The sequence below is a fragment of the Gorilla gorilla genome, chromosome 6 (genome assembly GCF_029281585.2).
Source record: "Gorilla gorilla gorilla isolate KB3781 chromosome 6, NHGRI_mGorGor1-v2.1_pri, whole genome shotgun sequence".
NCBI classification, from domain to species: domain Eukaryota; kingdom Metazoa; phylum Chordata; class Mammalia; order Primates; family Hominidae; genus Gorilla; species Gorilla gorilla.
Window position 1 is genome coordinate 157,945,705 of NC_073230.2, and position 209,149 is coordinate 158,154,853.

Below are 209,149 nucleotides of genomic sequence, written 5' to 3' on the forward strand. Positions count from 1 at the left end.
TAGTCCCAGCTACTCGAGAGGCTGAGGCAGAAGAATGATGTGAACCCGGGAGGCGGAGCTTGCAGTGAGCCAACATCGCACCACTGTGCTCCAGCCTGGGCGACAGAGCAAGACTCTGTCTCAAAAAAAAAAAAAAAAAAAAGAACTTACTCATGTAACCAAATACCACCTGTTCCCCCAAAATCTATGGAAATAGAAGCTTTTAAAAAATTAAAGGCTGGGTACGGTGGCTCACGCCTGTAATCCCTGCACTTTGGGAGGCCAAGGCGGGCAGATCACCTAGGGCAGGAGTTCAAGACCAGCCTGGCCAACATGGCAAAACTGTCTCTACTAAAAATACTAAAAGTAGCTGGGTGTGATGGTGCACGCCTGTAATCCCAGCTACTCGGGAGGCTGAGGTAGGAGAATTGCTTGAACCCGGGAGGCAGAGGATGCAGTGAGCCAACATCACGCCACTGCACTCCAGCCTGAGAGACAGAGAGAGACTCCATTTCAAAAAAAAATTTTTTTAAAAAAGAATGTTAGCTCTCAGGGTTCAGAATCATTTTTCCTGGCTGACTGGACACAAGCTAACAAGAAACTAACAGACATAAACTAACAAGGTAACAGACATAAATTATCAGAGCTGAAGTTTCCCTTTTCAGTTAAAAAACAACAAATCTGACCAAGTACCAGATAAGAGAATCCCACACAGTAAAAATGCAAATACTTGTGTAGTTTCACAGAAGGCTGTCATTGTCCCTGAAGTCTGTTCTCATTGGGTGGAACCCAGGGCCCAGGGGTCAGTTTGGGGTCCCATATTTTAAAAAAGACGTCAACAAAGAAGAACTGCCCAGGGCAAGGTGAGCATGATGGTGACACACACTTCCTCCAGGTGAGTGATTCTTGACTTTGCAAAAATGCTTTCAACTAACAGTTTGGTGGTTCCTCAAAAAGTTAAATACAGAACTACCATATGACCCCAAATTTCCACTCCTAAGTATATACCCCAAAGAGCAGAAAACACGTCCACACACAAGTCGGAGCACAAATGTTCACAGCAGCACTATTCACAATAGCCAAAATGTGGAAACAACCCAAGTGTCCGCTGAAGCAAGAATGGATAAACGACAGGGGTACGCGTGTATGATGGAATGCTATCCATCCATAAAAAGGAAGGACGAGGCCGGGTGCGGTGGCTCACGCCTGTAATCCCAGCACTTTGGGAGGCCGAGGCAGGTGAATCACGAGGTCAGGAGATTGAGACCATCCTGGCTAAGACGGTGAAACCCTGTCTCTACTAAAAATACAAAAAATTAGCCAGGTGTGGTGGCAGGCGCCTGTAGCCCCAGCTACTCGGGAGGCTGAGGCAGGAGAACGGCGTGAACCCAGGAGGCAGAGCTTGCAGTGAGCTGAGATCGCGCCACTGCACTCCAGCACTCCAGCCTGGGTAACAGAACAAAACTCCGTCTCAAAAGAAAAAAAAAAAAAGGAAGGATGTTCTGACACATCCTACATGGGTGAGCCTTGAAAACATTATTCTAAGTGAAAGAAGCCAGACATAAAAGGTCACATATTGTAGGATTCCATTTATATGAAATGTTCAGAATAGGCAAATCCATAGAGACAGAATGAAGATTGGTGACTGCCAGGCGCTGGAGGGCATGACTGTTTAATGGCTACAGGATTTCCCTTGGGGCTATTAATGTTTTGGAACTAGTTTTGTACAACAGCGAGAATGTACTAAACGCCCCTGAACTGTACCCTTAAAAATGGTTAATTTTATGTTATGTGAATTCCACCCCAGTTTTTTGTTTTTGTTTCTTTGTTTTTGAGACGGAGTCTCGCTCTGTCGCCCAGGCTGGAGTGCAGTGGCGCGATCTCGGCTCACTGCAACCTCTGCCTCCTGGGTTCAAGTGATTCTCCCGCCTCAGCCTCCCGAATAGCTGGGACTACAGGCATATGCCACTATGCCCAGCTAATTTTTTGTATTTTTAGTAGAAATGGGGTTTCACCATGTTGGTTAGGCTGGTCTCGAACTCCTGACCTCAAATGATCCATTTGCCTCAGCCTCCCAAAGTGCTGGGATTACAGGCGTGAGCCACCATGCCTGGCCCCCACCCCAGTTCTTTAAAATGCTTTCACGTAATAGTATCCCGTTTGATCTGGTCCTCTTGATGGTCTTGTGAAGTGAGTAGGACTGGTGATATTTTTTCTTGTTTTCCGTTTGAGAAAAATGAGGCTGGGAGGTTTGCCCAGTTAGTAAGCTAAGTGATGGCAGATGGGGTCTCAAGGAGTCTCTGATTCCAGGACCAGTGTGGTCTCCGCCATTCCCCTCTGCATCCCTTTCACCCCACTCCACTGGCGCAACACCTCCCCGGGCACAGTGGGGTCAGGGAGGGTGGTCCCATAGCCCTTGTGGTCAGCCCTGCAGAGGAGCCCGAAGGGGCTTTGGGGCCATCTGTTGAGGTTCATGCTGCCTTGACCCTTGGACTTGCTCTCCTGGTCAACTGCAGCAGGCATGCAGTGCAGCACATGGAGCTGCTTCTTCCCAGGAGGCCAGGGCCAGGGCCACATCCACCGGCTGACCCAGGTAGGACTCGCTGCAAAGGCTGAGGCTGGTGTGGGTGATGTGGAGTTGCTTCTGAATGTTACCTTCAGTAGACAATGGAGGTAATGTTGAAAATCTTGGCCGGGTGCGGTGGCTCACACCTATAACCCCAGCACTTTGGGAGGCTGAGGCAGGCAGATCACCCGAGGTCAGTAGCTCGAGACCAGCCTGGCCAACATGGCAAAATCCCATCTCTACTAAAAATACAAAAATTACCCTGGCGTGGTGGCTCACACCTTGGCATCGCGGGGCTGTGCCAGCGAGGCTCCTGGGGCACCCACGGAAAGGCGGTCTCACTCGTAGGGTGTGGGGCATGGGACTGGCACCACTCTGACCCTCCCATGTGTGAGCTGCTCTTTGCCTCCTCGTCTGTTACTGCCCTGGATCAGAGAGAAATAAACAGGGGACAAAAACAAAAACAAAAACAAAAACCTGCGGAAATGACACTTAAAACTGTACAAATACCAAAACCTGGAAGGAAGTCACGGCTTTTCCTTCTGCCCCATGTAAACATCCACCTGGAGAGTGAGCTGGAAATCGAGTGTCTCGCTGCTTGAGACCCTCCAGCCTTTATTTTTATTTTTATTTTTATTTAAGTGCTAACTGACAGTAATCCAGCCTTTAAATTGTGAAAATAAAACTAACAACAGGCCGGGTGCAGTGGCTCATGCCTGTAATCCCAGCACTTTGGGAGGCCGAGGCAGGTGAATCACTTGAGGCCAGGAGTTCAAGACCAGCCTGGCCAACATGGCAAAACCCCATCTCTACTAAAAATACAAAAATTAGCTGGGCGTGGTGGCTCGTGCCTGTAGTCCCAGCTACTTGGGAGGCTGAGGCAGGAGAATCACTTGAACCCAGGAGGTGGAGGTTGCAGTGAGCAGAGAGCGAGCCACTGCACTCCAGCCTGGGCAAAAGGTCACATGTTGATGGAGACTCTGTCTCAAAAATAAATAAAACTAAGTAACAATAAAAAACAAAACAAAAAGTGTCCCAGAGCTTCCAGGGTCCCATGGGGGAGCTGGGGTCCCTCTGACCTTCACACCCAGCTGGAAAGGGCCTGGGGTCTAACGGCGCCCTGCAGCTGGGGCTTTACCAGGGTTGTGCCGAAACTATGCCCTGTGCAGTCAGACCTGTGGTGCTGGTACTTGCTTGATCTGCTTTTCCTGGTCCAGGTCACTGCACAGGCTGGAGTGGTCTTCAAAGTGAAAATGGGCGCACTTGGCTGCTTCCTGCTCAGGCCCCCGAGATTGCAGCTCTTGGCCCCTGTGGGTCATGTAACTGACACCTCTCAGCACAGCCAGGCTTGGGGCACTGGGTCTCGCACCAGCAGCCAAGAGATGCTGAAGCCTGTGGCCCCTCCCTCTCTGAGGACCTTGGTTCATGGCTTGGCTACTTTCCTTTCAATCCCTCAAAATACGAAGGGTCTGCCCACATGCCCTTCCCCACTGTCCCCCCAGGGTGCTGCCATAGGCCATTCTGCAGGTTGCTGGGTGTGGGGATGGGCATTTTCAGACCTCAGGGTGACTCCCAGGTGTTCCCCTAGTTATAGAAACGACTTTGTCTCAGGCAGCACTAAGTCACAAGTAACTGAAACTATAAAAGTATCCATCCTCAGCCTTCTCTGGAATTTGAATGGCCTTTGCCTTGCCTGACCACCTCCTTTTCATGGCCTCGGCCTGGCCTGACCACCTCCTTTTCACGGCCTCAGCGTCTGGGTTTTCCCTTACAGATTTCATCCTTTTCAAAAGGAGGCTGCCTCCTCTGTCCCTGTCTCTGTCTTCCTTACAAGTAGAGCCTCCTAGGGTCAGAGAGAAGGCTCACAAGTACCAGCTGGGTCCCCTTTGACAGGGTCAAGGGACATTCCCCTCACCTCCAGTCTGGTCCTGGGCCAACCACCTTGCCTCAGTTGGGAAAGTTTTCTTTTCTTTTTTTGAGATGGAGTCTCGCTCTGTCGCCCAGGCCGGACTGCAGTGGCGCGATCCCGGCTCACTGCAAGCTCCGCCTCCCGGGTTCACCATTCTCCTGCCTCAGCCTCCCAAGTAGCTGGGACTACGGGCGTCCGCCACCACGCCCGGCTAATTTTTTGTATTTTTAGTAGAGACGGGGTTTCACCGTGTTAGCCAGGATGGTCTCCATCTCCTGACCTCGTGATCCGTCCGCCTCGGCCTCCCAAAGTGCTGGGATTACAGACGTGAGCCACCGCGCCCGGCCTCAGTTGGGAAAGTTTTCTAAACAGCCTTTCTGAAGATCCAGGAGTTCTTTACCCGAACTCTTATGGGACAAGTGTGTGCTGCAAACAGCCCCTCTGGAGAGCAGCACAGGCCCCCGCTTTAGCTGGTTTGGTTTTCACAAAGAGGAGGGGATCTGGAAAGAGGGGCGGAGGAGGTAGAGCTACTGTGGCCTGTGATCAGAGTAGAGGGATTGTTTCCGGGCCCATGACTAGGGGCAGGAGCCTGGCAGCCACAAGGTCACAGCATTTAGGCACCTGGACTGGTGGCAGCAAAGGGGACAGGTAGAGTCTATGCCTTGTGCTAACTCAGCAGAGAGCCTTGAACTCTCAAGGCATCGAAATGGAACATACTCGGCAAGCATTCAACCCTGTGCAGTTTGGGGTTTTAAATTATTTTTATTTTTAGAGACTGGCGTCTTGCTATGTTGCCCATGCTGGACTCAAACTCCTGGGCCAAGTGATCCTCCTGCCTCGGCCAACCAAACTCTGGGATTACAGGCATAAGCCACTGCACCTGGCCTCCCATGCAGTTTTGAATAGTTAGAAGTATCCTGGCCAGCTCTGTGGCTTTGGGCAAGGCCATCTCTTCTCCAATTCTCAGTTTCCTTAAAAGGAGGGAGTCTGGCCAGGTGCGGTGGCTCATGCCTTTAATCCCAGCACTTTGGGAGGCCAAGGCGGGTGGATCACTTGAGGCCAGGAGTTCAAGACCAGCCTGGCCAACATGGCAAAACCCCATCTCTACTAAAAATACAAAAATTAGCTGGGCGTGGTGGTGGGTGCCTGTAGTCCCAGCTACTCTGGAGGCTGAGGCACGAGAATTGCTTGAGGCAGAGGTTGCAGTGAGCTGAGACTGCACCACTGTACTCCAGTCTAGGAGACAGAGTGAGAATCTGTCTCAGATGAAAAATAAAAAATAAAAAGGGAGTTCGAAGTGTCAAGGCTTTGGAAGGAACAGCAGATTCTGGTGGGCTTGAGCCTAACCAGCCCTGCCACCAGAGGACTGTTGCTGCTTCCATGACCCAAATTAGTCTTTGGGTGACCAAAAGGCAGTGATTAAAAAGTGGCCACTGGCCGGCCGTGGTGGCTCACACCTGTAATCCCAGCACTTTGGAAGGCCAAGGTGGGTGGATTGCCTGAGGTCAGGAGTTCAAGACCAGCCTGACCAACGTGGCGAAACCCTGTCTCTGCTAAAAATACACAAATTAACTGGGCATGGTGGCACACACCTGTAATCCCAGCTACTCAGGAGGCTGAGGCAGTAGAATCACTTGAACCTAGGAGGCAGAGGTTGCAGTGAGCCAAGATCATACCACTGTACTCCAGCCTGGGTGACAGAGTGAGACTCTGTCTAGAAAAAAAAAGAAGTGGCCACCAAGCACGAGGTGTAGCAGGTCTCTATGGTCTCTATGGGGTATGCTACTAAGAGGTCAGAGAATGGGGAGGCTTCTGAGCAGGACAGCTCCTCCAGGCACTGTGTCAAGGCGACCCATGGCATGAGCACTGAACCCTGGGCAAGGGACCGTTCTTGTGTTCCAATGCGGTTGAAGCATTTATGCCGTGCACTCAGTAATCCAGCCAAACAACCCTGACTGCAGCCTCAACTGCAGCTCCAGATTGGAATCTTCAGCTTTTCTAAGGAACTCCTCCATTTTTAAACCTTTATTACAATGGGGGCATCCTGTGTGCTGGTTTGTTTCCTGGTGTTTTAATACTATGAGGAAAAAAAAGGGGGATGTTGACTTAGATCAGACGTTTCTAACTAAATACAGCCCTTAAGTGCCTTTCTTTGGCCTATCCAGTGTTGATAAGACAATTTGAGTTAGATCTGACACTTAAAAATTGGGTGATTTCGCATAAAAATGCCTGGCTTTTCTTGAAAAACCAAAGAGCAACAGCAGGCTCAGATTCCCACCTGCAACAAGTGCCTGGGGCCAAGCAGCAGCACCCACTTCAGGCAGGACAGAGGACCTCAAGTGCACCCGGGTCGCCACCACTCCCCATCACCCCTTGCCACACTTAACCTTGCCTGCCAGGTCCCTTGAACACTGGAGGTTTCAACCTCTGGCCTCCAGCGAACCCAATTGTCCATGAGTTCCAAGTAGGAGACTTTTGTAGCAGATTGGGGAGGGAGGATTCAAAGGCATGTTTTCAATTCAACCTGACCTGAGCCTACACTTGCTGTTAATAGATGAGAAAAGCCAGAAAGAATAGATAGAAGGGAATGGGAATGGTGGCTCACATTTGTAACCTCAGCACTTTGGGAGGCCAAGGCAGGCGGATCACTTGAGCCCAGGTGTTTGAGACCAGTCTAGGCAACATAGTGAGATCTCATCTCTACAAAAAAAAAAAAAAAAAAAACCACAAAAACTTAGCTGGGTGTGGTAGTGCACGCCTGTAGTCCCAGTTTACTTGGGAGGCTGAAGTGGGAGGATTACCTGAGCCTGGGAGGCCAAGGCTGCAGTGAGCCATCATTGTGCCACTGCACTCCAGCCAGGGGGACAGAGTGAGACCCTGTCTCAAAAAATTAAAAAAAAAAAAAAAAAAAAAAATTGACTCCTTTCCCATGACTCCTTCTCCAAGCTGTTTTCTAAAAAATCCCCTTCTGGCTCACATCTGTAACCCCAGCACTTTGGGAGGCCAAGGCAGGCGGATCATTTGAGGTCAGGAGTTCGAAACCAGCCTGGCCAACATGGTGAAACTCACTGTCTACTAAAAATACAAAAAAAAAAATTAGCCAGGCATGGTGGGGCATGCCAGTAATCCCAGCTACGCTAAGGCACGAGAATTGCTTGAACCTGGGAAATGGAAGTTGCAGTGACCTGAGATCGTGCCACTACACTCTAGCCTGGATGACAGAGCGAGACTGTCTTGGAAAAAAAAAAAGAAAAGAAAAACTTCTAAGTTTTTACTTTTGAACTAGAGGTCCTTTGTCCTCCTCCCTCTTCCACAGTCTCTCTGTAATCTAAGATGAGAACACGTTGAATTCAAGAGCCGTGCTCATCTTGCCTTGTGCTGAGCTGAGTGAAAAGAGTGTGGAGCGAGTGGTGTGGCTGAGGGGAGGCTCTGGCTTAGGTAAGAGAGCCCCTTCCATATCTGGCCCCTCAAGCCTGGGCTTCCCAAGAATCTACAGTTCTCCATTTACTCATTCAAAAGGTGTGCAGTTACTATGCGCTGGCCCTGGGCAGCCTCCCCGTTCCACCTCTATTTTTTTTTTTTTTTTTTTTGAGACGGAGCCTTACTCTATCACCCAGACTGGAGTGCAGTGGGTCAATCTCAGCTCACTGCAGCCTCTACCTCCCAGGTTCCAGTGATTCTCCTGCCTCAGCCTCCTGGGTAGCTGAGATTACAGGTGCCCATCACCTCATGTGGCTAATTTTTGTATTTTTAGTAGAGACAGGGTTTCACCATGTTGGCCAGGCTGGTCTCGAACTACTGACCTGAGGTGATCCGCCTACCTTAGCCTCCCACAGTGCTGGGATTACAGGCATGAACCACCGCGCCCGGCCCTACCTCTCACTTTTGCTTCCCAAGCTTTCTGCAAGATTTAAAAATACTAAGTACTAAAAACTATACTGAATACTGAATAAACATTAAATACAGTCATGTCACTTAATAACAGGAACATGTACTGAGAAATGCATTGTTAGGCGATTCTGGCATTGTGTGAATATCAGAGTGCATTTCCACAGACCCTGATGGTACAGCCCACTATACACCCTGGCTGTACGGTATAGTGTATCGCTCCTAGGCTACAAACCTGTACAGCATGCTCTTGTGCTATTGTAAGCATTTGTGTATCTATGCATAGAAAATGTACAGTAAGAATATGGTGTAAAAGATTAAAACAGTATGCTTATAAAGAGTACTTTCTATGAATGGAGCTTGTCGGACTGGAAGTTGTTCTGGGTGAGTCAGTGAGTGGTGAGTGAATGTGAAGGCCTCAGACTTTACCGTCCACGACTGTAGACTTTATAAGCACCGCAAGCTTAGGCCACACTACATTTATTTTTAAAATACGGTAGCGGCCAGGCGTGGTGGTTCATGCCTGTAATCCCAGCACTTTGGGAGGCTGAGGCAGGAGGATCACCTGAGGTCAGGAGTTCAAGACCAGCCTGGCCAATATGGTGAAACCCCGTCTCTGATAAAAACACAAAAATTAGCCGGGCATGGTAGCACGCACCTGTAGTCCCAGCTACTCGAGAGGCTGAGGCAGAATAATTGCTTGAACCCGGGAGGCGGAGCTTGCAGTGAGCCGAGAATGCATCACTGCACTCCAGCCTAGGCGACAGAGCGAGACTCCGTCTCAAAGAAAAATAAATTAAAAAAAACCGGTAATTTTGCTATGACGTTATGAAGGCTACATCATCACTAAGTGAAAGAAATTTTTCAGCTCCGCTATAATTTTATGGGACCACTGTCATAAATGTGGTCCGTCATTGACAGAAATGTCATTACTCAGTGCATGAGTGTACCTCTTTAATTCATTATAGTAGGAATCAAAGAATCAATCATGTCCACTCGAGTTTAATCTCTTTGCTGCACCGGGTAGGGTCTGAGGTTGTGCACCTGGTGGCCTGGAGGGTCAGATTTGTCCATGGGGCTCCTGGAGCCCTTCCTAGCTCACAGCCCTCACCCTAGAGCTGGCCCACCTTGACAGGGGATGCCTTGGTCCTTGCAAGGGCAGGTGTGTGCTCAGAAGACAGACTCAGCTGACGAAACTTAAGTGTTAGGAGAGCTGATCATTCGGGAACTCGTGGATCTGTGGGATGTGTAGTCAAAGCCAGGGACCTTGAAGTCAAAGGTCCTATCCATCTCCTGGAGGGAGGCCTGGCCTGCCGGGGCTACAGGTTCTGAAAGGCTCTTCACCCAAGAACCCCACGGAAGTTTTCTTTGTTTGAGCTCCATTATTTCCCAAGCCAAGTAACTCACAGATTCTACTCTAGTGGAGTGCATACTAACCTCCTTCAGAAGGCTTCAACACGTTCTAGGAGCTGCTGGTGCGCTGAAGGACACCTGTTCTGAGTTCCGCCTCAGCTTCCCAGTTTACCCACCCTGTGGCTCTGGGGGAAATTCTTTAATATCTGACCTCTGCTTCCTTTTTATGAGGCAGAGGTGATATGACCTAGACAGGCAAGACCTGTCCTTCCTCCATCATATCCTCAAAAAAAAAAAGGGGTGGGTGGGTGGGTGGGATAGGCACAGGTTTAAACATGGAGCAACATTTTGTTTTAGGTGGGTGATGAGTAAAGGGTGTGTATTATCCTAGTCTCTTTACTTTTGCATATGCTGAAAAGTTTCGTAAGTGACAAAACCCTTCATTCAGAAACCTGGGCATCTTATCCGTCTTCTTGGGTCCACTCACCCACCCTCAGCATCTGGTCAGTCTCAGAGCCCTGGAGATCCTGCCCCCTTATCCCTGAGACCCACTGGCCACCCACAATGCAGCCCACCCTCGCTCCCTTGCTCCTGAGGGAGGTGCCACAGCATTGAGAGTGGCCTGCGGTCACATCCCCACTCTGTTTGCTACTCAGCCCCACATCCCCCTCCTTTCTAGCTGTAAAATGAACGCAAGAAACTACCTCACAGGTCACTTAAATGAGACAATCTGGCAATGCTCAACATGGGTTCCGGCTTTTGCTTAAAGCGAGATAAATGTTAACTGTTACTCTTGTTATCAATCTCAATCTCATCACATCACCTCCCTGCTGGAAACCATCAATGGTTCCCTGCAAACTAACATAAAGGTCAAGCTCCTGAATGCAGGCCCCCCAACCTGGCCCTGCCTCTCCTACCCTCAGCAACCCAGCCTCCCTGCACAGTGCTCCGTGGCTGGTGAAGGGGAAGGAGGGAAGTTCACTTCCTCCTCCTCCTCCTCCCAGCTCCTGAGTCGGCCTCTCCAGGCCTGCACCTGGGACAGTCCCCTCTCTTGGGTTCCCATGGCCCCGTACATACCTTCATCGTGGCACTGATCACGCTGGGCTGTCATCAACCTACTTGCCCGTCTCCTTTCTGAGGTCCCTCACAGGTCCAGGGTAAATTCCTTCAGTGGTCCCGCCTTTTGCAGGCAATGTAGAGGGAGCTGACTCAGTTAAGACACTCTTGGGCTACCTGACTTCCAGACTATTTCCAAAGAGGAAACATTTTGATTTTTGCCTCAGGGCCTTTGCACATGCTGGCCCCAAGCCTGGAACATTTACTCCTGGTATTTCCCAGACTTCAATATGCCTGTGACCCTCCTGGGATCTTCTTATACGCAGAATAATTCAGTAGGACCGGGGCCCAGCCTGAGACTCTACAGTTCTGACAGATATCCCAGTGATACCAAAGCTGCAGGTCCCTGGACACTCCTTTTTTGCCATCAGCTCAAGCCAACTTCTCCTGAGGGTCTTGGCTTAGATGTCACTTCAGAGCAGGGCTTCCCTGACACCTACAGGAAGTGAGGCCACACTGCTGCTCCTCCCCAGAGAGGGGCTGTCTTCCTCAGGGCCCTTTGAACCCATGGGAGCCCTACCAGGACAGGAATCACTTTGTTCTCATGGTAGAGCGCTGAACGAATGGACTTCTGCTTCCGGAAACAGCCTTAACCACTGCCCTACCCCGGGTCACAACTCCAAGCTTTTTGCCAGTGTTGAGGAAAGGGCCTTGAAGAAAGGGCCCATCCCAGGACTGAGGGCCACCTGCTCTCCTGATGTGAGGGAGGGCACGATGGTTGGGGGTGGGGATGGGGGTGGGTGCAGAGACTTCTCATCACACAGGGAACTTACAGAGCACGGCCCACCCACAACTCCCAGCCTGCCCTGGCCAGGCTTAACTCTACAGCGGATAATCTCCCAGCCTGCCCTGGTCAGGCTTAACTCTACAGCGGATAATCTCCCAGCCTGCCCTGGCCAGGCTTAACTCTACAGCGGATAATCTCCCAGCCTGCCCTGGCCAGGCTTAACTTTACAGCGGATAATTGGGTAAGTCCACGAAGGCTGCCCCTTCCTGGGAGACCCAATGCCTCCTGCCCCCACCAACCCCAGCAACACACACTTGTCATTCCTGCAAGAGCTGCCGTGAGCACAAGGATTTTCACCCTTGCCACTTTTCAGCCACAATTGGGAGCAGCTGAGTGACGGGGAGGCGTGGGGTGAGGACGGTGACGGCTCATCTCGAACAAGCCCCTGCGATGAAATGAAGCCCAGGTCTCACTCAAATGCCCTGGAACCCTTATGGCACAGAACCACCTCTACACAAGGGCCGGTCCAGCGGAGCCCCCACCCCAGCAGAAGCGCTGAGGGAAGACCTCTGAAGCTCCTCAGCCTAGGTCAGGATGATCTCCACCCACCTGTGTCTGGAAGGAGGTGGGGGCTACCTGCCAGGCCTCTGCAGGGCTTCAGCTACACCCAGCTCCTGCCCCACCCCGAGGCTCCCAGCAGCACAGATCAGATGTTTTCTAACGCGGTTCTTAACGTTTTTAATCGTGTTTTATTCCATTGCCACAGCCTACTCTACCTTTTCTACCACCCCGCAGTATCTGCGTCTGGGTCCAGGGTCCTTTCTGCTCCGGCACTGGGGGCTCTCAAGAGGTGGGGCTGCCACATGGGTGGCCTCTCCCTGGAGCTGAGCCCACCCTGGGGGACCCTGGATCATGCCCCTTTGCCCCCAGCCCTTGGTTTGCAGGGAGGCCGCCTGGCGATGCCCAGCCTGAAACGGCACCCCTGGCAGGGCTGCTCAGTGGCAGCTCTCACTTTGTGCTCAACAGGAAGCAATCAGAAACACATACCAGAAGTCAAATCTACGCCAACAATTTCTCAGACAACGAAAAAGCAAAGAGCAAAATCAACATGATTTGGCAAAGGAATTTTAAACCTTAAATTAAAAAAAAGAAAACAGTTTCACACAGAAGAATTATCTGCTTTGAGAAAGAAATTAGAAGGTGTAAAAAAAAATTTTCAAACCCCAAATAATGATAAAAATAGATGTATCCTCTGTAAAAATCTGGACTAAACTACTATTCAGTCATTCATGGTTATTCAGTATTCAGAGCATGAAGTGAAACACCGAAGTATAAAAAATTAAAAAAAAAAAAAAAGGAATCCGAGATACTGTGATTTGTTGCCGGCCTCGGCGTGGACGCCCCAACCATGGGCCACGCAGGGCGTCTGCCTCCTCCCACCTTCCGCAGACCTCAGGCCTTCAAAGCTCTTCCTTGGTCCTGCTCAGTTTTGTGGCATGTTCTTCTATAAACTTGCTCAAATGCTCCAGATCTCTGTCTCCACCCTCAAATTTAACTGGGTTCTTTTTGTCCCCACTGGGGGCGAAGTAGATGGTGGGGAAGCCCTCCACCTTATAGCGGTCGCTGGGGACGTCGTTGGCAGTGGCGTCCATCTTGGCGATGACCAGGCCCTTTTGGCCCTTGTACTTCTTGGCCAGGCTGTTGTACACGGGCTCTAGCTGCTTGCAGTGCCCGCACCATGGCGCGTAGAACTCGATGAGGACGTCCTTCTTGGGGTCCATCACAATGGAGTCGAAGGTCTTTCCCACCACAACCTTGACGGGTCCCTTGTTGTTCTTGGGCACTGGCTGGGATTTGATGACTGGCTTCAGTTTTCCTGCCAAGGAAAGCAAGGCGGGAAGGGGCGTCAGTGCTGCAAAGGCCAAAGATTCTGGGGGCTCTCTCTGGACCAGGCAGTGAGGTTGGTGTGGCCACCAGAGGGGCCAGTCACACAGGAAGAACCCACTACTGTAGAAAGTAGTAGCCACTACTCTCTACTCTCTCTGTCCCTGCAAAGGCCAGAGAGGTTGCAGGTGGCTCCAGCCCAGACCTAATGGGCCATCGGGTCCTGTCAGAGAGGCCATCACAAGAGTCACTGCCCAGGCAGAGGAGTTCCCGTAAGCACTGGCACTGAGGGCCCGGGAGCCATGGGGGGGAAGTGCCAGGACAACCCACAGACATCGCAACAGCACGGCCTGCCCACAAAATGTGGCCAGCGCTGGGGGCCTGGGGCCATGTGCTCAGCCAAGATCAATAGAGAGGCTCTGTTTAAAGCTGTACAGCAAGGTGGCCGAGGGTGAAGAGGCTCTGAGTCAGGCTCTGAAGCCACAAGGGGTGTTCAGCACACCCAGACTTTGCCCTGTCTGGGCTCCATCTTCAGATGCCCTCTCTGCACACCCCGGCCCTAGTCTGGAATTGTAGCACATCGGCGCTGGAAATGTGCTAAGGCCGCTGAGTGATGCTAGGTAAGCCCTGAGATGGACTCCGAATCTTGGTTTTGCTTTCAAAGTAAACACTGGGAGAACTGCCAAGAAGAAAATAGTAACACTGGCAAATGTTCCTTCTTCTAAGCTATTCTGGTGCCTTGAGTTTGGGGTCACACCCGACATTTCTCTGGACGAGAAGTCAGAGTCCCTCGGGGGTGAGAGAGGACTGCTGGCTGACTTAAGGGGGTGTCGTGCCCATGGCCAGAGCACCAGACACCCCTGGCCTGTATGGATTCCGCGTGAGGAGCACAGCAGCTGATGGGAGACCCCAGCCCCAGCCATGGGCTCACCTTTTTTGAAAGCAGTGACAAACTCGCGGAGGGTGTCGGAGTCAAACTCCTCTGGCTCCATGGCGAACTTCTTCCCACTCTCGTCCAGGATGGCGGCATTGACATCCTCCCCACTCTCGCTGAGCCCCAGGTCCTTCACCTCCCCAGCATAGTCCTCTTCGTCCGCAATGGCAAAGGTGTACTCAGGGAAGTCCTTGGCCACCTCTAGGACTTTGCTCCGCCAAAACTGAGTTGCTGAAAGGGACCAAGGGCCGTAAGCCAGGCGGCCACACAGAGCAAGTCCCAGCTCAGACTCTGAGGTCAGGCTTCAGGTCCTGTCGCTAATATTCTGACAATGCTCAAGCCCTGGATTTACCTCAATTGGAGGGAAACACGTTTCTGGAAAAGCCCCACTTGTCACGGGGGCCACGGCTGCAAGCCCAACAGGCCCTTAAGACCTGTGCCCAGGTGGCACGGCCACGCCTGCCTGGGGCCAGGGCTGGTCTAGTCCCAGCTCTGCAGCCTCTGAACTCCTCCAAGTCTCAACTACGTCAACTCTTAAGAGGGTTCTGGACCTGAATCTAAGCTCCCATCCTGCTAAAAAGGGAAGCCATCAATTAAAAAATATACCTGAGCCACCAACGTGCAAGGGCCCCAGGCTGGGATTTCTGAGTGAGCCATGTACATACAGCCACACCTCCCTCAACACTCCACCTTGCCTGAAAGAACGAGTCCCCCCACCCCCCACCCCGCAGGTCTTGGTGGGGATCCCTCACCAGCTCTATAATCAAAGCTGAAGTCCACACTGTAGTAGACGACCACCAGGGGGCGCCTGGTGTAGCGCTTAGCGTCGTTTGACGCCTTGCGGTGGCCAACCAGGGGCAGGGCGTACTTCAGCACGAAGTCCTTGATGGCCGAGTCCTGGGTGGAGCCCTGCTTCAAAGAGGGAACAGGTGAGGGGGCCTACCATCTCCCCACCATTGTTCTTGAGTACAATGTTTGAGGGACTTCGGGGGAGTGGCGACTTTGAAGGGATCAGTCTCAGGAGGCAAAACACCCCAGGGCTCGACCCCACTCAAGCACAGCCCAGTCATTCCCTACTGTCTTTTGGGGCTCCTTTCCCTCCAGTGAACCGTAGGTGGCTTCTTGGGAAAAGGCAAACACCTTGGCCCTTTCCTTGGGGGTGTGGGCTCACTAACCCTACAAAGAGATCACTCAAGGTAGGCCTGGCTCTTGGCAGACAGAAAGGGTTATCACGGACTGGGCTGTGTGGAACTTTCCACCTTCAGCTTGTGCGGTCTTCACGCAGGAGGTCCTGAGGGCTCACACTTCACAAGGACTGGAGTCCCTCACAGACATCGCCCTCCAGGGGTGGGCAGAGCAAGGTCAGCCACCTGCCCAAGGCTGCGCAGCCAGCAAGTGGTGGGTGGGCCTGTGAGCCCAAGGGTTTCCGTGGGGATGGGATACTCAGGGAGGGGTCCTTGTGTGGCACTGAAGGACAAGAGAGCCCCGCTGGTGAGAAGGGAGCAGAAGGCACTCAGGGAGGAGGCAGCAGAGACTGAGGCAGGGCACGAGGCACAAAGAGGATCCGGCGTGACAGCACTGGAGGGTGGGATGTGCTGAAAAGGTGGGTAAGGAGGGCCTGGGAGGCCATGCTAAGGCACAGATAATCCGACTATCTCCCAGGTGGCAGGAGGCCATGGAGTCTTTAACCATGACATGGCGCTGCGCGCACTTCACTCAGCAGGGAAACGCCAGAGGAAATGGGAGCAGCAGCAATGTGCCCAACAGACAAGACTGCACAGATCTTGAAGCGTCTACTGAAAGCCACAGACCCCTTTCCTGGAACATGCACTCACATACAGAGCTGTGTCCGATTCTCGGGATCGATGGCCCCCCAGGCTCATCAGGACCCCTCTTTGGGCCCAGGATCTTATCTCTGGATGGAAGGAAGTGAAGCTGGGGGAAGGGGTCGCAACAGCCACTATGAGTCCAGGGAAGAGGAGAGTTGCCCTGAGCTTCAAGTTGGCAGAGAAACAGATGGGATGGACACACAGACCTTGAGAAGGAGGGACAGGACTAAAAACTGAGGAAGGAGACAGAGGACGTGGGGACCAGAAAGATTCAGGGTGGTTCTCTCCAAGGTACTGCCATGTTCTGGTGCAGGCCCCCGGGATTCCTGTCCTGTCACGCCCTCTCCTCCAGGTCCCATGGGAGCCCACAGCCCAAACAGCCAGGGTCCTGACACTATGGGTCAGTAGGACCTGGAAAGGCCCCTTCACCCCAATCTCAGCTCTGCTTCCCACCAGGAGCTGTGGGGTCCGGGGTGCGGGGTAGAGCTCACTTCTCTGCAGCCCAATCTCTGTTAAACAAAAGCTTCAAACTCGACATCTAGGATCCTTCCAAATCTGAGATCTACTCACCGAAGTGCAGGGCCCCTTCTAAACCACTCGGAAGGCTGAACTGGCCCCAGGTTCCCCTTGGGCTGGGAACTCCCACTGCCCCTCTTAGGGCTGAGTGTGTCACACTCTAGGAGGATGAAGTGCAGGGGTGCAGTAATGGAAAGAAAGGCAAAATCCACCCACCAAGCTCAACAGCTCCCTCTGGTGAACAGACAGGGATGCTGTCCCTCTGTAGCCCCCAGCCGGAGCGGCCTGAACAAACACGACTTGGCCTCAACGGAGCACCATGTGCTGGCCCAGGCCAAACCCACAGTGGGAACAGGCGCTGGAGGGAGACTGGTGATTGCCTGCCAGGAGGGACAAAGGGTGGCAGCAACTGTTCTGGCAAAACCAAGTGGAGCTCTGCCCAGCCCCAGGACCTGCCAGGTGTGCGGGAGCCCCAGCCCTGTCCCTCCGGCACACACTGACCACAGGCCGCCTGCAGAAAACCTGTGGGGTGGGGAGAACGGGCTGGAAAAGGAGTTCCACACCCTGCAGACAAGAGCGAAACCTCCACGTTTGAAACCTCAGAGGTGGCTCAAAGCACAGTCCTCACGCCTGCTGGGTGTCTGGGGCTGGCATGGCAGAGGGGCCCGCTTACCTGGACATCCATCACGTGGCTCCGGGGCTCATACTTAGACTGGAATTTCTCAGGCTGCATTACAACCAACTGCCCGTGGGAGACTTTCAAGAACTTTGCTATTTCTGTGCTGAAAGTGTGGTGAAATTTGTAATCTTCTCTCAGGTTGTTAGCTGAAACGTTAACAGAATAAGATGTAATTTTGAAAATTGCCTAAATGTCTGAGATTTAATTCGTTACCCACATCAGCCAAAGCAAATGTTCTGAAAATGACCACTGTAGGCCGGGCGCGGTGGCTCACGCCTGTAATCCCAGCACACTTTGGGAGGCCCAGGCAGGTGGATCACTTGAGATTAGGAGTTTGAGACCAGCCTGGCCAACATGGTGAATCCCTGTCTCTACTAAAAACACAAACATTAGCCGGGTGTGGTGATGCAAGCCTGTAGTCCCAACTACTTGGGAGGCTGAGGCACAAGAATTGCTTGAACTGGGGACGTGAGGTGGACGTTATAGTGAGCCGAGATCACGCCACTGTATACTTTCAGCCTGGGCGACAGAGCGAGACTGTCTTTAAAAAGAAAAAAAAAAAAAGAAAAAGAAAAAAGAAAAGAAAAAAAGTCATCACCAAAAATTGTGTGGACAATTCCTATAACTTAAACACTTGAAAGGAGGTTCGTTTTTAAAAACTTGGTACAAGGTATAACATCTAAATCCTGGCCGGGCATGGTGGCTCACGCCTGTAATCTCAGCACTTTGTGAGGCTGAGGCAGGTGGACTGCTTAAACCCAGGAGTTAGTTCATTTATTATTCATTTGAGACGGGGTCTTGCTCTGTCCCCGAGGCTGGAGTGAAGTGGCATGATTTCGGCTCACTGCAATCTCTGTTTTCCAAGTTCAAGCCAATTCTCCTTCCTGCCTCAGCCTCCCCAGTAGCTGGGACTACAGGCATATGCCATCATGCCTGGCTATGTTATGTATTTTTAGTAGAGACAGGGTTTCACCATGTTGGCCAGGCTGGTCTCGAACTCCTGACATCAAGTGATCCGCCTGTCTTGGCCTCCCAAAGTGCTGGGATTACAGGCATGAGCCACTGTGCTCAGCCAACCCCAAGAGTTTAAGACCAGCCTGGGAAACATGGTGAGACCCCATTTCTATAAAGATAGAATAAATAACAACAACAACAACAAAAACCCGGAAAAGTTCACAGAAAAACAGCTAATTTGCCAGAAGCTGCTGTCAACTGATGACTATAAGCAGCATGGATTCTTTGGCAGGGGGAATGTTCTGGAGCCCACATGAGCAGCACACAGTCCTATATCCCTATGTTGAGTTTTCACACCCAGCACCCTTCATGGAGGTTTAAATCTCCCTTCCTTGAGTTGGTGGGCTGCCTGTTTGTGGGCTGGAGCTCCGAATGAAGTTCTTTGGCTAAAGATACTTTTACTTAAATCCGTGAAAATGCATGATGAAACCCCACGGTCTGAGGGCACCCTACCACAGGGCTGGGCAAACTTTCTGAGAAGGACTAGAGAGTGAGTAGTTAAGGCTCTAAGGACCACGTGGTCTTTCCCAGCTGCTTAACTCTGCTGCTGCAGTGTGAAAGCAGCTGGACAGGGTGTGGACAAAGCTGTGTTCCAATGAGATGTCACATGCAAAGACAGGCTATGGCCAGAATGGGTGTGTGGGCCACAGTGTCAACCCCTACCCTAGATCCTACAGGTAAATGCACCTTCAGTCCCTCCCCATTCTCCTCCTCAAGGCATCCAAACTCATCCTGGGCTGATTTTGAGATTTAAACATTGGGTGTCACCCTACCCTTGAAGGGCTCTTGGTCTAGAGGTTTGTGACTCTTAGCTGGGTTATAGGACACATGTGGCTGAGATGGTAAACCATGTTTTTGGGAGGGCAGGGGATGGGGGGGCAGCCTGGATAAGCCTGTGGCTTTCAGAGTCAGATGGACTTAGATTCATATGATAGTTTTGTGACCTACTAACTGTAGCTTTAGACTTGTTAGTTATTAACCTTCCGAGCCACAGGCCCTTCTCTGTAAAACAGGGGCATTAAAATCCACTAAATAAGGCCACACGGGCTGGGTGCTGTGGTTCATGTCTGTAATCCCAGCACTGTGGGAGGCCAAGGCAGGAGGATCACTTGAGCCCAGGAGTTCAAGACCAGCTGGGCAACATGGCAAAACCTTGTCTCCACAAAAAAAATTAGCTGGATGTGGTGGCGCTCACCTGTAGTCCCAGCTACTTGGGAGGCTGAGGTGGAAAAATCACCTGAGCCTGGGGAGGTCAAGGCTGCAGTGAGTCGAGATCACACCACTGCAGTCCAGCCTGGGCAATCAGAGTGAGACCCGGTCTCAAAATAAATAAATAAGGCTACACCTGTCTAGATGGCGCCTGTTTTAAGCCTCCAGGTGTCCTGGGGATTTGTAGTCAGTTGGCTTCAGGCAGAGACAGACCCGCATCAAGAACTTCACCTGCTGCCCACCCCAGGACCACAGACCCTTTCATCCCCCAGCCGCCCTCTCTACTCCAGCCCTGCCAACCTATCTGTAGAACATCTTGTGTCCCTGGGGCTAACCCCTCTCTCATAAGCGGGCAGACATAGCAGGCCCAGTGACTCTTGCCCCATCTGCAGCCCTAACCCTGCCCAAGCCAAATCACGGACTCTGACTCCTAGGAATGTGGTGCCAGGCCTGCCTGGGACCCACAGCACTGGAACCTGCATTTTAACAAATTCCCTGGGGATTTGCATGCACATCAATGCACGTAACTTGCAGTCAGACTTGGGGCTACAGAATCCCCTGCTGCCCATAACCCTGGGTGGGTTGGGGTTTCCTTCTGCAAGTTTCTTCCTGACTAGTTAGGCGTGAATAACAAGGCCACCTAATTAACAGATGAAGGGAATTTAGCTCTACTGGTTTTATACATTAATCTGCATTTGACCTATGCACAATTGTTATTGTAAAGCACAGAATTAGCACTAAGTAGCAAGCTGTGCATTTGAAAAATTATAATTAGTTAGCACTTAGCCAAGCTGGTTTTGGTGTAGTGGGAAAGGGTAGCACTCAGAAGATATCAATGAGGATGGCCAGGACTCTGAGTACACCTGTCCCCAGGCATCAGGAGCCAGACCAAGGCAGACGATGGATTTCAGGATGGGGCAACTGCTGCCTGCCCCTACCCCCACAGAACACTATTGCTGACAGCTGTTCACAGTCATTTCACTCCTCAGGCTAGCAAGACTAGCATTTATAATGCACTTAGCATTATCAAGCACATTGCTAAGCTCTTCATCTACATTATCTCAGTGTAATAACCTCTCAGAAAAGACCACCACCTTGGGCAAGAGACCACTAGGCTAACTGAGTCACCACCTGTGGTCACAGTGATAATAACTGGAAAAGCCAGGCCTTGAAAGCTGGTTTGATTCAGAGTCCGGCACCTTATGGCCTGAAGACCTGCCCTCCTCGGGCTCTGGAAGGCAGACATGGAGCTGGGACCGGTCTGACTGTGCCCCTCCCCTGCACCGAGGCCAGGAGGGCCACAGGGGACCCATCTCCAGCCCCAGCCCCAACTCCAACCCCAGAATGGAAAGCTTATTCCCAGAGATGGCTCATCAAACCACCCCCTAATGGATGTCCCAGGAGCTTTCTGAAAAACCAGGCAACCGTAGACAGCCCAAGGCACGCACATTTTGTTCAGCCCAGAGGGCCACAACTCACCGGCATCCTGGTATTGCTGGTAGGCTGGGTCACTCTCCCCCTTAAAGACCCCGATGATGATGACATCGTCTCCATCCTTCAGGAACTCCTGGACCTGCTTCAGGGTCAGAATCTCCTTGGAGGGAGGCCCGGACTGCTCGATCATGTAGTCAACAATTCCTGGGAGCAGGGCACACGCCTCAGCAGGGGCACTAAGAACTGCCCACTTCCCATGGCCCATGCCTGCCAGCCCCCAGCACCTTCAATGGCAGCTTCCTTTTAGGGAGTTTCCCTTCCTCACTGTAGTGGGAGAGAAGGGAGTGGCCATACCGTATTTTTCTCGTGGGCCGTTGTAGTCGTAAGGCCTTCCTTTGCGGAAAATTTTCAGGGTGGGATAGCCAGAGACATCGAACCTCTTGGCCAGGTCTGTTTCTGCGGTGGCGTCGACTTTTGCCAGGGGAATTGGAGGAGAACGTTTGCTGAGCTCCTTGGCGGCCTTCTCATACTCGGGGGCAAGTTTCTTGCAGTGTCCACACCTGCCAGGAGGAAACTGGTTTGTCAGGGGCTCATTCTAGTGTGGACTCACTTTCTAGCTAAATGAGCTGCAGAAACCCATCCTGTGCTCCCTAGTAACCCGGCCACACCCAGTAAGCCTCTGAATGCCTCCTAGACCCTCAGGCCCTCAGGTGCTGTTGAGGGCGCTACCGCTGGACAGACACAAACTTCATCCCACAGCATTCACACACTGGGGGTGGAGCATGCGTACACACATGCACAGGACACAGACAGGACATTAGTAACTGCGGCACAGGGGAAAACATGGAGAGGCCAAGAGAGACACTGTCCTGAGCAAGAGGACTTCCTTGGTTGGGGAGTTGGGGGCCAGCAAGGATATAAGTCACAGATGGCTTCAGAGGAGGAGTAGCAGTGGAGCTAGGATCCAAGGGACAGCGAGGAATTAGCCAGGAGCCCACGGGAGGTGGGGCGAAGAGAGGGTCGGCAGGTCCAGGTAACAAGAACAGAGGCATGGAGAACAGAAGAGCGTCACAAACCCTCACTGACACAGACCACCCAGGGAGGAGATGAAGGCGAGTCCCTTGGAGTCAGTATTGCGTCACACAGCCCATTGCCCACAAGAACTGGCCGGGCGCAGTGGCTCACTCCTGTAATCCCAGCACTTTGGGAGGCCGAGGCAGGCAGATCACCTGAGGCCAGGGGTTTGAGACCAGCCTGGCCAACATGGCAATACCCCGTCTCTACTAAAAATACAGAAACTAGCTGGGCATGGTGGTGGGCGCCTGTAATCCCAGCTACTCGGGAGGCTGAGACAGGAGTATCGCTTGAACCCAGGGGGCGGAGGGTGCAGTGAGCCAAGATCACACCACTGCACTCCAGCCTGGGCAACAGAGCAGGACTCTGTCTCAAAAAAGAACCAACATCCCACACCCAGCTGGGGCCTGGCACACAGGAGGCTCTCAGTCCTGAGTTAAGATAAAACACCATCCTGTCAAAGTCCTTAGGACACCCAAATGAATTAAAGGGTGCATCTTGCAACTTCAAAACCATTTGTTGGCTGGCACAGTAGTTCACTCCTGTAATACCAGTGCTTCCAGAAGCTGAGGCGGGAGGGTCGCTTGAGGCCAGGAGTTCAAGACCAACAGGGGCAACACAGCAAGACCTCATCTCTAAAAATATTTTTTATATTAGCCGGGCGTGGTGGCACACACCTGTGGTCCCAGCTACTAGGGAGGCTGAGGCAGCACAACTGAGCCCAGGAGTTCAAGGCGTAGTGAACTATGATGGTGCCACTGTACTGCAGCCCAGGTGACAAAGCAAGGACTTATCTCAAAAGAAACCTAAGAAAACAAAACAAAAAAAACAACCAACCTCCCACCACACACACAAAAACACATCAAAAGACCAAAAAACTGTTTGTGAATAAATGGATAATTATCTTCTGAGGCATCATCAACCACATCAGGGAAATCGCACTACACTCGCTGAGCGTGCACTGTGCAGCAGTCGGCTCAACCTGGCTCCTGAGCGAGCCACAAAGCAACCCACCAGTTAGATGTGCAGCTGCCACTCTCCCTCTCACACCTCCCACCCATCAGGCCAGGGCCCCATGCATAGCGAAACAAGGGTCTGTGTCTCTCCAGCATCGCAAGGGGTTAGAAGGGTGCCCCACGTGTCCCAGAGGCTTCCTTCCTTCTCTCCCAGATCATTTCCTTCTCTAACCACCCACCTGACTTCACTTTTCATCTGCACATCCAGCAACTCCCAGGTTTCTGCTGCAGAATCTGTGGCCTCAGGTTTGGGCTTATCCAGGCATTGCCTGGAACAAGGGTGTCCTGGTCCCAAACCTGACCCCACAGTGCAGAAGGTGCCACCCACCCCCCAGCCTGTGCATCAGCCATGGCCTCCACCTGCTGGGTCTAGGCCCAAAAGCTTCCTCTGCTTACTGACCCTCCCAGACTCCCTACAGAACACACCCATCTGAGGCGGTTCTTGCTGGCCTGATGGTCAGACATACCAGGACTGCTCAAGAACCAGAACTATGGCTGACCCACCACAAAATCACCAAGACAGATGGTACCCTGGGCCGTCTCCTGGGAAGGCAGATGGTCTCTCCTGAAGCCAGGCTCCCCTCTCCCTTGAGAGCCGTCTTCTTCCGCTCTGCTCTCTACTCTGACTGCTGCCAGCTTATCCACGCAACTGGTTGTGCGTCCCTCCCCTCCCCTCCCCATGAAGCAGCCACCTCAGTTCCTCAAGCTGGGCAGCTCAGACCAGCCACTGTACTTGCTCCCACTCCGACCACCTCTCTTTCTGCCATCTTCTTTCCTTTGGGCCTCTTCTCCCACCCAAGAATGGACTACTTGGCAGTTCCTTCCACATTCACTCCCCCAACAGCTCTCTTACATCCACGCTTCTTCCAGAAGACCTGGAGCCTCAACCCTGGCCTACAACTCGTGCCCACCTTGCTCCTCTGCTGTTCCTGCCTCACGGGCAGGGGCCTGCCACCCCGCACCTAGTGCCCACCAGGGTACTGAATATGGGAAGGGCCTGACACCACCTTACCATGGGGCATAAAACTCCACCAGAATGATATCTGCATCATTCACAACTTCATCAAAGTTCTCTTTGGTCAACACAAGCGTGACTTCTGGTGGAGGCGTCCAGTCGGGCTGGGAGACTTCTCTGACCTTGGCAACAATTTCTGAAAGAAACCAAGCAAGACTGAGCACACAAGGCCCAAACTGGCAGGCACTTCACCTCCCTCCAGAAGCAGATGGGGAGGGGGAAGAAAGCAAGTGTCGGGGCCCACAAGAACAGGAGGTGTCTGATTTCCTGAAACCTGGCTGCATCTCTGCAGTTTTGGGGACACAGCCAAGAGTCAGAAGGTTCGCTGTTTCCCAACAATTGTCCATCGCATTTCCACAGCCTGCAGACTTCTCCAGAGGGCCTAAGACTTACTGATGGTTGAGACTTCCTTTACCATCAGGCTATGGTACTAACTCCACGCAAACCCTCACCAACTCCCAATGGTTTTGATTACATATGCCTATGGATAGCACTGTGGGGCATCTCCTGAACACATACAAAATATATACATATTTAGTCATTCACATCTAATGTTACTATATTACATACGTCATAAGATGTATGCAAAAAAAAAAAAAAAAGGAAAAATTTAAAAGAGGAGCAGTAGCTCCCATTGCTCAAGATGCAGTGGCAACCTGAGAAGGCTTTTAAAAAATGCCCGTCTGTGGCCTCATTTTCCAGAAATGGATTCCAGGGCTGGAGTGGAACAATAAATTCGTACAAAAAATGTGCCAAGCAGTTCTTAGGACGAGTGGTTGCAAACTGTCACTCTTTTTCCCCACTGCAGAATCTACCAAGGAGCCAAATCTACAGCCACTCCTGCAAAGCTGCAGTCTTCAAACTGAAACGTGCACAAGCACCTCCTCTGCGCATTCGCAGCATGAAGTGTCTGTCCCCTGCCCCCCAGACCACACCCAGGGGTCCTGAGGCACTTAACACGTAGGAGGCCTGTTTATTAAAACACAGCATACCCTGCTCTAAAGTCTGCAAAACAGCGAAGTCTCTCGCAGTCAAATGTTGGCCACAGACCTCCAAACGCATATGCCTGTTTACTTCGCAACAATAGAAATACTCAACTTTTAGGCCAGGGGTGGTGGCTTGCCTGTAATCCCAGAACTTTGGGAGGCCGAGGTGGGTTGATCATGGGTCGTCAGGAGTTCAAGACCAGCCTGGCCAACATGGTGAAACCCTGTCTCTACTAAAAATACAAAAATTAGCCGGGCGTGGCGGCACATGCTTGTAACCCCAGCTACTCGGGAGGCTGAGGCAGGAGAAACCACTTGAACCCCAGAGGTGGAGGCTGTTCGGTGAGCCAAGATTGCACCACTACACACTCCAGCCTGGGAAACAGAGGAAGACTCCATCTAAAATAAAGAAGTACTCAACTTTCAATTTGTTTTAAATTAAGTTCTTTATGTACGGATATGGCTAAGACATATCTGTTAAATAAAAACATCAAGGTACAGGATAGTATTTGACATACACTAATAACTAAAAATGAGAAAATCTCTCTCAGACAGATACACACACACACCTGCTTTTATGTATACAAAATATCTCCAAACACAGAAAAAACCTGTTACACTAGTACCTTTTTTTTCTTTTGAGACAGAGTCTCGCTCTGTTGCCCAGGCTGGAGCGCAGTGGCGCGATCTCAGCTCACTGCAACCTCTGCCTCCCGGGTTCACGCCATTCTCCTGCCTCAGCCTCCTCCACACACCAGCCACCTGCCACCACATCCAGCTAATTTTTTATATTTTTAGTAGAGATGGGGTTTAACCATGTTAGCCAGGATGGTCTCGATCTCCTGACCTCGTGATCCGCCGACCTTGGCCTCCCAAAGTGCTGGGATTACAGGCGTGAACCACCGTGCCCAGCCTACTAGTACCTTCTTAGAGGGGAGCTGGATCACCCAGGTTCAGGGAAGAAAGACTATTCATTAATCTACCTCTCTGAATTACCAAGTTTATAAACGTATTACCTAGTCAACAAACTGTGACACTAAATATCAACAGAAGCGAATCCATTCTCTTTGTATACGCCACAGTGAGTACCATTGCTTAAAGGAGCAGAGCAGAGCCTCTCACACCACCTCAGAGATGTGATCTCAGATTACATCCAAATGACACCATGCTCCACAGATGAGATGCCAAGGCCTGGCAAGGGGAAGGCGCTCGTCCAGAACACAGGCCTATCTTATGTCTATGAGGACCGGAAGCCTATTCAACGCTCTTTCCTCTACTCCACACTGGGAATGGAAAATGCAGCCGCATCTTTTTTTTTTTCTGCCAGTGATTCAGAGAGATTTGCCCTTGCTAAAGGATACCATGTTCATTCAATAAAATTAAATAATTTTATTAAAATAAGAGGCCAGGCACAGTGGCTCACGCCTGTAATTCCAGCACTTTGGGAGGCCGAGGTGGGCGGATCACCTGAGGTTGGGAGTTCGAGACCAGCCTGACCAACATGGAGAAACCCCGTCTCTACTAAAAATACAAAAATTAGCCAGGCGTGGTGGTGTGTCCCCGTAATCACAGCTACTCTGGAGGCTGAGGCAGGAGAATCACTTGAATCCGGGAGGCGGAGGTTGCGGTGAGCTGAGATTGCGCCATCGTACTGCAGCCTGGGCCACAGAAGCAAAACTCCGTCTCAAAAATTAAATAAATTTTATCAAAATTAAATTAAATTAATTTTATCAAGATTAAATTAAATAAATTTTATCAAGATTAAATTAAATAAATTTTATCAAGATTAAATTAAATTTTATCAAGATTAAATTAAATTTTATCAAGATTAAATTAAATTTTATCAGGATTAAATTTTATCAAGATTAAATTAAATTTTATCAAGACTAAATTAAATTTTATCAAGATTAAATTAAATTTTATCAAGATTAAATTAAATAAATTTTATCAGGATTAAATTAAATAAATTTTATCAAGATTAAATTAAATTTTATCAAAATAAAATTAAACAAATTTTATCAAAATAAAATTAAATTTATCAAAATAAAATTAAACAAATGTTGTCAAAATAAAATTAAATAAAAATCAAATCATTTATTTGTTCATTCATTTAATAAAATGCATGTAGTGTCTAATGTGAGCCAGGCAGGGATCCATCAGGCCAGATTGCAGACATCCTCAGAGAATCCCTGGATGTGGCTCTCTGCACCTGTGGCACATGGCTTTGAGCCAGCAGCAATGACAAGCCCTGCATGCTTGTAAGAAATGCAAATTATTGGGCGGGCGTGGTGGTTCACGCCTGTAATCCCAGCACTTTAGGAGGCCAAGGCGGGCGGATCACGAGGTCAGGAGATCAAGACCATCCTGGCTAACATGGTGAAACCCCGTCTCTACTAAAACTACAAAAAATTAGCCGGACGTGGTGGCAGGCGCCTGTAGTCCCAGCTACTCAGGAGCCTGAGGCAGAAGAATCGCTTGAACCCAGGAGGCGGAGGTTGCAGTGAGCTGAGATCATGCCACTGCACTCCAGCCTGGGCAACAGAGTGAGACTCCGTCTCAAAAATAAAAATAAAAAAGAAATGCAAATTATCTGGCCTGACTTATACTGTATCTGGCCTGAAATGTGCTGAATCAGAAACTCTGGGGCTGGGGCCCAGCAATCTGAACAAGGCCTCCAGATGACTGACGCTTGCTAAACACTAAGAACCAGTGCTCTAGACCACCACCAAGACCCGGGACCTCTGATGTCATTTCCTAACACTCCTGTTTGTTTATTTTTTGAAACAGAGTCTCACTCTTGTCACCCAGGCTGGAGTGAAGTGGCACAATCTCAGCTCACCGCAACCTCCGCTTCGTAGGTTCAAGCGATTATCCTGCCTCAGCCTCCCAAGTAGCTGGGATTACACTCATGAGCCACTACACCCAGCTAATTGTTGTATTTTTAGTAGAGATGGGGTTTCACCATGTTGGTCAGGCTGGTCTTGAACTCCTGACCTCAAGTGATCCAGGGGCCTTGGCCCCCCAAAGTGCTGGGGTTACAGGTGTGAGCCACCATGTCTGGCCCATTTGCTAACACTCCTGCCCATGTTTTGAGTTTCAGAGTCTGAAATGTAAAGATGCCATGCCCCAACCCACCCTGCCCGCCCCCATACTACCTCCCCACCCACGCCCCAAGAACAAATAAACATTCCAGAGGGCTAAGGTTCCTGAGAAAGTCAGTCCCTGGTACCCTCAGCTTTTCTTCCTCTATTAGCCAAATTCCCATTCCCTGCGGGAAGGAGTTCTTCCTCCATGAGCTCAGGTACCAGCTCACCTTCCTGGGTTCTGGAGCCCTCGTAGTCTACAGCCTGCCCCTTCTTAAGGATCTTGATGGTGGGGTAGCCACTCACATCAAACCTGCTGGCCAGCATAGACGCTGAGGTTGCATCGATCTTGGCAACAGGAATGGGAGGATCATTATCCTTTAATATGTTGGCAATTTTTTCATATTCCGGAGCAAACTGCTTGCAATGTCCACACCTAACAATCAGATTAGGAAGGGCAAAAAACGTTAACTATACCTATGGGATTTAAATCCAACAATAATACATACCACTTTGGTTTGGATGTGGTTTGTCCACACCAAAATGTTGAAATCTGATCCCCAGTGTGGCAGTGTTGGGAGATGGGACCTAGTGGGAAGGGTTTAGGTCTTAAGGGTGGATCCCTCATGAATAGGCAAATGCACTTTCACGAATGTAGTTTAAAAGAGCTTGACGTGGCCGGGTGCAGTGGCTCACACCTGTAATCCCAGCACTTTGGGAGGCTGAGGCAGGTGTATCACCTGAGGTCAGGAGTTTGAGACCAGCCTGGGCAACATGGTGAAACCCCATCTCTATGAAAAATACAAAAATTTAGCTGGGTGTGGTGACAGGCGCCTGTAATTCCAGCTACTCAGGAGGCTGAGGCAGGAGAATCGCTTGAACTGGGAGGTGGAGGTTGCCATGAGCCAAGACTGAGCCACTACATCCCAGCCTAGGCGACAAGAGCCAAACTCCATCTCAAAAAAAAAAAAAAAAAAAAAAAAGCAAGCTTGGCTTCCTCCTCGCCATGTTATCTCTGTACACGCCCACTCTCCTTCCACTTCCCGCCAGGAGTGGAAGCAGCATCATGAGGTCCTCACCAGAAGCTGAGCAGATGCCAGCACCATGCTCCTGTACTTCCCAGCCCACAGAACCATGACTGAAATAAATCTCTTTCCTTTATAAATTACTGAGCCTCAGGTAGTCTGTTACAGCAACACAAAACAGATCAACACACATACAAAAACGGGAACTTTTGGAAATATGTGCAGTTAAGAGGAGAGACACAACAAAACATAAAGGGGAAGACCAAAGGGGCTTCAAAGTCAAACAGGTCTAGGTTTAAATTCCAGCACTGCCCTAGGGCAAATACTTTCACTATCTAAACCTCAGTCTTTGGCCTCACGCCTGTAATCTCAATACTTTGGGGGTCTGAGGCGGGCAGATCACTTGAGCCCAGGAGTTTGAGACCAGCCTGGGCAGTATGGCGAAACTCCATCTTTACAAAAAATACTTTGGGAGGCCAAGGTGGGCGGATCACTTGAGATCAGGAGTTCAAGACCAGCCTGGCCAACATAGTGAAACCCTGTCTGTACTAAAAATGCAAAAATTAGCTGGGCATGGTGGCAGGCGCCTGTAATCCCAGCTACTCAGGAGACTGAGGCACAAGAATTGCTTGAACCCAGAAGGTGGAGGTTGCAGTGATCAGAGATCATGCCATTGCATTCCAACCTGGGCAAAAGAGTGAAAATCTGTCTCAAAAAAAATTTTTTTTAATTTCTCAGTTTTAACTTCAAATATGGTAAATATTGATAAACATGACCCATATAAAAAGCCCTCTGAGGTCCTCACTTCTTAAGAATGTTAAGGTCTCTTTGAACTAAAAAGTATGAAATCTGATAATTTATGAAAGAGGAATAATATAACCTCACAGAGTCTTGCTCTGTCACCCAGGCTGGAGTGCAGTGGCACAATTTCAGCTAGTTGCAGCCTCCCCCTCCCAGGTTCAAGCAATTCTCCTGCCTCAGCCTCCCGAGTAGCCGGGACTACAGGTGCGCACCAACCACCATGCCTAATTTTTGTATTTTTAGTAGAGATGGGGGTTCACCATGTTGGCCAGGCTGGTCTCAAACTCCTGGTCTCAAGTGATCTGCCCGCCTTGGCCTCCCAAAGTGCTGGGATTATAGGTGTGAGCCACCATGCCCGGCCTATTTCGATGTTTTAAATAAAACACTTGTGCTATGCTTGACCCTCAGGCACTGGACAAAAGTGAGTATATCCTATTTGGTCTCAGAAGTGAAACAGAAAGGGCATGAGACAGAAAAGCAAAGCAGGGGTCATGAGATTCAAAACAGTAGAGGAGAAGGGATGAGAGGGACACGAGCTCTAACGGACTGCACCAGGAGGAATAAAGACAGGAAAAGAAGTGGGGATGCCTGACTGGTCCCCCCACAGGGCCTATGTGTGTAGTAAAAAATCCACCACACAGGCCAACAGCCTGCACTTGGGGCAGCTGCCTGAGCACCAGCCTTTGAGGGAAGAGGAAGGCAGGGTGGCCTGAGACAGGTCGGAGCAGAATCTATAACAAGGACGTGTCTGTTACCAACACAGGGCTCTGTGTCATTGCCGCTTGTTAAATGCCCGTCCCCCAGCTGTGACCATCAGAGGACGTATTCATCTTTAACCCACTGGACTGAGACAAGAAGACATCGCCTTCCATGAGGGCTGGCTCACTGGCCGTTCAACGCACAGTGGTAGAACGAGTGAGCTCCCAGCGTTCTTAAAGCTAGAGTGCAAGTTCCTGCACCCAGACACTCCTACCCCACCCCCCAAGGTCTGGATGACCGGGTGAAGGGCTGAGCGAATGGAGCACAGCGCTTGTCTACCCGCAGGAATTAGAACGCGGTCCTTACCATGGAGCATAAAACTCCAGCAGCACTGTGTCTTTGTCAGCCACAAAATTATCAAAGTTTGCATCATTTAGGACCAAGACACCATTTTCTTCCTTAGCTTCCAAGTCGTCTTCTTCCTCATCATCATCTTCCTCCTCCTCCTCCTCTTCATCCTCAATGGCATTTTCTCTGTTAGAAGAATCTGAGTGGAAAACACCCAGACTGGTTACAAAGCTGGTGGTGACTCTCCTTAAAACTTTCCTGGCTGGGCGCGGTGGCTCACATTTGTAATCCCAGCACTTTGGGAGGCTGAGGTGGGCAGATCACGAGGTCAGTTCAAGCCCAGCCTGGCCAATATGGTGAAACCCAATCTCTACTAAAAATACAAAAATTAGCTGGGCATGGTGGCATGCGCCTGTAGTCCCAGCTACTCGGGAGGCTGAGGCAGAAGAATCGCTTGAACCTGGGAGGCGGAGGTTACAGTGAGCCGAGACTGCGCCATTGCATTCCAGCCTGGGTGACAGAGTGACACTTCATCTCAAAAAAAAAAAAAAAAAAAAAAAAACTTTCCGAAAATTCATACACTTCAGAATGTGTCAAGTCCCGGGTGGTCCCTGGGGGCCCACCACGTGATTGGCTGGTGACATCAGGCCTCCCTCATGCCAGCTGTTCTAAGTTTGCTACTTAAAATTTCATTCAGAGGGAGGTCATGGCTAAATAATATTTGAAAACCACAGCTCTAAAATATAAAGTCCAAATGTCCCAGCAGAAGTTGGAGGGCAGCACAGACTACCCTACCCTTCCAGAGTCGCGGCCCCCTGCCTTGCTCTGCAAACCCTGCCCTGAGCCCAGACAGCCTCCGCATTGGCCACCTCCTCCCTACTTCCTTGTACCACCCTCTGCAGTCTTCCCGGGCCTCACTCCTGTAGCTCGGGCTCCCCTACCCACATCCCACACTCTGCATTTCAGGGCACCGCATTTCGTGATCTCGCCCTAGCTTGTCTGTGTTCAAGGTTATTGTTCACTGATGTGCCGCCTCCTCCTCACCCTGTATGCTTTCCACAGGCAGGGCCTCAGTAACACCTCCCATCAACAAATTATCTGCCTGGCCCCAAAAGAGTACCAACAGGAAACAAGTACTCAATCTTTTCACTGCAGAGGATGGAATACTAATTCCATTTCTGAAACGGGGTGGCATTTTACCTCATACCCATAAAAAATAGCCCTTCAGGTTTTATAATCCTTGAGGAAAAGGCTCAAGTGTGAAGGGGAAGAGGGCGGGAAATCTCATTTTACTTATAAAGGCACCCCTGAGTAATTTCCAGGATAACAAATATAGAAATTGATGGGGTCAACATGTATCAAAAATCACACCTTTGCTTGGAAGCTAAGTTTTCTTCCTAGAATGTGAGAAATTGTGTATATTTTATTTTCAAGGTTCAACTTATTTTATTTTTTGCCAAACCACAGATACAAAGAACATGGAATTGCCGTTTTTATTAACCAGGTTCTCTGGCTACTGTCACACCAGTAGACTGAACTGGGCACAGCAAGCATGGCAATTTCATTAACGCTGAAGACAGAATGTTTCCGGGGCCAATTATTCTTTTCTGGAGATGTGTTCCAGGAGGTAAATGAACGCTGCTAGTTACTGTTTTGGGCTGTGGATGAGGTCAGGATCTGAAAACCTGCCCCTGCCCCCGGGATCCCAGAACTCCTGGGGCTCACCAACCCTGATGAAGGAACCCTGCGTGGACTCTGTGGCTGCCTGGCCACGGAGGCAGCCTGCACCCACCCCACATGGCTGTGCCTGCCCTCTGCTCCTCCAGCCTACTCCTTGGGTCTGTGCGGGGCAGGGAGAAGGGGGCAGCTTTGTTCATCACTGTCAACATTTACCAATCTGCAAACTTTACAAAAAAGCCAACAAGAAAGCCCACCGGCACACACTAGTCACCCGCACTCAGTCCTCTTCCTTTTAAACATCCCACAGCTTTTCCTGACTTGCACATTCCTGTTCCAACTTAAGGCCTAGGATCCTCTTTTGTCGGAGGAGGGAGAAAGAGCTCTAAAATGCCAAAAGCAAACCCACCCATCTGCCATGAGCCTCCTGCCTGCCACCCCTCCCTCCACACCAGGAACTCCCTAGGCACTGTCAGAAGTTCATGGAGGGCAGAACACAGAGAAAGACAGCCTGGGCGCAGGCCCACCTCCCCTGGGGTCTCGGGACTGCGTGTGTCTAACAGTACAGGCAGGGGCCAGGCTGACATCTCCCTGTGGAGCAGAGGGAAACCCAGTGTTCCCAAGGTTTTCTGGTCTCCCTTTTCAGATCATTCTAGACCCCCAAGAGGGAGAAAAAAGAAAAGATCCTCTGCTCTGTGCTATTTAGAAAATCTTGCCCACTCTATTTACCTGTGTCTTTGAAAGAATCGTGTGAGGCTGAAATACACATCTTGTGCTGATGTCATTAAGACTAAGCCCAAGTATTAGGGTTGGTGCAAAAGTAATCGAGATTTTTGACATTTTTTTTTTAAATCCTGGGTAGTCCCTAGGGGAGACCACCAGGGGCCCTGGCTGGCAGTTAAGTAGTGCTTTGGGACCATCCATATCCACTCTCACTACTTAGCTGCTCTGCCCAGTAGGAGTCAAAGTTACTTGCAAGCAGACGGGAAGATTGGAGGAAGGTCGGAAATAATGCACTGGGGAACTTAATCAACTCTTCCAGCTAGGAATCACAGCTAGGAGAGGAAGGGAAACTAATTGGCTCAGTGCACAGCATAAGACTGACGTTTGCAGTGAAGAGGCCTAAAACATGACCACATAGACAACTCCTTTACAGGGTGAATTTTACAAAAAACAAAGACGTCTTCTTACCTACGGTCGGCCTCAAGTGGGCTCTCAACATTACAATGTGACAGAGCTCTCATGATTAAGTGGGAGCTGACTAGTCACCATGGAACACAGCACTCCTAAGAGGCAACTTCTTTCTTGACCCTTTTAAAAAAATGAATTTTGGCGAGACATGGTGGATCACGCCTGTAATCCCAGCACTTTGGGAGGCCTAAGAGGGTGGATCACCTGAGGTCAGGAGTCTGAGACCAGCCTGGCCAAGTCTTTACTAAAAATACAAAAATTAGCTGGGCATGGTGGTGCATGCCTGTAATCTTAGCTACTTGGGAGGCTGAGGCAGGAGAATTGCCTGAACCCAGGAGGCAGAGGATGCAGTGAGCCGAGATCACACCATTGCACCCCAGCCTGCGTGACAAAGCGAGACTAACAACAACAAAAAAGAATCCCATTATCTTTTTAAAGAATAAACAAAATGATAGGACATTCCCTATGTAATTAAGGACTCTCAAGGCCCCTACCTTTCCATTCCTCCCCAGCTCACAGACAAGCCCAGGATTGATTCCTCTGCAATTTGGGAAGATGCTAGCTCTAGCCTTCTATCTACCAGAAACCCACACGTCCCTGCAAGCAAAACAGTCCACATTTTAGTGGGGGAACACTTTTCACTGGGCTTCATTTTAAAGGTGGACATTCTAGGATAGAAAATACATCCAGGGCCAGGCATGGTGGCGCACGCCTGTAATCCACATTCTCCTCTGGGGGGCTGAGACGGGCAGATCACGAGGTCAGGAGATTAAGACCCTCCTGGCCAACATCGTGAAACTCTGTCTCTACTAAAATACAGAAAAAAGTTAGCCAGGCATGGTGGCGCACGCCTGTAATCCCAGCCACTCGGGAGGCTGAGGCAGGGGAATTGCTTGAACCCAGGAGGTGGAGGTTGCAGTGAGCTGAGATCGCACCACTGCACTCCAGCCTGGCGACAGAGCAAGACCGTCATTTAAAAAAAAAAAAAAAAAAAAAAGGCCAGGTGTGATGGCTCACGCCTGTAACCCCAACACTTTGGGAGGCTGAGGCAAGCGGATCTCCTGAGGTCGGGAGTTCGAGACCAGCCTGATCAACATGGAGAAACCCCATCTCTACTAAAAATACAAAATTAGCTGGGCATGGTGACACATGCCTGTAATCCCAGCTACTCGAGAGATGATGCCATTGCACTCCAGCCTGGGCAACAAGAGTGAAACTCCATCTCAAAAAAAAAAAAAAAATATATATATATATATATATATATATATATATATATATATATATATATGTCCAGAGCCTTTCAGCACCTTCTGAAAAGATGCAACCTTCCTCAGCATGAGACAAATGAATTCCCATGTTCATCTCCACATTGCTCAGTCCACATGCTAAGGCCTCTCCTAAAGTGTGGGACCCTCACCTAAGCAGGTTGCCGCAATCCCTGTCCACTCCCACGGGGCACACCTGATGACAACACTGGGTCCTGCTCAGACACATGCAGCTCCTTTTAGGATGTCCTCACTCTCCGTCCTCAGCTGATCACTCTCATCTCCCCCAGAGAAGTGCCTGAAACAGCTGCATAAACTCTACCATTCAGCCAATACTGAAGAGTTCGTATTAAACACAGAAACAAGAACTGTGTTATCAGCTACGGTAACCACTATAGCTGGTATTTATTGTATGTACCAGGCACTGTGCTGGGCTCTTAAACACACCACTTCACCCCTTAAGAGAGATTGTATTACACGTTATATTATATCTTACAGATGAAGAAACTGAGATGCAGGAACTTGAGTCACCTGTCCAAAGATCACAAAGCTACTTAGCGGAGGGTCCTGACCACTTAACTGCTATGCTGTATTGTCACATTAGATTTTCTTCCCAATACGCCCAAAGTTTTTGGTGGAATCATTTAGAGTTTCCACATTTTTATGGCTCCGAAAATAATTATGTCTCAGGAATGAAAAGAGGAGGACAGTTTAACAGTTCCTTAGCACGAAAAATAGGTGAATTTCTACTTACTTTTAAATCTAAACAAACCAATACCACATAAAAGCAGGCAACAAACAGGATCAGAATATTTTCCTTTCCTATTTTAGCAGGAAGGATGTGTAGAGCACAGGCACCTTCTAATCTGAGACACAGAAAGCCCTGCAACCGGAGGCTTAAGCCATCAGAGCTTAGGGTGTATTTAGTAACTATGTTGGGGGAAGGAGGGCATTTAAGTACCTAGACACCACTGTGCTGTCTAAATCTAAAATGTAACAGAAGCAAAAAGAAAAAAAAAAGCCTCGAGACTTGAAACACTTGAGGGGTGAGGTAGTGCAGACTTGAAATAAATCTGTTGGACAAGTTATCAGTGAATCTATGACAGGTTTTGACAGTGAAAGGCCGAGGGATGCCCTCAGGGATGAGAAAGGGTCAAGGTAAGCCCACACCGTGGCTCACGCCAGTAATCCCAAACACTGGGAGTTTAAGGATGGAGGATTGCTTGAGGCCAGCCTGGGCAACATAGTGAGACCCCATCTCTACCAAAAAAAAAAAAAAAAAGCCAGGCTGGGCACGGTGGCTCACTCCTGTAATCTCAGCACTTTGGGAGGCCAAGTCAGGCGGATCACGGGGTCAGGAGATCGAGACCATCCCGGTTAACACGGTGATACCCCGTCTCTACTGAAAAATACAAAAAATTAGCTGGGTGTGGTGGCACGTGCCTGTAGTCCCAGCTACTAGGGAGGTGGAGAAAGGAGAATCACTTAAACTCGGGAAGCAGAGGTTGTGGTGAGCTGAGATGGCGTCACTGCACTCCAGCCTGGGCGACAGAGCCAGAAAAAAAAATCAGCCAGGCGTGTTGGCAAGCACCTACAGTCCCAGCTCCTCGGGAGGCTGAGGCAGGAGGATCCCATGAGCCCAGGAGTTTGAGGCTTAAGTAAGCCATGATCAGGACAGTGCACTCAAGCCCGGGCAACAGTGCGTGACCTTATCTAGGGAAAAAAAAAAAAAAAAAACGGAGCTAGAAGTCCCAGGAGGCCTGCCCTTGGCCATGATGACCCCTGGGATTCCTAGGCTCACCCCAGGAGCAACTGCTTCCCAGGGACTCGGCTGTGTTAAAGACCTCTGACCGGAAGGATAAACTTGCTGGTCCTAACAGCTCCTAAAGCCACTCTCCCAGGCCTCTCAAGAATCCCCCCAAAAACAGAATCACTGGATCAAAACCAAGACAGTGCTATATGCTTTTCCGCTATGTTCCAAAAAGCATCTTCCACCCACACTGGTCCTCAAATTTCACTGTGCCTCCCGAAGTTAATTCTATGTCTCAAGGGAGAACTGACTTAAAACGCAGATTCCGGGGCCCACCCCTGGATTCTGCTTCAGTGTATTTTGGGTATCTGTATTTAAATAAACACTATTTAAACAAACATGATTTGGGTAAAGGTCTCAAGACACAATTTGTAAGCAGTCTCGCTATCGGATTCCTTTCGGCAGGTGTTTTTCTCGCCGAGTGTGGGTTTTTACTTCCTTTTCTATTTGGGCAAAGACTCTTTTTGAATCAGTGACCAACGCAGAAGTTACTCAATCTGTTTGAAAGAGTATAAAGTTCACAATTTCCCTACATACTAACATTATAAAAGAGTGTATATTTATATTAGAACAAACTCAGAAGGTTAAAAAGCTAGTCATTAAAAGTAAGGGCAGAAAGGAAGAAGGTAAAGACCAGTACCTGGATGCCTTATTCTCTAGGAATAACAACCTTTCCTTAATTAGCACTTCCTAATCTTCAGAGTTCTTACGTTTGCAGCTAGCTCACTTCGAAGAAAAATGCAGGGACCATGAAGTAGTTGTTACTATTCCTACTGGAGTACGCGCTTCATGGGCAGGGACCACACTCACCATCTTTTCCTCCCAGGACCCAGTACAGGGACTGGCACACAGTAAATGCTAAATGCAGGAGGAATGGTATCTCTAGTTTCTCAAAGGTGCAAACCAAGCCATCCCTTTCTCCAGAATCTATGGATTAATCATTTCCAAATCTACAGACCACATTTTGAAAAGGAATGCTTGCTGTTCCAAAGAACTCGCACTTGTTTCTTCACGCCCTCGCCCCTTCTCTCCAGTGGCTCTCCCTCTCCCTTCCCACTGTCTGGGCGCGTTCGCCTGGAGTTAGCCTGAACCTGACGAAAATCTGTAAATTAAGGCGAAGGACCCAGCTGCAAAAAAGGCGCTCTGCAGCCCTCTCCCAGCCTCGGGTGACAGGGGTCTTCCAGGGCGTCGGAGCCCAAGAGACCCCGGCCACCTTCCTCTCCCGGGAACCCCAAATCGATCCTGCCACTGCCACAGCCACCGCCCCCGCCCCTTCAACTCCGCCAAGTTTACCCCGGGCTCGGCGCGCGTCACTAGTTCTGGAGCTGACCGCGCGGAAGCCCGCCCGCCGGGGTCGCAGGGCCCAGGCCCCCGCACAGCTCTGCAGCCCCCGCAAGCACAGCCCGACCCGCGGCGCGCTTGCCGCTCACCTTCGTCCGGGCCCTCGACACCCGCCACGGCCAGCAGCTGCACCAGCCCCAAGAGCAGCAGGAGCAGGCAGGCTTTCCGGGGCCTCATGGTGGCGGGGGCGGAGCGCGGCCTCCTAGCGTCGGCGGCCGCTGAGCGCACCGAGAACTCGGGGTCTGGCCGACAGCCCGTCGCTCCTTAGCGACGCGGGAGAACCGGAAAAACCCACGGGAAGTCGTCCCCGGCGATTGGCAGGGGGCGGAGGAAGTCGCGGGCCGGCCAATCCCAGAGTGACGCCGGCGCGGACCGCGTGCGCCTCGGCCTCGACGAGTCGGCTCCGCCGCCCTAGGCCCTCCCCAGTTCTGCGCGCGGCCCTCGGCTGCGCGTTTAAAACTCCGAGCCCTAACGTGAGGTGCCCCCTTCTGATTGGCTGCGCCACGACCACCAATCAGCAGCTGCCACTCGGTTTGCCGGGAGCGCACAGGCCAAGAGGGAGAGCCGGGGAGAACAAAGGCGGCGGGCCGGGCACGGGGAGTGCGGGACCTGGCTACGCCTCGGGGCGCTATTGGCAATCGGTGCCGGGGGCGGGGCAGGAGAGGCGGAGCCTGGGAAATGTGGAGCGGGGCGGGGCTCGGCTCAGCATCCTGCGGCCGAACTTGGCAGTAGGAACACGTGTCGGTACCGGAGCGGTGGGGAGCAGTGGCGAGCAGGGCGGTCCTCGCAACCCGCCAGGGCTCTGGGAAGCTGGAGACCAACGCGGGCGGAGGAGCACGAGCCTGCTTGTTGCTAGAAAGGGGTTTCCAAGCCCGCTGCATGTTCGTGGCCTTCTTAATTTCTTTTTCTGCTCGAGCAAATAAAAGCTTCATTTCTCTCCGGAGTATTGAGCTAGAGAGCGGGGAAGAGCATGCAGTAAAGTGAATCCAGACTAGAATCTGGGGAAGCCTCTCTCCAAGGTTTCATCTCGGAGAAACAAGCCATCAGATTCTTGTCTAAACTTTGCCTCGTCTTGTTTAGTCCTCTAGTGATTTTCTGCAAAAGGAAATACCAGATAGGCAATCTAGTGGTTTACATAGATCTGAATAAAAGCTTGAGGTTTTCCCTCTTGATCACTTTGGAGAAGAAAACTAAGTTAAGATGACGATTTTTGTATGTCAGAAAAGAAGCCTGTAATGTGCATTAAGTTTGAGACTTTTTAACACCTGGGAGTTTGAGAAGGCAAATAGGGAAAAGAAAAAACATAGAAACTCAAGTTCAGGAATATTTTCTCGTGTGTGCAGATTATTACGTGAGGAAGAAAAAAGGGATAACTCACAGACCTTAGCAATTAAAAATACTTATTTTTTTTGTTGAATGCCTATTAATCTGATGGTTCCTGGTCAATTTTGTAGGGCAGAACATTATGCAACTGTACACACTGATTTATTAGAGTGCTATGAATGTGGGCCACCAGACAGTTCGGTATCATGTTATTTTATTTTTTGAGACAAGAGTCTTGCTCTGTCACCCAGGCTGGAATGCAGTGGCGCCATCTCTTCTCACTGCAACCTCCGCCTCCTGGGTTCAAGTGATTCTACTGTCTCAGCCTGCCGGGTAGGTGGGACCACAGGCGCCCGCCACCACTCCCTGCTAATTTTTATATTTTTAGTAGAGACAGGGTTTCACCACGTTGGCCTGGCTGGTCTCAAACTCCTGACCGACCTCAAATGATCCACCCACCTCGGACTCCCAAAGTGCTGGGATTACAGGTGTGAGCCACCGTGCCCAGCCTTAATATCATTTTAAAGATAGCCCTGTTCTTCAAAAAGACAAGTCAGAGTTCTCATCTTTCTTCTTGTTTCCTATGACTGTTAGAATTGAGAGGAACGAGGACCCCATTTGCTCAGTGGTGGGAGAAACACAATTTCACTGGCCTTTTGTTGATACAAAGATAGGAAGAAGGCTCTTGAAGTGCTGTCTGTATATGTGTATAAATACACATATATCTTGTGACATTAAAGTAACAATGTTCTTTTTGAAAGCATTTAGGGTATAGCTATAGAAGTTCATTCAACAAAACAGAACTTTATCAAGTTGGAAAGCTCCTTTCTCTTTATCCCTAAATTTTTCACTCAATTTTGTTATGGGTACAAACAGCACTGTGTTGAGGGTCAGAATGGAGAGAGATGAGAAATGATACTTCCATGACTATATCCAAGATCTCCACAATTGGTTGTTGTAAGCGTAGAGAGGCTGTCTGTCAAATCATAGATATGAGGCCGGGCACAGTGGCTCACTCCTGTAATCCCAGCACTTTGGGAGACTGAGGCAGGTGGATCAGGAGAGGTGGGGAGTTCCAGATCAGCCTGGCCAACGTGGTGAAATCCTGTCTCTACTAAAAATACAAAATTAGCTGAGCATGGTGGCGCGTGCCTGTAATCCCAGCCACCTGGGAGGCTGAGGAGGCAGGAGAATCACTTGAACCCTGGAAGCGGAGGTTGCAATGAGCTGGGATTGCGCCACTGCACTCCAGCCTGGGCGACATAGTGAGGCTCCATCTCAAAAAAAAAAAAAGAATCATAGAAACGGACCCTAGTTTGGAAATTCATTCATGTAAATGAACTTCTCCCTGGTTTATCCCCAGAGCTGTGATTTCACACTATTATGCTGGGTTTACAGACCAATTTGAACATGCATTTTCCTCTGCTTCTGCACAGACTTACTAGAGAAGAGATCACACCACTGCATTCAGCCTGGGTGACAAAGCGAGACCTTATCTCAAAAAAAAAAAAAATCAAAGATCAATCAACTATACATTTAATCTCTTTAATAGATATAGGGCTATTCAGGTTATTTCTTCTTCAGTGAGTTTCAGTAGTTGGTGGGAATTTGTCCATTTCATATAAGTTGTCAAATTTATTGACATACAGTTTTTGGTGATATTTGCTATGGTCTGAATATATCTCCCAAAATTTGTATGTTGAAACTTAATTGCCAATGTGGTAGTAATAAGAGATGGGGCTTTTAGGAGGTGATAAAGTCACGAGGGTAGAGCCGTTATGGATGGAACTGGGGCCCTTACAAAGGGTTTGAGGGAATGGGTTCATTCTCATCACCATGTGAGCACACAGTGTTCATCCCCCATGCCCTTCCATGTTCCGCCTTCTACCATGTAGAGATGTATTAATGACAAGAAGGACCTCACCAGACACTGAATGCCAGCACCTTGATCTTGGACTTCCCAGTCTCCAGAACTGTAAGAAATAAATTTCTGTTCTTTGTAAATAACCCAGTCTATTTTGTTATAGCAGCAAGAATGTGCTAAGAGAATATTCTTCTCTCATGCTTTAAATCACTTTAGAGTCTGTAGTGAGGTCACCTCTCATTACTGATACTGATAATTTTTGTCTTCTCTCTTTTTTAATGATGAGTCAGGCTAATGGTTTATAAATTATATTGGTCTTCTCAAAGAACCAGCTTTTGGTTTCACTGATTTTCCTTATTGTTTTCTATTTTCTATTTCATTGGTTTCCATTTTAATTTATATTATCTTTCTTCTGCTTATTTTAGGTTGCATTTACTCTTTTCTTTATAGTTTCTTAAAGTGAAAGCTGACATCATTGATTCGTGATCTTTCTTCTCCTTTAATATGGGCATTTTGTGCTATAAAATTATTCCTAATTACTGCTTCAGACCTTAAATTAGGCAGGTGGAGATGGTGGCTATAGGGGAGTCTGTGTAAAGAATTAGAATGAGGAGAATTTGAAGAAAAGCAGGTTATTTGGCAAGCTGACATATAGTGAAAGGAGGTGCAGCACGGGATAATAAAGATGGAGAAAGAAGGAGCCAGGCGATAAAAGGTTTAGCTTGAGGGCAGTAAAATATCAGTGAAGTAGGTGAGTGTGGCATGATAATATTTGCATTTTATAAAGATCACTCTGGGGGCCGTGTGGGAGTGGATGTGACTAGAGTCAGAAAGACCAAATAGAAGGTGGTCTCACACTAATCTTTTCTTTTTTTTTTTTTTGAGACGGAGTCTCACTCTGTTATCCAGGCTGGAGTGCAGTGACACCGTGTTGGCTCGCTGCGACCTCTGTTTCCTGGGTTCAAGCAATTCTCCTACCTTAGCCTCCCAAGTAGCTGGGATTACAGGCGCCCACCACCACACTCAGTTAATTTTTTTATATTTTTAGTAGAGATGGGGTTTTACCATGTTGGCCAGGCTGGTCTCAAATTCCTGACCTCAGGTGATCCACCCGCCTCGGGCTCCCAAAGTGCTGGGATTAGAGGTGTGAGCCACCGCGCCTGGCCTGTTCTCACAGTAATCTTGATGACAGATGGTGATTATAGTTGGGGGTAAAGAAAAGTAGGTAGCCTAGGCCAGGCGCAGTGGCTCACGCCTGTAATCCCAGCACTTTGGGAGGCCAAGGCGGGTGGATCACGAGGTCAGGAGATTGAGACCATCCTGGCTAACACGGTGAAACCCTGTCTCTACTAAAAATACAAAAAAATTAGCTGGGCGAGGTGGCGGGCGCCTGTAGTCCCAGCTACTCGGGAAGCTGAGGCAGGAGAATGGCGTGAACCTGGGAGGCGGAGTTTGCAGTGAGCCCAGATGGCGCCACTGCACTCCAGCCTGAGACACAGAGCGAGACTCCGCCTCAAAAAAAAAAAAAAAAAGAAAAGTTTGATATTCCTTGATATTTTAATATTGAATAATTTTACGGTGCCCTTTTTAAAACTACAGAAGTATTTAGGTGAATTACATTAAATTGTCATCACGTGCTGTCTTTGGCAGCAATATACTAAAAATAAATAAATAATTGGAATGATACAGAGATTAGCATGGCTCCTGGGCAACGATGACACAAATTTGGGAAGTGTTTCATGTTTTAATATAAACAAATCATAAATTCTCATCAAAGCTGACTTCATTGCTATTGTGCAAGAAGCCTTATAGAAAGATACATATTCTTTTTTTTTTTTTTTTGAGACGGTGTATCACTCTGTCGTCCAGGCTGGAGTGCAGTGGCATAATCTCAGCTCACTGAAACCTCCGCCTCTCAGGTTCAAGTGATTCTCCTGCCTCAGACTCCCGAGTAGCTGGGATTACAGGCATGTGCCACCATGCCCAGCCAATTTCTGTATTTTTAGTAGAGATGGGGTTTTACCATGTTGACCAGGCTGGTCTTGAACTCCAGACCTCAGGTGATCTGCCCGCCTCGGCCTCCCAAAGTGCTGGGATTACAGGCGTGAGCCACTGCACCCAGAAGAAAAGGCTGTTGTCCTCCCACAAATCAGACTTCTATATACTGCTAAATTCAGGAGAAAAACTATGCAATGAGGACAGGAAAAGGAATCATATCAGAGTTCGAACTTGTCTAGTATAAGATTAGACAATACGTGACACATTGTGTCCTAGTTTAGGACATTATAGTTTTATTTAGAAATCCAGAGAATTGGCCAGGCGCGGTGGCTCACGCCAGTAATCCCAGCACTCTGGGAGGCCGAGGCGGGCAGATCACGAGGTCAAGAGATCGAGACCATCCTGGCCAACATGGTGAAACTCCATCTCTACTAAAAATACAAAAATTAGCTGGGAGTGGTGGCGGGTGCCTGTAGTCCCAGCTACTTGGGAGGCTGAGGCAGGAGAGTCGCTTGAACCCGGGAGGAAGAGGTTGCAGGGAGTCAAGGTCGCACCACTGCACTCCAGCCTGGAGACAGAGTGAGACCCCGTCTCAAAAAAAGGAAAAAAGAAAAAAGAAAAAGAAAGAAATCCAGGAAATTATGTATGTGGCTCAGGCCAAAATAAACTAAAGTAAAAAAATATCTTTTTTTTGAGACAGAGTCTCACTCTGTCTCCCAGGCTGAAGTGCAGTGGCACTATCTCAGCTCACTGCAACCTCTCCCTTCCAGGTTCAAGCAATTTTCATGCCTCAGCCTCTCGAGTAGCTGGGACCACAGGCATGCACCACCACACCCAGGTAATTTTCTTTTTTTTTTGAGACGGAGTCTCACACTGTCACTCGGGCTGGAATGCAGTGGCGTGATCTCGGCTCACTGCAGCCTCTGCCTCCCAGGTTCAAGTGATTCTCCTGCCTCAGCCTCCCGAGTAGCTAGGACTACAGGCACAGGCAACCACGCCTGGCTAATTTTTTGTATTTTTAGTAGAGACGAGGTTTCATTATGTTGGCCAGGCTGGTCTTGAACGCCTGCGCCTGACCTCCTGATCCACCTGCCTCGGCCTCTCAAAGTACTGGGATTACAGGCATAAGCCACCACGCCTAACCATTTTTTATATTTTTAGTAGAGATAGGATTTTACCATGTCGGCCAGGCTGATCTTGAGCTCCTGACCTCAAGTGATCCACCTGCCTTGGCCTCCCAAAGTACTGGAATTACAGGCATTAGCCACTGTGCTTGGCCTAAAATACAATATTTTAATTTTATTATTTTTATTAATTTGTTTATTTTTGAGACAGAATCTCACTCTGTCACCCAGGCTGGAGTGCAGTGGCATGATCTTGGCTCACTGCAACCTCTGCCTCCTGGGTTCAAGTGATTCTCCTGCCTCAGCCTCCCAAGTAGCTGGGATTACAGGTGCACGCCACCACACCTGGCTAATTTTTATATTTTTAGTAAAGATGACGTTTCACCACATTGGCCAAGCTGGTCTCCAACTCCTGACCTTAGGTGATCCACCCACCTCAGCATCCCAAAGTGCTGGGATTACAGGCATGAGCCACTGCACCCAACCTCATAAAATACAGTATCTTAAAAATTCCCTGTGTCTTACATATTTTTTTTAATTTAAAGAGTCTTTAGAAATCTCATGAAATCAGTGACTAAACCAATGTCTTTTAGTCTTAGACAAGGGGAGATAACCATGTCCTCTCAAAGGTTATTCTTTCCCAAGGTATAATTAAAAATTTAGTAATGTGTATAAAAGTCTTGGTTTATTTACTCCCTGGAAAATGAAGGCAGAAACAAAACCAATATAATGCATTGCAGGCTCTTCTTTTATGATGTGACATACTTCAACACATTACCAAATGTTTTTACTTCTCAGAAATCAGCCTTAGATACCCCAAATGTTTAAGAACAAAAATAAAACAAAACAAAAACACAACCTGTCTCTATGCCTCTAAGTGTACGTTAGAATTTTTGCCAGGATACTGGGGCAATTTTGAAAGCCTGAATAGTTGAATCCTCTTCCATAGATATTAATTCCCAACCTATTTGAAATAGAAAAGTTCATGGATAAAACTAAGAAAATGGCCAGGCGCAGTGGCTCACACCTGTAATCCCAGCACTTTTGGAGGCTGAGGCAGGCAGATCACCTGAGGTCAGCAAGGCCACCATGGTGAAATCCTGTCTCTACTAATAATACAAAAAAATTAGCCAGGCGTAGTGGCGTACGCCTGTAATCCCAGCTACTCAGGAGGCTGAAGCAGGAGAATTGTTTGAACCCGGGAGGCGGAGGTTGCAGTGAGCCAACACTGCACCATTGCACTCCAGCCTGGGCAACAAGAGCAAAACTCCGTCTCAAAAAAAAAAAAAAAAAAGCCTAAGAAAATAAGTGTACAGCCATAAAAAAGAACAAAATCATGTCCTTTGCAGCACCATGAATACGGCTGGAGAGCGATATATCCTAAGTGAATTTCTGCAGAAACAGAAAACCAAATACTGCATGTTCTCACTTGTAAGTGGTAAACATTTGGTACACATGGACACAAAAATGGCAATGGTAAATACTGGGGATTCCAAAAGGGGGAGGCAGTGAAGGGGCCAAGGGTTGAAAAAGTACTTTATTGGGTACTATGTTCTCTACTTGCGTGATGGGATCATTAGAAGCCGAAATCTCAGCATCACGCAATCTACCCGTGTGACAAACCTGCACATGTACCCCCTCAATCTAAAATTAACAAAGAAGAAGTATACTCACCTAAATTGGTACCACCCCTGCTCTATAACACAGTGTTCCCTAAGAAGAAATCCTCCTAGCACTGGGCCTGGCCAAATTGACAAGACACCAAGTTTGATTTGGGAAGACATAAATAGAGGTGCAGTTTGCTTCTTCTAAAAACTTGTTCTTGGCCAGGCATGGTGGCTCTCACCTATAATCACACCAATTTGAGAGGCTGCGGCGGACAGATCACTTGAGGTCAGGAGTTCAAGACCAGCCTGGCTAACATGGTGAAACCCTGTCCCTACTAAAAATACAAAAAATTAGCCAGGTGTGATGGTGCATGCCTGTAATCCCAGCTACTTGGGAGGCTGAGGCAAGAGAATCACTTGAACCAAGGAGGCAGAGGTTGCAGTGAGCCGAGATCGTGCCATTGCAGTCCAGCTTGGGTGACAGAACAAGACTCCATCTAAGAACAAATAAACAAAAAAAGAAACAAACTTGGTCTGAAAGTGTTATCAAAACACCAGAGATTTGGTCTAGGTCCTGCTGCTTGTCGCACAGAAAGCCAATCACTGAGACAACTAGTATTGCCAAGGAAAAAGGCTTTAATTGGGTGCTGCAGCTGAGGAGATGGGAGCTCAGTCTCAAATCCATCTCTCTGACTAAAACAAGGGATGTGTAAGCAGGGAAAAAAATGTAACAATGTGTAAGAAAACAGGAGCTAGGGAGGGGAAGGAGGCATCTGGTGTGATGATCTGGTGAGTTTCAGTTCTTTGATACTTCCTGAAGGTCTTTTCCTGAGAAAGGAACTCAGATAAAACAAAAACAAGTTTCAAGCTTTAAGAGCAAAAGGGTCAATTTCTATGTTTATCCGAAAACAACTGTGATGGGACTATGGGGCCAGTTTCAAAAGCGTATCTCTGCCTCTCATGCTAGACCACTCGTCACCAGCCTGTCCACCCACTTGGCCCTTGATCATCCTCACCTCCATGTGTTAATCTCACTGTGCTCCACCTCAAAATGCTTGCACTCACTTTCCTGCAATGACCTACCCAAGTTTCACCTTTTCCTGAACACTTAGCCAGTTATTCTAGCCCACATTAAACTCTTTCATGCTTGGCATTTCATTATTTGCTTTTTTTGAGACAGTCTCACTCTGTTGCCCAGACTGGAGTGCAGTGGTATGATCTCAGCTCACTGCAACCTCCGTCTCCCAGGTTCAAGTGATTCTCCTGCCTCAGCCTCCCAAGTAGCTGAGATTACAGGTGCACCACCATGACCAGCTAATTTTTTTTGTATTTTTAGTGGAGATGGGGTTTCACCATGTTGGCCAGGGTGGTCTCGAACTCCTGACCTGAAATGCTCCATCTGCCTCAGCCTTCCAAAGTGCTGGGATTACAGCCATGAGCCACTGTAATGCCTGGCCTCATTATTTGCTATTGTAATTGGTCTTTATTTAATGTACATTTTTCTTCCCCTGCAAACATTGTATTCACCGAGTGAGGTGTTGTTTTTTTTTTTTGACACAGAGTCTCACTCTGTCGCCCAGGCTGGAGTGCAGTGGCATGATCTTGGCTCACTGCAAGCTCCGCCTCCCAGGTTCACGCCATTCTCCTGCGTCAGCCTCCCGAGTAGCTGGGACTACAGGCACCTGCCACCACGCCTGGCTAATTTTTGTGTGTGTATTTTTAATACAGATGGGGTTTCACTGTGTTAGCCAGGGTGGTCTCAGTCTCCTGACCTAGTGATCCGCCCGCCTCGGCCTCCCAGAGTGCTGGGATTACAGGCATGAGCCACTGCGCCCAGCCTGAGTGAGTTTTGAAATACTGTTGCCATTTTCCTACATCTGAATTAAAGCGTCCCCCAAAATTCATGTCCTTCCCAGAACCTCAGACTGTAACCTTATTTGGAAACAGGGTCATTGCAGATGTAATAAATTAAGATGAGGTTGTATTGGAGTAGAGTGGGCCCCTAACCCAATCTGAGTGGTATCTTTATACGAGTAGACACAGACATACAGAGGGAAGATGGCCATGTGGTGACATATGCAGGGATTGCAGTGATGCAGCTACAAGTGGAAGAACACCAAGAATTGTTGGCAACTGGGCCTGGCGAGGTAGCTCACACTTCTAATCCTTTGGAAGGCTGCTAAAAAATAAAAACAAAGCCGGGCACAGTGGCTCACACCTATAATCCAAGCACTTTGGGAGGCTGACACAGGCGGATCACCTGAGGTCAGGAGTTCGAGACCAGCCTGGTGAAACCCTGTCTCTACTAAAAATACAAAAATTAGCCAGGCTTGGTGGTGGGTGCTTGTAATCCCAGCTACTTGGGAGGCTGAGCAGGAGAATCGCTTGAACCGAGGAGGCGGAGGTTGCAGTGAGCCAAGATCGTGCCATTGCACTCCAGCCTGGGTGACACAGTGAGATTCTGCCTCAAAAAAAAAAAAAAAAAAAAAGACTTGAAGGGACAATTTCTATGTTTATCCAAAAAAAAAAAAAAAAAACTGTCTGTGGAACTATTGGGTCAGTTTCATATACATGAAAGACTCCTCTTGAATTCATTTCCGTGTTGCCCAGAAAACATTCCCCATATGGGTTGTTAGAACAACGACAAAGCAAGAATAGGACATGAAAGGACCCACTGCTGTAAAAATTTAGATAAATAAAGAGTCGATGCACTGAGAAGTGTTCAGGAAGGCTGGGTAGGAGAGTTCACGGGTCAGGGAAGGAATGCCCAGACAGAAAACGACTCCACAGCCACAGCTAAGGCAACGAGTAGAAAAAGAGAAGCAGCCTTTCCAGGGAAGCTTCAGATATTTCTCCCGTCAGCTGTGAGTGAGGAATTGGGGTGGAGGCTGATGGGACACCAGCAATTGCAGCTCAACTGCAAGGAATCGGACGTGGGAAAACCTGGCCTGTTAAGACTTAACCACACACAGAACAGAACCCAGGTGTCCCTAGAGAAGTGCTGAAATGAGATAAGAAATGGGAACTAACTTGAGATACTACATTTATTTGTAATATGAATAGCAAAATATATCAGGGGCACATGTCAGGACCTCTTGAGGCTGTGTCATGGAAATAAAAAAAATTTAAAACAGGCCGGGCGTGGTAGCTCATGCCTATAATCCCAGCACTTTGGGAGGCCGAGGCAGGCAGATCACTTGTGGGCATGGTGGTGCATGTAGTAATCCCAGCTACTCAGGAGGCTGAAGCAGAAGAATTGCTTGAACCCAGGAGTCAGAGGTTGCAATGAGCCAAGATCGCGCCACATGCACTCCAGCCTGGGCAACAGAGCGAGACTGCATCTCAAAAAACAAAAATTAAATAAATAAATAATAAAAATAAAAACTCATGAACTAAGAAAGAAATACTTCCATGTGACAATTTTTCTTTCTTCCTAGACTCAGAGCCAATTTAATTGAAGGAGTGTGGTCAAGTTAGAAAGAACACTAGACAGAGTTAAAATATCTGGGTTTGGCTGGGCGCAGTGGCTCACACCTGTAATCCCAGCACTTTGGGAGGCCAAGGTGGGTAGATCACCTGAAGTCAGGAGTTTGAGACCAGTCTGGCCAACATGATGAAAACCCATCTCTATTAAAAATAAAAAATTAGCTGGGTGTGGTGGCGTGCTCCTGTAATCCCAGCTACCTGGGAGGCTGAGGCAGGAGAATTGCTTGAACCCAGGAGGCGGAGGTTGCAGTGAGCTGAGATCGCGCCATTGCACTCCAGCCTGGGTGACGAGAGCAAAACTCTGTCTCAAAAAATAAATAAATAAAATATCTGAGTTCTAGTCCTAGGGTGAGGACAACTTCTCTGGGCCTTAGAATCTTTATCTCAGACATAGAAATAGAGTATTTCCAGTGTGTCTTCCCAGTCTTCAGCTGTGACTCAGCTTGGGCTCATCAGAGTTGCACTGTCCCTCTAAATCCACCCAGGGCTGCACATCTTTTATTTACACAGACACACATACCCACAATTTCATATGTGTGTGTGTGTGTGTGTGTGCATGCATGTGTATGTCTATATATTAATATATAATATAATGTATACTATAAATTGACCAATGAACAAGCCAGCATCTCTTATCCCATCTAGAAGGTCCAAGGCCTACTAGTTGTCATTTCCATTTCCCAAACCCGAATCCTGCCAATATGACAAGAATACTAAGAAAAGGAATTTGGATCATGCCATTGTATAGCTTCAAATGTCAGCACCCTAATCCCGTCTAACTTGCTCCAGACAGCCACGCTTTTATGCTCTTCAAATACAAATGCTCGTTGGCATGAAGGTGAACCACCCTTTCCATTTTCTCCTTTTCCCCTCAATCTGGGATATCAAATCTGGTGTCAGAATGGCATAGTCTGCACAGAGAGGACATCATGAGGTGGCTTAGTTTCCTTGAGCTTTACGTGTGAAAGCACAATCAGGGGTGCTAGAATTCCCATATTTTACTACAGGCACAAGATACTGGGGGACATAAAATCAAAGCAAAATCCCCAAATCCTGAAGACCCTGTGATGCCAGGAAGAGAAAATAAAGCCACTCATACTCCCAGGACTGTAGCCTTTGTTTGGAATTGGGGTACCCATTTTGCTACACTTTTCATGCAACTAAAAAGCACAGCGTGGCATATATTGTATGGTGGTAGTAGAAATACTGCTGTAGGAGGCCGGGCGCAGTGGCTCACGCCTGTAATCCCGGCAATTTGGGAGGCTGAGGTGGGAGGATCACCTGAGGTCGGGAATTCAAGACCAGCCTGACCAACATAGCGAAACCCCATCTCTACTAAAAATACAAAAAAATTAGGTGTGGTGATGGGTGCCTGTAGTCCCAGATGCTAAGGAGGCTGAGGCAGGAGAATTGCTTGAACCCTGGAGGCGGAGGTTGCAGTGAGCCGAGATCGTGCCATTGCCCTCCAGCCTGGGCAACAGACAAGAAAGAAAGAAAGAAAGAGAGAGAGACAGAGCAAGAGAGAGAGAAAGAAAGAAAGGAACGGGGGGGAGGGGGGAGAGGAGGAAGAGGGAAGGGGAGGGGAGGGAAAGGGAGGGGAGGGAAGGGATGGCTCCAGGATAAATGTTGTCAGGAATGCTGCAGGTAGCAGCTCTCACCAGCATCTAACCGAAATAAAAGGGCCTTGCTGCTCAGAGCCCAACGGCTGTTCCAACTGTTTTCCAAGGGGCTGGACAACAATGTCCAAGAAGTAAGCAGTGGAGCTGACTGGGTTGTAGTTTAGGAAGCAAATGCCAGAAGACAGTGGGAGCCCTGGAGTGTGGAATGGGGAGTCTGGGACTGGAGGGCTGCAGATATTAGTCTCAGTTCCCTCCTTACAAGGACTTGGATCTGCCTTCTGTCAAAATCACACATGAACTGTTTTAACCAAAAACACATTTCTGACCAGGCACGATGTTGCCCAGGCTGGTCTCCAGCTTCCAGGCTCAAGCGATCCTCCCACCTCAGCCTCCCACAGTGCTGGGATTACAGGCCTGAGCCACACACCACCTAAAGTCATTTTAAAAAATAGATTTAGAGGCCAGGTGTGGTGGCTCATGCCTGTAATCCCAGCACTTTGGGAGGCTGAGGCGGGCAGATCACTTGAGGCCAGGAGTTTGAGACCAGCTTGGGCAATACAGTGGGATCCTGTCTCTACTAAAAATACAAAAATTAGCCGGCCATGGTGGTGCATGCCTGTAATACCAGCTACTCGGGAGGCCGAGGCATGAGAATTCCTTGAACCCAGAAGGCGGAGGTTGCAGTGAGCCGAGAGCACACCATTGCACTGTAGCCTGAGTGAAGAGCAAGACTCTGTCTCAAAAAATGAATAAATAATTAAAAAATTGGCCAGGCACGGTGGCTCATGCCTATAATTATTCCCAGCACTTTGGGAGGCCGAGGTGGGCGGATCACGAGGTCAGGAGATTGAGACCATCCTGGCTAACGTGGTGAAACCCCCTCTCTACTAAAAATACAAAAAAATTAGCTGGGCGTGATGGTGGGCGCCTGTAGTCCTCAGCTGAGGCTGAGGCAGGAGAATGGCGTGAACCCGGGAGGCGGAGCTTGCAGTGAGCTGAGATAGCACCACTGCACTCCAGCCTGGGCGACAGAGCGAGACTCTCTCTCGAAAAAAAAAAAAAAAGATTTGGAAGTACAGCATGGTGACTACAGTTAACAATATCGTGTTGTATACCTGAAACGTGCAGAGAGTAGGTCTCAAGTGTTCTCACCACACAAATGGTAACTAGGGAAGGTGGAAGATATGTTATAGCTTGGTCATGGTCATCATTTCACAGTGTACGTGAATATCAAATCATCACATTGTACACATTAAATATATGCAATTTTTATTTTTCAGTGAGACCTCAAAAAAGCAGTAAAATGTTTAAAGATATGGAAATAAGTGTATGTGTAAAGATGTCTCTGTGCTCCAGGTATGCATGTGTTCCATGTATGCACGTGTGTTCTATGTTCACATGTGTGATCCATGTACGCACGGGTGTTCTGTGTTCACATGTGCTTCATGTGTGTACGTGTGTTCTGTGTTCGCATGTGCTCCATATGTGCACTGTGTTCTGTGTTCGCATGTGTGTTCTGTGTTTGCATGTGTGTTCCATGTATGCACATCCTAGCTCTGCCCACTGAGAGGACCTGGACATGGCCACACTTAAATAGCCAGGAGCACATCCCGTGTCCAGTTCTTGGCTTCTAACCATTCTCCATTAAAAGGAGCAAGGGCTCCTTTGAGAAATGGTTGATTCCAGTATCAGGACAGGGAAAATATAAATGAACCCAGAACATCTTTTTGTGCCAGAGAGAGCAAGGAAGTTGCCCAAAGAATGCCAGGGACATGCAAAAGGCACAGATGTCTGTGCACAGGGCTCCCACTGGCCAAATCTGAGACAGAGCATCAAAATAATGAGACAGAAGGATTACAATGCATGGGATAAAACAGGACTACAGGAAATGATGAGTCATAGAGGTATAAAATCTGCAGAGGAATAAATGAAAAACTCGATGAGGAATGGGATATTCACATGATTTCAAATTACCCCCACAAAAATCACAAAAATACTTGAAAGTTATCAAGACGGGGGAAAAGGGGCCGGGCGCGGTGGCTCACGCCTGTAATCCCAGCACTTTGGGAGGCCGAGGTGGGCGGATCACAAGGTCAGGAGATCGAGACTGTCCTGGCTAACACAGTGAAACCCCGTCTCTACTAAAAATACAAAAAATTAGCCGGGCGTGGTGGCGGGCGCCTGTAGTCCCAGCTACTTGGGAGGCTGAGGCAGGAGACTGGCGTGAACCTGGGAGGCGGAGCTTGCAGTGAGCCGAGATCGTGCCACTGCACTCCAGCCTGGGCGACAAAGTGAGACTCCATCTCAAAAAATAAAAAATAAAAAAATAAAAAGCGGGGGAAGCAACTTCCTTATTTATAGTGGAAGAATCTGGCAGACACTAACTTAAGTGATGAAAGTGAACATCACCAGTAATGAAACAAATTGGAATCCTGTGCCACCTGCTGAGTTGCAACAGAACACAGAATCGCTTCTGGACATGCTCTTGAAGAAATGACCCTGAACTTTCTCAGGAAGATAGACAAGCGGACACACCCAAATTAAGGGGCATTCGACAAAATAACTTTTCTGTAGTCCTGAAGAGCAGCAAGGCCACGGAAGTCAAGGACAGACTGAGACTGTTCTAGACTGAAAGAGACTAGAGAGACAGGACAGCTGAATACAGCAGGCGACTCTAAACTGGCTCCTTTTGCGAAAAGGACATTATTAGAACGATTGTCAAAACTTGAAGGGGCCCTAAGGATTGGCAGTTTCATTCCAGTTTCCTGGTTTTCATGGTTATGGTATCATTTTGATGGTATCACTCCAGTTTCCTGATTTTGATGGTGCCATTGTGGTTATGTAGGAGAATGTCCTTGTTTGGAGGGTAATGGAGCCTCAGGCAATTTACTCTCAAATGGCTGAGAATAAAAGTTCTCTGCATTGTACTTCCAAGAATTGAGAGGACAGGATAAAGATGGATGGGCTTGGGAGGCCAAGGTGGGCAGATCACGAGGTCAGGAGTTCGAGACTAGCCTGGCCAACATGGTGAAACCCCGTCTCTACTAAAAATACAAAAATTAGCTGGGCGTGGTGGCGGGGGCCTGTAATCCCAGCTACTCAGGAAGCTGAGGCAGGAGAATTGCTTGAAACCAGAAGGTGGAGGTTGCAGTGAGCCGAGACTGTGCCACTGTACTCCAGCCTAGGCAATAAGAGCTAAACTCCAACTCAGGAAAAAATAAAAAAATAAAAAAAATTTAAAAAATACGGATGGGAATTATTTTACTAAGTGCAATCATGCTCTTCATACTATTCTTTTTTTTTTTTTTAATAGATATGGGGGTGGTGGTCTCACTATGTTGCCCAGGTTGGTCTCGAACTCCTGACCTCAAGTGGTCCTCCCACCTCAAACTCCCAAAGCGCTGGGATTACAGTCATGAGTCACAGCTCCTGGCCATAATTCTTTTTTTTTTTTTTTTGAGACGGAGTCTTGCTCTGTCGCCCAGGCTGGAGTGCAGTAGCGCGATCTCAGCTCACTGCAAGCTCTGCCTCCTGGGTTCATGCCATTCTCCTGCCTCAGCCTCCCAAGTAGCTGGGACTACAGGCGCCCGCCACCACACCCGGCTAATTTTTTGTATTTTTAGTAGAGACGGGGTTTCACCACGTTGGTCAAGCTGGTCTCGAACTCCTGACTTCGTCATCTGCCCGCCTTGGCCTCCCAAAGTGGTGGGATTACAGGCAGGAGCCACCGCGCCCGGCCTCCTGGCCATAATTCTTAATAAAATCATTAATTTAAATTTTACCTGAAGAAATTTAAATGGAAATTAAATGTGAAGAAATTCCTTAGGTTTAGAAAGGGGGTCTCTTAGCAAAGCCATATTTCTCCTTTCTTTGTTTACAAACTGACCAGTTTCAGGATAAGGCTGTTTCTTTTTTCTAGATATTTGCTGAGGGCTGAAACAAGCAAGCTGTTAATGCCTGAACTTTTTTCCTACCAAGTCCCTAGTGCTTCATATTAGTATGTACATGGTCAGGTCCCGAGAAACAGCGGGTGATAGCTCCCACCCAACAAAGACTGTCAACTTCCTGAACCAGGACAGTCCTCACTTCCCTCCATCCCACTCTTTGTGGCCAATTCCATAGTTTAGGATCTGTTACTTGCAACCCCCCATTTAGTTAACAATTTCTATGTCAGTTACGACTCTTTATTTTGTAAGAGAAAATTCAACTCTAAAGTGTCTTAAACAAGAAGGGAATTGTATTAGTTTTTATAACTGGCATCCTGGCGTAGCATAACTTCAGGCATAGCTTAATCCAGGGCTCCAATAATGTTAACAGGAGGAGGTTTCCCTGTCTCACTTCTGCTTCCATGGTTTCATGGTGTTGGGTCAGCAGTTCGTACAGCTATATCCTTCCTCTTTTCTATCCAGTAGGAAAGAGGCTGTTTTCCCCCCATCAGTCATTCTTACTGAATAAGGCAGTTCTAATGTAATTTTCTTTTCTTTTTTTTTTTATTGAGACAGAGTCTGGCTCTGTCACCCAGGCTGGAGTGCAGTGGCGTGATCTCAGCTCACTGCAACCTCTGCCTCCTGAGTTCAAGCAATTATTCTCCTGCCTCAGCCTCCCGAGTAACTGGGACTACAGGCATGTGCCACCACATCTGGCTAATTTTTTTGTATTTTTAGTAGAGATCGGGTTTTGCCATGTTGGCTAAGCTGGCCTGGAACTCCTGACCTCAGGGGATCCACCTGCCTCGGCCTCCCAAAGTGCTGGGATTACAGGCATGAGCCACAGCACCTGGCCTAATTTTTTTTTTTTTTTTTTTTGAGACAGAGTTTTGCTCTTGTTGCCCAGGCTGGAGTGCAATGGCACAATCTCGGCTCACCGCAACCTCCGCCTCCCGGGTTCAAATGATTCTCCTGCCTCAACCTCCCGAGTAGCTGGGATTACAGGCATGTGTCACCACGCCTGACTAATTTTGTATTTTTAGTAGAGATGGGGTTTCTCCATGTTGGTCAGGCTGGTCTCGAACTTCTGACCTCGGGTGATCTACCCGCCTCGGCCTCCCAAAGTGCTGGGATTACAGGTGAGAGCCACTGCGCCCGGCCTGTAATTTTCAAATAGTAAAATTACAGGTAGTTTTCTCTTCTCCCTGCATGAAAACTCAAAGGGAATGGCAGAAGGGGATAATTTTCTGTACAGTTACTTTCTTTCACCACTATGTGGATGTCTCATTGAGTCACTGCTGAATCTTCAATGCAAAAGTGACTTTAAAATGAAAGATGTGTCAGTTTAAAAGTCATCGAATGGGTAGGTCAGTGATATTCAAAAAGGTGAAGAGAAAGAATAGAGATATTGGCCAGGCACAGTGGCTCACACCTGTAATCCCAGCACTTTGGGAGGCCAAGGCAGGTGGATCACGAGGTCAGGAGATCGAGACCATCCTGGCTAACACGGTGAAACCCCATCTCTACTAAAAATACAAAAAATTAGCCGAGCGTGGTGGCAGGCGCCTGTAGTCCCAGCTACTCAGGAGGCTGAGGCAGGAGAATGGCGTGAACTCGGGAGGCGGAGCTTGCAGTGAGCTGAGATCGCGCCACTGCACTCCAGCCTGGGCGACAAAGCAAGACTCCATCTCAAAAAAAAAAAAAAAAGGAATAGAAATATTTTGAAGTTTCCCAGAGTTTCCCATACCTGATAGAGCAAAGTGAGATTCTGATGACTAAAGTTAGGAGGGAACTTGATTCAAGAAAGCAACTTACAGTAAGCACCTCTCACTAAGGTCTGTCCCCGTCCTAACCAGGCCATGGCCTCCAGAAGTTTGATTGTATTTCTGTTTCATTACTTTTTCATATCCAGATGCTGCTTTGGACAGCTTCCTTTCCCACTTTTTTCAGTGTCTATACAAAAGCTTTACCATATTACTTAAGTTCCCTACTTCCATTGTTTATCATCTTCATCCACAGCAGATATTTCATTTTCAGAGGCAAAAGGGACATAAACTTCTCTGCCTTCTGCACCAGTGGTGGTGGGCAGCCTCCAAGATGGTGCCCAGCAACCCCTGCTCTCCTGATCTGCTCATCTTTCTGCAGGCCCCTCCATCTAACTGAGCATGGAATGGACTTACTGCCTCCCTTCTCACACACAGGATACCAAGGAAATTATGAGCTATCACTTTTGAGATTAAGTTTTTAAAATAAGATGGCTTCCATAGTGAGTGAGCTCTCTTGTTCTTTCCAGCACTTGCTCTCTATCTCTCTGTGTCTCTGTCTCCATGGTGGAAGCCAGCGGCCATGTTGTGAAGCAGCTCCATGGAGAGGCCCATGTGGGAGGGACTGAGGCCTGCCACCAACCACAGGAGAGAGCATGGCAGTGGAGCCTTCCTTCAGTCAAACGTTCAGATGAGACTGCAGCTCCAGTTAACAGCTTCTCGAACCTCATGAGAAGCTTTAAGCCAGAGGTACTTGGTTAAGCTGTGCCTGCATTCCTGTACAACAGAAGCTGTGAGATCATAAATGCTTGCTGCTTTAACCCACTAAGTATTGGGGTAATGTTTTATGCAACAATAGGTAATAGGTAGTTTGTCAATACTTAGCTCCAAAGGAAGGTCAGGTCCTTATTCCTTTTCAAAAAGAGCCCTTAGTCCCATCCCCTGGACCCCATCCCCCGTTTGCTTCACAAATTATGTCCTCTTTTTTTTTTTTTTTTTTTTTTTTTTGAGAAGGAGTCTTGCTCTGTCGCCCAGGCTGGAGTGCAGTGACGCAATCTTGGCTCACTGCAACCTCTGCCTCCCAGGTTCAAGCAATTCTCCTGCCTCAGCCTACCGAGTAGCTGGGACTACAAGCATGCGCCACCATGCCCAGCTAATTTTTGTATCTTTAGTAGAGACAGGGTTTCACCATGTTCGCCAGGATGGTCTTGAACTCCTCATGTCAGGTAATCCACCTGCCTGGGACTCCCAAAGTGCTGGGATTACAGGCGTGAGCCACTGTGCCCGGCTGCATCTTCATTCTTAAAAATCCTTACTTTGGGGCTGGGTGCGGTGGCTCACACCTGTAATCCTGGCACTTTGGGAGGCCGAGGTGGGTGGATTACCTGACGTCAGGAGTTCAAGACCAGCCTGGCCAACATGGTGAAACCACATCTCTACTAAAAATACAAAAAAAAAAAAAATTAGCTGGGCATGGTGGCAGGTACCTGGAATCCCAGCTACTCGGGAGGCTGAGGCAGGAGAATTGCTTGAACCTGGGAGGCAGAGGTTTCAGTGAGCCGAGATTGCACCATTGCACTCCAGCCTGGGCAACAAGAGCGAAACTCCGTCTCAAAAAAAAAAAAAAAAAAAAATCTTACTTTGGATTCTTGTTTCACTTTGTAAGCTTTCTTCTTTATAAGATTTTTTTCCTCCTTTAACCCTCAAACCTGAAAGAAGGCCAGGTAATGGTGGGTCATACCTGTAACCCCTGCACTGTGGGAGGCTGAAGCAGGTGGATCACTTGAGGTCATGAGTTCAAGACCAGGCTGGCCAACATGGTGAAACCCCGTCTCTACTAAAAATACAAAAATTAGCAGGGCATGGTGGAGCACGCCTGTAGTCCCAGCTACTCAGGAGGCTGAGGTGGGAGAATTACTTGAATCTGGGAGTTGGAGGTTGCAGTGAGCCGAGATTGTGCCACTGCACTCCAGCCAGGGCAACAGAGCGAGACTCCATCTCAAAAAAAAAAAAAAAAGAAAAGAAAAAAAACCTGAAAGAATAGTCGCCCACATAGCAGGCTGGGCTTCCCCCACTGCCTCATCTCCCATACTTAATGCAATTGGTTTCTACTCCCTATGAACCCTAGAATCTCACCAATTGCCAGTGATGACATCTCTCTCTGTATCTCTGTCATTCTCTTTTTTTTTTTTTTTTGAGATGGAGTTTCGCTCTTGTTGCCCAGGCTGGAGGGCAGTGGCGCGATCTTGACTCACAGCAACATCCCCCTCCCGGGTTCAAACGATTCTCCTGCCTCAGCCTCCTGAGTAGCTGGGATTACAGGCGCACGCCACCACGCCCAACTAATTTTTTTTGTATTTTAGTAGAGACAGGGTTTCACCATGTTGGCCAGGATGGTCTCGGTCTCTTGACCTCGTGATCTGCCTGCCTCGGCCTCCCAAAGTGCTGGGATTACTGGCATGAGCCACCGCGCCTGGCCTCTCTCATTTTTTCTTTTTTTTAGAGACAGGGTGTCACTCTGTCATCAAGACTGGAGTGTAGGGCACAATTATAGCTCACTGCAGCCTCGAATTCCTGGGCTCAAGGTATCCTCCTACCTTGGCCTACTAAAGCACTGGGATTACAAACATGAGCTACTGTGCCTGGCCAACCAATAACACCTCTCATCACCACTTACAAAGGTCTCTTCCCGTGCTCTATTCCTGCATGAGGACTGTCTGACTGGGACTTACCTCACTGATTGCCTCACTGGTTAGGCGCGTAGCCACACTCACCACAAGTATTCACATCCTTGACTTCTTTGCAACAATCCTCTACTCTAGGGGTGTCCGATCTTTTGGCTTCCCTGGGCCACATGGAAAGAATTGTCTTGGGCCACACATAAAATACACTAACATTAACGATAGCTGATGCGATGGTTAATACCGAGTGTCAACTTGATTGGATTGAAAGATACAAAGTATTGATCTTGGATGTGTCTGTGAGGGTGTTGCCAAACGACACTAACATTTGAGTCAGTAGGCTGGGGAAGGCAGACCCACCGTCAATCTGGGTGGGCACAATCTAATTAGCTGCCAGCATGGCTAGAATATAAGCAGGCAAAAAATGGGAAGAGACTGGCCTAGCCTCCCAGCTTACATCTTTCTCCAATGCTGGGTGCTTCCTGCCCTTGAAACTCGGACTCCAAGTTCTTCAGTATTGGAACTCTTTCCTTGCTCCTCAGCCTGCAGATGGCCTATTGCAGGATCTTGTGATCGTGTGAGTTAATACTTAATAAACTCATATATATATAAACATACATATATATATATATATATATATTCCATTAGTTCTGTCCCTCTAGAGAACCCTGACTAATACAGATTTAGTACCAGGAGTGATTCTAGAGGAACAGAATATTAAGGATGGAGTTCTTTTGTTGGTTTTGGGGTTTCTGGAGTCAGCTGCTTAATATGATTAGAAATGCTAAGGACTATACTTCTAATAGTTTGGAGAACACTGATAGTCCTTAGCATGAACTGTTTAGAGAGTTATGCAAAATAAATGCATTTGACACTCCTGATTCATTGCTTGTGAGAGGCAAGGAGTTTAGTGACTCTGTACCTAATACTTTTCACCATATGTGGAGAACCAAGGAACAAAATGAAGCTGGTTGGTTGCTTCTAAATTCAGTGGACAGAGCGATGAAATAAAATAATGAACTCGGGGATTCTATTTCCCAGCTTCAGAAGCAGATACTGAGCCTCAAATCTGCTAAGATTGCCCTGAGAGTCTCATCTCCTGTAGAGAAAGAGCTGAAATTGTGGAAAAACTGACACAAGCTCTTATCATGGAGTGGCTGACCTGCAGTGACAGGTGCATGCACAGCCTCACCAGGTGTCTACTGTTTTTTTTGTTTGTTTGTTTGTTTTTTGAGATGGAGTCTCACACTGTTTCCCAGGCTGGAGTGCAGTGGCCCGATCTGGGCTCACTGCAAGCTCCGCCTCCCGGGTTCACACCATTCTCCTGCCTGAGCCTCCCATGTAGCTGGGACTACAGGCACCCGCCAGCTACAGGCGCCAGCCACCACGCCTGGCTAATTTTTGTTTTGTTTTGTTTTGTATTTTTAGTAGAGGCGGGGTTTCACCATGTTAGCCAGGATGGTCACGATCTCCTGACCTCGTGATCTGCCTACTTTGGCCTCCCAAAGTGCTGGGATTACAGGCGTGAGCCACCGCGCCCAGCCAGGTGTCTACTATTAAAGAGAGGGCATTGATCGGAAAAGAATGGGACTCTGCAACTTGGGATGGAGACGTGTGGGAGGACCCTGATGAAGCTGGGGGCACTGAGTTTGTAAACTCTGATGAACCTTTTTTGCCAGAAGGAACAGCTTCCCCATCTCCAGTAGTGGCAATATCCCTCCCCGACTATGCTGCCATCAGCCTTTCCACCTTTGTCTGAGGAGATACAACCTGTGCTGCCTGAGACAACAGTGATGGCCTCCCCTGAGGCAGTTGCCAGGCAAGATAATGTTGATTCTCCTCAAAAACCACCCCAACACCCGTGTTTGCTTCTAGACCTATAACTAAAGTCCCGGTGCGCCCCTAGAGGTGAGGCTGAGAGTGTGACCCATTAGGACATGTGTTACACTCGAAAAGAACTGCTTGAGTTTTCTAATTTATATAAACAGAAATCTGGAGAACAGGCATGGGAATGGATATTAAGGGTGTGGGATAATGGTGGAAGGAACAGGTCGGGCACAGTGGCTCATGCCTGTAATCCCAGCACTTTGGGACGCCAGGGTGGGCGGATCACCTGAGGTCAGGAGTTCAAGACCACCCTGGTCAACATGGTGAAACCCTGTCTCTACGAAAAAAAATGCAAAACTTAGCTGGGCGTGGTGGCGGGCTCCTGTAATCCCAGCTACTTGAGAGGCTGAGACAGGGAGAATTGCTTGAACCCGGGAGGCAGAGGTTGCAGTGAGTCCGAGATCATGCCACTGCACTCCAGCCTGGGCAACAGAGTGAGACTTTGTCTCAAATAAATAAATAAATAAATAGATGGAAGAAACACAGGGTTGGATCAGGCTGAATTTATTGATTTGGGCCTACTAATTAGGGACTCTGCATTTAATGTTGCAGCTCAGGGAGTTAAAAAAAAGGTTCTAATAGTTTATTTGCTTAGTCAGCTGAAATATGGATCAGAAGATGGCCCACTGTGAGCGAGCTGTAAATGCCTGATCTCCCTTGGTTTAATGTAGAGCAAGGGATCTGAAGGCTTAGGGAGATTGGGATGGTGGAATGCATTACTCACTTTAGACCTACTCATCCCAGCTGGAAAGGTCCAGAAGATATACCCTTGACCAGTGCTTTGCAAAATAGATTTGTGAGGGCAGCACCTGCATCTTTGAAGAGCCCTGTAATTGCTCTTCTCTGTATGTCCGATCCAACAGTGGGAACCTCAGTCACTCAACTACAAAATTTAAATACAGAAGTTGCATCTAGGCTGCCTTTGGGATTCAGCACCATGGCGGAAGAAGACATCGAGACCGAAATCAAGAACTACAAGACTGCCCCTTTTGACAGCTGCTTCCCAACCAGAACCAGACCAGGAACTGCTAGCAGAACTACCTGGACTTCCACTGCTGTCAGAAGGCAGTGACCACTAAAGGAGGTGATATCTCTGTGTGCGAATGGTACCAGCATGTGTACAAGTCCCTCTGCCCCACATCCTGGGTCACAGCCTGGGACAAGCGCTGGGCTGAAGGCACATTTCCCGGGAAGATCTGAACTGGCTGCACCTCCCTCTCCTCTGTCCTCTGTCCTTCTCCCAGGGTGGTGAAGGGGGACCTAGTACCCAGTGATCCCCACCCCGGGATCTGAAATCATGACTTCACTGCTAATAAAAACTCATGGGAAAAAAAAATTTAAATACATTGGGAATAACTGGATCCCAAGTTGGCAGAGACCAAGTGGCAGCACTCAATTGTCAAAGGCAAGGTGGGCATAGCTACCCTAACAGACAGCAGAGGCAAAGTGGCAATCAGAATAGTCTGACTCGTGTAGAACTCTGGCATTAGCTAATTAATCAGTGTTCCTAGAAGTGAAATTGATAGGCAGCCTACTGCATTCCTATTTAATTTATATAAGCAGAAAAATAACAGTTAAGGTCCAATGCAAACAGAAAGGGTCAGGAAAATGGGCTGGGCATGGTGCTCACATCTGTAATCCCAGCACTTTGGGAGGCTGAAGCGGGAGGATCACCTGAGGTCAGAAGTTCAAGACCAGCCTGGCCAACATGGTAAAACCTCATTTCTACTAAAAATACAAAAATTAGAGCCAGGTGTGGTGGTGGGCACCTGCAAACCCAGCTACTCAGGAGGCGGAGGCAGGAGAATCACTTGAACCTGGGAGGCAGAGGTTGCAGTGTGCCAAGATTGCGCCATTGCACTCCAGCCTGAGCGAGAGTGAGAATCTGTCTCAAAAAAAAAGGAAAGAAAAAAAGAAATCTGGGGAAGAGGTATGTGGATGGAGCCTCTCTGAGTGGTCAAGAACTGTGAAGATATTTGTATTCCATGTGAGTGCTCTGCTAAGTGACCTCAGCAGAGGAGGATTTTAATAATCAAGTGGATAGGATGACCCGTTCTGTGGACACCACTCAGCCTCTTTCCCCAGCCACCCATCATCGCCCAATGAGCCCATGAACAAAGTGGCCATGGTGGCAGGGATGGAGGTTACGTGTGGGCTCAGCAAGATGGACTTCCACTCACCAAGGTGGACCTGGCTCCGGCCACTGCTGAGTGCCCAATTTGCCAGCAGTGGAGAGCAACACTGAGCCCTCGATATGGCACCATTCCATCACCCAGCTCCCTGGTGGCAGGAAGATTATATTGGACCTCTTCCATCATGAAAACAGTAGAGGTTTGTCCTCACTGGAATAAACATTTACTCTGGTTATGGGTTTGCCTATCCTGCATGCAATGCTTCTGCCAAGACTACCATCTGTGGACTCATGGAATGCATGGTATTCCACACAGCATTGCCTCTGACCAAGGCACTCACTTTAGGGCTAAAGAAGTGTAACAGTGGGCGGCTGGGCGCGGTAGCTCACGCCTGTAATCCCAGCACTTTGGGAGGCTGAGGTGGGTGGATTACGAGGTCAGGAGATCCAGACCATCCTAGCCAACACGGTGAAACCCCGTCTCTACTAAAAATACAAAAAATTAGCCGGGCGTGGTGGCGGGCGCCTGTAGTCCCAGCTACTCGGGAGGCTGAGGCAGAATGGCGTGAACCCGGGAGGCAGAGCTTGCAGTCGGCCAAGATCGTGCCACTGCACTCCAGCCTAGGTGACAGACTGAGACTCCATCTCAAAAAAAAAAAAAAACAGAAAGAAAGAAAGAAGTGTAACAGTGGGCTCATGTTCATGGAATTCACTGGTCTTAACCATGTTGCCCATCATCCTGAAGCAGCTGGATTGATAGAATGGTGGAATGGCCTTCACTGTAATTGAAGTCACAATTACAACTCCAACTAGGTGACAATACTCTGCAGGGCTGGGGCAAAGTTCTCCACAAGACCATGTATGCTCTGAATCAGCGTCCAATATATGGTACCGTTTCTCCCATAGCCAGACTTCACGGATCCAGGAATCAAGGGGTTGAAGTGGAAGTGGCACCACTCACCATCACCCCTAGTAATCCACTAGCAAAATTTTTGCTTCCTGTTCCTGTGACATTATGTTCTGCTGGCCTAGAGGTCTTAGTTCCAGAGGGAGGAACGCTGCCACCAGGAGACACGATTCCATTAAATTGGAAATTAAGATTGCCACCTGGACACTTTGGGCTCCTCCTACCTTTAAATCAACAGGCTAAGAAGGGAGTTACAGTGTTGGCTGGGGTGACTGACCCGCACTATCAAGATGAAATCAGTCTACTACTCCACAGCGGACGTAAGGAAGAGTATGCATGGAATAGAGGAGATCCATTAGGGTGTCTCTTTTTTTTTTTTCTTGAGACGGAGTCTTACCCCGTCACCCAGGCTGGAGCGCAGTGACGCTATCTCGGCTCACGGCAAGCTCCGCCTCCCGGGTTCACGCCATTCTCCTGCCTCAGCCTCCCACGTAGCTGGGACTACAGGCATCCGCCACCACGCCTGGCTAATTTTCTTGTATTTTTAGTAGAGACGGGGTTTCACCGTGTTAGCCAGGATGGCCTCGATCTCCTGACCTCGTGATCCACCTGCCTCGGCCTAGGGTGTCATTACAGGCGTGAGCCACCGCGCCCAGCCTGGGGTGTCTCTTAGTATTACCATGTGATACTACCATGCCCTGTGATTAAGGTCTACCGGAAACTACAACAGCACAATCCAGGAAGGACTACAAGTGACCCAGACCCTTCAGGAATGAAGGTTTGGGTCACTCCACCAGGAAAATACCACAACCTGCTGAGGTGCTTGCTGAAGATAAAGGGAATACAGAATGGGTAGTGAAGAAGGTAGTCATCAATACCAGCTATGACCACGTGACCAGCTGCAAAAAGGAGGACTGTAATTTTCATGAGTATTTCCTCCTTTTGTTAAAAACGTGTTTGTGCATTTATACACTTCTACTTAAGAAAATATCTTCATGTTAGGCCAGGCGTGGTGGCTCACGCCTGTAATCCCAACACTTTGGGAGGCCGAGGCAGGTGGATCACCTGAGGTCAGGAGTTCAAGACCAGCCTGGCCAACATGGCGAAACCCCATCTCTACTAAAAAATAAAAAAATTAGCTGGGTGTGGTGGTGCACGCCTGTAATCCCAGCTACTCAGGAGGCTGGGAGGATTGCTCGAACCCAGGAGGCAGAGATTGCAGTGAGCTGAGATTGTGTTATTGCACTCCAGCCTGGGCGACAAGAGCAAAACTCCGTCTCAAAAAAAAAAAAACAACAACAGAAAAACATGTTATTTCCTTTCTCCTGTATCACATGACATTTAGATTTATTGACTTCACATCAGCATTTAAGTATTGTTAACTTTATGTCATAGTATTTGGGTTGGGGATTGGTGCGTTTCCGGTTGTACAAAGGATAGTTATATTATGTTAGGCATAATTATGACCCTATTATTATCTTTATTTGAAGATTATATATGATCTCAGGAGATGTGTATTGGTTCAAGCTGACAAGGGGTGGATTTGTGATGGTTAAAACTGAGTGTCGGCCGGGCACAGTGGCTCATGCCTGTAATCCCAGCACTTTGGGAGGCTGAGGCGGGCGGATCACAAGGTCAGGAGATCGAGACCATCCTGGCTAACATGGTGAAACTATGTCTCTACTAAAAATACAAAAAATTAGCCGGGCGTGGTGGTGGGCGACTGTAGTCCCAGCTACTCGGGAGGCTGAGGCAGGAGAATGGTGTGAACCCGGGAGGCAGAGCTTGCGGTGAGCCGAGATCACGCCACTGCACTCCAGCATGGGTGACAGAGCGAGACTCCATCTCAAAAAAAAACAAAAAAAAAACTGAGTGTCAAGTTGATTGGACTGAAGGATACAAAGTATTGATCCTGGGTGTGTCTGTGAGGGTGTTGCCAAAGGAGATTACTTTTTGAGTCAGTGGGCTGGGAAAGGCAGACCACTTTCAATCTGGGTGGGTACCATCTAATCAGCTGCCAGCGAATAATAAGCAGTCAGAAAAATGTGAAAAGGAGAGACGGTCCTAGCCTCTCAGCCTACATCTTTCTTCCATGCTGGATGCTTCCTGCCCTCGAACATCGGACTCCACGTTCTTCAGTTTTGGAACTCTGACTCACTCTCCCTGCTCCTCAGCCTGCAGATGGCCTACTGTGAGACCTTGTGATGGTGTGAGTAACATTTAATAAACTCCCCCATATATATTTTATATATAATATATATTATATACTTATTATATATTATAATTTGTATATTATATTTATAATATATAACAGATATTATATATTATATATTAATTTATATATATTATATATTATATATATATTCCATTAGTTCCGTCCCTCTAGAGATCCCTAATATAGCTGATGAGCTAAAAAAAAAAATCACAAAAAGACTAATAATTTTTTTGTTTTTTGTTTTGTTTTGTTTTGTTTTTCGAGACGGAGTCTCGCACTGTCGCCCAGGATCGAGTGCAGTGGCCCGATCTCGGCTCACTGCAAGCTCCGCCTCCTGGGTTCACACCATTCTCCTGCCTCAGCCTCCCGAGTAGCTGGGACTACAGGCGCCCCACCACCACGCCCGGCTAATTTTTTTTGTATTTTTAGTAGAGACAGGGTTTCACCGTGTTAGCCAGGATGGTCCCGATCTCCTGACCTCGTGATCCACCCGCCTCGGCCTCCCAAAGTGCTGGGATTACAGGCGTGAGCCACCGTGCCCGGCCGACTAATCATGTTTTAAGAAAGTTTATGAATTTGTGTTGGGCCACATTCAAAGCAGCCTGCAGGCTGAGGGTTGGACAAGCTTGCACTTGATACCAGTTCCATGTCTTCTGAGCTGTAGACAGAGATCAGCAAACTACAGCTTCTGGGGCAAATCCAGTGCACTGCCTCTTTTATTTTCACATTCCGTGAGTTAAGGATGGTTTTTATATTTCTCCTTTTTTAAGAGACAAGGGTCTTGCTCTGTCACCCAGGCTGGAGGGCAGTGGCACAATCACAGCTCCCTGCAGCCCAACCTCTTGGGCTGAAGCAATCCTGCCTCAGCCTCCCAGAGCACTGGGATTACCGTTGTGAGCCACCATGACTGGCCGTACACTTTTTAGCTGTAGAAAACAAAAAAAATCAAAAGAAGGGCCGGGCATGGTGGCACACGCCAGTAATCCCAGCATTATTGGGAGGCTGAGGCAGGTGAGTCACTTAAGGTTAGGAGTTCGAGACCAGCCTGGCCAACATGGTGAAACCCTGTCTCTACTAAAAAAAAAAATACAGCTGGGCCGGTGGCTCACACCTATAATCCCAGCACTTTGGGAATCTGAGGTAGGCAGATCACCTGAGGTCAGGAGTTCAAGACCAGCGTAGCCAACATGGCAAAACCCCGTCTCTACTAAAAATACAAAAAAAAAAAAAAATTACCTGGCGTGGTGATGGGCTCCTGTAATCCCAGCTGCTTGGGAGGCTGAGGCAAGAAAATTGCTTGAGCCCAGAAGGCGGAGGTTGCAGTGAGTCAAGATTGCACGGCTGCACTCCAGCCTGGGAGACACAGTGGGACTCTGTCTCAAAACAAAAAAAACAAAGCTGGGCATGGTGGCTCACGCCTGTAATCCCAGCACTTTGGGAGGCCGAGGCGGGTGGACCACGAGGTCAGGAGATCGGGACCATCCTGGCTAACACGGTGAAACCCCGTCTCTACTAAAAATACAAAAAAATTAGCCGGGCGTGGTGGCAGGTGCCTGTAGTCCCAGCTACTCAGGAGGCTGAGGCAGGAGAATGGTGTGAACCCGGGAGGTGGAGCTTGCAGTGAGCCGAGATAGCGCCACTGCACTCCAGCCTGGGTGACAGAGCGAGAGTCTGTCTCAAAAAAAAAAAAAAAGGCCGTTGTAATCCCACCTACGTGGGAGGCTGAAGCACGAGACTTGCTTGAACCCAGAGCAACACTCCATCTCAAAAAAAAAAAAAAAAAAAAAAAAAAAAATTAGCCATCGTAATCCCAGCTATTTGGGAGGCCGAGGCATGAGAATTGTTTGAACCCGGGAGGTGGAGGTTGCAGTGAGCCAAGATCCAGTCACTGCACTCCAGCCTCAAAAAAAGCAAGACTCCATCTCAAAAAAAAAAAAAAAAAAAAAATCAAAAGAAGGATAATGTTTCATGGCATGTAAAAATGATACGTAATGCAAGTTTCAGAACTCATAAATAAATTTCTATTGGCATACAGCCACTCTCACTTGTTTATGTCTTTTATGCTGCTTTCATGTTGTAACAGGAGAGTTAGAGTTGAGAAGTTGCAGCAGAAATAGCTTCTTATCTAGCCATTTTGCTTCCAGTTTCTCCAGATTCATTCAACCTACATCACGTGATCAGTTAACTTTCCAATATACAGATCACACCCTTCTCATCTCTAAAGCCCCTGTGGGAGCCTAATGCCTTTAGGATGCAGGCCAAATCCAATGCAGCATTCAAGGCCGTCCATGAGCTGGCCTCACACAGGTTATTTCCTGCCATTTGCCCCCAAAGAATCCTATGATCTAGCCAGAAAAGATGACAGGCCAGTCTTGAACGCACTCCATTTTCACCACCCTTTGTCTTTTCTCAAACTCTCTTGAAATGCCCTCTCCCATCTCCTTAACCCAGGAAAATATTTTTTTCTTTCTCTTTTTAAATCATTTAAGGCCTAGAGCAACCGACTTTTCCTTAGTGAAACCTACACAGGAAGAATTAATTGCTCCGTCCTTTGTATAAGAAATTCACAATACTTCCCAAAGTGAATTCCACAGAATTCCAGTTCTAGAGGGTGTGGCTACCAAATATTTGTAAAAAGTGTTCTCGGCCAGGTGCGGTGGCTCATGCCTGTGATCCCAGCACTTTGGGAAGCCGAGGTAGGCAGATCACCTGAGGTCAGGAGTTCGAGAACAGCCTGACCAACATGGTGAAACCCCATCTCTACTAAAAATACAAAAATTAGGCAGGGAGCGGTGGCTCACGCCTGTAATCCCAGTACTTTGGAGGCCAAGTGGGGCGCATTGTCTGAGCTCAGGAGTTCGCGACCAGCCTGGGCATCTGGTGAAACCCCATCTCTAGTAAAAATACAAAAACTTAGCCAGGCTTGGCAGTGTGCTAATTTTCCCAGCTACTTGGGAGGCTGAAGCAGGAGAATTGCTTGAACCTGGGAGGCGGAGGTTGCAGTGAGCCTAGATCACGCCACTGCACTCCGGCCTGGGCAACAGAGCAAGACTCCATCTTAAAAAACTAAAAAAAATAAAAAATAAAAAATACAGGCCAGGCGCAATAGCTCACGCCTGTAATCAATGCTCATCTTTCCAGAATTGGGAGGCCAAGCCGGGCGGATCACCCGAGGTCAGGGGTTCGAAAACAGCCTGACCAAAATGGAGAAACCCTGTCTCTACTAAAAAAATACAAAATTAGCGGGGTGTGGTGGCACATGCCTGTAATCCCAGCTACTTGGGAGGCTGAGGCAGGAGAATTGCTTGAACCCGGGAGGCGGAGGTTGCGGTGAGCCAAGATTGCGCCATTGCACTCCAGCCTGGGCAACAAGAGCGAAATTCCATCTCCAAAGAAAAAAAAAAAAAAAATTAGCCTGGCATGGTAGCAGGCGCCTGTAATCCCAGCTACTCCGGAGGCTGAGGCACAAGAATCACTTGAATCTGGGAGGCCAGAGCTGCAGTGAGCCAAGACCGCCCCATTGCACTCCAGCCTGGGCAACAAGAGCGAAACTCTGTTAAAAAAAGAACAAAAAAAGGTGGAGGGGGGGGGGGCGGTTCTCAGATGAAATAAACTTGGGAAATGACAGATTAAACAAAGTTTAACAGGTTTATTTGTTGCAGGGCCTCTCTGAGCCTTTAAAAATGCTGACAGCATGGCCAGGCACAGTGGCTCAGGCCTATAATCCCAGCACTTCGGGAGGCCGAGGTGGGATGATTATCGGAGGTCAGGAGTTCGAGACCATCCTGGCCAATATGATGAAATCCCATCTCTACCAAAAATACAAAATTAGCTGGGCCTTGTGGCGCGCGCCTGTAATCCCAGCTACTCGAGAGGCTGAGGCAGGAGAATCGCTTGAACCCAGGAGGCGGAAGTTTCAGTGAGCCGAGATTGTGCCATTGCACTCCAGCCTGGGCAACAAGAGTGAAACTCTCTCAAAAAAAAAAAAAAAAAAGAAAAAAGAAAAAATGCTGAGGGCAATTGTAAACCTGCCTTATCTGGAGAACGCCCTTGGGAACATGAAGTGAAATTGGGGCTATTGGCAACTATCATCCTCAGCATATGAAAGAAACCTATGCAGTTGGAGAAAATAAGGTCAACACAGAGGGAAACAAAACTAAGAAGAAAGAGCACAAAAGTGCCCTGAACCACGGTGTGAGCCCCTGCACCCAGCCAGCTGTGAACACAATCCGACCACTGGGCTTCCTATTACATGAACCTATAAGCTACTTTTTATTTTTCCTTTAGGTACTTTGAGCTGAGTTTCTGTCATCTGCAAGCAAAAGTGCCCTCACGCAATACATATGCCTTTTTTTTTTTTTTTTTTTTTTTTTTTTGAGATGGAGTCTCACTCTGTCACCCAGGCTGCAGTGCAGGGGCATGATCTCAGCTCCCTGCAACCTCCGCCTCCCGGATTCAAGCAATTAATTCTCCTGCCTCAGCCTCCCCAGTAGCTGGGATTACAGGCGCCCACAACCATGCCTGGCTAATTTTTGTATTTTTAGTAGAGACCGGGTTTCACTATGTTGGCCAGGCTGGTCTCGAACTCCTGACCTCAGGTGATCTGCCCCCCCTTGGCCTCCCAAATTCCTGGGATCACAAGTGTGAGCCACTGCACCCGGCCCATATGTCTCTCTTAGTGGGCTATTTGCTCCATGAAGGTAGGGACTATATTTTATTTATCTTTCTACTTACCCCAGAATCTGATACATGGGAAGTATGCAATAAGTGTTTATTGATTTCTCCTGAATTAAATAAAGGAATGAAAATTCTGGAAAGATGAGCATTGATTTAACTGGCACATACACTTCTGGCTGTTTTGTGGGTTGCGTTCTAAGACAATAAAGCCAAAATGCAGAGACCCTAAGAAATTGGTGGCAATAAAGCATTTGATTAAGGTATTATAAGGCAAATAGGATACTTGGAAGACATGAACTAGGCATAATTATCAAGGAAATAATTTTTCTCAGGATATCCTACTGATAAGTAGGTTGCTGTCTCCAAAGGCCAACCAAGCAGCCAAGAGAAAGAACAGGTAACCTGCAGAGACTTGCTTAGTCTCTGATTTCATGAATTACTCTCAAATTTTCAACAAAGACCCATCTTGCCTAGAGAGATCAGAGCTTCACAGATACTCCTCATCCCCCGCTTGTAAAGTTCCTTCTGATACCCACCCAGATTCTCCTACTCCTGTACTGAAAAACGGATGGCCATGTCGTCAAAGGTCATTGCCACTTGGAACCCCAAACACATTTCCTTTTGTCTCAGGGTGGCTTCACACCTGTCCTCATCAGTAATGTTTAAAAGCCCTTCTACCTTTGTTATATTGGGGAAGGAGTTAGGACACAAATCTTGAGAAGGCAGAATATTCATCATGTGAATTGACTTAGGCTTTAGTGACATAATTCCAGGAATAGACTTGTGATGATTTTGCTGTTCCTCTTTTCAAAAGTTAACCAGTGCTGCAAACAAAGCAGATTTATACCCCGACAGAGGTGGAATATTGAATACATAGGCCCTTGTTTTACAGGAATAGTTTGGGGAGACTCATAGAGAAGTCAATCATTGGAACTTCTGCAGACACTTATTTGTAACTGGAGAAACACAATCTGAAATAATTTGATTCAATTAAATGAACATTTGAGCAATTACCATAGGACATAGTTCTGTAAGCACCTAGCCTACTATACAGTCATATAATGTTATAGTACTGCGTGATAAAGTACACATTGAACTGTCTTCAACATTTTGAGATGTTAAAAACACCTGTGTTTATAAGCAAAAAATAGTTACATCTGCAGACTTCCATAATTGGTACCATTTCTTTTTTTTGTTTGTTTTGTTTTTTTTTTGAGACGTAGTCTGGCTCTGTCCCCCAGGCTGGAGTGCAGTGGCGCTATCTCGGCTCATTGCAAGCTCCGCCCCCCAGGTTCACGCCATTCTCCTGCCTCAGTCTCCCGAGTAGCTGGGACTACAGGCGCCCACCACCACGCCCGGCTAATTTTTTTTTTTTTTTGAGACGGAGTCCCGCTCTGTCGCCCAGGCTGGAGTGCAATGGCGCGATCTCGGCTCAATGCAAGCTCCGCCTCCTGGGTTCACGCCATTCTCCTGCCTCAGCCTCCCGAGTAGCTGGGAATACAGGCGCCCGCCACTACGCCCGGCTAATTTTTTGTATATTTAGTAGAGACGGGGTTTCACCGTGTTAGCCAGGATGGTCTCGATCTCCTGACCTCGTGATCCACCCTCCTCGGCCTCCCAAAGTGCTGGGATTACAGGCTTGAGCCACCATGCCCAGCCTTTTTTTTGTACTTTTTAGTGGAGACGGAGTTTCACCGTGTTAGCCAGGATGGTCTCGATCTCCTGACCTCGTGATCCTCCTGCCTCGGCCTCCCAAAGTGCTGGGATTACAGGCGTGAGCCACCACGCCCGGCCATAATTGGTACCATTTCACCAAAATAAAATTTAAACTGACAGTTTGCGCCAATACAATTGTGAGAAATTATCTTCTTCAAAACATTTTGCACCAGAAAAGCAAAACATCACTTTCCCTAGAAGGTGACAAAGCAGAATAAGGAAAATGCCCTTTAGTTTCCTAGTAATTAGAAAACAGAATAGAAGCTTGACTAGGCAGTCATTACCCCAGAGACGCAACACCATTAACATTAATAATACCATGCCTGCAATCCCAGCACTTTGGGAGGCGAAGGCAGGCGGGCACGTGGTCAGGAGCTCGAGACCAGCCTGACCAATATAGTGAAACTCAGTCTCTACTAAAAATACAAAGCTCAGCCGGACATGGTGGTGCGTGCCTGTAGTCCCAGCTACTCAGGAGGCTGAGGCAGGAGAATCACTTGAACCTGAGAGGCGGAGGTTGCAGTGAGCCGACATTGCGCCACTGCACTCCAGCCTGGGCAACTGAGTGATACTCCGTCTCACACACACACACACACACACACTCGCCGGGGGGGGGGGGGGTGGCGCACGCCTGTAATCCCAGCTACACACACACACACACACACACACACACTAGCCGGGCGTGGTGGCGCACGCCTGTAATCCCAGCTGCTTGGGAAGCTGAGGCACGAGAATCGCTTCAACCCGAGAGGCGGAGGTTGCAGTCGGCTGACATGGCACCACTGCACTCCAGCCTGGGTGACAGAGCGAGACTCCGTCTTAAATAAATAAATAAAAAGAAAATGGAAGTGCCTAATATTGCAATTCAGCATTGTACTTTCACATGTGCCCTTTATGGGAATCCTTTCCTTTTCTCACCCGTAATTTCCTGTTCTTTCTCCCAATCTGCACCTCTTCCAGCAGAGTCTCCGCCCACAAGCTGCGCTTAGGAAAGCAGGCACTCTCCGGAAATTCTGGACTGAGTAAAATCAACGGGTGCGTGCAGGACTCCTCCACTGATTCTTTGATTCCACAGCATTTGTACAGCACCCACGAGGGCCCCATACTAGGTGGGAAACGAAGATGAAAAGTCGCAGTCTGTTCCAAAGACCACAGAGCCCAGGGCTGCGTTTCCTTCCCGGCCTTTTGTCCAGGCCCCAGGGAGCGAGCTGGGGGAAGGCTCCCCGGCCAGGGCTTCCCCGCAGATTTTACTAGGTCAGGGCAGCCCCGGGGAGGCGCCTCCTCCCGGCCGGAACCGCCCGACTCCGCTTCGTCCTCTTGGGCCCACGGACCACTCCCCACTGCCCCAGCCCCAACACCTGCAGATCCTGCGAGCCCGAGCCCTCCCGCGACCGCCCAGAGAGGGTCTGACACCCGAGAGGGAACCCCAGGGACTAGTCCTGGCGTAGTCTGAGCTCTGGTCTCGCGGAGGAAAAGCAGGGGCGGCCCCCGTACGCGGGGCCTGCGCCCTTCAGCCCCAGCCCCACCCTGCGCGACCCTGGGATCTCGCTCGGCGGCGGCCGTTGCCCAGGGCACAGGCAGGGCATGCTGAGAACGCTCTGCCTTTTCTGTACCTGGACACGGCTCCGGCTGGGATCCCACAGCGCCGCCTTCTGGCGGGAGGCACCCCCGCGGCGCTGTGCATTCTGGGCTCCCTGGATCTCTGAACTTGGAATTGGAGCTGCTCCAAGCTCTCCAGAGCTTGTAACCTCCTTTAGGGTTACACGAGATTGCCTTTGAAATTGATAGGTATGTAAATTAGTAGGGATTTGGAGAATGTGTAACGTCGCCATTTTCGGTCTCAATTTTTGCTACTACAAGCCGCCTGTCTTCAAAATGAAACTGTGTTATCGGCCGGGCGCGGTGGCTCATGCCTATAATCCCAGCACTTTAGGAGGCTGAGGCGGGCGGATCACCTGAGGTCAGGAGTTTGAGACCAGCCTGGCCAACATGGTGAAACCCCGTCTCTACTAAAAATACAAAAATTAGCCGGGCGTGGTGGCACGCGCCTGTAGTCCCAGCTACTCGGGAGGCTGAGGCGGGAGAATCACTTGAACCCAGGAGGTGAAGATTGCAGTGAGCCGAGATCGCGCCACTGCACTCCAGCCTGAGCAACAGAGCAAGATTCCGTCTCAAAAAAAAAAAAAAAAGAAAGTGTTATTAAATAAAATAATAGGAGTCCATTGGTTCGGACTCAGCTCCAGCACTAGGCTCCAACAGACCACACCAAGATGGAGTTACTCATGCAAAAGTGCCACATCACCAAAGCAAGTGGAGATGTTTATCTGACCAAACAGGCCACCATGATAAGGAAGACCCCTCTGCTTTTTTTTTTTTTTTTTTTTTAGACGGAGTCTCACTGTCGGCCAGGCTGGAGTGCAGTGGCACAATCTTGGCTCACTGCAACCTCTGCTTCCCGGGCTCAAGCACTTCTCCTGCCTCAGCCTCCCAAGTAACTGGGATTACAGGGGTGTGTCACCACGCCCGGCTAATTCTTGTATTTTTAGTAGAGACGGGGGTTTCACCATGTTGGCCAGGCTGGTCTTGAACTCCTGACCTCAGGTAATCCACCCGCCTCGGCCTCCCAAAGTGCTGGGATTACAAGTGTGAGCCACCGTGCCCGGCCAGAAGACACCCCCTCTGCTTTAACCTTTAGAAGAAAAAAGTAACTTTGAAACAACCAACCCACTTTTAGTTTTCTGTTTCTGCTTTTCCCAAGCTTTTTCTGTCCATAAAACCAACCGCGGGCCGGGTGCAGTGGCTCACACCTGTAATCCCAGCACTTTGGGAGGCCAAGGTGGGCAGATCACGAGATCAGGAGTTCGAGACCAGCGTGGCCATCCTGGTGAAACCCCCGTCTCTACTAAAAATACAAAAAATTAGCCAGGCATGGTGGCGCGCACCTGTAATCCCAGCTACTCGGGAGGCTGAGGCAGAATTGCTTGAACCTGGGAGGTGGAGGTTGCAGTGAGCCAAGATAGCGCCACTGCTCTCCAGCCTGGGCGACAGAGGGAGACTCCTTCTAAAAAAAAAAAAAAAAAAAAAAAAAAAACCTGCCTGGGCTGGCTCATCCAAACACTTATTCTGTTTTTTTGTTTTTGTTTTTGTTTTTGAGACCGAGTTTCGCTCGTTGCCCAGGCTGGAGTGCAATGGCACGATCTCGGCTCACTGCAACCTCCACCTCCCGGGTTCAAGCAATTCTCCTGCCTCAGCCTCCCGAGTAGCTGGAATTACAGGTTCGCATCGCCACACCCACCTAATTTTTTGTATTTTTAGTAGAGACAGGGTTTCACCATGGCCAGGCTGGTCTTGAACTTCTGACCTCAGGTGATCCGCCCGCCTTGGCCTCTCAGAGTGCTGGGATTACAGGCGTGAGCCACCACGCCGGGCCACTTATCCTGTTTCATGGGATGAAGTGTTGCTCAATTCTAGAATACCAAATAAGCCAATTAAGATTTTTAAACTAAATGTGTTGTAATTTTGTCTTTTGACAGTGCCATTGTACAGGTGATTCACTACTCCACCTCTCCACTCACCTACTCACAATGATGGTTTTCAACATTTCAGGAACGGTTTCTACCTTAGGCTCAGAGCAATTCCTACTTCTCCCTCACAAGGAATTGAGGAGGTGGTGATAAAATTCTTCATCTGGTTGTGAGGTGGTATTTCACACAACTCCTTGATAAATATTGGAGGTGATACTGGATACAGGAAAACTTACAATAATCAGATTGTTACAGGTAGTTAGGCATGAACAGGGCAGCAGAGGGCTCTCCCCCGACCCACTAGAAATGTCAGGTGATGGTTCAGCAATTAACAAATTGCCTCTCTAAGAATGAGAATTCGGCAGCCAGGGAGAGACAATCTCCTGATGGTCCACACCTGTTAACATTAAAAGTGTTAATTGAATACAGCCCCCCAAACAGCAGCTTCTTGGGCACCCGTGTTAAGAGACAAATGGCGAAGTATAGGCCGGGCACGGTGGCTCACACCTATAATCCCAGCACTTTGGGAGGCTGAGGTGGGTAGATCACCTGAGGTCAGGAGTTCAAGACCAGCCTGGCCAACATTTTATATTTTTTGTATTTTTAGTCTCTACTAAAAATACAAAAATAGGCATTGTGGCACATGATGGCGTGCGCCTTTAGTCCCAGCTACTCAGGAGGTTGAGACAGAAGGATCACTTGAGCTTGGGAGGTGGAGGCTACAGCGAGCTATGATCATGGCACTGTACTCCAGGCTGGCTGACAGAGACCCCGTCTCTAAAAAAAAAAAAAAAAGGCCAGCACGGTGGCTCATTCCTGTAATCCTAGCACTTTGGGAGGCTGAGGCGGGCGGATCACGAGGTCAAGAGATTGAGACCATCCTGGCTAACATGGTGAAACCCTGTCTCTACTAAAAATACAAAAAATTAGCTGGGTGTGGTGGCGGGCGCCTGTGGTCCCAGCTACTTGGGAGCCTGAGGCAGGAGAATGGCGTGAACCCGGGAGGTGGAGCTTGCGGTGAGCCGAGATCATGCCACTGCACCCCAGCCTGGGCGACAGAGCAAGACTCCATCTCAAAGAAAAAAAAAAGGAATTTATAATTATATATTATTCTGTATCTTTATATATTAATTATATATTCTATAATTTTTTTGAGATGGAGTCTTGCTGTGTCTCCCAAGTTGGAATGCAGTGGTGCAATCCCAGCTCAATGCAACCTCCACCTCTGGGGTTCAAGCGATTCTCCTGCCTCAGCCTCCGGCGTAGCCAAGACTACAGGTGCACGCCACCATGCCCGGCTAATTTTTGTACTTTTTGGTAGAGATGGTGTTTCACCATGTTGGCCAGACTGGTCTTGAACTCCTGACCTCAAGTGATCCTCCTGCCTTGACCTCCCAAAGTAATGGGATTATAGGTATGAGCCACCACGCCAGGCTATATTCTATAAATTCTAAAGAGAATGAAAAGGACTTGCCAAGCTTCCTTTGGGAGATACTAAATTTGTTTTTTTTTTTTTTTTTTTGAGACGGAGTCTCGCTGTCACCCAGGCTGGAGTGCAGTGGCTTGATCTTGGCTCACTGCAAGCTCCGCCTCCTGGGCTCACGCCATTCTCCTGCCTCAGCCTCCTGGGACTACAGGCGCCTGCCACCACACCCGGCTAATTTTTTTTTTTTTTTTTTTTTTTGTATTTTTAGTAGAGACAGGATTTCACTGTTTGCCAGGATGGTCTTCCTCTCCTGACCTTGCAATCCACCCGCCTCGGCCTCCCAAAGTGCTGGGATTACAGGCGTGAGCCACCACCCCTGGCCCAAATTTTTTTTTTTTTTTTGAGACAGTGTCATACTATGTCATCCATACTGGAGTGCAGTGGCACCATCATTGCTCACTGCAGCCTTGACCTCCCTGGGCTCAGGTGATCCTCCCACCTCAGCTTCCGGAGTAGCTGGGACTACAGGTGTGTACCACCATGCCTGGCTAATTTTTGTATTTTTAGTAGAGACAGGGTTTTGCCATGTTGCCCAAGCTGGTCTCAAACTCCTTGGCTCGTGATCCTCCTGCCACGGCCTCCCAAGTGCTGGGATTACAGGCATGAACCACTGTGCCTGGCCTAAATTTACTTTTATAACAATTACTTTTTAAAATGTCAGAACTTCCTTATAATTACACACATATATTTTTATATAAATGCACAAAGGTAATCACATCTTATCTGGATTTCTGTGTGCATCTTTTCTTAAAAATATTAACAATCACATATAACCTCATAGAAATTGTTTTCGTTTGCAGATGCCTCCTTTTTCATAAAATTATGTCCTTGTTTTATAATGCTGTCTTTTCCAATATAGCTGGGATCACGCCACTGCACTCCAGCCTGGGTGACAGAGCAAAACTCCATCTTGGAAAAAAAAAAAAAAGAAATATAATTGGTGATGTTTCTGAAGAGAAAATCCTTTGTGGTTCTTCATATTCCTAACTTGCATGACACTCTTGCTCAAAGAAGGACACCTGCTCCTAAAACCCGTCTACCAGCGGGTCTGGCTACTGTTGCTGTGGATTCCTGGGCAATACCAATCCTGCTCAACGCTTTGGATGTCCCACTCTGCCTCAACTCCAATCGGCCTCTATCATTGCAAACAGTTGGCTGAGCCTTTTCTTAATGTCCAGTTCATTTGGAGCAGGACAGGATTTTGTGTGTACTCTGATGTGCTCCGCAAGCTTAGACTTGTAAATGAAGCCCTTCCCACAATCGCCACAGGCAAAGGGCCTCTCGGGCCTGTGGATGCGCTGGTGCCTCAGCATGTGTCCCCTTTCCCGGAAGTTCTTGTCACACTCAGGGCAGTGAAAAGGCCTCTCCCCTGTGTGCAGGCCCTGATGGCTGAGCAGCTGCGCCTTCAGGCGGAAACTCTTGTCACACTTGGGACACTGAAAAGGCTTCTCTCCCGTGTGCGTTCTGATGTGCTCGATGAGCTTGGAGTGTTTCACAAAGCCCTTGCCGCACTCACAGGAGAAAGGCATCTCCCCGCTGTGCAGCAGCTGGTGGGCCTTCATGTCGGCCTTCACGCGATAGCGCTTGTCGCACTCCGGACACTGGAAGGGCCTCTCTCCAGTGTGCAGGCGCTGATGGCTGAGCAGCTGCCCCTTCAGGCGGAAGCTCCTGTTGCACTCTGGGCACTGGAAGGGTCTCTCCCCGCTGTGCACGCGCAAGTGCTCCGTGAGCTTGGATTGTCTGGTGAAGCCCTTGCCACACTCCCCGCACGAGAACGGCCTCTCCTTGCTGTGCGTGTGCTGGTGGGCCTTCAGGATGCCCTTCAGGCGGAAGCGCTTGTCGCACTTCAGGCACTGGAAGGGCCTCTCCCCGCTGTGCACTCTCAGGTGCTCACGGAGCTTGCACTGGTGGGTGAAGCCTCTGCCACACTCGCTACAGGAGAACGGCCTCTCCCCACCGTGCCGGAGCCGGTGGGCTCTCAGCATGCTCTCCAGGCGGAAGCTCAGCCCACACTCTGGGCACTGAAAGGGCTTCTCGTCCGTGTGCAGCCGCTGGTGCCGCAGCAGCTGTCCCCTCTGACGGAAGTTCCTGCCACACTTGGCACACCAGAAAGGCTTCTCTCCGCTGTGGACTCGAATGTGCTCCGTGAGTTTACACTGCTTGGCGAAGCCCTTGCCACACTTCCTGCAGGAGAACGGTCTCTCCCCACCGTGCGCGTGCTGGTGGACCTGCAGCAGGCGGCGCAGGCGGAAGCGCTTGGTGCAATGCGCACACTGGAAGGGCTTTTCTCCAGTATGCGCCCTGCAGTGGCTGGCGAGCCTGGCGCTCATAGGGGAGCGCTCGCCACGCTCCGAGCAGGAGCAGGGTCCCTCTGCGCCATGCTGCAGCGCCTCCGTGTCCCCTTCCTGGTGGCTGTTCCCCTCCTGGGGCAGGCGCGAGCCTGGCTTCTGTCCTGAGTGCACACTGCTGGAGGCCCCGTGGCCTTCTCTCCAAGAGGCCGGCCCCTCCCGGCTGTGCTGGCACCGGCGAGCCTGCGTGCTGTCCACCGGGAGGGAGCGCTTGCCGCATGGGGTGCACTGGGCAGGCTTCTCCCCCTGCTGCGGGAGGCGGTGGCTGGGATGGGCCAGCTCGTGTCGGAAGCACATTTCACCGTCAGCGTTCTGGAAAGGGCCCCTCCCCGTGTGGGCCGCCAGATGGCGCAGCAGACACAGCTTCCGGCGGAAGCTCTTACCGCACACGCCACACCGGAAGTGCCTCTGTACTCGAGGGCTGCTCCACGGCATCTGCGTCTCCGCCCTCTTGTTGAATTTCTCCCAGGCCCTACGTGTCCGGTCCTTTGAGTGGCCTCTCTGGTGCATTACTAAATGGTTGTTCTCCCAACAGCTTTCTCCGCAGACAGGCCAAGGGTGCTGGGTGCTCTCCCAGGCGGGGATGTCCCGCAAACCAGGAAGATCCAGATTTCTGGGACCTGGGATTCCTTCTTTTAGGGTAGATTCACTGGGGCCGCAGGCTAGTGGTGGAGGAGCCCTGGCGTCGTGTCTCTGTGGGCTCCCGAGGGTGATGCCTTGGTCAGGCCTGAAGGAAACAAAGGATCCAAAGGAACACTGGCTCTCAGGATCTAATTGGAAATGGCTTTTAGTTTTTCCTGAATTCATAGCCTGCTGGCTTCCTGCAATTGAAAACAAAAATTCAGTCGGTATTCCTGTCTGCAGCACTACTAGCGATTCGCACAAGTCAAGTGACCCACAAGAGTGCCTTGTGGTGGCCTGGGAACCCAGCTTCCACTGAGCTACCCAACCATGCAGTGTGGTCTGTCTCATGGCCGTGAGTTTGGTGAGTCTGCTGAAACTAAACTGAACAGACATATCTTTGGATAATATTGAAAAAAGGAAAATATAGGTCGCAAATATAGAGTGTAAGCTCTGCAATCAGTCTGCCTAGTTTTGAATCCTATCTGTCCACTGTGTAACCTTTGTCAAGCTAATCTCTTTTGGCTTCAGCTCCTTCTGTAAAAACATGGAAACAAAAGTACATAAGATTACTGTGAGAATTAAATGAGCTAATGTGCATGAGGTGCTTAGCATGGTGCCTGGCATAGTGCATGTACTCTGTAAGTGTTGACTGTTCTCATGACTTCAGGAAAGCCAGTGTATCGCATTCTGATGTACAGACACACCTGGAGTCCCGAGCTGGAGCCCTGACTAATACCACAGTTATACGTGATCCTTGAGCCATCCTGTCTCTAAGACCTGGCAGCAAGGCTTGGGCCTATTCCTCCCTCCCTGCCCCCATTTCTGCCAATGTTTCAAGAAGGTTTCTTGGAATAATTAATAGATGGTAGAAAGTTAAGTAATTTGTGGGGAAAAACCTTCACTTTCGAAAGAAGCACCTAAAAACAAAAACTGTTTGACAAGATTTCTTGAAATGATGCTCCTGTTTGACTTTTTCATTCTGTACTTTAAGAATCCAAAAATCTCAGACTCTCTCATCATGACAAGAAATGAAAGAGAGGAGCTCAGGTTGAAGTATTCAAGTAGACAACAGTCTCTAGTTAGGAAGGAAGCCACGTTAGTCACGAAGATCTGGATAACCATGGGCCAGGCATGGTGGCTCACACCTATAATCCCAACACTTTGGGAGGCTGAGGTGGGAGGACTGCTTGAGGCCAGGACTGCTTGAAGCCAGGAGTTCAAGACTGCAGTGAGCTATGGTCATGCCACTGTGCTCCAACCTGGGTGACAGAGCAAGATCCTGTGTCTTAAAAAAAAAACAAACTGGATAACCAGTTTCTGCTGAATTCTTACTATATAAACTGTCTCTCAATATATATACACATATATATGTATACATATATACACATATATTTATGTATACATTTATATAAATATGTATATACACGTGTGTGTGTGTGTGTGTGTGTGTGTATATATATATATATATATATAGTTTTTTTTTTTTGAGACTGAGACTTGCTCCATCGCCCAGGCTGGAGTGCAGTTGCATAATCTCAGCTCACTCACTGCAAACTCTGCCTCCCAGGTTCAAACAATTCTTCTCCCTCAGCCTCCTGAGTAGCTGGGATTACAGGCACCTGCCACCATGCCCGGCTAATTTTTTTGTATTTTTAGTAGAGTAAGGGTTTCACCGTGTTGGCCAGGCTGGTCTGGAACTTCTGACCTCAAGTGATCTGCCCACCTCGGCCACCCAAAGTGCTGGGATTACAGGCCTGAGCCACCATGCCTGGCCTAACACTATATATATTAACCAATTCAATCCTGTTAACATGGGTACTTTCATTTTATAGATCAGGCATTGAAATACCGAAAGGTTCAATAACTTGCCCAAGGTCACCAAGAAAAAGCAAGATCCAGACACAGACTCTAGAACCCACATTCCTAACCATTATGCTTTACTGCCTTTATCTAGAAGATAAGAGTCATCAAACCTCAGCTTGCCCAAACAGGATGACAAGATCAGAGAAGAGAAACAAATCTGAACACGATGTCTCAAGGTCGGGGCCCTGATTTCTTAATACTCACCCCAAAACAGCTGTTCCTCAAAACCTGGATCAAAATGCATATCAACAGAGGAGCAAATTATGTTTCCTGATTTCTGTGATTCTCTCCATTTCCTGAAGGGCTCTCCCCCATGTTCAATCCAGGATATTAGTTCTGGTTTTGGAAGTCCATCATCTGCACAGAGAAGTCAGACAGGGTAGTTTGGCTTCCTGAATTTAAAGCACACTAAGTTTCTAAATTTCTCAACATTCACTCCTGGGACAAAGTATGAGAACAACATGTCAAAAAAAAAAAAAAAAAAAAACAGGTTTACACAAAGATGAAAAAACTGCCTACACATCCTAACAATGCCTCCTAGTCTGTCTGGGCATGTTAGATCAGGTATGTTGTTTTAATTTTGTCATGGTCCCCACACATTTAGCAATGCTGTATTTTGTCCAAAAACAAAATGGCTAATGCCATATATATATATATATTTTTAAATGTATTTATTTATTTATTTTTTGAGATGGGTTCTCACTCCGGTTGCCAAGGCTGGAGTGCAGTGGTGCAATCATGGCTCACTGTAGCCTCGGCTTCCTGGGCTCAGGTAATTCTTCAACCTCAGCCTGGGACTACAGGCACGCACCACCAGGCCAAGCTAATTTTCACATTTTTAGTGGAGATGGGTTTCACCGTGTTGCCCAGGCTGGTTTCAAATTCCTGTGCTCAAGCAGTCTGCCTGCCTCGGCCTCCCAAAGTGCTGGGATTACAGGCATAAGCCACTGCACCCAGCCTTCAATATTCTTAATAGTGATTTAATAACAGCCAGATCATAGGGTCCAATTTTAAAGCAAGTTGGTTATGGCAAAAATGCGGTCAAAAAGGAGTTTTTAAAATAATGCTTTAAGTTATTATTACTGTTGTTTTAGATAGGGTCTCACTCTGTCTCTCAGGCTGGAATGCAGTGGCATGATCACAGCTTACTGCAGCCTCAACCTCCTGGGCTCCAGTCATCTGCCCACCTCAGCCTCCTGAGTATCTGGGACTACAGGCAAGAGCTACCACACTGGCTAATTTTTTTTTATTAGTTTCTGAAATGGGGTCTCACTATGTTGCCCAGGCTAACCTCAAACTCCTGGACTCAAGTAGTCTTACCCCAGCCTGGAGTCTCAAAGTGCTGCAATTACAGGCATGAGTCACCACACCTGGCCAGTGGTTTAACTTATTAGAAATATTTCTGGCACATGGAGAAGGAGAAAAATATACAAAAACCTGGATGCCATCTAACTTTGTCAAATCCTACTGTGCTGACACACTTCAGGTTTTTTGTGTGTGTTTTTTTTTTTTTTTGATAGGGTCTCACTGTGTCTCCCAGGCTGAAGTGCAGTGGTGCAATCATAGCTCATTGCAGCCTCAACCTCCTGGGCTCAAGTAATCCTCCCACCTCAGCCTCCTGACAGCTGGGACTACAGGCGGGAGCCACCATGCTCAGCTAATTTTTAATTTTTTTGTAGAGAGAGGGTCTCCCTAGTTTGTCCAGGCTGGTCTCAAACTCCTTGGCCCAAGATATCCTCCTACCTCAGCCTCCGAAAGTGCTGGGATTATAGGGATGAGCCACCATGCCCAGTCTACTTCAGGTTTTTTGAAGACATGAGACATTACACAGTTTAAGCCCCTGTATATCCCTCTCCAGACATAAGCACTACCCTGAATCTGGTGTACATTATTCCTATGCATGTTCTTATTTTAAAATATATATGTATAAATAAAATGTTGCTGGGTTTTTGTTTTGTTTTTTTTGACAAAGTTTCACTCTTGTTGCCCAGGCTGGAGTACAATGGCGCGATCTCAGCTCACTGCAGCCTCCGCCTCCCAGGTTTAAGCGATTCTCCTGCCTCAGTCTCCCGAGTAGCTGGGATTACAGGCATGCGCCACCACACCTGGCTAATTTTTGTATTTTTAGTAGACACAGGGTTTCTCCATGTTGGTCAGGCTGGTCTCGATCTCCCGACCTCAGGTGATCCGGCTGCCTCGGCCTCCCAAAGTGCTGGGATTACAGGCATGAGCCACCGTGCCCGGCCTATATTGCTGGTTTTAAACTTTACACAGACCAGGCCGGGCGCAGTGGCTCACGCCTGTCATCCCAGCACTTTGGGAGGCCAAGGCGGGAGGATGACGAGGTCAGGAGTTCGAGACCAGCCTGGCCAATATGGTGAAAGCTCATCTAATACAAAAGTTAGCTGGGTGTGGTGGCGTGTGCCTATAGTCCCAGCTACTTGGGAGGCTAAGGCAGGAGACTTGCTTGAACCTGGGAGGTGGAGGTTGTGGTGAGCCGAGATCGCGCCACTGCACTCCAGCCTGGGCAACAGAGAGAGACTCCATCTTGAAAAAAAAAAAAAAAAAAAACTTTACATAGACCATACCACATTGTACTGCAACTTGCTCTTCTCTCCTCAAATTATATTTTGAAAATTTCTCCATTTTGGAACACTTGGCTTCATTTGTTTGATAGTCTTGATTATATGAATATATCACAGTCTGTCTTTTTCTTCTGCTCCCTGGCATGCCTCTATGAATACATACATAAGCATTGACAGTTCTTGAAGTGAATTGCTGTATCATAGGATAAGCATGTCTTCAACTTTACCGTATGTTACCAAATTGCTCTCCAAAGTGGCTATGCTGATTGACAATAGAGTAGGAATGTTCACTTTGCTTCACATCTTGACAACACACAATGCTATCAGATGTTTTACTATCTCTAACATAGTACCACATAATAAGTCTTGCTATCTGATAAGACAATCAGTCACATTCCATCTTGTTCCATAAGACTGTCTTCATTATTCTTGTCTTGGTTCTCCCATGTTCTTTAGGATCAGCTTATCAAATTCCGCAGAAAGCTCTATTGGGATTCTGACTGGACTTTCTTTGAATCTATAGATTCATTTGGGGAGAGAATTGACAGAAGGCAGAAAGATCCATGTAACTGACTATTAGATTAAGAAGATGGGTGGCCGGGCGCGGTGACTCACGCCTGTAATCCCAGCACTTTGGGAGGCCAAGGCGGGTGGATCACGAGGTCAGCAGATCGAGACCATCCTGGCAAACACAGTGAAACCCCGTCTCTACTAAAAATACAAAACAATTAGCCGGGCATGGTGGTGGGAGCCTGTAGTCCCAGCTACTCGGGAGGCTGAGGCAGGAGAATGGCGTGAACCCGGGAGGCGGAGCTTGCGGTGAGCTGAGATCGCGCCACTGCACTCCAGCCTGGGCGACAGAGGGAGACTCCTTCTCAAAAATAAATAAATAAATAAAAGAAGATGGGTGTTCTCCTAGCCGGCCACAGTGGCTCACGACTGTAATCCCAGAACTTGGGGAGGCCAAGGCAGGTGGATCACTTGACCTCAGGAATTCGAGACCAGCCTGGGCAACATGATGACGATGATGGATAATCACAAGGATATGATGAAAGCATGAGAAACAGTTGTGGCCCAACAACGAAACAAATTAAAATGTAGCATAATTTTGTCTTTTTTTTTTTTTTTGAGATGAAATCTCACTGTTGCCCAGGCTGGAGTGCAATGGCGTGATCTCGGCTCACTGTAGCCTCCGCCTCCTGGGTTCAAGCGATTCTCCTCCCTCAGCCTTCCACGTAGCTGGGATTACAGGCATGCACAACCACACCCAGATATTTTTTGTATTTTTAGTAGAGATGGGGTTTCACCATGTCGGCCAGGCTGGTGTCAAACTCCTGACCTCAAGTGATCCACCCACCTCAGCCTCCAAAAGTGCTGGGATTACAGGCGTGAGCCACCACACCTGGCCAAAATGTAGCATAATTTTGAACAACTGATAAGAATGAAAAAAAGAGAATCCATTTGATCTTGATGCTTGGAACATTCTTATTAGGCTGGCACAGGGTTAATGGCATAGAACTATATTTTTGCCTCTATAGATTCATTTACTGTAACTGATTCTTCAGTAACAATGAAAATAATGTAATGTTTTCAGTTATATGTTTTAGAAACAATCCATACATACAGCCTGCAAAAGTTAACTATGGTAAGCCAGGCACGGTGGCTCACGCCTGTAATCCCAGCACTTTGGGAGACCGAGGTGGGTGAATCACCTGATGTCGGGAGTTTGAGACCAGCCTGACCAACATGGAGAAACCCCATCTCTACTAAAAATATAAAATTAGCCGGGCGTGGTGGCGCATGCCTGTAATCTCAGCTACTCAGGAGGCTGAGGCAGGAGAATTGCTTGAACCCAGGAGGCGGAGGCTGCGGTGAGCCGACATGGTGCCATTGCACTCCAGCCTGGGCAACAAGAGTGAAACTCCGTCTCAAAAAAAAAAAAAAAAAAAAAGTTAACTATGGTAACAGAACAGAATATAAATATTAGAAACTTCGCAATATAAAGGAAGTGGTATGGCTGTCGTCAACTGGCAGAAGAGATGAAGGGAAATACTAGAGAACTAATTATCTTTATATACTGAATGAGTTAGATGAAAATGATGGAATACAATCTAGAATCTTAAACATATTATTTTAAATTATAAAGCTGACCAACAGAGGCACAAAAACTATCAAAAACTGGGGAGAAGATGATAGAAGAGGGATTGTATAAGTGAACTAATGCCTAATTTTTCATAGTAATTAATTCTGTCTAAACTCGATAAATCAAGTTATTGGAAGCATATTTAGATTGGAGGAAGCCACTTTAAAAACTAAAACAAAAATGGTTAAAAGTGGTTGCCCTCACGTGGTTAACTGAATGTGGAGATAAGAATGAAACGGGCTGGGCGTGGTGGCTCACGCCTGTAATCCCAGCACTTCGGGAGGCTGAGGAGGGCGGATCACGAGGTCAGGAAATCGAGACCATCCTGGGTAACACGGTGAAACCCTGTCTCTACTAAAAATACAAAAAAATTAGCCGGGTGCAGTGGTGGGCGCCTGTAGTCCCAGCTACTCGGGAGGCCGAGGCAGGAGAATGACGTGAACCCGGGAGGCGGAGCTTGCAGTGAGCTGAGATTGCGCTGCTGCACTCCAGCCTGGGGGACAGAGCGAAACTCCATCTCAAAAAAAAAAAAAAAGAAAAGAATGAAACAGGAGACTTTGATCTTTCACTTGATGCTTCTCTAAACAGACTGATTTTTTAAAAATGATATTTGATAAATGCAATATAAACACCAAATAAGCAAAAAGGACATCCAATACCATACCCAGGCAGAGACAGCTACTCTTTTTTTTTTTTTTTCTTTCCTTTTTGTAACGGAGTCTCACTCTGTTGCCAGGCTGGAGTGCAGTGGCGTGATCTCGGCTCACTGCAACCCCCGCCTCCCAGGTTCAAGTGATTCTCCTGCCTCAGCCTCCTGAGTAGCTGGGACTACAGGCGCCCGCTACCACGCCCAGCTAATTTTTCTATTTTTAGTAGAGACGGGGTTTCACCATGTTGGCCAGGATGGTCTTGATCTCTTGACCTCGTGATCCACCCGCCTCGGCCTCCCAAAGTCCTGGGATTACAGGCGTGAGCCACCGCGCCCAGCAGACAGCTACTCTTAAAACACTTCAGGCCAGGCGTAGTGGCTCATGCCTGTAATCCCAGCACTTTGGGAGGCCGAGGCGGGTGGATCACGAGGTCAGGAGATTAAGACCATCCTGGCCAACAAGGTGAAACCCTGTCTCTACTAAAAATACAAAAATTAGCCGGGCATGGCAGCACGCACCTGTAGTCCCAGTTACTCGGTAGGCTGAGGCAGGAGAACTGCTTGAACCCGGAAGGCAGAGGTTACAGTCAGCCAAGACTCCAGCCTGGGAGACAGAGTGAGACTATGTCTCAAAAAAACAAACACTTCATTGTACACCCTTCCAAAATAGCTTTTCTGAAGTATTTAGACCCCACTGTAAAAGCTGTGAGGTGGGGACATCCTAGGTTAACGATATACAGAGCACTTCATGAATGTGTGCTAGGTGTGCTCCTATGTGGACAATCATGGCATCCTGATAGTAAGTCATGACTAAAGGCCCCTCATAAATAATATTTAGTCACCCGGACCACCTTACATTGTTCAAATATTCTCATGCAACAATGTCTACCCTTGAGTAAAGATTAACAATGTTGACAAAAGTATTAACAATAGATTGCAGGGTAAAAATACCCTTCTGAGTTAATTTCTGAGAAATCTTGCTACCTGAGAAACAGGAGCATCAAGCGACTGTGACCCCTTACAGGATCCAGTTCCATGACCTACCCACAAAGGTGAACAGGTCTTACCTAGAGAGACGAGAGTCTCATAATTGCTTCTCATCACATGCTTGTAAAGTTCCTTCTGCCATGCCTCTAGATCCTGCCATTCTTGCTCGGAGAAATAAATGGCAACATCCTCAAAAGTCAGAGGTAGCTGAAATTGTAGACATAAGACATATGCATTCATGGTTGCTTCAAAATGACTCCAGCTCCTTCTCCTTGTTAATTTAAAAGACTTCTGCAGTGGACAAATGTTTTTGGTTGTTCAGCAGCTTCTTCCTGGAGAACTACTCCTTCCTCTACTCCAATTACATCGTTCGGCTGTTAACCACTACATCCCCCGCTCCACGTTTCATTATGCTTGTTCAAAGTGTATATACACATGTAGAGTATGGAATTTTTTTCTTTACAAAATGGGAACAAGTCACTTTGTAACTTCATTCACTTAATATGTCACAGACCTCTTTCCAGGTCAATAATATATATTGAGGCAAATTCATTTTTTTGGTAAAGTCGCACTATATTCCATGAGTAGATATACCCCACTGATGGGACATATAGTTTGTTTCCCTTATAAATTACAGTATTCAGCCAGGCGCGGTGGGTCATGCCTGTAATCCCAGCACTTTGGGAGGCTGAGGCGGGCAGATCACGAGGTCAGGAGTTCGAGATCAGCCTGACCAACATGGCGAAACCCCACCTCTACTAAAAATACAAAAATCAGCAGGGTGTGGTGGTGTGCACCTGTAATTCCAGCTACTGGAAAGGCTGAGGCAAGAGAATTGCTTGAACCTAGGAGCAGAGGTTGCAGTGAGCGGAGATAGCGCCACCGCACTCCAGCCTGGGCGACAGAACAAGACTCGGTCTCAAAAAAAAAAAAAAAAAAAAAGTGTTCTCATGTGCTTTCTAGGTATTAGTGCTTTTACTTCTTCAGGATAAAGTATAAAAGGAGAAATACTAAATCAAAGAGAATACACATCTTCAGTTTTAATAGATAACATCAGATTGCCTTCCAAAAGGAATGCAGCAGATTTACCCTTGCTATTAACATGAGACTTCTTGTTTCTTTACACCTTTGTCAGCACAAGATGTTCTCAAACCTTATTTTTTGCCAATGTGGGGTGGCAAGTTGTATTTCAGTATTTTAATTTACATTAATTTGTAAGGCTAGAAGTCCTAGCCACAGCAATCAAGCAAGAGAAAGAAATAAAGGGCATCCAAATTGGAAAACTATCTCTGTTTGCCAATGATATGATCCTCCACCTAGAAAATCCTAGAGACTCCTCCAAAAGACTCCTAGATTTGACAAATGAATTCAACAAAGTCTCAGGTAACAAAATTAATGTATATAAATTAGTAGCACTGCTATACACCAACAGCGACCAAGCTGAGAAATCAAGAACTCAGTACCTTTTACAATGGCCGGAAAAAACAATAAAATGCCTAGGCATTCACTTGACATGGTTTGGCTCTGTGTCCCCACCCAAATCTCCTGTTGAATTGTAATCCCCAGGGTTGGAGGAGGGGCCTGGTGGGAGGCAACTGAATCATGGGGGCGGACTTCCCCCTTGCTGTTCTCATGATAGCGAGTTTTCACAAGATCTGGTTGTTTAAAAGTGTGTAGCACTTGCCCCTTCGCTGTCTCTCTCCTGCTCCAGCCATGAGAAGACCCCCTGATTGTAAGTCTTCTGAGGCCTCCCCAGAAGCAAGAAGACTAAGAGTTACTAGCAATTGGTTTTGAATTTTACTGCTTTTCTAAAAACTGCATTAGAAAAAATGCAATGTATGCAAATGTTTAGTATTGTTTAATATTTGTGTTTATTACAGTTGATTTGGATAAATGGATACTTCCTGAGGCTCACAACTAGGAGTATGTAAATTATATATTTGTTAATTTAAAACACTCTAATTACATAAGCATACATCCCACCTTTTATTGAACTGCCATTGTTATTGCCATATGTCCTCATTTTTTATGGGTATTAAAGTTTATCTTGTTCCAACTTAAATTTTTTTTTTTTTTTTTGAGACGGCATCTTGCTCTGTTGCCAGGCTGGAGTGCAGTGGCGTGATCTTAGCTCACTGCATCCTCCACTTCCCAGATGCAAGCAATTCTCCTGCCTCAGCCTCCTGAGTAGCTGGGACTACATGTGTGCACCACCATACCTGGCTAATTTTTTTGCATTTTTTGTAGAGACGGGGTTTCACCATGTTGGTCAGGCTGGTCTCCAACTCCTGACCTCAAGTCATCCACCCACTTTGGCCTCCCAAAGTGCTGGGACTACAGACATGAACCACCATGCTCAGCCTCTTCATCTCTTATTTTCATTTATTCATTTTGAGACGGAGTCTCACTCTGTTGCCCAGGCTGGAGTGCAGTGGCGTGATCTTGGCTCACTGCAACCTCCACCACCCTGGTTCAAGCGATTCCCCTGCCTCAGCCTCCCGAGTAGCTGGGATTACAGGCACACGCCACCACACTGGGCTAATTTTTTTGTATTTTTAGTAGAGATGGGGTTTCACCATGTTGGCCAGGCTGGTCTTGAACTCCTACCTCAGGCAATCTGCCTGGCTGGGCCTCCCAAAGTGCTGGGATTACAGGCGCGAGCCACCGCACCCAGCCAGCCTAGTCATCTTTAAATTTATTTTTCTTTTTTTTTCTTTTTTTTTTTAGACGGAGTTTTGCTGTTTTGCCCAGGCTGGAGTAAAGTGGCACAATCTCAGCTCACTGCAACCTCCACCTACCAGGGTTCAAGCGGCTCTCCTACCTCAGCCTCCCAAGTAGCTGGGATTATAGGCGCCGGCCACCACCCCTGGCTAATTTTTGTATCTTTAGTAGAGACAGGGTTTTGGCACATTAGCCAGGCTGGTCTCGAACTTCTGACCTCAGGTGATCCACCCGCCTCGGCCTCCCAGTGCTAGGATTACAGGCGTGATCCACCGCGCCCGGCCAAAGTTTATTTTTATTTATTTATTTGTTTATTTTAAACGTTAGTTTCAGGCGTGCATGTGCAGGTTTGCTATACAGGTAAATTGCATGTTGTGGGGGTTGGTGTGCAGACTGTTTCATCACCCAGGTAATAAGCATAGTACCCGATAAGTAATTTTTCAGTCCTCATTCTCCTCCCAGCCTCCAACTTCAAGTAGGCCCCAGTGTCTGTTATTCCCTGCTTTGTATCCATATATACTCAGTGTTTAGCTTGCCCTTGTAAGTGAGAACGGCACTTTGTTTTCTACTCCTGTGTTATCTCACTTAAGACAATGGCCTCCAGCTCCATCCATCTTTCTGCAAAGGATATGATTTTCTTTATGGCTGCATAGTATTCCATAGTGCATATGTACATTTTCTTTATCCAGTCTGCCATTGATGGGCATTTAGGTTGATTCCACATCTTTGCTATTGTGAATAGTGCTGCAATGAACATATGCAAATATGTGTCTTTATGCAGAACAATTTATATTCCTTTGGGTATATATTCAATAATGGGATTGCAGGGTCAAATGGTAATTCTGGCTGGGCGCAGTGGCTCACGCCTGTAATACCAGCACTTTGGGAGGCCAAGGCGGGCAGATCACCTGAGGTCAGGAGTTCTAGACCAGCCTGGCCAACATGGAGAAACCCTATCTCTACTAAAAATACAAAAAATCAGCTGGGCGTGGTGGCACGCACTTGTAATCCCAGCTACTCAGGAGGCTAAAGCAGGAGAATTGCTTGAACCCAGGAGGCAGAGGTTCCAGTGAGCTGAGATGGCACCAGCCTGGACAACAGAGCAAAACTCCATCCCCCCCAAAAAAAAAAAAAAAAAAAAAGTTAATTTTGCTTTGAGTTCTTTGAGAAATCACCAAACTGCTTTCCACAACGGCTGAACTAATTTACATTCCCACCAGCAGTGTATATGTGTTATCTTTTCTCTGTAACCTTGTTTTTAACTTTTTAATAGCCATTCTGACTGACATGGTTTTGATTTGCATTTCTCAAATGATTAGTGATGCTGAGCATTTTTTCATAAGCTTGTTGGCCATGTGTATGTATGTCTTCTTTTGAGAAGTGTCTGTTCATGTCCTTTGCCCATTTTTTAATGCAGTTGTTTTTTGCTTGTAAATTTAAGTTCCCCATAGATTCTGGATATTAGACCTTTGTCAGTTGCATAGTTTGCAAATATCCCATTCTGTAGGGTGTCTGTTTACTCTGCTGATAGCTTCTTTTGCTGCATAGAAGCTCTTTAGTTTAATTAGGTCCCATGTGTCAATTTTTGTTTTTGTTGCAGTTGCTTTTGGAGTCTTCATCACGAAATCTTTGCCAGGGCCTATGTCCAGAATGCTACTTCCTAGGTTATCTTCCAGGGTTTTTATAGTTTTAGGTTTTACATTTAAGTCTTTAATCCATGTTGAGTTGATTTTTGTATATGGTGTAAGGAAGGGGTGCAGTGTCGGTCTTTTGCATATGGCTAGCCAGTTATCCCAGCACCATTTATTAAATAGGGAGTCCTTTTCCCACTGCTTGTTTTTGTTGACTTTGTAGAAGATCAGATGATTGTAGGTATGTGGCGTTATTTCTGGGCTCTCTATTCTGTTCCATTGGTCTATATGTCTCTTTTCTTACCAGTACCATGCTGTTTTGGTTACTGTAGCCTTGTATAGTTTGAAGTCAGGTAGTGTGATGTCTCCAGCTTTGTTCATTTTGCCTAGGACTGCCTTGGCTATTTGGGCTCTTTTTTGGTTACATATGAATTTTAAAATAGTTTTTTCAGCCAGGCACTGGCTCATACCTGTAATCCCAGTAAGTTGGGAGCCCAGGAGTTTGAGAACAGTCTGGGCCACATAGCTAAACCCCATCTCTACCAAAACAGTAACAAAACCCACAAAAATTAGCAGGGCATGGTGGCACATGCCTGTAGTCCTAGCTACCTGAGAGGCTGAGGTGGGAGAACTGCTTGAGTATGGGGTTTCACCATATTGGCCAGGCTGGTCTCGAACTCCTGGCCTCATGATCTGCCCGCCTTGGCCTCCTGAAGTGTTGGAATTACAGGTGTGAGCCACCACTCCTGGCAATATAGTTTTTTTCTAATTGTCATTGGTAGTTTGATAGGAATAGCAATGAATCTGGAAACTGCTTTGGGCAGTATGGCCATTTTAACAATATTGATTCTTCCTATCCATGAGCATTAAATGTTTTTCCCTTTGAGTTATCTCTGATTTCTTTGAGTAGTGTTTTGTAATTCTTGTTGTAAAGATCTTTCACCTCCTTGGTTAGCCGTATTCCTCGGCATTTTTGACTAGATGTGAATGGGACTGTGTTCTTGATTTGGCTTTTAGCTTGGATGTTGTTGGTGTATAGGAATGCTACTGATTTTTGTACACTGATTTTTGTATTCTCAGACTTTGCTGAAGTTGTTTTATCAGATCAAGGAGCGTTTGGGCGCACTATGGGGTTTTCTACATATAGAATCATACAGTCTGCAAACAGGGATAGTTTGACTTCCTCTATTTCTATTTGGATGACTTTTATTTCTTTCTCTTGCCACACTGCTCTGGCTGGGACTTCCCATCTTTTTGTTATATTCATTATGAAATTTAGAGTTGAGTTTTAAAAACTCTGACTCCTTTAAATTTGTCTTAGTCTGTTTAGTATTGCTGTAAAGGAACACCAAGGTGGGGTAATTTTTAAAGAAAAGAGGTTTATTTGGTTCACAGTTCTGCAGGCTGTATAAGAAGCACATCACCAGCATCTACTTCTGGCGAAGGCCTCAGATGGCTTTTGTTCATGGTGGAAGGTGAAGGGGGCTGGGCACGGTGGCTTACACCTGTAATCCCAGCACTTTGGGAGGCCAAGGTGAGCAGATCACCTGAGGTCAGAAGTTCAATACCAGCTTTGCCAATATGGCTAAACCCTGTCCCTACTAAAAATACAAAAATTAGCTGGGTGTGGTGGCAGGGGCCTGTAATCCCGGCTACTTGGGAGGCTGAGGCAGGAGAATCGCTTGAACCCAGGAGGCAGAGATTGCAGTGAGCCAATATCACACCATTGCACTCCAGCGTGGGTGACAGAGCGACACTCTGTCTCTCACACACACACACACACACATACACACAAAAGGTGAGCTGGCATATGCACAGATCACATGGCAAGAAGAAACAAGACAGAAGGGGGGATGTCAGGCTCTTTTTAACCAGCTCCCTCAGGAACTAATAGAGGACAGCACCAAGACATTCATGAGGGATCCACCCCCCATGACCTAAACACCTCCCATTACAGCCCACTTCCAACAGCGCAGATCCTTTTTTTTTTTTTTTTTCTTGAGATGGAGTCTTGCTCCATCGCCCAGGCAGGCTGAAATGCAGTGGCGCAATCTCAGCTCACTGCAGCCTCCACCTCCCAGGTTCAAGCAATTCTGTCTTGGCCTCCCAAGCAGCTGGGACTACAGGCGCCTGCCAACATGCTCGGCTAATTTTTGTATTTTTAGTAGAGGCAGGGTTTCACCTTGTTGGTCAGGCTGGTCTCGAACTCCTGACCTCAGGTGATCCACCTGCCTCAGCCTCCCAAAGTGCTGGGATTACAGGCGTGAGCCACTGTGCCCAGCCGCAAATCCAATTTTGACATGAGCTTTAGGGACAAATATCCAAACTGCAGATATAGCAACACTTAAATCAGAAATTCATTATTTTAAGTTTAAGGAAATATAGTCATTTCTGCTATAATGCTTGTTTTGAAACGTGAATTTGTTCCAACATGATTATTAGGAGACAATATATTACAAAATTTTGCATTTGCTTATGTGCAATTCTGTCTATAAGAAACACTAGATTAGTGTTTCTCAATCAGAACAATTTTGTCCCCTGGCGACATTTTTTATTGTTATAATGTGGGGAAGCGGGGAGGCCTACTGGCATCTAGTGGGTAGCAGCCAAGAATAGTGGTAAACATCCTACGATGTGCAGGACAACCTGCAAAACAGAAAATTATCCAGCACAGGATGTTAGTAGTGGCAAGGGTGAGAAACTTTGTACTATGTGAACAAACAGAACTGGGCTGCATAGACATACACAAAATGCACACATGCAACACACTTCAAACGTCAGATTACCCTGTGTTATGAGCCCTACCCATTCACCTCCGGGGTCACAACTTTCCATCTCATTTCAGATAACCTTCCTTTCACCACTTCACAATAGCTCATAAACTGCAACCCTTGCTATGCCCACTTCCACAAGCACATTTCAGATAGTTCTTTTAGGTTTTTTTTTTTTTGAAACGGGGTCTCATTCTGTTGCCCAGGCCAGAGTGCAGTGGTGCCAACACAGCTTACCATAGCTTTGATCTCCTGGGCTCAAGTGATTCTGTTGCCTTAGCCTCCCGAGTAGCTAGGACCACAGGGATATGCCACCACCTGGCTAATTTTCTGTAGAGAGGGGTCTCACCATGTTGCCCAGGCTTTTTTTTTTTTTTTTTTGTCTTTCTTTCTTTCGAGACCGAGTCTTGCTCTGTCACCCAGGCTGGAATGCATTGAGACGATCTCAGCTCACTGCAACCTCCACCTCCGAGGCTCAAGTGATTCTCCTGCCTCAGCCTCTCGAGTATCTGGCATTACAGGTGCCCGCCACCACGTCCAGCTAATTTTTTTATTTTTAGTAGAGATGAGATTTCACCATGTTGGCCAGGCTGGTCTTGAATTCCTGACCTCAGGTGATCTGCCCACCTGGACCTCCCAAAGTGCCGGGATTACAGGTGTAAGCCACCACGCCTGGCCTGCCCAGGCTTATTTCAGGCAGTTTTTAAGGCAATTGAGATAATTTATTAATCATTAAAGTGCATAAAACTGCTTTTAGGTTCTTTCAACACATCACTGATGAAAGTTTGAGTATTGTATGTGTAACATTTCTCCCAATAAGCTCTGTGGTTTTTATTGCACAATTTTGCATAGCACTATGATTTTTAGAAATGCATATGCTGTATTATTGCAGAACTGAACGTATGTTTATACTTGTGTTAAAGATACTCATTCTCTCCTCTTCTCTGATTAAAATTCCTTACTTTTAAAACTTTTTTAATTTTTAGAAGTTTAAAGATCCAGAAAGTTACAGAGAAAACTATAAGCATCCTAGTATTCACCACTGACTTAACAAGTTTAACATTTTTCTTCAGAGTTCCTTTTAATGAAATAGAATGTGACCGGTGAAACTCAAGTTCCTGTGGTTCCTCTCTTCAATCATGTTCTGATATTGTCACATTCTCCTTCCTTTGTGAAGGCAAACATTATAAATAATATGGGAACTTTCCAGTTCATTTTAATACATATATGTATCTGTAAATATTCAGTATTACTTTGTGTCTTTTATACGTAAATACTTTATTATACTTGTATTCTTCCCTCAACATTTTGGGATCTGGCCCGGTTGAGTTTTTTTTTTTTTTTTTTTTTTGGAGACAGAGTCTTGCTCTGTCGCCCAGGCTGGAGTGCAGTGGCGCGATCTCGGCTCGCTGCAAGCTCCGCCTCCCGGGTTCACGCCATTCTCCCGCCTCAGCCTCCCGAGTAGCTGGGACTACAGGCTCCCGCCAACACGCCCAGCTAATTTTTGTTTTTGTATTTTTAGTAGAGACGGGGTTTCACCGTGTTAGCTAGGATGGTCTCGATCTCCTGATCTCGTGATCCGCCCGCCTTGGCCTCCCAAAGTGCTGGGATTAGAGGCGTGAGCCACCACGCCCGGCCCTGTTGATCATATATGTAGCTAATTTATTTTAATTTTGTATAGTGTTCCACCGTCTGAATGTCACAAGTTTGTTTGTTTTTGAGACAGAGTCTCGCTCTGTCGCCCAGGCTGGAGTGCAGTGGCGCCATCTCAGTTCACTGCAACCTCCACCCCCCGAGTTCAAGCAATTCTCCCTACCTCAGCCTCCCGAGGAGCTGGGATTACAGGCGCCCGCCACCACACTCAGCTAATTTTCGTATTTTTTAGTAGAGACAGTTTTTCGCCATGTTGGCCAGGCTGGTCTTGAACTCCTGATGTCAAGTGATCTGCCCACCTCGGCCTCTCAAAGTGCTGGGATTACAGGCGTAAACCACGGCGCCTGGCCTGAATGTCACAAGTTTTAAAATCCATTCTTTTACTCATTAATAATTTATTTTCAGGTCTGTGATTTGGCTGTTTATATCCTTTCCCCATATATATAGGTATGTATATATTTTTTGGAGACGGAGTTTCGCTCTTGTTGCCCAGGCTGGAGTGCAATGGTGCAGTCTCGGCTCACTGCAACCTCCGTCTCCCGGGTTCAAACGATTCTCCTGCCTAAGCCTCCCGAGTAGCTGGGATTACAGACGCCCGCCATCATGCCAGGCTAATTTTTTGTATTTTTAGTAGAGTTGGGGTTTCACCATGTTGGCCAGGCTGGTCTTGAACTCCCGACCTCACGTGATCCACCCGCCTCGGCCTCCCAAAGTGCTGGGATTACAGGCGTGAGCCACCGCGCCCGGCCTAATTCATTTAATAATCAGCAAAAATCCTCAACATTAAAGTTTACAAGATAAAAATACCCTCTAAACCTCGATTTTAAGAAACCACTAACTTAATTTTTTGTATCCTCTTCTACTCTTCCCAACGTATCATCTTACACTCAACCCAAATCACGCTAGACCATAAATTCTGACATTGAAGCCCCCGCCAAACACCATTTCAACCATTCGGAATCTTAAACTTTTTGGAACAGTTGTTCTGATTTCGGTGACTATGATGTAAAACTGGTTGACCTGTAACATCCACCTCTGGCCCCAAACCTTTCTATCCTTTCCACCGTCCGCTCCCCGTCCGCCCGGCATCCTCGCCCAGGCTCCGCCCCGCTCCTAGGTCGGCCTCGGTCCACGCTCGTCTTTGTCCAGAGGTCTGGCCACGGACAAGCCGCGGGAACGGAGGCCACCTGCTCACCGCAGGGCCCGGAATCCACATCCCCAGCAGAAGCGGCCTGCAGACTCCGTCCTACCCGTGCACCGCGCGCACTCACGGGGACCCCAAGACACGGGCGAGCCCGGAACCCGAGGACCCACCAAGACCCCGAAACCGGGCGTCCAAACAGGCTAGCCCGCTTACCCGAGGCGGCTCCGCCATGGTCCCCGCGGTCCCGCCCGGCCCTGGCAAAGCCGACCATCTCCGGCGGCTCCGCGGGAACCGGCCCTGCTGCGCACTGACTCCCCTCCGCTCCGCCCCAACCCGACTCCCACGCACAGCCCGGGTGGCCCCCAAACGCAGCGCCGGCCGGGCGCGGTGCATGCTGGGACCCGGCGCCCGGCCGCGACTGCCGTTCCGCCCTACAGCGCCTCCTGCGGGAGGAAGAAGAGGCGCTGCCTGAGCGCCGGTCCTCAGAGGAGGGACCCAGGGGCCCGGGCGCCCTCAGAGCAGGCCGCAGCACGCCGGTCTTTGAGGGACCCTCGGATTCCCGGGATCTGGGGAGGGAAGCGGTCAGAGACAAACTGAGGAGCTGACCGGAGGGGAAACGGAGGGGCAGGACATGGAGAGATCAGGGACAGGGACAGGGAGAGATCAGGGACAGGGACAGGGAGACGCGCTCCACAGAAACCCAGACTGAAAGGCAGCGAGAGGGGAACCTCCGGTGCGGTTCCTCCCAAAGCCGCCCCCGAGACAGGCTTCGTCTGTGAGGGGGTCCCGGGAATCCAGCGAGGCCGGAAAGTGGGTGGGGGGCGCGCGCTGCCCGCAGTGGCCCGGGGCATCCGTCCCGCCGGGGGCGCGGAGGCCGTGGGGGCCCCATGCTTGTCCCGCCGGGGACGCGGAGGCGGGGTCCGCCCACCAGGTCCGGTCGCCGTGGGTCTAGAGCCCTCCGGGCTCCCCGGGCGGCCACGCTCCTTCCTTAGCAGAGAACGGCCTTGGACAGAGACCCCATGCGGAAGCCACCCCGGCCTCAGGGCCGCCTGCAGGGACTCAGGGTGGCCCAAGGCTGCGGCCGGGCACCCCCGGCCCCGGCAGGAGACAGAGACAGAGTGGGAGGAGAAGACGGAGGAGGCCATGACACAGGGCGTGAGAAACACGAGAACGCAAGAACAGGGGAGAGGTGGGGAAACCAGGAAGAGACAGAAAGGAGAGAGGGCGAGGAAGGGGGTGGGGATTGTCTCCAGAAAATCAACCTCGCATTCTGTCTTAGTCATGTCTTAGGTGTCAGGCTAAAGTAGCAAAGGAAAAGTGTGCAGTTGGGAGAGGATGTGCATAAGAAATAAAATAGTCCCTGCGTAGGCTGAGGAGCGTGTACGCATCTGTGTTTGCCACAGAATCGTGAAATGTACATGCACCTTACTCTTTAACGTTTTTTATTTTTACAACTGTTATACAGTACAATTTTTTTTTTTTTTTTTTTTGGAGGCAAAGTCTCACTCTATCACCCAGGCTGGAGTGCTGTGGCGCAATCTCGGCTCACTGCAACGTCTGTCTCCTGGATTCAAGCAATTCTCCTGCCTCAACCTCCCGAGTAGCTGGGATTATAGGCATTTGCCACCATGCCCGGCTAATTTTTGTATTTTTAGTAGAGACGAGGTTTCACCATGTTGGTCAGGCTGGCCTCAAACTCCTGACCTTGTGATCTACCTGCCTCGGCCTCCCCAAGTGTTGGGATTACAGGCGTAAGCCACCGCGCCTGGCCTTTTTTTTTTTTTTTTTTTTTTTTTTTTTTGAGACAGAGTCTTGCTCTGTCGCCAGGCTGGAGTGCAGTGGTGGGATGTCGGCTCACTGCAACCTCCGCCTCCCGGGTTCAAGCGATTCTCCTGCCGCAGCCTCCCGAGTAGCTGGGACTACAGGCGCGCGCCACCATGCCCGGCTAATTTTTTGTATTTTAGTAGAGACGGGGTTTCGCCATGTTGGTCAGGCTGGTCTCGAACTCCCAACCTCAGGTGATCCACCCGCCTCGGCCTCCCGAAGTGTATACAGTACAATTTTTTAATGTATACTGCTGTAGGGGTGGGTTGCCCCTACACACCTGTGGGTCTTTCTCGTAAGGTGGAACGAGAGACTTAGGAAAGAAAAAGACACAGAGACAAAGTATAGAGAAAGAAATAAGGGGACCCGGGGGACCAGCGTTCAGCATATGGAGGATCCCGCCAGCCTCTGAGTTCCCTTAGTATTTATTGATCATTCGTGGGTGCTTAAAGAAAAGGGGGTTGTGTCAGGGTCACAAGACAATAGTGGGGAGAGGGTCAGCAGACAAACACGTGAACAAAGGTCTTTGCATCATAGACAATGTAAAGGATTAAGTGCTGTGCTTTTAGATATGCATACACATAAACATCTCAATGCTTTACAAAGCAGTATTGCTGCCCGCAGGTCCCACCTCCAGCCCTAAGGCGGTTTTTCCCTATCTCAGTAGATGGAGCATACAATCGGGTTTTATACCGAGACATTCCATTGCCCAGGGACAGGCAGGAGACAGATGCCTTCCTCTTGTCTCAACTGCAAGAGGCATGCCTTCCTCTTATACTAATCCTCCTCAGCACAGACCCTTTACGGGTGTCGGGCTGGGGGACGGTCAGGTCTTTCCCTTCCCACGAGGCCATATTTCAGACTATCACATGGGGAGAAACCTTGGACAATACCTGGCTTTCCTAGGCAGAGGTCCCTGCGGCCTTCCGCAGTTTTTGTGTCCCTGGGTACTTGAGATTAGGGAGTGGTGATGACTCTTAAGGAGCATGCTGCCTTCAAGCATCTGTTTAACAAAGCACATCTTGCACCACCCTTAATCCATTTAACTCTGAGTTGACACAGCACATGTTTCAGAGAGCAGGGGGTTGGGGGTAAGGTTATAGATTAACAGAATCTCAAGGCAGAGGAATTTTTCTTAGTACAGAACAAAATGGAGTCTCCTATGTCTACTTCTTTCTATACAGACACAGCAACAATCTGATCTCTCTTGCTTTTCCCCACATTTCCCCCTTTTCTTTTCGACAAAACCGCCATCGTCATCATGGCCCGTTCTCGATGGTCGCTGTCTCTTCGGAGCTGTTGGGTACACCTGCAGACTAACAACAGACAAAACAGGCACACAAGGATTAATATGAGATTTATAATCGTAGTACTTCCGATGGTCTTAACCCAAGTGACAGGGTTAAGATTTGCGAGGCCATCAGCAACTCCTGCAATTGCCTCAGTTCCTGGCACCAGATTTAAATGGGCTTTTGATGCTTCGAAAATTTGTTCTTTTAATTTGGAAATGTCTAAAGTGAGATTATCTTCTCTTCCCTGTAGATGGCGTCTAACCATGTCCCAGTGATGCTCAGACTCATTATAAATTTGGGGTGTAATGCAAAAGTCTGACGTATTCCAGTCACACTGTAACTGGAAACGATGTTCTAAGCTCATGAGTCTGTCTCCCATCCAAATGACAGTTTGTCTAAGATCATTAATTTGATTTGCCAATTTTTGATCAATACTAGATTGCGAATTCCACAATCTTGTAGAATTTTTTTGCCAATCATTAACAAAGTTTACCGACTGAACAGAAGAGTGCAATGCAACTCCTGCTACAGCAGCCGTAGCTGTGACTGCAATTAATCCCATAATCACTGCAATTAAAGTAAAAATGAATCTTTTGGATCTATTTAAAACACCTTTTAATACTTCAGTCAAAATATGGACGGATGGCGAGGCCTCCCACGGTCGGTCCATGGACACAGGGATCCACACGCCCTCTCTTGCTCTCACCAGCAGAATACGGTGTTGCCAATTAAAAGTTGAATCAATGCAAGTAAACAATCTACAATTTTCACAGGTTATAGTCTGGGAGTCTGGTTTAATAACTATATTTCCTACAACTAGCATATAAGGGGGCTTTACGCAACTTTGTAAAGGAACTGTTAGACTGGAATTTAGGTCGATAGTATAAAATGGCTTACGATCTCTTGTTTCTAAAGTTTGATTTCCAGACCAAATTCTAATGTGGTGTGAGGCCACAGTAAGCCTCCATAATTCTGGATGTTCAGGACCAGAAACAGGACTTATTATTTTTGGTCTTGGGGTAGAGATTCCTTTTTCTCCCCATTCCCAAGGGTAGAAGGACTGTAATTTTTTATACTTATGTTTGTCTAAACTTTCTGTTAAGTCACTATCAACAGCTGGACTCACTTGTGCACTTGGACACGACTGAGTTTGTCCTGAGCAATTGTGGTAGAATTGACCTCGAGGTGCCCAATCTATAATAGTTCCGAATTCATTGTTTTGTAATATCACCGCACTATTGGCCACACATTCTTCCCAAACTAAAACTTCTGTATTTTTTGATTCTTTGGGAATTTCCTTGGGGCAAGGTTTCCCTTTAGGTCTAAATTTTAATGATCTTTGATAAGAAAAGTCTTGTAAATAATTTACCCGTGGCCTGAGTGACATCCCGCTTACCATGTGATAAGTGAATCTACTGATGGGACTGACAGTAGGTACTTCTACCAACCAATTTTGGACTGCAGGCATTAAACATCCTGGTGCTCTCCCTAGGCAAATAGGAGGATAACGATACCCAATGGAAATATTTATCATCATCCCTTCTTCCTCAGGTTTGGCAGGGCAGCGATCATCTGTGGGGCCAGGTACCCATACACTATCATTAACATATACTTCTATAGGATTATCCATCCATGTGACTGGTGTTACCATCTCCGTGGAGGCGCTTTTCTTTGCATCTCTGATGGGTTCATTGTAGAACTTCAAATGTCTAGTGGGTATCCAAACAGGAAGCTGATTTTCTCCTGGTGAAACACAAGCAAAACCTCTCCCCCACGTTATCACCTTCCCTATTTCCCATGTCTTATTTTTATTATCTTTCCACCAAATTAGTTTTCCTTCATGTGGGCTGTTCTTTTTACCAGTAAGATGTTGTTCTGCAGAAGTAGTAGTCTGATTTCTATAAATGTTTAAAAAATTTAAAGTATAGAGTGCTAGATTAAGTTGCATCTGAGGAGTGGTACACTCCTTACTGTCTCCCCCTTCTTTTTGTTTAACTAATTGAGTTTTGAGTGTTCTATTAGTTCTTTCAACTATGGCCTGTCCTTGGGAATTATAAGGAATTCCTGTTGTATGTGAAATTTTCCACTGACTTAAGAACTTTTGGAAAGCTTTACTACAATATCCTGGTCCATTGTCAGTTTTGATTTTTTCTGGAACTCCCATTACAGCAAAACAAGACAATAAATGTTTTTTAACATGGGAAGTACTTTCTCCTGTTTGGCAAGTTGCCCATATGAAATGTGAATAAGTATCAACTGTTACATGAACATATGATAATCTTCCAAATGAAGGTACATGCGTGACATCCATTTGCCATAATGCATTAGGACGCAGACCTCTGGGATTAACTCCTGCCTCTTGAGTGGGCAGGTGTAAGACTTGACACTGGGTGCAATGTTGTACAATATCTTTTGCCTGTTTCCATGTGACATCAAATTTGTTTTTTAATCTTGCTGCATTTACATGAGTCAAAGCATGAAGTTCTTTTGCTTTTATGAATGCAGATGATACCAGTAAGTCAGCTTGTTCATTTGCTTTAGTCAAAGGCCCTGGTAAATTAGTGTGTGCTCGAATATGAGTAATATAAAATGGGAAATTTCTTTTTCTTACAGTTTGTTGTAATAAATTGAATAGCTGGTTTAACTGATCATCCATGCTATATTTAATTAGAGCTGTCTCAACATTCCTTGTAGCCTGTACTACATATGCAGAATCTGATATAATATTGATAGGTTGGTCAAAATCTTGTAACACTGTAATGACTGCAACCAACTCTGCTCTTTGAGCCGATTGATACGGAGTTTTGATTACTCGTTCTTTCGGCCCTGTATAAGCCGCTTTTCCATTGCTGGAACCATCAGTAAATACTGTTAGAGCATTTTCTAAAGGTTCACGTCTGGTAATTTTAGGTAGAATCCAAGTGGTCAATTTTAAGAACTGGAAGATTTTCGTTTTTGGGTAATGATTATCAATAATTCCCACAAAATTAGCAAGACCAATCTGCCATGCACCAGAATTGATAAAGGCTTGTCTAACTTGTTCCTTGGTTAAAGGGACAACTATTTTGTCTGGGTCATTTCCACATAATTTTATTATTCGTAATCTTGTCTGACCGATTAATGTAGCCATTTGATCCAAGTACAATGTAAAAGTCTTAACTGTACTGTGAGGAAGGAATGACCACTCCACAAGATCAGTATTTTGAATAATGATGCCTGTTGGAGAATGTGCAGTGGCAAAAATCAAAAGTTGGAGTGGAGCTAAAGGATCTATTCTATTTATTTGCGCTGACTGAATTTTTTCTTCCACTAATTTAATTTCTTTTGTTGCCTCTGGGGTTAACATTCTTTTACTATTAAGCATTCCCTGAGGTAGCACTTTCCACTGAAACCTGGTGGCTGGTTCTTTATTATTTATGGCTGGTATAGTAAAGGCAAATTTTTCGCAATCCTGCTCCGCCAGAGGGATGGTAAAAAAGCAATCCTTTAGATCGATTATAATTAAAGGCCAGTCTTTTGGGATCATGGCCGGAGAGGGCAACCCAGGTTGGAGAGGACCCATGGGTTGAATTACAGCATTTACGGCCCTTAAGTCAGTTAACATACGCCATTTGCCTGATTTCTTCTGAATTACAAACACAGGAGAATTCCAAGGCGAGAATGAAGGCTCAATATGACCCTTTTCTAACTGTTCATTTGCTAATAAATGTAAAGCCTCCAGTTTTTGTTTTGGTAGCGGCCACTGATTTACCCACACCGGTTTTTCTGTTTTCCAAGTTAATGGTATGGGTTTAGGAGGCTCTACAGTGGCCGCCCCTAAAAAGGATACCCTATTCCTTCTCTTTCTTGATTTATTTTAGCCTCAACTGGAACTTTAATGCCGTCTTCATTTTTTCCTAGTCCCTTTCCTGGTATATATCCCATCTTGGACATGATTTTTTGACTCGTGGGGCTATATAATGGAGCGGGCATGGTGATTTCCGCACCCCATTGTTGTAATAAATCTCGACCCCACAGATTAAGAGGAATTGAAGTAATCATTGGCTGAACAGTACTTTCTTGATTATCTGGCCCTAAGCAATGTAAAATCTCAGTACTTTGATACACTTCTGAGGCTGTGCCTATGCCGACAAGTCCTGTAACAGCCTTTTGTTTAGGCCAATTTTTTGGCCACTGATTTAAAGCAATGATAGAGACATCTGCTCCAGTGTCTACCAACCCTTCAAACTGTTTTCCTTGAATAATGGCCTTACACACAGGTCTGTTCTCTGAGACCTGACTTGCCCAATATGCAGCTTTTTCTGTCGGATCAGTGCTTTCAAACCCTCCTATTCTTTTTATTTCACTATTTCCACCCTTAATATATGGCAGGAGTAATAATTGAGCAATCCTGTCTCCTGGACTGGCACTCCAAGGAATTGAAGAGCTAATAACCAATTGAATTTCGCCTTTATAGTCTGAATCAACCACGCCAGTATGAATTTGAACTCCTTTTAGATTTAGACTTGATCTTCCTAAGATTAGTCCTACAGTCCCCTCAGGCAGGGAGCCATATACCCCTGTGGGGATTTTTTGTGGGGGCTCCCCTGGAAGCAGAGAGACTGCTTGTATAGTACATAAATCTACTGCTGCACTGCCGCTTGTGGCGGGGGACAATTGTTGTATTGCGGTAACTGGCTTATTCCCTGAAACACTTGGGACAGTGGGGGTTGTTGTCCCTGAAAACCCTGAGGAACAAATGGCTGAATTGGGAATGCCCCAGTTTGTTGTGGGGCCTGAGGCTGGCCCCTTTGCTCGTTTCCCGACAATGGTTGCCCATTTTTATTAAATTTAGAACGACATTGACTAGCCCAATGTTTTCCTTTTTTACATCTTGGACATAAGTCAGGTGGCTCTCTACCTGTTGGAGTTGCTTGAATAGTTATATTCTGTTTATTTAAGACTGGGCAATTCTTTTTTAAGTGACCAATTTGGCCACAATTATAACATTTTCCTCCAAATGTTCTAACTTGTCCTCCTAAAACAACTCCTGTTATTGCTTGAGCCATAAGCATAGCTTTATGCATAGCTCCTCCGATTCCATCACAGGCTTTTACATATTCTGAGATTACATCTGATCCTGCAGGAACCTTTCCTTTTAATGGCTTAATGGCTGATTGACACTCAGGATTGGCGTTTTCATATGCCATCAACTCCACTATGACCTTACGGGCTTTTTCATCGGCAATTGACTTTTGAGCAACATCTTGGAGCCTTGCCACAAAATCAGGGTAGGGCTCTTTTGAACCTTGTCTTACTGTATTAAATGAGGGGCAGGCGCTTCCTGGGTCTTGGATTTTTTCCCAGGCTCTAAGGCAGATAGCTCTAACTTGCTCAATGGCCTCATTTTGCATTAATGCTTGTTGACTAATAGTACTCCAATTTTGACCTGTTCCTAATAGTTGATCTGCATCTATGTTAACTGGAGGATTGGCAGCCCTATTTCTTCGGACCTGTTCTTGTACCCCATCAATCCACCAAGTCTTAAATTGTAAAAATTGAGAGGGTGAGAGAGACGATTTTGCCAGAATCTCCCAATCATAAGGAATGAGTCTATGTCCATGAGCAATGGAATCTAATAATGTCCTCATATAAGGGGAGTTGGGTCCATACTGTTTTACTCCCTCTTTCATATCTTTTAGCATTTTTATCGAAAAAGACTTGTATCTGGCCTCAACTGTGAGAGGCTCTCCCTCTTGGGCTCCTTCTCCAGGTGGCATCGGTTCTAACGTTACTGGGAATTGCCACGCCTCAGTATCTCCTTCCTTTCTTGCTTTATCAATAATTTCATGTAATTCACTACCCTGTCTACTAGGTGGTGCCGTAGGATCAAGTCTCCTAGTGGGCGGCTGAGGGTACGGCACCCTGCCCTGTGGTGCTGGGGGCATTCCTGGATATCCATACTGACTTTCTGGGGGTGGCCGATACTGAAGTTCAGCCGGTGGCCAGTATTGATAAGCTACTGGCGGTTGGGTCTTATTTTCTTTAACCTGCGTTTGAGGTTGTAATCTTACAGGCACCTGACCTGCTGGAAGAGGACTTGGCCCTCGTGGTTTAGACTCTGATGGCCCCACTAATTCTGGACCTTTTCCTTCTAATTTTAACGTTTCAGGATATATCACCTCCTGTAATTGATTATAGTCAACATTTTGCGTTGACTGAGCCATTACCGGCTCTGCTACATATTCGCAATGTAAACCTTCCCTTTCTTTCTGGGATTTTTTCCTTGTCTTTTCATTACAATCTATTAAACAGCTTCCAGGGGCGTCAGAAACTGAAACGCTATCTTCTTCTGTTTGAAATGGTTCTAAAGCTGCTTTAATAATGGCCCAATCATTCCATACTGTAAGTGGAATGATATTACCCTTCCTACATGCTTGTTTTAGTTCCTTACCAATTCTTTTCCAGTCTTTTAGATCTAAAGTTCCTTGTTCTGGAAACCATGGGCAAAATTGTTCTATTATTTGAAATAGCTTGATTAGATTTTTTGTAGATACTTTAACTCCCCCTCTTTTTAAAAGAATTTTAATAAAGCTGAGATAAGAGGCATATTTACTTTTAATTTTACTTTTAGTTTGCCCCATTATCACCCTAGCTTCTTCCGAGCGCACAAGCTTACCGTACGGCTGACTGTAGATGTACTCGGGATCTCTCGTCGACTTGTCCTCAATGACCACGCTCGAGCGTACCTTCACCCTAGAGAAAAGCCTCCACGTTGGGCACCAGATGTAGGGGTGGGTTGCCCCTACACACCTGTGGGTCTTTCTCGTAAGGTGGAACGAGAGACTTAGGAAAGAAAAAGACACAGAGACAAAGTATAGAGAAAGAAATAAGGGGACCCGGGGGACCAGCGTTCAGCATATGGAGGATCCCGCCAGCCTCTGAGTTCCCTTAGTATTTATTGATCATTCGTGGGTGCTTAAAGAAAAGGGGGTTGTGTCAGGGTCACAAGACAATAGTGGGGAGAGGGTCAGCAGACAAACACGTGAACAAAGGTCTTTGCATCATAGACAATGTAAAGGATTAAGTGCTGTGCTTTTAGATATGCATACACATAAACATCTCAATGCTTTACAAAGCAGTATTGCTGCCCGCAGGTCCCACCTCCAGCCCTAAGGCGGTTTTTCCCTATCTCAGTAGATGGAGCATACAATCGGGTTTTATACCGAGACATTCCATTGCCCAGGGACAGGCAGGAGACAGATGCCTTCCTCTTGTCTCAACTGCAAGAGGCATGCCTTCCTCTTATACTAATCCTCCTCAGCACAGACCCTTTACGGGTGTCGGGCTGGGGGACGGTCAGGTCTTTCCCTTCCCACGAGGCCATATTTCAGACTATCACATGGGGAGAAACCTTGGACAATACCTGGCTTTCCTAGGCAGAGGTCCCTGCGGCCTTCCGCAGTTTTTGTGTCCCTGGGTACTTGAGATTAGGGAGTGGTGATGACTCTTAAGGAGCATGCTGCCTTCAAGCATCTGTTTAACAAAGCACATCTTGCACCACCCTTAATCCATTTAACTCTGAGTTGACACAGCACATGTTTCAGAGAGCAGGGGGTTGGGGGTAAGGTTATAGATTAACAGAATCTCAAGGCAGAGGAATTTTTCTTAGTACAGAACAAAATGGAGTCTCCTATGTCTACTTCTTTCTATACAGACACAGCAACAATCTGATCTCTCTTGCTTTTCCCCACATACTGCTATGAACTTTTTTTTTTTTTTTAGATGAAGTCTTGCCCTTGTTGCCCAGGCTGGAGTGCAGTGGCACGATCTCGGCTCATTGCAGCCTCTGGGTTCAAGTGATTCTCCTGCTGGCCGGGCGCGGTGGCTCAGGCCTGTAATCCCAGCACTTTGGGAGGCTGAGGCGGGTGGATCACGAGGTCAGGAGATCGAGACCATCCTGGCTAACACGGTGAAACCCCGTCTCTACTAAAAATACAAAAAATTAGCCGGGTGAGGTGGCGGGCGCCTGTAGTTCCAGCTACTGTAGAGGCTGAGGCAGGAGAATGGTGTGAACCCAGGAGGCAGAGCTTGCAGTAAGCTGAGATCGCACCACTGCACTCCAGCCTGGGCGACAGAGCGAGACTCTGTCTCAAAAAAAACACCAAAAAACAAAAAACAAAAAAAAACAAGTGTGATTCTGCCGCTTCACCCTCTTGAGTAGCTGAGATTACAGGCGCATGCCACCATGCCTGCCCCGCTAATTTTTCGTATTTTTAGTAGAGACGGGATTTCACCGTGTTAGTCAGGATGGTCTCCATCTCCTGACCTCGTGATCCACCCACCTCGGCCTCCCAAAGTGCTGGGATTACAGGTGTGAGCCACTGCACCCTGCCATGAACTTTTAACTATTAACTTTTTTTATAACTGTAAGTTATATAGAAGTATAACTTCTGTACTACTACATAGAACTCCAAATTTTAACATATGCATAAACATGTAATTGACATCATAATCAGGCTGTTGTAGAACCCCAAAATCAGGCTTGTGTACCTCATGGGCAGCTGAGGCCAAACACTGAGACACCGGTGCTTGGAGATGCAAAAAGGTTTCATTGATTTGGCCAAAGCGAGAAGGCAGCAGAGCAAATCTCTAAAATCTGTCTTAACAAAAGGAAGCAGGGAGTTTTTATGGGGCTAGAGAGTAAGGGAGGGGGAGTTTCAGGGAACCAAGGGGGAAAGTCTGTGTTTCTTCAGTCTCTGATAACACCTTGAGCAATCAGGCTTCTGGGCGTCAGGGGCTGGCCGCAACGACCCTGAAGGCATGCCCCCTGCAACAATTTTTCATGACGCTGAAGTTATCTCCTTCTCCTTGACAATCAAACAGTACATCAGCAGTATGTAATTATATTGTGAGAACAAGGAATATTGGGCAAAAAGCAAGTGGTTAAAACATGCAAACAAGCAAGGGCCTGATCAGAATTTTCATTTATTCAGTCCTTAAGAACTGCAGAATGCTGAAGTCTCAAGGGGCCCGGTTACAAGGCTATCGGAAGTTTCATCACCCTCTAAAATGCCCTTAAATAGCCTTTTTTTTTTTTTTTTTTTTTAAATTGTTGGTCCGGCGCAGTGGCTCACGCCTGTAATCCCAGCACTTTGGGAGGCTGAGGCAGGCGGATCACCTGAAGTCAGGAGTTCTAGACCAGCCTGGCCAACATGGTGAAACCCCGTCTCTACTAAAAATACAAAAATTAGCCGGGCGTGGTGGCACGCGCCTGTAATCCCAGCTACTGGGGAGGCTGAGGCAGAAGAATCGCTTGAACCCTGGAGGTGGAGGTTGCAGTGAGCCGAGATCACGCCACTGCACTCTGGCCTGGGCAACAGAGCGAGACTCCATCTCAAAAAACAAAACAAAACTAGCCAGGCATAATGGCAGGTGCCTGTAATCCCAGCTACTGGGAAGGCTGAGGTGGGAGAATCACTTAAACCCAGGAGGCGGAGGTTGCATTGAGCCAAGATCACGCCATTGCACTCCAGCCTGGGCAACAGAGCAAGACTCTGTCTCAAAAAAAAAAAAAGTGTAGAGACAGGGTCTTGCTATGTTGCCCAGTCTGGTCTTAAAATCCTGGCCTCAAGTGATCCTCTGCCTGGGCCTCCCAAAGTGCTGGGATTATAGGTGAGAGCCACTGTGCCCAGCCATCTTGTAATGTCTTTTGATCCACCTCCCTTCCTATATCTGTAACCCCTAGCAAGGGCTGATTTATTTCTGTCCCTATAGTTTTACCTTTCAAGAATGTCATATAAATGGAATTATACAGTATGTAACCTTTTGAGACTTATAAAAGTTTACAACATACTTCAACTCAGTATACCTTTGAGATTCATCCACATTGTTATCTGTATCAATGTTATTAAGGAGCACCAGCTGTAGTGGCTCTCACCTGTAGGTCCCTTCAAGGGATCCTGAGGTGGGAGGATCCCTTAAGCCCAAGAGTTCATGGCCAGCCTGGGCAATATAGCGAGACGCCTGTCTCTAAAAAGAAAAATAAATGCAGGCCAGGCACAGTGGCTCACTCCTGTAATCCCAGCACTTTGGGAGGCCGAGGTGGGCGCATCACTTGAGATCAGGAGTTTCAGACCAGCCTGGCCATCATGACAAAAACCTGTCTCTACTAAAAACACAAAAATTAGTTAGGCGTGATAACGCCTGCCCGTAGTCCCGCTGCTTGTGAGGCTGAGGTAGGAGAATCGCTTGAACCTGGGAGGCAGAGGTTGTAGTGAGTGGAGATCACACCACTGCAATCCAGCCTGGGCGACAGAGGGAGACTTTGTCTCAAAAGAAAAGAAAAAAATGCATTAGTACTATGGATGTATCACAGTTTGTATAGCCACCATCCATCAAAGGACATTTGGATTGTTCCAAATTTTAGCAATTCTGAAGGGAGCTGCTGCAAACATTCATGTACGTGTTTTTTTCTTTTTTTTTTTTTGAGATGGAGTCTCGCTCTGTCGGCCAGGCTGGAGTGCAGTGGCGTGATCTTGGCTCACTGCAAGCTCTGCCTCACAGGTCCATGCCATTCTCCTGCCTCAGCCTCCAGAGTAGCTGGGACTACAGGCGCCCGCCACCATGCCTGGCTACTTTTTTTTTTTTTTGGTATTTTTAGTAGAGACGGGGTTTCACCATGTTAGCCAGGATGGTCTCAATCTCCTGACCTCGCGATCCGCCTGCCTTGGCCTCCCAAAGTGCTAGGATTACAGGCGTGAGCCACCACACCTGGCCACGTCATGTACATGTTTTTGTGTGAAAAGAGGTTTTCATTTCTCTAGGATAAATACCCAAGAGTGGGATTGCTGGTCATTCAGTAAGTACATATTTATAAGAAACAAATCATTTTCTAGAATGGCATGATGCTGTTTTGCATTCCCATCAGCAATGTGTGAGAACTCTAGTTGCTCCATATTCTCCATAGTAGCTGGTATTGTCAGATGTTCTACGGAGTAGAAAGCCTACAGTGGGCTGTGCCTCATGTTTCACTGGTTTAATCCCAGCACTTTAGGAGGCGAAGGCAGCAGAGGATAACTTGAGGCCAGGAGTTCAAGACTAGCCTGGGCAACATGGCAAGACCCTGTCTCTATTTAAAAAAGAAAAGAGAGGCTGGGCACGGTGGCTCACGCCTGTAATCCCAGCACTTTGGGAAGCCGAGGCAGGTGGATCACGAGATCAGGAGTTCAAGACCAGCCTGGCCAAGATGGTGAAACCCCGTCTCTACTAAAAATACAAAAAAAATTTAGCCGGGCACAGTGGCAGGCATCCGTAATCCCAGCTACTTGGGAGGCTGAGGCAGGAGAATCGCTTGAACTCGGAGGGCGGAGGTTGCAGTGAGCCAGGATCGCGCCACTGCACTCCAGCCTAGGCGACAGAGTGAGACTCATCTCAAAAAATAAAAAAAAAATTAAAAAATAAAATAAAAGAGAAAGCCTACAGTGCAGGGCACTGACAACTGAACATGTCAAATAGAAACCTTTGAAACACCCCACCCAGCAAAAATCCTAAGTATGAAATAGTCTTTAGTTTTAGGAAGAAGACATAAAATTTTAACTGCAGGCCGGGTGTGGTGGCTCATGCCTGTAATCCCAGCACTTTGGGAAGCTGAGGCGGGTGGATCACGAGATCAGGAGTTCAAGACCAGCCTGGCCAAGATGGTGAAACCCCGTCTCTACTAAAAATACAAAAAAAATTTAGCCGGGCACAGTGGCAGGCATCCGTAATCCCAGCTACTTGGGAGGCTGAGGCAGGAGAATCGCTTGAACTCGGAGGGTGGAGGTTGCAGTGAGCCAAGATCGCGCCACTGCACTCCAGCCTAGGCGACAGAGTGAGACTCATCTCAAAAAATAAAAAAAAATTAAAAAATAAAATAAAAGAGAAAGCCTACAGTGCAGGGCACTGACAACTGAACATGTCAAATAGAAACCTTTGAAACACCCCACCCAGCAAAAATCCTAAGTATGAAATAGTCTTTAGTTTTAGGAAGAAGACATAAAATTTTAACTGCAGGCCGGGTGTGGTGGCTCATGCCTGTAATCCCAGCACTTTGGGAGGCCAAGGTGGGCAGATCACCTGAGGTCAGGAGTTCGAGACCAGCCTGGCCAACATGGTGAAACCCCGTCTCTACTAAAAATACAAAAAGTAGCCGGGCATGGTGTGCACACCTGTAGTCCCAGCTGCTCGGGAGGCTGAGGCAGGAGAATCGCTTGAACCCAGGAGGCAGAAGTTGCAATGAGCCAAGATTGCGCCACACGGCACTCCAACTTGGGTGACACACACTGACAGCTTGGGTGATGCTGCACTCCAGCTTGGGTGACAGCTGCACAAGATTGTGCCACTGCACTCCAGCTTGGGTGACAGCCATCTCGAAAAAAAAAGGAAAAAGAAAAAAAAATTTTTGAGTGGTTTTTCTCAAATTCACTGTTTGGAAAGAAAATGGGAGAAGAAGAGTAATGATACAAAATTAGCATGTCAGAATCACCTGTGACAGCTTTGAAATGTACATACATTCTTTTCCCATCTAGTGGGACTGAAAGACATGATTTCAAGAATGTTTGATTTCTCCCTCATGTGACCCAGTCACCAAACCCTGCTTAATCTTCTTTACCTTTTTTTTCATATCCATCCTTTCTATCCTCAGTACCCAAAACCCAATTCATCACTCCTTCTGACCATTCAAGAAGAATTTCTAGAATGTCTTGTTTTTCTTCCTTTTAGAAACGGGCTCTTGCTATGTCCTCCAGGCTGGCCTCAACCTCCTGAGCTCAAGCGACCCTCTCACCTCAGCCTCTCAAGTAACTGGGTGTGCCACCACGCCTAGCCCTAAAATGTCTTCTATGTCACGTGTGTGTTAAGTGGAGAAAATGCAAAAACAAGAGCATACAGATGCCCTCCAGGGGTTCAGGCTATGAGGGGGAGCAGACAGAGTTTCAGTGGGGAGTGCTTTAGAGGAAGGAATTTAGAGGTGCTGGGAGAAGAGACAAGCATATAGCTAAAACGTTCCTTTTCTCTGGACTGAATCATGGAATGTGAGGGAGGTGAGGTGAGGGAGGGAAGGCATTCCAGACAGAGGAGAGTCATGAGAGAATATAATGCACTTGAGAAAGATACATGCTTGTGCGATGAGGCTGAGGCTCACATTGTGAAGGTCAAACTGAAGCAGCAGGTCAGGGTCAGCTCATAGGTTCTTCTAGGTCCCGCCACCTCGCCCGGCTAATTTTTTGTATTTTTAGTAGAGACGGGGTTTCACCGTATTAGCCAGGATGGTCTCGATCTCCTGACCTTGTGATCTGCCCATCTCGGCCTCCCAGAGTGCTGGGATTACAGGCGTGAGCCACCGTGCCCGGCCTTTTCTAGGTCTTATTAAAGAATGCGTTTATAATAAAATGGGAAACTTCTTTTTTTTTTTTTTTTGAGACAGTCTTGCTCTGTTGCCCAGGGTGGAGTGCAATGGCGTGATCTCAGCTGACTGCAACCTCCGCCTCCCGGGTTGAAGCAATTCTCCCACCTCAGCCTCCCGAGTAGCTGGGACTACAGGCATGTGCCACCATGCCTGGCTAATTTTTGTATTTTTAGTAGATACGGGGTTTCACCACGTTGGCCAGACTGCTCTCGAATTCCTGACCTCGAGTGATCCGCCCGTCTCGGCCTCCCTCCCAAAGTGCTGGGATTACAGGCATGAGCCACCGCGCCCGGCCAAAATGGGAAACTTCTAAGTATTTCTTGAAGGGAGCAACGTTAGAATTGCATTTTAGAAGAACCCATCTGGCAGATGGATGATAAATGTACTGGAGGAAAAAAGCCAGAAGCAAGGAAACCTGTCAAGGAAAACACTATTAAATAAATAAATAAATAAATAAATAAAGTGAGCTTCAAGTAGTAACAACAGAGATAGCGAGAAAGGATCTTGTTTGGGAAGAATCAGGAGCTAGATGCTAGATTGGGTGTAAGAAAATCTAGGTGCATCATCAGATTTATAACTTTAGAGATGAGGTAGATTTAGTATACAGAGGTAGGAAATACAGAACAGTCTAACAAAGAAGGGTAGAGGCCGGGCACAGTGGCTCATGCCTATAATCCCAGCACTTTGGGAGGCTGAGGCAGGCGGATCATTTGAGGTCAGGAGTTCGAGACAAGCCTGACATGGTGAAACCCTGCCTCTACTAAAAATACCAAAAAAATAAAAAATAAAAAAAAATAAGCTGGGCGTGGTGGCGGGCGCCTGTAGTCTCAGCTACTCGGGAGACTGAGGCAGGAGAATTGCTTGAACCTGGGAGGCAGAGCTTGCAGTGAGCCGATATCGCGCCACTGCACTCCAGCCTGGGTGACAGAGCAAGGCTCTGTCTCAAAAAAAAACAACAAAAAAAAACGGCCGGGCGTGGTGGCTCACGCCTGTAATCCTAGCACTTTGGGAGGCCGAGATGGGCAGATCACGAGGTCAGGAGATCAAGACCCTCCTGGCTAACACGGTGAAACCCTGTCTCTACTAAAAATACAAAAAAATTAGCTAGGCGTGGTGGCGGGTGCCTGTAGTCCCAGCTACTCGGGAGGCTGAGGCAGGAGAATGGCGTGAATTCGGGAGGCAGACCTTGCAGTGAGCCGAGATGACGCCACTGCACTCCAGCCTGGGCGACAGAGCAAGACTCCATCTCAAACAACAACAACAACAACAACAAAGAGGGGTAGAGTGAGGGTTGATACAGGTGACAAGTCTTACTTGGGGCATTTTGTGTTTGAGATGTTCATGGCACAAGTTGAAAATATGGATTTACAGATTTGAAAGTCATTAGCACATATGTGGTAACAGAAGAGATGGCTGTACCAGATGCAGCTAGGGACAGCCAAATAGTCACGCACACAAACAGCCATAGCTTGCTGCTGGTTTTGGAGGTGGGCGCGCTTCTCCCTCATTCTTGGTGTTCCTCTCCACTGAGGGGGAGCTCCGTGAGCACAGCACTTGCAGCCTCTGCCTCCTCACCCACTTTGCTCAGGTCGTGCGCACGCTGGGCTCTCCCGTGTTAGTTTTATGACTAGTAAAGGTGTCATGTTGATCTTACAGTCACACTGGGGGTTAGGGATTCAACCTGTGAATTTGGAAAGGGGAGGGGACATGATTCCGTTCATAACATGGGGTTACATCTTACTGAACGCCTACTCTTTTTGAGACAGGATCTTGCTCTGTCACCCAGGTTAGAGTGCAGTGGCATGATCTCAGCTCACTGTGACCTCCGTCTCCTGGGTTCAAGTGATTCTCCCATTTTAGCATCTCGAGTAGCTGGGGCTATGGGTGCATGCAATCACGCCCGGATAATTTTTGTATTTGTAGTAGAGACAGGGTGTTCCCATGTTGGCCAGGCTGGTCTCGACCTTCTGCCCTCAAGTGAACCACCCATCTCGGCCTCCCAACGTGCTGGGATTACAGGCATGAGCCACCGTGCCAAGCCCTGAATGCCTACTCTTGACTAGACACTATGTATTTCACATTCATAATCTCATGTTCATCCTCACATTATAGTGTCCATTATTAACTTGGCCTTTATTTCCAGAATCTGAGTACTGGTCATGAAACAATTTACACTCCCTTACTTAGGTGACCAGATGTGGGGGCAAAGACAGCTTAGATAGAAACTTCTACTTGGCTCCTGATAAGCATGAGCATCTGGAAAGTTCCAGGTAATGCTTACCACAGTTCCTTTCTCCTTTCTTGTTTGTTTGTTTTTCTTTGAGACGCAGTTTCGCTCTTGCTGCCCTGGCTGGAGTGCAATGGCGCGATCTCGGCTCACTGCAACCTCCGCCTCCTGGGTTCAAGCGTTCTCCTGCCTCAGCCTCCCGAGTAGCTGGGATTACAGGTGCCTGCCACCAAGCCCAGCTAATTTTTTGTATCTTTAATAGAGACAGGGTTTTACCATGTTGGCCAGGCTGGTCTCAAATTCCTGACCTCAGGTGATCTACCTGCCTCAACCTCCCAAAGTGCCGGGATTACAGGCGTGAGCCACAGCGCCCTGCCCTTTCTCCTTTCTTTGTTTTTTTTTTTTTTTGAGAGTCTCCCTCTGTCACCAGGCTAGAGTGCAGTGGCACGATCTCAGCTCACTGCCACCCTTGCCTCCCGAGTTCAAGCGATTCTCCTGCCTCAGCCTCCTGAGTAACTGGGACTACAGGCGCGTGCCACCAGCCCAGCTAATTTTTGTATTTTTAGTAGAGACGGGGTTTCACCATATTGGCCAGGATGGGCTCCATCTCTTGACCTCGTGATCCGCCCGCCTCAGCCTCCCAAAGTGCTGGGATTACAGGCATGAGCCACGGCGCCTAGTCTCTCCTTTCTTAAAGCTACCCCTCCTCCTTGTTCTCAGCTCCTCCCCATTCTCTACCTGCACTTGGTCACTTTCTTCTCCTAATTCCTGCCTCGGTTTGACCTCAGAAGCACTCCTTATTGCTGTTTCTGTGCCAGTCCCCCATGTGTGGACTGGAGTGATTCTGTAGGCCACTCCATGTACTGCAATCCATCACCTAACTCATACTAGAGAATGCCTGTGTTACCAGTATAGCTGAAAAACAGCATTTATTTTTGTAGATGTGGCTGATTTTCATAAAGGTACCCTCCCCTCACCATTATATTAAATGGAGAAAGTAAAACTTACAGAGCTCTAGTGTCTTGCTCAAGGCCAGAGCGAGGGTCTGTTATATTTTTTGGGTCTTACTCTAAGCCCTGTGCTTTTTTGAACTATGTCATGGAACTGCCCCTTCTCTTCTGTGTTCTACTCAGCCCCGTGCTTTTGCTTCAGCCACTCAGGGTAATATCTCTCACTGACATTTATAATCCTTTAACTTCTTCTTTGACCTCTTTCTGCAGCATGTGGTACTGTGGGGTACTCATTATTATTATTATTATTTTCATTTGTTTAGAGATAGGGTCTCACTCTGTCACCCAGGCTGGAGTGCAGTGGTGCAAACATGGCTCACTGCAGCTTTAACCGCCTGGGCTCAAGCAATCCTCCCACCTCAGCCCCCAAGCAGCTGGGACTACAGGTGCACACCACCATGCCCTGCTAATTTTTCTAAGTTTTGTAGAGATGGGGTTTCGCCATGTTGGCCAGGCTGGTCTCGAATTCCTGACCTCAGGTGATCCACTCACCTTGGCCTCCCAAAGTGCTCAGATTACAGGCATGAGCCACCGTGCCTGACCCATTATCTTTTAAAACTCTTTCTGAAAAGCATTTTTTAAAAATGTCTTTATTTTCACATTATTTTATTTTTAGTTCTGAATCTACCTGTTAAACTGTTGGCATTTCATTTATCTGATCACTGGCACTTTAGTTTTGTTTTTTGAGGTGTACCACATAAATAGCAGCCTATTCCCTACCCACAGGACTGTCCCAAGCACAGGCGGCACCTTTTTCCTCTTTGTATAGACGCTGTGATTCTTTTTCTCTTTTTTTGAGACAGAGTCTCGCTCTGTCCTCCAGGCTGGAGTGCAGTGGTGAGATCTCGGCTCACTGCAAGCTCCGCCTCCTGGGTTCAAGCGTTCTCCTGCCTCAGCGTCCCGAGTAGCTGGAACTACAGGCACCCGCCACCACGCCCGGCTAATTTTTTGTATTTTGTATTATAACACGGGGTTTCACCGTGTTAGCCAGGATGGTCTCGATCTCCTGACCTCGTGATCTGCCCGTCTAGGCCTCCCAAAGTGCTGGGATTACAGGTGTGAGCCACTGCGCCCGGCCGACGCTGTGATTCCTGTAGCGACTTTGATCCCAGCAGATTCTGACTTTGGTAACTGGGGACCACGTTTTGTGCAACACACACAAAATTTATGAAGGTACTCAAATTTCCTAAGGAAGGCTGTAAGTTCTCTTAACAGTAATGTCAAAGGCTGGGCGCAGTGGCTCATACCTGTAATCCCAGCACTTTGGAAGGCCGAGGTGGGCGGATCACGGATGTCGGGGATGGAGACCATCCTGGCTAACATGGTGAAACCCCGTCTCTACTAAGAATACAAAAAATTAGCCAGGCGTGGTGGCAGACGCCTGTAGTCCCTGCTACTCGGGAGGCTGAGGCAGGAGAATCACTTGAACACAGGAGGTGGAGTTTGCAGTGATCCGAGATGGCGCCCCTGCACTCCAGCCTTGGTGACAGAGCGAGATTCCATCTCAAGAAAAAAAAAAAGAGTAATGTCAAAGATTGACAGTCTGAGAGACAGATGAGGGTTTGCCAGAATAGCCTGGAAAATCTTATAATGTTAGATTAGGCGACAGGGCAAAAAAAAATAGTGGTGCTGAGGACTGACAGTATTTTTTCCTTTGGTATTTTCCTCAGAGACCCTAATGTTAAGTATAGTTCTTTGAGAACTGACATAACACTGTTGAAAATGCAGAGGGGTTAGATAAATAACACTGCCTGTTACTCACAGTGGTGGACTTTTAGGTGATTTAAGTAAAATTCAGAAGGAAAGAACACATGGGTAATCATTTTAACAAATGAGATAGTGGAAGACATTTATTTTTAGCAATATGGAAACATTCAAGAAACAGAAGCCCTCTCACCATCTGAGAGAGAATGAAAATCCACTATGAGAGAAAACTGAAGACTTTAATACAGATTTAAGTAAAATGGCCTGGTAATGGAAAAGCTGACTGAGGAATATGTTCCTGGCTGTAACATTTCTTCACTCAGGCTGTAGTTTCTGAATTTAATGAAGGGATTATTGGATGACACTGAAGAGATCGTTGGACTAGCAGATCAGTGTGAATGTTTCCTCCACAACTGGCACGTCTTTCCTATGACGATTATTGAGGGAGATGTCTCTTTGACTGTCTATGGATTATTTGGAACTTTTGTCAAGGAGCCATAGAGTTCTGCAGACCACACACCCTTCCAGTGTGTCTGTAGCCAGTATTTTGTGATTTTTTTTCTTTTTTGAGACAAGATCTTGCTCTGTCACCCAGGCTGGAGTGCAGTGGTGTGAGCATGGCTCACTGCAGCCTCTGCCTCCTGGGCTCAAGCGATCCTCCTGCCTCAACCTCCCAAAGTAGCTGGGACCACAAGCATGCACCACAACGCCTGGCTGACTTTTATATTTTTTGTAGAGATGGAGTCTTGCAATGTTGCCTAGGCTGGTCTCAAACTTCTGGGCTCAAGCGATCCTCCCACCTGGGCCTCCCAAAGTAATGGGATTACAGACCGGAGCCACTGTGCCCGATCTTACCCTGTGAATCCTTCAACCTGCCTCAACTTGAGCCAACAGAGCTGCTGGCACCTCCTGAAAGCTGACTGCGTGACTGCTGCATGGCCTGACCTAGAGGCTGGAGGGCTTCTCTTTGGCATGCACTGCAATGTGGGTCTTGAGCGCCCCCACGTACGTGAAGCTCCTTCCACACTCATCACAAGAAAAAGGCCTCTCCCCACTGTGAAGGCACAGATGGGCCTTCAGGCTTCTCTTCTGGAGGAAGCCTTTGCCACACTCGGGACACTGGAAGGGCCTCTCTCCACTGTGCTTATACAAGTGGACCTTCAAGCTGCCCCTGATGCAGTAGCTCTTGTCACACTCCGGACACTGGAAGGGCTTCTCCCCGCTGTGGACTCGAATGTGTTCTGTGAGCCGGTACTGTTGAGTGAAACTTTTGCCGCACATCACACAAGAGAATGGCTTTTGGCCACTGTGCTGCAGCAGGTGGCTTTTCAGATTTCCCTTGAGGCGGAAAGTCTTCTCGCATTCAGGACACTGGTAGGGCTTCTCTCCACTGTGCAGCCTCAGGTGCTCGGTGAGCTGAGACTGATGCGTGTAGGTCTTGTCACACTCACCGCACGCGAAGGGCTTCTCGTCCCTGTGCATCCGCTGGTGGAACTTCATGGAGGCCTTCCAGGAGAAGCTCTTGTCGCACTCGGGACACTGGAAGGGCTCCTCGCCACTGTGAAGCCTCGTGTGCTCTGTGAGATGCGCGCGCCGGCGGAAACTGCGGCCGCACTCGGCGCAGGAGAACGGCTTTTCCGTGGTGTGGACCTTCAGGTGCTGCGTGAGCCGCGACTGCTGAGAAAAGGTCTTTTTGCACTCGCCGCAGGGAAACTCCTTCTGCCTGTCGTGGACTCTGGTGTGGCAGGCAAGCTTGGAGGGCCGCGTGAAGCGCTTGCCGCACTCGGCGCAGGGGAAGGGCTTTTGCTCGCTGTGCAGGCGCTGGTGGGCGCGCATGGCGTTCCTCCAGAAGAAGCCCCTGCTGCACTCCGGGCACTGGAAGGGCCGCTTCCCACTGTGCTGCAGCCCGTGGGCTTTCAGGCTTCTCTTGAGGCGGAAACTTTTGTTACACTCGGGACACGAAAAGGGCTTCTCTCCCGTGTGAACTCTGATGTGCTCGTCCAGCTTAATCTTGTAGATGAATTTCCTGCCACATTCACCACAAGAAAACGGCTTTTCCTCGCTGTGCGTCCTCTGGTGGGTCTTCAGGGCAGCCTTCCGGGAGAAGCTCCGGCCACACTCGGGACAGTGGAAGGGCCTCTTCCCGCTGTGCTGGGACAGATGGACCTTCATGCCCCTCTTCAGGCGGAAGCACCGGTCACACTGCGGACACTGGAAGGGCTTCTCTCCGCTGTGCAGCCGCAAGTGCTCCGTGAGCTCGCACTGCTGCACAAAGGCCCGGCCGCACTCCCCGCAGCAGAACGGCCGCTCCCCGCGGTGTAGACACAGGTGCTTCTTCAGGTTGGCCCTGTACCGGAAGGTCTTGTCGCACTCAGGGCATGGGTAGGGCCGCTGGCCGGTGTGGACAACCTGATGAGTGACGAGGCTGCCCTTCAAGAAGTAGCTCTTCTCACACTCACTGCACTGGAACCGCTTCTTCTGACACAGGAGCCTCTGCGTCCGCCTGAGTTCGGACTTCCCTCTGGACGAGTTTTTGTACTTTGGGTATCTGCAGAGCTGGCTCTTGGAGTGGCTCCGTTTGTGCTTTAGCAAATCCCTCCTTACTTGGAAGACTTTCCTACAGACATAGCAGGAATAGCATCTTGGCCCTGTGGGAATTTCTAAGCGCCCTGGGGTCTCCCGAGGCTTATGCCGCAGGTCTTTCTTGTCTGGATCATATGCTGTGATGCTGACTTTTTTATTTAGAATCTCTGTTTCTCGGAGACTTGGAGACTGGAAGGTGGCTGTTTGAGCTAATAAAATCTTTCTCTCTTTCCCTCGTAAGGCAGCACACAAGTCCTGTTTTTGAGGACCGTTTAAACGGCAACTCTCTTCTTTTGTCCTGGGAGTTCCTTCGTCATCTGGAGCAGAAAGAAGTATCACTCTCATCAGTGATATGTCTACCCTATAAATGGGTTCAAGTACTGTCTTTTAAAAATTTATTATTATTATTATTTTTTGCGATAGAGTCTCGCTCTGTTGTCCAGGCTGGATTGCAGTGGTGCGAGGTCGGCTCACTGCAAGCTCCGCCTCCCGGGTTCACGCCATCCTCCTGCCTCAGCCTCCCGAGTAGCTGGGACGACAGGCGCCCGCCACCACACCCGGCTAATTTTTTGTATTTTTAGTAGAGACGGGGTTTCACCATGTTAGCCAGGATGACCTCGTGATCCACTGCCTCGGCCTCCCAAAGTGCTGGGATTACAAGCGTGAGCCACCGCGCTTGGCCTTTTAAAAAAAAATTTTTTTTCTTTTTCTTTTTTTTTTTTTTTGAGACGGAGTATTACTCTGTCGCCCAGGCTGGAGTGCAGTGGCACAATCCTGGCTCACTGCATCCTCCACCTCCTGGGTTCAAGCAATTCTCTGCCTCAGCCTCCTGAGTAGCTGGGATTAGAGGCACCCACCACCACGCCTGGCTAATTTTTGTATTTTTAGTAGAGACAGGGTTTCACCATCTTGGCCAGGCTGGGCTTGAATTCCTGACCTCCTGATCCACCCACCTCAGCCTCCCAAAGTGCTGGGATTACAGGCATGAGCCACCATGCCCGGCCTAAAATTTTTTGAGACAGTCTCACTCTGTTGCCCAGGCTAGAGTGCGGTGGCGTGATCTCGGCTCACTGCAACCTCTGCCTCCCCGGTTTAAGCAATTCTTGTGCCTCAGCCTCCTGAGTAGCTGGGACTATCCACCACCATACCCAGCTAATGTTTTTGTATTTTTAGTAGAGACAGGGTTTCACCATGTTGGCCAGTCTGGTCTCAAATTGACCTCAAACAATCCACCCACCTTGGCCTCCCAAAGTGCTGGGATTACAGGCATGAGCCACCGTGCCTAGCCATTCAAGGACTGTCTTCATGTCACTAACAAAAGTAGAAAAGGGAATCCCACTGATCTCAATGACTTTGTCAATCTACCTCCTGCGGGTAAATCATATTTAACTTTTATATTCCTTTCACCATGTGTTAAGAAATAACTTAGCATGAAAAAAATTGCAAGCAAATTGAAATTCATAGTTCACATCTTGTGAACTATAGGGTAAGCAGAAGTTGGAGACAGTGAAAATGAGTTACTCTGATCATCTGACTATACCATTACATCTATGAAATAAATGGCAAATATTTAAAGAGGTGGCCAGGCGCAGTGGCTCACACCTGTAATCCCAGCACTTTGGGAGGCTAAGGTGGGCAGATCACGAGGTCAGGAGTTGGAGACCAGCCTGGTCAATATAGTGAAACCCTGTCTCTACTAAAAATACACAGATTAGCTGGGTGTGGTTATGTGCGCCTGTAGTCCCAGCTATTCGGGAGGCTGAGGCAGGAGCATCTCTTGAACCCAGGAGATGGAGGTTGTAGCAAGCCAAGATCACACCACTGTACTCCAGCCTGGGTGACAAAGTGAGACTGTCTCCAAAAAAAAAAAAAAAAAAAAATTTTAAGGAGGACAGCTTAGGGCCATATTCTTGTCTCCCTTCTACCAGAGATTTCAGGAAAGATTTTCTGGAAGAAATGCTAATAGAAAATATTTTTCTTAGGAATATAAAAATGACAGCTTACTGAATTCACAAATAACACCATAGAATTTTTTTCCTTTTCCAAAAAACTCTGAATTATAAGAATGTTTTATTGATTTATTGATTTATTTATTAATTTTTTGAGACAGAGTCTAGCTCTGTCGCCCAGGCTGGAGTGCAGTGGCGCGATCTCTGCTCACTGCAAGCTCCACCTCCCGGGTTCATGCCATTCTCCTGTCTCAGCCTCCTGAGTAGCTGGGACTACAGGCGCCCACCACCACGCCCAGCTAATTTTTTGTATTTTTAGCAGAGACGGGGTTTCACCATGTTAGCCAGGATGGTCTCGATCTCCTGACCTCGTGATCTGCCCACCTTGGCCTCCCAAAGTGCTGGGATTACAGGCATAAGCCACCGCGCCTGGCCAAGAATGATATATTTATATAGCATAATCACTACTGTTCCCAAAGTAGAAGACATGATGACAGGAAATAGAGGAACCTGAGTTATCATTATTACCCACTAGATCTGGAAAGGGCCATTGCAGACATTCACTTAAGCCATTATATTTCAGAACTGCTTTTCCTCCAAAGTCTTGTCGAACTGGATAATGGAACTCTCTCCCCTTTATTTATTTATTTATTTATTTATTTATTTATTTTTGAGCTAGGTCTCACTATGTTGCTGCCCAGGCTAGAGTCCAGTGGCATGATCACATTTCACTGCAGCCTTGACCTCCAGGGCTCAAGTGATCCTCCAACGTTAGCCCCTACCTCCAAGTAGCTGGGACTACAGGCACGCACCATCATGCTCAGCTAATTTTTTTTATGTTTTGTAGAGATGGGGTCTTGTTATGTTGCCCAGGCTAGTCTCAAACTCCTGGCTTCAACTGATCTTCCTGCCTCAGCCTCACAAAGCGCTGGGATTACAGGCATGAACCACTGTACCTGAGCAAACTCTCAGCCTACAGGCACCCACTATCACGCCTGGCTAATTTTTGTATTTTTAGTAGAGACAGAGTTTCACCATGTTGGCATTTTTTAATCTCCTAACCTGGGAGGAAACCCAAGTGACACTGCCCCCAGAGGACTCTCATTGTGCTCTGTGGTCACCTTAAGGACAACACAGGTGATGTTTTCAACATGATCATATGATTTAGTAAGTTAACACTAATACCTTTTGCCTGGATTGTGATGAAAGTATATTTACCTTGAATCCCCTTCCTCATCACTGGAAGTTAAATCTTCCTAAAGACATGCTTTTACTATTTAACCCAGGCAGACGAGCAGCTGTGATTATTGGCTGAGCACCACCTTGTACTAAGGGAACAACATTTATTTTTAGGGATAGCTACCAAAGTTGTTAACTCTTTGGTACTCAAAAATCCTTCCAGGACTGGGTGTGGTGGCTCACGCCTGTAATCCCAGCACTTTGGGAGGCTGAGGTGGGTGGATCACGAGGTCAGGAGATGGAGACCATCCTGGCCAACACGGTGAAACCCCATCTCTACTAAAATACAAAAAATTAGCCAGGCATGGTGGAGTGTGCCTGTAGTCCCAGCTACTCGGGAGGCTGAGGCAGGGGAATCATTTGAATCCGGGAGGTGGAAGTTTCAGTGAGCTGAGATTGCACCACTGCACTCCAGTCTGGTGACATAGCAAGACTCCGTCTAAGAAAAAAAATAAAAATCTTTCCAAGCTCCTCCCATTCTATAGGATGAAGTCAAACTTTCCACCTTGGCAATCCTGGCCTTAGGTCGTCTAACACCAATTTATGTTTTTCCTCCCATGTCCCACTATGTCCCAAGAGTAACATTCAGCTACAGGCAGGTTGGCGTCTTCTCTGTTTTCTTTTTTCTTTCTTTTTTTTTTTTTGAAACGGAGTCTCGCTCTGTTGCCAGGCTGGAGTGCAGTGGCGCGATCTTGGCTCACTGCAACCTCCGCCTCCCGGGTTCACGCCATTCTCCTGTCTCACCCTCCTGAGTAGCTGGGACTACAGGCAGCTGCCACCACGCCTGGCTAATTTTTGTATTTTTAGTAGAGATAGGGGTTTCACCATGTTAGCCAGGCTGGTCTCGATCTCTTGACCTCGTGATCCACCCGCCTCAGCCTCCCAAAGTGCTGGGATTACAGGCATGAGCCACGGCGCCCAGCCTAGTCTTCTCTGTTTTCTAAATGTAATGGATTTGTTCCTATCTTTGAGCTTCAGTTCATGTATGACCCCTACTGATTCTTCTTTCTCTAACCAAATCTGCCCATTTTTTGCTATTTATATCCTAATTCCTTTTAGAGTCCTCCTGGGATATTGCTCTCTCTCCTCCGCTCCTTCTCCTCTAAATCCCTATAGCACAGAATTAGGGATTACTTACTATTTTATTAAGTCATATGCAATCTTATTTTATAGTTGACTAATTCGACTATGTATAGTTCAATATAATTGGCTAACTTAATTGCCATGTCAGTAAGACGATCAACATCTAGAATATAACAATTGTTTTATTCATATGTATACATACACATACATTATATAAAGTTTTTGCCCTCGCCTAAAGTAATATTAACGTACTCCTGTGACTGTGGGAGGCACTCGATATTGGTTAGATGAGTGAATGAATAGACAGTGTCAATGAAATGAAACCCTTGATAATTCTTTATTTACTTTTTCTTTTTTTTTTTTTTTTTTGGAGACAGAGTCTCGCTCTGTCGCCCAGGCTGGAGTGCAATGGCGCAATCTTGGCTCACTGCAACCTCTGCCTCCAGGGCTCAACCAATTCCCCTGCCTCAGCCTCCTGAGTAGCTGGGATAACAGGAGCCTGCCACCACACCTGACTAATTTTTGTATTTTCAGTAGAAACGGGTTTCATGATGTTGGTAAGGCTGGTCTCGAACTCCTGACCTCATGTGATCCGACCTCCTCAGCCTCCCAAAGTGCTGAGATTACAGGCGTGAGTCACCGCGCCTGACCAGGAAATTCTTTTATCCTGTTGATGGGGCTTGGACACACTTCCTGGCCTGAGTCTCCTGCTTCAGAGGATTCCTTGACTCCCAAGAACCTAGAAAAGCATTTGTGCAGCCGGGCACGGTAGCTCACGCCTGTAATCCCAGCACTTTGGGAGGCCAAGGTGGGTGGATCACCTGAGGTCAGGAGTTCAAGACCAGCCTGGCCAACATGGTGAAACCCCATCTCTACTAAAAATATAAAAACTAGCCAGGCGTGGTTGTGGGTGCCTGTAATCCCAGCTACTCAGGAGGCTGAGGCAGGAGAATTGCTTGAACCCAGGAGATGGAGGTTGCAGTGAGCCCACACGGTGCCACTGCACTCCAGCCTCATCGACAGAGTGAGACTCCATCTCACAAAAAAAAAAAAAAAAAGAAAAGCATTCGCGCACTATAAAAAGTGAAATACTCCCTTATGTCACAAGGAATTCAAAAGGAGTTTTAAAAACCCAAGTTTTAAAGTTCTGTATAATAAAAAAAAATTTGTACAAAATTAGAGGGTTTTTCATTTCTGTATATTCAAATGGACATGACAGTGTGACAAGGAGGTGGTTTTTCCTCTCAGGGGTTTGACAAATGGATCCCTTGTTCTTGTCTTTTTTTTTTTTTGAGATGGAGTCCCACTCTGTCGCCCAGGCTGGAGTGCAGTGGTGCAATCTCGGCTCACTGCAAACTCCGCCTCCTGCATTCCAGCAATTCTCCTGCCTCAGCCTCCCGAGTAGCTGGGATTACAGGCATGCGCCATCACCCCCGGCTAATTTTTGTATTTTTAGTAGAGAGGGGGTTTCGCCATGTTGGCCAGGCTGGTCTCGAACCCCTGACCTCAGGTGATCCGCCTGCCTTGACCTCCCAAGGTGCTAGGATTACAGGCATGAGCCATCACGCCCGGCCATCCCTTGCTCTTTACAAGGAATTGTCATCTTCTTCCCAGGATTTGTTTTTTTTTAAATAACATATATCACCACACCAGGCATGGTGGCTCACGTCTATAATCCCAGCACTTTGGAAGAGCAAATGGGTGGATCACTTGAGGTCGGGAGTTCGAGACCAGCCTGGCCAATATGGCGAAACACCATCTCTACTAAAAATACAAAAAATTAGCCGGGTTTCGGGCGCGGTGGCTCACGCCTGTAATCCCAGCACTTTGGGAGGCCGAGTTGGATGGATCACAAGGTCAGGAGTTTGAGACCAGCCTGGCCAATATGGTGAAACCCCTTCTCTACTAAAAATACAAAAAAATTAGCCAGGTGTGGTGGCAGGCATCTGTAGTCCCAGCTACTCTGGAGGCTAAGGAAGGAGAATCCCTGGAACCCGGGAGGCAGAGGTTGCAGTGAGCCGAGATTGCACAGTTGGGCTCCACCCTGGGTGAGCAAGACTCTGTCTTAAAAAAAAAAAAAAAAATTATATATCTATATAAAACTTTCTGTATGAGAGTAATACATAATACAGTCTCACATTTGCTACCCTCTTTTTTTTTTTTTTTTTTTTTTTTTTTGAGATGGAGTCTCGCGCTGTCTCCCAGGCTGGAGTGCAATGGCATGACATTGGCTCACCACAACCTCTGCCTCCCAGGTTCAAACAATTCTCCTGCCTCAGCCTCCAGAGTAGCTGGGATTGTGGGTGCCTGCCACCACGCCCAGCTAATTTTTTTGTATTTTTAGTAGAGATGGGGTTTTACCATGTTGGCCAGGCTGGTCTGGAACTCCTGACCTCAGGTGATCCACCCACCTCAGCCTCCTAAAGTTCTGAGATTACAGGCGTGAGCCACCATGCCCAGCCCACATTTGCTACCCTCTTGAGTAAAGAAAACTAACATTCTCCATCAAAATAACTTTTTTTATTGACTAGATCTAGTCAGATATCCAAAAAGAAAGATTCAGGAAACAAGGCTAGGAAAATTAAATAATTCATGACCTTAAATCCATCTTACTCACCAAAACATAGCAACTTTCCAGTATTCTTCATGTTCAACTGTTCATCAGTAGGAGGGCTAGTTGTCCTTCTTGTTTTATCTAAGCATCCCTGTTCGCTGATTAATAGCATTCTCCCTTCTTCCATCCATGTGATCAAATCTGGCTTGGAAAAAGCATACCCTGCAAATAGAGTCCACACAGACTTTGAGTTTACTGCATACTTAAATAATTTTTTTGGCCAGGCGTGGTGGCTCACGCCTGTAATCCCAGCACTTTGGGAGGCCAAGGCAGGCAGATCTCTTGAGGTCAGGAGTTAGAGACCAGCCTGGCCAACATAGCAAACTCCGTCTCTACTAAAATTACAAAAATTAGCTGGGTGTGGTAGCACACGCTTGTAATACCAGCTACTCGGGAGGCTGAAGTGCAAGAATCACTTGAACCTGGGAGATGGAAGTTGCAGTGAGTAGAGATCGCGCCTCTGCACCCCAGCCTAGGCAACAGACCGAGACTCCGTCTCAAAAAAAATTATTTTTAAAAATTATTATCGTTATTATTTTATTTTTGAGACAGGGTCTCACTCTGTCACCCATGCTGGAGTGCAGTGGCACAATCTTGGCTCATTGCAACCTCTGCCTCCCGGGGATCAACTGATCCTCCCACCTCAGCCTCCTGAGTAGCTGGGACTATAGGCATGCGCCACCATGCCCTGCTAATTTTGTATTTTTATAGAGAGAGCGTTTTGCCATGTTGCCCAGGCTGCTCTCAAACTGCTGGGCATAAGCAGTCTGCCTGTGTTGGCCTCTCAAAGTGCTGGGATTACAGGGGTGAGCCACCGCGCCCAGCCCCGTGACGCTTGTTTTTTTTTTTTTTTTAGACAGAGTATCGCTCTGTCTCCCAGGCTGGAATGCAGTGGTGCGATCTCGGCTCACTGCAACCTCCACCTCCCAGGTTCATCCAATTCTCCTGCCTCAGCCTCCCGAGTAGCTGGGATTACAGGTGCGTGCCACCATGCCTGGCTAATTTTCATATTTTTAGCAGACAGGGTTTCACCATGTTGGCCAGGATAGTCTCGAACTCCTGACCTCAAGTGATCCGCCCACCTCAGCTTCCCAAAGTGCTAGGATTACAGGCATGAGCCACCGTGCCCGGCCTCTCTCTCTTTTTTACCATTACCCACAATAAAAATCATTTTCATAGTTGACTTCGATTCCTAGAGACGTGAGATCAAAGTTAAGTCAAAAAAATGAAAGCCATTGAAATGACATGAATGACAATAGAATAAAGCCTTACCAAGACTGTTTAGTTCAGGCCAGGTGCAGTGGCTCATGCCTGTATACCCAGAACTTTGGGAGACTGAGGTGGGAGGACTGCTTGAGCCCAGGAGTTTGAGACCAGCCTGGGCAACATAGGGAGACCCCATCCCTACAATTTTTTTTTTTTTTTTTTTTTTTTGAGACGGAGTCTCACTCTGTCGCCTAGGCTGGAGTGCAGTGGCATGCTCTCGGCTTACTGGCAGCTCCACCTCCCAGGTTCATGCCATTCTCCTGCCTCAGCCTCCCAAGTAGCTGGGACTACAGGCACCCGCCACCAAGCCCGGCTAATGTTTTGTATTTTTAGTAGAGATGGGGTTTCAGCGTGTTAGCCAGGATGGTCTCGATCTTCTGACCGCGTGATCCACCCGCCTTGGCCTCCCAAAGTGCTGGGATTACAGGCGTGAGCCACCGCGCCTGGCCCAAAAATTTTAAAAATTAGCCAGGTGCAGTGGTATATGCCTGTGGTCCCAGCTACTCAGCAGGCAGAGTTGGGAGGATCACTTCAGCCTATGAGTTTGAGGCTGCAGTGAGCTGTGATTGTGCCACTGTACCCAGCCTAGGTGATAGAGAGAGACTCTGTCTAAAAAAAAAAAAAAAAAAAAAAAAGACTGTTCAGTTTAAATATCCTCTGCAATATTTCACAAAATTTTTTGAGACAGAGTCTTGCTCTGTTGCCCATACTGGAGTGCAGTGGTGTGATCTTGGCTCACTGCAACCTCTGCCTCCCAGGTTCAAGCGATTCTCCTGCCTCAGCCTCCTGAGTAGGTGGGACTACAGGGGTGCACCACCACGCCCAGCTAATTTTTTTTTTTTGGTATTTTTAGTAGAGACGGGGTTTCACCAAGTTGGTCAGGCTGGTCTGGAACACCTCACCTCATGATCCACCTGCCTCAGCCTCCCAAAGTGCTGGAATTACAGGCGTGAGCCACTGCGCCCAGCCTCTTTTTTTTTCTTTGAAATGGAGTCTCACTCTGTCACCAGGCTGGAGTGCAGGGCACAGTCTGGCTGGAGTGCAGTGGCACAGAGTGGCTCACTGCAACCTCCGCCTTCTGAGTTCAAGCAATTCTCCTGCCTCAGCCTCCTGAGTTGCTGGGATTGCAGGTGTGCGCCACCATTTTTTTTTGTATTTTTTGTAGGCTAATTTTTTGTATTTTTAGTAGAGATGGGGTTTCACTATGTTGGCCAGGCTGGTCTCGAATGCCTAACCTCATGATCCACTCACCTTGGCCTCCCAAAGTGGTGGGATTACAGGCATGCACCACTGTGCCCAGCCCAATATTTCACAACATAATTAAAGGAAGCAGACAGGTTAAGGATGATGTGGATTTAAAAAAGTGATCATTATGAGAACACTGTGAGTAAAAAAAAAAAAAAAAAAGAAAAGAAAAAAGAAAACTTACAGGGAGTTAAGGAGGGAACTTCAATCACTAAACTTTTCTGATGAGATGGCTGACATCCAATCCTCACTATTGAGGTACCAAAATTCTTTTTTTCTTTTCTTTCTTTTCTTTTTTTTTTTTTTTTGAGATAGAGTCTTACTCTGTCACCCAGGCTGGACTGCAGAGTTGTGATCTCGGCTCACTGCAACCTTCAACTCCCAGGTTCAAGCAATCCTCCCACCTCAGCCTCCCGAGTAGCTAGGATTACAGACGTGTGCCACCACGCTGGCTAATTTTTTTTTTTTTTTTGTATTTTTAGTAGAGATGGGGTTTCACTATGTTGGCCAGGCTGGTCTCAAACTCCTCACCTCAAGTGATCTGTCTGCCTCGACCTCCCAAAGTATTGGGATTACAGGCGTGAGCCACCATGCCTGGTGAATATCGAGGTAACAACATTCTTGATCAGTGAAGTGATAGAAACAGGAAGTTGTTAAATAACAGTGATTAAGAGGTAGAGAGTAATGCAGTCTAGTGGCATAAGCCTAAAAGAAGGGTTTTTTGCCGGGTGCGGTGGCTCACGCTTGTAATCCCAGTACTTTGGGAGGCTGAGGCGGGCGGATCACCTGAGGTCAGGAGTTTGAGACCACCCTGGCCAACATGGTGAAACCCTGTCTCTACTAAAAATATAAAAATTAGCCAGGTGTGGTGGCGCACGCCTGTAATTTCAGCTACTCAGGAGGCTGAGGCAGGAGAATAGCTTGAATCCGGGAGACAGAGGTTATAGTGAGCCGAGATCGTGCCATTGCACTCCAGCCTGGGTGACAGAGCGAGACTCCGTCAAAGAAAAAAAAAAAAAAAGAAGGGTTTTCACAAATCAGTACAGGGTCTTCAGAGTAGGCAGCAGGAAGCCTCTTCCTCTGAGCCTTTGGTGGTGTCAGCTACAGCTCAGCCCTCAGATCAAGGCTTCATCTCCAAGGGAAGTGGGTACCGCCAGCATTAGCAGCACCTCAAGTACTTGTGAAAAATGTAGATCCCTGGGCCTGAGCCCGAACCTGCTAAATCCTAAGCTCTGGGGCTGGGATCTGGATGTTCTATACGGAAAATCACTGGCAGGTAATACCATTTGATTTTTAAAATTTGGAAAAATCTGGCTAAATTTTCCAAGTTGAAGGACACTAATTGTGATACCTCAAAACAACACTGGATCAGCACACAGCTCTCATCTGTCCCACCCTGCTGGCTCCTGGGCCTCGGCGTCCTCAGGTTAGCCTCTAAATTAGGGGTTGTCCCAGGTCTCTTTCTCTTCTGTCTACACATTCTCCCTGGATGATCCCAAACCAGCCCCATAGTTTAAAATACCAGCACTATAACGTCTTCCAATTCTGTAAATCCAGTCCTAACCTTAACATGGAATTCCAGTTTCACATACTTTATGTTTCCATGGAAATGTATATGAGCATCTCAGATGTAATGTGGCCCAAATGTGCGACCTCCCTAACCTTCCTCCTGTTAGTGAACAAAGCCACTCGCCATCAGGATACTCAAACCAAAAATCAAGGAGTTGATTCTTCTTTTTTTCCACATCTAATCCATCAGCAAAATCTAGGATTCTGCCTCTAAAGCCTATCTGGAGACCATCTTCTTCTGTCTTAATTACTACCTACCTGGTTCAGCTGCCATGAAATCGCACCAGAATGGCCAACACTCTTGGCTAGTGTCTCTCCTTTCATTGCTGTCCACTATGATTCATTCTCCACATAGCAACCCAAGTAACCATTTTAAAAGTAAATCACTCCCCTCTGTTTAAATCCCCCCATCATCTTCCCCTTGTGCTGAGAATAAAATCCAACTCCTTATCTTGTCCTTTGGGGCCCTTCCTGCCTTGGCATCCCTTTCTCACCAGCCTTCTGTGCAGATCCTACCACAGGCTCAGTGTAGGTCTCAACAACCTGAGCCCAGGCACTCCTACCCTGGGGCCTTTGCCCTAGTTTTTCTCTGCTTAAAATTGTCTTCCCCCTAATTTCACATGGTTAACTCTTGTCATTCCTATCTCACACAATAAAATATAAATCCCCCAAGCAGGGAATGAGTCCTTCAGGCTAGACTGAGATCACTTATATTGATACCAGTAGAAATGGTTTTAATGAGGCCAGGCGTGGTGGCTCATGCCTGTAATCCCAGCGCTTTGGGAGGCTGAGGTGAGCAGATCACGAGGTCAGGAGTTCGAGACCAGCCTGGCCAACATGATGAAAACCCGTCTCTATTAAAAATGCAAAAAAAAATTAGCCAGCGCGGTGGCGGGCACCTGTAGTCTCAGCTACTTGGGAGGCTGAGACAGGAGAATCACTTGAACCCAGGAGGCAGAGGTTGCAGTGAGCGGAGATTACACCACTGCACTCCAGTATGGGTGAGAGTGAGACGTCTCAAAAAAAAAAAAAAAAAAAAAAAGAAATGGTTTTAATGATACAAGAATGTGTCAGAATAAGCCGGATAAGCAGCAAGTTATAATTTCCCCAAATTTCTCTTTAATCTTTTTAATCTACTCCTTGAGTATGTCCCTGGAGTTACCTAAGTGTCCCATCCCACTGCTCTCTCCTCCCTTCCTCTACCCTTTTCTTGCCTGTTATATTCACACCATGCACTATGTTGCATCCCAGCTTATTCTCACTTAATCACTCTGTCCCCTTCGTGAAACCAATAGTTCCTTGAAGATGAGAAATTCATCTTATTCAGGCAGGCAACACAATAAGGAGGCATGAAAGTATTAAAGAAATAAAAGAATACACTTTTTTTTAAAAAGGGGCAATTAGATTACTTAGTAATTTTTTTTTTTTTTTTTTTTTGAGATGGACTCTTGCTCTGTTGCCCAGGCTGGAGTGCAATGGCACGATCTTGGCTCAATGCAACCTCTGCCTCCCGGGTTCAAGCGATTCTCCTGTCTCAGCCTCCCCAGTAGCTAGGATTACAGGCATGCACCAACATGCCCAGCTAATTTTGTATTTTTAGTAGAGACAGGGCTTCTCCATGTTGATCAGGCTGGTCTCGAACTCCTGATCTCAGGTGATCCACCCACCTCAGCCTCCCAAAGTGCTGGGATTACAGGCGTAAGCCACCGCGCCTGGCCAGATTACTTAGTAATTCTAATTGTGGGAGACATTGGGGAGGGTTAAGGTGGGAGACAGAGAATTTAGAGTATTAATAATACTGAAGGCAAAGATACCACTGGATAAAAAGGAATTTAATATTCCCAGGCCATTATAGGAAAGGGAGGAGACATTATGAATGTAAACTGGGCACAGTATCATATTCAACCAGCCCACGGCTCATACAGGGAAGGAAGCCTGGTACTATTAGGTTGGTTCCTAAAAAGTGATTCCTTAGAAGCTCATCTTACCCAGGGAATCAAGGGTCTCGTAATTGGTTTTCATCTCTTGCTTATACATTTGCTTCTGCCACTTCTCCAGGATCTCCCACTCTTGTTCCGAAAAATATAAGGCCACATCATCAAATGTCACAGTTACCTGGAATCACAAATAGTATACACATACATTTTTACTTTACAGCTACTTTGTTTTTCAATGTCCATTACTTTATTGAGATACAGAAAGAAAACATGTTAATTATTTCTGGATGGTGCCATATTATAAAATAAACAACAAAGGGGTCACAAATGTCCACCGGAGCCAAGTAAAATGAATGGGCCGGGCCCAGTCGCTCACGCCTGTAATCCCAGCACTTTGGGAGGCCAAAGTGGGTGGATCACCTGAGGTCAGGAGTTTGAGAGACCAGCCTGGCCAACATGGCAAAACCTCATCTCTACTAAAAATTAAAAAATTAGCTGGGCGTGGTGGCACATTCCTGTAGTCCCAGCTACTCAGGAAGCTGAGGCAGGAGAATCGTTTGAACCCGGAAGGCAGAGGTTGCAGTGAGTTGAGATCCTGCCACTGCACTCCAGCCTGGGCTACAGAGTTAGCCTCTGTCTCAAAAATAATAAAAATAAACTAAAATGAATGAATGAATAGCAGGCCTTTGAGCACAAAGACCATCTAAAAAGGGATGCTTTACTTAGCAGCAACCAGTTATTGCTGTGGAAGACTGGGTCTAGTATTGCTGGATGTGTCAGTTTTTGAAAAATGTTTTACTTTGAAATAATTATAGATTCACAAGATGTTGTAAAAACAGCACAGAAGGCTTCCATGTAAGTGTGCCTATAGTCCCAGCTACTTGGGAGGCTGAGGCGGGAGGACTGATTAAGTTCAGGAGTTCGAAACCAGCCTAGTTTTTTTTTTTTTTTTTGAGATGGAGTCTCTCTCTGACACCCAGGCTGGAGTGCAGTGGCTCAATCTCGGCTCACTGCAAAGTCTGACTCCCAGGTTCAAGTGATTCTCCTGCCCCAGCCTCCCAAGTAGCTGGGATTACGGGGTGTGCCACCACGCCTGGTTCGAGAGACCAACCTGGCCAACGTGGTAAAACCTCATCTCTACTAAAAATACAAAAATTAGCTGGGTGTGGTGGCACGCCTGGATTAAGGCACGAGCCACTACGCCTGGCCCAAAAATTATTTTTAAAAAGGTTCCATGTACCCTTCACCCAGTTTACCCAAAAGGTCATATTGTATATTATAATACAATATCAAAACAAGTAAACTGACATTGGTGCAATGTGTGCATATAATTCTGTTATTTCATCGCATACGCTCACTCATGTAACCACCACTGCAATCAAAAAACACAACTACAGTCAGTCTTTGTATTCACAGGTTCCACATCCATAAATTCGACCAACCTTAGATCAAAACTGCTTTAAAAATAAAAGCCAGGTATGGTAATCCCAGCACTTTGGGAGGCTGAGGTGGGAAGACTGCTTGAGCTCAAGTTTGAGACCAGCCTGAGCAACATAGCAAGACCTCATCTCTATTAAAAAATAAAATAAAGTAAAATTTTAAATAATGTATTTTAAAATGCAACAATATCCTACAAATTTTTTTAAATCCAGCATAACTATTTACATAGCGTTTATATTGTATTAGGTATTATAAGTAATTGAGACATGATTTATGTACAAGAAGATGTGCACGGGGTATATGTAAATTCTACCATTTTATATAAGGGACTTGAGCATCCATGGATTCTGGTATCTGTGAGGGGTCCTGGAACCAATCCCTTGCAGATACTGAGAGACAACTGCATCCCATCACCACAAAGAGCTCCCTTGTTCCAACCCTTTATAATCATACCCACGAATCTATTATCCATCACAATTCTGCCATTTCAAGAATGTTGGCTGGGTACAGTGGCTCACGCCTGTAATCCCAGTACTTCGGGAGACTGAGGCAGGCAGGAGTTTGAGACCAGTCTGGCCAACATGGTGAAACCCCGTCTCTACTAAAAATACAAAAGTTAGTCGGGCATGGTGGCACATGCCTGTAGCCCCAGCTACTCGGGAGGCTGAGGCAGGAGAATTGCTTGAACCTGGGAGGAGTAGTTGGCAGTGAGCTGTGACTGTGCCACTGCACTCCAGCCTGGGTGACAGAATGAGACTCTGTCTCAAAAAAACAAACAAAAAAAGTTATATAAATGGAATCACATGGTATGCGACCTTCTGAAATTGACTTTTTTCTCTCAGCATAATGTCCTTGAGATCCATCCAAGTTGTCATGTTTACCAATATAGTCATGTGCCACATGATGCTTCAGTGAGAGACCACATATACAACAGTGGTCCTATAAGATTATAATATTGCATTTTTACTGTACGTTTATGTTTAGATACACAAATACTTACTATTGTGTTACAACTGCCTACAGTATTCAGTACAGTAACATGCTATGCAAGTTTGTAGCCTAGGAGAAATAAGCTATACCATCTAGGTTTTTGGAAGCACACTCTGATGTTTGCACAACCACAAAATTGCCTAACAATGTGTTTCTCAAAACACATTCTTGTCGTTAAGCAACCCAGGACTGTATTTCATTTCTTTTTTTATTGCCGAGTAGTATTCCATGGTATGGATGCACCAGTTTGATTAGCCATTCAGCTACTGAGAAATATTTTGGTTTTAACTTTTTGGATATTAACAAAAGAGCTGTTATGGACAATCATGTACAGGATTTGGGGTGGGCATGTTTTTATTTTTCTGGGATAAATGCCCAGGACTACAACTGCTGTGTCATATGATGAGTATTTGTTTAGTTTTTAAAGAAAATGCCAAACTATATTCCAGAGTGGCTGGGCCATTTTACATTCCTTTTTTTTTTTTTTTTTTTTGAGAGGGAGTCCCGCTCTGTGGCCCAGGCTGGAGTGCAGTGGCGTGATCTCGGCTTACCACAAGCTCCGCCTCCCGGGATCAAGTGATTCTCCTGCCTCAGCCTCACGAGCAGCTGGAACTGCAGGCGTGCCCCACCATGCCCGGCTAATTTTTGTATTTTTAGTAGAAATGGGGTTTCACTATGTTGGTCAGGCTGGTCTTGAACTCCTGATCTTGTGATCCGCCCACCTCGGCCTCCCAAAGTGCTGGGATTATAGGCCTGAGCCATTATGCCTGGTCGCCACTTCACATTCCTACCAGCAATCTATAAGACAGCATTTCTTAGCACCATCGCCAGCATTTGGCAATGTCACTACTTTTAACTGTTCTAATAGGTGTATAGTGATCTCTAACTGTGGCTTTAATTTGGTTTTCCTAATGAGTAATGATGTTAAACATCTTTTTATGTGTTTTTTCCCATGAAAATATTCTCTTTGGCGAAATGCCACTTTATATATTTTGCCCGTTTTCTTTTTTTTTGTTTTTTTTGAGACGGAGTCTCGCTCTGTCACCCAGGCTGGAGTGCAGTGGTGCAATCGCGGCTCACTGCAAGCTGCACCTCCCAGGTTCACGCCATTCTTCTGCCTCAGCCTCCTGAGTAGCTGGGACTACAGGCACCCGTCACCACCGCCGGCTTTTTTTTTTTTTTTTTTTTTTTTTTTTTTTGTATTTTTAGTAGAGATGGGGTTTCACCATGTTAGCCAGGATGGTCTCGATCTCCTGACCTCGTGATCCGCCCACTCTCAGCCTCCCAAAGTGCTGGGATTACAGGTGTGAGCCACCACTCCCGGCCATCTTTTGCCCATTTTCTAATTGGATTTTTTTTTAACTGTCCAAGGAAGATTCTTTTTTTTTTAAATAAAGATGGTGTCTTGCTACATTGCGCAGGCTAATCTGAAACTCCGGGGCTCAAGCAATCCTCCTGCCTCAGGCTCCGGAAGTGCCGGGATTATAGGCAGGAGCCACCTTGCCTAGCTGAGCTCTTTACATAGTCTAGACAGGAGTCCTTTGTCAGATATGTGGTTTGCAAATTTTGGCCCCAGTCCGTATCTTTTCACCCTCTTAACAGGATCCTTCAAAAAGCAAGTTTTAAATTTTGATTATGTCCAATTTATCACTTTTTTCCCTTTATTGATTGTGCTTGTGGTACAACACCAGGGACTTCCCACTGTGCCCTAGGTTCCAAAGATTTTCTCCAGTGTCACCTTCTACAGGTTTTGTAGCTGTGTTTTACATTGAGACGTGGGTTTTGTTTTTGTTTTTGTTTTTTTGTACACGGAGTCTCGTTCCGTCGCCCAGGTTGGAGTGCAATGGCGCAATCTCGGCTCACTACAACCTCTGCCTCCCTGGTTCAAGCAGTCCTCCTGCCTCAGCCTCCTGAGTAGCTGGGATTACAGGCATGTGCGACCACGCCCGGCTAATTTTGTATTTTTAGTAGAGACGGGGTTTCACCATGTTGGCCAGGCTGGTCTTGAACTCCTAACCTCAGGTGATCTACCCACCTCGGCCTCCCAAAGTGCTGGGATTTACAGGTGTGAGCTACCACACCCGGCCTGGGATGTGTCATTTTCTTAAAGAGAAACTGGAAACATAGATCATTTTATGTGAACTCATGTTGGCAACTAAAATTCCCAATTTTAACAGGGGTGTTTCAAACAAAATGTCTGCAAGCCATGATTGGCTCATGGACCATTAACCTACAACCTCTAGTATGGACTGAACTAACCAGGGCGGCTCTTCCTTGGTGTTTGAGGACAGATCCACTGTGGCAATAGGGAAGCAACAGAACATGTGTAACTTTTGAAAATTCCATTTTCACTCCTTTCAGATTCTGTGCTATAAATATAGATGACAGCCTACAAGCAAAGCACTGGACATCTTGAAAGATGGCTAAGGCTCTTCCCAAGTATATAGAAAATGGTGGTCAGAAGCACTACAAGTCTCCCAATAAGAGAATCTAGGAGACCTGACGTTTAACACTTAGGCTTTTGGAGATAAAAGTTTCAGAGCTAAAATTCTATCTAAACTATCATAAGCCCTGAAAGCTTAAGTATCAGCTATTATGACAAACAAGTTCAAACTTGTTTTATTTTTATTTATTTATTTATTGAGGCGGAGTCTCACTCTGTCCCCAGGCTGGAGTGCAGTGGCACAATCTTGGCTCACTGCAACCTCTGCCTCCCAGGTTCAAGAGATTCTTCTGTCTCAGCCTCCCGAGTACTTGGGATTACAGGCGCGTGCCACCACACCCGGCTAATTTTTCTATTTTTAGTAGAGACCGGGTTTCGCCATGTTGGCCAGGCTGGTCTGGAACTCCTGACCTCAGTTGATCCGCCCGCCTCGGCCTCCCAAAGTGCTAGGATTACAGGCGTGAGCCACTGCGCCCGGACTTGCTTTTTTTTTTTTTTTTTGAGACGGAGTCTCGCTCTGTCGCCCGGACTGGAGAGCAGTGATGCCATCTCGGCTCACTGCAAGCTCCGCCTCCCGGGTTCACGCCATTCTCCTGACTCAGCCTCCCGAGTAGCTGGGACTACAGGCGCCCACCACCACGCCCGGCTAATTTTTTGTCTTTTTAGTAGAGACGGGGTTTCACCGTGTTAGCCAGGATGGTCTTGATCTCCTGACCTCGTGATCCGCCTGGCTCGGCCTCCCAAAGTGCTGGGATTACAGGCCTGAGCTACCACGCCTGGCCTGGCCTTGCTATTCATTTATTTTTGAGATGGAGTCCCCTCTGTCGCCCAGGCTGGAGTGCAGTGGCGTGATCTTGGCTCACTGCAAGCTCCGCCTTCCGGGTTCACGCCATTCTCCTGCCTCAGCCTCCCAAGTAGCTGGGACTACAGGCCCCCGCCACCACGCCCGGCTAATTTTTTGTAATTTTAGTAGAGAGGGGGTTTCACCGTGTTAGCCAGGATGGTCTCGATCTCCTGACCTCATAATCCGCCCGTCTTGGCCACCCAAAGTGCTGGGATTACAGGCGTTAAGCCACCATGTCCGGATGGCCTTGTTATTTTTACAATGTGATTTCAACCAAATTCCTCTACAGTTTTATTGTACCTCACCCATATGTTTCTTTTGTTGTTGTTGTTGTTGGTTTTGTTTTTGAGACGGAGTTTTGCTCTTGTTGCCCAGGCTGGAGTGCAATGGCACGATCTCGGCTCACTGCAACCTCTGCCTCCTGGGTTCAAGCGATTCTCTTGCCTCAGCCTCCCCAGTAGCTGAGATTACAGGCATGCACCACCATGCCAGGCTAATTTTGTATTTTTGGTAGAGACGGGCTTTCTCCATGTTGGTCAGGCTGGTCTCGAACTCCCGACCTCAGGTGATCCGCCCACCTCAGCCTCCCAAAGTGCTGGGATCACTGGCGTGAGCCACCACGCCCGGCCACCCATGTGTTTTCCACCTATAAAATTCCCATTTATGACCACATTTACAATTAGCATTAAACTGCTACAGTGGAAAGGAAAATCAAGAACACGATTTTTCCTTGCTTATCCCAAATAATACATTAGCCAATAAACTGTTACCACATTTTCTATAAATTCAATGTACAAAGAAGAGCTACCACAAACTTTCCCAGAACAGAGAGGAATATTCCAGGAGATTCCCAATCACTTAAAGAGAAGAGAAAAAAAGAAAGCCTGGCTGTAGAAACAAAGCTTGGAGAAATCAGAAAAAGAATCTGTACCTGCCAAAGGAGGCTGAGGAAAAGGGGTGGGAGGCAAAAGGGAAGAATCAAATGCAAATAAGGAGCATTACATTCCTAAGATTATAAAATTTCATTGGGGGCACAAGAAAAACTTGCACACTTAAGCAAGTTATACTTAACTGAATGTAACAGGGTTTCCTGGATTAAGCCTCAGGATATGCCTTTCAAACTCTAAAACCAGTGCTCAAATGTTCAATACTACATTACAATACTACAGCATTTACGGTAAATTCGATTTACGCTAACCACCCAATTCATTTTAAGTTTTCTGTCCTTTCCTAGAGGGAGCGGTCTCCAATTTCTCTCAGTTCCAGTCTTCCTTCTCCCTTTTCTCATCTGCTTAACACTGATGTGCTTCTCTGAAACTACCTTCAGCAGGAGAGCACAGGCCCCAGAGAGACCCCGAGGTTCAGAGCCCCGTCACTGAAGGCAGGGACAGCGTTGTTGATCTGAGCCTACAACAGGCCGAGAAACAGATGTTTCCCACCCGGATTCTTTCTCCCAAACCAACTTTTATTTATTTATTAAACAGACGGGGTCTGGCTGTTGCCCAGGCTGGAGGGCAGTGGCTATTCACAGGCGCGATCCCACTAACGATCAGCACTGGGGTTTTGCCCTGCTCGGTTTCCGAGCTGGGCCGGTTCCCTCTCCCTGGGGAACCTGGTGGTCCCCGCTCCCGAGAGGTCACCACACAGATGCAGAACTCAGAGGCACCGCGCGACGGACCTAGCGCATATACAGCGCAGAGCTCCCGGGCTCAAGCGCTGCTCCCGCCTCAGCCTTCCGAGTGGCCGGGGCCACAGACGCGCGCGGCCAAGCCCGGCCAGACCAGCTTTTCCCCAGGTCAATTCCAGAACAGCACACGCAGCAAGACTGCGCCTTCTCCAGCCCAGCCCGGAGCTCAGTCCGTGGGCCACTGCCAACCCCCAGGCCCAGGCCACAGCCGCCCCGCTCCCTGGACGCGGACCCCAATCCAGCTGCGACAGGGACCCGAGTTTCGACAGAGCCTGCATCCTCCACCGGCCCTTCTTACCGAAGCCGGCTCGGCCATGGCGGTTCCGCACGAACCGGCCCTGCCTGGCACGGCCTCCCCTCCGCTCCGCCCCAACCCGACTCCCAGGAACAGCCCTGCTGGCCCCCAAAGGCAGAGCCGGCCGGGCGCGGTGCATGCTGGGACTCGGCGCTCGGCAGCGGAGGCCGCTCCGCTCCATAGCGCCCCCTGCGGGCGGGAGGAGCGGCACCGCCAGAGGGAGTCGGTCCTCAGAGGAGGGGCTCGGGCACCCTCCGTGCAGGCCGCAGCACGCCGGTCTTTGAGGGACCCTTGGACTCCCGGATCTGCATGCGAGGGATGCGGTCGAAGACGAGATGAGGGAGCTGACGGGAGGGGACACGGAGGGGCAGGTGAACATGGAGAGAGCAGGAACAGGGAGAGAGTAGGGACAGCGACTGGGAGACGCACTCCACAGAAACCCGGACTGAGAGGCAGCGAGAGGGGAGAGTCCGGTGCTGTTCCTTCCAAAGCTGCCCCCAAGTCAGGGATGAGCTCGAGGGCTTCGTTTGTGAGGGGCGTCCCGGGAATCCAGCGAGGCCGGGTAGGTGGTGGGGGGCGCGCGGTGGCCCGGGGTGTCCGTCCCGCGGGGGGCGCGGAGGCCGTGGGGGCCCCGGGCATGTCCCGTCGGGGACGCGGAGGAGGGGTCCGCCCACCACGTCCGGTCCCCGTGGGTGCAGCGCCCTTCTGGGCTCCCCGAGCGTCCACACTCCCTCATTGGCAGAGAAAGGCCTCGGGCTGAGACCCCATGCGGAAGCCACCCCGGCCTCGGGGCCGCCTGCGGGGACTCAGGGTCGCCCAGGGATGCGGGCCGGGCACCCCTAGCCCCCGGCGGGAGACTGTGACAGAGCGGGAGAAGACGGAGGAGGCCATGACACAGGGCGTGAGAAACACGAAGACGCAAAAACGGGAGAGGTGGGAAGACGCAGAAGGGGAAACCAGGGAAAGACAGAAAGGAGAGAGAGGGCAAGGAAGGGGGTGGCGACTGTCCCCAGAAAATCAACCTCGCATTCTGTCCTAGTCATGTTTTAGGTGTCGGGCTAAAGTAACAAATGAAAAGTGTGTAGTTAGAAAGGATGTCCATGAGAAATAAAATAGTCCCTGCATAGGCTGAGGAGCGTGTGCACATCTGTATTTGTCCCGGAATCGTGAAATGTAGATGCACCTTACTGATTAAAGGGTTAAAAAAAAAACTTACATTAAAACTAACGTTTCGGATGGGCGCGGTGCCTCACGCCTGTAATCCCAGCACTTTGGGAGGCGGAGGCGGGCGGATCACGAGGTCAGGAGAGCGAGACCATCCTGGCTAACGGCGAAACCCCGTCTCTACTAAAAATACAAAAAAAAAAAAAAAAATAGCCGAGCGTTGTGGCGGGCGCCTGTAGTCCCAGCTCCTCGGGAGGCTGAGTCAGGAGAATGGCGTGAACCCGGGAGGCGGAGCTTGCAGTGAGCCGAGATCGCGCCACTGCACTCCAGCCTGGGCGACAGAGGGAGACTCCATCTCAAAAAAAACAAAAACAAACAAACAAAAAAACTAACGTTTCTTTGGGTGTAAAGTTCTATGAATTTTCACATATGTATGGATACGTGTAGTAACCACTGTAACCAGGATACGGAAGAGCCCTGTCCCACCCTGAAACTCCTTGTGCTGCCATTCTCTTCTGTGCTTCATTTGCTTTATAGTCACTCCCTCCGACACCTGGATCCCTGGCAAGGACTGATCAGCTCTTGGAACCTAGTTTTCTCTTTTTAGAAGTGGTGTATAAATGGAATCATACAGTATGATGTAACCTTTTGTGACTGGCTCCTCAAAAGCGTAATGCTTTTGTGATTCATCCATGTTGACGAAGAGTCAAACTGTAAAATATTTAGAAGTTTATTCTGAGCCAAATATGAGTGAGGAAGGCCAAGGTACTGTCTGAAGAGGTCCTAAGAACATGTATCCAAGGTGGTTGGGTTACAGCTTGATTGTACACGTTTTGGGAAGACTTAAGACATCAGTCAATACATGTAAAGTGTACACTGGTTCTGTCAGGAAAGGCGGGACAACTCTAAGCGGTGCTTACAGGTCACAGGCGGATTCAGCGATTTTCTGATTGGCAATTGGCTATCTGAAGACCAGGTTCATAGAAAGGGTGTCTGGGTTAAGATAAGGGGTTGTGGAGACCAAGATTCTTAGGATGTCTCATAGTGACTGTCTTTAGATGGCAAAAATTTCCTATTTAAACCTTTAAAAGGTACTAGATTCTCTGGCCGGGCTCAGTAGCTCACGTCTGTAACCCTAGCACTTTGGGAGGCTGAGGCAGTAGGATTGCCTGAGCACAGGAGTTGAAGACCAGCCTGGGCAACATGGCGAAACCCCATCTCTACAGAAAATACAAGATTTTGTCGGCACAGTGGCAAAGACGTTAATCTCAGCTATTTGGGAGGCAGAGGTGGGAGGATTACTTGAGCCTGGGAGGCGAAGGTTGCAGTGAGCCCAGATTGTGCTGACACTACAGCCTGGGTGACAGAGGAAGACAGAGGGAGACTCTGTCTCAAAAAAATAAAATAAAATAAAATTATATATATATATATAGTTTGTTTGTTTGTTGGGTTTTTTCCAGACGGAGTCTTGCTCTGTTGCCTAGGCTGGAATAGAGTGGTGTGATCTCGGCTCACTGCAACCTCCGCCTCCCAGGTTCAAGCGATTCTCCTGCCTCAGCCTCCCGAGTAGTTGGGATTACAGGTATGTGCCACCACGTTGGGCTAATTTTTGTATTCTTAGTAGAGATGGGGTTTCACCATGTTGGCCAGGCTGGTCTTCAACTCTTGACCTCTTGATCCACCTACCTCGGCCTCCCAAAGTGCTGGGATTACAGGCATGAGCCACTGTGCCTGGCCCTATATTTTCATATAAATATATAATACATACTGCAAAGAAGCATATTTGGGGATAAAATATTTTGATTTCCTTCTTTGTCATGCAATGTTATGCCAGAGTCAGGTTGGAAACTAAGCTGTTATATAGGGTTAAATAAAACCCTTCTGGTGAGATTTTTATGGTTTGTAGGGCGTGACTTCCTATGTCCCTTAGTTAGAAATTTGGACAAGAAAGGAAAAAAGGTCACAATTTAGTTGGTATCCATATCATTGTGTGTGAAAACAGTTTATTTTATTTATTTTTTATTGTTATTTTTTTGAGACGGAGTCTTGCTCTGTTGCCCAGGCTAGAGTGCAGTGGCTCGATCTTGGCTCACTGCAACCTCCGCCTCCCAGGTTCAAATGATTCTCCTGTTTCAGCCTCCCGAGTAGCTGGGACTACAGGTGCATCCCACCACACCCAGCTAATTTTTATATTTCTAGTAGAGACAGGGTTTCACCATATTGGTCAGGCTGTTCTCCAACTCCTGACCTCAGGTGATCCACCCACCTCGGCCTCCCAAGGCGCTGGGATTACAGGCACGAGCCACTGCGCCTGGCCTACAACAGTTTTATTTTAATTGCTGATAGTATTCCATGTTATGATATACTGAAGAGTATTTATCCATTGAAGGATATTTGTATTTTTTCCGTTTTATTATTTTTTATACTTATTTGTTTATTTATTTATTTTTTGAGATGGAGTTTTGCTCTTGTTGCCTAGTCTGGAGTGCAATGGAGCAATCTCAGCTCACCGCAACCTCCGCCTCCCAGGTTCAAGCGATTCTTCTGCCTCAGCCTCCCTAGTAACTGGGATTACAGGCATGTGCCACCACACCTGGTTATTTTGTATTTTTGGTAGAGACAGGGTTTCTCCATGTTGGTCAGGCTGGTCTCAAACTCCCAACCTCAGGTGATCTGCCCGCCTCAGCCTCCCAAAGTGCTGAGATTACAGGCATGAGCCACCGCACCCGGCCTATTTATTTATTTTTGAGATGGAGTCTCACTCTGTTGCCCAGGCTGAAGTGCAGTGGCACGATCTCGGCTCACTGCAACCTCCACCTCTGGGGTTCAAGCGATTCCCCCATCTCAGCCTCCCGAGTAGGTGGGATTACAGGTGCACACCACCCCACCTGGCTAATTTTTGTATTTTTAGTAGAGAAGGTGTTTCACCATGTTGGCCAGGCTGGTTTCAAACTCCTAACCTCAAGTGATCCGCCTGCCTTGGCCTCCCAAAGTGCTGGGATGACAGGAATGAGCAACTGTGCCCAGCCTTTTCCAAGTTTTGGAATTCTGAATAGAGCTGCTATAAACATTTGCATACAGGTTTTTGTGTGAAGATAAATTTTTATTTCTTTAAGGTAGATACCCAGGAGTGGGACTGCTGAGTCATGGTAAATATGTATATTTAATTTTACAAGGAACTAGCAAACCATTTTTAAGAGTGACTGTACTATTATGTGTTCCCCTTGTGAACGCATGAGAGTTCAGTTGGCCCACATTCTTTATTTGGTATTTTTAGCATTTTAAAAAACTGTTAGACATTCTAATCAATGGTGTTGTTACTGAAACACCAGGGGTTTGGTCTAGGTGCTGCTGTTTGTGGCTCAGAAAGCCAATCATGACAACAACAAGTGTTGCCAACGAAGAAGGCTTTAATTGGGTGTTACTGCTGAGGAGATGGGAGATGGGAGATGGGAGATCAGTCTCAAATCCATCTCCCTGACAGGCTAAAATGAGTGGCTTCTATTGCTGGGAGGAAATGTAACCATATGTGGAAAAACATGAATTGGTTAGGGGTAAGGAAGAGGGGTTGGTCAACAGGAAGCAGGTGGTGGGTTAGGCAATCATGATGGGTGAGGGGTCTGACTTTCATTGTCCAAATTCAGTGATCCTGTGAGTTTCAACTGGTTAATACTATCTGGGAGGCCTGATGGTTGGTTTCCTGAGAAAGGAACTCAGATAAGACAAATGTAACTGTCTCAAGTTTTAAGACTAAAAGGATCAGTTACTGTGTTTATTCAAAGAAACCATAAACATCAGTTCTATAGGGCAATTGGGTCTGTTTCAGTGTAGGGGTATCTCAATGTAGTTTTTATTTGCATTTCCCTAGTTGCTAATTATACAAAAAATTCTTATTACGTGCTAAATTACCAACTTTTAGTTAAGTTTTTGTTCTTGCTCCTTGTCCATTTTTAAATTGCATTTTTCTCAGGTTGATAAATATGGACTTTTTATTAAGGAAAGATTTTACTATGGGCAATTCTTTTAACATATTAGAACAGGCTGGGTGTGGTGGCTCACACCTGTAATCCCAGCAATTTGGGAGGCAGAGGCTGATGGATCATGAGATCAGGAGATCGAGACAATCCTGGCCAATACGGTGAAACCCCATCTCTACTACAAATACAGAAATTAGCTGGGTGTGGTGGCGGACGCCTGTAGTCCCAGCTACTCGGGAGGCTGAGGCAGGAGAATTGCTTAAACCTTGGAGGCGTAGGTTGCAGTGAGCCAAGATCGGGCCACTGCACTCCAGCCTGGGCAACAAGAGCGAGACTCTGCCTCAAAAACAAAACAAAACAAACAAACAAAAAACATACGCAGAACAATGCAATAAGCCCCAGCCATAATCCAGCTTTGGAAACATTTAAAAATATATATTTTATTTAGCATTTCTATTGAATTTGAAGTAGCGGGGAGGGTTTCCTGTTTTAGCTTAGTCTATTATCCTAGTGAAAAATTCTTTGCTTTTGACACTTTTAAACAGTTTTAGACATTTTAAATATGTTCACACCTTCTTTAATAGCTATGCAGCATACCAATTTACCACAATGTATTCATCCAGTCCTCTACTAGACATTTTGTTTAGAGTCAAATTTTAGTTTATAGTCAAAAAGCATTAAGTATTGCTTTCGATGAATCTTACATTTGCAAATATATTTATAGAATACGTTCCTAGAAAAATATTGCTTGATCAAAAGGTCTACTTATTTATAATCGATACACTACTAAGTTGCTCAGAAGAGGTTATATCAATTTATTACTCCACCGACTTCCTTATATTCTCTTTTTATTTTTTTTTTTTGAGACAGAGTCTTGCTCTGTCCCCCAGGCTGTAGTGCAATGCCGTGATCTTGGCTCACTGCAACCTCCACCTCCCAGGTTCAACTGATTCTCCTGCCTCAGCCTCCCGAGTAGCTGAGATTACAGGCATGTGCCACCACGCCCTGCTAATTTTGTATTTTTGGTAGATATGGGGTTTCTCCATGTTTGTCAGGCTGGTCTTGAACTCCTGACCTCATGTGATCTGCCCACTTCAGCCTCCCAAAGCGCTGGGAATACAGGCATGAGCCACCCCGCCCAGCCCAGAGAACAGCTTTCTCTCTTTCGAGAGAGAGGCACCCGTATGGGACCTCCAGACCTCAGTGGAGTGCACCGGCTTTTATAGGCAGGCTTGAGGAGGCGGTGTCTGATTTACCAGGGGCCCAAAGATGGGTTGGACCAGGTGGGACGTCTACATAGCACGAGAGGAAGCTGGCCACCCACCCTAATCTTCTTAATGCAAATGAGCTTTCCACTGGGCCAGTGCCATGTTGTGTGCTCCCTACTGCACAAGTGGTTGGAAAGAAAAACAGAAGATGGAAAGAAAAACAGAAGACAGAGCCGCCATTTTAAACACACCTAGTCTCTGGTAGCCTTTTCCGATTGACACAACTGCCAGCATTCACCTGTGCAAGCTTCCGCTTGCTTGTGTATGTCTGCAGCTCATTTTTACAGGCTCCTTGTTAGAAAGTAAAATGATTTTGGGGCTGCTTTTTATTAAAAGGAAAGCTTTACTGATGACTTCCTTACCCTCACTATCTGCCTAAATAATTTCTTTTTAACTCCTATATCAGCAGTGAGGACAACCAGATGTCACTCTGATTGCCATCTTGGTTTTGGTAGGTTTTAGGCTGGCTTCTTTAGTGCAACCTGTTTTATCAGTAAGGCTTTTTTTTTTTTGATAGAGTTTCACCCTGTAGCCCAGGGTGGAGTGCAATGGCACAATCTTGGATCACTGCAACTTCCGCCTCATTGGTTCAGGCGATTCTCCTGCCTTAGCCTTCCAAGTAGCTGGGATTATAGGCTTGCCACCACACGCAGATAACTTTTGTATTTTTAGTAGAGATAGGGTTTCACCATGTTGGCTAGGCTGGTCTCGAACTCCAGGGCTCAAGTGATCTGCCCACCCCAGCCTCCCAAAGTGCTGGGATTATAGGCATGAGCCACTGTGCCAGGCCATTAGCATGGTCTTTATGACCTGTATGTTGTGCTGACTTCCTATCTCTTCCTGTGATTTAGAATGCCTTAACCATCTGGGAATGCAGCCCAGCCTCATTTTACCCAGCCCCTATTCAAGATGAAGTTGCTACAGTTCAAAGGCTTTTGACAAAGTGATCTGCTTGCCCCAGCTTCCCAAAGTTCTGGGATTACAGGGGTGAGCCACTGCACCTGGCTTTTGGTTATTTTTGTGTTTTTTAAATATATATATATATTTGTTTTTTGTGACCTTCAGATTTTTTTTTGTTTTGTTTTTTTGAGATGGAGTTTTGCCCTTGTGCAGGCTGGAGTACAATGGTATGATCTCGGCTCACCGCAACCTCTGCCTCCCGGGTTCAAGCGATTCTCCTGCCTCAGCCTCCCGAGTAGCTGGGATTACAGGCATGCGCCACTGTGCCCGGCTAATTTTGTATTTTTAGTAGAGACGGAGTTTCTCCATGTTGGTCAGGCTGATCTCGAACTCCTGACCTCAGGTGATCTGCCCGCGTTGGCTTCCCAAAGTGCTGGGATTACAGGCGTGAGCCACGGCGCTCGGCCATGCTGTTTTTGTCTCTTTTTTTTTTTTTTTTGAGACGGAGTTTAGCTCTTGTTGCACAGGGTGGAGTGCAATGGTGTGATCTCGGCTAACTGCAACCTCTGCCTCCCAGGTTCAAGCAATTCTCCTGCCTCAGCCTCCCAAGTAGCTGGGATTACAGGCACCCGCCACCACGCCCAGCTAATTTTTTTTTTTTTTTTTTTTTTGGATTTTTAGTAGAGACGGGGTTTCACCATGTTGGCCAGGCTGGTCTTGAACTCCTGACGTCAGGTAATCCAACCCCCCCCCCCCACCCCGCCGGCCTCCCAAAGTGCTGGGATTACAGGTGTGAGCCACCACGCTCAGCCCGTTTTTGTCTTTTTGATATGAGATCTCATTCTGTTGCCCAGGCTGGAGTGCAGTGGTGTGATCATAGCTCACTGCAGCCTCCACCCTCTGGGCTCAAGATGCTCCCACCTCAGCCTTTCAAAGTTTGGGGACTACAGGTGTGAGCCACAGCATCCTATCCATTATATTCTTAATGATCTTTCTGTACAACTTAAAGTTTATTTTTTCAACTCTGAGTACTTTTAAAGATATATTAACTAGACATTAGATAATAGGTAAAAGAGTAACACCTAATCATTTATTATTTATTTAGAGATGGAGTCTCACTCTGTTGCCCAGGCTGGTTTTTTTTTTCCTTCAGCACTTTTATTTTTATGTTTTTGGACAGAGTCTGGCTCTGTCGCCCAGGCGGGAATGAGTGGCGCAATCTTGGCTCACCGCAACCTCTGCCTCCCTGGTTCAAGCAATTCTCATGCCTCAGCCTCCCAAGCAGCTGGAACTACAGGCACACACCACCACGCCCAGCTAATTTTTGTATTTTTAGTAGAGAAGGGGTTTCATCATGTTGGCCAGGCTGGTCTGGAATCCCTGGGCTCAGGTGACCTGCCCAGCTCGGCCTCCCAAAGTGCTGGGATTACCACCTGACCTCATTTATTATGTTAAAGACTGTTAGAGATAATGCTGATTGCAATAATCACATTAACAAACCCTAGTTGAAGAAGGCAGGCATTTGAAAGTGGTTTATTTTCTTATTGTTCAGTTTTGACAGTTCTTAATTTATTCTGAATGTAAGTCCTTTGTTGGATATATGATTAGTAAATATTTTATCCTGGCCAACACGGTGAAACCCCGTCTCTACTAAAAATACCAAAAAATTAGCCGGGCGTCGTGGCAGGTGCCCGTAGTCCCAGCTACTTAGTAGGCTGAGGCAGGAGAAGGGCATGAACCTGAGAGGTGGAGCTTGCAGTGAGCCAAGATCGCGCCACTGCACTCCAGCCTGGGTGACAGAGCGAGACTCCGTCTCAAAAAAAAAAAAAGAAAGAAAGAAAGAAAAAAAGAAAGCTTTAATTTTAAGTGGGAGCTAAGCTATGATGACGCAAAGTCATAAGAATGATATAATGGACTATGGGGACTTGGGAAGACTGGGAGCGGGGATGAGGGATAGAAGACTACACATTGGATGCTGCTGCGTACACTGCTTGAGTGATGGATGCACCAAATCCCAGAAATCACACCTGGAGAACTTATCCATGTCGCTAAACACTACCCGTTCCCCCAAAAACTATTGGAATAATAATAATAGTCCGGGTGCGGTAGCTCACACCTGTAATCCCAGCACTTTGGGAGGCTGAAGCAGACAGATCACTTGAGGTAAGCAATAGTTGAAGATCAGCCTGGCCAACATGGTGAATCCCAGTCTCCACTAAAAATTCAAAAATTAGCTGGGCGTGGTGGTGCGCGCCTGTAGTCCCAGCTACTCAGGAGGCTGAGCATGAGAATCACTTGACCCCAGGAGGCGGAGGTTGCAGTGAGCCAAGATCATGCCATTGCACTCCAGCCTGGGAGACAGAGGGAGAATATGTCTCCAAAAACTAATAACAACAATAATAATAATAATAAAGCTTTAATTTTGATTAAGTCCAATTTGTACTTTGTTGATTTTTGTGGATTGGGCTTTTGGTGTCATGTGTAAGAACTCTGCCTAATTCAAGGTCATGAAGATTTGTTTTTGTTCTAGAAGTTTCCTAGTTTTATGTTTTAAATTTATTTATTTATTTATTTAAAGCTTTTAATTTAAAAGTAAAATTTAATGTCAAAAATGCAAACTTGGGGAGGGCGTAAAAATCACACTCAAGGCTGCCACCTCACACTTAGAAGGTTGCAGAGCGGCCAGGCAGAGGTGCTCCTCACTTCCTAGACTGTGGGGCGGCCGAGCAGAGGCACTCCTCACTTTTTAGACAGTGCAGCTGCCAGGCAGAGGTGCGCCTCACTTCCCAGACGGGTTGGCGGCCAGGCAGAGGTGCTCCTCACTTCCCAGTTTAAATTTATATCTATGATCTGTTTTTATTTACTTTGTGTAAAAAGTGTAAGAGTTGGGTTGAGGTTCATTTTTTTGCATATAAAAGTCCAATAGTTGAGACACAATTTGTTGAAAAACTTATTCTATCTTCATTTAAGTGCTTTTTTTTTTTTTTTGAGACGGAGTCTTACACTGTCACCCAGGTTGGAGTGCAGTGGCATGATCTAGGCTCACTGCAACCTCTGCCTCGTGGGTTCAAGGGATTCTCCTGTCTCAGCCTCCCATGTAGCTGGGATTACAGGCACCCGCCACCACACCCAGCTAATTTTTTTATATTTTTAGTAGAGACGGGATTTCACTGTGTTGGCCAGGCTGGTCTCGATCTCCTGACCTCGTGATCCACCTGCCTTGGCCTCCCAAAATGCTGGGATTACAGGCGTGAGCCACCGTGCTGGGCCTTTTTTTTTTTTTTTTTTTTTTGAGACTGAGTTTTGCTCTTGTGGCCCAGGATGGAGTGCAATGGCATGGTCTGGGCTCACCACAACCTTCACTTTCTGGGTTCAAGTGATTCTCTTGCCTCAGCCTCCCAAGTAGCTGGGATTACAGGCACCCACCAGCATGCCTGGCTAATTTTTGTATTTTTAGTAGAGATGGGGTTTCACCATGTTAGCCAAGCTGGTCTTGAACTCCTGACCTCAGGTGATCCTCCCACCTCAGCCTCCCAAAGTGTTGGGATTACAGGTGTGAGCCACCATGCCCGGCCCATTGAATTGCTCTTACACCTCTGTAAAAAGTCAGTCGTCCAAATTTGTGTGGGTTTATTTTTAGATTCTTGTTTTATTGATCCATGTGTCTATCCCTTCCCCAATATGACATGCTCATGATTACTGTAGCTTTGGAGGAGTGTTGAGAGTAGACATCCCTGCCTGTCTCAATCTGAGGGGAAGCCATTTAGTCTCACTATTGAGTATGACGTTAACTGCATACTTTTCTTTTAACACAGAGTCTTGCTCTTTCCTGCAGGCTGGAGTGCAGTGGCGTGATCTCGGCTCACTGCAACCTCTGCCTCCCTGGTTCAAGCAATTCTCCTGCCTCAGCCTCCTGAGTAGCTGGGATAACATGCATGCGCCACCGTGTCCGGCTAATTTTTGTATTTTTAGTAGAGACGGGTTTTCACCATATTGGTCAGGCTGGTCTTGAACTCTTGACCTCGTGATCCACCTGCCTTGGCCTCCCAAAGTGTTGGGATTACAGGCGTGAGCCACTGTGCCTGGCATGTAGATACTTTTTATCATGTTTTGCTAATTCCCTTTCATCCCTAGTTTTGTGAGAGTTTTTATTGTGAGTAAATGTGAATATTTGTTTTGTGAAATCATTTTTCTGCATTTATGGGCAAGCACAATCACTTACATGTATTTAGTTGTGAAAAACTGGAACCTAAACGTATAAATAAGTCGGAAGCATCCGTAAGATGAAATATGTAGACATTAAATTTATGTTTTCGAAAAATATTTGGCTGGGCGCAGTGGTTCACGCCTGCAATCCCAGCACTTTGGAAGGCCGAGGCGGGCGGATCACCTGAGGTCGGGAGTTCAAGACCACCCTGACCAATATAGAGAAACCCCATCTCTACTAAAAATACAAAAAATTAGTTGCGCATGGTGGCGCACGCCTGTGATCCCAGCTACTCGGGAGGCTGAGGCAGGAGAATAGCTTGAACCTGGGAGGCAGAGGTTGTGATGAGCTGAGATCAGGCCATTGCACTCCAGCCTAGGCAATAAGAGCGAAACTCTGTCTCAAAAAAAAAAGAAAAAAGAAAAAAATTTAATGCTATGCAAGATATTCAAGTATATTAAATAACAAAGGCAGGTTTCAAAACAGTATTTATGGCTGGGTGCAGTGGCTCACGCCTGTAATTCCAGCACTTTGGGAGGCCGAGGTGGGTGGATCACCTGAGGTCAGGAGTTCAAGACCAGCCTGGACAACATGGCAAAATACCATCTCTACTAAAAATACAAAAATTATCTGGGCGTGGTGGTGCACGCCTGTATCCAGCTACTCTCAAGAAGCTAAGGCAGGAGAATCGCTACAATCCAGGAGGCAGAGGTTGCAATGAGCCGAGATCGTGCCACTGCACTCCAGCCTGGGTGACACAGTGAAACTCCATTTCAAAAACAAAACAAAACAAATCAAGAAACAGTATTTACAGTTTCAACTGTATTAAGAAAATAAATAAATAAATATTGTGTGTGTGTATACATATATATATTTATATAAAAGAAGCTCACAAAGATAAGAACCAAAATGCTTCAAGTGATTGTCTCTGGATTGTATGATTATATGTGGCCTTTGTCTTTATACATCCCTGTATATTTCAAATATTCTGCAAAGCACAGAAAAATAATAATAAATGTGCTCACTGCAGCCTCAACCTCTGGGGTTCAATTGATCCTCTCATCTCAGCCTCCTGAGTAGCTGGGACTACAGGTGCATGCCACTATGCCCAGCTAATTTTTTTTTTTTTTTTTTTGAGATGGAGTCTTGTTCTGTCACCAGGCTGGAGTACAGTGACGCATCTTGACTCACTGCAACCTCTGCCTCCCAGGTTCAAGCAAGTCTCCTGCCTCAGCCTCCAGAGTAGCTGGGACTACAGGAGCACGCCACCACGCCCAGCTAATTTTTGGATTTTTAGTAGAGACGGGGCTTCACCATGTCGACCAGATGGTCTTGATTTCTTGACCTCCTCCTGATCCGCCCACCTCGGCCTCCTAAAGTGCTGAGATTATAGGCACAAGCCACCGCACCCAGCCAGTTTTTTTTTTTAAGTTTTAATTTTTTTTGTAAAGATGGGGTCTCACAGTGTTGCTAAGCTGGTCTTAGACTCCTAGGCTCAAGTGATTCTCTCATCTGGGCCTCCCAAAGTGCTGGGATTATAGGCATAAACCAGTGTACCTGGTCTATTGTTACTGTGTGAATACCTACTTTTAAATTTAGGTATTCTAAATTCCAAATGTAACTTGAAGTATAAAATCTAATGATGTGCCGGGCGCGGTGGCTCACGCCTGTAATCCCAGCACTTTGGGAGGCTGAGGCGGGCACATCATGAGGTCAGGAGTTCGAGACCATCCTGGCCAACATGGTGAAACTCCGTCTCCACTAAAAATACAAAGATTAGCTGGGCGTAGTGGCACATGCCTGTAGTCCTAGCTACTTGGGAGGCTGTGGCAGGAGAATCACTTGAGCCCGGGAGGCGGAGGTTGCAGTGAGCGAGATCAGCCACTGCACTCCAGCCTGGCAACAGATAAATAAATATATAAAAATTTGGCCAGGCGTGGTGGCTCATGCCTGTAATCCCAGCACTTTGGGAGGCTGAGATGGAGGGATCACGAGGTCAGGAGATCGAGACCATCCTGGCTAACACGGTGAAACCCTGTCTCTACTAAAAATACAAAAAATTAGCCGGGCGTGGTGGCGGGCACCTGTGGTCCCAGCTCTACTCAGGAGGCTGAGACAGGAGAATGGCGTGAACCCAGGAGGAAGTGAGCCGAGATTGCGCCACTGCACTCCAGCCTGGGCAACAGAGCTAATCCATCTCAAAAAAATAAAATAAAATAAAATAAAATAAAAATTTAAAAATAATAAAAGTAAAATCTGATGATGTGCTTTAATGTTCAAATCCTAGCAGTCAGTTGAAGTATATATGAATATATATTTAATACTGCAAAAGTAAAATGCTATAATAATTATTGAGGATTACAAAAGATGTTATTTTATGTAATAAACAGGAACTTTCAAATAGTTACATACATTGACAGTATATTTAGAGTGTGTTATCTAGATAACTTTAGAAAGAACATTATGTTCTTTTTGAGCCTACAGATGTTTATAAAAATATAATTCTACCATAGGGAAAGAGAATTAACATTAGACATAATAATTCTAGTTACTATGGAATTATTTTGCACAGTTGCATTCATAACAGTACATAAAATACTCTTTTTTTTTTTTTTTGAGACAGAGTCTCGCTCTGTTCCTCAGGCTGGTGTGCAATGGCATGATCTCAGCTCACTGTAATCTCTGCCTTCCAGGTTCAAGCAATCCTCCTGCCTCAGCCCCCTAGTAGCTGGGATTACAGGCATGTGCCACTATGCCCGGCTAACTTTTGTATTTTTAGTAGAGACGGGGTTTCATCATGTTGGCCAGGCTGGTCTCAAACTCCTGACCTCGGGTGATCCACCCAACTCGGCCTCCCAAAGTGTTGGGATTACAGGTGTGAGCCACCACACCAGGCCCATAAAACACTCTTTAGAAACGAATGTTTAACAATTTTGTTCCATTCTGTCCTTTCAAAAAAAAAAAAAAGATCCCTGGCTGTGCGTGGTAGCTCACACCAGGAATCCCAGCACTTTGGGAAGTCAAGGCAGGAGCATCCCTTGAGCCCAAGAGTTGGAGACCAGCTTGGGCAACATAGCAAGACCTTCTCTCTACTAAAAATTTAAAAGTTAGCCGGGTGTAGCAGGGTGGGCCTGTAGTCTCAGCTACTTGGGAGGCTGAGACGGGAGAATTGCTTAAGCCAAGGAGGTCAAGGCTGCAGTGAGTCATGCTTGTGCCACTGCACTCCAGCCTGGGCGACAGAGGCAGAGCCTGTCTCAAAAAAAAAAAAAAAAAAAAAATCCCTATTTGGTAATTTTTCACACATTGGGGAGAAAAAAGCAGTGTCAACTTGGTCACCTCAAAATTTCACAAGGAGGAAGAATCTCATCTACAACACATATATGATAAATCATCTTTAAATCATCTTTGAGTCATGATTAACATTTTTTTTAAAAGAGAGTATGAAGAAAAAGAGAAAGTTTAGATTAAAATGGGGCACTCCAAATACAACTGTTCTCTCTAATCCACAGACTTTTTTTTTTTTTTGAGACAGAGTGTCGCTCTTGTCGCCCAGGCTGGAATGCAATGGCACAATCTCGGCTCACTGCAACCTCTGCCTCCTGGGTTCAAGCGATTCTTCCATCTCAGCCTCCCAAGTAGCTAGGATTACAGCTACTTTTCTTTCTTTTTTTTTTTTTTTTGAGACGGAGTCTCACTCTGTAGCCCAGGCTGGAGTGCACTGGCATGAACTTGGCTCACTGCAAGCTCCGCCTCCCGAGTTCACGCCATTCTCCTGCCTCAGCCTCCTGAGTAGCTGGGACGACAGGCGCCTGCCACCACGCCTGGCTAATTTTTTGTATTTTTAGTAGAGACAGGGTTTCACCGTGTTAGCCAGGATGGTCTGGATCTCTTGACCTCGTGATCCACCTGCCTCAGCCTCCCAAAGTGCTGGGATTACAGGCATGAGCCACTGTGCCCGGCCTAATTTTTGTATTTTTGTAGAGATGAGGTTTCACCATGTTGGCCAGGCTGGTGTTGAACTCTTGACATCAGGTGATCCACCCACCTCAGCCTCTGAAAGTGCTGGGATTACAGGCGTGAGCCACCGCGCCCGGCCCTAATCCACAGACTTCAAGTTATCATAGGTTGGCATCGATGAAGGCTGTTTTTGTTTGAGACAGGGTCTCGCTTTGCCACTCAGGCTGGAATGCAGTGGTGCAGTCATGGCTTACTACAGCTCCAAACTCCTGGGTTCAAGCAATCCTCCCACCTCGACCTCCCAAAGTGTAGAGATTACAGAGGTGAGTCACCGTGCCTGGACTAATGTTTTTAGAGCTTGTAGAGATAATTGCTATAGACTGGTAACCATTTTCGGTTGAGATTTCCCCAAGATCTTAATTCTAAATATTGATTTATTTTAGGAAACATTCCTAAAATATTTTTCCTGATTCATTTTCTGCTGTGCACAAAAAGGTTAATGAAATATTAAAAATGCTGCAATAAAACATTAAAAATGTCTTATATACCAGATATATACTGTATATATCTGTATATGTACCAGATACTGTATATATCTGGTATATAAGATATTTGGGGCTGGGAGTGGTGGCTCACGCCTGTAATCCCAGCACTTTGGGAGGCCGAGGTGGGCGGATCACGAGGTCAGGAGATCGAGACCATCCTGGCTAACACGGTGAAACCCCGTCTCTACTAAAAATACAAAAAATTAGCCGGGCGTGGTGGCGGGCGCCTGTAGTCCCAGCTACTCAGGAGGCTGAGGCAGGAGAATGGCGTGAACCCGGGAGGCGGAGCTTGCAGTGAGCCAAGATCGCACCACTGCACTCCAGCCTGGGCGACAGAGCGAGACTTCGTCTAAAAACAAACAAACAAACAAACAAAAAACCAGATATTTGGATATGAAGAATCACGCTTAACTTTTTATGTTTGACCATACAGAGGACCAATTATTAATTCCATTTTCCCTACTTAATGAAAAATTCCTAGGTCTCAGTGAATCTGACTTTGAGAAAAATTTATGGAATGTAAAATCAGTAAACAGAAACGCATGAACGTCGAATTTCCCATGGAAAAATACAGTAAAGGCTATGAGCACAAGCACACTATAGTTTGTTCCCATCTTCAGTTTTACATTCAGAAAACAGGTATAGCTTCATGTATGTTATTTTATTGATTGATGATTGATTAGTATAGTGGCATGATCTCGGCTCCCTGCAAACTCAACCTCCCAGGCTCAGGTGATTCTCCCACCTCTAGCTTAATGTATTAATGATGTAATAGAAAATTACTGGCCAGGCGCGGTGGCCAGAGCGAGACTCCATCTCAAAAAAGAAAAGAAAAGAAAAGAAAATTACTGGCGGCAAGCAGGAACATTGTAGATTTTGAAACTGTCTTGTTTTACAAGATACTGAAGCAAGGTGGTGCAATTATTATGTCCTTCTAAAGCTGATCGGATAAAGGCTTTAATTTTGTAATTTTCAGAGAATATTACCAATGTAGCAAGATTTACCAATAACCAATGGTTGCTTGAAGACAAAAGAGTTTGTTGGAACTTGCTGAATAAATTGATGTGCTATCAGTGTATTTTTTACATGATACATGCTGAAAAAAATCTGTCCTTGATTCTATGCAAGGGAAGATGCTGAAATTGGTGTGCATATGCAGGGAAAGTCAAGATGCAGATGGAAACTGGGATTATTTTGTTAACTCAAAAACCAATTGGCAGGGTGCGGTGGCTCACGCCTGTAATCCCAGCACTCTGGGAGGCCGAGGTGGGCAGATCACCTGAGGTCAGTAGTTCGAGACCAGCCTGGCCAACATGGTGATACCTCGTCTCTACTTAAAATACAAAATTAGCCCCCATGATGGCGCATGCCTGTAATCCCAGCTACTTGGGAGGCTGAGGCAGGAGAATCACTTGACCCCGGGAGGCAGAGGTTCCAGTGAGCAGAGATTGCGCCATTGCACTCTAGTCTGGGCAACAAGAGTGAAAACTCCATCTCAAAAAACAAACAAACAACCCCCCAAGAAAGCCAATTAAATTGTTTCATAGTCACATTTCTAGATCCAAACTTTTAGGACAGTTTTTTTCTCTAGTGATTATGTATAGCAGCAAGAGCAGACAAAAATATTATAAATTAAAAATAAGTTAGTACAACAACCTTACATCTGCTTCTGAAAATATTGTGCATCTTCTTTAAACAGTACACAAAAAGCTTCAGTCAGTGAAATTGCTTCATGAAATGCCAGTACCATCCAAAGAATTTTTAAGGCCAAGAATTAAATAGGAAGAATTTCTTGTCTTAATATATTCCTATTCAAGGAAGGAACATTTAATAAGTTGGTGGTAATATTACCATATTAAAGCAGAGAGGTAGCCTTGCTTTCTATGGAGCTCAGTTGGAAGTGTCTTATTTAGTAATACAAATGTCCCTGTTAAATGGCCATAGGAGCATCTGACAGAAATTGTTGTTCTTGCCTTATAACATCAAACTTGAAAACTTTACTACTTTTTTTTTGGAGATGGGATGTCAGTCTGTCGCCCAGGCTGGAGTGCAGTGGTATTATTACAGCTCACTGCAGCTTCAACCTCCCTGGCTCAAGTTATCTTACCTCAGCCTCCCGAGTAACTGGGTCGACAGGTGTGCATTACCATTTCAGGCTAATTTTTGTAATTTTTTTATAGAGACAGGGTCCCACCAGGTTGCCCTGACTGGCCTTGAATTCTTGGGCTCCAACAATCTACCCACCTCGGCCTCCCACTGTGCTCGGCTACTACATTTTTTTTTCTTTTTTGAGATGGAGTTTCACTCTTGTTTCCCAGGCTGGAGTGCAATGGTGCAATCTCCGCTCACTGCAACCTCCTCCTCCTAGGTTCAAGTGATTCTCCTGCCTCAGCCTCCTGAGTAGCTAGGATTATAGGCGCCCACGACCACGCCCGGCTAGTTTTTCTATTTTTAGTAGAGATGGGGTTTCACCGTGTTGTTCAGGCTGGTCTCCAACTCCTGACCTTAGGCGATCCACCCACCTCGGCCTCCCAAAGTGCTGGGATTATAGGTGTGAGTCACCGTGCCCGGCTTCTCGGCTACTACATTTTAAATAATAAAATTATACAACAGAATTTTCTTTCCAAGAAAATTCAGATTATTATTTTTTTGTAACCTACTCATATTGTGAGTCAGAGAATGGCAATTTTCATTATTAAGCATTCACCATCTGACAAATATGTATATTCAGGTAAATCCCAAATTACGGACTGCATACGTAGCCACAGGCTAAAAGTAACTTAGTCTGCTCAAGAGCAGTTGCCCCAACAGGATAGTTCTCATACTTTTGTGATTTACAGATAGTTATACTGTTATGGGCATTGACTTGATTCATGTGTTGAAATACAGGTTTTGCAGGGTTTGATTCACACATGTTTGAAATGAAGACTTCCTGGAAAACCAGGGTCATGTGCTTATCCTATCACCACACACATGAAACCGCCCCAACAGGGTTGACAAAAATTGCATGCAGGTTCTGGACAGAAATATAGTTATAATTAAGCATTAATCAGGCTGCACTTCGGCCTACTTCCTTGTTGCTAATAGTCACAAGGCACTAGATACTGACATTTGCATCTCTATTGTTCCTATAGATAGGATTTCAGACATCAGACTAAGAATTGATTTGCATCCCTGTTGTTCCTGTAGACAGGATCTCTGACATTAGAATCATAAGGCTTTTGTTTAAGGATCACTTAAGATGCTTTTCAGACCACGAGTTCCGGTGAAACAGTTGAGTTCAACCAGTTTGAAGACCCCCCACAGAGGACTGGGATGAGCATGAGAATGTAGTTTCTTCATCTCCTTGTACCACGATTTCACCAGCACTCTCCCACCAATCAGGCAACTCCATTACCCTTACAGACTCTAACCCCAAATTCCCAAATTCCTAGGAGAGATGGATGTGAGGCTTCTTCCTGTCTCCTCCTTAGGTGGCCCTACGATTAGACCTCTTTCTCTGCTGCAACCTGGTGTCTCTGCATATAGACTTGCTATGTGCATTGGGCAAGGAACCTACTGCTGTTACACTCTGTTGACTTAAAACACAACCTCCCCAGAAAACACTTTGTTCTCGCAGGTCCTTTTTTTTTTTTTTTAAGATGGAGTCTAGCTCTGTCGCCCAGGGTGGAGTGCAGTGCTGCCATCTCTGCTCACTGCAACCTCCGCCTCCTGGGTTCCAGCGATTCTCTTGCCTCAGCCTCGGGAGCAGCTGGAATATCAGGTGCACGACACCACGCCCGGCTAATTTTTGTATTTTTTAGTAGAGACGGGGTTTCACCATGTTGGCCAGGCTGGTCTGGAACTCAGGTGATCTGCCCGCCTCGGCCTCCCAAAGTGCTGGAATTACAGGCGTGAGCCACTGCGCCCGGCCTGTTCTCGCAGGTCCTTTAGCTCAGACGCAGCAAACCGTAACCCCAAGCTCGATCTCTTCTGCTCTCAGGAATTCCACTTCCTCCAGCTTGGGCAACATAGCGAGACCCTGTCTCTACAGAAAAATAAATAAGTAAATAAATAAATACAAATAAATAAAACATTAGCCGGGCTTGGTAGCTGCGCCTGTAGTCCAAGATGCTCGGGCAGGCTGAGGGGAAGGATCGTTTGAGCCCAGCAGTTTAAGGCTGCAGTGATCCTTGTTTGTGCCACTTGCACTCCAGCCTGGACGACAGAGGGAGACTGTCTCTAAATAAATCAATAAATAAGGCCGGGCGCAATGGCTCACGCTTGTAATCCTAGCACTTTGGGAGGCCAAGGCGGGTGGATCATTTGAGGTCAGGAGTTTCAGACCAGCCTGGCCAACATGGTGAAACCCCGTCTCCACTTAAAAAAAAAAAAATTAGCTGGGCATGGTGGTACATGCCTGTAATCCCAGCTACTTGGGAGGCAAAGGCAGGAGAATCGGTTGAACCCGGAAGGCGGTTGCAGTGAGCCGAGATCCCGCCACTGCACTCCAGCCTGGGCGACGGAGTGAGAGTCCGTCTCTAAATAAATAAATAAACAAAAATTAAGAATCCCATTTCCAGACCAGGCCCCGGAGAGTCAATAATCCGAGATGTGAAGGAGACCTTAAAATATTATTGATCCCAACACGGGCCGCGTGGGACGTGAACCGCCTCACCTTGGCAACCACATTTGTAATTTCCGCAAATGATCTATATCTTCTTCATTCCAAAATTGTGCCTCTCCGTCACTCATTCCACCCATAGGCTCCCTTCAGCCCTGTCCCCCTTACTCTCACCCTGCACATTTCCGCTGTTCTAAATACGGCTGCCCTTCAGCAGAAGCTGTTCCCTGCAGACGGCGCCTGCGTATCGAGCCTCCGTGAAGAAAATCACTCCCCAGAATGAGCCCGGCTTTGCGGCTGGGTCCTAAACTGCGGTGAGCTGAACCTTCTCGTGGGAATGTGAGAAAGCGGAACACACGTGGGCCCCAAATAACAACCCTCCCCACACCGAAGCCCAAGAGCTGGGGGGAAGGGGCGGAGGCGACGCGGGCGGCGCTGGCCGGCAGGGGGCGCGCTGGCCGCGGCGGCTGGGCAGCGCGAGCCTGCGGCGCGTCTAGGCCCGCGCGGTTCCCGGTGCACTCGCTGCCCACAAAGCGCCAGCTAAGGGGCCGCTGCGGGCGGAGTGCGGCGGAGTCGGCCTCGCGACCCCAGCTTGACCCGCCGCCTGCTGCACCGCGCCTCCGCCGCGTTCCTGCGCGTCCCGAGCCCCGACGGCCGCGTGAGTCCCGTCCGTGCGGGGAAGGCAGGGCCGGGTCGGCGCCGCCTGTGGAGAGGACCCGGCGGCCGGGCCTGCTTGGAGCCGGGCGCGGCGGCAGCGGCGGCGACTTCCGAGGCCCGGGCTAGACAGCGCAGGGCCATGGCTGAGGCGGCCCCGGCCCCGGTAAGGGCGGCCGCGCGCGAGTGTTGTGAGCCCCCGAGACCCAGACCCCGAGGGAGGAAGGCGGGCGGGCAGGGAGCTGCCAGGCACAGGCGCCGTTCTCGGGTCCCGCCGGCCACGTCGCCTGTCGCCCGTGCTTGGCGGCTGCAGCCTCGCGTGAGGGGACTTAGCGGGTGGGTGTGAAACCGCCCACCCGGGGACACCAGGCTGGGCCGCAGGTCTGAGGGGGACTTGCAGGCAGCTATGAGACCCGGGGCCCTGCAGTTGGGTTGAAGTCGAGGGGGTGCCTGCTGCGTGTCAGCCCCACGCCTGCCCGCCAGACGCGCAGCGGGGTTGGGCTGGGGAGCCGTCAGCCATTCTCGCGGCCGCGGGAGCGGTCGTCACTAGCAATCTGAGCGGTGGCGCGGGCGGCATTTAAGTGTGCGGAGGCGCATTCCCGCCGCGCTGCGTGACGCCTGGGCTCCCGGCACCGGAGGGACACGCGGGAGGCCCTCCCGACATAGCTGCCGAATGAATGGTGCGGACCCGGAGGCTGGAGTGGCCTCGCGTGCGTGGCGGTTCATTCGCGGGTGTTTGCCAAGGCCTGCGGGGGCCGGCAGCGGCCAGTTGCCAGGGCGACCGAGGCGACCGGGCCGCGCCTGCACGCAGCCCCGTAGAATGAGAAGGGGACGGTCAGGCCGCGGGGAAAGCACTGATCGCATTTGCCACCCAAGAGGTCTTTGGTCACCTCTAGGAGAGCGATTGTACTGGGTCAGGAGCCACCCTGGCACATGAGGGGTGACTGGGAAAAGGAGGAAGAGCAGCGATGGGTAGGGGATAGAGCGGAGGGAAGTGCCATCTCCACTCTTGGACCTGTTTTTCTTTTTTCCAACCTTTTTTTTTGTGTATAGGTGGGATGGTAGCGATGATCCTGTGTCTGTGCCAGTCCTGGCTAATAGAAATATAAGGGAAGCCGCATACAAAACTCTAAATCAAGCTTGTCCAACCCGCGGCCCCCAGGCCGCATGCGGACTAGGACTGCTTTAAATGCGGCCCAACACAAATTCGTAAACTTTCTTAGAACATCATGAGATTTATGCACGGACCTTTTTCTTTGTCTTTTTTTTTTTTTTTTTTAGCTCATCAGCTATCATGATCAGTATTTTATGTGTGACCCAAGACAGTTCTTCCAATGTGGCCCAGGGAAGCCAAAAGATTGGACACCCCTGCTTAAATTCTCTAGGCGTCACGTTTAAAAAGTAAAAAGCCAGGCGCTGTGTTGTGCACGCCTGTAGTCCCAGCTAGGCTGGGGGCTGAGGCGGAAGAATCACTTGCGCCCAGGAGTTCGAGGCAGTCCACACCGCGTCTCTAAAATAAAAAAAAAATTTTGAGAAGTTAAAAAATAAAGATAAATAGATGAAATTAATTTTAATTATATATCTAACTCAATATATGCAAAATATTATTTCAACATGTCATCAATTTATTTATTTATTTATTTATTTTGAGTTGGAGTCTCACTCTGTCCCTCAGGCTGGAGTGCAGTGGCGCCATCTGGGCTCACTGCAACTTCTGCCTTGCCGGTTCAAGCGATTCTCCTGCCTCAGCCTCCCGAGTAGCTGGGACTACAGGCGCGTGCCACTACGCCCGGGTCCTTTTGTATTTTTAGTAGAGAACGGGGTTTCACCGTGTTTGCCAGGATGGTCTCAATCTCCTGACCTCGTGATCCGCCCGCTGGGATTACAGGCGTGAGCCACCGCGCCCGGCCTCATGTAATCGATTTAAAACATTAATGGCCGGGTGTGGTGGCTCAAGCCTGTTATCCCAAGCACTTCAGGAGGCTGCCGTGGGAAGATAGCTTTAGCCCAGGAGTTGAAGACCAGCCTGGGCAACATAGGGAGACCCCATCTCTACAAAAAAAAAAAAAATTTTTTTTAAATTAGCCAGGCGTGGTGGCATGCACTTGTACTCCCAGCTACTCAGGAGGTGGGAGGTATTTGAGTCAGGGAGGTGGAGGCTGCAGTGAGCTGTGATCCTGCCACTACCCTCCAACCTGGGCAACAAAGTGAAACCCTGTCTCAAGCAAACAAACAAATATTTTTTTCATACTAAGTCTTCAAAGTCTCGTGTATTTTATACTCATAGCACATCTCAATTTAACTAACCACATTTCAGATGCTCAGTGGCCACATGTAGGTAGTGGCTACTGTATTGAACAGTGCCAGTCCACCCTATGGAGAAGAATCAGGAGACAGATTGACACTAAGAAAGGAACAACCTACCCAAAAAGGTGGAAGGGGTTGGCATAAGTGAAGCAAATGTGGAGAGTTAAGATTTAAATAGGATGCAACTTCCTTAGGAAGTAAAGAAGAAAACTTAGATTTGGTTACTGATAAGTTTGAAGCGAGGAGTATGAAGAGAAAGTTGAATGAATTTAGGTCTGATTAATTTCCATCTCAAAGTAAGAGGACATGTCATCTTCTGAGAGTGGGGGCTGCAGCAGACAAGTCTTACTACTCAGTGTCAGCATCACCTGGGAATTTGTTAAAAATACAGAATCTCAGGCTGTGTACCATGGCTCACACCTGTAATCCCAGCACTTTGGGAGGCTGAGGCAGGTGGATCACTTGAGCTGAGGAGTTTGAGACCAGCCTAGGCAATATGGTGAAACCCTGTCTCTACCAAAAATACAAAAATTAGCAGGGCATGGTGGTGTGTGCCTGCGGTCCCAGCTACTCGGGAGGCTGAGGTGGGAGAATCGCTTGAGCCCATGAGATGGAGGTTGCGGTAAGTTGAGATTACACCACTGCACTCCAGCCTGGGTGACAGTGAGACCTCATCCCAAAAAAACAAAAACAAAACCCAACAGAATCTCAGTTTTCCTTACAGACCTACTGAATAAAAATCTGTACTTTGACAAGATCTCCAGGTGATTCTTCCCCGCCCCCCGCGCCCCCCCCCCCCCGCCTCCCCTCCCGCCCTAGACAGAGTCTTGCTCTGTCACCATGCTGGAGTGCAGTGGCACGATTTCAGCTCACTGCAACTTCCGCCTCCTGGGTTCAAGTGATTCTCTAGCCTCAGTCTCCCAAGTAGCTGGGATTATATCGCTTGCCACCACACCCAGCTAATTTTTGTATTTTTTAGTAGAGATAGGGTTTCACCATGCTGGTCAGGCTGGTCTCAAACTCCTGACCTCAGGTGATCCACCTGTCTCAGCCTTGCAAAGTGCTGGGATTACAGGCATGAGCCACCGTGCCTGGCCCCTCCAGGTGATTCTTATTCATGTTAGTTTGAGGACAAACTGTACTAAAAGCTGAAGGACTGTGCTGAGGCTTTGTAGTAGCCACTTTATGGAATGGGACAAGCGGCGTGGAGGGCACGAGTCAGTGTTGAGATCCCCACTAAGCTTAGAAACCACTGGTATGTGGTGACAGCAGTTTACCTGGTGATTTCCTCTAGGCACGCTTACTAATCTGCTTACAGGAATGGAGAAAGAATGATTGGACTGATTCAAGGCCGGAGGTTAGCTGAGCAGGTGAGGCAGAAAGACATGAGAGAAGGGGAGTTGGAAGTGACTGACGTGACCAACTAGAGAAAAAAAGCCAGGAACGGGCAGATACCAGGAGCAAATGGAATGGTCAAAGGACTAGGTGAAATGAGAATAAAGTAGTGGGTGAGTTGGAAAGATGGGAGGTTGTGGTCAGAGAGTGGCTTATCAGGTTCATAGAGTTAGAAGGCTTTGTATACATCATGCTAGTCCAACTTATTTGTTGTGGGAATTTTTTCCTTTTATACTACTCTTTGTTTCAAAGTAAATTATTTTGGAGCAGCCTTTTATTTTCTTGGAAAGATCAATAACCCAGGAGTTATAGGTTACAAGGAGCTATGGTCATGTCAGTGCACTCCAGCCTCGGTGACCCTGTCTCTAAAAATAAAAAAAAATTAAAAAAAATTAAGCTATAGAAGACACCCTGAGGCGGCTGGTTTGCATGCAAGCCTATTTATTTATTCATTCATTCAACAAAAATTTCTTTTTTTTTCTTTTTTTTTTTTTTTTGAGACTGAATCTCGTTCTGTCGCGTAGGCTGGAGTACAGTAGCACAATCTTGGCTCACTGTAACCTCTGCCTCCTGGGTTCAGTCAATAAGTGGATAACATTTAAACTATCCATCTTAGACTTTAAAATCATATATAAAATAATGTGGCCGGGCACGGTGGCTCGCGCCCGTAATCCCAACACTTTGGGAGGCCGAGGAGGGCGGATCACGAGGTCAGGCTAACATGGTGAAACCCCGTCTCTACTAAAAATACAAAAAATTAGCTGAGCATGGTGGCACGCTCCTGTAGTCCCAGCTACTCGGGAGACTGAGGCAGGAGAATCGCTTGAACCCAGGCAGCGGAGGTTGCAGTAAGCTGAGATGGCACCACTGTACTCCAGCCTGGGCGACAGAGCGAGACTCTGTCTCAAGAAATAAATAAATAAATAAATAAATAATAAATAATGTGATTTCCCTTAAAGATTTCTTTTTTTTTTTTTTGAGACGGAGTTTCACTCTGTCACCCAGGCTGGAGTTCAGTGGCGCGAAGTCGGGTTGCTGTAAGCTCCGCCTCCTGGGTTCACGCCATTCTGCTGCCTCAGCCTCCGAAGTAGCTGAGACTACAGGCGCCCGCCACCACGCCTGGCTAATTTTTTCTATTTTTAGTAGAGACAGGGTTTCACCGTGTTAGCCAGGATGGTCTCGATCTCCTGACCTCGTGATCCACCCCCTCGGCCTCCCGAAGTGTTAGGATTGCAGGCGTGAGCCACCGCGCCTGGCCTAGATTTCTTTTTTTCTTTCTTTTTTTTTTTTTTCTGAGACGGAGTTTTGCTCTTACTGCCCAGGCTGGAATGCAATGATGCGATCTCGGCTCACCGAAACCTCTGTCTCCTGGGTTCAAGCGATTGTCCTGCCTCAGCCTCTGAGTAGCTGAGATTACAGGCATCCGCCATGATAGCCAGCTAATTTTTGTATCTTTAGTAGAGATGGGATTTCTCCATGTTGGTCAGGCAGGTCTCGAACTCCCGATCTCAGGTGATCGGCCTCTCAAAGTACTGGGATTACAGGTGTGAGCCACCCACCGCGCCCAGCCTCTTTTTTTTTTTTTTTTTTTTTTGAGACACAGTCTCCCTCTGTTGCCCATGTTGCAGTGCAGTGGCATAATCTTGGCTCACTGTAACCTCCACTTCTCAGGTGCAAGCTGATTCTCCTACCTCAGCCTCCCGAGTAGCTGGTGTTACAGATGTGCACCATCACCTGGCTAATTTTTGTACTTTTAGTAGAGACGGGATTTCACCATGTTGGCCAGGCTGGACTCGCACTCCCAAGCTCAGGTGATCTGCCCACCTCGGCCTCCCAAAGTGCTGGGTTACAGGCATGAGCCACCGCACCAGCAAGAATTTCTTTTTTTGAATAGTTCAATAATTATTTATTAGTGGGTCACAATGGCACACACCTGTAGCCCCAGCTACTTAGGAGGTTGAGGCAGGAGGATTGCTTGAGCGAGCCAGCCTAGGCAACATAATGAGACCCCGAGACCCCGAGACCCCGTCTCTAAAAAGAAAAAAATGTATTTATTGTAGGCCAAAGTTTGCCTGTCTGAAAATTTCGTTATGTTGGTTCTAGTTCTGCCCTCTGGAGTAACATAGTGTAAGATGAAACAAGGCTGTTCTGCCTTCTGTTTTGTAACCCTCATTATCTGAAAACAGCTCTCATGTTTTCTTCAGATTCAAGATTCTTAGCTTATTCAGCCATTACTGAATGGTGTGGTTGTAGTTTGTAAACAGGGTGATTGACAGGTCTAGAGCATAAGTCTATAATGGATTTATCAGAGGGCACTAGGTTCAGTGAGGCCTGGAAAGGATCCTTGTGCACATTTGCCTTTTCCAGAGATAGAGGATGCTGCAGCAACCTAAGCTGGGCCTTATAGCAGAGGAAATATACCAGACTAGTTCAAGAGCCAATTTCATTAATTCACTGTCTTACCCAATCTATCCCAGAACCACCAAATCAGGTCTCTTGGCTGTTGATGCCAGTGAGCTCCAGAAAGATGAGGCATACGCAGGCAGTACTAGAACTATATTCAAATTAATCTCTGCTGGACAGTTAAGCAGTCCTTATCTGATTTTAGTTTGGAGTTAGGGTTCTTTCTAACACTCAATGTCTTGTTCCATCTTTCCACTGCATGCAGACATCTGAATGGGACTCCGAGTGCCTTACATCCCTGCAGCCCCTTCCTCTTCCTACACCCCCAGCAGCAAATGAGGCACACCTGCAGACAGCAGCTATCTCTCTGTGGACAGTGGTGGCCGCCGTGCAGGCTATAGAGAGGAAGGTGGAGATCCACAGCCGGCGACTCCTACACCTAGAAGGTCGGACAGGGACAGCAGAGAAGAAACTAGCCAGCTGTGAAAAGACAGTTACCGAGCTTGGGACCCAGCTGGAGGGCAAGTGGGCCGTGCTGGGAACCCTGCTGCAGGAGTACGGGCTGCTGCAGAGGCGGCTGGAGAACTTGGAGAACCTGCTGCGCAACAGGAACTTCTGGATCCTGCGGCTCCCTCCAGGTATTAAGGGAGATATCCCAAAGGTAATACCTTCATTTCCAGATGTAAAGTGGTACCACTAGAACTTACATTAGTAGTAGTCTTGGTCATTCAGTTACTTAGATTTTTTATTTCCTTTTAAAGTTTCTTAAAATATCTCAGGCTGAAAGAATCATGAAGGTGTTTTATGTTTGTCTATTTGGGAAACATTTTATGTTCAATTTAGTACCCATTTAGAGTGCCAAGATTCAGATTGGAAACCTCTTGCCGGACCAAAGTTGGCTATCTGGTAGATGGATTTTTTTTCTCTTTTGGTTTCTCCTACCCATTACCCATGAGCTGCTTCTTTCTTCGTTAATTTGTGTGCCAGATTCTTGGGGAGGAGACTACATAAATATTCTTTTAAATCAGTCTATTTGAGGCTGGGCGCGGTGGCTCATCCCAGCACTTTGGGAGGCTGAGATGGGAAGATACCTGAGGTCAGGAGTTTGAGACCATCCTGGCCAACGTGAGGAAACCCTGTCTCTACTAAAAATACAAAAATTAGCCGGTTGTGGTAGCATACACCTATAATCCTAGCCACTCAGGAGGCTGAGGCTGGAGAATAGCTTGAACCCAGGAGTTGGAGGTTGCAGTGAGTCGAGATCATGCCACTGCACGCCAGGCTGGGCAACAAGAGCAAAACTCCTTCTGAAAAAAAAAAAAAGGCCTGGCGAGGTGACTCACACCTGTAATCCCAGCATTTTGGGAGGCTGAGGCAGGTGGATCTCCTGAGGTCAGGAGTTCAAGACCAGCCTGGCCAACATGGTGAAACCCTGTCTCTACTTAAAATACAAAAATTGGCCAGGCATGGTGGCTCACACCTGTAAACCCAGCACTTTGGGAGGCCGAGAAAGGCAGATCACGAGTTCAGGAGTTCAAGACTGGCCTGGCCAACAAGGCGAAACCCCATCTCTATTAAACATACAAAAATTAGCTGGGCTTGGTGGCGGGTGCCTTTAATCCCAGCTACTTGGGAAGCTGAGGCAGGAGAATCGCTTGAACCCGGGAGATGGAGGTTGCAGTGAGCTGAGATTGCGCCACTGCACTCCAGCCTAGGCAACAGAGTGAGACTCCGTCTCCAACAACAACAAAAAAGAAGAATCACCTGGTAGGCTTTTAAAATTTTGGTGAGCATCACATCCAGATTCTGACCTAATAGGTCCAGGATGGATCTTAAGCATGAATAATTTTTTAAAAACCTCCATAGATGATTCTAATATATGACTAGGGTTGTGAATCACTGATGTGTAGGGCATTTAAGACCAAGGAAAGGAATTTGGATTTTTAACTAAGGTGTAATGAGGAGAAATCGGAGGGTTTGAGGCAGAGGAATTATATTTGGTTATATATATATATATATATATATATATATATTTTTTTTTTTTTTTTTTTTTTGAGATGGAGTCTCACTCTGTTGCTCAGGCTGGAGTGCAGTGGTGCCATCTCGGCTCACTGCAAGCTCTGCCTCCCGGGTTCACGCCATTCTCCTGCCTCAGCCTCCTGAGTAGCTGGGACTACAGGCGTCCGTCACCATGCCCAGCTAATTTTTTGTATTTTTAGTAGAGATGGGGTTTCACCATGTTAGCCAGGATGGTCTTGATCTCCTGACCTCGTGATCCGCTCGCTTCGGCCTCCCAAAGTGCTGGGATTACAGGCATGAGCCACTGCGCCCGGCCAGTTTTATGTATTGAAAGAATCCCTTTGGCTGCTTTGTGGAGGATGGATCGTAGGGGAAGAACTGAAGAAGGGAGGAAATACTAAGGCAGGGAGGGATGCAAGTGGCTTGGATGAGGGTAGCAGTTGTAGAGATGGAGAGAAGTGGACAGATGCAGGATGTTTGGTGGTAGAACTGACAATAAGAGTTACTGATGGGAAGGCCGGGTGCATTGGCTCACGCCTGTAATCCCACCACTTTGGGAGGCTGAGGCGGGCGGATCACGAGGTCAGGAGTTTGAGACCAGCCTGGCCAACATGATGAAACCCCGTCTCTACTAAAAATACAAAAAAATTAGCTGAGCCTGGTGGTGGGCGCCTGTAATCCCAGCTACTTGGGAGGCTGAGGCAGGAGAATCGCTTGAACTTGAGGGGGAGGTTGCAGTGAGCCGAGATCACGCCACTGCACTCCAGACCAAGCAACAGGACGAGACTCCATCTCAAAAAAAAAAAAGAGTTACTGATGGGAATTAGGAAATAAGGCATTAAGAACAGTAATTGTAGGCCAGGCGTAGTGGCTCACGCCTGTAATCCCAGCACTTTGGGAGGCCAAGGCAGGTGGATCACCTGAGGTGAGGAGTTTGAGACCAGCCTGACCAACATGGAGAAACCCCATCTCTACTAAATATACAAAAAAATTAGCTGGGCATGGTGGCGCATACCCATAATCCCAGCTACTTGGGAGGCTGAGGCAGGAGAATCGCTTGAACCCAGGAGGCGGAGATTGCGGTGAGGGGAGATTGTACCACTGAACTCCAGCCTGGGCAACAAGAGCGAAACTCCATTTCAAAAAAAAAAAAAAGAATAATTATAAATTTACTGTGTGGTAATTTAGTTAGAACTTACTATTCTAAGTGTTCTACTTATTTTAAGGAATATGAGTCTCAGAAGAACCCAACTTGCCCGAGATCACATAGTTAATATAAATAACAAAGTTGTGTTTTAACTAGGTTGGCTCCAGAGCAGATGCTCTTAACCACGTTAGGTTTACTGTCTCAGGCTTCCGGCTTGAAGAACTGGGTAGATGGTGTTGGAGTTTCCTTGAGGGGAATACCCTGGGAAAGTGTGGCCTTGGGGGTGGGAGGAAATTAGGAGTTCCCCTTTGACAATGTTAGGTTTGAAATGCCTGTGATACTTTCAGGAGAGATGTTAAAAGTGGACTAAGAAAGTCCAGGACAGGGCGGGGCGCGGTGGCTAATGCCTGTAATCCCAGCACTTTGGGAGGCCGAGGCGGGCGGATCACGAGGTCAGGAGATCGCGACCATCCTGGCTAACACGGTGAAACCCCGTCTCTACTAAAAAATATAAAAAATTAGCCGGGCGTGGTGGCGAGCGTCTGTAGTCCCAACTACTCGGGAGGCTGAGGCAGGAGAATGGCATGAACCCGGGAGGCGGAGCTTGCAGTGAGCCGAGATGGCGCCACTGCACTCCAGCCTGGGCGACAGAGTGAGACTCCGTCTCAAAAAAAAAAAAAAAAGAAAAAAAGAAAATCCAGGACCGGCAGGGCGCGGTGGCTCACGCCTGTAATCCCAGCACTTTGGGAGACCAAGGCAGGCGTATCACGAGGTCAAGAGATCGAGACCATTGTGGCCAACATGGTGAAATCCCGTCTCTACTAAAAGTACAAAAATTAGCTGGGCGTGGTGGCGCTCGCCTGTAGTCCCAGCTACTTGGGAGGCTGAGACAGGAGAATTGCTTGAACCCGGGAGGCGGAGGTCGCAGTGAGCCGAGATCGTGCCACTGCACTCCAGCCTGGCGACAGAGCAAGACTCTGTCTCCAAAAAAAAAAAAAAAAAAAGAGTCCAGGACCAAGTCCGGTGGTAGGAGGAGCCGGCAGAGGAGATTAAGAAGGAAGGCTGGGCCAGCGCCGTGGCTCATGGTGGCAGGCGCCTGTAGTCCCAGCTACTCGGGAGGCTGTGGCAGGAGAATCGCTTGAACCCAGGAGGTGGAGGTTGCAGTGAGCCGAGATCGTGCCATTGCACTCCAGTCTGGGCGACAGAGCAAGACTCCATCTCCAAAAAACGAATAAAAATAAAAATCAAAAAGAAGGAAAGGCTGATGAGGTAGAGGAAAAAACAAACAGGAAAGTATGTGGTGTCACAGGGCCAAGGAGAAAAAAACGCATCCCAAGTAGAGAGTTGTCATTTATGTTGAATGTTACTGGGAGGTTTAGAAAGATGAGGACATTGAGTATGATTTGTCTGCATAGATGTCACTGGTGGCTTTTACAATAATTGCTTGTGTGGACTGGTGGGATAGAAGACTGAATGGAGCAGATTTTGAAGAGTGAATGCGAAGAGAAAAAAAGGAAAGATGATCAACAACTTTTTCAGATTTTTCTGTGAAGTGGGGTGGAGGATGAGGAAGTACCTGGGAAGGATATTGGAGCCATTTCTCATAGAGAACCTTCTCCATAGTACATTTTGTTTGTGCATCTGGAGCTCCTCCAGAAGTTCCTTGGGATAATTTAAATTTAGTATTCAGGGCCTGGCGTGGTATCTCACACCTGTAATCCCAGCACTTTGGGAGGCCTAGGCAGGCAGATCATCTGAGGTCAGGAGTTGGAGACCAGCCTGACCAACATGGTGAAACCCTGTCTCTACTGAAAATACAAAATTAGCTGGGCATGGTGGCGCATTCCTCTAATCCCAGCTACTCGGGAGGCTGAGGCAGGAGAATTGCTTGAACCCAGGAGGCAGAGGTTGCAGTGAGCCGAGATCATGACATTGCACTCCAGCCTGGGCGACAGAGCGAAACACCGTTTCAAAAAAAAAAAAAGAAAATTAGTATTTATTTTAAGAATAATAGTAAAGGTAAGTTAAAGTTATTGTCTTATCTGGAATAAGTGGTTAACAGTTAAACTGTCCATCTTAGACTCTAAAATCATATATAAAATAATGTGATTTCCCTTAAAGATTTTTTTTTTTGAGATGGAGTCTCCCTCTTGCTCAGGCTGCAGTGCAGTGGCGTGATCTTGGCTCACTGCAACCTCCACTTCCCGGGGTCAAACGATTCTCCTGCCTCAGCCTCCCAAGTAGCTGAGATTACAGGTGTGCACCACCATGCCTGGTTAATTTTTGAATTTTTAGAGGAACTCTGACCTCAAGTGATGCACCTGCCCTGGTCTCCCAAAGTGCTGGGATTACAGGTGTGAGCCACCGCGCCTGGCCATCTCTTAAATATTTCTTAATGAAATTAAAATGCATTTGATTCTAGTCAAAATGTATTAAAGATTTACTAAATTGAAATATGAGAAACTTTTGTGTCCTTGCTTTGTTGAAAATGCTCTTTTTCGGCTGGGCGTGGTGGCTCACGCCTGTAATCCCAGCACTTTGGGAGGCTGAGGCAGGTGGATCATGAGGTCAAGAGATCGAGACCATCTGGCTAACATGGTGAAACCCCGTCTCTATTAAAAATACAAAAAAAATTAGCTGGGCATAGTGGCGGGTGCCTGTAGTCCCAGCTACCCGGGAGGCTGAGGCAGGAGAATGGCGTGAACCTGGGAGGTGGAGCTTGCAGTGAGCTGAGATCGCGCCACTGCACTCCAGCCTGGGCTACAAAGTGAGACTCCATCTCAAAAAAAATGCTCTTTTTCTGCTCTTAAATTTGAATGCCAATTTCCAGGTCTAAAATAACTTTTCCTCAAAAAAAAAAAAAAATTTTTTTTTTGAGATGGAGTCTCACTCTGTCTCTGTTAGAAAGATGGAGTGCAGTGGCACAGTCTCCACTCACTTCAGCCTCCACCTCCCAGGCTCAAGCGATTCTCGTGTCTCAGCCTCCCGAGTAGCTGGGACTAAAAGCATGCACCACCATGCCTGGCTAATTTTTGTATTTTTAGTGGAGATGGGGTTTCCCCATGTTGGCCAGGCTTGTCTCGAACTCCTGACCTCAAGTGATCCTTCTTCCTCAGCCTCCCAAAGTTCTGGGACTACAGGTGTGAGTCACCAGGCCCAGCCAGTGTGATTCTTTGATACATTTGTATAAAGTGTAATGATAAAAGAAGGGTAATTAGCATATCTATCACCTGAAGCATTTATCATTTCTTTGTGTTGGGAACACCAAAAAATCCTCTCTTCTAGGCCAGGCGCGGTGACTCACGCCTGTAATCCCAGCACTTTGGGAGGCCAAGGCAGGCAGATCACAAGGTCAGCAGATCGAGACCATCCTGGCTGACATGGGGGTCTCAACTAAAAATACAAAAAAGTAGCCAGGTGTGGTGGTGGGCGCCTGTAGTCCCAGCTACTTGGGAGGCTGAGGCAGGAGAATGGTGTGAACCTGGGAAGCGGAGCTTGCAGTGAGCTGAGAGTATAGACCAATTTATACTAGGAAGTGGGATTCTCTTCTGCATATGGCCATTCCCTACATGCAGTCTTAACCCCAATGAGGCAGAATTCACAGTCCTCCTCTGAATGCACTCTTCAGTTTCCTCCACTTGAATGTTTTCTCCATTCCCATTAGGACTAGCCAAAGTCACATCTCTTTTTGAGTCATGCCAGCCCCATGTCTTGTCCATGTCATTCATTTGCAGATAGTCACATTCCCCTTTGGGGCAGAAACCATATTTTAGTTATCTCAATGCTTAGGGAAAACCTTGTATGTAGTGGATACTCAGAATATTTTCTAGTGTGAATTAAGTATGCTTTGCATTTGTATCTAACTCTGAGTAACTCTGAGTCCTCCACCCTCCAGAAGCTCACAGCTTTAGATTATCACGTTTCTTCTTGAAATCATTGTGAACTCCTAGAGATTGGTCTGTGTCTTATTTTTCCTGTATCCTTTCAGTACCCCATATAGTCTTCTCAGTCAGGAGGCACTTAGTAAACAGTAAAGATTTTTAAACTGAGGGGGCTAGAGTGGGGGCGGGCTGCTGGCTGAGGTGGTATCTCTGCTCTGCACCCCATGGAGGCCTGTCGGGAGGAGGTGGGCTTTCCCCAATGCTGCCCTCTTGACCCTTGGAGCTCTCCCAGGATTCCTCAGATTTCCCCAGTGCCCCTTTGGCACTGTGTCTCCTCCTCTTTGCCCTGCCTCCTCCCTGTCCCACCACCACCTCCTCACCCTGTCTCTCCCTCCTCCTCTTTGCTCTGGCTCCTTGCCACCAGGATCTTTTCCTAAGTTTTTTCTTTCCTAGTAGAGACAATGGGCTGACAACCTGACTTCCAAAAAATATTGAGGAAAGGCAAAAACTAGTTTTTAGGCCAGGTGTGGTGACTCAAGCCTGTAATTCAAGGGCTTTGGGAGGCTGAGGTTGGAGGATTGCTTGAGGCCAGGTGTAGGACACCAGCCTGGGCAACATAGCCAGACCCATCCCTACAAAAATTATGTTTCTAAAGATTGACTCGCCATAGTGGCATGTCACTTCCTGACTCGTCCCAGCTACTCAGGAAGCTGAAATCGGAGGATGACGTGAGCTCAGGAGGTCGAGGCTATAGTGAGCAATGATCACATCACTGCACCCCAGTTTGGATGACAGAGTGAGACCCTGTCTTAAAAACAAACAAAACAAAACAAAACCAAAACCAAAAACAACTAGTTACCAGATTCTGAATGCCTAACATACAAGCATACAAGGTGGCAGGATGAGTACATAAAGTCGCAAAAAGTACTCAAGCGCCTATTAAATGAAAAGCAAACATACCAGGAAAAACTTCAGCTCCTGCTTGAAGAACTAAGAGGGGAATTAGTAGAAAAGCTAAGGACTTAGAAGAAATGAAGCTGCAGGTAATTAACTCCAAAAAAAAAAAAAAAAAGGGAATTGTTAAAAGCCCAAATACAGCAAGAATTAGAAACTCCAGTGTTTTTGCAATTGGGATGAAGAAGTGGAAAAGTATAGAGCTGCAAGCTTTGCTATAAACATACATTTCTTAAATAGAATCTGAAACACTAGGAAGAAGAATTTACATGTAGTTTAGAAAAAAACTCTAAAATTTGAATTAGAGATTTATTTTTATTTTTACTTATTTATATATTTTTCAAGACAGGGTCTTGCTCTTGCCCGGGCTGGAGTGCAGTGGTGCTATCTTGGCTCACTGCAGCCTTAAGGCTCAAGTGAGACTCTTGACTCAGCCTCCCGAGTGGCTGGGACTACAGGTGTGCGTTACCACAGCTGGTTAATTTTTTTTTTTGAGTCGGAGTCTCGCTCCGTCACCCAGGCTGGAGTGCAGTGGCGCAATCTTGGCTCACTGTAACCTTCGCCTCCTGGGTTCACGCCATTCTCCTGCCGCAGCCTCCCGAGTAGCTGGGACTACAGGTGCCTGCCACCACGCCTGGCTAATTTTTTTATATTTTTAGTAGAGACAGGGTTTCACCATGTTAGCCAGGATGGTCTCGATCTCCTGACCTCATGATCCGCCCGCCTCGGCCTCTCAAAGTGCTGGGATTACAGGTGTGAGACACTGTGCCTGGCCTCACAGCTGGCTAATTTTTAAATTTCTTTATACAGACAGGATCTCACTATGTTGTCCAGGCTGGTTTCGAACTCCTAACCTCAAGTGATGCTCCTGCCTTGGCCTCCCAAAGTGCTGAGATTACAGGCATGAGCCAGTGCACCTGGCCTGAATTATAGATTGCAAGACTGGGGAAAGATGTAGAACTATATAACTAGCTGCTTAGTGTTGATCCCACAAGAGGCAACAAATGAGTAGAGGAACTTGTTTGAGAAAAAGTCCATTTGTTTCAGAAATTAAAATATTCATAGGCTGGCTGGGCACAGTGGTTCACGCCTGTACTCCCAGCACTTTGGGAGGCCGAGGTGGGCAGATCGCCTGAGGTCAGGAGTTTGAGACTAGCCTGGCCAACATGGCAAACCCCTGGATGGGGGGAGGGGGGCGGCAGAGGTTGCAGTGAGCTGAGATTGCGCCACTGCACTCCAGCCTGGGCAACAGAGCGAGAGTCTGTCTCAAAAAATATATATATATTCATTCAGAGGCTGAAGTAGCAGATTTAACGGCTGAAAAAGAGAATTCTGATGCTCAGTTAGAAAATGTCCTAAGAATACAGGTGTGACAGTTGGCTGAGATGCAGTTACAGTCAGGTCCCAGGAGGCCAAAAATGCCACGTAAACTGTAGGTTAAATGCTCGGAAAAAGAGCCACAATCAAACAATGAACAAAATACCTGTAGTTTTTTTGTTTGTTTGTTTGTTTTTTTCAGACGGAGTTTCACTCCTGTCGCCCAGGCTGGAGTGCAGTGGCGTGATCTCAGCTCACTGGAACCTCCTCCTCCCAGGTTCAAGCGATTCTCCTGCCTCAGCCTCTTGAGTAGCTGGGATTACAGGCATGCGCCATCATGCCCAGCTAATTTTTTTTTTTTTTTTTTTGAGACAGTTTTGCCCTTGTCATGGAGGCTGAAGTACAATGGTGTGATCTCGGCTCACCGCAACCTCCGCCTCCCGAGTTTAAGCGATTCTCCTGCCTCAGCCTCCCAAGTAGTTGGGACTACAGGCATGTGCCACCACGCCCCTGGCTAATTTTGTATTTTTAGTAGAGACGGGGTTTCTCCATATTGGTCAGGCTGGTCTTGAACTCCAGACCTCAGGTGAGCCATCGCGCCCGGCCACGCCCAGCTAATTTTTGTGTTTTTAGTAGAGACAGGGTTTCGCCATGTTGGTCAGGCTGGTCTCAAACTGCTGACCTCGGGTGATCCACCCGCCTTGGCCTTCCAAAGTTCTAGGAGCCACTGCGCCTGGCCAGAGTACCTTCTTAATCATTAAAGGTTACATAAAACTGAACAAGAAAGAAATACCCTGACCAGGCTGGGAGTGGTGGTGGTGGCTCACGCCTGTAATCCCAGCACTTTGGGAGGCTGAGGTAGGTGAATCATTTGAGGTCAGGAGTCGAGACCCACCTGACCAACATGGTGAAACCCGTGTCTACTAAAAATATAAAAATTAGCCAGGCGTGATGGTGTGCACCTGTAATCCCAGCTACTTGGGAGGCTGAGGCAGGAGGATTGCTTGAACCCAGGAGACAGAGGTTGCAGTGAGCCGAGATAGCATCACTGCACTCCAGCCTGGGTGATGGAGCAAGACTCCATCTTAAAAAAAGAAAGAGGGCCAGGCGCAGTGGCTTGAGCCTGTAATCCCAGCACTTTGGGAGGCCGAGGCAGGCAGATCACAAGGTCAGGAGATCGAGACCATCCTGGCTAACACGGTGAAACCCCATCTCTACTAAAAATACAAAAAATTAGCCGGGCGTGGTGGTGGGCGCCTGTAGTCCCAGCTACTCGGGAGGCTGAGGCAGGAGAAGGGCGTGAACCCGGGAGGCAGAGCTTTCAGTGAGCCAAGATTGCACCACTGCACTCCAGCCTGGGCGACAGAGCAAGACTCCGTCTCAAAAAAATAAAAATAAAAATAAAAAAAAAGAGAAAGAAAGAAATACACTGACCACTAAAGTCGAAGAACGAAACTTTCAAGCATACTAGAAATAACAGCCATGAAACTAGAGGCAGCAAGAGTGAGCTAGAAAGGGAAAGGAAAAAGATTCAAAGTGAACTGGATGGTTTACTGTCAGACAATGAAATTCTGAGACCAGCTATTGAACACCACAAAGTGCCCTTAGTAAAAAAAGATCGTATGTTAATATGTAAGGCACCAGATGCCAAGGAAGAAGGTTGTAAAAGACTTGTGGCATTACAGGATGAAAAGCTAGAATTTGAAAACAAGTTAGCAGATAGAAAATGAAAGTGGATCATGATGTCTGCAAGCAATGTGAAAAGCATCAGTGTGAAAAGAAATTGTGGGAGGCTGGGCACGGTGGCTCACACCTGTAATCCCAGCACTTTGGGAGGCTGAGGCAGGTGGATCACGAGGTCAGGAGCTCGAGACCAGCCTGACCAACGTGGTGAAACCCCATTTCTACTAAAAATACAAGAATTAGCGGTGTGTGGTTGCGGGTGCCTGTAATCCTGGCTACTTGGGAGGCTGAGGCAGGAGAATTGCTTGAACTCAGGAGACAGAGGTTGCAGTGAGACGAGATCGCGCCACTGCACTCCAGCCTGGGTGTACAGCGAGACTCTGTCTCTAAAAAAAAAAGAAAAGAAAGAAAGAAAATGCAGAGGAAGAAAAAAAATGAAAATTTTGACCTGGAATAGAAAATCAGTAGTTTTCAGATCCAAGTTACCTCACTTGCAGAGTTCAAACCGAATGCTGAAAGAAACGATGGAGACATTAAAACAGGAATGCTGAAATATAAGAAATCAAGCTGAGAAAGTCTAACTAGAAGTCAAAAAGACATTGGAAAAAGAACAGACACAGCAGTTAGAAGAAAAGCATATGCTTCATGAATGTATCTCAGAGAAATGTACAGTCAAGCTAAAGAGAAATTGCAGTGAGCTGCAGTTGCCCAGAAAAAGAGGAAATCTTGCCGTGAAAACAGTTGAAGAGATGGCAGGACAAGGTGTAAATCTTGGAGGCAGGTAGAGAAGAAATGGAAACAGAAAATTGGGTTTTAAATAGACAAAATGTTCCATTTGAAGAATGTACAAAGCTTCAGAAAAGACTAAAGGATACACACAGAAGACATAATGAATTTTGAAGTTTAATTTTGGTTCCTAACATGCCTCCAAAATCAATCCTGTTTGCTCTCAGTCATCAGCCATGGTATTATCCTTTCCTCCTCATGTGCACGATGAACAGCATCAAAGGGAACTCTGTACTTGGCAAAAGACTAGAGGAACTAGAAACAACACAAAGAAAACAAATAGAGGAATTTGGATCTCCTGGAGAGTGATGTTCTTAGAGAAAAGGCATTTTAAAAGAGGTGAAATCAAAGACTCAATAAAGCTTGAAGTTTTAACATACATGGTATTTAGATATTTTATTACTGCTTACCGAAATACTCGAATGTGCCTCAAGAAAAGGTACCAGCTTTATTTAAGGGACTCATGCTGTATTGCATGAGTACTAGGATTTTAGGATTTTCTAATGACAAGTGAAGAATTAAAAGAAACCATTTCAGAGATATTTAGAATATTTATTGACCACCCTTTGAAAATGTAAAAAAAATAAAAGGAACTAATTGGAAAGAGATTTATTGAATGACTGAATTATAATGGGAGGGACTAACCCATGTGATTGTAATTTTAGGTGCCTGTGGCATTTGATGATGTCTCCATCTACTTTTCCACTCCAGAGTGGGAAAAATTAGAAGAATGGCAAAAGGAACTTTACAAGAATATCATGAAGGGCAACTACGAGTCTCTCATCTCCATGGGTGAGGCTGAGTTGGCACCTTTTGAATGAAGTGACAGCAGCTCCAAGAGGGCTCAGAACAGTCCCTTTTCCTCCAGTGACCTCATTCTCACTCTATCTTCACACACTTCAAATTCTGGTTTCAAGCCAAAATATGACCAATTAATGCTTGCTAACTAGGAATCATAATCTCTCTTTTTACCAAATTGTAGGACAGAGAATGAAGTTCAGGGTTATGGGTGTGACAGCTGGTGGTTTCCATGGGTATCCTTCACTTGGAAAGGAGCTTGACTTCTCCCCCTTGAGGCACACTGTCACTCTGAAAGCAGTGCTAACCTGGCACATGTGCTTTCCCCACACATTACATCTCCACTGCCTGCTTTCCTGAATAGATATCCACAGCTGAAGATGGATAGATGGGAAGAAGTGGTATGAAATCTAAAAGAAATTCCCTGGCACTGTGACCACAAAGCTTCAGCTCAGCCTTGATGGCAATTAGTTGTCATCCTCATTTATCTCTTTGTAATACTCTCTCTTCCTTTTTCCTCTCCTAGATTATGCTATAAATCAACCTGATGTCTTATCTCAGATTCAACCAGAAGGGGAACATAATACAGAGGACCAGGCAGGGCCAGAGGAAAGTGAGATTCCCACAGACCCCAGTGAAGGTAAGTGGGAGAAGAGATTCCTACTTCTTGTCTCCCTTTCCTGGTCAGACATGGTGGCTCAGAACTAAGCAGGGCTTAGGGGCTTCTAGAGCCATTCATCGCTAAAGCAACTAGATTTTGAATGTGTCATCAGGCATTTAAATATAAAAGGGAGCTTAGAGGTCACCTTGTCCAGTGTCTTCACCTATCAGTACTACACACCTAACAGTTACAAGTTGCATTTCCTGACAGAAGTACTGACACCTAGCTGTTTAATAAAATAAACATGTCCTTACATGATGAAGGAGGCAGTCATGCTCATCCGGACTAAAGTGGCTTGAGCAAATATAAGCATGGCCCTTCATAAGTGCTGAAGGGACTAGGAGTCTGCATGGTCCCTCTAAGATGCATGGAACCAGTAGACACTGATGACATCCACCTGGGCAACATAGATTTTCTCAGGTCTGGGAAGCTGGCTATCATGAACTCTTCCTAACTTTTTGGTTGGCAGCTGCTTAATATTGTGTGGGAAAGACTGCCAACCAAAGTCCAGTTTTATTGTTTCTCTCATGCCTCACCTTTGCTGTCAGAAAATTCTCATACACTTTTTTGTTCTTTGATGGATAGAAGCACACAGAAAGTTCACCCTCCGGGCATCTCTATTATATGAACTTCTCTTACAACCCACCCACTATCCCATATAGTTATTTTTTTCTTTTTCTTTTCTTTCTTTTTTTTTTTTTTTTGTGACGGAGTCTTGCTCGTGCGATCTCGACTCACTGCAAGCTCTGTCTCCTGGGTTCACGCCACTCTCCTGCCTCAGGTTCCCAAGTAGCTGGGACTACAGACGCCCGCCACCACGCCCGGATAATTTTTTCTATTTTTTAGTAGAGATGGGGTTTCACCATGTTAGCAAGGATGGTCTTGATCTCCTGACCTCGTGATCCGCCCGCCTCAGCCTCCCAAAGTGCTGGGATTACAGGCGTGAGCCACTGCCACATTTATTTTTTTCTAACATTTTATTATGAAAATTTTCAATCAGAAAAGTTAAAATATTTTTATAGTGAACACCTGGATATCCAGCGCCTAAATTCTGTTATTAACATTATACCATCCTTCCTTATCATGCATGTATCTATCACTGCATCACTCCATCCAGCCATCCATCTATTATTTATTTATTTATTTATTTTGGAGATGGAGTCTCACTCTGTCGCCCAGGCTGGAATGCAGTGGTGCGATCTTGGCTCACTGCAACCTCCACCTCCTGGATTAAAGTGATTCTCCGGCTCAGCCTCCTGAGTAGCTGGGATTACAGGTGCCCGCCACCACGCCTGGCTAATTTTTGTATTTTTAGTAGAGACAGGGTTTCAGCATGTTGGCCAGGCTGGTCTCGAACTCCTGACCTCAAGTGATCTGCCTGCCTTGGCCTACCAAAGTGCTGGGATTACAGGCATGAGCCACTGCACCCAGCCATCTATCCTATTTTTGATGTATTTCAAAATCAGTAAAGACATCAATGCATTTTCCTGTAAATAGTTCAGCATGAATATTATTAACCTAGAGTTCAATATTTGTTTTTTTCTTTTCAGGTAAATTTTACATATAATGAAATTTCAAGTCTTAATTGAGTTTTAAGCAATGCACACATCTGCCTCACATATATTATTATTATTATTATTTTGAGATGGAGTCTCACTCTGTCGCCCAGGCTAGAGTGCAGTGGCGTGATCCTGGCTCACTGCAACCTCCGCCTTCCAGGCTCAAGTGATTCTCCAGCCTCAGCCTCCTGAGTAGCTGGGATTCCACGCCCGGCTAATTTTTGTGTTTTTAGTAGAGATGGGGTTTCACCATGTTGGCCAGGCTGGTCTTAAACTCCTGACTTCAAGTGATCCACCCACCTTGGCTTCCCAAAGTGCTGGGATTACAGGAGTGAGCCACCACGCCCGGCCATATTATTTTTTAAGAATGTGCAGGTGATTGCATTTAGGCAGTGTAACAGGTTGCATTTTACTAATCTTTATATCACAGATATAAGTAATGAGGCTAAAATAATACCACCAATAAAGATGAGTGACTTGACTACAGAAAGATTTCTTATTGGGTATATTTCTTTGGTCTACATTATTAGTTATCTGTCATAGCCCTCAGCAAGTACAAATGAATATATCATTGTATTTTATGGGATGGGTGAAAAAGATAACAAGTAATTAGGTTTTGTAATAACGTATCAAAGTTTCATTTTGCTGTCATCTTGTCAGTTTGTTTTTACCATGGGTTTTCAAGATGCTCATGCCTCAACCCCCTGAGTAGCTGGGACTGTAGGCATGTGCCACCATGCCCAGCTAATTTTTGTATTTTTAGTAATGATGGGGTTTTGCCATGTTGGCCAGGCCGGTCTTGAACTCCTGACCTCAGGTGATCCACCCACCTCGGCGTCCTAAATTGCTGGGATTACAGGCGTGAGCCACCGTGCCTGGTCCGTTATTTTCTGTTGGTTGATCAAATTGTCAGCTTCACAATTTCTTTCGTTTGTTTGTTTGTTTTTAAGACAAGGTCTGGCTCTATTGCCTAAGCTAGAGTGCAGTGCCATGATCAGAGTGCAGTGCCATGATCTGAGATCAGTGCAGCCTGTGCCTCCTGGGCCCAAGCCATCCTCCCATCGCAGCCTCCGAAGTAGCTGAGACTACAGGCGCACACCACCATGCCTGGCTAATTTTTGTATTTTCTGTGGAGATGGCGGTTTGCCATGTTGCCCGGGCTGGTTTTGAACTCGTGAACTCAAGTGATTCACCTGCTTCGGCCTTCCAAGGTGCTAGGGTTACAGGCCTGAGCCACCACACCCAACCTCAGTACTTGTTTTCTTAAAAAAAAATATGCTCCTGGCTCTGTTGGAGGGCCCAAAGACCACTCCCAGATTTGGTGATCTGCTAGGAGGACTCACAGGATTCCCATATGGTTGTACTCACAGCAAGATTTGTTAGAATGATAGAAAGTAATATCAGCAAAGGGAAAAGGTACCTGGGACAAAGTCTGCAGGAAACCAGGGACAGGCTTCCCAGAGTCCTCTCCCAGTGGAGTCTTATAGGATGCGCTTAATTGTTCCAGTAATGAGTTGTAACAACCAGAAAAGCTCATTAGAGACTCAGTGCCCAAGGTTTTTATTGGGGGCTAATCACATGCATACCCTCTGTCTAGCACTTACCCAAATTCCAGACTCATAGAAGGAAAGCACATGTTCTGCATATACCACACTGTTTGACAAACACAATCATGCGCTGCTGAACGATGGGGATATCTTCTGAGAAATGCATCATTAGTTGATTTTGTCATTGTGCAGACATCACAGCGTGAACTCACACAAACTAGATGATGTAGCTTTCTATGTACCTAGGCTATATAGTATAGCCTATTGCTTCTAGGCTACAAACTTATACAGCATGTTATTGTCCTGAATACTGTAGGCCATTGTAACACAATGGTAATTGTGTTTGTAAACACATGTAAAGATAGGAAAGGTACAGCAAAAATCTGGTGTAAAAGATACAAAATGAGCTGGGCACAGTGGCTCATGCCTATAATCCCAGCACTTTGAGGCCAAGGCAGGTGGATCATGAGGTCAGGAGACAGAGACCATTCTGGCTGACACGGTGAAACCCTGTCTCTACTAAAAATCCAAAAAATTAGCCAGCCATGGTGGTGGGCGCCTGTAGTCCCAGCTACTCGGGAGGCCAAGGCAGGAGAATTGCTTGAACCCAGGATGCGGAGGTTGCAGTGAGCCGAGATTACACCACTGCACTCCAGCCTGGGCAACAGAGCGAGACTCCAGCTCAAAAAAAAAAAATACAAAATGGTACATCTCTATAGGGCACTTGCCATGAATGGAGCTTGCAAGACTGGAAGTTGTTCTCACTGAGTCAGTGAGTGAATGTGAAGGCCTAGGACATTACTAGGCTGTAGATTTTATAAACACTGTATACTTAGGCCACACTAAATTTATAGAAACATTTTTTCTTTTTTTTTTTTTTTTTTTTTTTGAGCCTCCTGGGTTCAAGTGATTCTCCTGCCTCAGCCTCCTGAGTAGCTGGGACTGCAGGCACGTGCCACCACGCCCAGCTAATTTTTTGTTTTTTTTTTTTTTAGAAGAGACAGGGTTTCACCATGTTAGCCAGGATGGTCTCGATCTGCTGACCTCATGATCCACCTACCTTGGCCTCCCGAAGTGCTGGGATTACAGGCATGAGCCACCGCGCCTGGCCAAAAAATTTTTTCTTTAACCATAAATTAACCTTAGCTTACTGTATTACTTTATAATACAGTAATATACTTATAATACTATTTTATAATATAGTAATATACTTTTATTATTTTATAACTTTCTGACTTTTGTAATAACACTTAGTGTAAAACATATTGTACATATATACAAAAATATTTTTTTCTTTATACCCTTTTTCTATAACTTTTTCCCATTTTTAAATTTTTTTACTTATTTTTTTGAAATGAAGTCTTGCCCTGTCGCCCAGGCTGGATTGCAGTGGCGCAATCTCCGCTCACTGCAACCTCTGCCTCCTGGGTTCAAGTGATTCTCCTGCCTCAGCCTCCCCAGTAGCTGGGATCACAGGCATGCTGCGCCCCCACGCCCGGCTAATTTTTGCATTTTTATTAGAGACGAGGTTTCACCATGTTGGCCAGGCTGGTCTCAAATTCCTGACCTCATGATCCACCCGCTCTGACATCATGATCCGCCCACCTCGGCCTCCCAAAGTGCTGGGATTACAGGCGTGAGCCACCGCGCCCAGCCCATTTTTTAAATTTTTTTATAGAGTTGGGGTATAGCCATGTTGCCCAGTGTGGTCTCAAACACCTGGACTCAAGTGATCTGCCTGCCTTGGCCTTCCAAAGTGCTAGGATTACAGATGTGAGCCACCGTGCTCGACAGTGGCCTGTTTTTGACCAAAACACCATTATGCAGTGCATGACTCCATGTGTCTTGCTCAAAACTGTCCTTAAATTCAGCACAAATATAAACCTTTGTACTACTATACAAATGTTACATGGTACGTGACTGCAGTTAGGTACAGCCAACCACTCATCATTTAGGGGAAGTTTTGTATCAGCATAGAGACGACATACAGTAGTCCCCCTTTATTGATGGTATCGTTTTCCACAGTTTGCTACCTGCCGTCAACTGTGATCTGAAAATATTAAATGGAAAATTCCAGAAATAATTTATAAGTTTTAAGTTTGCCATTCTGAGTAGTATGATGAAATCTTGCACTATCCTGCCCTGTCTCATCTGGGGCGTGAATCATCCCTTTGTCCAGTGCATCCACACTGTATACGCTACCTGGCCATTAGTCACTTAGAAGCTATGTCAACTGTGGCAGTATTGCAGTGCTTATGTTAAGTACCCCCCCGCTCCCCCGCTTTTTAAAAATACATAATGGCCCCAAACTGCAAAAGTAGTAATGGTGGCAATTCAGATGTATCAGAGAAGCCGTCAAGTGCTTCCTTTATGTGAAAAGGTGAAATTTCTTGACTTAATAAGGAAGGAAGGAAGTTACATGCTGAGGTTGCCAAGATCTCTGGTAAGAACAAATCTTCTATCTGTGAAACTGTGAAGAAAGTAAAAGAAATTTGTACTAGTTCTACTGTTGCACCTCAAACTGCAAAAGTTACGGCCACAGTGTGTGATAAATACTTAGTTAATATGGAAACAGCATTAAAGGCAAGTACAGGCATCTCCAGGATATTGTGGGTTCAGTTCCAGACTACTGCAATAAAATGAATATTGCAGTACAAGTCACAATAACTTTTGTTTTCCCAGTGCATGTGAAAGTTAAGTTTACACTATGCTATACAGTCTATTAAGTTGGCAATAAATTATGTCTAAAAAAACAATGTACATACCTTAATTTAAAAATATTGCTAAGAATCCTAATAATCATCTGAACCTTCAGAGTCATAATCTTTTTGCTAGTGGAGGGTCTTGCCTCAGTATTGATGGCTGCTGACTAATCCGGGTGGTGGTTGCTAAAGGTTGGAGTGGCTGTGGCAATTTCTTTTTTTTTTTTTTTTTGAGACAGAGTCCTGCTCTGTCTCCCAGACTGGGGTGCAGTGGCACGATCTCGGCTCACTGCAACCTCCGACTCCCGGGTTCGAGCAATTCTCTTGCCCCAGCCTCCTGAGTAGCTGGGATTACAGGTGCCTACCACCATGCCTGGCTAATTTTTTGGTATTTTTAGTAGAGACGGGGTTTCGCCATGTTGGCCAGGCTGGTCTCGAACTCCCGACCTCAGGTGATCCACCCGTCTCGGCCTCCCAAAGTTCTGGGATTACAAGCGTGAGCCACCATGCCTGGCTGAAATATGTTTATTTTTTTTGAGACAGAGTCTAGCTGTGTCACCCAGGCTGGAGTGCATTGATGCTGAAATACATTTCTTATGCAATAAGACTTCAAAGTAAAAATTACTCCTTGATCTGTGGGCTGTAGAATGGATGTTGTTTTACAGGGATGAAAACAACACTCATCTCCTTGTTCATCCCCATCAGAGCTTGTGGGTGACCAGGTGCGTTGTCAATGAGCACTAGTATTTTGAAAGAAATTTTTTCTTCTGAGCAGTAGTTCTGAACAGTGGGCTTAAAATATTCTGTAAACCATGCTGTAACAGATGTGCTGTTGTTGTTCCATCCAGGCTTTGTTGTTCCATTTCTAGTGCACAGGCAGTATAGATTTAGCATAATTCTTTTTTTTTTTTTTTTTTTTTTTGAGACACAGTTTGGCTCTTGTTGCCCAGGCAGGAGTGCAATGGCGCTATCTCGGCTCACCGCAACCTCCGCCTCCTGGGTTCAAGCGATTCTCCTGCCTCAGCCTCCTGGGTAGCTGGGAATACAGGCATGCACCACCACGCCCAGCTAATTTTGTATTTTTAGTAGAGACAGGGTTTCTCCATGTTGGTCAGACTGGTCTCAAACTCCTGACCTCAGGTGATCCACCCGCCTTGGCCTCCCAAAGTGCTAGGATTACAGGCGTGACCCACCATGCCCGGCCTGATTTAGCATAATTCTTAAGAGCCCTAGGGTTTTCAGAATACTAAAATGAACACTGGGTTCAAGTCACCAGCTGCATCAGCCTGTAACAAGAGAGTCAGCTTGTCCTTGGAAGCCAGACATTGACTTCTCTCTAGTTATGAAAGTCCCAGATGACATATTCTTCCAATAGAAAGTTGTTTCTCATACATGAAAATTTGTTGTTTAGTGTAGCCCCCTTCCTCAAGTAATTGTAGCTAGGTGCGTGCCACCATAGCCAACTAATTTTTGTATTTTTAGTAGAGACAGGGTTTTACCATGTTGGTCAGGGTGGTCTTGAACTCCTGACCTCGTGACCTGCCCACCTCGGCCTCCCAAAGTGCTGGGATTACGGGCGTCAGCCACTGTGCCCAGCCCATTCAGAAAATTTTTAAAAACAAGCAGGTAAGTGTTTTAAAAGTCAGGTTTTTTGGCTAGGCATGGTGGGTCATGCCTATAATCCCAGCACTTTGGGAGGTTGAGGCAGGTGGGTCACCTGTGCTCAGGAGTTGAAGAACAGCCTAAGTAACATAGTGAGACCCCATCTTTACCAAAAATACAAAAAATTAGCTGGGCGTGGTGGCACACACCTGTGGTCCCAGCTACTAGGGAGACCGAGGTGGAATAATCACTTGAGCCTGGGAGGCAGAGATTGCAGTAAGCCAAGATCACGCCACTGTAGTCCAGCCTGGGTGACAGAGTGAGACCCTGTCTCAAAAACAAACAAACAAACAAACAAAAGTCAGATGTTTTGAATGGAAAGTTAATCCTCTGGATATCGGTTCAGAGGTTTTCTTATATCCAGTCTTTCCCCCCTCTGCCTTTTTCCTTATAGATATGTATGTGTATAACATCTGGAAGAGAACAAAGATAAGATTGGACTATGTTTAATACACTTCAGCTTTTCTTTTAGGTCAGAACAGGAAGTTGGAAAGGCAACTGTTGCATGTGCTAAAATCTATTTCCCAAATCGCTCCCCATAACCGATGGTCGTTTGGGCTTTCGTCTTACCCCAGCCTCTTATTTCTGCTTTGAGAACACCTTTAGATTTCAGTGGCGTCTAACTGATTTAAAAGACATTGGGTAAAGTAGTCAGTTCTGTTAATTTGCTGTGAATTAAACCATATTCTGCCCACAAGGCTGTGTTTGAGAAATAACTATAGAGAGCTTCAGGGGACTCTCTGGAGCTTGACAAGCTCTCTTGTCAGCTTGCCAACTTGTCCATTTAGTCCAAAAAAAAATAAATAAATAAAGCCATATAGGCCTAGGTTGTAATAGCTAGCACAGCTGTTTTGGTACTGATCAGATGAGGCATGTTGTGTGCAAAGCCTCTATCGGCTGTGCACTTTTTCTTTCAGAAAGAACCCCCAAGACCTGAAGGACTTGCCAATACTATATTCTTCCCCCTCCCAGCATTTAGGAAACAATGACTTGTATCATTTAATAGACAAAGATAATATATCTCATAGAAAGAGCCCAGAATTGGGAATCTGAAAAGTGTGTTTCTAGGGAGTTGGATTCTGTGTCTATACTAACCTAACTTTGTAATTCTGGAAGTTGATTTGTTTTTTGTTTGTTTGTTTGTTTGTTTGTTTGTTTTGAAATGGAGTTTTTTTGCTCTTGTTGCCCAGGCTGGAGTGCAATGGTGCGATCTTGGCTCACTGCAGCCGCTGCCTCCCAGGTTCAAGCAATTCTCTTGCCTCAGCCTCCTGAGTAGCTGGGATTACAGGCGCCTGCCACCACGCCTGACTAATTTTTATTTTTAGTAGAGACAGGGTTTTGCCACGTTGGTCAGGCTCATCTTGAACTCTTGACCTCAAATGATCCACTTGCCTCAGCCTCCCAAAGTTCTGGGCTTACACGCGTGAGTTACCACACCCATCCTGTATGCATTTTTTAAAAGGCTGGTTCTGTGTTATTGTTATAGTTATTTAGAAATAAATATTTGGGGCCGGGCACGGTGGCTCAAGCCTGTAATCCCAGCACTTTGGGAGGCCAAGGCGGGCGGATCATGAGGTCAGGAGATCGAGACCATCCTGGCTAACACGGTGAAACCCCATCTCTACTAAAAACAAAAAAATTAAAAAAAAACTTAGCTGGGCGTGGTGGCAGGTGCCTGTAGTCCCAGCTACTCGGGAGGCTGAGGCAGGGGGGAGAATGGCTTGAACCTGGGAGGCGGAGCTTGCAGTGAGCCATCGCGCCACTGCACTCCAGCCTGGGTGACAGAGCGAGACTCTGTCTCAAAAAAAAAGAAAAGAAAAGAAAAATATTTGGGGCAAAATATAGTGTTCAACAAACCAACATGATTATCTCACCTTCTTATTCAAGTTCATGAAGGCCATTTTTTTTTCCTCCCACAAATTAGAGCCTGGTATTTCAACATCAGATATTCTGTCTTGGATTAAACAAGAAGAAGAGCCTCAGGTTGGGGCCCCACCGGAGTCCAAGGAGAGTGACGTGTACAAAAGCACTTATGCTGGTGAGTATGAAATTAAAGAGGTGTTCATGTCCATATCCAGCTCATGCCAGGACTGACTGAAGAAACAGCAGGTGAAATTTGTAGAGGCAAATATGTGGGAGAAGAATGAGGGAAAGAAAAAGCCATGCTCAACATTATGAATGAAACCAAACAGTCACTAAGATAAATTTGAAGTGAGTGAGAAAATACACTCTTACATGCAAAGACAAATGAGAATTGTCAGAAGAAGAAAAATAAGTGCATACAGATGAACCAAAATTATGGGGATGGGGAAAGTCAGAAGAAGATTTGAAAATCATGTAGAAAGGGTAGAAAACGTGGGAGTGGGATGGGGAGACAAGCCCTGGAGACAGAAATGGCCGTGGAGAGGTGTAAATGGGAATGTTAATTAAGAGCCCTCCCTCAGTGAAAGGAAAATCAATGATGGGAGAAGAAATAGAAGTATCTTCCTTCTAAGATACTTTTGCCATTTGTATTGTAGAAGAGAATCTCAAGATCAGAAGGGTCCCAGTCATTTATACAGCTTAATGCATTCTGTTTTTTTTAGTATTTTCTGTGCTCCGTGTTCTTTTAGACTGGGAAACACAAATGAAAAATAAGATAGTTTTAGCTCTTGGAAAAACTTATACTAGGGACATACATATGAGTACTAGGCAAGCCTGTTAAGTGTCAAGGATGAGTAGGGTGGATGACTTATATAAATGAATGAGAAGTTTCAGGAACATGCATCAGGTTTGGCTTGGTGACTCGTGCCTGTAAGCCCAGCATTTTGGGAGGAGGTTGAGGCAGGTGGATCACTCGAGCCCAGGAGTTCAAGACCAGCCCGGGTAACATAGGGAGACCCTGTCTCTAAAAAAAATGAAAATATGCATCAGTTTTAGTTTAGGTATTTAGATAAGACCTAAAGAAGGGCATAAAGCCTCAATTGTACCTTAAAAGATTGGTATGATATGGCTGGGTATAATTTGGAAAGATGGGGAGAGAGGGGTAGCATTCTGCAAAAGGGAGGACAGAATAAGTCAAGATGCATAGCAGAAATGTGTACTCTGTTCTCAGGGGAAGTAAAGAGACAGCTGACCACAGTGATGGGTTGATCTGATAGAATACAGAGAAATAGGAATAGATAATTATGTGATTTTAGGCTTTGTCACAACAGGCAATAGAGAAAGTTCTTAAGTAGAGGTAAAATATAGTGAAAGTAATGTTGGGAAGATTGATGCCAAGGACTTTCTGTTTCTTAACAGATAGCATAGAAGAGGTACAGTGTTAAATTTTCTGATGAGGGCTGGGTGTGGTGGCTCATGCCTGTAATCCCAGCACTTTGGGAGGCTGAGGCAGGTGGACTACTTGACGCCAGGTGTTCGAGACCCCTGGTCAACATGGCAAAACCCCATCTCTACTAAAAATATAAAAATTACCTGAGCACGGCTGGACGCGGTGGCTCATGCCTGTAATCCCAGCACTTTGGGAGGCCGAGGTGGGTGGATCATGAGGTCAGGAGATCGAGACCATCCTGGCTAACACGGTGAAACCCTGTCTCTACTAAAAAGACAAAAAAATTAGTTGGGCATGGTGGCGGGTGCCTGTAGTCCCAGCTACTCGGGAGGCTGAGGCAGGAGAATGGCGTGAACCCGGGAGGCGGAGCTTGCAGTGAGCCGAGTTTGTGCCACTGCACTCCAGCCTGGGCGACAGAGCGAGACTCCGTCTCAAAAAAAAAATTACCTGAGCACGGTAGTGCATGCCTGTAATCCCAGCTACTCAGGAGGCTAAGGCAGGAGAATCACTTGAACCCAGGAAGTGGAGGCTGCAGTGAGCTGAGGTCACGCCACTGTACTCCATCGTGGGCGACAAAATGTGATCCTGTCATAAAATAAATTTAAAGTGTCATTTCATTTCTCTGATGATTTGCCACAGAGACCACAGATGTCTCGGTTATTATTGCAGCCTTCTGCTGAATTTCTGATCTGAGCTTCGAGTGATCTGTTAGAGCTGGGTAGGAATGCATGAGAGTTGCTAGTGAGACAGTTATTGATGGGTATAACTCTGGAGTCTTTTCTTTCAGATGAAGAGCTTGTCATCAAAGCTGAAGGCCTTGCTAGATCCTCGTTGTGCCCTGAGGTTCCAGTCCCTTTCTCTTCTCCACCAGCAGCAGCAAAGGATGCTTTTTCAGATGTGGCTTTCAAAAGCCAGCAGTCTACATCCATGACACCTTTTGGACGTCCAGCCGCTGACCTGCCTGAAGCCTCTGAGGGACAAGTGACTTTTACTCAGTTGGGTAGCTATCCCCTCCCACCTCCAGTTGGCGAGCAGGTGTTCTCATGCCACCACTGTGGCAAGAATCTCAGCCAAGACATGTTGCTGACCCACCAATGTAGCCATGCTACTGAGCACCCGTTACCCTGTGCCCAGTGCCCTAAGCACTTTACTCCACAGGCAGACCTCAGCAGCACCTCCCAGGACCATGCCAGCGAGACACCCCCCACCTGCCCACACTGTGCCAGGACTTTTACTCACCCATCAAGACTTACCTACCATCTTCGGGTCCATAACAGCACTGAGCGTCCTTTCCCCTGTCCTGATTGCCCCAAGCGCTTTGCTGACCAGGCTCGACTCACCAGCCACCGGAGAGCTCATGCAAGTGAAAGGCCCTTCCGCTGTGCCCAGTGCGGCAGGAGCTTCAGCTTGAAAATCAGCCTCCTGCTCCATCAGCGGGGTCATGCACAAGAGCGCCCTTTCTCCTGCCCTCAGTGTGGCATTGACTTCAACGGCCACTCGGCCCTGATCCGCCACCAGATGATCCACACAGGCGAGCGTCCTTACCCCTGCACTGACTGCAGTAAGAGCTTCATGCGCAAGGAGCACCTGCTGAACCACCGGCGGCTGCACACAGGCGAGCGGCCCTTCAGTTGTCCTCATTGTGGCAAGAGCTTCATCCGCAAGCACCACCTAATGAAACACCAGCGCATCCACACCGGGGAGCGACCCTACCCCTGCTCCTACTGTGGCAGGAGCTTCCGCTACAAACAGACACTCAAGGACCACCTCCGTTCGGGCCACAATGGAGGCTGTGGGGGTGATAGTGACCCATCAGGTCAGCCACCCAACCCACCAGGTCCCCTCATAACTGGGCTTGAAACTTCTGGCCTGGGTGTCAACACTGAAGGTCTAGAGACCAACCAATGGTATGGGGAAGGGAGTGGAGGGGGAGTTTTGTAAATCCAAATCTCTGTGGCTTCATGCTTATATATGCTCACAGCAGGGCACAAAATCCAAGAGAAGGTCTGTGAGCCCCATCCAACACCCACAGTAATTATTATCTGGCACATCAATGAATTTGGGGTCCTATACCCTTGACTAGAGACATGCTTGTGTTTTGGAATTTCACACCCTTACAGGAATACCACATTTTGAAACCCAGAAAGACCTGGAAAGGAGCCCAGCATGGCCATCTTTTCAAAGATACAACAAAAGCAGAAGTTACAAGAATATTGCGGAGAGGTTGGAAAGCAGGATTTAACCTCTAGTTCTCTTGTTCTCAGAGAACAACAGGTTGATAGCAGATTATGTCTCTAGGTAGAGACAGATACATGAGAAGAGCCTCCAAAACTGGAAGCCCATCATAAGGCATGAGAATGTTTAACTATAAAGCCTTTTATTAGTTCCTTGATAGCTAAGATGGTTGTTGGAGAAAGTGCTTAAGCCACTGTTTATGTTGCTGCCTCCTCTCTCAAAACCAGCCAAGATCTGTTCACACACCTCTGTGGCTGTCTTTCCCTGAAACATGGTAACTCAAGACTGCCTGCCTAGGTTTCTTAGATTAATTATTCACATAAATTTTGTTTAATATTGGTTGAACAAGAAATCTGACTTTAAAAGATTATTAAGGAGAATATTCCTTAACTATACTGGCTTGATTTGAAACAGGCTCTTATTGCCATTTAAACTGCCAGAAATCTTTGCCAAGGTCCTGGTTAAAAAAATTGGAAACAGTTTTCTTAGCCCCAGCTTTAAAAGCTAGAGATCTCAGAGAAATAGCTGGCTTAACAATGACAGAACAGCCTAAAATTTGTGCCTACACCATGTTCTGAGAGTCGTTCACATCAAATTCTTATCTTTTCCAAGCCAGTAAGTTGGCTTCTCCATTCCTGGTGTCTGATATTCTTGACAATCATCAGCAACAAAGATCACAGCACTTTCCAGAAGCATGGAGCTTCAGAAAGTGCCAGTGAACTCTTGGTCCTCAGTAGTGAGATGATAACAGTGTTGTAATGCAGCTTCCTTGAGCCATCAGAGAGAGTGTGTGTTCACCCTATTTGGCTGTATCCCATTGGCAGTGGACAGATTGAGGAACTTCCTAGATCACTGAGAGCTAAGCACCATGCATAGACAACAGTTTGTTCTTGCCTGTGTTGCTTTTAGGGACTTTGACTACCACGTGTTCTTTTCTTGGGGTGATTTAATCACCTGGGAGCATCTGAGTCTGCTCCTAAGTGGCTTTGCAACTGGGCCTAAGTTCTGTTTCCTTTATGGATCTCAAATTTTCATCTGCAAAATGAGGCTGTTGAAAGGAAAAAAAGTGAGCCTCTAGGAATTATTCAAAAAAAGTCTTGTGATACATTCCTTTTCCTGCCAAAGTTCTGTCTCTGTCTTTGGCTTCTGTCCAGGCAAAGCTAAATAAGACAGCAAAGTCAAAGCAGATAAATTCTTGTTGAAACTTGACTAAAATTTATTTGATTTGTTGTTTTACTCCCACTTGGAATCCTGAGGTAGAAGACAGAATGCAGAAGTCTTACATCTTGGGCAGAAAACTGGTTTATTCCTATACTCTTGTTTCCTCTGCTTCTTCCTGAGGTCTAGAACAAGGTCTGGAAATGTTTAGACAGGATATTTTCTTGATGAAGTGATAAGGAAAGGACCCATTTTTTTGCTCATCACCTAGCCCAACCTTCACTCTCTCTAGTTATGCATAACAACACTAGAAGAAGGTGTTGGCCCAGCTAACTTTGCTTCTGGGAAGGCTATGTCTGAACATGTTGCTCTGTAGGATAATCACACTTAGAAAACATCTGCTCCATGACATTCACATACCAGGGACCATGGGAGACACAAGAAATGTGTGTCTGCTGTCATAGTGAAAAAGCCCAATAATACAGAACAAGACATGATGGGCAATACCCTAGCATATTGGGATTAAGAGCTTTCTAGCCAGAATCTGGACCTATACCATGGGAAAATTTAGGGGTGCTGGGAATCCCAAAGCCAAGGTTCTGGCTTCATTGGCAACCCACTAGGAACTTGAATGTGAGATTCAGCTCTAGTTTGCACCTTGATTTCCCCAGTGAAAAGGGAGAAGAGCCAAAGTATTGTCTAGGTGCTGAGTTCCCTTTTCTGAGTGGATTTCAAGCATTTGCCAGGGTATGCTGGAGGAGGGACTCCTAAAGTAGGTGAGATGTGGGACTAGGTAACACTTTAAATACTTTTTTACTCAAAGACTTGCCAAGAACACAGCTTATTAGTGAAAGAGACCTGTGGATTGAAATGGCTGCAGATAGATCCCGCAGTCCCTTCTGAAAGGAACTGTGTAGCCAGCAGGGACCTAAACTTTGGCAAAAAGTGAACACAATTCAAATACGAATGAAGCAAGAGCCCTCAAATGGAACGAAAGGCGATGTGCAAGGCCATCCCAGAGAGACGGAAGCAGGTGCGATACTAAGCCTCAGCCCAAGAATAAAAGAGAGTTCAACTGTTACTCTTTTCTTTCATCAATCCCCTATCAGTTAGAACTGCAGGCCAGCTCCAAAGAGTGTTTGCTTAAGATTCAAAAGTGGGTAAGTAAAATGGATCAGTGGGAAGGATAAGGTGTCCAACAGAAAGTGTGGAGGAGAAACTCTGGGCCCATCAAGTGCTCCTGAGAGAAACCATGCAATTTAACACTTCAGTTAAAGAAATACATGAGAACTGCTTGTCATGACCAGACAAGATAGGAAAGGGGAAACCCCAGAAACGTGCTCTTCATCTGTCAGCCTTTTGGACCAAGAAGCTGTCACTATCACACATAAGCACCATTCCCTTAGAGTGGATCCAGGTGTTGACTATAACCAGATTTACTCTTTGCTTACTAGATTTTCCATTGTCACCATTGGATGAACCTCTGGTTTAGCCACAGTTGTGAAAATAAATGGAAGTTGGTTGATTGTCTAGAAAGTGCAAGAAGATGGCCCTGCTCCTTTTCTGCTGAACATTTAGTATTGGAAACTCCTACTTCCCTTTTCATTAATAATGTGTGCAAGTTTCCTATTAGCGGGGAAGGTGTGGGGCTCTGCTGGGCTTCTCTTGAGCATATCTGAGAAATGATGTTCATGTCTATCTCAACCAGGACCAGACCCTGTGACTTACTAGGTAATAACAGTCCACAAAAGCCTCGTTGATATTAAAAAAAAAAAAAAAAAAAAGACCTCATTCCAAATGGAATGGGAATCCCAAATTTCTGCTCAGATTTTCTCTGAGGGGCAGGACTCCCGCCCTTCCTCTCATGTCTTAGCTTCTTAAACTACAAAAAGCATCCTCAGTGACTGCCTGAGGGCAGCTCAGTAGCCATGAACAAAAGCATCTTTCTGTCTTTCTCAAAAATATTTTCTTACGGACAAGGACCTCTGATGTCACCAAATATGTTTCTTTTTCTTTCTTTGTGCCTGATTTTTTTTTTTTTTTTTTTTGAGACGGAGTCTTGCTCTGTTGCCCAGGCTGGAGTGCAGTGGCACGGTCTCGGCTCACTGCACTCTGCCTCCCCGGTTCACTCCATTCTCCTGCCTCAGCCTCCTGAGTAGCTGGGACTACAGGCGCCTGCCACCACGCTCAGCTAAGTTTTGTATTTTTAGTAGAGACGGGGTTTCACCATGTTAGCCAGGATGGTCCCGATCTCCTGACTTTGTGATCCGCCCGCCTCGGCCTCCCAAAGTGCTGGGATTACAGGCATGAGCCACCGCGCCCGGCAACCTGATTGATATTTCTAACCCTGTTCTCTTTAGTCTTGGTTTTTTGTTTGTTTTTGCTGAAAAATTCTTTTTAGAGAAGTCTCACTGTGTTGCTGTGTTGCTCAGGCTGGTCTTGAACTCCTAGGTTCAAGTGATCCTCCTGCCAAGGCCTCCCAAAGAGCTGGGATTATAGGTGTGAGCCTCCTTGCCTGGCCTAGCTCCAGTTCTTCATCTGTAGCAAAGGAGCAGTCATTTCTCACAGGGTTTATACACAGAGGCTGTTCTTTGTTTTTGGTTTTGGTTTTTGAGACGGAGTCTGGCTCTATGGCCCAGGCTGGAGTGCACTGGCACGATGTCGGCTTACTGCAACCTCTGCCTCCTGGCTTCAAGTGATTGTCCTGCCTCAGCATCTGAGTAGCTGGGATTACAGGTGCACACCACCACACCTAGCTAATTTTTGTATTTTCAGTAGAGATGGAGTTTCACCATGTTGGTCAGGCCGGTCTCGAACTCCTGACCTTGTGATCTGCCTGCCTTGGCCTCCCAAAGTGCTGGGATTACCGTGCCTGGTCAGTTCTTTGTTTTAAAATGTTTCAGACTCTTACAAGCAAAAGATACTCAAGTTAGATCAAATTGGTGGGGGTAGGGAGTGTGCAGGGCCTTAACAACAATACATCATGTATGTTAGTACAGCTTAATGGTTATGAGCAGGGACTCTGGAGTCCTCGATTCAAGTCCTGACATCGTAAGTAAGATAACTGATGTATTATTTAACCATCCTGAGCCTTAGTTTCCTTATCTATAAGATAGGGATAATAATACCTGTGTCTCAGAGGTGTTAAGGCTCAAGAGGAAACCTATGTAGTATGTAACACGGGACGCTGACAGGAGGTGTTCAGTATATCAGCTATCAGATTTTACAGGACCAACCAGACGGGGGTCATAAAGCTGGGCTGAATTTGAAGTGAAGGTGCCAAAAACGGAGGCTGCTCTGCAGAAGAACTATCATGGGCCAGAGCATATTGTTTCTTGCAGAAAACAATATGGAAGGTTCTGTGTATGTATCTAGAAGGTTAGGTTTATGTATCTTGCAGGAGTCATTTGTCACTTTCTAGGATGTTATTCCTTCTGGCCTTGTTTTAGTTTCTTTTTAAATGAGTAACTGGCCACAATCATGTATACACACATTCACAATGACTTTTCTCAACTTGGTCAATTAAATTGCCTCTTCAAAAAAAAAAAAAAAATTTACCCTAAGACCAACCTCCTGGCCGGGTGTGGTGGCTCACGCCTGTAATCCCAGCACTTTCGGAGGCCGAGGCGGGTGGATCACGAGGTCAGGAGATCGAGACCATCCTGGCTAACACGGTGAAACCCCGGCTCTACTAAAAAATAGAAAAAATTAGTCGGGTGTGGTGGTGGGCGCCTGTAGTCCCAGCTACTCAGGAGGCTGAGGCAGGAGAATGGCGTGAACCCAGGAGGCGGAGCTTGCAGCGATCTGAGATTGTGCCACTGCACTCCAGCCTGGGCAACAGAGCGAGACTCTTGTCTCAAAAAAAAAAAAAAAGACCATCCTCCCATCAAAGAAGGCAGATATTCCAGCCCAGAGACGCTTCAAAAGCAATGTCCTGCAATGCTCTCAAAAATTCCCAGGTTACATTTCAAATAAAGTACTTGATAAAGGCTGGGCACGGTGGCTCATGCCTGTAATCCCAGCACTTTGGGAGGCTGAGGCGGGCGGATCACCTGAGGTCAGGAGTTTGAGACCAGCCTGGCCAACATGGCAAAACCCCATCTCTGCTAAAAACACAATTAGTTGGGCGTGGTGGTGGGTACCTGTAATTCCAGCTACTCGGGAGTCTGAGGCAGGAGAATCGCTTGAACCCTGGAGGTGGAAGTTGCAGTGAGCCGAGATTGCGGCACTGTACACCAGGCTGGGTGACAAGGGTGAAACTCCATCTAAAAAAAAAAAATCCATAAAATACTTAATAAAACCTCATTGAGCTATGTGGCTTTATGTTTACTAGCAAAGCTAGTATTTACTGTAAAATCTTAAAACTGGTCTAAAACTTAAGCTACCAAAGAACAGAGGCCATGTATTATTTTGTATTCCTCATGATGCCACATGCTGTTAGGCACATGGTTGCTCAATGAATGATCATATAGTATGAAGACCACCAGAAGTAGGAGTTAAAAAGTGGATGATGGTCCTTGCTTAACATTCTCTACTTGTATGGGGCAAACTACCTAATTTACAAAGATGTTATTTTCCTCTCTCTAATGTGAAGATTGAACAACATGGTAATATAAGTTCCTTTATTCTGGAGTAGGATTGCCAGAATTGGGGAAAAGGCCCTTCAATTACAAAATTACAGAATTTAAGATTTTACTTTTGGGTCCTGTTCTCTTGTCTGGTTTCTTCCTAGATTCTGCCCTAGTGAGTGATTGTTCTGCAAAGCAGTATAAACACCTTGGAGAGGTAGGCGTTTTCACAGACTAAAGAGTCTCATTCTATCCATACTATAATAACTCCAAAGCTACACAAACTGAAAAAGTTTAGCAAAAGTATAATATTTTGTTTTAAATATGAAGTATATATTTAATTCACTTTTTCAAAACACAGGAAAACAGTAATTCTTTTGCTAGGGTGCTAGGGTAATTCAATGAGTGCTTTTCCCTATAAATTTTGTGTAACGTAAAGCTCTTTGTGGAAACCTTTTTTTTTTTTTTTTTTTTTTTTGAGATGGAGTCTCGTTCTGTTGCCCATGCTAGAGTGCAGTGGCCCAATCTCGGCTCGTTGCAACCTCTGGCTCCCAGGTTCAAGCAATTCTCCTGCCTCAGCCTCCCAAGTAGCTGGGATAACAGGCGCCTGCCACCATGCCCAGCTAATTTTTGTATTTTTAGTAGAGATGGGGTTTCACCATGTTGGCCAGGCCGATCTCCTGACCTCAAATAATCCACTTGTCTTGGCCTCCCAAAGTAGTGGGATTACAGCCACCAAGCCCAGCTGAGTGTTTTTTTTTTTTTTTGAGACGGAGTCTCTGTCCCCCAGGCTGGAGTGCAGTGGCACGATCTCAGCTCACTGCAGTCTCCCAGGCTGGAGCGCGGTGGCGTGGTTTTGGCTCACTGCAACCTCTGCCTCCCGGGTTCAAGAGATTGTCCTGCCTCAGCTTCCCGAGTAGCTGGGACTACAGGCGACACCACACCCAGCTAATTTTTTATTTTTAGTAGAGACAGGGTTTTACCATGTTGGCTAGGCTAGTCCTGAATTCCTGACCTCAGGTGATCCGCCCGCCTTGGCCTCCCAAAGTGCTGGGATTACAGGAGTGAGCCACCGCGCCCGGCCCGTGTAAAGCATTTTTAATGTTTTTGTAAGAATAAGGATTATTGTCATGAAAAAGGTCCTGGAAAGCAAGTCAGGAGGCCAGAGTTTTAACCTTGCTTTCAGTTTTCTCATTCATAATGTGAGGATAATACCTAGTTTATGAAGGTGTTGTGAAGATCAAATGAGGAAAGTTTTTTTTTTTTTTTTTGAGATGGAGTCTTGCTCTGTCACCCAGGCTGGAGTGCAGTGGTGCGATCTCAGCTCACTGCAACCTCTGCCTCCGGGGTTCAAGCGATTCTCCTGCCTCAGCCTCCTGTGTAGCTGGGAATACAGGCGTGCACACCCCCGCCTCCCCCGGCTAATTTTTGTATTTTTAGTAGAGAGGGGGTTTCACGGTGTTGGTCAGGCTGGTCTTGAACTCCTGACCTCGTGATCCACCCTCCTCGGCCTCCCAAAGTGGTGGGATTACAGGTGTGAGCCACGGCACCTGGCAGGAAAGATTTTAAAGTGCTTTGAAGTCTATATGTCAAACATAAGAAGACAGTGTTGATATAGTAGTTGCAGGAGAATTACTTTGTTAACCAGTTAAACAATATCATGGGTCATATTGATGTTTCTCTTCATTCAAGACTGGGCAGAGGCTGGGTGTGATGGCTCACTCATGTTATCCCACCACTTTGGGAGGCTGAGGCAGGAGGATCACTTGAGCCCAGGAGTTTGAGACCAGCCTGAACAACATAGTGAGACCGCCATCTCTACCAAAAAAATTTTTTAAAAGCTGGGTGTGGTGGCACATGCCTGTAGTCTCAGCTACTTGGAGGCTGAGGTAGGAGAATCCCTTCAGCCTGGGAGGTTGAGGCTGCAGTGAGCCATGATTGCGCCACTGCACTCCAGCCTGGGTGACAGAGTGAGACCTTGTTGCAAAAAAAAAAAAAAAAAAAGCAGTAGTTGTTTGTTTCCAATTTGCTTGCCTATGATGAGGAGAAGCTAGCCCAATATTGCAATTTGGGGAGCAATGGGAGAAGTGGAAGTATGGACAGAGATGAAAAAATGTAATGCCAAAATATTAGTTTTACATGTGTAGTGTGTTTAGCTCTGGCAGCAACTTTTGTAAGATAACCACTTGTATGTATAGTAAGAATTAGAACATCAGGAAGGCAGGCACGTTACTAGAGAGAGTTGACTAAACAAGCAGGATTCCAAATTAAGGATGTACATCAATCTGTGTACATCAGGTCAGTTCTTGGCCTTGAGTTCATAATTTTAAAAAATTGTATAAGACAATACCTACAAGCCACCCTCAGTGATTAAAGAGCAGGATAAAAACAAGAATAATTACACCAATCATATTTATGTTATTAGCCAAGAAAGTAGTCATTTAGGGTGTTTATTTTCCCAGATGATCTTGTGGGGCTGAGACAAGGAGATGAGGAGTAGGAGGAAGATTCTGTTGCACTAGTTGTTTTTGGCTGAACTTTACAATAACCTGGGGAGCTTAAAAAAAAATTTATGCCAAGGCCCACCATGGTATGATTTAATTGGTGTGTGATAAGACCTGGATGTTTTGTTTTTTAGAGTTCCCCCAGGTGATTTTAATGTGCCTGCAAGGTACAGAAGATCAGAGAGAAAGTGAATTATTGGACTGGAAATGGCTACTTAGCCTGCTTTACTGGAGCAGGGAGCTGTGGATTGGAGATTAATAAAGAGTCTTTGAATCCACAATGGGAAGTCATAATTTGATTCTAGAAGCAGGACTCAGAAGGATATAAAGCTATGGGAATGGTGGTTGAAAAAGTTCTGACCTCAATAGTTAGGAGCTCTAGAGTCGGTGGGAAAAGCAGCATTCACTTCAGGCTGCAGAGCTGTGTCCAGAGCCTGTGATTAAAAAAAGTTGGCAGGACTGGGGGAGCACAGATGAGACTGGCACCCCATGCCTATGCTGTAGACCTAACTAACTTCCAGAATGGTGAGGCTAGTGCCTCCTTGTAAGAGCAGTTTAGTGAAGAACAAGAAGAGACTTTAGTGACATCCTTACCAACTTGGATTTAACAATAACACATTTCTTTTTTGTTATTGTTGTTTTTTTTTGTTTTGAGACGGAGTCTCACTCTGTGGACCAGGCTGGAGTGCACTGGCGCGATCTTGGCTCACTGCAAGCTCCGCCTTCCGGGTTTGCGTCATTCTCTGCCTCAGCCTCCGGAGTAGCTGGGACTACAGGTGCCTGGCCTTTTATTTTATTTTATTTTATTTTATCTTATGTAATGTTATGTTATGTAATGTTATGTTATGTTATGTTATGTTATTTATTTGTATTTTTAGTAGAGACAGACGTGGTTTCACTGTATTAGCCAGGATGTTCTCTGTCTCCTGACCTGGTGATCCGCCTGCCTCAGCCTCCCAAAGTGTTGGGATTACAGGCTTGAGTCACCGCGCCCGGCCAACACTTGGTTTTAATGCCTTATTTTTGAATTTGGAAGAACTAGGATGTTTCTGTATAAGCACTAGACTTTATTTTACATGAATTTCGGCCATTAGTAGTAATCAAATCTGCACTTGAAAGGTTGCTGGGCGCGGTGGCTCATGCCTGTAATCCCAGCACTTTGAGAGGCTGAGGTGGATCACTTGAGGTCAGGAGTTCGAGACTAGCCTGGCCAACATGGCGAAACCCCATCTCTACTAAAAATACAAAAATTAGCCGGGGATGGCGGCACATGCCTGTAATCCCAGCTACTTGGGAGGCTGAGGCAGGAGAATCACTTGAACCCAGGAGGCAGAAGTTGCAGTGAGGAGATCGCACCACTGCACTCCAGCCTGGGCAACAGAGCCAGACTCAGTCTCAAGGAAAAAAAAAAAAAAAGTTGAAATCGAAAGGTTGTCTACTGAGGAGATTCAAGAGAACATATAGCAATTACCAACATAAAACCTGTCATCTGCATAAAGAGTTTCTAAGCCCTAGGTGTCTGTTGTGTTAGTATGTTAGTAGCATAGTCAGTTACCTGAGCAGTGGAGAGATACCATGGAGTCACTAAGAACTGATGAGAAGCCAGTGAACTTTACTCATCTATAGTGTCAAAACTTGTAAAGGTAATGAAATGCTTATTTGAAGGAGATTGAGAATGAACTCAAGAGGAAAAAAGTATTTTCTCCAAACATTGCATATGTATAAAGCAAAAATTTTCAGAAATAAGAGAAGGAGAACATGTATGTGTTTGGGTGTTTAAGTTTGAAATAAAATGTTGCCAAAAGGAGGGTCTGTAAAGGGCAGAGATATTAAAAAATGCCTTTGCAAGAGCAAATTGCCCTAAAACTTTGTAATACAAAATATTTGACTGTATTTCTCCCCCACCCCCACATTAATACTTTCTGCCCCTTTAAGTGGTCTGGGAGCTTTGTCACCTTACTCCTAGTGCCGATCCCCTCCATAAAGCCCTGCCTCTGATTTTTTTATCACACTGAGGCTGTCACTTGTATTGTAACCTAAATTGTTGCTTGGTCCAATGCAGTGGTTCATGCCTGTAACCCCAGCACTTTGGGAGGCCGAGGCAGGCAGATTGCCTGAGTTCAGGAGTCGAGACCAGCCTGGGCAACACGGTGAAACTCCGTCTCTACTAAAATACAAAAAAATTGGCTGAGTATGGTGGCACGTGCCTGTAGTCCCAGCTACTCGGGAGGCTGAGGCAGGAGAATAGCTTGAACCTGGGAGGCGGAGGTTGCAGTGATTGGGTGACACAGCAAGACTCTGTCTCCAAAAAAAAAGAGTTACTCTTCCTTGGAGTTTGGCATAACTAGGCACAGTGTCCTAAAATGAAGGTGGAAAGCTGTGACCAGGGACATGCCAGTGGTGGATGAAGCCTGAGAAGCTGAGCTGCCTTCCTTTCCCTATCCCGGTGACCACATTGGTACTTCGTAGCCTGCTCATTAAATTAGGTATGGAGTGCAAATTTGGTTACCCTCTCCACTTAACTAACAGTGAGTCTAGAGGTTTTCTTCCTCAAAGCTTTATTGCAGTTGTTGAAAAGACGGAGAGCACCAGAAATCTTTAGGAAATAGTAGACGTAAATGTTCTGGCGTTGATGCATCCCCTCTCCATTGGCCTCTCCTGTATTTTTTTTTTTGAAGTGAACATAAACTCAAGATTTTATTGTCTTCATAATAAAAGATGACACTTAGAACTGGATCACTTGGCCCTTTTTCCGGAAAATCGGCTTAGTTTGCCCACCATAGCCACTCTGCTTCCTGTCATAACGCCGCTTTCCCTGGGCATACAGAGAATCCTTGCCCTTCTTGTACTGTGTCGCTTTATGGGGTTGGTGCTTGCCACACTTCTTACAGAAAGTCCGTCGGGTTTTAGGGACGTTAACCATGCTTGCGTGAGCGCTATCGGCACGGAAAGAAAGAAGCCGCGCAGCAAACGGAAGTATACCTTTTTTTTTTTTTTTTTTTTTTTGAGATGGAGTCTCACTCTGTCGCCAGGCTGGAGTGCAGTGGTGCGATCTCGGCTCACTGCAAGCTCCGCCTCCCGGGTTCACGCCATTCTCCTGCCTCAGCCTCCCGAGTAGCTGAGACTACAGGCGCCCGCCACCACGCCCGGCTAATTTTTTTGCATTTTTAGTAGAGCTGGGGTTTCA

General features: G+C 47.1%; 5 protein-coding genes, 1 non-coding gene and 2 pseudogenes across 16 annotated transcripts; 4 read left to right on the forward strand and 4 right to left on the reverse strand.

Annotated features, from left to right (window-relative positions):
* Nucleotides 1-12,647: 12,647 nt before the first annotated feature.
* PDIA4 (protein disulfide isomerase family A member 4) lies at nucleotides 12,648-39,124 on the reverse strand. Of its 3 annotated transcripts, none has more exons than XM_019031392.2 (10): nucleotides 38,458-39,124; nucleotides 31,103-31,283; nucleotides 28,442-28,647; nucleotides 24,140-24,278; nucleotides 21,392-21,597; nucleotides 21,083-21,241; nucleotides 17,375-17,526; nucleotides 15,109-15,265; nucleotides 14,354-14,587; nucleotides 12,648-13,414 (listed from the first exon to the last, which is right to left on the reverse strand). In XM_019031392.2, the coding sequence occupies exons 1-10, from the start codon at nucleotides 38,543-38,545 to the stop codon at nucleotides 12,999-13,001; spliced, it is 1,938 nt and encodes a 645-aa protein (XP_018886937.2). In that variant the 5' UTR covers nucleotides 38,546-39,124; the 3' UTR covers nucleotides 12,648-12,998. The 3 variants fall into 3 exon arrangements, with proteins under 3 accessions (XP_018886937.2, XP_018886936.2, XP_030868797.2); XM_019031391.3 differs by having other exon boundaries at nucleotides 15,109-15,268; nucleotides 38,458-39,015; XM_031012937.3 differs by having other exon boundaries at nucleotides 21,475-21,611; nucleotides 38,458-38,815.
* A 4,073-nt stretch (nucleotides 39,125-43,197) lies between these two features.
* LOC115935451 (U6 spliceosomal RNA) lies at nucleotides 43,198-43,302 on the forward strand. The gene has a single exon (XR_004071080.1). It is a non-coding gene; the product is annotated as a U6 spliceosomal RNA (small nuclear RNA).
* A 19,270-nt stretch (nucleotides 43,303-62,572) lies between these two features.
* Nucleotides 62,573-62,846, forward strand: LOC101149636 (cytochrome c oxidase subunit 6B1-like; annotated as a pseudogene).
* Nucleotides 62,847-78,970: 16,124 nt separating this feature from the next.
* On the reverse strand, nucleotides 78,971-99,824 carry ZNF786 (zinc finger protein 786). Of its 3 annotated transcripts, none has more exons than XM_031013438.3 (4): nucleotides 99,635-99,824; nucleotides 89,582-89,708; nucleotides 83,342-83,494; nucleotides 78,971-81,471 (listed from the first exon to the last, which is right to left on the reverse strand). In XM_031013438.3, the coding sequence occupies exons 1-4, from the start codon at nucleotides 99,812-99,814 to the stop codon at nucleotides 79,421-79,423; spliced, it is 2,511 nt and encodes an 836-aa protein (XP_030869298.2). In that variant the 5' UTR covers nucleotides 99,815-99,824; the 3' UTR covers nucleotides 78,971-79,420. The 3 variants fall into 3 exon arrangements, with proteins under 3 accessions (XP_030869298.2, XP_063564902.1, XP_055248295.1); XM_063708832.1 differs by lacking the exon at nucleotides 99,635-99,824 and adding an exon at nucleotides 89,034-89,118 and having other exon boundaries at nucleotides 89,582-89,660; XM_055392320.2 differs by lacking the exon at nucleotides 99,635-99,824 and adding an exon at nucleotides 85,726-85,871 and having other exon boundaries at nucleotides 89,582-89,643.
* A 3,491-nt stretch (nucleotides 99,825-103,315) lies between these two features.
* On the reverse strand, nucleotides 103,316-104,179 carry LOC134758964 (endogenous retrovirus group K member 5 Env polyprotein-like). The gene is given in 2 exon segments (XM_063708831.1): nucleotides 103,316-103,479; nucleotides 103,481-104,179. Coding segments are annotated over 2 exon segments (720 nt in total). The 5' UTR covers nucleotides 104,168-104,179; the 3' UTR covers nucleotides 103,316-103,446.
* A 16,843-nt stretch (nucleotides 104,180-121,022) lies between these two features.
* On the reverse strand, nucleotides 121,023-145,542 carry ZNF425 (zinc finger protein 425). Of its 2 annotated transcripts, none has more exons than XM_063708833.1 (4): nucleotides 145,305-145,542; nucleotides 136,441-136,567; nucleotides 130,376-130,534; nucleotides 121,023-123,804 (listed from the first exon to the last, which is right to left on the reverse strand). In XM_063708833.1, the coding sequence occupies exons 2-4, from the start codon at nucleotides 136,487-136,489 to the stop codon at nucleotides 121,850-121,852; spliced, it is 2,163 nt and encodes a 720-aa protein (XP_063564903.1). In that variant the 5' UTR covers nucleotides 136,490-136,567; nucleotides 145,305-145,542; the 3' UTR covers nucleotides 121,023-121,849. The 2 variants fall into 2 exon arrangements, with proteins under 2 accessions (XP_063564903.1, XP_018887318.3); XM_019031773.3 differs by lacking the exon at nucleotides 145,305-145,542 and adding an exon at nucleotides 144,092-144,236.
* A 1,168-nt stretch (nucleotides 145,543-146,710) lies between these two features.
* Nucleotides 146,711-200,426, forward strand: ZNF398 (zinc finger protein 398). 6 transcript variants are annotated; one of them, XM_055392324.2, is made up of 6 exons: nucleotides 146,711-146,834; nucleotides 171,734-172,129; nucleotides 183,921-184,047; nucleotides 184,580-184,693; nucleotides 194,109-194,222; nucleotides 196,285-200,426. In XM_055392324.2, the coding sequence occupies exons 3-6, from the start codon at nucleotides 184,014-184,016 to the stop codon at nucleotides 197,436-197,438; spliced, it is 1,416 nt and encodes a 471-aa protein (XP_055248299.1). In that variant the 5' UTR covers nucleotides 146,711-146,834; nucleotides 171,734-172,129; nucleotides 183,921-184,013; the 3' UTR covers nucleotides 197,439-200,426. The 6 variants fall into 6 exon arrangements, with proteins under 6 accessions (XP_055248299.1, XP_055248298.1, XP_004046485.3 ...); XM_055392323.2 differs by lacking the exon at nucleotides 146,711-146,834 and adding an exon at nucleotides 164,899-165,023; XM_004046437.4 differs by lacking the exon at nucleotides 146,711-146,834 and adding an exon at nucleotides 165,154-165,529.
* Nucleotides 181,142-183,899, forward strand: LOC129534647 (centrosomal protein of 83 kDa-like; annotated as a pseudogene).
* Nucleotides 200,427-209,149: the final 8,723 nt, after the last annotated feature.

What these genes read in the sequence shown, in the direction of transcription:
- PDIA4 (XM_019031391.3), bottom strand. Translation starts at nt 38,545, where the DNA reads ATGAGGCCCCGGAAAGCCTGCCTGCTCCTGCTGCTCTTGGGGCTGGTG. An exon ending in GGGCTCCAGAACCCAGGAAG is followed by an intron (nt 24,279 to 28,441) that starts GTGAGCTGGTAC and finishes GGTTTCTTTCAG; the next exon opens with AAATTGTTGCCAAGGTCAGA. An exon ending in CCAGCAATACCAGGATGCCG is followed by an intron (nt 17,527 to 21,082) that starts GTGAGTTGTGGC and finishes TTAACGTTTCAG; the next exon opens with CTAACAACCTGAGAGAAGAT.
- ZNF786 (XM_031013438.3), bottom strand. Translation starts at nt 99,814, where the DNA reads ATGCACCGCGCCCGGCCGGCGCTGCGTTTGGGGGCCACCCGGGCTGTG. An exon ending in CCATGGCGGAGCCGCCTCGG is followed by an intron (nt 89,709 to 99,634) that starts GTAAGCGGGCTA and finishes CTACAATTTCAG; the next exon opens with CTACCTCTGACTTTTGAGGA. An exon ending in TGAGGAACAGCTGTTTTGGG is followed by an intron (nt 81,472 to 83,341) that starts GTGAGTATTAAG and finishes TTTCAATTGCAG; the next exon opens with GAAGCCAGCAGGCTATGAAT.
- ZNF425 (XM_019031773.3), bottom strand. An exon ending in CGAGACCCTTGATTCCCTGG is followed by an intron (nt 130,535 to 136,440) that starts GTAAGATGAGCT and finishes CTCTATTTGCAG; the next exon opens with GGTATGCTTTTTCCAAGCCA. An exon ending in TGGAAAGTTGCTATGTTTTG is followed by an intron (nt 123,805 to 130,375) that starts GTGAGTAAGATG and finishes TTTCTGCTCCAG; the next exon opens with ATGACGAAGGAACTCCCAGG.
- ZNF398 (XM_055392321.2), top strand. Translation starts at nt 166,037, where the DNA reads ATGAATGGTGCGGACCCGGAGGCTGGAGTGGCCTCGCGTGCGTGGCGG. An exon ending in CGAGTCTCTCATCTCCATGG is followed by an intron (nt 184,048 to 184,579) that starts GTGAGGCTGAGT and finishes TTCCTCTCCTAG; the next exon opens with ATTATGCTATAAATCAACCT. An exon ending in GTACAAAAGCACTTATGCTG is followed by an intron (nt 194,223 to 196,284) that starts GTGAGTATGAAA and finishes CTTTTCTTTCAG; the next exon opens with ATGAAGAGCTTGTCATCAAA.